A 245558-nucleotide genomic window follows, 5' to 3' on the forward strand; every position below is an offset into this window, starting at 1 on the left:
GAATTTCTAAAATGATAAAATAGAAAAAATATCAAGCTATCAGTACATTCAATAAATTAATCTTAAAAGTGTAATAAAAAAGTTGACATTAAGGAATATAGGCAATTTATAAGCACAAGAAAAAGTACAAATTCAATGTCCCCAATGTATTAATGTTTTCCAGATGTTGACGCTATGTCTTCGATGACTAGACAAATGCTAATTCCAACACAAGTGGCCAACCAATGAAAGAATACAGAAGCCATCCCATTAAACCCAGCCAAACCATAGATGCAGTGCTGACAAGAACATATTTGCTCAGGGAGAATAAAAAAGCCTCAGAGGAAGAGGCAGGAGTTATGTCTCCCTTGTGGTAGGCACTGTATACCCTTGTAATAAAAAAGACTGTCTGCAGCTCAGCGGTCTTATGTTTCATGCAGCTTGGCTGTACATAGTGAAAAATAGGTTACTTCAGCCTTGTGAAGTTCCAACTTTGTACAATTCTTGGAGATTTTAGAAAAAAATCATTGCCCATTTAGCTGTTCATCTTAAGAGTTCTGAAGAAGCAAAAGAAAAATTATGAAATTGAATTTCTAAGTTTTGAAGACAGTTCATATGGATATCTTCTCAAACAGAACACCTATCTGTAAGGGCACAGAAATCACTGCAGTGCACAGAGTTAACATTACGTGAGGAAGGCTGCAGTCCAGTTTTATCACACCTCCATTTTTCCAAGATCAAAAATCTTAAGAGCAGATATTTACTTCAGACAGTACTTAATAAGAAATGTGAAACTTATTGCCACAGGATATTGTAGAAACTGGAGTCAAATATGACCAGAAAGAAAATGAATACATCAATAAAAGAAAAGATAATTTGTAACCGTGAACCTAGGGCAGGTCAAGATGGAAAGAAGGTGTATAATGGTTCAGGGCACTTGTGAGAAGATGGTTTTAGATGTCTACCTTATGCATGGTTCAGAGTATGCTGGAGTATGCATTCCTGTTTAATAACTGGAGAGTCTTAAGTGGCTTCTGAAGATTGTTCAAGTGCCTGAAGGTAAACTGTGCAAACCCACTGGGATAGATTTCATTACCACAAAAGATCGATATTTTTAATGTTCTATGCCCATGTGGCCAAATGGTGAAGCAACAATTGAAAGCTCTTGATAAGAAAAATCCTTTAAATTCTTTGTTTCTCCATGTACCTCACTCTCTAATAAGAAAGGGATATGAAAGTAGCCTTGGCCCTTTTTCACAAAGTGCATGTGTTAGTGTTTTTATTATGCAGCCCATGAAAGAGCCTCTCTTCCCCTGTGAAAATCAAACTCTTTAATCGTGTTCATGATATATAAATCTATATGCAGACTGACATTTTTTGCATACAAAGACAATTTCAAATGTAGCTGCATTGCACCCCTTTGTTAAGACATGAACCTTCATATCCACTGTAGGAAAATGCCTTTGTAACAACTTGCTTTTTGTAATAATTACTGATTTAGGCAAAGACTAATATTGCCATATGTTTCTGTTTAAAATATTCCTGCTTTCCTTTTCTGTTTTTATAAAATATTAAGAATATTTTATTCTTTCTGTCAGTGGTCAGAATTTACAACTAGGTTTGAAGAACATTCCCACTTTTTTTGAGAAACACCTGCTTTTTCATTTAAAGAGCTCAAACTGCAGTCCAAGTTAATCAGCATATAGATTTGGACATACAGATGTAGGACATGTTAAATCACTGTGGGTTTTAAGTATAGGAGGAAATAAAAGGAAATCCTTTTGCAGATGTTTAGTGCATATAGTGCTTTTGAAGTTCAGTTTAGCTTTCTTTCTTCTCTTTCCCTCTTCCCCACTTTCTCCCACGCTTTTTATGTGTATCATTATATGCCACTTGGATAGCAATGCCAAGGACTTTTGAGGGCCAATTTGATGCATAGGTGCACAGTTCTGCATCAGATGACATAGTTTATCCAAGATATGTGCATAGAAGCAGTAGACATGACACAGGCCAGCTTCTTTCTTCTTTTCAACATCCTTGTAGAATAGCAGGACCCAAGAGCACCTAAAACGATTGCATGCATACATTCAGCTGCTGAGTCCTGTGTACATCTACCTCTGAGCTGGGTGTCCAACTTCACATTATAGTCCATGGTCAGGACTAGGCAGGACTCTTTTCACTCTAAAGCTGGCATTTAAAATGCTGAGAGTCATGCCCACAAGATCTATTTCTCTCCCTTGACTATGAAAGGTATAAACTCCAAAAACTAGATAAGATGATTTACACTTCAATATAAAGAAACTGGTACATTCTGTGAAACTACTGGCCAAGTCAAATTTGGTATGAACACATTAACAGATGGATTATAAAAAAGTTTTATATGATGGATTTTGGTAATTAAATTCCTTTTCTTGCCCTTAATTATGGGAAATTGAAGGTTTTCCCCTTTTCCATTCACATTTTAATTTGGGTAAATGCATTTTTCAGGAGTGAGGAAGTAACCAATCTTAATTGGGAATTATATAATTATTCAGAGTTATTTAACTACTCAGACTTTCACAGTCAGTATTAAATTAATGAGAGTTTCTCACCACTGAATTTTTCTGTGTATTAGTATGTTTATATGACAAGATGCAAATAGGATGCTACATGGTCTTTACTGAGAGGTAAAGGAGGAACTGCAGTTCCTAGGGTACAAGTACTTTTACAAAAGTCTACAAATGTTTCACACACTGAATTTTTGTGAGATCATAGAGTAACTGATTGTATAAAAAAAGCTCTAATGTACTGCAGCCTTTAGTGCTGCTATATGAAATATGACACACACTTCACGTAGTATATATGAAACATATGCCTGTTCCACCTAGGAATTCAGAGCACAATGCTTTTGTGATAAACACCTGTTGCTAGTCTATTTAAAGTATGACTATTGGTATCACAGGATCTGAATCCCTTTACCCTCAGGTGAGACTCTGACCTGCTGCTATCCCCATTTTAGTGAACAAGCAAACAGCACATCACAGGCTGGCAAAGTGAAATCCCAAGGTCAGAAGTGAAATTGAAGCTAATATGGGGAGTGGAAAAATAGACTATCCAAACTTACATCATACATAATCTTACATTTACTTAATCTTTATATTCTTCAAAATCTCATTATAACATTGCAATAATCTTGATCTTTGGTACAGGTATTACATGCAAGATAAGGCTTACTACTTAAATTTAATGGTCAGCGCAAATGTATTCATAAAGGAGAAATTTAGATTTGCTCTTTTTTAAAAAAAGTTTGTTTTGTATTGTGGGGTTAATTGAAGAGGATATCGAAGTCTATTAATAATGCTACAAAAATAATTAATTGGTTTGTATTAATCTGGAAAAATTTGGTCAGGAAATCAGCAATGTTGCAGTGGATTTGCTTTAGGAGAGAAAGGACAAAAAGCTCAGCTGGTTTGAGGGTTGTTACTCAATTTACCAGAAAAACTGGCTGAAATAGCAGAAGATCAGACTCAGTGACACAGGAAGTCTTTACTCCTGTGAGAGACTGAAATGTTAGTGGTTAATGGCTCAAACAATTAGCCATTTACAAAAGCAGCAGAGTGCTTTGCTGATGATATTCAGGGTAACAGCCCAGGCAGAGGGCAAAAAACACCAGAGGAGACAAATCAACCTTTAGCTACAAGTCAGGTTTAAACCAGATAAAGGAAGAAAAGCAAGAGGCTGATAAGAAGCAGATCCTGTGAGGTGTGATAATGTTTTTTATCATGCCAATGTCCCCTTACACAAGTGGCTCAGGTCTAAAACTGCCCCTTCCGAGAGAGATATTAGGACATCCACACATAGGACTGGAGGTGTTCATCACTTCTCATGGGCATAACTTCAGCTACATTGGTGTGAGAGGCAGCTGTCATGTCACAGAAGGTCTCATAAACCATCAAAGACTCCCAAAGCACCCTCAGACTCATTTCTGGGGCCTTTCACCAGAGGATTGAGAGTATGATCCACACACAGTGTTGCACCCCCAGGGGAGGTACTTGGGCATTCCCACATAAATCTAAGGGTATATTAACCCACTGAACCTGGTGTGGGCATCCCCCACTCCCCATGGATCAACAGAGCAAACAACACTGAACAACAGACATCTAAACTGCCACAATCAAGTCTTCTTGCTGGATGGGTAGTGATAGTCTTATCTTTTCCTCTAGTTTTATCTTTTCTTTTTCCTTATTTTTTCTCTTTTTTTTTCTCCTATCTTCTTCTCAAAATACATTGACTAAAAATTCCAGTCAATGCCTTAGTAAGTGCATTGTTGTGCTGTGTTTTGTGTGGACAAGTTAAAGTTGGCTAAGTTGAAGTTTGCTAAGTTAAATTTAGTGAAGTGCCTTACTTTGTCTAGATACTGTTTTAAAATTTGCTAAGTATATTGTTCTACCTTAACGTTCTTAAGTTTGTAAATAAATGTTTGTTATTGAACCTCCAGAGAATTTTGTTTGTCCCATGCATCACCCAGAGTGAATTAAACAACCTTCCTCTAAATCTGCAGAGCAGAACAGAGCATACCATTTGAACCCCCACATTTCCTGCCATTTGATGACTTTCCTTTTTAAACCCCTTAAAGGAGGCCTCTTGCATTTTCCTTTCTAGCTTTTTATTTTTGTTTAAAGAGGGAAAATATTATATTTAAAGGTTGAAGGTGGGCTTCACTGAACTATCTTCTTGATTCCTTGCCTCGCTCTCTTTGGTGTCCTTTTCTTTAAGCCAGTATTTGTCTAGTTCTCATTAATTCTCTCAATTTCATGAAATACCTTCTCCTTTTAATGCTCTGTATTACTCATTCTTTCAAAGCATTATATATCTTAAGGAGATGAAATATAATGCAGCTTCAGTAAAGCACTGCAGATTTGAGGAGGAGTTTGCAAAATTAGGAGAGTCACATTCATAAAGAAAATCCAAGGCAAGACAAGACAAGACAAGACATTTTTATTATTTTTATTAAAACCAAGCCTCTGAGATTCATTATTTTTTTAATCCAGGAGAGAGAAGGATTTCTGGTTAAAATCAGAAGTCAAGGACTACAACTATTTAATTTTTGTAAGGTCAAAAATAAACAAAAGTCTCCCAGACACAAACTTAAACATTTGGATCTTATCCATTAGTGTAGCTTCTCAACCTTACGTGCTATGAAGTCAAGCAGTGACTCCAGAACAGGAACTCCTGTGACAATCCACGAAGTCCTGTTCTTTCTGAGTGGGTAGAAATAGAAGAAACGGGATCTGAACAGTTTGAACGAGTCTGTTCCAGATTCTGTTTCTCATTTACTAATATTCACTATTTAAGAGTTGCAAACGGGGAGAAAGCTTCTTAATGCAGTGTGATAGACACCAGCTTGGAAGACTCTTTTCAGGGCATTCTCCACAGTCAAGGAACAGAAGAACTTTTTCTAATGTAGGCTAAAGGCAGGAGGCCCACTGCAATAAAAGCAGGGTCCAAGCCAGGTCTGAAAAGAATCAGCTGAACCATCGTGCACCACTCAATTCTTGGATACTGCCCGTCTCATGCACATGAGTTGTGCTGATTCTCTGATCACAGCAGAGATCTGACCTATAATGATGCAGAATTTCCACACAAAATGTGTGATTATAAGACCTAATGGAAAAAACTGCTGAGCAAAATCTGTTGCTCATGACACATATTCAAGAAAAGTGAAAATAGGGCCTTTTATGTATCTGGGAGCAATTCAAAGGAAAATAATAAGAAACCTATGTGCTAGACTTAGAATGCAAAAATTGAAAGTTACTGTAAGAGAATGGAAACAAAAACCTTAAAATCTGTCAGATTCCACTTGTTTTTGTTGTTGTTGCTTTTGTTTGTTTGGTATTTTTAACTTTTTGTTTTGTTTTGTTTTGTTTTGTTTTTAGGAAAAGTGATTAAGTGTTTTTAATAAAGGATATTCTAAACAATATTTAAGTACATCATGCATAAAAAATAATCGCACATTTCTAATGCTTAGAAATCCAACCCAATAGGCCCTGTTCAGGCAAAAGCCCATCCCCCAGTAAAGTAGTTCTTGCCTGAATGAAGCATGATGCATATCAAGACTAGGGCATCAAAAAAGAAATAGTATTAGCAACATGCATGCAATTGCCCTTGTGTAAATGTTTAAACATTATTTTAGATATTGTAGGACCTTCTGCTTAGGCCTTCTTCTCCAGAAGTTTTCCCATAGCATTTGTTTCATGCCTGCTGTTTCTTTATGGCTATGATGCATGCCCTGGCATGTCTCAATTGACATGAGGCACCTTTGGGCTGAGGTTAGCAACTGATTTTTTTCTATAGCTCCAACATAATCACCTCAATTCACAGGTCTTAATCCCAGGCTGAATTCAGCCTCCACAATGTCCAGTACCTCACTGGAGAAGAGCCATGGTGACATCACCTGTGTAGTTCTAACAAAATAAATCAAGCAAAAGAGCAGAAACATTACTTAGCAGTAAAGAAAGATAAGAAGTCATCTGGGCAAATTGCACTAACCTGCAAAAAAAGAGATGATGAGAGGACAGTAAGACAGAAGCATGAAGCAGAAAGAGCATTTTGTTGACATTTTTTCCTAAACCTTATATGAGACAGCAACAGACTGGTCGAGTCACACCCTTCTGCTCTTGAAATAAATGCAGTGGATAGAATCTTAGCAAGAGTCAGAGGAAACCTGACCCTCTTGCCATCAGGAAGTGGAAGATGCAATGGGGAGGAGGGAGAGTGGAAACAGGGATCCCTGCTTGGGGTGGCAAGAGAATCTCTTCCCAACCCCCCTCCCCTTCCCAGGTACCCTTATGGAGCCTCTATGAGGCTCTGGAATTCGAGGGTCAGGAAGGTCTGCCTGGAGGGGCTGCCCAAAGCAAGTCAGTCAAACACAGGCATTACAACAATGTCCGTTAAGAAGGAAGGGCAGGTATAGGTGAATCCCTTCTGAGGGGAACTGAGAGTTACCTATGCCAGCCAGACCCATTGCACAGGGAAGTCTGCTGCCTCCCTGGAGCTCAGGTAAGAAATACTTTTAGGAGTCTCCCTGGACTGATTCGGTTCTCTGATTATTACCCACTTCTGGTTGTCCAGGTCAACAGTGATGAGGCTGAGAAGTCCTAGGACAATTAGAAAGGACTCTACGGCACTGTGATGACTGGTTGAAGGGACAGGAGCACAGGTAATGTTTTCCTCAAACCTTTTGGAAGCAGAGAAGAATGTTGAAATGAACAGGAGAACCCACCTGATCAATAGGTGGCTTAAAGGCTGGTGTCATGGGTGGAATTTTGGCTTTTTCAACCAAGGGTTGGTTTACATGGCACCAGGCCTGCTGGAGGCAGATGGAGTTCTCCTGTCTAATAGGGAAAAAAGGAATCTGGCCCATGCGTTGTCAGCACTGTTTGAGAGGGCTTTAAACTAGGTTTGAAGGAGAAAGGGGGTAAGACCAGGAGATGAGGCTAGGGGTGGCATGCCAGTGTTGGGGGTGAAACCAACAGCCCAGCTAAAGTGCATCCAATTCACACAGTATGGGAAACAAACAGGAGGAGCTGCAGACCATTGTGCACTGGGAAAGACAGGAAGTAGTCACCATCACAGAAATGTGTGGGATGACTCACATGACTGGAGTGCTGCAATGGATGGTTATAATCTCTCCAGAAGGGACAGGCAAGAAAGGAGAGGCAGTGGGTTGGCTCTGTACAGTAGGGAGAGTTTGGACTGTACAGAACTCCAGGATGGTGATGACAAGGTTGAGTGCCTATGGGTAAGGATCAGGGGAAAGGATAACAAGGTGCACATCCTGGTGGGAGTCTTTTAGAAAATTCCAATCAGGATGAGGAGGCAGGTGAAGATTTTATAAGCCTTCCATTTCACAGTTGCTAGCCGCTGTTGTGGGAGGACTGGTGTCCTGCTAGACCTGCTGTTTACAGAGAAGTGCTGGCAGGAGACCTGGTGGTCAGAGACCATCTTGGGCACAGGGACCATTAGATCAGAGAGTTTTCAATTCTTGAAGTAAGGAAGGGGCTTGGACTTCTGGAGGGTGGACTGTGACCTACTCGGAACACTGGCTCTGAGTGCCTTGGGAAACAGTCATTAAGAACAAAGGGATCCAGGAGGGCTGGACATAATTTAAGATGGGAATCTTACAGGTGAAGGAGCATGTCATCCCACTGTGCTGAAATGTGAGCTAGCAGGGAAGGACTGGCCTGGCTGAACAGGAAGCTTTCACTGGAACCCAGGAGAAAAAAGAGAACGTTTATACCATTTGGAAGACAGGGAAGGAAACTGAGGAAGACTATAAAGATGTTGTTTAGTCATGTAGAGAGAAAATTAGAAAGGTGAAGGCTCAGCTAGAACTCAGTCTGGCCATTGCTGTGAAAGATAATAAAAAGTGTTTTTATAACTACATCAACAACAAAAAGATAGTGAAGGAAAATCTCCCTCATTTATTGGATACACAGGGAAATGTTGCAACCCAGGATGAGGAAAAGACTGAGGTACTCCCTGCCTTCTTTAACTCAGTCTTTAACAGGAAGACAGGGCTGGTCTCAGTGCTGGTAGGCAGGAATGGGGTGCAGAATCCAGAAGGATATAGTTAATGACTTACTGAGCCACTTAGACACTCAGAAATCTATGGGGCCAGATGGGATCCACCTGAGGGTACTGAGGGAGCTGGCAGAGCAACTCGCCAAGTCACTCTCCATCATTTATTCAGTCCTGGCTCACTGGGGAGGTCTCAGATGACTGGAGGTTGGCCAATGTGACAACCATCCACAAGAAAAGTCAGAAGGAAGGTCTGGGTAATTACAGGCCTGTCAGCCTGATCATGGTGTGGGGAGATTATGGAGCTGCTCATCCTGAGTGCCATCACATGGGACTTATAGGACAACCAGGGGATCAGGCCCATCCAGCAGAGGTTTAGGAAAGGCAGGTCCCTGAGGAAAGGCTTGACCAACCTAATCTCCTTTTATGACAATGTGATCTACCTAGTGGATGAAGGGAAGGCTGTGGATGTTATTTACCTGGACTTTAATAAAGCCTTCAGTACGGTCTCTTAGGGCATTCTCCTTGAGAAATCTGCAGCCCATGGATAAGTGCATTCTTTACTGGGTTAAAAACCAGGCCAAGACCAATTGCATGAGGTTGAACAAGGCAAAGTGATGGGTCCTGCACTTTGGTCACAGTAACTCCATGAATAGCTACAGGCTTGGGGAAGACTGGCTGGAAAGCTACTCAGTGGAAAAGAACTTGGAGGTGCTGGTAGACAGGCAGGTGAACAGGAGCCAGAAGTATGGTCAAGAAGGCCAATGGCACCCTGGCCAGTACCAAGGCCAGTGACTGTCTACCTGTACTCAGAACTGAGGAGGCCATACTTGAGTCCTGTGTCCAGTTCTGGGCCCCTCACTACAAGAAGGACATTGAGATACTGGAGAGTGTCCAGAGAAGGGCAGTGAAGACAGTGAAGGGTCTGAAACACAAGTCCTGTGGAGGAGCAGCTGAGGGAGCTGGGGGTGTTTAGCCTGCAGAAAAGGATGCTCAGGGGTGACCTTATCACTCTGGGACCATCTGAAAGGAGGTCAGAGCAGGATGGGGGTCGGCCTCTTCTCCCAGGCAACTAGAGACAGGACAAGAAGAAACAGCTCAAGCTGTGCCAGGGGAGGTTTAGATTTGATATTAGGCAAAATTTCTTCAGTGGAAATGTGGTTAATCATTGGAACTGCCCAGAGACCTGGTGGAGTAAGCACCCCTGGAAGTGTCTGAGAAATGACTGGATGTGGCACTTAGTGCTATGATATAGTTGACATGAGTGTTTGGTCAAAGATTGGGCTCAATGATCGTAGAGGCCTTTTCCAACCCTAATGATTGTATTCTATGATTCTATAATTTTACAACAAAAACCTTAATTCAAAGTATAAAATAGATGAACTGAAAACTAGGAGACTTTTTCTTATGTTTTCAATGTTTGGTATATCATATCTGCTATTTGGCTGTGTAGATAAGTCTGAAGACCAGGTGGCACTCATGATAAAATTTCACATAGCACTAAGTCTCTAGTTATTCATAAAAGGTCACCGAAACAAAGATAGATTGATTTAAGGAAAGTAACAGAGATATTCATGTATGGAAGTGTGCAGGACAGATGCATGAATATTATTAGAAAAATTCATGATGTGTCCCCATGGTGAAATGAGCAGCAGGTGCAGGGTTGCTGCAAGGGAAATTAAACAGGCAGTTTGAAAGGGCAGATAGATAGCATAGCCCTGGGACACATTCATTATAGCAGAGGGGATGCGAATGTTCCCTTACCACATGCAATTACACTCTGCTGATTTGAAAACAACTGATTTTATTGTGAAAAATAAAGTCATAAGTGGCCAGAAAACCAAAAGAGCTCCCTTGAAAATTTCTGAGTATCATTTTTTTTTGTATTAAATGGGAGCACCAGACAAGTTTGGAGCTATTAAACCAGGGCTTCAGGATAGACGTTATTCTCAGCTTGTGGGACAGGAGCAGTGGAGAGGTCTGGTTCTACAGAACTCCCCAAAGCCAGAGGAATTTTTTTTTCTTCATAGAAGGCAGTCATTGAAAAGGAATAAGAAGATGTGAGTAACACTGGTACCTCTACAGAACGAATACTTCAGGATAGATGTTTCTTAAGTGTTTCCAACACATTAATCCTATAAGGTGGCAAATTAAATCCTATTCTAATGAAAGCCAAATACTGCTCCCCAAGAGATAAACTGAGAATAAACTCACTGATCTCAGTGGAGCTAGTGTGGATTATGCAATCGTGTCATGAAATGAAAGTACAGTTTGGCTCTTTCTCAGCTAAGCAAGGGAAATGTCAACTTCATAAATGAAACCAGCCGCATAGCAACAGCCTGGCTTCCCTTATCCAGCACAGACTCTGCTTTTAATTTCCATTTGTATTAAGGAAGTTCTATTCGGGTCATTAGACATTTTTGTATCAGTACATCTGCCTCTGACTATAGAAACCAGTGATATGGCTTCCAAAAGTAGCAGTGAAGGAAGAAAAAGGAAGATTGAGGAGAACCTCTTTCAAACATTGTAAAATGTGTTAGTTATAACTAATTATTTTAATCCATATATAAACTGGCTGAAAATACAAGATGAGCTGCAAGATTTTATAAATACATCAAAGACTTCTGGTTACATCAAAAGACATTCACATTCTTTATCTATTATGCTTAGGGCTTAAGGTTTCCTATTCAAACCAGTTGTCATTTTTTCCTTTGAAGAGCAGATGCTCTAAAAGAGCATTGATACTTCAAAAGAATGTACCTTGTACATCAAGTAACACTTAGTAAAAATTTTGTCTTATGCTCCTCTCCCTATATCTTGCAGAAGAGAAACATGGAACTTGCTCAAACTTTTTGTCAAAAATTCTGTCACCGTTATGCTAAAAAGAAAAATTCTCATATTTTGCTCCCCTTCAGTCCATCCTGTACTTGTTGGAGAAATAGGAAAGGTCTTTATTCACACTTAGTTGGACAGAGGAGCATGACTTCATAACCTTTACACTAGTTTGTGTTGCTAATCCTCACACTACAGTGTGGGGAACTTCACTGGTGTGAAGTCATACTGCACTTTTAGTTCTGGAATGATTGGTACATTGGAGAAGGTCTGATTCACCTGAAGCTGAAATCAAACCACTGTTTTTGAGAAATTTCCCACAAGATTTCAGGGAACTTTGAATTATTCCCTGAAATGCTTCATAAGTCAAGTAAAACAGAGGATTACATCTTAGGAATGTTACAAGATAAGGGTAAATGTGATGCTTTTCTTCATCACAGAATACTAAAATGACCATAGATTTTGGAATAAAGATTTGTCAAGGAACATAACTAATGAGTGGGAGACAATAAACAGATAGAGAAAGTTACATGACTGTAAGTGCACAGCAAACCAAACCAAAACTAGCCAAAAGGGCAATCCTTCTGAAGAAAGGTTGCTACAAAGATGATGGACCTAAGTTCTCTTAATTTAAGTTAAAACAGAGGGCAATGCCCACAGAGTGGGAGTTTGGTTTGGTTGTTAGAAAACCCCGGCAGGCAGGATGTATGAAAAATGTAGGAGAGCAGTACAATGCTGGAACAGAGGCACAGAGAATCATGGTAAATCCCTCTCCAGACGGATGTGACAATGCCAGGTCCAATGACTGACAATGGCCCAGCTATTTGAGCTAAGTGGCTCCAGAGACTTCCTCCAAACAGTGTTTCTACAATTGCTTTGGTGACTGAAGGGCAGCATCTGCTTAGAATTACCATGTGTTTTCTTGGCATGAATCTTGCTTAAAATATGGCAATACTTTGTTTACATTGAGTCTGAAAGGGCAGGTTGGGTGTACTGGGATATGTTTGTAATCAATACGAACCTGTCACTTCATTGGCATTTTGTTCCAAATTTGTGTAGTAGAAAGCTTCCAGTCAGCATCTCCCAGCGTCCTTGACACCTATGCAGAGGTTTCAAACGGATTTTCAATTCCAGGAATCGCTCCTTTAAGCACAGATGGGAGCTGGTCTTCTAAGTGTTAACAGTCCCTCTAGCGACCCATAACAGTGAATTTCTTACCTATTGTATTGATTATTCCAGAGAAATTGTTAATCCTAAGAGGGAAATGGTCATTAAAAGGAAGCCTAGTTATTTCATATTTGTTATCAGCTTTTATTTATGCCACTCTAACTTATTAGAGTAGCTAGCTACCAGCTTCAAACCTCTGCAAAAGTTACCTTATTTTTGCAGCTCTAGTCTAGAGCAGTCTGAATGATATTCAAAACGTATATAACCTACAACATATCCAGTAATTAAAAAAAAATATTGACAGACAGGATTACTATGAACACCTAATGTAATTTAAATACTTCACTGAGTAAATTTCTTCTCAAAAATGATGCACGCATTTCAGAAGAGCATGCAGTCTTGATTTTAAAATTGCTTCTGCTATAGAAACTCACATTATTCTAAAGAACTGTCCCAGAGTTCACCTATTCTGGTGAACTCACCTCTTTTGTATTGTACTTATAGTTTGATTTTATTTCCTTTCATCTTACTTTCAGTGTGTTTTGTTATATCAAAGGTTGTCTCTATGTAAATAATGTCTAAACATTGCCACTTGGGTTGGTTTTCAAAGAATTCATAAGAGCACATGCTAACAATAAGATATTGTGTCTTCTGTGCTTGAAATTATACAAATGCTTTAAACACTGAATAGGAAAAATAGTTCAGGTTTCTCTCCCCTCTATTATTGCAATTAAACGAAGATCAAACAAACTTGACTGAGAAATGAAATCCATGACAAAAAGTACAGTACACGTATAAAAACTCATTCCCATGAGTTTAAAATGACAGTAACACCGGCTGGCTCATTGTTAATTTGTATCAAAGGCAATATTTATATCAAAGACATCTAGTTCAATTCAGTCAATTGGAGATCAGGGTTTTGTCTGAACTATTTAACTCTACAAGTTTACAAAGGGAGGATCCCAAAGGTACTTCTCTTCTGAGTGATGAGCAGAGGTTTAACCCTTGTGACTCATATCAAGTATAAAGCAGACTGCGTCCCCCGATCCCTACCTCTCACTTTTCCTCTCCCACTTTTTAAGAGTAGCATGTGTAAATAGTAAGAAAACAAATGAGCAAATGACTTGGTTTGTTTATGTTCCCATTTATGTACGAAAAGAGCTGTGGTTTGTCTTTATGAATGTATTAACCAAGGAAATCCTATAGTGGAAAAAAGTGTTATTTGGGTTAAAGAACTTAGATAACCTGAATGTAAAGAAGCTTATAGTGATAATTAGAAGACTTTTAGACATTATTACAGTGAAGATTCATAATAACTTTCTACTTGGAGGCATTAAGGCAAAAAAATCTAATTAGCTGAAAAATAGAGCTTAATCAATTATAAACCTATAGGGGTTACATGATGTGACTGCCAGCAATGACAGGGGACTGAACTCATTGAAGTCTCTCTGCTGCTTTGATTCTTACTGGAATATTTCAACCTTTCTCAGTTGTTCTCACCTGTGAGAGAGGGGACACCTTGTGTATTCATGGTATTGGAAGAAAACAAGACTGACAACTTCACGAGACATACCAGTTCATTGCATCCTGTTCCTCTCTGATTCAAGTCCTCCAAAGCAGGAAGTCTATTATTCTCATTTCACAGCAAAATGTGCACTTCTCCAACACTGGTGTGAGTCACTAGAATTGTTTTCAACAGGTTGATGTAAATCTGTAGGTACATTTCTACTCTGCCTCATCTCTTCTGCTGTTCCAATGATCCTCTTGGGTCCCTTCCAACTCAGAATATTCTGTGATTCTGTGATTCTGTAGTACACATATTCCATTTTGGCATGTTCAGAGTGTGACATCCCATCACCTGCATCTCTTACCTAAGACAATAAGGCCAGCTGCCCGTCTGCACCTTTGCTGGCACAGGTGTCTTCATGCAACAGAGCTCCTCTGAACCTCCAGGAACCCAAGCAAACCTGTGACCATTTGTTTTCATTACGTTGTCCTCCACAGGGCTTATCAAACATGTTGAAGGTGACACCAAAGACACCTCTCCAGCCGAGTCTGTGCTTGCAGAGGCAGACACTGCAGGCATGGCATGGACATTTTGTAGGCACTTTGGAACACCTCAGAGAAGATAAGGCTTTCCAACCTGACAAAACTTCTGGCAAAGGACATAGACACAAAATATCCTGTATCTCTTTTAAGTTCACACATGTGAAAATGATAACCTATGGCATATTTAACAGTTTACATTTACTCTCTCTTCTACCATATTAAATGGAGTCATACCCATTAATCTTCATGGAAATAAGCCCACACTATAAAGGAGTGGCTGAAAAAAGTTTTATCCCTCATACTTTCCTTAATTAGACGACACTGCAACTAAGAAATTTTGAAACAGGAAAGAATAGGGATTTTGTCTTACTATATCTTAATGTATTTTAGATTGGGATGGATACAATTACCCTGGAAAATTTGGGCATGGTATCGCTCAAATCTGCTTTAAACAGGATCAGATAACTAGGTAGGAAAAATTACCTGCATTCTGTAAAGCCTTGTCTGTAATCACTTATCGTATTTTACCCTGTGAAATAATGAGGTAGATCACCAAAATAGTAGACCAGATGCATAAAATAAAGCAACAATTTCTCTTAGATGTTTGTGCCTTATTTTACTGTAAAGTGCTTAGGCTTTTTCTGTTAGCCAACTCTAATTTCCTTCTTCAAGCTTGTAGAATCCATTCATTTTAAGGAGACATAAGCCACCCTAGAGTCATAAAGTTGAAGAGGTTACAGAATTTAATCAGCTTGTTTACATTATTAATCTTTTTAATTTTTAACAGCCTACATTTTCTCTGTCATTCTCCCAGGGCATTATGGTAGTAAAGCTTTTCCAGATGAAGCTGCCAAGCCTGAGCTTTCAAAAGTTCTCCCTTCACAGCTATTTATCACAGGATAAATTCCACTATGGTCTTACTGAGGAGATTCCAGATTCAAAGAGGAACCATTTCAAGCTGTAAAATCTGTAATGGAAAAAGGGCTAAACTTGCTGTGGAATTAGCATGTCCTTGTTTTTTTGGTTGGTCTGCATGGGACATATTCCAGGCACTATCCTTCTGGTGTTTAGAGCTCCACTTTTATGGAGGCCCTTGCCTCCCAAGAAGGCTCTCCACAGAGTCCACATGCCTTTCTTACCTCTCCTGCCACAGCTCTCCTGGACAAGCAGTGACTGGGGCTGCCACACAAGATTTGCCTTGGAGTCAAGGGGCCCAGGAGATACCATTATTCTTTTTCCTCCATAGGTAACACAACACAACTGCCACAGCAGAGAAGTTTTTTGGGAGGACAGGCACAGGAGAGAACACACAAGTGTGACACGTAGGGAGCTCATGGGAAAGGATAAAGAGCCCCTTTTTGGCTCCTAAAAGTATAACAAGAAACTAAGCAAAATAAACCAAGAAAGTGTTAGAGAAAGTCAGAAGAATTATACTCCAAAAGTAGAACTCCAGTCTCTGATGTAGAGATTTGGGACTTTGCAGAGTGAAGCCCAAGACTGGGCTAACGTCAAACCACGACTGTTTGTGGAGTAACGACCATCTGAGGAGCAGCCTCCGAGTGCTTCAGGCTATAAAAGCTGCAGATGTCAGGAGTATCTTAAAGGCAAACAGCCTTAAGAATGAAGTGTTTGGAGAAATCTTGTTGAGACATACCACGCTGAAGATAAATCAACGCAATCGTTCCTGGAAAGCCTGGCTGACAAATTTCCCTATCGCATAGTTTGTGGGGATAGCATAAAATGTTTCCTGCCTTACTGATGCAAACATTCTGAGTAATTTCAGGAAGACCCAGACTAAATCTTGGAATGAAGAAAATAGGATTGAGCCAGGAGTTTCCTGGTGCTTATGTAAATTCCCCAGGAGTCAGAAGGAAAATTATAGCTGTATTAAGGTAGCCTAGAATGTGAGAGATAATGCTCGATATGGACTTTGCAGGGGAATTTCAAAATTGATAGAAGAGGTTTCTGACTAGATTTGCTCGCTGCAGAGTGTGATTGCTACAATATTGTAGTGATTTTGCTTGAATAGGTTTTCCTCCATATTAAGAAAACAGCTTTCTGGAAGACAAAAATGACATATAAATGAATATGGCATACAGTAATTGAAAAACGATGTGTCTCAGTCTCCCATACATGAAGCTGATACGGCTAGACTTATTTAGAAACTGTTTTAGGTCTTCAGCAGAGGTGATACAGTTGCTTATCACAGACAATAAATACATATCAGTAGGAGTTTAGGTTCAGCTGCAAAACTACTGAACTTCTCATGACAGGTTCTTCTGGAAAGTTTCTGTATCTTCCAAACAGTGGTGAACCAAAGCAATGCATAAACAAAGAGGCCAGCTGCCATTTATCCCATTTAGGGAACGTGACTATATCCATACATATTGGAAATATGGTTTTAATGCTGAAAGTGTAATTATTTCAGGACAAAACCACTGTTCACAAAAAGTTTTGTAGCAAGCTGGTGCCTCTAAAATACAAGTTGCCAGAAGTTGCTGGCAGTGAGCTGGATATGGATGAGAGCCGAGGAGAATTCCAGGAGGAGCTGGGCTCTGGAGAGGCAGCATGGAAAGAGAGCACCTGGTGGTGGAGAATTGTGACCCCCAGTCACTGTGAGCCACACAGAGGGAGACACTCCCAGCACTTACAGTCACATCCTTTCAAAGGAGATCAGCAATTCCTGGTATGAGCTTCCTTTAGGACTCCAGTAAACGCTGAGACTTTTCTTCTCATCCTGTTAAATAAACAGCAGAAACAGAAAATATCTCAGGACACCTTGGGGATGCTTGTTGGCTTTCCAAGCACAGCCATGGGATTATACGGCTGTGGGTATGGAGTTCTTGCTTGGATCAGTTTTATTTTATTTGTTACATGTAAAGCTGTGTCATGCTGGTTGCTCACCTGAAGCCACACAGTAAGAATTAAAATAGAAAAGAAATATGTAGCATTCAGGACACAATTTCCAGAGGTAATTATTTTGGTCCAGTCAAAACATTACTTTTTTCCTAAGAAATGAGGAGGGAAAAAGACAACACTTTCCCCCATGGTATCTTTCTATGCTTCTGCTGCAGCAATAGAGTTAATATATATGACATCTGCTGTACATCCTAACAAGGGAAGGTAGTCAGGGTCCTTACTAACTCATCCAAGAGCAAGAGGCTCTTTCTATGTGTTTCTTTCTATAACCTTGCAATCAAAGTCTTTATTATGGCTCAGGAATGTGACTGATACTTATATCCTAGACCTTTTCTTTACATCTACAAGCAGTTAATATAGATTAATTTTCTAGTTTTCCCATTCCAACAACTATAATAGTCTTTGTTTCTTTTCATGGAATTCCTAACCTGGAAACCAGTGATTAGTGTATATCCCACTGGCATGTTTCTATACATCGAAGGCACCATCAGGCAAGGAAATAAGAGTGTAAACCAAAATTAATCAATTAAATGAAAAAAGGGTCTTAAACTAGCATAATTTTTTTTAGTAAGTGATGAGAATTTGAGTTTTTAGGCTTTCAAGTTACTAACTTTGACTTCTGGAAAAAAAAGGGAATTTAACCCTCCAAATAGTTTCAACCCAAGTAGAAAAAGAAATTTTTTGGCTCACAGCTTCTAAAAGGATAATTCAACCTAATCTAATCTTCAGGAGCAACTAAAATTGTGATGCCAAATTTCTGTTTCTAGCCCAAATTGTTTTGTTATGCCAAAAATGTGTCTTAAAGAATTAAACTGCCTGAGGTTAAAATGTTTTCCCTGATTAACAGTGTTTGGTTAAAAATGTATTTAGGCCAATGACAAGCAAAGAAGAGTGTAATTTAACTTGAAAAGAAGTTACTGTAATGCTGAAAACCTCACTGAGAAATTTCGGATTTATAAAAGATAAAGGGAAGTGCTGACAAACCAGAACTATCACAATGCCAGAGAGTAAAATAGTCTTAAATAATGTGCATATTTTGTGAGGTATTCTTTTTATAATTGACAGTAGAAAAGTGTATACTTTGCAAATTCTAATCATGGCAAGTGCTGCAAGATCAGCAAAGGTTTATATATAACTTCATCTGCATAAAGCAACTGCAGTGAGCTACATCTCATCTAAAATTAATGAATTTACAGATCAAGCCCAGTATTCAAACACCTGTATTTAAGTGCCTATCCTACTCTCTGTATCTGAGTAAGGTGCTACCATGTGTTAAGCTCAGTATCTAGAATTACTTTTCATCAGCTGAATGAATAGCTCTTGAGATCCAGCTATCTGAACAGACCTTTTGAGATGGTAAATATTTCCTCTACTTAGACATTTTCAATTATTATTCTGCAGACAATCATGTGCTCAATCTGCCAGTCCCCAATGGTGACAGCCTTGGGTGCCATGGGCCATCTCCTTTGGCACTGACAGCCTGAGTCTGGGAACTGAGTCTCGCCTTATATTTACTGTGGTTAGTAGAGGCTCGATTCAGTTGTGTGAACCAAGGTGGGTTAAAGGAGGCTATTTCAGAGGACTCAGGATGTCAGGAGAATCTACTCAGGTGCCACAAATGTGGGTCAGGCCTTAGGGGATAACCAGGCAGCCAGCAGAAAGGCAAAATGTCTTACCTAGGTCATTTGGGTGCTAAGCTGGGGCAACTGAATGGAGCTGTCAATTTTCATTAACTCTAACAGGAACACAATAATCTGGAGCTGAATTTCTGTCTGTGCTTGTGTTTAAACTGATTCTCTAAACTCCCTCCAAGAACAGCAAAGAGAGATGTTTCCAGGGTCTCTTGCCTTAGATGTTTATTTCTGTGTGGAATAAATCTTTCTGCAGAAAATCCTCACCCACTCTGTGTTGATTAAAGAGGGAGCCTATATGAAAGGCTGCAGCAAAACAACAAAAGGGAAATGAGAAAAAATACCAACTACATTCTGTATTTTTTTTTTAGTATTTTTCGAGTATTTTTTTATTAGTTCAGATAAGGTCTATTGAGTTCACCGAAAAATCTTTTAGTGAGGACAATTGTAGGTCCAAAGATACTTCAACTCAATGAATTCAAAAGAGGTTTTGTGCAATAATACACCAGTCTGTTCTAATTTTATAGCCCACCTCTTTTAAGTCAACTACTTGGTGTACTTGTATTTGCAATACAGTGAATTTCTGGGCAATTGCTACAGGACCGTATTTCAGTACCTGAAAAATTTTGTCTTTTATGTTCTTATAGGGATACCTAGAGATTAAATCAGCCAGTTCTGTTCCTCTACAGTAATTCACTGTCATTTTCAGAAAATGCAGGGGCATGTAAACCCTCCTGCATGAGCAGGTCAGTTCAGAATTTAACCTCTGGTTATTGCTGCTGCCAAGCTATAGTAACCTTTTTTTAAAGTAAAATTGGTTCTTCCTTTGAAAGAATTTCCAGGGCAGAATCTGTGTTTCCCTCTTTCGAAAACTGGAGGTTGGTATGGGGATGATGTTACTCTTTGTTTTTTGGCTTTTTTAAACTGAGAAATCCAGTTAATTTTGTGACCAGACTGCACTCTGATTGCAAGTTCTTTGTAAGAGGTAAGAACCATAGAAGAAAATGGAAGGTGTTGTCTTTGTTTCATGTATTTTTTTTTTTACACAGAAAAAAAATCCAAAGGAAAAAGCTGCTTGCTGTGGAAAATACCATCTTTTCCTCTCTCTAAGACATAGATCTAAAAAACATGTTATTCCAGCTCTCTGGTATTTGAATAGCTGGACAGTTTAGGCTGAGTATTGTCTTTAACTAAAATATACAGTTTCTAGGTGCCAGCTAATAAAAGAAATTGACTTATACTGCTGTACTAAATTAAATTAAATTGCTGTGTTAACTAATTTTTCTCTGTACTCCAGATTAGATTGCTATGGATTTTCCCATAAAAATACTGAATGTCATCTGCATTTTAGTACTAGTCCAGACTCATCTTGACTCAGCTGTGAAGAATTTTGCTGTCAGGAAGACCTCACACTATGAAATGTGTTCACAAAACACAGTTCTTCAAGTGATTTCTAAGCATGCTTTGGTCACACTAGGTAAGAAGCATGCATGGTTTAGGATTACATACATTTTTAATGCTGTTTACCAGGAAGGGGTGTGACATTTCACAAGGTAAAGGCTTTCATTGGGTTTCAATAAGTTCGGTGCTACAATTTATTGTGAAATTGAAATAGTTTCATGCCAAGAGCATAATCAGTATAAGATTGGGATTTGATAAAATATGAGTTTGAGGGAGTAAATTGTAAAAGGAGTTAGCAGTAGGGTCTGGCTAAAAATGGGCATCTTAGCTTTTAGGAAAAGGAGAATACTTATTTTTGATTCAGAGCAGATTCATGTTTCAGCTAAAGCTTCAGGCCTCCTTTTGATCCATTTGAATATGACAAAGGACTTCACTGGGTAAGACAGCAGCTGAAAAGAAAACCTTCATTATTATTTACTTTCCCACAGTGATCACCCAGTAACCAGAGAAAGTGCCCTTGCAGGCTGTTCCATGTGCCAGGAGGACAGGGCAAGGGGGAGGATTCATGGATTCCTGGATTCACCCTGAGGACAAGATGCCAAAGCCCCTTTCAGTGCAGCCACAGTGCTTCTCCTGGCAGCCCATTTCCCAGGTGAGCAGGGACCCCATAACATTTAGGGGAGATCTAATGCTCAATGTGGAAAAAAGCAGGAGCTGTGCAGTTGTGCTCAGTTACATCCCCTCCTCCATGAGCTGTGCCTGTACTGGCTCAGTTCTGAAATCTCAGCTTGATGTTCTGATGTGAAAGCAGAAACGGAGCTAAATTGTGCAATGCAGAGAGGAGTAGCCACAGTGTGCCAGCTTGCCAGACTGCTGTGTCCTGCCCCAGCTTTTCCCCCAGACGGGTGAATGCATTCTGCTTATAAAAATAGCCCCATAATTTGTTTTAAACTCATATTTTTGAAAACATCACCCTTATGTAATTATTTACATTTTGCAAAACACATGTAACTGTGTTAGAGCCCCAAGCACTATATTTTTGTCCCTTAAGATTGGATTTCCAGTACTTGAAGAGTAAAGCCCACCTCCATACCTGATACGGAGTTTATCACTCCGTTTTTCACTTGCCAATGCATACAAACGAAGACGTAGGGAACCTTTTCAGGATGCTAATGGGGAACTCCCTGGTTTGACAGTGCTAGCAGGGTGCAAGGTAAGAGCAGAAAAGGAGGAAATTAGTCTTTCACCCTGGGAAAGCATTGCCTACTGATATAAGGAGCCATCTAATCTCAGTAGCCTTTTTAAACAGTTTGCATGAAAAGGAAAAAAAAACACCCAAACCCAACAAACAGAGGGAAGAAAGGAAGAAAGAGATTTCTGTTGCAAATTGACAGGAATGGTTGTATTGAGTTTCTGCTGATAAAATCTCTCCACAGCAAGAGTTACAAGGAACAAAAGAGGCTTTATGATTTTGTAGAGGGAGAGAAATGATGAGGCTGAGTATGCAAGCAAACTTCTCCAAACTTACCTGAGTACTTGGGGATTTGTAATTTCTGTTTCTTCATAAGCAGCACATCTACCTCTGTTTTTTTTTACAGTTATTTTGGTGAGGTTTCTTTCCATATGTGACTCAGCTATTTATGAGTGTCCAAAAGAGAGATCATACTCTATAGTCAGAGATGACAGCAACTCACTAGGCTGTTTTAAATGGGAATTAAATAATCTGGGTTAGCATACCAGCAGTATGGTACCAAGTGCAAGTTAGTTCAAGGTATGCCATACAAATAGCATTTATATATATGAATTCAAATGTTTGTCTTTCCTGCAATAGCAGTATGCAACATGGAAAGCATTTGAGAAATCCCTGAAATAAAGAAAAATATATTTAATATCAATAGACTGCAGAGAAGAAAGAGAAACTTTTAGATTATCTTTTGGGCATGAGATTAATGTTCAATGGCAGATGGTAAAACCCGGAAGTTAAAAAAAATCTAAAATTTCTTCCATCATTCTGGAACCATTCAGGTCAGAGATATCTTAAAGTTATTAATATTAGTCAACTGACACTTACTAGGTCAGTAAAGCAGTGAATATGATTTGATAAACTGCATAAAGGATAACACACAAAATTTGAGAACTTAATTCTGGCTGTTATTTCTTAAAGCAGCAAGAATGCCAAAGAAATATGAGAAGACTTAAAGCTTTCAAAACAGGACAAAATGACCTGAGATATGTAAATTAGATGTTCTGCCCTCAGGAGCATACACATTTCCATGATTCCTCCGCATGAAATCTCTGCCAGCAATATTTCTGCCATTACTATCTTTTCCTGATTTCACCTGCAGTTTCTTGAATGGATAGATTGAAATCCACTGGGGAGCCAAGAATTTCAATATAGTTTATGGAAATTTTAAAGATTTAGTTGTTTTTTTAATGGGGTTTGTTTGAAATTGTTTGAAGTTCAGAACAGGTACACAAAGACTGAAGCATAAGCTGCTATACCAATTTGCTTTGTACTATTAAATCTATTAGCTTGTATCTAAAATCTTGATATAGCAAAGCTGGTGTCTTCTTGATGAGAGTAAAGACATTGAATGAAATAAATGCATTAAAAACTGGTAAAACTGTTAAAAGATAACTACCCAGAATAATTCTAGAGGTTTGAATGCCATCTAGGTCTCCTACTTTCAGTCAACCACTTTAAATCCTTAAATATGCAATTCCAGTGAGTGCTTCTTCATCCTTCACTGATAATAGTTCTGAGTTTAACCAGCCAAATTACTTTTAAAAGGGAAGTTTTACATTCTTTATAGCTCAAAAGATTGGTGTGAGAACTTCAAAAGCTACTTTTACTTCACCAGAAAATTCCCAGCATACAAGAATCTTCCTTGCCTACTGGATGTATTTCACTCATCAGAAATGTTTTTCCTAGGCTGCTACCCTGCAAAACCAAACTTTGCATCTCAGAGCTTGTTGTTACCCATTTTTTTTTGTTCTGGGCAAGACAAAACTGGACCAATAAACTGTTTAGAAGTACTCCTTTTCTAAAGTAGCAAACAAATTTCCTCAGGTGTAGCCAGCCATCTTAAAGTCTCATCTAACAAAAAATTTGCAACATAAATAATTTTCATAATAATTGCAGGGATTAGAAAGTAATTATTATGTTTAAAGAGAAGTGCCTGGAGATAGATAAAACCCATGCCTATTGACTCTGGATTTTGGGAAGTTCTGTAAGGGTTTCCTACTGCTAATTCAACTACAAAGCTGTTGGCTGTCAATGGGGATGCTTTTCTTCTAAATAGGATAATGCACAGACACAAATTCCTGTTTATATATACTGTTCTAAACTGAATGGTCCATTGCTAAGGAACTCTTCTCAGCTGGTGCTTATGATTAACAAACTTTATCCAGGTGTCAATTTTACCACATCTTGCAACTGCTGACTACCCAGTGGAGTCTAACTTCTCTTCTGTATGGAGATACTTTTACCTATTTCTGGGTCAAGGTCAGGCAGAAGTCTTGCCTGCAAACATACCTATTTCCTGAAGGTAAATATAATATCCTTCTAATGATATAGTACTTCTGAGTGCTACTCAAGATTTTCAGAGAACTACAGGCTTTCTAGACATAAATTCAGTAACAACTTGTCTGTATTATTTTTCAATAAACAAATGTGAGTTTATATTCTTTCCAGGGCTCTGTATTTTTATCAAAGCTATGTATAAATATTATCATAAGTGGCTTTATTAATTGTCATCTTTCCAATAGCCATTAATTCTTTACATGTGACAAATATCTTTTTTCAAGGAGTTTCAAATATAGAGGTATGCTGCAATGTATAGAAAAGGGTGTAATTTTGACGAATTAATCATTATTTATTAAATAATTAGAAGTGGAAGAGAGAAGATGCAAATACAGAAATCATTGTAAATAGATGGTATAACATACAAGAGGTACTAATTCAAACTCCCTGAAACAATGTAATTCAGATGTGAAATGAAACAGAGCCAATGTATAGTAAGGAACAGATGGAATTGATGTATCTCATCATAGGAAACATTTGGAAATTATCAGAAAAACAAACAAATAAAGAGGTTGTCTTAAATCCTAGAGCTTGCTAATCACAAGCTATTGCTTAAAAGAAGCTGAAAAACTGAACTATTGTGAACAAAAAATGGCACACTTGGTACATATCATCAATAAAAATAATAAACAGAGAAAAGCTGTAGTACCCATACACTCTGAAAATGGGTTTCTCTGAATATCTCCTCTGGAGCATTTTGCTTGACTCATTCATTGAGGAGATATTCCAGGTCTTCACTCTACATTTCAGATTATGTTCTGAAAGCCAAGTATCTCACATATATGTAAAATCTTACATAACTTTTTGCTTTAGGTCTTGACTGATACTGGCCCTACCTCCTCTGTGATTCTCAGATAAGGATTTTCTGAATAATCCTAGAATGTACACAAAAGTTTCATTTAATTAATTAATTTATTTGCTTCAGTTGCTTGTCATGTTATTTTGGAATTCTGCATGTTTTTAGGATGTCTGGATGAAAGATACTAAAGGAATATATCCAATAGAAGACATTTTACATGAGCAGAGAAAGGTAGCTTTGAGTAACAACTATTTTAAGATTTATATATAATTTATGTAGTCAAGTCAAATAAAACAAATTAGGTCTCAGTTATTCCTTCATTTCTTTACCAAATTTATAGTTCCCACATGTGAAATTTTTCAGTCTTATGAGAATAGCCAAAATAGCCCTAACTACCTCGGGTTTAACTTGAATTCAAATTCTCTAATGTGCCTATTTTTATAGAAATAAAATCTCTTCATGGTTACCTTATTATTTTTCTAATTTGACTTTTTTTTTATGCGTAGTATTTTAGTCCATATACCTTAGATTTCTTTTTCTAATTTAGCTTTAGTAAAGTGGCAAGTAATAGTCTATAAAACTTTAGTGTAGGAAAAGAAAGTATAAGGAAAATATTTTCAGAAGCAAAGAACTGTGAAAACTTTGAGATAGGTACTGCAGCCTGGGCCAGACATTGTTGTCTTAATCACAAATTTGTTGTAATGGGAATGGAGACAATGACATTTTAGATCACATTGATACTCACATGACCAGAATTCATTTCAGTTTGCTTTTTAAGTTTAGTATGATGCTCAAGGTTTCACATCTGGCAGTGATGTATTGCCATATAATGGAGGTAGTAAAAATGCAGTGAAAAAAGCTACCCTGTGTCCAGCTGTTTGTTACCAGGATCCTGCTCTGGTGTAACCTTTACAACCCTGTAAGAGCCATGTTTATTAGCACTGAGCATTGAGACACAATTTAGCCATGGCAAGAGAAATGGGTGGTTTTACTCGCTCTATCAATCAGATTGTTGTTCAAAACCACCACGTGTCTGGAGCAGATAGGGTAGCTGTAGTTAATGTGGAAAGTGAAGGGTATCTGACAAACACAGCTCTTTCATGGAAGAATAGAATAGTATATTTGGGTCTGTATTTTTATATGCTTTTACTTTAGCGTTTTGCTTATCTTCTTAAGACCTTTATTGATCATAACCAGAAAGGGGACTGGGATTAGGAAATTTTACAGCTGCATTATACGAACTTTCTCAACAAACATCTTCAAGAAACTGTTCCAGGGGGATTTTAGAGATACATTTGTTTCCGGATAGTTCCTGTGCACTCCTGCTCTTCTTAGGTATTCCCAACAAGGAATGAGCTTAGAAAAGAAGAAGTACGAAACTAATTTATAGGAGTTCAGTGAAAGACACTTGGATATTCTGACAAAGGAAACTGTTCTAGAAATTATTTGTAAGCATAGTCAAAGCAGGGGAAATCCTCTGAGCATTCACCATAACGGATGCGTCCATGATGTGCGTTATACCTTCCCCAATGAACTACACAGAAAATAAGGAAACAAATTGAGTTTTTTGTGCTCTTTTGCTTCAAAATCTGTATTCATAGATTTGTTCACTGTGTTTCTATTCTTTCTTGATATGACATACAGGAATAACATTAATTATTTCTTTTAAGATTTCTGGGAGGGAAGGGAAATGTCCAAAATATAGGGAAGAAAATGCAACTCTACTGGCCCTACTGGTCTGGAAATTATTTAACTGCATGTGGTACAGGCATTTAAATTCAGAGAAACTTTTTTTGTGGTTAGTGCATTCACAGCCAGTGTTGGAAGTTTTTCTCTGTTCTTTTATTTTTCTCCAGATTCCATCCAGTGATGCTTTTAGAAATGCTAGAAAATTAGAAAATAAACCCATTATCTCCTTCTACTTTCAACTAACTGTCAATCAAACTTCCCACACAATTCTCCCTGATTTTCCTCCTGCTCCCATTTTGCTTGTTAAAATGTATTTCTTTCCCTGCAACATTGTTAGAACATGTCTGATTGAACCCCTTCAGCTTGTAATGACCATGATTCCAGTTGCAGGTCATGCTGAAGCATTTTTTTCTAAATGAAGATTCATGGTTCTATTTCCCAGCTTTGCAATGGAAAAAGCAAGCTTATTCCAACCTAAATAACACCATAATAGAATAGAATGTGTTTTCCACCAGATTTTCTCTTCCATTCTTATCCATGAAGAATTTTTTTTCAAATAGGGAATCCTATCTTTTTGATTCACAGTTCTATAAGTATAAATATAAATATATAAAACAAAACATTTCTTAATGCAGTAAAGCAAAATACTTATTTTTAATGCTTTTTTCCTTGATTCTGAATGTCAGAATTATTGCCTGTTCATTGAGCAGTGAAATGCATAAAAAGTATGACTTATTGCTGCCTGGTAGCAAGATACTTTTCTCCTATTGCTTCATGAGATAATGATTGCTTATTAAAAATAAATGTCTATAATGGGAGGTGTCAGCCTCTGAGGAGAAAGGGAGCTGGGGCACTCTGGTGGCTCACGAGGGTTCAAATCAAGCAGACTCTTTGTTCCTAGATTATTATAAAAGTAGATGTATGTGAAGTGGAAAATCCCCAGTTCTGCAATTACCCTGAGTTTTTCTGAGAAAGCAAAAGCCTGCCTCAAGCTTCAGGTGAGGATGTGTGGCAGCGACCCTGAGCACAGAGTGGTGTCCACTCTCAGCAAGGAGGAGTTGATTTGCACAACCTGAGCTTCCCGGGGTATTTCTCACTAGCAGCCCACCTTCTGCAGGGTACCCCTGCTGGGTGTCACCCTCTGTGCACGGACTAGAGAGGCAGAGGGTCACTTCTGGGGAAGCTACTGATGCCAATGGACAGCAGGGAGCCCAGCAGTTCAGTGTGGCAGCCCTAAGGCACTCAAAGCTGGCACAAAATGAACCTTTGGAGAATAGAGGAAGCCCCGATTTTTGTCATGCATTTCTGACCTAATTCCTCAGATATCATTCTGCAGCTTCCACAGGTCGAGGTTAGAGTCTGTGCCTGTGTCAGAATGATGCTCTCAGAGCACATCCAGACTTTATGTTTTACCTTATTCTTTGTTGGGAAGCTGCTCAAAGGCAAACACCAATTGAAAGCTGAGCTCTTTTCTTAGAGAGATGAGCATGTGCAGACAAGCACAATAGTGACTGTAAAGAATTCACTATGTCCATTACCATGAGAAAAATCTCCTTCCCATGTCTCTTTCAGGTCTCACCATTGCAAAGGAAACCCAAGTCATGCAATACTAAAACATGAACATATTATTAACCTGATATTCACCATTATATGTCATTAAATACAGCATTACACTCCATCTCCACAGCTTAAAATCTTCAATGACATTGTAGTTTGTTGATTTTTTTCTCATTACAGACAGAAGTTTATATTTCTGTTACTCTTTGGTTTAAAATAAAAAACGCACAAGCCTGTCTTTTCCCAGATTAGGACTACATTTGAACTCTGGCAGACCAACAGGCACCTAATTAAAAGATAGTACAAGCAGAAAAAGAAACATCTCCATCACTTCTCAATAGCCACCAAATAAAAGCTTTAATATATTTTTTTCTTAACCTTTGATACAGCTTGATATATGCTGATACTATCTCCTAGTCTAAAGAAAAACTTCTTCCTTTCCCCATCGCTGTGACTCAGGAGAGGAGCTGCCACAGGGAAACAAGACTTTCCTCAAGGACCATTGGATAGTGCCCGTGCTGTTTTATTTAATAGCCTTCCTGAGAGCAAAGCCCATACGGGGAAGGAGGGAGCAGACCTTAAGTTCTTTTTTCATGCCCACAGAGACAATTTAGTTCAATTATAAAAATGTTTGTCTGTGGGTCCTTTGCCCAAGCTCCAGCCTGGAAGAAAAGTGTCCTGTGCACTAGGGGAGCATTGTGCCCAAGCCAAGCTCTTATACATTGCCACTGAGCACATGCTACCTACTGGTCTTGGCTGATTCTACACATGCCACCAGTGTGAGGAGAGGCGCTACAAGCAGAAGAGTCTGCATATATTGATATGACAAATTTGATTTTGAGTAAAGGCAGACTCTAAACACAGAGCCACAGGCATACAGACGGATGGTTGTATTGATGCAATGATTAAGTACAGGCAAATTTATGAGCTGTTATGACATATTTTTTGTTGAAGTAAAAAATATGAGTGGTAAATAAGAAATTATTATCAGGAATAAAATCCAAGTTCCCAGCTAAAGGTACTTGGGACATTTACCATGAAGCCAAAAGAAGGATAGGAACTGTCATACCCAATTAAAAGAGCCTCCTACTGCTTGTGTTTAATGTTAAAAAATCATGATACATCTACAGGGAGACAGCTGTTAGATGCTCAGAGATACTGTTACTGACCTCAGTAGGAAAGGTTAACATGTACCATGAACCTGAATATCATCAGTGTGCTTGTGATAATGAAAGCCACATGGCACAATCAATGCTTCAAGGAGGTTTAATTTTAATGAAAGATCTGAAAGGCTCAGGACAGAGCCCTGAGGCTCACTGACACTCAGAGAAGTTACAACTGAAAGAAGCTCGAACAGCACATGGAACTGTAAAGGGTGGTTATAGAGTAACCAATTCTCATTCCAGCCCACCAAGCTTCTCAGACAAGTGTTGAAGTGATGCCAAAGGCAGCTGTTCAGCTGAACAAACCTGAAGAAAATCTGAGGAATGTCACTCAAGACCCTTGTTCCTCACAACAACTGTCCGAAAAATATAACTGCACCTCATTATACGCTAAACAAATGGTCAGTTTGAGACAGCATATGCTAAAGGATGTGTGAAAGACCATAAAAATAAATGTAAATTTTAATGAACTACAGAAGATACTAAAGGCTTGATCATAATGGAAGCTTCATATCAGACTTGGAATTTTGTTGTGAATCCAGCATGGCTCACTGAACTAATAAAACTGAGAGTTTTCAACATAGTTTCCTTCTCTAACAGTTGAAACTCTTAAATAGGCCCATCGAGCATGAATAAACAATCCTTTCCCACCCTAACAATTAATTCCCTAGCTGTTGGTCCCTTACCTGACCAAAGCACACATTACATTGTGTTACTGACAGACAAGAAATGTGTGGACATAGTAGTTCTGGATTGAACTCTGATGCAGACTCCCAATAGGGACACTTAGGGTGTGTTTAGTTCTATGTAAAGAATTGCAGACGTGCATGTTGTATTGCATTCCTGAATATTCAAAAATGTCAAGAAACTTTTTCTTGTGCTGAGGCCTATTTCTACGACTGCTGTTCAACTCTGTCGCTAAGATTTTTAAAAGGTTCTGAGGTCAATAGAAAGCAAGGCTGAGCTACACAATTTAAAAAGTGTTGTATAGTGTACAGTCATTTACAGAAAAGGAAATGACTAATTGGACTGGACTTTAATTTCAGTTCAGTGGAATCTCTCAGATATAGTATCTTTTGTCAATGACTTTTAAAGATCATGACACACTGTAAGAAATTTGCTTCAGAAATACAAGTTCAGTATTTCTGATAGGATACAAGAATCGCTGTACATCTCAGAATCCCAAAGAAGAAAAAAAAATTAGCACAATGAGTCCTTGGATATGCTGTTCACTAATTAACAACCATCCTCTTTTGGAGAACATAACAGGAAATTACAAATTCTGTGTTAGACTTGCCATATATATCTTCCATGGATAAATTTCATAGGTAAGATTTTTGTAAATTATTGGTGCTGTGCATCTGTTGTCTTTGTTCTTTTACTAATTAAGGTTTTGGGGCTTTTTCCCCCAAGTAACACAGAAAACACAGATGAGATATTTTTCTTATATTTGTAAATCAGTAAGGAGTCTTTCAGAAAAAGAGTCTTAGATAATAGCAATAAGAAAGTTCACAGAGTTTTAATGTAACCTAAAATTCCTAGAATGTTCTCAGGAATATTCCAGTGGTGACTAGATTGGTAACACCTACTGTCTCATCATTACACCATTTGTGCACCGTAACAGCACATAAGAAACAAGCTCAATTTGGCTTTCCTGACTGCATGCCAGCCCAGTTTCTACAGAAAAGGTGATGAGGGGTCCCCTTCTCCAGGATCCAGTGGACAGGGTGCTCTCATTAGATGTGCCAAGCTGGCCAGCTGTAATTCCAGAGCCTTCAGTTTGCTGTAGAAGCCACATAATCACTACTCTAGTTGTTCAAAGGAAGAAAATTATTTCAGGCACTAAATGCCATTTTCCCAGGATACTTATTACAGAAGTAGCTCCTTAGGCAAATACAGACACTGTTGCTCTGCCAGACAGGTCTGTCTTTGGTACCACAGTGCTGGCAGTAGCAAACCCCTGTCTGAAAGCCATACAGCGTCTAGCTCCCTTCAGGCCTCTAAATGAGCATTGTAAATTTGGCTCTGGGCTTTCAGGCACTGTGGTAACACCTGCCACATCACTATGAGTCCAAGCTGAATGCCTTATCAAATGTTTCCTCATGTGCATGGCACACGTGTGTGCATGTGCATGTCTGTGCTATCATTTATTTGAACGATTATTTTAATGCAAAAGTATCTTCCATATAACTACATTATTAACCTGCTCTTCATACATTTTGTATAGGTAAAAGAGCAAGGACCAGACTTTGAGCAGTGTTTCAAACAGGTTAGCTTGAGTCCATTTCTCTGTAAGCATACATAAAATATGTATGACATAAAGATGTCAACATTTTTAAAGAGAAGGGTTTGTCAGATGACCAGAATGGAGACTGAACTAGCTATGAAGGACATGTGCAGCTAGCAAAGGCAGCCAAAAGACACAGCACTTGGTGCAGCAGACAGTGGAGAAGAGTGCAGGAGAGGAGGACAGAAGCCCCAGTACACTGCCTGGCAATGGTGGTGACATGGCACAAGGCATGGTCCCAGCACACACGGGATCAACTCCCCTGGCACAGCAAAGACCTTGACCCAGAGCAGGCTTCCCCAGGAGGATGGAGGTCCAGAGCACTAAAGGGTGCCCTATGTCTCCCTCGGGACAGGGTAGAGGAAGCTTTTACATACAGCCCATGTGCATGGGGGAAGGCTCTAAGTCAACAGGGAAAGGAGCTGGGAAAAGGTGTCAGCAGGCTGCATGGCCTCAGGAATAATAAAAAAGAGGAGAAATGGTAGACTGGGTTTCAAAGCAAAAGATACAGGGTGATGTGCATAAAATAGACTTTGTAGTTAACAAATTGGGGCTCTAGAGTTCCAGCTCAAACATATGCATGTAGATAAAGACATGCCTAGAAGACAGCAAAAAGATATGTAAATGACTAAAAAGTGGTTGAACTGTCAGATGGTTGTGACCAGCAGCATCAAGTCCAGCTGAAGGGTGGTCACAGAGTCTTGTGTCACAGGATCAGCCACACTTAGTGCAAGTGTCTGTTTAGTACCCTCAGTAGTGGCCTGGATATTGGGAGGGAAAGCATTCAAAGCAAATTTGCAGGCGCATGCCACAAAACTGGGACAAGTGGCTAATATCCTGGATTGGTGTGCTGCCATCCAGGCATCCTCTGCAGGCTGGTTAAATGGGCAAGGAGTCACCACAAAGACCAGTACAAAGTCCTGGGGAGGAATGACATCAGGCCTTGGAGGCCAAGAGGCTGGGAAGCAGCTTGGAAAAGAGGACCTGGGTGGTCTGATGAACATCAAGCTGATCACAGTCAGTGTGGCAAAGAAGCTAAAGAGCATCTTGGGCAGCTTTAGGCAAAGTGTCACCACCAGGTCAAGGAAGATAATTCTTCATCTATATTCAGCCCTGGTGAGACACCTCTGGAACGCCAGGTCCAGTTCTGGGCTCCTCAGTATAAAGGATACATGGAGATTCTGGAGTGAGTCCAGCAAAGGGCCACAAACGTGACTAAGACTGGCATCGTCCATATGAAGTGAGAACTGGACTTAATCGTCTTAAAGGTCTTTTCCAACAAAAAAAAAAAATCTATTATTCTATGATTTTATTCAGCTTGGAGATGGGAAATCTTGAGGAATCTTGTCCTTGAATACAAATATCAGGTGGGGGAGTAAAGAAGTAGGAGCAAGACTCTGCTTGGTGATGCCCAGTGACAAGATAAGAGGCAGTGGGCACAAACCAGAATACAGGAAATTCTGTATAAAGATAAGAAAATATTTTCTTCCTCTGGATGTCATCTGGCACTGGCACAGTTTGCCCAGAGAGGCTGTGGAAACATTCAAAATGTGACTGGATATGGCCTGGCAGACTCTGCTCTGAGCAGAATGGTTGGATAAGATGATTCCCAAAACTCCATTTCAAACATCCCTGCTCTGATATACCTACTTAAGTCAAACAATACTATTTTAAAGAAATGTGGTCATTGAAAAGATGTCTGCAAGAAATGACACATGGCATTAATTTTGCACTTATCATACCTGTGTATGCTGATGAATGTGTTATTTTTCTGCACGTATGGAACAACCCATGCATAAATTGCTGATAACAGGAAATACTGATATGGTCACGAATAATGCAAACACACAGGCATTTCTTTACACATTTATTAGCTCGTTTCTTATCTTGAACTTGTAAATTGCCTAAGAAAATGGAGCTCAAGCCTTCTTTGGTATCACTGTCGAATGATAAATAAAAATATTTGCTAGCAATAACAAAGGGTCATTCAACAAAAGATAGCTGGTAGTTATCTCAGCAGTAGTTTTTTTCTAAAACAGAGTGATATTAAAAGGTGCATTTTCGCATATTAAGCATTTTCTTGTTCAGTGAGAGATTCCAGTCAATACCCCATGTAGAGGTTAGGAAAAAAAAAAGAAAAATATCTCACGCAATTTTTAAAGGATACCAAGCAATCCAATCTCACTAGGAAGAGATTTCTCCACCAGCTAAAAAAGTATTCATTTTTGGGTCAGCTTGTCTGCAGCTGAGGGCTTTTAATATTTCAGCTGAGTTCACCAGGCAATGTGTTACTACAGTCTTTAGCAATTACCAGAAGGAATGCAGTCAAACAGTCAAAGCATCTGTTTTCCAGCACTTGCATACATAAGGGCTTTTTGAAAAACACAGGTATCTGGAGCCCTGAGCTCTTACTGCAGTACCTAGGATAGAGAAGCAGAGACCATGGCTTTCTTTCCTCTTTGTATCCCATTTGCTATTTATTTGTGAATTCATCTCTCATATAGTGTTTTCGGTTACAGCCTGTGCTCAGCTCATTCTGTTTGTTTCTTCTATGTTGCAAGTATTTTTTTATTTCTTGCTTCTTCTCCTCTTTTTCCCATTGTCTCAACCTGTTTTAAAGCTAGGAACTAGCTAAACATCTGATTTTTATCCGGTTCTGATGCAACATTTATAGATTTTTGACCATGATTTTGAAACCTTGCTGTGACCCTTCTATTCCTGCGGTGGAAGGGATGATTCAGAAACAGGCTGAAAGCTGCTGTCTGCCCAGGTATGTGTCCACAGTCTCTGTATGATGTCGAGGCAGTGGCTGTAATTGGGGAGCTCCAGCATAAGGAGCACCACAGTAAAAAATGTACTATAAAATTATTTTGGGGAAAAAAATTGAGTACTTAAAAACTTCGTTGAAAAGGAAGTCCTATGGGATTACAGAACAAAGAGACAGAAGAAGGATGGAGAAAACATGTCTGTAGAGAACAGAAGTGCCTGCAGCAACGTGTTTTAAGGAGGAAGATATGTGAGTGGAGTAGGAACTAACAAAAAAGAATTATTCCCATCTGCCTTTCATCTGGTGGTGAAAAAAGGTCGAAGATATATTCCTAGGCACATTGTTAGACGAAAAGTAACTCAAAATTAGAGGTGAAAATTATGGCAGATTTACAATATAGTTATTGGAAAATGCAATCAAAGCTGTGAAGAGCCACGGGGTAACAAAGAAAGGGCAGCCATTGCTGACAGCAGCTGGATTTACTTTTGATTTGCTGTAGAGAGAAATGCCTCTTGGTCCTGAGCACAAGGCAGATTTTTTACTTCCTTGTGCCCTGTAGCTTATCTCAGTGGAAGAATTTAGGATTGTTTTATGGTCATTTCAATGAAGATCTCAAACTTACTGAAAATATCCTTTCAAAATAACAAAAAGGTGTAAAAGGCCAAGGAAATCTTAACTAAGATTTCGAGTTAAAAGTGTAGTTTTAATTCCTTATGCTGTCAGTAATTCTTTCTGTAATTACAGGTGATAAATAAAGGAATAAAGATAAATGACTATCAGCTAGAAGGCTAATTATCTCCCAAAATCACACAAAGAAGACCATTTTGAATATGGCAAAATCCTGGCATGTTCTTTAGCCATCCTGTCGTTTGTTCTGATAGACCAACAATGCACCAGCCTAATTTGGTTATGGTAAGTTTTTAGATGCAAATATAAAACAATGGATCCAGACTTTGGACTTTCATGCTGAGGCTGGATTTATTTTCTGTTTTATGCTAATTTCTGCAGGATGTCCAAGGAAGCTGGGTGAAGAACAGCCCTGTCCCAGGGTTAATACTCCTGATCCAAGCTGGCCACATGAACAGGCCCAGTTATCCTGCTAGAAAGACTTTACTCTCTCACAGCAGTGCCTGGTGCCAGGAGGGTTCTTTGTGTGGTCCCAGGAAACACTGATTCCCAGCCCAGTTCTTCAGCCCTTCAGCAGCTCTTTAACCTCCAACACTCATTGCATGACTCCAAGCAGGGACTCGGAAGTCTTGCCAGTCTTGGTATTGCTACATAACCCACCACAAAATGGGGAGATCTCGATTCCTTGGGTCTGCTCTCTTTCCTGAAAGTGAACACAGCTTTTGCTGGGAACACCAGTGCCTTTCTGTGCACATTCCATGGCTGGCTGCTAGGACGATAGCTAGATACTTTTTCCCTTCTGATTTTTGGCAGTGTGATGACTAGGGATACCACATAGAAATGAGGAACTGTAGGGAGCTCTATATTTGCATGGCACATCTGCATAAAAGCTGTCTTTTCCCCTGAGATTGTGTCTGTCTATGTATCTATGTATCTATGTATTTATGTATCTATGTATGTATCTATCCATCTATCCATCTATCTGTCTGTCTGTCTTTATCTGAGTGTATCTATGATCTGTATTTCCATTTCTCTTTAAGTATAGCATGACCAACAACCAGTAAAGGCCAGTTACAGCAGACATTCAAAGATTGAGTGTCCTTGAATTAGACCTAAGACCAAGACCTAAGACCTGCAAAGAACTCCCAACTTATTTTGCAGAAGAAGTAAAATAAAAGTGACAGGAACTCACAGGGGTAGAAAACTTTCAGTTGGTCTCGTAGCTATTAACCACCTCACTACCCCAACATAATGGAACTCCATTAAACAAAATGAAACTCTAGAAGCCCCGAGGATTATGTGAGCTGCCTTCTACAAAGCAGATTTGTACTCTCCCTGACTGGTGAAAGCCAGTGGAAAAACTGCTGTCTGCTGCTAATGGAAATTATCAGCGTCTCCTTCAAAGAATCTTGCCGTCAGGCTCCCTGAAAACAGGCCTCATTTCAAAAAGAATAAGGAAGTTAGAAAATCCACATCACCATTTCCCTATCTCCAGTCTGGGAAAATTGATGAGAGGCAAGGAATGCAAAGCATGTGACATCTGCCATCACACTTTGCAATTGGGATGACTCGGTCCTCAAGGAACTATGATATTATTGAGGACCATGGCATCCTAAAGTTCCTATTGCTTGGCTTTCTGAAGCTCCAGAACAGCAGAGCATGAGTTACAGTCACCATGCCTGGAGTATTGGCATTTGTGTGGTTTCAATTTCAATTCCTTAAAAATGTCAGTGATTCATGATAAACAACAGTCTTTCTAAATGCTCATTTTTTACATATTTTCAAAATAAAAAGATATATTTTGGGATTACACTGGAGTGTTAAATGATGTCAGGCCCACAGAAGGCTGATGATGATTTGACATAGCCAGCATCATCCTAAGATTGCTTTTCTTTCAGAGAAATCCAGAAATTTAGAAAAATCTAGAGAGTTAAATCTAGAGAGTTAGGAACAGTCACTGAATCGTATTATCCATGACAGACTTCAATAACGTTATCTGTAAAAAAAGCAGTAATTAGCTAAATACCAAATTCTTCTATTTATGAGGCTGGATAGAGGCAGATGCATTTGACGTTTGTCTGGACAACTGATGTCAGCATGCAAAATGCCTTATTTTAATCACCAGGAATGAAATTAATCTCATCTAGATTAAAATGATTCAAAATAAAGTTGTGAGTTTAGCTAATCATCCAGACTCCTGTATTCTGTGGAGATTTATAGATATTTATGAAAGGTGATTCATTCCACCCTGGATATTCAGTAGCAGTTGGAATAATCACTCTTTAGAGGTGTCTGTCCTTTTCCCTTGGCTATGGCAGGAAGCTAAGTGCTAGTTTAGGCTACATGATTAACATTTAATTGGAAGGCAAGATTAATCCCAGTTCATTTTAAAAATTCCCTGGCTACAACAGGCTTAATCCTGTCCCATGAATTCTGTAACATACTTTTCTATTGCCTAGAGGTGGAAATGATGTGTATTTCAAGCTATGGAACATGGAGGCAGATTTCTGCCTAGTGCTAAGTTACTGGAACCACATTAACCCTTTATCTCAACTTTCTCCTGAATTCCAGTTTACAGATATGTTTGGTTTGAAACCTGGATTTTACTTCTCAGTGGTGACAATGAGCTGGGTCTTACAGAAATGCAAAGGTAACCAAGGCAAATAAAGGCCTTAAGGGACATGAAACTTTTTTTCTTGGATTGCCTTACTCAGGGGCTTCATGTGGAGAAGGGTGATGATTTTCCTGCTTTTTTCAGAGCATAAGACTGAACCACAGACGTTTAAGGCCATGACCTATCTTGCAGGATTAGGAATTATCCTAGATTGAGAAAGGATTTTTGAAATTATGAACCAGTCAGATGCCTGATCAAGAATGGATGCATATCACTTCACCTTCTGCTTCTAGCCTTTTCTTCCTTCCACTCTTCCTTTTCCTTTTTAGCCCATGTACAATTCTCAGGGTATTTTAACAATTCCGAATTCCCTCCCAAATTCTTCTTCCAGTGAGAATCCACTTTGATCATGATAATAAAATTCGTTTTTTCAATAGCAGCACATTAAATTGCAATTGTGTAGTACTCAGTTTGGATTACAATCTTTCCTAATTTTCTTTTGCAAATCTGGTGCTTCCTACCAGCATTGTGCAGCAATGAAAGAAGTGAATCACTGACCCTTCCTAGGGGAGAGTCATATAACACAGCTTCAGGTTTCTATTACTGAGTTTTATAACAGTAATAAGGTAAGAATTTACTGCTGACCTGATATGCAGGAACAAAATCTTACCACTTAATAAAGCTATCAGACATTCTGGATTGTTCCCGTGCAAGAGATCAAAATTAAAACAATAGCTGAATTTCCCTGGCACTACAAGGTAGCATTTGATGCCATTACACAGAATCCTATGTTTTGTCCATAGATTTTATAATCCTGGAAGATACTGTGTCTGGAAAGTGATTTTATTGCAATTCAATACATCTTAGATATTGCCATCAAAGATTAAAACATCCCTCTATCAACAGTGCTTGTTAGGGAAAAACACCTGGTGTCTGTGCATCAAAGGTTATTATATTTCCCTTTCACAGTAGAGGTTTTCAGTCTTAACAATGGACTAGCCTTTTATAGCTGAGATTAAACCTGAGAATATGACAAGCAGAGCAAGGTGCTCCTCTGTTTATTGAATTATCTGCTCATTTAAAGAGGAAAGGAAAAAGATAATTCTCCCCCAAGTTTCTCTTATTTTCCCAAGAAATCATATGTATAATGCCAAGTTCTAAAACCATTATTCTTCTAAAGATTTTTTCCAGTTCCATTTTTTCAGATACACCTGTCTCTCCAAAAAAAAAGCAATTTTTAATTTGTTTAAATCTTGAATTTTGTGTTTTCACATGCAGCTGAAACTAGATTAATTAAAAGTGGAATTAAGGTAAGACTTATTTTCCAAAACCATTATTCTGTTACATTAATCACCAAAACAATTTCAATAAAAAGACTCTCCTACTGAAACCTTTAAAACCACCTCTAAAACCACCTCCAACTGCCCTGGAGACACTGAAAAAAAAAAAAAAAAAAAAAAGGAGCCTTCTTTAGTTTAAACAGCTTCACAATGAAAATTGTGAGATTCATAATAACCAGAACACATTTAAGAATAATTGTAATGTTCTACCTGTTCATTGCTCAGGAACCATGGCAATCACATTCTTTTCTAGTTTTTAGCATTAAGTTGCCCTCAAACAAACTTCGAATAATTTGTGAACATTTTGAATGCATTTTTCTTTAGTATTTTGCTTTTTTTTCAAGCACAAAAAAAGAGAAATCTCCAAAACAGACTGTAAAGTCTTGTTGCCAGGACACTTACTTAAAAAATGTGGGGTTTTTTTTAAATCTGTTTTATGAAGACTTAGCTTGTGTTTGATTTACATTGATGGATGAGATGTTAATTGATTGAACTATGGATGAACATATGGATAGAGGAGACCCACACTTTGGGAATGTCTTCTGTAAGCCTGTCTCAGCTGGAAAGTGCATGGCTCTGCTAGCATGGGAGTTACATTGCAAAAATGCAAATACAACTTGCTGCATCCACTTTGCCTCCTAATCTTGTACATTAACTTGGAAAATTCTGATGTTAACACAGCCCTACAGATTCCAGACCACAACTGGCTTGGATATGGCCAGCTTAAAAACTGGACTTTTGCCAAAGTGAACATACCTGAAAGAGAACATGATGATGCTCCCTGCTAATGCTGAAGGCAGCATGCTGGTGTCACTGGTGCTCATCCACACGTGTAGGGCACGTGGAGACAAGCCCTGGGCCGTGGGAGCTGCCAGAGCAGGAGCTGGGGAGTGCTGGTGCTGCAGAGACAGGGAACTGCTGCAGAGGAACCTTCCCTCGGGGTTCTCTAGGCTGTGAGCAGATGGGAGAGCCAGCCAGGGATGTGGCTGCATCCTCAGGGATGTGGCTGCATCCTCAGCACATACGTGGGGTGCAGGAAGGAGAAGGACACTCCGCATTTCTCAGGCAGAGCACCTGGTCCCCCAGTGAATGCAAATCCATCTACCCCCCTGCAGCATGTGTAGAGCAGAGCAGCACCAATCCTCTCTGCACCTCCAGCCACTGCAGTAAGAGAGAGCTGGACTTAAATTAATAAACCACGTGACAGAGATGGAGGAATCTTTGTCTTCTGCTTTATACTTCTCCATGTATGATAAAAGCTGCCTATTAGCTTCTTCTGTGTAAGTAACTTCAGCTCTTTCATTCTTTTTCCTTATGCATATTCTTTTCTGATTCTAAGATTCCCCATTTGCATCACAGTGCTATCCTAATTCCCAATGGTATGAGATTATTTTCACATGTTCTTTTTTCTTCCTAGATTAAGCTAGTGATTTATTGTATACACTAAAGGCCTTTTCTAAACTCAGACTATTATGAGAATCCCTTTTCTTTGCTCCCTGACTTTTAAAAACTTGAGAGAGCACCAGTAATTCAAATGCAAGTAGCAGTGCTGGGAATGGTTTCTTACTCACTGTAATTACTGGAGCAAAGGCAGTTAAATAGAGATACTGACAAGTCTGCTCCAAGGAGTATATAGCAAAGGGAAAACAATTTCTCCTCCCTCCTCCTAAATGTAAAAGTAACTGTATTCTAAAAGGGCAGGAATACACAAAAGAAAAAAAAAAAAGGGGCTTTTTTTTTCTTTTTCTTTTAGCCTGAGCTTCAAGATGATGTGCCCAGGAGGGCCTACCAAAAACAGGGGACCAAAGTTCAGCTGTAGCATAAAACTGAAACGAACAGAGATTCCAATAGAGATTAAATTAAGGTCAATTAATTTAGGTCAAACAAGGAATGACCCAGTTGTTAACTATGTGCCATTTTCAATGTTTAGAGTATCTTGCCTGCTGCTCTGGAGAAACCATGTCTCCTACAGATTCTGTGGCACATCTGCCAGTCTCTGTAGCCATCTTCTAAACTCTAGGGTTTCCCAAAGGGCACTAGATGCTAATGCTTAGGCACTAGGCACTTACACGTGGGCATTTAGTTGTCTTAGTTTTGAACTGAATATCTCATAGAATATCTGTTTCCTCTTTCATCTCTCTAAAACTATGGGGTGACTTTTTTGTGGTTTATATTGCATATAAAGATGAAGAAAGCATTTAGCAGTTATTGGAAATGAATCACATAGTTTTTTTTAGAATAAAAGTCATCATTGTCAGCCCTTTGTATGCCTTTTCATGTAAAATAAATTGGCAAGCACCTAGAAAATAGCTTCAAAATGACTGTAAGTTAATATGAATTTGTCAAGAACAAATATATCTGACAAATTTTATTTCCTTCTACAGCAGGGTAACCAGAAAGAGACAAAAGGCAGGTCTTGTCACAGTTAGTTCTCAGTGAGGCTTCTGGCACTGTGACCTGTGGCAATCTTACAAACAAACATGGGAAATGTTACCAGAGTGAAACTGCCAGGAGCAGGTATAGGAGCTGCTGGGGAAACTCTGCTCAGAGAGTAGCTGTCATTAAATACAGTGTCACAACAGCAGCACTGATGGGTATTTGTTAGAGAAAGGAAAGTCTGTCTCAGGCTTAACATTTTTCCATTAGCTCCCAGACACTCCAAAACATGGAACAGAGGATATGTTTATTATATTTGTGCAGAACTAGACTGTAAATTCACTGCAGCACAGGACTGAAAACAAACATGATCCTGATGAGGTGGGATTAAATCCACACATGTTCCTGACAAGGTGAAGACAGAGTGGAGGGAGCTCTCCTGAGTCCACAGAGATTGCAATGGCTGTGAGGGGTATGTTATTCAACTTTGACATGGTGCCATGAGAAAGACAAGCACTATATTTGGGTTTGAAGACTTGAATGATTGTTTTTATCCTTTTGCTCCAAACAGCTGATAAAGCCTTGCTCTGAATTTCGTATTCACTTTTGGACATTCCCCTTGCAGTAAAAGCAATGCAGGTTGAATTGAAAAGAACCCATAGGGAAACAATACAAATTATGAGAAATCTCAATAAACATGACTTATGGGAAAAGACTGAAAAAAGACTAGGGACTGTAAACCTACAACAGAGCAAAAAAGGTTGTGGCAGTGGCATTGGTCTTGAAGCACAGCAAGGAAGGCATTGCTGCACTGCCATGTTTGGGTGCTGCAGGTTCAACACCTGCCCTGACCAGAGCAAGGATGCTACACTCAGCATTCCCAGCACTTGGGGCCTGGCCTAGCTCTCTTGGGAGAGCTGATGGGACATCAGAACAAGACTGCAATAATTGTAGGCTGAGAGTTTGCCTTCACTAAAGTGATCATAAAGCATGCTAATTCAAGTAACAATTAACTATATATCATGCCTCTGCCAGGAGAGAAGTGTACAGTTTATAAATCTTGTACCACTGTTGGCTCTTGTGCTTTACTTTTTTTCTTTTTTTTTCAGTAATAAAAGGTGAATAAATAGGTGTGATTCTTCTAGAGTGAACTTGAGTAATTCTGAACAAGTTTAGATGGGTATCTCTTGAGGCAAGGCTTTGGGAATGTGATGGAAAGCTGTCTTTCAGTTAAAGGTTATTTTTTTATACTGCTAATTGGAATTTATGACTCAGAGATAATCCCCAAACTATGTTGATTCAGTAAGAGAGAAAAAATCCTCTGAACTTCATTTCACTCATCTTTCCCACAGCACATTAATCCCAGTAAAATCCCTCTTTGTTCTCTCCTTACCTGTGCACCTTTCCAAATTTAGCTTTGCTGTTATTACCCCTGACTTCAATAATTCTACACCACAAAATCATTTTGCTTCAGAACAGTTTCAGTTCCTATGAAATTACATGGAGGAGAAAGTTTGTTTGAGAAGGGGTGAGTGGCTTTGTTTCAGGGAGTCACCTTGATCTAATGTGAAGGTGTGAGGCTGGTAGTCCTTCCCTTCCCTTTGCCAGGAAGGCTGTTATCCTTGATTATAAAAAGTCAGGGAAATCCACCCATCAGTGGTCTTCACTATAGTCTTCACTGTTTTCCTCAAGGCTACCTCTGGGATAAATTTCTGGAAACCTGTCTCCAGCTGCAAATCCCTGTGATCTCCCTTCAATGAGAATTCCTTAGCAAGGCTATGATTCAGGTATTTTTTCTGTTGAGCATTATCTTAAACTGGGATTAGATAAGGTTTAATTACCACCCCTGGTTTTGTTAAGTTCTATCTTGTCCAAAATTAAATCGCTACTGAAACTCACAGGTTTACTTTAGCAGAAATTAAGAGGTAGAGTTAACATTCTTTATTACAAAAATCAAGACACATTCATACAATCCAAAAGTTGCTAATAAATTGTTATTTCTTTTCATATCCATAATTTCCTTAGCTTGGTAAAAGCAAATCACTAGCAGATGGTCAAAGCACCATCTTTTATAACCCAAATAATCTAGATTACACATTCATTTATATATATCCCACAATACATCCTCAGTATCTTGTTCCAATAACTAAACATCAGTTCATTTACATTTACATAAATACCATATTCTAACACCATTCAGAGCACGATAACTTTACAAAGATTTTGTCAAATTCCTTTTGAATTACAGTGACTGTGGTTACATTTCACTAACTTCTTTGACAGTGACACCTCACCAATGCCTTGGCAAAACTTCCTCATCCTCCAGCATCAAACATCTTCACCACCCTTCAGACACATTCCATTCCAGCAATTCAGCACAAAACCATCTGCCATAAGTTTTAATCACTTAATCAGTTCCTGCTTCCATGTAAAAGACAAATCATCCATGCTTCTGCCACATCAACCCACCAAGCTCCCAAACCAAGAGGCCTCAGTACTTACCAAGTTACATCATTTACCTAAAAAAACCCTGGCAGGTTCAACTAGAGACAGAAGAAAAGTGTCTCCACATTCCTTACTGTGCTGTTGGAAGAGCCCAGATTTAATGAGGAGGTAGGATTAATTCCATGCTTCTGTGGATTGGGAAATACCTAAGGATGTAAGGCCTTGCTTGCACATCAATCAAGATTGTAGGCAGATGGAGATTTAGGCACCAGAAATGAAGGAACATTTTCGTTCAAATAATTAAAATTAACAAAAGTAATGAATCATGTTGCCACAACCTGTGAAAATAAGTTACAGTTTAAAAGCTGTCTCCATTTCAATACTCATCAATGTTACAAATCCAACAGTAAGAAGACTCATTTTACAGAAGTTTTCTATGTTGTGCTATTTCCTGTTCCCAGATCCTTCTTTCTTGACTTGTATTTCAGTTCCATTATTTTCTGATGCTGCTTCCAACTCCAAGACCCCTGAGCAGGATGGGCCAGTGCAGTTTCACAGGCTATTCCCATATTCCCTGTAAACAGAAATCCTCAGACTAGTCCCTCCAAAGCACACCAGGCTATCTCAGTCACCTTTCACCATGACTTTAACCCCCCTAACTCACTCTGTGTCACGCCTTTTACAAAATATTTCTCTAGTTTGAGTGATTTTCTGACAGTTTTCCTTATTTGACCCTCCTGGATCTTTAATCCTTTCCCAAGCAGAAAGTGCTTCCTGCAGAAACTCTCACCTTTTATTTGAGAATTCTTTTCCTATCAGTCTGAAGAGCATCAACAAACTTAACTTCAAAATTTCTCCAGCCTGAGTAATTTCCTTCCCTTTTATGAACAAGCAGTTAACAATACTTTGCATGTGAAGTGCACACTATTAAGTACACTCTATTAACTGTGCACTCTGAAGAATGAAGCATACCTCACCATAGCATCAGTAGATAAATACTCATGGTGTTTAGAAATAGATAAAATGAAACTTCTGAAAGTGACCTATACAATATAGACAGGAGAGTCTAAGTTAAAACCTTGGAAAAAGGGATATTTACATCCATCTACAGAACATTTTTCTCTTCTCTGGAGACAACCATCCAGAACAATCTACCATGAATATCAAAAGGCTTTCCAGTTATCCTTCAGAGAACCATCCCTATTTCTTTTACAGAAGATGTAAATAAATAACATAAAAAAACAAGAACTTTTCACCTCAGCATCTGAGTTATATGTTAAAGAGCCAGCATTTCTCAGCTACCTCTTATGTAATTCTTTTAACTTGTAACTGTTGGTTACTTCTCTGTTTAGAAGACAGTTTTGCTGAGAAGCTCTTGATTCCTTAACACAACCAAATAATGTGGCCCAGGAAATGCTATTAATGTGCAGCATTTTGCAGCATTGGGTAGGCAAATCAATTTAGAATCTAAAACACTTGAGCACAGGATCAGTGCAATAGAATGCATATGAGCACATATAATCTCAAATCAGTTTGTTTTGTGGTCAAATAAAAATGTTTTTATTCGTTCACACTGCCTGAATAACAATTTTACTGAAGCATTATTATAAATTATTTCTTTTGAAAGTACAAGGACTCAGTGGCTAGAACACTCCTTGTCAAGAGATGTGTATATTTAATATGACTTTGACCTACAATATTCCACCTTATTCATATTTAAGAGGCAAAATCTAGGCTTCAGTGAGGCCAGTGAAAAATTGCCTTCCTACTTCAGCATAGTAAGGACTTTAAGACAGCAGCTGTCTATAAATTCCTGTTTTATAACCAAAAGAATTGATTTATTCTTTAATCACTACTATAAAAATGTCAATATACCATTTGCTAAATATACAGAGTGGTAGTCACTTGATCTGACTTTAGCTATCTAAAAGACAGATACCAAATACATTCTATCTGTCTGTGACTCCTTGTATGACCAGTGGTGAAAGTTCAGGCATGGAGTGAGATTCTACCTATTCTGAGTTAGGTGGCTAGAATATCTGGAATGAACATTTGCAGGTGCTATTTGTATCCCATTCTTTATGGAACATGCCTAGAAAATATGCTTGTGCCTTGCTGACTAATACTTGCTTATTTAGACTGAAGCGTGATTAATTTCACATGCAAAACTTCATCTTGAAACATCAAGGTTTTATTCCTCTTGCCATCCCACAAAGAAGGTTACCTTCTTGATTTCTATAGACCTAACTGTTCATAAAAGAGCTGACTGAATTTATTCTTGTACCAATTTTGAGTTTTATTCAGAACTGTTACTTTCCTTTCCTGGGGCTATCCCTAATCATATATTTACAAGCAAAACCACTTTATCTCCATTCAGACAGTAATGGCTACACTGCCACATTTACCTCTCCCCTTATTACCTAGACTCTTCTGTGGCTTTCCCTTAGGATGAGCCTTTATCTGATCCTGTGTTATTGAATATCATCTTTCTTTTAGACCAGAATTTTGCAGTCTTCCAGATGAGCTTCTACTAGACTCACTGCACTGTGGTAGCAATTCTTTCTGATTTTACCTTCTTAGGTGTATTTCCCAGGGATTTTCTTTCTGCCTTCAACTTCTATGTCTCCCTTACATTACTGGAGTTCTAGTCATGATAAATCCTCCACCTTGTTTCTGCTACTATCATAACAGCACTATTAATCTGCTACTGTTTTAATAGTAGCAGATTAAAAATGTCAGATATGTCAGTTGTAACAAATTAAAGTTTTGCACACAGAGGCTTAGTTGCATTTTGGTTTTGTTTTGTTTTGTTTTTTCATTGTTCTTGTTAGCATTTTCTTCACTTTGACAATGAAGATCAGTGGTACGAGCCTTCATGTAATGGAATTCGACAATTTTTTCTTCCCATCTGTCAAACTTTCTGGAGAATAGGAAGAAAAATTGTGGGAAAATGATTTTTCACTCTTCGAATTAAATGAGGGGCTGCCCACCCACAAGCACTGCCAAACCTGACACATAAGGAGGCAACTTTCCATGCTTCCATGGAAACATGGAAAAATGTATCCATCCTCCTTATGAGGATTTTCCTATGAGGATGAACGACAGTTAAAATTTTCCCTTTGATCCTTTTGGACATACCTTTAGAAAATGTGTAATCCTCATGGCCTGTCCTGCAGCACATGTCCCTTTCCTTTCCTGACTGTGGCAGAAGCTGGAGAAGTGACTTAAGAAATGTCTGGACCTTGCTACTGGAGCCATTTCAGGCTCTCTTTCTGTGGGGTCAGGTTCTATCCCAGAGAAGCCTGCTTAAAACTTCATAGCATAATTCTGCTGCCACAAAAGATGTGGCCATCCTGTGCCTTTACTGCTCCTGCCATAACAAATGTCAGGGAAGAATTAGAGATGAAAACCTTTGGGAGCTGGCTTGCTTCTCCTTCTACTTGTGGGGAAGCCAGAATAACTGGGACACTGGGGACATTGGGGTGAGTCCTACCTACATACACCAACCAGACCTTCAGCATGATTTGCAGAGCTTTTGAGTTCCAAAAACAGATAAAAAGTTGTCAGGACTTAAGGCCTCTCTGTGTACGAGAACTAGCATGAGTATAGGTCCATAAAAATATTTTCCTTTCCCTATAGAAGTAGCAGTTTTGTAGTTGATTGATCACTTTTTTTTTTTCTTAAATGTTGCATGTTTCTTCTGGCACAGTTAAATACACATGAAAGCATTCATAACTTGATGGTAATTCAGCCTTAAAACTGGCTAATGGCTTGTGCAGACTTCAAGATTATTGAGAATGCTTTACTTGTTCGTATGAAATTTCTTCATCCTAAGAGGTTTCCAAGTAACACTAATATGGAGCAGTAACTTCATAAAAATAGAAAGACAAATCATTCCTGTTTCATCCCTCTCATGGAAGGAAGCAGGAAAACATTAATTATTGATAGTGAATAAATAACTTTTTCCTTCCTTTTTTGTCTATATGATTCAAAGGTTTATCCTAATTTCCTTAATTTTTGCATCTTTTAGAATTTACAGCATAACTCAGGGCACTTTCTTAATAATAAATCCTGTTTGTCTAAATATATGCAATGTAGTAATTCTACGAATACACTGTTAGAAGATAAACAATATTATTCTGTTCTGAACTCAATTTTCTGGGTCCTACATTGTTCCTCATCTCCACTCTCTGCCATAACCTGCTGACATTATATCAGCAATGTTTGCTTTAAAAAATGTTTGTTTGACTAAAACCTAATAGGTAAAAAAGCCCCAACATTTTCAACTCCAACTTTAACAAATATTCAAAGAACATGTGGATGTAAACTGATGGACAAATTGAGACAGAGGCCACAGTCACTAGAAGAAATTAAAAGGATATGTTACTGATTGTATAAAAGAACAAATCTCCTTTTGGTAATTCCTATTTCTGGATTGTGTGTGCCACTGGTTGTAATTACTAATGCAGCAAAGAGGCTTTCTACATCTTCCTGTACCTACAAATCTGGGTGAATCTATTTTATCCTCTGGCCATCACTACTACTTGCATAAACAAGATGACAGAAATACAGATCAAAAAATCATCTGTTGGTGGGAGATGTTCTTGCTATGTTGGCACCACCTTCACACCTGCCACAGGGAGGACTTTTTTGCTATTCCATAAGGGAACAGAATCTGTGCTTCCCAAGAGAGACACATACTTCTTGGCTGAGAACTACTGTTAGTGAGGACACACAATACTAATAATAATAAAAAAAGATCCCCCAAACCGACATTAATGAGGTTGAATATATATATATAACTGCTATTAAAAGAAGCTGGTTCCAGGGTTATCCTAGAATAATCTACTATCTCTCTGCTTGTGCTCCTTAATCAGGTCTCCTAGTGCTGTTTTAATTAGAGAGCAATGCTATTAAGCCCAGAATAATGAAACCAAATAATTCAGTAATTGTAGGAGAGTGACAGGTTTATCTGCATTCCTCTTTTAAATTATACTACAAATATATTCTCAACATTCAAGCTGCCATATTGAATTAGTATTTTGACTTCTCATTTAATTTCTCGTGCACATCCTGAAAATGGCAATTTTTAAGGAAGCAAAAAAATAAAGTCAACTTTTTGAAACACATACTTCTTGCAGCTCTAATACCTAAAAACTAAAAATGAGACTGAAAATAGAAAGGTGAAGGAATAGAAGAATAAAAGAGAAACATTTTCAAGTGGCATTGTCTGTTTTCCAAGTAAAATAAAAATGAGGGTGAAGTAAAAAATTGCTAATGAAAACTTTTCCCATCCTGTCATGTAGCAGTTAGCTGCCATTTGTTGTGTTTCAGTGATCTGAACAGCTATAGCTGTTTTTTTCCTGTTCAGTGACAATATAAAACACAAAGCCTCCGTTTGCTGCCTTTTAGAGGGTTGATTATAAACTATTGTAAGGATTCATAATTTTCAGGAATATTCCTAATTAGTATCTGTCCATGTGTATTAACAAGAAATGAGGTGCTATTCCTTAAGGGGAAACACCTCTATGAATACAAATAACTAAATAAATTAAGACAGTTAAAGGAAGCAGACTTCTAAACTTTTTAGCTATTATCCATTTTTAAATGGAAGTCCAAGAACAATAGTCTTATGCTAGAGCATTATATTATAACGTGTGTACCTGCCACTCTCAAGATTTTTATGAAAGTAACACAGCACCTGCTACGAGAATTGTTCCCACACTTGGAGGAAACAGCAAAAACATTGCCTGAACAATTCACCCGAGAAGAATGTTATTGAGCCATACATTTTAAAAGAACCAGACATTTTAAAACACACCTGTGCTGGCCTTGGGAAACAGCTCATGAGAAACTGCACTTTTGCTAGCAGCTAAAGTACTTTCTCCAAAGACATGATTTAATGGGAAGTCTGAGCTGTTCTCACAGGGGCTCCTGCTTTACTTGGGTTTGACTCTTTGGAAAGTGAAGATTCATGGGCTTTACTGCCTCTGTGTAAATCAGGACTATCTCCTTTGAAGTCAGCAGATGTAAAAATCTAGGTGAATAAAGGAGGATCAAGGCCTGGGGCTCTCATCCCTGCCCTGCTGCTTTTATTCAGGTTAGGATTTCAAATATGTAATTGCAATATTATTTTTCCTGTCATTTGGGAATGTGGGTTGAGGCTGAGCTGGAACAAAAGGATGAATAGGTGCAGGCTTGCTTTGCAGAGCTGCAGCATGGTGCCAAGGCAGGCAGTGGTGGCGGGTTTTCAGCTGCCTGTCACTCTGAGTGATCTCTCTCAGCACTGCTCCAGAACTCCCTCTTTTGGTACTCCATTCCTCTCTCTGGCAGCAGTAATAATGCCACTGTCGATCACATTGTAGTAGACTTCATAACTTCCTAATATATTGTTGCACTTCTAAATCAGAACTGCCTCAACAGTGATGGTTTTCTAGCCCATATCTTTCCCATATCACCCTTGTGCAATATATGTGTCCCTCACCTTTAACTGATATCATGATCTGTGCTGGAGTTCCTCACTCTAAGCAGGATGAATCCCACTGGGAAAGTTACACACTCGGCCAACATCTTAAGCATCAGTCCTCACGTTGGAGGTGAGGTTGTAAAGGTTATGATTGCAGATGAGGTGTTCAGTGACCTGCCAGAGGCACATGATATGGCAGGGTTTGATAAAATTAGCAACATAATGAATGATTGTATTATTTACAGTCTCATTAACCGGGCCTGCACTTGAATCAGAAAACCAATTTAAAAAATTAAAGAAACATAATATTCCACTCAAAAAGTGGTGTTAATGCAAAAGCCTACCTCAGAAGAAAACACTTGCACCTGCACTGTTCAACTCCCACATGAATGACAAATTAGTCTGTTCTGGCACAGAGATTTGATTTATGTACACAGATGCCCTAAACATCACAGTCCAAACCAAGAGTCTAGTCTACACTGAAAGCATTGTTAACATCATTGCTCTTTAGTCTCTTAAATTTTCAAATGAAAATCGAAAAAGTTAAAATGTAAAGAGGTTTTCTTTCATTTCAGAAAGCACATTAAATACAAAGAGCTCAACATCAGCACTTGGAAGGGAGCAGGACTTTCCTCAATGTGAAGACAAAAACATTGTGCTCTTTTCTATATGGGCAACCAACTCAGTAAGACAGGAAAATTCTGCATTTTTCATCCCTCTATCGCAAGTCACACTTCCACTATTACAAAGATCAGTATGAGAAAATACATCAGAAATGATGTAACAATTAAACTCCCAGCACATCACTCCATAAGCGACTTGTGCATGTTTTTGTTTATCACCAGCTTCCCAAAGCTGCCCCACTGAAGGTCAGGCCAGGTGTGCCCTGGCCACTTACTGAGGTGCTGGTGTGTGCTTCCTGTCCAGGTCCAGCACTTCTGCACTCCTAAACCACAAACTAAAACAGCATTTCCAACTAAAATGAATACCCTCAGTTTTGGTGACACAGATGAGAGCCACTAGCAATCCTCACTTTGTTTAGGTGCACAGGCTTCTCTGAAAATTGTGCTGCTGCAACTAAAAACGGAATCTGCTAATTACTAGACATTTGTTTTATGTGAATAATTAGAAAAGAATTATTTACTGTGTTATTGAATAATATTTTAATGGAATCTCCCACAGTCCTTCATGGTGCTATAAAAGCTGGCCATCTCAAAATTAACTGGTTAATGAGCTGACATTTTAATTTGTGCTCTCAATAGTGTCCTGTAGCGTTTTCTAACATGTAAAGAATATAGTGTTTGCAATTAAGACACAGAACTAAAACAGATGATGCACACTGCTGTTTAGTGACCTACTATTGCTAAAATAATGAAGAATGTGTTTTCACCTGCACTTGCAGATTTCCTGCTTTTCACAATGTACCCAGACCTGAGAGACTTTTATGCTTCCTACCCTTGGGACCCTCTGCTCACGGAGAGTCTCTTTGTTGAGCAATTGAAAAATGGGATACCCAAAACCGATAAAAATTAAAATAATGGCAGAAAAAGCAGCACCCTTATTGCTCTCTGAAAGCCAACAATGGGAAAATAGACTGGACACAGAATTATTTTTTTCTCTATTAGGTGTACATTAACACATAAAAGTCAAACACATGATAAATCTTATCTGGTGTCAGAGAAAAATAGTCCCCACCCTTCCATTTCCTCAAGCTCAACACTACTCTGACCTGCAACTATCTTCCAAAGAGATTGTGTTATTTTTTAATTCTGCTGAACCCTAAATTGGGTTTTAAGCACACTTTTGAAACAATCATTATACCAACACAGGCTTTATCTACCACTTTCATTGCTTACATCTCAGCAGATTATTCTTCAAAAATCTGCTTTTGTTAAACACAGCATTATACAATGTTACCTCATTCCTAGTCACAAAACTTTCAAGAAAAAGGGAAAAATCTTCATCTAGGACTGCATGCTACATTAAAGTACCATGTTTTATTTTTTATACAAGGATTACTTGTTCCCCCAAATTTCAATTAATTACTATGGACCATGCAAAATGCCACAGACCACAGATACTACATTTTTAAATTGAAGTTTTTATTGATTAATCAGACATTGAATCAAGTATTGTAAAATAAACAGATTTTGTTTGTTAAAAAATAACCAGAAGAATACTGTTCATAGCAAACTTGTTTCCTCATTGTCATACAGAATACGAAATTGTCCAAGAAACAAGCAAAAAAGGAACACCTGACTAATTGCTGTCACTTTGTATGTGTATATACATATGGGTGTGTATACACAAATTACACATTATATTTGTGCATATGCTGGTGCGTGTATACCCATACATATGTGTACATATATACACAAACATATATGCACAAAGAGTACTGACTGAGTTAATAGCACATTGGAGAAATGTGGCTTAGCTCCAAATGAAGTATTCTGTGTTAAAATAAAGATGATACAGCAAGGTCTGTAGATAACAGACCATTCCTTTTTCCATTGGCCAAAACCACAATCTGTCTTTAGACTCATGCTCTATCTTTACAATGAAAATACGTGAAATCATTTGGGACTTCTCCAAATTCATGGTATTATTTCCATCCAGCTCAATCTCTGCCAACATTGTATAACCAAACACTGAGCAGTGTTTTCAGTTTCTCCACTACTGAAATCAGCTTCTAGATCTAATACTTCTCACAAAAGAGAAGATACAGAGCCTTGCTCCATGTACTTTGGTAATTCACTCTTTCCTTTTAGGCAGAAACTTGGCAATAACCCTAGAATAAAAGTCCTTTCTTCATGCATCCTTTTATCACTGCTTTGCATCAGACATCTTCTGTCAAATCCTATTCAAATTTTTCATACCCTCTCAGCTAACTACCAAACATCCCAGGCCAGATCATCTGGGCATTGTATATCAGATTGTACTAGTAACATTGTACTCAATTTTAAAATGTAATGATTGGAGACTGATTTACTTTTTCATTTTTGAGAATATGTGCTTCTTGATTATGAATGACGCTATGATAAACACTGAGGATCTCTATATGTACACACTTTGCCTTTTTATGTCTACTTGGGAAAGATCAGTGGCTCCTACATGTGAGCTATGGGATATTGCCCAGCTGAAAGCCATGGCATCAACAATGTACTGCCAGATTTTTCTCCATTTAATTCAGCAGTTAGCAGGGCATGTAAAGGGATATCAAAGAAGCATGGAAAGGCATTTATTTTCTATTAAAAAAACCCCAAACAAACAAATGGGCATGTATGTATTCTCCTCATCTTGTTCATAAATATTTTATATAATCATAAGGCAAACTGTAGTAGAGCTTTGTACCTGGAGAATCAGTATTTAAAAAATCCGAAGCTGAGCTTGGGACCATTTTATTTTGGACCCATTACTGAACAAAGTGCATTAAGGCATCTTTTTCAAAAGACACCTAAAGCATGGTTATAAATTACTGAGCAAATCTTTAAAGCTGATATTCAATTTATGTTTTCTCTACACAGGCAGATTTTCACCACTTGCATAGTAACAACAAAACACTGTAGGAAAACCATTCTTTTAAAGTTGTCATATTCCTCAAGCATCTCCCCAAATGATCATTTATACATAAGCATTGCAATAATTACGAAAAGCTTCTATCTGTAAAGGGAAAGAGAAAAAAAATGCACCTGATTCAGCTCTGAGATAAAGTACATACAACCTCTATTGCCTTCACTGAAGTTCTTCTACCAACACCAGGATGAACATAGGGTTTCCTTTTGCAATTTCTACTGCTGTTGAGAGCTTACTCTTTCTTTTCATTCACAAAGTGAACTGTGCTTTCCCAAACAACCTGGGACAATGCTAATTATGAGCAAACTCCAGCTGCAGTGTTCCTCCATACAGTACATGTAAAACATATTTCCTTGCTTTGTGATAGACACTACACAGTGTATGACAATGAAACATTTGTATTTAATTTAAAACCAATGGTAAAGTGGCACGTCTCACTTCTGAGTTGTTGGCTGGGCTTGCTATGTTGAACCTTGTAAAATCAGCAATAAGCATTCACATGTCTACCATCAGAACCGTGACATCTTCTATTACAATCAATCCTTAAATGATGCCGTGTTTTATCAAATTAGTCTACAGTCAGACCTTGGATTGGCTGTTCTCCTCCAGTGTTGCTGATTCTCAGAGATGGTGTTGGTCTTCCACATCCTCAGTGATTCTATAATGTTTCCCAAAGACAAAAGCGAAGCACTGGTAGATGGGAATATTGCCACCAATAAAATAAATCACCAGACGATTTATCCACTCACATTTCTAGGATATATTCCACATGTTTTTTATGAACTGAGAGAGAACTGCCCTGTGCTTTATTCTTTTGTTGTGTTGGTGAGCTCCACTTCCTTGCTTGCTTATTTTTGTTCTTTTGTTATGCATCCTCCCATGTGCAAAGTAGAAACTGGGAGATCTTGCACTCAACAAGGCTGATAATGAGACCACTAGCGTTGGTACAAGTAAAACCTGCAGTATACTGACTTGTCCACTGTGCAGTTTTCATCTTTCCAATTTCCTGCTATTATCCACTGTAAAATAAAATTATTCAAAAGGCTGATGAAACTTTAATTAACAGGACCACTAATGTGCAAACCCCCCCCAAAACAACAAGAAGTCATTTCCCAGGTGTCCATACTAGGCTTTCACTTTTCTCTTTTTTTTTCTATTTTTATAAATAATTTATAAATCTTCCTGTAAGAGATGAAATACAAAACCAATCAAACAAAACCAACCGAAAAAAAAAAAGTTCTAAGTTATTATTAAAGCCACTTCCTGTCCTTCAGCACAAAATACACAGGAAGAGATTCTCTCTCCTCATCAGTTTTGCCCAAATTCGGCAGCTTTGTCTGGAATGCCACTTGGATTTGCCAGCTCCGGATAAGCTCCTGGTGGCACTGCATGGCTGCCCAGGGAAGGTGTGTCCCTGGGAGGATGATGTGTCCCTGGGAAGATGTGCTGTCCTACCTTTTGGCTTTTAGCAGTCACGCCAGCTGCTCGGAGGAGTCTAGGTGGTCAGGGATGGGCAAGCCAGTTATAATGGTCAAACATTTATTCCACACCGTGAACGTGGGGCACACTGGCTGGCCAAATGTAATGTCAAAAGTGTAAAGGTGTAGGGAGTTCAAAGCATCATAAAAGGCAAGGGAACCGTTGTCGTAGTCCAGCAGAATCCCGACGCGCCGCAGGTGAGGCGCGGGCTCAATGGGGATTTCTTTGCTGTTGTGCCGCACCACCCACGTGTTGTTGCAGCGGCAAAGCACCCAGGAGGCAGAATTCTTTCCAATCCACTCGTGCTTCGGTGCTGACTTGTAGGAAATACCAATAGCATACCTGCAAAACAAAAGAACCTCTCAAGGAAACAAATGCTTCCTGCCATTTTGTCTCTCAGTGAAGTCAAATGTAAGCCCAGAGGACTCACTGGAATGCTCCCGCCTCTTACTGCTGTGAGTTAAGCTGTAATTAAATGATGTTTCACCACAACATCTGCACAGGCTTAATTAATGGTTTTCCCTGACTCTCTTTTTGGTCTGAGAGGTCAGGGAAACTCATAGTATTATTTCTAGTTTGGCAACTATGGCAATTTTTTTGAGGGCTTGCCTCTGGTATTGAAAAGGAGGATTGTTGAATACTCAGCAACCCAGAGTTTAAATCACTGGACCTCAAATTTCCATTTCCAACAGATGAATACAGAGGAATTCATTGATTTTAAAATACACTGCTATCTGTCAGCTAATCTGATCTCTCCTTGCTCCTTTAATACATGGCCCTGAAGAAGGAATGCAAGAGTAAACATCAAAGGACACATTAAACATCATATCCCCCCTCAACCCCCCCCTCCATTTTGCCATTTTCAGATATGTTTTGCCAGATGTTGGTGTGGTTTTCAGATTCAAATGAACATTTTTGAGACTGGGTTTCAGGCCAAGTTAAGCAACTGTAGGTGAAGACATTTGCTCTGCAAACCATAATTTATGGCAAGATGTGCAGGGCAGAAGGATTGTGAAAAGGTTCTCATTAATGGATACTGAGGAAAAATACCTGATTTGTCATATATAACAGAAATGCAAAAGTTCCTCACGTTCTAGAGACACTGCAGTATTTGTTGGACTTTCAACCAACAGAGATTAATGTGCCATAAAGCTTTTCCCCCCTTCCTTACAACTGGCACAGACAAACAGCATTTTACTTCTTTGAGACAGTGGGAAATACCTGAAGACCCTACTGATTTTTCCATTCCATTAACTTTCATCATGATGTCTTTGAATACCGAAGGATAACATCTCTTCCATTGACTAAAGGCCCTCTGAAATACACCCCTGTATGACACAGAGGATCATTCAGAAGTGAAGGAAAGCAGTCTTCTGTTTCCTGCCCCTTGCTTCATTCCCTGGGGCACAGACCTACAGCTCTGCTGCTTCATGTCCCCTTCTGAAAAGCAAACCTGACCTCTGCCCCTGTTAAACTGGATCATCAAGTTGTCCTCTGTCTTATTTATTTTTTTCATAATGAAGGAGAGAAAATGTTTTGCACTTAGTAAAGAAGTGATCACATTTACAAAGTTATCTCTGAGTAAACAAGATGAAACTTTTTGCTCCCTCCAATTAAAAAAAATCTTTAAATATACTGTATGTGGGTTCAAAAAATCAACTAACTCCAGCTGTGGAGTAAAAGTCCTGTGAAGGCTGCTTAATACAAAGATGCATAATCTGACAGATTTATTTCTGGAGTCCAAAGGTACTGGAGATTGGGAAACTCATCTGACAAACTATTTGAAAATACGTGCTTGGCCTGCTCTTATTCTGTTCCTGATGTCTCTGCTACCAGTGTCTATGAGAGAAACTGTGTCAGCACCTGTGTGGTGGGAGCTAGCAGTTCTTTTCAGATATATTTTTGTGTACATACCATGTACTCCCGCTTATGACCACTTCCCAGTAGTGCCGCCCGCTGTCGATGAACACGTTGCCAGCTACTCCATAGCTCCCCTGGCTCGTGAATCGCTCTGGTGTGTGACTCTTCTTGGATGATGTTTCATCCCGCTCCACTGTCAGGTTATCATGAGACACTTTCAATTTTCTATGAGCAGATTTGGGGTCCAGTTTAAATGGCTGACCTAGAGATTCAGAGACAAAGATGACAGAAGAATGGTTTGGCTTTGATTTTTAAAAGGAGATTGGATTAGCAAGCTTCTAAGAAGCCCACAAGATTACATAATCATATTAATTTCCTCCTCTCAAGCGTTCTTGAGATAGACTAACCTATCCTGCTCCCTGCAATAGCTAGTTTCCATTGCATTGTCAGTTTACTGTCAACTTCATTGTGCACTAACTTCCCTGTGTCGATAATCCCTGAAAAGAGCCCTGCATAATCATCATGTCCATTATCCCTGACCTAGAGGTAACCAGAATACGCTAATTCTTGCGTGTAATTGAAACCAATATACATGCTAATAAAGGTCTGAGGGTTGCTTTTTTCACAGCATATTAAATTTAGGATAACTTGTGTAATATTAATTCTCTAGGGATAAAGCTCCATAATAACATCTTCATCATTCCTACAAAAAGTGTGATTTCAAATCCCACAAAATGAATTTGAAAATAAGAAGCACTAGACTTATCTCTTTGTTCACTGACAGCTTTATTTGTAACAAGCACAGTCAACAATTCAGGATTGCTTTGGAAGGATGCCCATGTGGTGTTGGATACTGTGCATTAAAAGGAAGGAAGTGAACTGTAACTTGGTCCAAATAATATGGTGCAATAACATTACTCAGGCTGTTGCTCTTGGCAAGTATCTTCGGCTGTAGCACAAGGTCTGTAGACAATAACAGGAAGCTTTTTGGTAAACCAAACCTTGCAGATATATAAAGCCCACCACAATTCTGACAGGCTTGCTCATTGTGTCAGAAGGCAGAACAATCATCTACCTCTGCCAAGAGATGACTAGAAAAGTCCAACTCCACAAGTGGTCCAGCAAAGCACTTCTTCCTTCTGACTGTCTTTCATATCAAGGGGAAAATCATGTAATCAGAAGATGTGATGGCATGCGCAGAAAATTTAAATTAGACCTCTCACAAAGCCTGTGTGAGGGTTATCTACTTTTCCAATGTGCATTTAGCTACATATTATGACCAAATACAGAATAAATCCATTGGAAAGTACTTGGGGACAATTCCTTACTGCCTGACAGCAGTAACATAACCTCCTGCCTGCCTTTCCAACTGCTTAGTAGCCTTTGTGTGCTGGAGCAGTGTCTGAAGGATGTCTCTCTGTACTAAATTGTGTCTGGTCACATCACACAGGTTCATAGCAAACGAGGAAATCAGAAAGGTGTACATGCCATTCTCTTTAGACTCCTTCTTGCACCACTCACTGTCACCCATCTTCAAGCACTCTCCCCTACAATAAGCAGGTTTCAGAAGATGCACAAATCCCACTGTTTCCAGCCCTCAGAGCTGCCCATGATGACTACATGACTGAGAGATTAGCTGGGACAAGAGGAAAACTAGTCTTAAAATTGCTATTCTACATCTGCTAATAATTTGAGTAACCACTGTTTTTTTGAAGTGGGATCTCTGATTAGTCTATCACCTTGCTGAACTCCATAAAAAATGAGGGGGTTGAAGCTAAGAAGTTTTCCAATGTCCTAAAAAAGAGATAATTTTGGAGAATAAAATTAGACTAGCAATTATCTTATGAACACTACACAAAAATAAAATGTTTTACTGCAAACATAAGAAAAGGTTTTACTTTGTAGAGGAAAAAGAATAGAGACGATATTAAAACAAAACCACAAAAGAGTATTTTCAACCATTTCACATATGATGGCTTCATTCCTGTGTGATATTTCCAGTGACCAGACTACAGATGTATCTCTCAGAAAAAACCCCAACATATTTTCTGCACTACAGAAGACTCAAGCAATCTCGAATTATGTTAAATAAGTGGCTCTCCTTTTGGAAAGGACTTTAAAAGAGTTGAAATTCTCTGTCCTCTTGTATCATTCAAAGATCAGACCTAAAGAGGAAGGCCAGAAAGGAGAAGGCTTTGTGCACCCTGATGTCGTGTTACTCACTGTTTGTCTTGAGCTTGCCGGGCTCGCTGCTGCGGCTGCCAGCCTGATTAATGGCCTTGACAATGAAGATGTACTTGGTGCCACTCTGTAACCCGTGCACCGTGTAGTGGTTTTGTTTGATATTAGGAACAATCATCCAGCTGTCGGCTGAGTTGCATAAACCTGCAATTTTGAACAGAGCACATCAGTCATAGCACACGAAACACTTTGTAACAGAGGGGCGTTTAGAGCATCCCCAGGCACACAACACCAGTATGAACTTTGCTTCTGTACCTTTTAAAGTGTTAAATTTACTGAGCCACTACTTAAAGCCACTAATTCATTTTATCAACCCTCAGCCAAGGTACCTTTTAAATTCTTGCTATGTGAAGTGAACCATAAAAAGTGGGCATTTAAGAAATGGCTCAGCAGAGACACTAGCAGTCTGAGATTTTTCATATCCCAGCACAAGGCATTCTTTATTGCTTAAGAACTGGAGGATTATGGAGATCCCATCAATCTACTGTTTGGATTAATGAACTCAGTTTAAACCTCAGAAAACGAACGTAAGCAGTAAAGCCAGGAGAGCTGGGCAGGCACCTTTGCTGACAGTCCCCAGGTATGCATTCTTCAGAACCTGAAGCAAATCAGGGGGGCCAAACAGGGTAGAGCATGGGCTTCAGGGAAACCTTTGGCTCTTGCACTTCAGACTTTGCCAGAAAGTAATCTAAGTCAATAAATTTAATGGATGCAACTTTTTGATTTATGTGCTCATGCTGAGATGCCAGCTGGGAAAGAGCTGGAAATTTTCCGTTTATAAACCTTTCTGGTTTATATTTGATTTACATTTGATGCCTACCACGGAGGTATAATACATAGGAAGTAAGTAAAATAAGAGAGTACCAATACCACAAACAAAACAGGAAAATACTCTATTAAAATTCACTTTTTAATCTACATAAGTTTTTCCTACTGTGATATAAATGTAATGGCAGTCAATCACCCATACAAAAAGTTCTATCACTGTATATTTGGAACAGCTCCTGGTCTAATGGATTCCCCAGCTACTTATTGTAGATGTTTACATAAAGAAAAAAAAATTATGAAGAGTATATCTATTCCCAATATTTTATATGGTTATACAGCCAGAAATAGATATAAGTGGAAGTGCATGCATGTGTGTACATATGTAAGGCTCGAAAACTTAACAGAGAAAGGCTTGATTGGATTAGGAACCTGACAGGATTCTTGGCCTCTGTCTTTACTGGGCATAGAACACGTTCTGGATTCTGTTGTTATTTAAAGACAGCCTTCAGCTTTTAACTAATGTTCTACCAGCAAATCACTCATGAAGACAAATCTTTCAGAACTCAATAGTAATTCAGCTCTGTATATGAGACAATATGAAAACTTTATGTAAAATAAAATTTATAGGCTACTGCTTACAAAACCAGTAAAGAAAGAAGCAGATCTGTGATACAGGTTTGAAGAATCATAGACAATTTCGTGGCCATACTATGAGATTCCTTCCTAATATGATATGTGCTTTTCATAACAAAGGATCATTAGAAACAGAATTTAAATTCAAATTTTCAATCTAAATGTTATGAAGTTTGTACCTCAAAATTCTCTTGCATTACAAAGCATTTTTGAGAGGCAGGCAGAGCAGAGATTCATCCTGCTGGGCAAATGGGAAATTGTGGCACAGTTTCAGGTTGGATTCATACTATCTTGCCACCTAATGAAGAGCTATAATGCCAAACTTATTTTTCTGGATTCTGAGGAAAGGCAGAAATCAGTAAGTACTTTCTTTCACTTCCCCAGATGTGAACATCCTACCAACCACAAATGCCTCTCTTTTCTTGTCCACAGAGGAAGCCTAAGTGACCAGCATAGGTGAGATCTCTAATTTCAGGTATCTAAAATGATGTGAGATGAGTCACCCATCTGTAGATAATCTAATATATATATATATGTATGTATGTATATGATTGTATAGAACAATTATCTGCCTTTCCCATGAAGAAAAAGAACCCCACTTCATATCCCATGGTAACCCCAGCTGGGCCCAGCACTTGTAGTGAACTGCTTAAAGCAATATCCTTCCCTATCTTCTCTCACTGAGCCATACACAGCAAATTATATTTATATTTTTAGGCTGTCTGTGAATGGGTTTCCTATGAGAAAGAAAGAAAATAAAGGAAGCAGCTTCCTGACATAAAATATTTCACTGACTATTCAGAGGAAATCTCATCTTTTCCCAATTTGCCACAGATATTAAACACATGCTTCTGTGCCTGAACTACCACATTGATTTTGCATTGAGATCACCCCTTACTGGACTGGTGCTATTGAAAAATAAAGTACGTTAATATAAAACAAAATTAAGCTCTGGATTTAAATGGAATTAAATACGATCAAGGAATCTTTAACTAAGATGTCTCTGATGGGATACCAAATAACATGACAATAAGCAGGATGGATACAGACAGTGGTCCTGGGAGTGGCTTCTCCAATCACAACCACCCTTTGAAAGCAAAATTCTGTGGTATGTATAAGCCTCATATAAACCGATTATTATGCAGACACAGAAAAGCCCAGAGTTTTGCTAACTCATCTAGAAACTAGTTTTGTATTATTCACTACAGCTCCCTAATGGGCACATATTTAAGGCTTGCATTACACTTTTTACAATACCCTCCAGAGGCTGATTGCCTCTTAACAAAGTATAAAACTTTGATCCAGGTAAGTATATAAAGGACAGTGAAGGTACTGCTGCATTTCTATGAGTCACCTCTGGAGTTCATCCCCTCCTCTTGGGTATGTGAATTTATACATACCCAATAATCACTAAAGGCTTTACCTGCCCTAAACTCTGCACAGTTGATGGAGAGAGTCAGAAACCTCCTGTTTGACCTGACTCATGTTATAGAGGAAAGCTTTATCCTCTTTGATAACAGAATGCATCTTAGGTTTCTTTTCTTTGTCCTTCCACTCTTAGACATCTCAAACTACTGATGTGCAAGAAATGTTGGATGTGCAGTGACTGACCCGGTTACTTTGCTCGACAAACCTTGTTGTCTTAACAAGCTCAGTTCTTGCCTATGCACCAAGGTGCTCAATGATATGTTCTTGTGCTTTCTGACTGTAAGCTCTTTGATAACAGGCTTTAAATTGTACTTTGATTCAAAAATCCTGGGAATGAAGAACTGATGATGCCAAACTACAAGTCCAAACTCCTTCAAAAGGGAGAATGGTTATTAGTGGCAGCCAAGTTAAGCTTTTACGTATGAAAGAATAATTTGTCACTGCATCAAAGGAATTTGTCTCCAGTTATGCCCTGTCAGGACAGCCTTTCTTCTCTGAATACAAAAGAATATGATTAAGGAAGTTCAGGGAAATGAACAAGTAGCCTGATCACACTGGCATCCAGGGGAAGTGTTTGCCCTCTCAGTTCCCTGTCGGTGGCAGCAGGTGAAGTGGAAAAGTACACATCTCCTCACTGGTGCAACAGCAGGAGCCAAAGGTCTCCTATTGTACCCACTCCTAATCCAGACTGCATTCAGGTTTCTTGTTTCAAAATCCCAGGGCTTTTTACAGGGTTATGCAGATGGTAAAACAATGTATTTTAAAACTGTAGCCTACAAAAATGTAGAGAATTTAAATTACATCCTGGAATGGTGCAGTGAGCACAGTGATGTCCGTACAGGATGTGTGAGTTTTCAAAACAAGTTTCTCAGAGTCTGGAGGTAATAATTTGTAAAGCTATTTCCCTGGTGCTGGTTGTTGATGCACTTTAAAAAATGGACAGGAAAAATCTCAAGGTGAAAATCCTCCTAAAATTTGCACTGATAGATTTTAATAAAATATTTTTTCTTGAAAACTGGAAAAGGAGCACAAAAGTCATGGGAAGGTTATTTAATCTCTTGAGTATTTTAATTATTGTAAAATGTTTTATTTAAATAAATTATTAGCAATTCAAATTGGTCGAGTAAATAAGGTAGGTGAACGCAATAGATAGCTCTCCACCCCCACTCTTCATTCCCATCTGCAAAAAAAAAAATATACATATGCAGGATTTCTGCAAAACACATTGAATTTTTTTTTCTAAGAAATACACCCTTTTTATGCTTTTAAAGATGCAGAAGTTTTCCTGGTTTTATCCCAAATTTGCTTTTGTGCCATTAAAAATTCTCACTAAAATCTCTAATAGAAATTTGAAGACTGTAAGGAAACTGTTTTTATTAAAATAAAACTCCCAGAAAGAGGCAAAATCTAGAATATTAAAAAATGATTTGGTGAATCATAATCACTGTTTTTCATGGAACCTTGGGCTCCTAATTGTCTTAGGTCCTTCCAAAAACTTCTATCCTCTCTCAAAGGAAGAGAAGTCCTGTACAGTGAAAGGTTCTGAGAGCAGTACACTGTATCCTTGACAGTGATTTTTTAGAAATTAGACTGTATAACTCATTAGCCCTGATTTATTTCACCAGGTGAGAGAGAATCAGATATATTTTTCCTGAAGAATCTTGTATCAGAGCTAGAGAAAAATTTGAACCATCCTGAAACACACTATAACAAATCCATGATGTTAAAAAAGGGCATACTCTATGAATACTTGAAAATCTATTAAAATGGGATAATGAAATTATAATGCATGTTAGTTAGCTAGTGACAAAGTAATTTTAAAATCTTTTACCATATTCAGATTGCAGGTGATTAGCTGCCTCTCAAAAATGCAAATGTACAAATGGAATAACTCTGAGAACAACTGCTTTAGTAAAAGCAGACTCAATCTAAAGTTCAGTATTGCTCTTATACACAGAGCAGGTCTGCCAAGCATTCAATAGCCAAGAAGTTTGGCCACATTTGGAAATAATCTTTCCTGTATGAAATAGGATTCAAATGAAATACTCTATTTGGACCTTGGCCATCAAATGTTAACTTTCCAATTTTTCAGTTAATAAAAAAGAATATAGTTGATTGTGTTGGATAGAAAATATACTAAAAAAACATAGTATTGCTTGTTTTTGTTACTGAATTCTTAGCAATCTCCGGATGATATATGCCTCTGGTGGGGGAAATGTACTGTTAGTGGAAAGTGCAGTCAGGCTGGCTATGTGGTTTAAGAAACAGATTCCAAAGTAACAGCCTCCATTAGCACGGTAGGTGGGTATGTATGCAAAGTGATTGCTATTGTCTCAAGGGAAAAAGCTTGCTCGTTTAATGCAGTACCAGAGCTACTCCCTGGTGACTAATTCGTAGCTAAAAAGCCACGGAACTGAAGTCAATCTATGACCCTGTTTACATTATCTGCTACATGCAACACACAATACCAATGGAAATTTTTGGGATGTGACAGAGAAATAAAAATACAGTTACATGCAACAGCATGCATATGCCATAAATAGGAAGAAATTTTTTACTAACCCAAAGTCTAAAACAGGATTTAAAAAAAAACAAATCACAAACCTATCTTCAGTTCATAGAAACATGAAGGCTGCAGTGCAGCACCTGTTAATGCCACTTGCAGTGAGAGTAGCTCTCTGTGTTCAACAGCACTACCAAGGTACACTGTGATATTCTAAGAACAGCCCTGGAAAGTCGTTTGTAACAGATGTGATGTTAAATCCTTCTGCAGGATCAACAATATAATGCAATAAAGTGAATGAACATCTGAGCAGTGTTCTGAGTACAATGAGGATGGGATTGACAGGGCAAGAAGAAACAGTCTCAAGTTGTACCAGGGAAGGTCTAGATTTGATATTAGGAAAAATTTCTCCATGGAAAGGCTGGTCAAGCATTGGAACAGACCATCCAGGGAAGTGGTGGTGTCACCATTCCTGGAGATATTCAAAAGTCACGTGGATGTGACATTTAGGGCCATGTTATAATGGTGGACGTGGCAGTGTTAAGTGAATGGATGGACTCAATGATCTCAGAGACTCATGGACTCAATGATTCTATGATGTTAGTGGGCAATCTCCAACATCAGTGTAATTTGGAATGACCTGGGAGAGTCTAACATTTTAGAAACCCAGGCAGATTTGGAGCATGTTGGCAGGAAGATCACCACTGGAGGTGTTCAAGTCTATATAAAATAATCAGATTTTTAAAAAAGCTTTATAAGATTTAGAAAGGCCTTTCACATATACATGCATGTATTTAATTTGGGTTAACATTATAGCTTTTAATTAAACCAGGATATTTGCATGAGAACTAGCTCTGTTTAAAAAAAAACAACCCAAAACAAACAAACAAACAAAAAACAAAGAAAAAAAACCCCAAAACAAAAAACAAGCAAACAAAAAAAGAGCCATTCCTTCATTTCTGTCTACTTTCATTTAAGGTCTTCAGAGCATTTTGTAAACAAAGTTTCTTACAGTGTTAATTTTTTTTCTCTTCAAAGTTTTAATTACCTATTTTTGCAAAATGGTAATATGAAAGTTCAGACTGCATACTGAGCAATTTGTGCTATGTTTGAAAATTACATTTCATCCCTGAAAGCAGACTTATTGATAAATGTTTTGCAGATCAAAGTTTTCACCTCCACATGGGAAACCTACAGTACAGCCTAAAATAGAAATACCTTGTTATTTATTCATTAGTAAGCAAGGAGTAAAGTCCCACATCCCAAAACTAAAAAAATGGCACACCTTTTGCTGCTGCCATGTTCATATTTAGTGCCAATAATTGACTTGTACAGCATAACGCCATAGATTAAAATGACTAGAAAACAAGCAACACACTGGCTTATCATTAAGTCCTCTCTGCCTGGTAGTGATTAATGAGGGAAAGTTTTCCTTCCTTATCTACCTTGCTTCGATTTTTGCAAAATTACTATTAGACTTTTTTATTATCCAGCTTGCTCAGATGCAGAAGCATGTGTTGAAGTTTATTTGGTCTTTCTGACAGCCTTAAATTTTGCAGTGTGTTCTTCAAAATCAGACTCTTAAGGGAAATACTAAATGGAGGTTTTGACAAAACATTCATCAAATTTTCAAAAATCCGTCTTCTTTTTTTAGTCAGTCCTGAATATTATAATACATCCACAGTATGCTACTTAAAAAAGGTACTAAGATGCCAGCACATGAATCCTCAGATGTCCTTTCAGATGGCTTGGAAAATAAACTCCTACTCAGTGATGGAGAAGATGAGGTGCACACAGTAACAGAGGACTCAGTGGGAGAGTTTGGCTCAGTACTCAAACTTGGCATAGACCATATTATTTTTCCACCAAGGTGAAGCATTTAAACATGCCCACAGCACTGACTTTCATCAACGTATCTCAAAAAATTTTCTTCTTACAAAAATATTTTGAAAGAAGAAAACCATTTCTGCCCTGTCTCACAACTAAGCTTCTCTAGCTCAGTGCATGGCCAGGGTATTTGATGATGGGGAAAGATGAGGGTGAAGGAAGGTTTCAAGGAACAAGGAAGGCACACAAGGATCATTTCTCACCTTGCTCTCCCAGGCACCAACACCTTACAGCTCTGGGACTTCCAGAGCCACTTCATTGCACTTCATGGCTCTCAGTGTATTTTTCTTGCATGACCTGTCCAGGGATCTCTTGAATTCAAAAACACACCAACCCTCTGTGGCAATGACTTCCCTATCCGAATATGTGTTGACCTGAACAAACTCCACATTTTGATTGATTTGGCTCATTTCAGAACCCTTGTTTAATAAAACAAATGTGTGTCAGCTAGTGGTATTCTCATTAAATATACAGGGACCAGGAAGAACTTGAATGACTATTCCAAATTCATAGTCAATGACCCCAATGATTGCAGAACACTGAATCCAGAAACGTTGACTTTGTGACTAAAGATTTGACAATATATTTTTTTTCTGTGAGGAGTAATTATTTAACAATAAAACAATCCAAAATCCAATTAAGTAAATTCAGTCATTAAAGGAAGATACAGATTCAAAACATAGAGTGTACTCATTAAAAATGTGCTAACAAAACATACAATGTTTGTTAATCTCATTTTAAGTAAAACCAAATTACTATATAAATTGCTGTTCCACTGATGTTTTCTGACTTAGCCTGCAGTTCGCTGAGACCTATGCTTTATAGCCTTGAAGACAAAAAATCAGAGGGAAGGACTTAATCTGTATTTCAGACAAAGGTCCAGATGTCAAGTTTCTATAAATTACAGTGGGGCTGCAGTTCTAACTAATGACCAGCTCAACACAGGCTTCCATGTGCACATTGCCTTACTAGTGCAGAGAATGGAACTGAGGTCTTTGAACTTTGACTTTTGCAGGTCTTTGAACCTGAACAAAGGAATTGGGATGCAAGAGATAAGTCCTGTTAATATAGACAATAGCTGTGATGTGTTCAGTCTTTGAAAGTTCCCAATACATGGCACTCCCAGAAAAATACACAAGAAGTTTTAACTGAAGTAATTCTGAATTTCAAATCCTTTAAAAATCATTATTGGTTTGGATTGAAAATTTTGACTTTAAATCTTTCTAGAAAATAATTTTTCTTTATGATCTTGACATAGGAATATATTTATCTTTAAAGACACTTAGTTTGCATAGAGACCATAAGGGAACAACAAGAAAAGAGAAGGTTTATACTCACTAACAACGTTGGCTTGTCCAGTGAAGATGGTGTACTGCAGCTCGTAAGAGACCACACTGAACTCGTCATCTGACGTCCAGTGCACAGTAATGGTGTCATAGGAGGCTGTACAGAGCTCTTCTCGAATGGTGGGTGGGTTGGGAGCTGTCAGATACAACACAGGAGGCACAATCAGTGAAGTATTTCCCCTCTCCCCTGAGATTAGAGGATGTAGTTGATGTATGAGACTGGAGAGACATCATCCAACAGACTTTCAACGACTTTTCACTAATTCCAGCACTAATTTTGGTTATCAATTAACTGTTAGGAAGGAATTCTTAATAACAACATAACCACCTAGGAACTCTAGATTTTGAAAATATTCTGTTTTGAAGTAGCTTTAGCTTCAGATGCCACAGAACAAGAGATGTATCAGATGGATACAATAGCAAGTTACTTTTTCTAAGATTGTTCTGATCATTTCACCAAACTCATCAAAATTTCATTGATGCATTTCAAGAGGGAGGGTCAAAACTCTTCACTGTTGACATGAAAGCAGTGTTTGCCCAGCCTATCTTACCAGAGATTGCCATAAGTGGTAATGTGGGGATGCATCCTTCCTGGCCTCCCTTTAGGCTGCACTATGATCTGTCATTCATTAGCAACAGGTATTTAAAATATATAATTCTGGAGAAGCTCCCAACACTCATACTTTCATGCTCAATTTTTTCCTCTCTCCATTTTTATTGATCTCCTAGCTATCCTTTCTAAAATAGATACATATAATTTCTGCTGGTTATAAAACTCACGTTTTCCAGCATTAAAAAAGAGTTCTTATCATAACATAATGACTGTATAAATATTACAAATAGTCACCCAGGAGGCGTCTGCCTCTCTTTTTTTTTCTAATCAGCATGCAGGATCTTTGTGTAGCAAGATATACAGTCTTTTTCCATATTAACACATGAGTTTGTTTTAAAGACCTATATAAAGAAGTGAAACTTGAAGCAAATTACTGGGGCCTAAATTTTCTTGTTTGCAATCTTTAAAAACCAAACACCTAAATAACAAAGAAATTAGTCTGTCTTTGAAAGACTGAGGGATCTTCCTGCATTCTTGTCTCAGTGGGAGCTTCATTCCAAATCACCTTCCCTGCAACCCACACCATGAAAAGAAAAATCACAAACCCTTGTGCTTTAATAGTGTTTCTCCCAGCTGTCACAGAGTGAAGAAGGAGGGCACTCAAGCTGAAACAACCAAACTATGTCTGTATTAGAGGAAAAGGAAGGCAACTATGAATGTTTGTGGTTTTGTTTTGGAGTTTTTTTCCTGTCAGCTCTTTAACCTCTGATAACCACAAATAATAGCCTCAAAAAAACTTCCTTTGAAGGAATTCCACCTTTACTTTTGCAAGATCTTATTTTTATGAAACATCTATTTTTTTTTCCATAAAGAATTTTATAGATCATGTCTCTGGCTTACTGATGTATGTTCCCAAGGATTAAAGAGCAGACGGGTTCCCAAGCAGCCTCTTTTAACCAAGGGACTTCAGGAAAAGTTCAAATGTGTTTCATTATATGACCGTGATTTGTAATGCTCTAAATATTGAATCACAGAAGCATACCAATGCTTTTTTTAAGCTTGTCAGAGAAACCCTTGTGACAGAAGGGTATTAAAGAAAAGAAATACAAATAAACTCAAATAAGAACAGCTATCTGTGAGAATAATATAATCAAAATATGGGGGAAAAAAGGACCACAGTTTTCTGAAAAGATTAATGGTAATATCAGCTATGTTCTAACAATGTACCCTGTAGAACAATTACTGGAGGTTTTAAATTTTATTCCTGGCTGGGGCTTCATTTCAATATTTTGTCTGTCCTTCAAAGGCCAAAAAAATTGGAACAAGTGTTAATAACAAATATACAAGTAGATCCATTTTTATTTGTCTGACAATGATCAACTAAAGTTTTCTTGTCATCTCCTGCACCTAACAGCAGAATATTTTACTTGAGAAATGTACATATTTCAACACAGAAAATAAATATTAATTTATGGAAAGCAAAAATTACTGAAGGTTTCATTAACTGTAAACTGCATTTCAATAACACCTAAGCATCTTCAAATTCTTTGAAAATGGCATCCTAAGTTTGCTCTTTGTATCCACACCTGGCATTATAGCTGGAAATCTACAGGCCTTAATGTAATGAGAATGTCTGAAAGAGATTCGACCTAAGAAATACATATTTTCCCTGGTTCTTGTGATTAACCCACACTCACTTGAGATTATACTGCATGAATTCAGCTCTTTGGCAACGTTCATTCCATAAACCACTCAGAAGAAAACAAATACACCTGCTTCTCCTACAGAAAGTCAGGCAACTCTTCAGATGCTTTGTTATGATAAAATAATGTAGCAGCCCGACTGCCAAATTCATCATTCTACATCTGATTTGGTTATTAAATTCACCAGTGTTGTTACAGAGCTCTGTGCCACAGGGTAACCTCCCCAAAAACTCCAGTGATCTCAAGGCTGCAACTTCCCCTTCCTGACTCGGGTGTGCTTCACCTCTGCTCCAAAGGGAAGCCCAGCATGTTTCCAGCACAGCAGTGGAAGACATAATGCACTTCCATAGAGGATCAGAGCAAATATCTGGGAGTGGTAATAACTGCTTTAGAAATTCAGACTTTCATTCACAAGGTTTTGTGGATCAATACTCTCTCAGAAGACAGAAAAATCATTGCTGAAGGCTGTTTTACTTCATTTTGACTCAAAACCGAGTAAACACACTTAAAAAGTCAGTAAGCACACCTAAAATGCCTGAAAGGCACAAATATTAGAAATGTAGTTTCTTAAATTTGCTCTTAGGAGTAACTGATCTCACGAGCACAGCCACTCCCTTTCAACCCATTTATTTTAATGCACCTTCCTTTCCATGCCATCAGCATGGCTTTTGCTCTGAAGTATGGCTCACAAGGTCTACACACCTGAGGGACAGTTTAGGCCTCCTCTCCCTGAATTCTAGCATTAATGCAGTGCCTCCTGGGTGCCTATTGAGATTCTGTCTAAATCCTCTCGGCATAAGGTCATAGAGATTGACTGCAACCACCTCAAATTCATTTCGTTTGCCCAGTTTCTCTCTCCCTGCTGACCTGTAGTGATTGACTTTTTAAGGATTCCTTATGGATTTTGATACTGAGTATCAAGATCTAAGAGAAGACCTAAGCAATCTGCTTGAATTAATGGTGCTAGAAATATCCATATTGCTGGTATGACCATGAAGGAGTTGCAGAAGCTGCTCTGAACCTCTCTTTTAGATATTCATTACTGATTCTATCTTGTATCATGACACTGGGCTGTATCAGCAAGGAGGAATTTGAAAGGCACAGTTATATCAGATGTGGATACAAATTTTATGTATTATTAACTTGTTATGTGTGAGGTAGTACTGAGGGCTTGGTCATACATACAAACCATCTTGACCTCGTCTTTGGGCAGGCCAGAACCAACAGAATGAGAAGAGATTACACCCAAACCATGAGACTGAGCATTGTCAGGAATTGGTCTTTGATCTTTCAGTGCTGAAAGAGTTAAGCAGTAAGACAGGTTGTGAAGAGTTTCCAGAACAAAGTTGTTTCTGTGTGAAAAAATTGCTGGCATATGCTAGGCAATACAGATTTCTTTGTGCAGTCGTAGGTGAAGTGATGGATGAAGAAAATTTATCATTGCTTCAGATGGAATTTCTGAAGTAGGGCAAATTGCAAGGTCAAAGAATGGATGTTCCTGCAATTGATTTCAAAGTATTAAGACACAAACCAAGCATTTTTGATTCACAATGGACAAAAAGTCCTTAAAACAGTAATATTGTGCAGAGAGTTTGCAATTCATGTGTATTGCATGGATCTAGCTAGATACATGTTTAAAAAAAATGGTTTCCAGATGAAGATCTTGAGCAACTGTTAAGATAAGAATGCTTTCAAAAGACATTGAGGCTATATATACAGAGAATAGAACAGTCAGATGAAGATTAAAAGTATTCTTTTAATATATTGAGCTTGATATCTCAATGTCTGGCTGGCAACTTTTAGAAAGATATCAGCGATTTTATACAGATAGCAGAAGATTTGGACAGATATCTACGTAAATCATAAGCACAGACTAGTTAAATTTATTTCTTCAGTAAAGAAATAGCTAGGAAGAAAGAAAGATAGGGTTAGGGAGACAGAGGATAAGAAGCTCTGACAAATATTATACTGGGAAGAACCAAAGGAGAAAAAAATCTCCAGGAGACAGCCAAGATCAATTGTTTCGAAAGCAACTGACAGCAGAGATAATGAAGCTGGAATTTACGTTTTGACATTTTGTTAAGAAGCAGCACAGATGATAGTCATAAGGTAGACTTCACTTAATTCACAGCATAGATCTATGACTAGGATGTACAAATGGTCTTTGTTTTACTTAACTGTGGAACGTGATAAAAGTAAAGCCTAATTCACTCTGTCACAAAGTGTTCATTTTACGATCTATGAAAATTCCATGCACCAATCTGAAAGGAGTAATATAAATCTTTCTCTGGAGTTTCTGGACAACAGTAGATAATAATCAAATGCGTTTTACTCTTGGATTATATATACATACTCTTGGGATTATATATATATATATATATATATATATATATATATATATATATATATATACCTATATCTCATGTATACCTATATACATATATTTACATAAAAGTATTTTAACAGTCTGCATAGGTTGTATTTTATGCTCAGATAATTTGGACATGTGCTTTACATTCTGCCACTGCAGCCATATGATATTTATTAATGTGAAGAAAAGCCAGTTAGAACTGTTTTTCACTGAGCATCAAGGGCAAGGATAAAAATGGTTTGTTAGGAAAAAACTAGCTAAAATGCATTATATATATGCAAGTTTCCTTAGACTGCCTTGTGAGCAATTTTTTAGGACTATGGATGAGTTAGGAAAAAGGCAGAGAAGGAGCTATGTAAATGACACAGTCATCATGATGGATCACAGAAGACGCCCTTGCAGCAACTTCATTTTGATATAGATATAACCTTTGTCTTTTGCAGCGTGCAGCAATTAGGTTGATAGTATTGACATATGATGTACAAAGAGGAGAAGACCTGAGGGATGCAGGAACAGACTGCTAGACAGAATTCACCTCATATAACTTCACAGATCTAAACCACAGCTATCTGCATTTGAATATCTATCCTCTGTTTGGAGACAACTGGGAGAAATAGGAAACTCGGGAATGAAGTCAACTGCCTTGATATGTGTGCCTCAAAATGAGATCGTTGTTTCTCTTCTCTGACGTAAAGGAAAATGAGATTGATTATTTTACAGGTAGATTGCTAGGCTAGAGTAAATCAGCCAGCTTTTCGTTTTAATCCTTCCTTTAATTTCCTTGGATTTTTATAAATTTGGGGTGAAGGCTCAGCATGACAGCAAAATTCCTGCAGATATGGAGAGAAGCAGACACCATAACGTTTCACTGAGACTGTATAAGAAGATAAAATTACTCTTACTACATTATTGTTGTGTTTTATTTACTTGAATAGGTGTTAGACACTGATTGTATTCATCTGTCACACAGTGACAAAGAAATTTCTTTGCAGATCTAATTTCTCCTTTAGATATGGCAAGAAGCCCACAGCTTCATCAGGCAGGAGTGCTGCTGCCCTGTGCTTGCACCCATCTTGTGCTTCCCAGTATTAATCTATTCACTATTTATAGAATCACAGAATAGGAGAATACTTTGGTTTGGGAGGAACCTTTAAAAGTCATCTGGCCCAATCTCCAGACAGTGAGCAGGGACAGGTTTGCTCAGAGTTCTGTGCAGCTTGACCTTGAATGTTTCCAGGGATGGGCCTATACAACTTCTCTGGGAATGTCTCATCATCTTTATTTTAAAGATTTTTTTCCTTATATGTAGTCTGAACTTACCGTCATTTGGTTTAGACCCATTACCCCTTGTCCTTTCTCAACAGAATCTAGTAAAATGTTTTAAGTGTTGAAAGACCACAATGAGGTCTCCTTGGAGCCCTCTCTTCTGCAGGCTGAACAACCCTAGCTTTCTCAGCCTTTCTTCTGGAGAAAAGTCAGCAGTCAAGTCCTCTGCTTGGAAAAGTTAGTGGTTGGCAGTGAGGAGACTGCACCCTCACATTCTCCTGAACTAACACAAGTATATCCTCAGAAAACTGGGACATGTGAATGCACCCAGGAAGTGTTTTCCAATGCTTTTCTATTAGTGCTTTGTGTCTTTCATGGCAAATTCTTGCTTCTAACAGCAGATGCTTAAAGATTCTGCAAAATAAAAACCTACCACATCTCTTCTGTTTTCAATTGAGCTGGAATGAATTGTTCTAATTCTGGCACTGAAATCAAAACACTCTAAATTACAGTAATTTGTTTCTCTTTGTGAGTCATTGTACACTCTGAGACTGCACATTACTCAGACTTTCAGTAAGGGTCTAATCCTGTGGGTTTTCTCAGGCCAAAGATCTCAGTTAGACGAGGTGGGGCTCTGCTGTGTGGAGAACCCACCCCACAGCCTGGCTCAGAGCACACCCCACACTCTCTAGCTCCAGACACAGCCAGATCCTCCAGGTCTGTGATGGGGGAAATACACAGTGCCACCAACATGAGAAAACATCTTTCACTGCTGAGCCTGTGATGTTGATTGCTTGAACGGCTTCTGGTTGCTCATGGGAACTCTGCCAAGCAACAATCTGCTGCAGCGAGGAGGCAGCCCCAAGGGAGAGGGCAACACCTGGAGCATCCATCTCCTGGGAAACAGGGTTTAGTCCCTGCTCTCCCTCTCCCGACTGCTCCAGGCTGAGCTCCAGCTGTTCTTTCACTTCACTCTGCTGCAGTGGCTTTTAACCATTTCTCAATCCTGCTTCCTTACACTCTGGTAGTGAAGAATGCAAGGAGACCAGTTAGGAAATGCAACCCAGCTGTTTGAAGTACCTAATGCTTCCTGGGGTGTTCTGGGACTGCTCAAGGTAATATATTCAGGATTAAGAGGGAGAGTTATTTGGTTTATGTAGCAAGGTTTTGGAAGTGGATGGCTGCAAGGGTTATCTCTTCCAGAAAAGATCAGGAGTTGACTCAGTATCAGACACAGACATACACCTAAGATACACCTGCCACTATCCAAAGCTGAGCCCATCACTGGTGCTGATAGTTCCTCTGTGACAGAGTTTTAAAGAAAGAGTAAGAAAGGCTGTGCAGCAGTGGGGGAATATGATAGAAACAGCCCTGCAGATGTCAAGATTGGTGATGAAGGAAGGGGAAGAGGTGCTGCAGGTGCTGGAGCAGAAATTGCCCTGCAGCCTGCAGTGCAGACTGTGGTGATGCAGGCTGTTTCCCTGTAGCCCACAGAAGACCACAGTGAAGCAGATACCCACCTGCAGCCGTGCACAACCCACACTAGAGCAGGTTGATATGCCCTGGAGGAAGCTGCAGCCTGCAGAGAGGACCACATAGGAGAGAGGTTTCTCACAGGAATTATGGCCCATGGGGGAATCACACTGGAGCAGTCCACTCCTGAAGGACTCATCTGGCAGAAAGAACCCACTCTGGAGCAGCTGTTGGAGAACAGCACCCTGTTGGAAAGGCCCATGTTGGAGAAGTTCATGAAGAGCTGCATTCCATGGGAGAAAGCCCATGCCAGAATAGGGGAAAGGCATCAGGAAGGAGTGGCAGAGGTTATGTGTGATAAACTGACCACAGCCTTCATTCCTCACCCCCATGCTCTTTGTGGGGAGCGGATAGAAGAGCTGGGAGAGAAGCTGAGCCCAAGAAGGATGGAGTAGGGGAAATTTTTTTTTAGATTTATTTTTATTTTTCAGTGTCCTACTTTTACAATTAATTTGCAATAAATTAAATTAATCTTCCCCTAGTTGAATCTGTTTTGCCTGTAGCAGTAATTCTTGAGTGATCTCCTTGTCCTTATCTCAACCCATGAGGTTTTCATCTTATTTTCTCCCCTTACTGAGGAGATGGAGTAAGAGTGGCTGGGTGAGCACCTGGCAATCAGCCAAATTTGCAATGACAGAGAGAACTGAAGAAAATGCTATCAGTACTATTTTGTGAGGAATATATAAAAGTAACACCTCAAGAAAAGAAAAAAGAGTACCTGTAAGGTAATCAAGGCATTCCAACAATTTCTTCTCCCTGGTAAAATCAAGTGCGAAAGTATCAAAAGTATCATTGAGGTTAATTTCAGGAATTAGAACCTGGGAGGATGCAGTTGCCATGGAAACCCTGTAACGAAAAGAAAAATGTCTTTTAGCACGCGAGACACAATGACTTTCATATCAAGGTGGATCAATGTGGTTGTTACAGCTTCTCAAAAAGCTTGATAAAAACTTATCAAGTTTTAACTTACTTTATATGGTTTAAGTTAGGAACTTCTGCCACTTTTATTCTTGACAGCAAGATCTCCAATATTTTATTTTTTTTTAACTGAGCTTAGGTCTATCATGCAATGTCAGATAAGATTTTAACAAAATATTGGCCAAGCAACAATATCCCTTGAATTCTTTTTTTTTAATCACCCATTGAACCAAAGAAGAAGGAGCATTATAATTAGCTGTGTTTTAAACAATCCTGACAGATGCTGCATCTCTCCCAGCCCTTGTTTTCCCAAGCATTTTCTTCCTCCAGGCATGCCTTGGCACTGCTGTCCCAATGGCTTGGTGCAGTCCCCACACCTCCTCAGCTGCTCACCACAGCATGCTGCTGTTAACTTCAAAAGGCACAGGAGGGAGATAAAACAAATAGATGTCAGCATGGTTTATTTTAGAAGGCTTTTCCCTGCAAAGCATGTGTGCATACTTACATTTCCTCCAAAACTGAAAAGTTTCCTCACCTACCTTGTCTCAGGAGCTACATTCACATTTTCTCTGTCTAGATGTACTGATATAAAGAGATGGGCTTTCACAAGAAAAATCAGGAAGCATTTTTCAGACCCTTCAGCCTGGTTTCTCAAAATGCATATTTCAAGAGAATTGGGTGCTGGATGTGTTTATAGAAAGTTTGACTGGTTTCAGGAGAGATAACTAAACCTTATGCTATACAACAGAAATTGGGCAAATGTTTCAGTCTGGAGGTAAACAGACAACTATGCATGCAACCTAGGTCTGTTATCTGTCATTCATGGCACATCTGATCAAAATATTTGATTGCTTCAATTTAAAGTTTTCCCAAGTTATTCATTTTCTGTAGACAGGACTGAAATGACTCCAGGACAAATGTTTACTAAGGACTATTTTTCCATATATTTCTTGTGTAGTATTTTAAGAAAATACAATAATGAAAGTCAAAACCAGAGCTGTACATCTCATTGTCTTCAGCATAGTTTTCAAAAGCTGAGCTGAGGTGGTTTCCTGGTCAATATTCTTGTTATACAGTTTTCAGCATTTTTTCCTTTGCAGCTCTGGATGTAGAACTTAAAGCAGATCCTAGGACAGATTTTTTTTTTTACTGCTTTTGGGGATACGCAAAAGTTGTTCTATATTTACATGTGTTACAGTCAGTTTTTGGTTAGATCAACAATTCAAATTTCAGACACCATGTCACCATATTAGGTTCAGAGGATTGAATTTCGTCCTCTAATTCTGCCTACTGTTCACACTGCAAACACTGACGCTGATTGGAAAGGATTTTTCTAGGATAAATGCATTTCACCCACTGTAAATAATGCACAACTTAATTATCAGAGTGTATGTAATGACTTTGCTTGTGCAAAGTCAAACCTGTTGTGTTTATAACAGAAAATATTTTACTGTGATTATTTTGAAATGTGTGGATGAAGAAATGCCATGAGCATGATTTCAGGAGACTGCTTTAGCTGCTGGAGCTCAGAGCCCTGGTGAGGCTGTTACATGAGTAGTGTAAAAGCAAACAAAACATTGCTCACCACAGGAGAACTAAGAGAGTTACTTGTGAGGAATAATTTATTAATTCTATTTAGCCTCTTTTTCTATTTGCAATTTGTCTGCAAGCACTTGGTGGTTTTTTTACCCTTGGTTTTATTCACTGCTTGGAATGATTCTCTGATTTTCAGGGTGTTCACAGCCATCTCGTTACAGACAGCAATGTATGATAGCCAAGAATTAATTTTGCTTGGGCACATATGTCAGCTTGTCTCATTTCTGCTCTCCCAGTGTCTCTCCTGTCTCTCTTGTGATTGTATTTATGATGCAACTGTTCATGCTTACAAATTCAAAGTGGAGCTTCTCTGAATATTCTGTGGCAGTCAATTAGAAAGTCCTATGTCTCCACAAGTTTCTACCCTGTTGCTGGTTCTGCTGAATGCTGAAAAAAAGGACAGACCCCCACCTTCAGCTTTTGATATTCCTAGCTTTACTACTGGCTTCAACTGAGATGCCACAATGTTGCTTAGTGACAGAATATAAACCATGGTCTGAGAGACAACATATAACCCACTGCCATGCCTGGCCTTGCCTTTTTCAACTGATTTTCAATTCTCTGAATCTGTAATGGGCAACTCAGTGTTGCTGGCTTATTTAAAAATTGACAATTAGCTTTGATGAAAACGAATGCAGCACACAGTAAGTCTTTCACAGTAAGTTAAAGACTTAAAAATATATATGTAATAGGAGCAGGGAATTTCATGTTTTGGATTTGGGGGAAATTGGCTGGAAAATGTGAAGATATAATGTGAACCCAGAAGTAAAAAAAATAACTATTAAAAAATAGCTATTTAAAATTTTAAAAAGAGCATACTTTTGGTGTCTTTCTTTGTTGTCCATATTCTCCTTTCTTAAAATGTTTAATTTTTTAATTTTTTTTTCTGATTCTAAAAGCTGATATCCAGCAGAATATTTTTTCATCCGAAAATCCTGCTGAAACTCAATGGGTTTGTTTTAGCATTCACAGCATTGCACTGAAAAGCAAACCAGATTTTCTGATAGCATGGTCCTTGTCTTTGGGATCCTTGATATAACTGGCATGCTGAAGAGGAGCCAAGATCCTGAAAGGAAAAGAAATTCCCTGCACACAGGGACTCAACCCAAAAACCGCTGTAACTTCCAAACCCCCTGGACTGGTGAATCTCAGTGTCTTCAAGATGCATGGTGTAGGTTCACAAAGTTACACATTTCATTATTCTGTAGTTTGCTATTTTGTGAAGAATATGAATCCATTAAGATCAATCCCAGTTTCTTCTAAGGAATGTACTTACTGCCTGATTTCTTTCTCAATCTCAGAATTTCTCATGAAGCAGGAATTTCAACCATAAACCCTTTTTTAAAGTGTGTTTATCATCAGACATCTGCTTGGCAACCACTCTAAGTCTTTCACTTGTGCATCCTGTTGTTGTAACTCCTAATTTGCATCCTTTTTTGACTGCTCCTCTTCTCAAAGGAATGTTTTGATTTAGCATTACAGTAAGGTTCTTCCCACCCTCGTATAGAACAAGGTAGCATTTTGGGGGAATATGTCAACTACCCTCCTGCCTTTGACCATGGCTCTGATGTGACAAGACAATACAGCAACTATGACACCCCAGCTGCCGTAAAGTGAGGCTTTTCTTTTTATTGAGAGGAACGTCTCCTTTACCTTTCAGTGATATTTTTAGCTGTCTGCAGGAAGCGAGCATGATCATTCTCCTTCAGTGACTGCTCAGCCTGAGAGATGAGGGATGTCGAGCGCTCAATGCACTGCTTGCAGTTCGCAATCTGCTGAGCCAGTTTTCTCAGCCTCACCACCTTGAGAGGAAACACAGGAAAGCAGTCATGTCTCTAAGGTAACAAATCATGACTGGGTTTGCAATTCACAGGCAAAGCTGGGCAAAGGAGGAGTTAAGGTGAATGGCTTTGGCGACAAGCTTTGTGGTGAACTCCATCTAGCCATGTAACATTTTTAAAAAGGACAGGCAGAGCCTTTCTGCATGAATATTTTCCACATGGAAAACAACAAGGGAGAGCCAAAACAAGCACAGCTGGCCTTTTTTCCAGCAGAAGGAACGTCATTTCCTGGTAATTTCTGCTTACATGATAACTAAGGTCTATTTAGATAACCATTTCCCTGAAATTCTGAGATCCGTGTTAAAGGCTACTTATAGATTAACTCCTTTTTCCTATTACTTAGGTGAGCTTCATAAAAAGAAAAAAACCTGAAAATAAAAGTTAACAGAAAAAGACTGTTCAATTCTGTTAATAATACTTACCTGACCCCATTATGTGCTTTAGGAAAAATAGGGTGTTTTCTTGTTGGATATTTTTAACTGCACAAAAGCATAGTAGTGCTGGAGAGCTGATTATTATTACTGCAAACATATGTGCTGGAGATAAACACAGTAGATGTGACTGTAATCATTAGCTGAAAGGTTAGGGAAGGGCACAGTCCTCCATTTAAAGACAATGTTGGCTAACAAAACTTTCAGGAACTACAATAGTTCCTGAAAGGTTTGGGAGTCCTTCCCTTTGTTATCACATCAGGATCATAGTTTGAACAGGAGTAAGAAATAGGAAGGAAATTAAATAATTCTGGAGTTTAGAAAAGCACATTAAGACCCAGTTACATGCAAAATGAGGAAACTAACAACCAAGTGGGTTGGCAGAAATGTCCACATTTATAATGAAGATAACATTCCCAATCTCAAGAATTAGGGCACAAGCTATGAAATTGCTGATTTGACTTTCAGATATATTTGCATCCTAAGCAGTGATGAGGGTATCTGAGTCCAGCTATCTGACAATAAAAACAAGTAGGAAAATAAACATTTTTGGAAAACTTTCCAAAAAAGATACTGGCCAAATTATTTGGGTCACATTATATTTGTATCTCTTTAAAGATAGAAACAGCAAAGAGAAGAAAATGCTGGGAATACACAGATTTTGGTAAGCTAATGATTTAATCAGCTTTTAGGACGAACTAATGACACAATGTTTCCTATAACTGTGCATTTGCAGAGACTACAATTCAGTCTGCACCAGCCTGACCAGGGACAGGTTCACTGCAGTGTTAAGAAGTTCGTCTCTCTATTTAGTAATTAATTAACAAGCAGTGAACTGGAATAAATGTTAACTTCTGAGTTTTCTGCAGTAGAAGGCATGCCATGATTTGTGATGTCTATATATGAACTACATTTTTCACTTGATTGATTCTTTGTTATATCTTCAAGAAGATGAAGATGATAAATTGAAAAAGGCAGAGTCTCATCTCACTCAGTCCCCACCCACTTCTGCAATGGTAGGAATGACATCTGCCCTAGGATTATTTTACCTAGTTGATATTTGTTTTTTTCCTGTTTCATGTTCTGTGGGATTTTGTAGGGTTTGGGTGACAGGTGAGATTAAGTATGGAGCTGCTCAGGGTGTTCAGACTTGTGTAACTGAACCTGCAGCCTTGCAGGCACAGCTAGAAATTAGTATGTGTTTCCAGCTCTGTAGCCACACCTACAGTCCTAAAGAGAAATCTGTCATGCTCTACCTTCCAGGAACATAGCCATAGGCCCTCTAAAAGCAAGATGCATTGGGCAGAGCTTCCTGTGGCTTTTCACACGGGTCTCTTGAGACCTTGAAATCTTTCAACATATACCGTATTTGAGTGAAAGCATTCCAGACCTTGACTGGAACTCCACTGATGTAACTTTCAGCTCAAAAAAATTAGAACAAAGAATGGGGACAGATTCTGATAACAGCTCTATTCAATTAAATTTGGAGTCAATTGTATTACAAATCTTCCATGCTAATGGAAATTAGATTACATTTTTGCAAGCCACAGAGTTTTTAAAAGCAATGTGATGTGTATGTTGCACGAATCCAAGTGATTGGTAAGTTTTCTACTTCATTGGCAGCACATCTGGTCTCTCTGCATAGAGAAAAAGAGTTGAAACTAAAATGAAGGCCATCTATTTCATTTGAAGAGAATTATATTTTGTTAACAGCATAAGGAAATTCAGTTTTTTTCACACAGGGTACAGGATCTGTGGTTTCAAACGTGTTTAAGTTAGCCCTTGCCTGCAGGCTTTTCATTTCAAGTTAATTGGAATATCTTGACAGCCACATGAACCATTTAACCTGCTCTTGACTTTGTTCCTTTCCTGAGCTTTTCCCACACAAGAAGAATATCTGACTTAGTTAGTTTAGGAGTTAAACAGTAAACACCTTGTACCTAGAAAACAAAAACATTAATTCAACTCTAATGCATTTCTGAGTTAACAGTTAGCTAGCAAAATACGTTGAAACTTGAGTATCGGAGATTTTTCCTGCTCAGTGTGTTTGTTACTAATAATCATGGAACTTTGGGAATTAGAAATGTGCATCTAATTAAATTTCTTGTACACTTTTTAATATCTTTTTTTGTAAATAAGTTTAGACCCCATATTCTCATGAATGACAATGACTGGAACAAAATTTTTATGTGAGAGTATTTGAATAAAAAGTTAAAGTACCTAGGAAAAAAGAAAAAGATAGTTCTGAGACATGATTCCATATGCTGTGGCATTTTATGAAAGTTAACACTTCTGGGGAAATACTGTCAGGCACCTAACAGAGTGAAGGAAACATTAACTGGACATAATTTGTCATTTACCAATCATGACACCATTTCTGGTTTTATCCTTAAAATCCATAATGACCTGTAGTAAGAGAAGTACCAAATAAACAGTTGAGATCTAGCATACTAATCTTCAAGGATTTCATTCCTCTTTACATGAAAGTATCAGTCAGTAGCCAAGGACTACATAAGGACCTTTACAAATTTTTACCAATAATAGCTGTAGTAAAAAAAGCTGCAATCAAAAGAAAACAGTGTTGACCTATTTGTGATCTAAAGAAGAAAAGCTTTTACCTTTCCTTCTTTGATTTTGGTTCCAATTATTTGCCGTCTTTGCTGGATTATTTCAATGAGTTGGTCACATTCTTCCATCAGCTTGGTTTCTTGGCGGGATGCATTTACCTACGAAGCAAAACCTTATGATTAGCAAAACCTTTTTTTTTTTTTTTTTTTTTTTTTTTTTTGACATTTTCCTTAAATATTTGGTTTGGCTTTTTTTTTTTCTCTTCTCCTTTCTGTGTATAATCTGTATTATTTTCAGTCTCCCTCTTTCGGATTTTGCAAAGTAATGAATTGAGTCTCAATGTTCTGTTTGCAGGTGGCAAGACTTGCAAATAGATAATCAGGTATTTCTGACTCAGGTGAGAAAAGCCTGGTTTGGGGAGTATTGAGTGGTGTCAGCTCTAACACAGGTCTCTTTGGGAGGTGCTTCACACATGACAGTTTGCAGCCATATGAAGCAGTGCAGTGACCACCAGCGTGCTAAGGGCACGAGTACTGGACCAGAGGGTCCATCTGGTGCAGTAACCCCTCTCACTGCTGCCAGTGCCAGCATCTGATAGTAAACAATGCTGGGAGGAAAGAAGTCCCAACGAGGATGATGACTCCCATGAATGCCTTCTCATCCTCCAACCATTTGTAGCTCGTTCTTCTTGAACCAGACACAATTTATACATCATTACTAAAATTCAGAAGATTTAAATTATTTGGATTTATTTAGTCTCTCCTTCAAATCCTGGAAACCTTAGGAATCTGCATCATTCTACAGAAATGAGCACCTCAGCTTAATTCACAGTGAACTGAACAACTGCCTCCTTTTAGTAGGATTTGAACCTATCTCCTTCCAGCTGCTTGTAATAATCCTAAGTCCTTTTACTGGAAAAGACAGTGAACAACTGATACCATATATATCCACATATTGGTTCCTGAAAGATTCAAGTTATCAAAGACCCAAGTGACAATACCAAGACGTGTGTTGGCTGTCTTAATTATTCCTGCTTTGCCTCAGCAATGAATCAGATAAAAAATAGTGTGCTCATGTAGTTTTCTACAGTATAAATATATGAGGAAATGAATTTTTTTTTAGTGCAAAACCCCTCACAAACATTAGATTTCTGTAGAAAATGCTGACTTTTGTTAAAAAAAAAAAAAGAAGAAAACTTGTAATAGAAAAGTTTGGGTTCTCAAATGAATATGTTCTGTTTCTGAAGGAGATTTTTTCAGTGCAAAGTCAACGTTCTATACAATCAGAAAAAAGTACTTCCCCTCCAGCAGTTTCATGCTTAGCTTACATATATGTGTAAAGAGTCAGAAAAAAAGGTAAAAAATTTTAATCATGTCTAGAATAAAAAAAAGAGAAAATATTTATTTCAGAGCTCTGTTTCCATTTGCACTTTGCTAAAAGAGGTCAAGCAGGTAAAGCAGCTTTCAGTCCTGGCTAATTGCCTCCATAGCCATGTCACCTTTTCCACTGGGATAGTAAGAGTCAGTGGTGAATAACAACAGGGAATACTTTCAGGTCACAAGTATATTGCACCCCTTGGTTGTTTTTTCAGTCCGATGAGCCAAGTGATTCTGCATCAGTATTCTTTTCTTTCCTTCCAACAATGTGTTTAAACATGCATTTACCTGTAAGCACATTATGGAGCTTATTAAACTTAAGCAAATGTTTATGTATCGAAATTTGGACCAGAACCAATTTTACAAATAACTTTGTTATGTGAAATACACAGCATTTCCTCCAGGCAAAGAGAGGACTTGTTCATAAAGATCTGCTTTCATCAAGGTTTTGGATTATCTCTCTCAAACCTTCATAAAATTAAAGTTTGTTTGCACATTTTAGAGGTTCAATTATTAATTAAGACATCAAGATTATAAAGAGTGAATACATTTGTTTCTGGAAGGGGTCAGACGTAGCTGCAAGTGCTGGTGAAGTTGTCGACGGTATTCCTAGGATGCTGTTTTAGGTGCCCATGGTTCTCCTTATATTTGCTGTTTGCTCTGCCTGGCTTCTCACCATGGTCCATGAGGAGGAGACAGCAGGAAACAGCCCACCCAAAGCCTCTAGCAATGCCACTGTCTCTCCACTGATAGCTCAGGTAACCCAGAGAAGTTTGTCAATCTGTGCTGTCCCTCCAATTCCCTCTGTTCCTGTCGTCCCACCACCTCAGCTGCATCATGCATCTTACTTTGGCATGAAACTGCAGCTCTGCTTTCTACAAGCTGCACCATGCACCAGTTTCCCAGCCCTGATTTCAGTTTCACTCCAGGGTTGAAATTCCACTGAAGAGCAGGGAATCCTACACAGGCTCAGCCCGGGGCAGTGATCACATCCACTGCATGTGGGCACAGCTCCTGTGTCAATACAAGGTCGGCTCATGCCACAGCCAGCTTCAGCACTTAATTACAGTAACGCTTTTGGCAATTACGGTAATAATTCACAGGATTTTTGAGTAGCTTCCACTCAAAGTGTTACTTCTAGCACCACTTACATCACCAATTCGCTTTGTCAAGAAGACCTAATTAATTTTTGGGATAACTGTCATGAAACATAAAGTTACAGGAAGGTTAAGTCAACATTGTTTCATTTAATACTCTGGTTGATTTGAATAATAATGTATTAATTGGATCTTAACCTAAAAACTCTAGACTAAGAAAAATAAAATGCTGGGAAAAAAATATCTGGATTTCTTAACGCACTGACTGCAGACCTTTTCTTTGAAATCTGAAATCTGCACTCTTTTATAAACTCCATTTGAAGACATTTCCAACTTTATAGCTTGGACAAGCTTATTAAAAATGAAAATAATATTCCAAAATTATATTATACATCTGAGCTTTGTATGAAAAAAATCCTCAACATTTATTCTGGGAGTTTTTCTCAAGCTGAAAAAACTCCTTAATCATATTTTTAGCCCCCAAAGCCTCTGGGTCAATAATAACTTTATAATTGAGCACATGCCTAATTTTAAGTGCACTTCATTAGCTGTGGCCCTAAAGGGACTATTTGTGAGATTACCATTAAATATTATTTACTTGTATGTTCCTGAGGAGTCATACGTCAGACTAAAGAGCCACAGGCATGGATCAGGGCTCCAGCACTGTACAGGTGCTACAAAAATACCAGAATGAGGCTTTTCCTTCTGCTTGAGTCCTTTGACAAACAGCAACCTTGACAATAAGTTCCAGCTGGGTTGGCCAAGGAATGTGAGTTCTGTCTGGTGAAAATATTTGAGGTTTTACATTCTACATTTTTTCCACATTAAAAAAGAAGCCCTCTTTCCAAGGAGTTTGTTAAAAGAGACTGAGAGCTGCCTTATAAAGTCTGGTGACTGTGTCACACACTTTGTCAAAGTCTCCAAATCATAGAGAGAGCTGGCAATGAAGGTTGATTCCTTAATCTGAGAATTTTCTTAATCTTTTGTCTGAAAGTTTATGCTAGACTTGTGGACATTTTTCTATGAAAATTTTCACTACCATTAATACACTTAGCTTTGGCATCAACCAGTTCCTTGAACATCTGTGTCCAGAAATACTTTGAACCTAAAGGTTTCTGTTTCATTGGTATCATTTTTATAAACTTCTTTTCCATGACAGTTTTGAAACTGACTAGGAAGCCTTATGATTTAGCAAGAACTATGACATCTACAAAGAAGAATAAGGACAGATTCTAGTTCTCCTGCTTTTGTGGGGAATTTATTCCCATTTCTGTGACACACACACCCAAACACCCCCCTCAAATAGTTTACTGAAAAAACCCAACAACCTTACAAATTCCACGTTTCTTTCCAGGTTTTCCAGACATATGGATAGGGACTGTTGCCCTTTGCCTCAGGAAGGAGGTGTAGTTAAAAAAAAAAAGAAAAATGAGGGTTCCTCAGATGTCTGTCAGGGAGCTGGAAACAACAAGCCCTCCCAACCCAAAGGGGAGAGCAGGCCAGCTGTTCCCAGCTCCACAAGCTGAGAACTGATTTGGAAAGTGTTCTGCTCTCTGTAGAGGCTTCCTAGGCTTTCATCTTCAGAGACCTGAGTTAAATTGCAGCTTAGCTCATAAGAAAATGAATGTGGTGGTTTCAAAGTCCCCAGCAGATGTTTGGGAAAGCACAAAACTACAGAATGGCTGGAGATTCGAGGTTACAGTGGAGCTTCTATGGTTAATTCAAAGGCAAAGAGAATCAGAGGTCTGGAATCACACCCAGGAAAACTTCCTCAACTAATTTACTGAAGCAAAGGATTATTTTAGTGTCTCAGAAGAATGTTCCTTGCAATACCAAAACTCTTCCTCTGAGATTCCTTATAGGTGAGGCAATTCTCGCCACAAATGGAAAGTCTTCATGTATCTTTTTGGCAAACAATCTCTAAATGACAAGCAAAATAAAGCATCTTAAATTAGAGGGGGGTCTGATTTTTTAAGGTTATGCGCTCTGTGATACATTCATCAAAACCAGAGAAATTTTTATTTACTAGCCATCTGTTGGTTATACAAAATGGAAGAAAGTGGGTTGTAGAAAGAGCTTGATCTTTGGAAATTGAGGTACGAATTTGAGTTTCAGCTTCATGATTTAAAAATGGTTTCAATTCCTTAAAAAAAATTCTTTGCAGATGTGGCTGTACAGGTAAAGAAGAGGTATGACTTTTTCTTTATGTATTTGAGTTGATAGTTACAGAATGACTATATACTATGGCTATAGAATGGCTATATACTCACAACAATTACTGTATACTCAAAAGATGACAAGAATATCAGAAAAGTAAATTTAATTATTCTACTCAAAATCCGTTACATCATTGCCACATATTTTACTTTAGATTTCAGACTGAATTTCTTCTTACACCAAACCCAGAAACTGAGATTTTAAAAAACCTTACTTTTTCAACATATAATGGCTGATATCTATTTGCTCTAGGAAACTTTCTTCATTGTCATGTATATGTGGAACACATTTTCTTGGATTAGGGTCCCTCTGTCTCTCCTCTAAAGAGAGAGGCCTGTTTATTTTACTCCATGTTGTAAAGTGAGTAACTTTTCTTCATAGATCCACAGTACACTGAAGTATTATTTTAATGCCATCCATATGTAATTTATTCATTTAATGGAAATACAAAAGATAATCATTAACACCCATTTGTGAAAAAATTTCTTCCCTTTCTTTTTATGACCATGAGAATCATGGCTTCAAACTTCCTTTATTTCATATCCCTGTTTGATATTATGGGTTGTTCAGTTTAGTCTTCTACAGAGCAAAAGCAAAACTTTTAGAAAATAATTTTTTCAGGTTTTCCCTAGTCTAAGCATAAATTTGATTTTATCTGTGATGACAAACAATGCCTTTGGAAATATGTGATATTAACCAGCTTGCCATCTGAATGGATCTTTTACAATATTTTTACTTTGAAATGGTGCAAAAAAAAAAAGGAGGAAAAAAGAAATAGAAAATGGTCCTCTTCCATTTCAAGCGTGCCAGAGGCTTTGTTTTTGTTTGCATTCCACATCTATCTCTGACCAGGAGACCTGTGTTTAGAGGCAGTCTCAGAGCAGGTTAAACAAAGGTCAGTGCAGAAATATGCCATCTTACTCTGGCTACGTAGGAATTTTGTGAATGAGGGATCAATTAGGCTGGGATAGCTAAACCACTTTGGGTCCGGCAGATAAGACTATCTGCCCCAATCTTGACTGAAAGTAAACCTTCCTTAGAAGATTGAAGTACTCATTTTACTTACTAAAATATTGTTTTAAAGTTTTTTGTCCCACTGTGCTTTGAAGTACATTGTTGAGAAACTAGCCAGCAAGACACCTAGAACTCCTCTAGTGACATTTACAATCTCATCCTAAAACAAAAAACCCCAGAATTTCATGGGGAAAAAAAATTATAGCAATCTCATTATTTTCACTCTTTTTTTTTACACTTTATGTTAGACCTCTCTTTAAACCTAAATAATGAAAACACTTTTAAATTGAACAATATTTAATTATTTATTGTTTTTACTTTGTTTTTCCTGCTAACATTAAGCCTTTGTTCCATATTGAGCAAAATATTCCACTTCATGTGTTTCACTTAGGGTAGAAAAACAAAAACTATCAAATAATCACTGAAGTTCAAAGGACTGTCCATCCTTTCATGATGTTGAAACCAGTGCACTTGTAAACAATAGCTCAATACTTTAAACTGTCATCCAGGATCCAGGGTCTTTAGCCTAGTGTTTAACATGCTCACAAGAGGACCAGTGCCTTTGGTCTCCCTGCTGCTCTAGTTGCTCTTTAGCTGTTTATGTTAGCCAGAATAAGAAGGAATTAGAGAGCCTTTTGTTCCCATAACGATAAACGACTCAGAGATAGAAGGTTCCATAAATTGACAATATTTTGTCTGACAAGTTACAGTCTCTGATAGCAGGCACAAAATATTACCTGCTGCATTAATTAATCAGTGGTTAATAGTGAACTTGCAAGAATATCAGTCTATCAAAAATCTCAACATCTGGATATGAGAGAGAGTGGTGGAGCAAATCAGAACTGGCTACCTTAGCAGGCAGTGGCAAGCTCTGCTATTAGTTTATATACAATCTGTGTGACCTCTTACCATAACTATGACTCCAATTTACAGAAGGTACAAAACTGTTGTAGGTGCAATAACATATTCCAGCACTTGCTTAATCTGTACATAAATTGTATGCATAAATGCTGCAGTTCCATATTTGTATAGGAGCAATTATACATTTAATTAGTAATTTTTGAAAACTATTTAATAGTTCTTTAGGGAAGTAGTATTTGACTACTAGGCTACAGCTTACTAGGCATGCAACTTAGCACATCCTTGAATGAATATTCTATATCACCATATGCCATTCAGCATGTTTTGTCAGCTTTTTTTTCTGAAGTTTCTCTTTTCAGATACTACATAAATTAAAGACTCTGACTAAAGCTTACCTGAGATTTCTGTTGTTAAATCAGCTTTTATGAGAGTGGAATTAAAAGTAGAATGAAAGTAATTAGAAATCAGAATAGATCATGCCACATATTTAATCAAAATAATATTAATAGAGAAAGAGTCTCTTGTACCTTCTCTCATTTAGAAACTGACTTAGAAAAAAAAGGTGCTGTAAACTCCATCTTATGGTGTATGCATGCCATCAGGTTTGCTATTAGTATCTTACTGAGAGTGAGAACTCCTGATTTCCTTCAACTCATGTTTTTCTATCTCTTTCAGAAATCAAAAAATATGCTTTACTTTTAGCACTTAAATATAGCAAATAATTATAGCTGATGAACAAGCATCTTCACAAAAATGGAAGATAGTGGGGCAGAGAGAAAAGCAAATTTCTGTGGTGTTCCTTTCCGAGTCATCTGCGAAGTTATCACACATATTCCACAGTGATGGTAAACACTTGTCTAACCCATTGCTTCTTTCCTAGAAAAAAACACTCCCCAGCAAAGTAGATTCCTTATCCCAAAGACTTGTATGACTCTGAAGGCCATTTGCTGCAGTTCAGACACCAGGATTTACATACAGGCTTTCCAACTAAATTTTCCTATTGAGAACTTCTCAGTTTACTTGAGTTATGACAAAAAATAATCCCAAATCTCAAGGAGTGAGTACCGTGAAAATTTGTGAAAACAGAGTACTCACTGTTTCTTATTGTAACAGACAAAGCCTCTTTATTTTTCAAGTGTCCTTTGGGAATTGTATTGACAGCTGAGTTTTGACTTTGCTGTCTCTCAAATAACAGAAATGCCATACAAAAATTGATGGAGACATTTTGTTGCAAAATTTGAAGGAGCTAACTTGTCATTGAATTCTTACTAGCAACTCAAAATTCTATTATTAAAAATTATAAAAAATGTTCTTGTTTGGCTGATATCTTTTTAATCAGACATACATAAAATAGCAATAGCAGGATATTTTAGGTGCTGCCATCTTCTCTTCATTGGTTTTGCACTACTAATTTACACTGATTTAAAATGCATCTGATAAGTGTGAGTGTTGAGTATCTGTGCCAGTGAAATAAAGGTTCTTTCAATATACTACTTTTTATTCAGGTGATTATATAACATGACTATAAAAAACACCATTTGACACGCACAAACCCAATTTTTGACTGGGAACTTTACACTGAGATTTTGCCTGCAGCAGATCTTTAGAAGTGATCTAGAAACTGAGCGTTTCTATTACATACAAAGAGCACAGGATGCAGCAGTTTGAGGGTTACTAGAGGAAAACGCCTCCTTTTTATACAACCAAAAATTATTTTACAGTGTTGTCCAGAATCTGCTTCCTATGACGTTTGGTGAATTCAAAACAAAGCAAAACAAACAGAAAGATTGAGATACAGATGCTATAAAGCTGTCTGCAAGCAAAACCTATTTCCTTTCTCCTCCCCCTAGATAATTACTCCAATTTCTCCTCCAGCTGAGTTCAGATTATGTTTCTGTCTAATAGATGAGAAGCTTCATGGTATTGACTATATAACAGACATTTAATCATGCATTTCCTAGAAGAGATGAGAAAAAATCCGAAAACAAAACTCAAATTGCTTAGAAACAAAATAACTGGCATAAGAGGCTCATGCTCAAATTTATGCCTTATGTCAATGAATGCCATGGTCCAAAATACTTTTACAGAAACCTCACTCAGTTGTAGAATGGAAATTATGACAAAGAAGCAAATTTTCTGTGACACAGCACATTGTCTTGACACATGCACTGTCAGAGACACCTGTAACACTAGAACAAAGAGGAGAATTTGACACTGACAGCGTTCTATCCTCTCCTGATTCAGCTGAGAGGTGGCCAAGTGGCGAGCTGCACGCAGCTGGAAGGGGCAGAGCCAGCAGAGCGGGATGCAGCCCCATCACCTGCATGTGGCAGGGGTGCAGGGGAGGGGACAGTGCTGCAGGGCTCCCCGGCAGGACAGGGGTGACAAAGGCCACGCTGGGGCCACACAGCACACGGTGGGACGGAGAGAGCCCTGGAGGTGGGTTGGTGTGGCCACGGGGGTCTCTCACCCAGGGATTATTCACCTCTAGTGCTGTACCCTGGGCCCATCAATCCCAATTTCACTGTTTTGGGAAGACTTGTGCAAGGCCTCTGCAGAAAATTTAAACATAAAATTATCCAAGACAGTTTTTAATGCTCTTTAAAATGTTTTCTACACATACAATCAGAAGTGCGAACGCTGTGAACTAGGACTACAAAGAAATACATATCCAAATAGTAATAGTTTCTATTCCATTCTCTCAGTTTGTGCAGAAAGCTCTATTTCATCCTAAGAATGAGTTTATCATTTCATGCAGCCAACCCCGCTGTCCCGGAGGGGCAGCCAGGCTGCTTTCCCTGCACAGAGTGAGGAGCAGAGCTGCTTCAGCTGCCCTGGGTGAGGGGGTGCTCTGCAGAAAGCAGCCAGGACAAAAGTGTGAGCCTGTACACTTGCCGTGGTCTGTAAGGAAGGAAAACCAAGCTTTCCTCATTAACAGCCTTCGGGCTTTCTGCAAAACCAAGTAATGACAGACAGGATTACAGAGGATGGGAAAGACAGAAAAATTAGTATAAAACAAAAAACACGTTAGACATGTGTCTGAAAGATGAGTAGAACAAGTGTGTCAGCATGCTCCTAAAGAAACAGAAAGATTTGGGACAGAAAAAGCGTTACAGTCTCAAGCAATCACATTTCAGGGTGTGGTTCCCTTTGAGAAAAGGGAATTTTAAAAATAGTTGCCATAAGCTAATAAACTAATTTGTGTTAAGCATGAAAGCAGACATTTAGATACTAAAATTATTACTATTATTATAAAATGCTTAATATTATATCTTAATTAAAGCAGTAACAAATACAGGTTTGGCTTGATTTATTCACAAAGGTTTTCCTGCTGTTATGACCAGAACCACCCACAGGATTGCAAGACTGGAAGCGAACTTCTTGAGTCTCCCAAGATCAGGTCCTCCATCAGGATAAATTCTGTCATAAATTGATAAGTTCCATCTAAAAATAGGCGATATTTATGTCTCCATTGCTGTGATGAGAGGCCAAACCAGCTACCCTCTCTCCAGTGACTGGAAGGCCTCCAGCTTCCAGATTATCAACATCACTGATCAGTCCTTGTGTGCTCGAGGGAGAAAAAAGGAAAATAACTGTTTCAGAAAGGAATAAGCATTTGTTTTAAAATGTAGAGAGATTAGGATTTGGCCTTTGCTATGGATAAAAGTACAGTTGGGAAGGATGCATGGGTGGATCACTAATCTGCCATAAAGCTGGTTCCTGGGAAGCCACTGACAGCTCAGTTGGTTGATGAGAAACAGTGGCTTTGTGACAGCATTTGGTTTGGCTGGCAAGGATTCATTTATTCAAAACACACAGAGCCTGTTTGTTGTTCATTTCTGGAAACATCAGCTTCTGCTCCATATCCAACCAAAAAAGACATTCCTTTTTCATTTTTCATGTAACATTGAAGTTTTTTGGCTTATGACATGATAAAGGCTTTTAAAAAAATGTTACTGTTTATAGCTACAAATAAATGTTAGTGAGCATGACTTTTAAAAGTTTATATATTTCAGAGTAAAGTCTTGTTAAATTTAATACAAGTAGTAGTAGTAGTAGTAGTAATAATAATAATAATAATTTCCTTCCTTGTTTTTCAAAGTTCAAACTATATGTGAAACTGAAGGCTTATTTCCTCTTTTTAAAAACTGCTTTTAAAGCCCCCAAAATCTAAATCAAAATTAATTCAAATAAGGCAAGGAATATCAAAGTAGATAACAAATGTCATTAAATTTACTACCTATGTTTTTATATGTTTGCAAATGATGTACAATGTATTTTACATTATTACAATTAGCATTATTACAATTATTGTTACAATGTATCTAAAAATGAAAAAGAAAGCATTCACTGTAGAACTAACTTCCTGTTCAGTTTCAACATTTCAGCGAGTTCATATGTCAAAACTAATACAGTCATTGGAAACTTTTCCTAGTATTTTTTAATTTTACCTTTTCATTGTTAATGTTTTAGCCAAAATTGTTTAATTTAATTTTTAATTCAGGTTCCTGGGTTGGGTTGAATTTCTCTCCTGAACAAGAAAGTAGAAAAACAGTGTACTGACTTTTCAAAAATCTATGTAAGCCACAGTTTCTCCAGTGCTGGAGATATGCACATCATATCTGAAGTTTTCACAGGGCTCTGAGAAACAGAGATAACTTTAAAGTTGACTTCCCCATCCCCACTTGCCCAATTTCCAGCACGGCTGAGGTCCAAGGTTTTGACTGAAGCTCATTTCTTAATATTTAGCTAATTTAAATGCTAATTAGACTAATTTGATGAATAAAACATGGTAGGAATTCATTAACAACTATGTTGCGCTTGCTTTATGTCTACAGAGAAATTTTCTGAAACAGGACTCCAGAGACAGCAGCATCTGTTACAGTTGAACAAGTTGGGTTCTTTGTAATACTAAACTTAGAGCTGGTAATGTGTTGCAGAACTGCAGAGAAGACAGAGGAGCAATTTTAAGTTTTTCAGATCTAGTACATCTTGGACATAGGCCACTGATGAAGAAAAGGCATTATGCTGTCCTGAGCCCATCTGCTTCATGGGGTTTGCTCTGAGCTTTGGATGCAGAGGAAGAAATTGTGCCTTATCTCTGTCTCTCAATACCTACTAATGTCATTTCAGCTGTTCTGCCTGCTGTTATTGGTGCCTATATAAAGAAATTAAATCATTCACCTAATGTCTCATACTGTGGATAGGCTTTTACAGTTTTATTGAGCTCTGTGAAGTTGGTGAGGTGCTGGAGAAGTGGAGCAGACACAAACATAGATAAGATGATCTCTTTGGAAAAATAGGGGGTTGTTTAGCTTTAGTTGCTTGCTTGCTTTGGGTTTGTTTTATTATTTTTTTTTTAATTTTTTTTGTTTGGGTTTTTTGCTTTTATTGTGTTTTTTTGTGTTTGGTTGGTTTTTTTTTTATTTTTTGGGGGTGTTTGCTTTCCCTTTTTTGGGTGAATTTTTTCTCACCTTTTGTTGGGGGGGAGAAGTATAGGTTCAGATCCCACCCTGGTAAAGATTTTTTTGATATTCAGAGTGGAATATATAAGTGAAGTAACTAAAAGGCCTGTAAGAACCTGTCTTCTTTGGAAGATAAATATATTTCCTGTATGATATTTGAGTACAGATATGTATTTAGATAGTTAATGCTGATTAAAAAAAGAAAACAAAACCAAAAAGAGTGGTAAACAGAAATTTAAATGAGGTTGGGAATCTGGGTGTTCCCATTGTTTTACATTCATTCCCACCAGTAAATATTTCTCTATCTTACAAAAGACATGGAAAGAAAAAGGTACAAGTAGTAATTGATGTGTTCAAGTATAGTAGAGGTGGAGGCCATAACAACACACCATAATTAAAACAGGACAGAAAGGAATGTAAAGGAGGTTATCTGTATTGAGAATACCACTTAGCAGTGAAAAAGCTTTAGTCAGTAACCACTATTTAAATCAATTTCTTCACTTGTTTGTTTGGTTTTATTTGTTTTGTTGGAGTTTTGTTTGTTTAAATGTTTGCTCCTGGATGCTAGGAATGAATGCAATTAAGTTTATAAGCATTTCTCATGGAGGTCAGTACTCACTTCTACATGTTGACAGGTCTGAATGAGTTTTGCCAGAAGAGTTTCCAGTTCAGTGTTCCTCTTAATAAGGTTGGTGAGGTTACTCTCCAAATTTTGCTGTTAAAATAAAAGAAAAAAAAATTTCAAAGAATTTAATACTTAGGTGAATATTTGAAAAATTGAATTACACAGGTATGAACATGAGACTTTCATATTGATATGTTCCATTACATTTTTCATTAGATTAGATGTTTTGTCAATACAAGACAAAAGAGCAAAAAAGTTCAAGTTAAGAGTGAATTCTGAAAAACAGGTTTTCTAAGGACCTAATAATAATTAGATTAAGCAATTAGTTTTATTCAGGAGGAAAAAAAATAGTAAGGAGAAGAGCAGAAAAGGCATGAACTTTCCTCAAAAGAAATATTTATTTTAACTGTGAACATTTTTGACTCCTTATTTCCTGCTTTTAGTCTAACATCAGAATTTAAAAGACTGCTGCTAACTAAGGTTTAGCACTTTCTTAGAATTTGAAGTGCTGGGGCGGGGGCATTGATTTATTTGATTTTATTCCCTAATTCAGCAGAGTTATATTTTTTAATAAATAATTCTAAAGAAAATTATCCATTCTACAGGTAAGAATGAAATACCTATTCACAAACTCTGCCTTCACTAGCTGTTTTTAAGACAGAATTTGTGGCATGTTTCTGTGTTTATCAACTGATTATGGCTGCCATAACGATCTGTAACTGTGGTAGAGCAAAGTCTTTTCCAGCTCACAGATCTGAAGCTGCATCCTGGCTCCCTGCACTTGCATGGGAGATTGAGATCTAGCAACAAATGTTTCAGCCTTCCCTCTGCTCCCTGCATCCACAGGAGGGAAACCCAAGCACCTGAGGAGCAGGTGTGTGACAGCTCTGACCCACTCCCTGGAGTCACTGAACAAGGATACCAGAAGTGGGTCTGGTGCTTTTCTCCTCACAAGGGCTGCAAGTGTCTCTGCACAACTTTCATTAATTTCAACCCTCCTCATCTTTTATTAATGACCTTTTTTTCTTCACACTACTACTTTCCCTCTGGTGTATATCTATTTTTTTTATCATTTCTGTTCCCGCAGCTACCATTAACTTACCCGACTTGTATAATCCTCCCCCAACTCCCACCTCCATACACACATTTAGAGAGTGTCTCTGTGTGTGTATGTTTTCTGGTGTTGTAATCCCTGCCTATTTCATGCTGTTTAAAACACCTTGTTCTTTGCCCTCCCCTTCTGCAGCTGTGCAGTTCCCATTTTTACATGTTGCTACAAACAAATGAAGAAGGCAATATTTAATTGCTGAATGACACACCCTTTGGCATGCACCAGGGTTGATTCTGTAAGCACTGGAGGGGCTGTCAGTTCTGTTCCACTAAGGAAAGCACAACATTTTGATGGCTTTATGTAATGACCCTTCCAAGAAGTGTGATGGGTGCTTAAAGTACATAATTTTGGCATTTTCTTCCCAGCAGAGCCATGCATAGTGTGTATGACAAACTCTGGCTGTAAAAATACCTTCTACACTACATTTATTTTACAACCCATTAAAACAAAGAGCAACAAGAACAAGCGTTTTTACTGAACTGCTTGTGCAGGATCCTAAATTTCCATAAGCCATACTGTGAATGATCTTAATTGCAAAGGCATGTTGGTTGTGCTGTCAGACGTCCCTTGGTAGGCTGAGAGTCACATGCAAAGTCAAAATATCATATATAGTTACAATATCAGATAACTTTTGCCTTCAATAAACAGTTCTGGCATTCACATGTACAAACACTATTGAAATTTTATTTATAAAGCTTCTTAATCTTATATATTATTTTTTAAATGTGTTTTAATATTTTACACTATGATGTTTCAATGAAAATCATGTATTCTTCATTGAGGTTATCTAATATAAAATGTATTATTGACATAAAAAATACTAGAGGTTGGTAGCTATATACTATGAAGAAAAATGTATTCAAAACAGTTGTGGAACACTGCAATGATTTTAGATAAGTGAAAGTTATTTCTCTTCAACTAAGGCCATTAATACTTGAAGAGTCAGCATTTTTCTCTGAAACAGTAATATATTGACTCATAGATTATATATAGATTATTATATTCAGGATATCTCCAAAATCTGGATATAATAATCTATATTCCTGTATATATATATATATTGGATGAAGAACAAAATCTTTGAATAAGTTTCTTATCCAGTGACTATAAATATAAACCCATATATATTATTATGGTTTCATACAGGTCTCTTGATACTTCTGCATTTCCTGACCATGAAAATGGAAGAAAACTGTGAAACAAGTGAGCTGCCTTAGCAATACTGGAGTTAATCCATTTCCATGCTCCATCTCCTTGAACTGTGTAATTTTTAATATGGGAAGCCTGGAATTTTGTTTCCATGCAGTTAGGTATGCAGGAGATTGTTTTGTTTTTTAAAATCAAGAATATTCAGAATTTTGTTAAATTTTTGTTGAAGAACATCAGTTTCTATTAATGCTTTACTAGACGACAAGAACCTGGTGGCTGCTGTCTGAAATTAATGTCAATCTCCAGTTTCACTAGAGCAGTACTGAATAGCAGCTCTTAAAAGTGACCTGATTCGAAAGTCTTAAAGCTCATAGAACTTGATCAATTCCTGCAGTATGTTTACCCCAATTTTCTCTTGGCAGTATCTTCCTCTAGTACTTTCCCCTATTATTTTCTCAGGCAGACCACAGAGCAGATTTAGCTACCATGTGATAATAAAGTTGCAGAGTTTGAGCTCTGCTCTCTTTCTTTACTCCATATAGGGGGACACAGAAAAGGCCTGAACATTTAAATTTCAGAAACAGATGTTTGCTCAGAGACTTTCCAAAGTGTTGCAACCTCATTTCTCATCCACACCAGGAACTTCCCCAGTTGCATAAGACAGCAGTGCCAGATTTGGAGGTCCGGCCAACTTGGAAAATTAATGTAGTTGTTGTAGACCAGAATTCCTGGGAGAGTGAATTTTAGCCAGGTTTGAAGTCCGAAGAAAGTGTGCTCTCACGTTATGATGAGTACATGTGAAAATGAGTAGCAGAGTAACCTGATTCCAAGTATCTTCCTTCTTCCCACCTAATCTTCTCCTGCTATTTTGTTGGGTAAACCAAATTACAATTGTATTTTTGGTAATGTTCTAGGTCAATCATAATTTCTTAAACATTTGCACCTTCCTTTTCTTATCTCTTTTTTTGTCAGTTGCTAATTTTCATTGTTATTAAAAACCGATCTTAGAAACACTGGGGTTTTTTTAAAGATGCACAATAGTTGCTCTGCATTTGCTCTGTGGACAGGCTTCATTTATGTTAACTCAGTAGATGCAAACTGCTCTCAAAAAGCAAAAGCAAGGCTGAATGCTTCCTGACTTACCAATGTAGATCCAGCACAAGATCTTGACATTTCATGCTTGCTTTGAAATTGTTTTTACAACATCCAGTATAAAGTGAAAAGAATGCTTACTGTCCATTTAGTATGGTCTGACAATTATATAACATCAATATTCCTATAATCTTGGCATAAATCCAAGAAGATGAAACCACAGAAATGTAATTGAAAAGGACAGTTAAGGATGATGTTTCATTTTTACTCTGCATGCCTATAAAATTATATGATCCAGAGCCAGGAGTCTAAGCTGGAAAAATTAATGCTAAAAACTAGAGGAAGGCAACTCAGTATTGATCACATTTTTTAAGCTGCTGTCTCGCTCATGATCATGTTGCTGCTGAAGTCACGATCATGTTGCAGCAACAATTGCGTGAGGCTTGTGCCCTGATTGAAGTGGGAGGTCAGACTAGATGATCATAATGGTCTCTTCTAGCCTTTAAATCTATCAGTCTATGAAAACCAAATGTGAACCCATGCCCTTTGCTAAATTAACAGTCTCACGCAAAGCATTGCTTGTCTAAAACAAGAAGGTAGCACAAACAGATAATGCTAGGCTACTATATGGCTTGGAAATGCTGTCAAGATAAATTAATGTAAGCTTTTAAAGAGAAATGCTGAGTTGTGTGCTCCTGCCTTACGTCACAGCAGATAAAAAAAAAGCATCCCCAAGATCATCTTCTCAGAGACATTTTCCATAAAAAATGTCTATTTAAAAAGCCAGAAGAGAAAATGGATAGCTATCAAGTATAATGAGATTTTCAATTCCTTTTGAAGTAATGCAACTCTATTTTTCCTATTAAAAATATTATGATTTCTTCCACTGGTAAATATAAGCAGTCATTTGAATTTTCCACTCACTGCTTACTGGAAAGCTTTGAGAACTGGTCCACTGAAACTGCTGCACGTGCTAAGACACACACTGTGGGATAATATATATAACAATAGTCCTGATCACTATTTATATCAAATCCACCATGACCAAAGACTTTCAGCAGCAAGCATTGACTTCAGTTTGCATTTCCCTTGTTCTTAGTGTAGAACTGACCAGAGTAAAGCATATTTTGAGGCTATCTCCTGGATTAAAGAAAACAACTTTGTATAGTGGAAATTAAATTTAGTAATTGCTATGGTTTCGTGAGAACCACTGTTCCCCTCTCATCACCTCTTTACAAACAGTCAAAGTGAAACAGTTTATACATTTCCAGACTAGGTTAGTGAAAGTGTGCAACTTAAAGCCACACAGTTACACTGCTGCAGATGAGGAATAAAACGTCACAAAGCAGAAGTGTGGCCATATTCTAATTTACTCAAGCCAGCAGGGAAACCAGAGGGGTGTTGACATGGCAGATCAATCTTTAGTACTTGCAGGCTGGTTAGAGACCATAAACATATTCCCTGTCACTAACACAGTCCATGCAAACACATCTTCACTGAAATGTTTTCCTCCTGATTCAAAGGCATTATTCTGCATGTGCTCCAGTTATATTTTCACCTCGTCATAGAGACATTCCCCATGAACTAGTCCTGCTGCCTCCAGGACTTGTATCTAACCTATTAAAAAAGTCGCCAATCAAATCCAGAATAACCGCCAGAATATCAAGCACGGTTTTGAGCCAGGTTTGGGGTACATGTGAGCTTAATGCCTCCTTTGGTGTCTTTATTTAAATGGACATGTCAGGTGCACATGGAAAAACTTAAACTAATTTTTATTCTATGTACTGAAACAGATGAGTACTCTTCTGTCGTATTTATGTGATCAACTCTGTATTTCTCCAGCCAGGGAATGGTAACATTTTAATAGGAACGATTGACCTCAAGTCTCAAATGTGCAGAGCCTGACAACTGCACTCCACATTCCTATGTGTAAAGAAATAACAGCTATGATGTTGATAGACTCCTGGGGACTGGGATTTTTACCTCAAGTGATTATTGCATATCACAAGGAAAGACCCATGAGATACTGCACTGTTAATTAATTGTCCAGGACTATTTTTATTAAAAGTGCAATGAAAATATCTGTATAGGAAGCCATTATGACTCCAATGATGTTAACTAAGTTGAGTGCTGAATATTTCCATATTTCATAGGAAAGCCACAATTTTTTTATTAATCTCCATTTAACATGGGACATTGTGATAACTAAAGGAAATCCAAGCACTTCAAATTCTTGACCACATAAAATCTTTATTAACTGAGAAAGCATATTCTAGGGAGAACCTCCAATTACACTCTTGTGTCTCTGCAAAGCCATGCCCTCAAATATGCCAGGGGTTCTTGCCATTTGTAAGTGCAGTTCTGCCCTTTTATTTAACTACACTAATCTCTCCAGGGAGTTGCTCTTCAGTCTTCCTTCACTGCTTCTTCTCTTTTGGAGAAAGAGAAATTTCATACCTGGGGCCTCTGAGGAAAAAGAACTAGAAAAAAGGACAAGAGCTATACATATAGAACCATATAGTAAAGGTTTCCCATTGAGGTGTACTGTAAGTTTGGAAAGGAAACAATATATATACTTAAAAACTATTTGCCCATGGCAGGGACCATGTTTACCAAGAACACAGGCCAGTGAAACTTTCACTTAATATTATTTTCATAGTTATTTTGTTATTGTAACAAAAGGATATACAAAAATGAAGTGAAAATACAATTTTCTTTTGAACAGAGGCATTTAAACTTGTTAAAAGAATCTTGTTCCAGTTTACACAATGACAAAACGGACTATATAGAACAAGGTGGGATTGTTTTTTTGTTTTTTTTTTTCCTTTGCTTTCAATTTAGTTATTAGAAGATATCCTTGGTTGGGATCTGGGGGGTTGTTTCAGCTGTATTTTTAATGAGTCATTAATCAAAGAAGGACCAGAATAATAATCAGGAATCAAGGATCAAGACGGAATAGATTTAGCATCTGACCACATTAAAAATTAAAACACAGTTTGGACTGATATGTGAGTTAATACAGATTTGCAAAAGAGTAAAAATATATTTGAGACAACAATATATTTGACCTTTTTCTTCCCGCCTCAATGCAAGAGTCAAACTGGAAGCTGAAGTGTTAAAAGAGCAGAACAAATACCAGACACCCTGAATTTAATGCATGTCATTAAAAACTTATTGTGGCGAGCAAGAGGGCTTATAAACTCATTCTTTTCCCCATGGGCTAATCCAGTGCAATGAAGGAGGTTAAGGACAACTTGAACTATTGCACAGCTGTCCTGCAGCACCCTACCAGCCTCCCAGGACATGGAATGTATTTAAAACCATCAACACGAGCTCCTGCCCATGAGATACATAATGTAATCCTGCCCAAGCAAGATCTGGGAATTATTCATTCCAAAACCTGACATTTTTCCACAGTTTTCCACATAAAAAATGACAGGCATCTATATGAAAACAAAACAAAAATATTATCTAAAGAACCAAAATTTATGCAGTGTTATTAAAGTCCTGGTTTCTACAGATATCTGCCTAAATATTTCTGAAAGTTGTATTTATTTAAGAGGTTTTATTGTGGAAAAAAAATCTGGGCTTAATCAGTCAATACATATTACTGCATTTTGTGGTTGAAAAATTCCATCTTATCTAAGTGGGTATATGTAAAAACAATTCAGTATTATGCAAAGCTGGCAGGTTAGAAAGGGCAGTTAGATAGCTAAGAAATGGAGAAGTCAATGTGGTGATTTGGTCTGCATTAGGTAACAGTGGTGGAGCTGTCACAAGCCTAATTCAGCTCTTTCTGCTGGCCTGTAATAATGCTGACCCCTGAGGCAGCTGCACCCTTCTGTATTTGTTTCTCAGTACAGCAAATAGCATATTGAGGGATATTTATTGATTGCCCTCCTGAGGATATTAATTGTCCATCCAGAGAATGAAGCTGTGAGTCCATCTCCTAGCAAGGCTAGAATGTCTGGCACACCCAGGACTCAAGTTGGCCTTGTCTAACAGCACTTAATTTCTCCCTTGAATTTTGCAACTGGTAAATGAAAGAAAAGCATACCAAGAAGACACTCAGCAGGCAGAAGTATCATCCTCTCTCATTTAATGTACAGTACTAAAGGTTTTCCTTCCCTTACCTCACCAGTGCATCCAACTCCATTCCCAGACACCCTGATCTCCCTCACTACTCCTACTTCCAAAACATGCTCATAATTTCACTTCATTTTTTTCTGGTCATGCTATGACCTGTCCAGCTGCTGGTACAACATACCCCTCACCTCATGCTAGACTTTATAAAGCTGAGCTGAGCTCAGTTTCTGGGTCTGGCTTTGCTGGCAGTTTATGGTGCCAAGAGTTTCTGGGAGGAAGGTCTGAAAATAATGTGGATGTTCAAGAAAATGCTCAAGGGGTGAGAGATGCATGCTACAGACTGTGGAAAAGCCAAAGAAATTACTCCTTCCCCTGCTAAGATACTATTTTTCACTCCCTAATGGAGTGCACTTTCACAAGGAAATGAAATAATCAATTCAGTGTTAATCCAGCTATCATTTGAGAGGCCAGTAATGCGGGATGCATTATTTTTCAACAGTCCTCAATAATGTATATGTAATGATTAAAAAATAGAAGTAGGCAGAAGCAAACATTCCATGTGGAAGCCACAGCAGACTTGCTTGTTCACTTACCTCAGCTTTGCAGATGATCACAGACGTGTTTCACTTTACTAATGTTAATGTGAGTTAATCAATTTGTATCAACTAATGAGTCGTTCATGCTAGTATGAACAATTGGATGAGGGTAGTTCAAAACAGCGAGTTTTAGCACAAGAAAGTGTGTTTGCGAGTACTCTTGTAGTTTATTTTTACTGTGCTCCTATAATCACTTGCAGCATGCCTGACCATAAAACATAACTCAAGACAGTTCTACTTCATCTATAATTGAGATCCCATGACTATATACCAAACATTATTTTCTATTTTTTATTTCTGATTACACATGGTTTGAAAAGAAAAAAACTGGAATAAAACTTCTGTGAGTTAAGAATTAGTGGATTGTGTCAGAATGTTTGTGGTATCACCACAGAACTCTGGTCCCACAAGACATTTAAAAAATACATTAAAAATAAATCCTGCTGTAGTTTGCAAGGTGATAGATCATATCATATGATACCAAAGGATGTTTTTAGGGAAAAAAGTGCAAGTACAAGCCCACATATGTGCACCTGTAAGATTTCAAACTCGCAAACACAGGTCTGTTTCCATTTCTAAAACATTATTTTGCACTCTTCTGAGTTAGAACTTTGCTTTCCTGACATTTCAGATTTTCACCTGAAAGGCAAAACATAAAGGAAAGGCCTGTGTGTTCTCTAAGAGAACTGGAACAATCAATAATAGCTCTGCATCTTCTAACAGGAAAAGCCTTTGAAAATTTTAGAAATGAAATAAGGATGAGATTCTTTGTTTATGGCCTCAATACTAAGCATACAAATTTGCACTAGTAAATTTAGTCATAAGAAAAGAGAACATTTAATCGTCAGAAAACAAAAGCAATTTAGAAGTGCATATATATACTAGATTTCAATAAATGCTCGATTAAGAACAAAATACTTATGAATAATAGAGAATAAACCACTTGAATCCACAGTCCCCTTTTTATAAGAACAGCAAGTGACAGGTAGAGCCCAATCTTTCTTTAACATGTTCAAAAATTCAGAAAAAACATAATTTTAAAGGACCATTTTCCTTCTCTTCCTCCAAAACACCAAATGCAAAAAAGATGGTCCTCTAGAGGTGTGAGTAATGAAGCAAACTCCAGATTCTGCACCTAGGACAGAGCAACCCAGGCTGTGTGTACAGACTGGGGAATGAGAGGCTGGAGAGCAGAACCATGAAAAGGGACCTGGGGGTCCTGGTCAGTGGCAAGTTGAACATGAGCCAGCAGAGCCCTGGCAGCCAGGAGGGCCAACCCTGTCCTGGGGGCATCAGGCACAGCATGGCCAGCTGGGCAAGGGAGGGATTGTCCTGCTCTGCTCTGAGCTGGGGCAGCCTCACCTCCAGTGCTGGGGGCAGTTCTGGGTGCTGCAATATCAAAAAGATATCAAGCTATTGGAGGCTGTCCAAAGCAGGACCATGAGGATGGTCAAGAGCCCTGAGGGGAAGCCAAATGAGGAGCAGCTGAGGACACTTGGTCTGTTCAGCCTGGAGAACATCAGCATCCTCACGAGGGGAAGTAGAGGGGCAGGTACCAATCTCATCACTCTCATGACCAGTGACAGCTCTCAAGGAAGCAGCATGAAGCTGAGTTAGGAGAGCTTTAGTTTGGATATCAGTAAAAGATTTTTCACCCAGAGCATGGGTGACCATGGAACAGGCTCCTCAGGGAAGTGGTCACAGCACCAAGTTTGACAGAGGTCAACAACTTATTGAACAATGCTCTCAGGCACATACATGGTGGGATTGTTGGGGTGTCCTGTACAGGACCAGAGTTAGACTCAATGATCATGTTGAGTCCCTTCCAACTCAGCATATTCTATGTTTTTATGACTTTGAATGATTTACAAAGAATCTTAGAACGTTTCATCTTATCCATTCCAGCATACCTAAACTAAAGATGCAAAACTGAGCTAGTCTTACATGGCCTGCTGATCTTCTTTACATCAGGTGGGATAACAGAAGTAAAATGTAGAAACAGCTTGACTGAACCCTCCCATATAGCTTTGCTTATTTTTCTGTAAACATTGTAACCATAACATGACAGGCATTCAGGTAATGAAAAATAAATGACCTTATAATTTGCTGAAAAGACTAGCAATTTAGAGAGAAGTGCAAATCCAATTATTCCTAGAGAAAGAGAGAGGGAGATCTTAACATTTCATTTAACATATTTACATAATGTGACCAATTTATACAGACTTCCACCAGACAAATTATTCATTTGATTTATGACAGCCTTTGAAGTTTTGCCTACTATCAAGGCTACCAAACTTTTTTGTGCTGAAAACATGAGTCAATGCTGATTATATAAGCATACTTTTCATGGCACTTTGGGAAGCTATAAAAACTGTAAAGCACATGGAAGTCTCAACTTGAGGCCTTCAATTAATTCAGTTTGATTTTGATCTCAGACAAAGTTTTCTTTGGAGAAAAGATATGAACTTGATTTACCCAGTGCATTATTTCACATCTGTATTTTCTACATCCATTGTTTCTGAGACATGAGCCTATAGACTTTGTGAGAAATACCTCCTCTTTAGCCATACAAAACATACACAAAAAAGCATGGATCTATACAGGTGCTCATACATGCTCTATAAAGTGAAAAGAATGAGTAATGCAACGTGCAAGGGCTGTGGAGAGAGGACAGAGTATTCTCTGGTGTTTCTGTGCATGGTCATCGATAGCATTTTGAGGTCACAACACTGATTGAGTGCTGAGCCTGATTTCATGTACAGCAACTTTTTAATTTCATCCTTTTTTCATTGTCTGAAGTAAGATCTCTTCTCCCTGGATAAGTGAAGGCTCAAAGGGCCTCATAATAATATCCTAATACTTAAAGGGCACCTACAAACAGACTGTCTCTTCACAAGCAGCCACATAGAGAAGATAAGGAGCAATGGATTCAAGTTGAATGGGAGACATTTTAACTCGATGCAAAACAGACAAGTCTTACAGGGGGAACAATCATTTACTAAAATAGCCTCCCCAGGGACAAGGGAGAGTCCCCATTACTGGAGGTCTTCAAGATGCAACTGGACAGATAGTCTACATAATCATCTAGGTTCCCTTTTACATGAAAGGTTGAAACAGATCATCTTGGGAGTTCCCTTCCAAAGTGTGGTACTCTTCAATTGATGATTTATTAACCACTCTTGTTAGTTAAAGAGCTGTACCTATAACTGATTCATTCTTTAAGTATGACTCTGTGAGCATGTGCATGGGCATGTGTGTATACATGGGTGTGCTTTAGCAAACACTCCAGTGGAATCAACCTACAGGTCAGCTTGGCCTCTCATTCTAGCTCACTGAGCTTCATGGCTGCATTTTCAGCTGATTTGCCCAGTCTGGAACTATTTCAATTATGCAACTGTTCCCTGATTTTGAACACGGCAGTGCAATTAACAGTCAAAAGTGAGTTATGTACAGGAGAGGAGAACGGACATGTCTCTAATTCCTACTGGCCTGGCCCACACTTTCCTGTATCTCCATGTGCTTGGAAAACAAAGCCTGGCAAGACCTGCAAACTCTCAGGTTGTCAGGCTCTCCCAAAGTGGAGGCCTTTGACTCCTTAGTTCTGCACATGAGCTGGTTCACCCTGTGCACAAACACGTAAATCTGTAAGATGGCTAAGAAATAATTGTGCAAGTAGCTGAGGAGGGGCCAGAAAAACCATGCCCTGTATTGCCCGTGTAACTATGTCAAGAGAGGATCTACTCTCTAAATTGCTGTTACACTCTGATAGGAAAAAGAAGTTGGTTTTGGTAAGCCTTTCACTTTGTTGTAGCTGTTTATGCAGAAAATGGGATATACACTTTGGAAATTACATATTCTAGATAATATTACTGAATATTGCAGTAACAGTTCCATTAACTTCCATTTTTTTCATTTGTTTCTGCCAGAGTGGTTCCTATTGGATATATAAAGCTATCTTTTACCCATTATTTTTGTAATTAATAAGAAATTTATTTTACTTTATAATTCGACATGTCTGTTTTCTTTGTTTTTATAATAATGTATTTGTTCCTGAAGTTAACAGTGACGCAAATCTTCCAAAGTCTTTGTTTCCATAGTAACCATCTTACTTCAACAAAAAGAACCAAATCACATGCCAAATACAAGGCCCTGAAATGCTTTAAATTTCTCATTTAACTAATTAGAAAAACCCTGATAAAACAAAATTTCTTAATAGAGATAAAAGAGTAATAATGTCGACTTTGTTCTTTCCCTGTATGAATTTCAATTTCTTTTACAAGAGAAAAACATCCTGATCCTTATTTTATAGCTTATTCAATTTCCCTAAGATCAAATGCCTTTAATCAAATATGCACTAAGGGCTATGCTAGTTTTCCTGCTAAGTCCATGGGCTTTGAATGAGAGTCTTCAGAAGCCAGTAAAGCTAAGAAGGCCCCTCCCGTTATGGATACTAAATGCTGGTAAAATTTTTGTTGAGGCAGGTAATCTGGGTGCTCAAGATAACAATTATTACTTGTTTGTTAGAGTGGTATCAGCTATTTCTCAAACAATCTATACATGGTTACTGAAGACAGCAAAAGCAAAGATTCCTGAGTTTGACATAACAGAGGTATGTTGCCCTTGCCACAGTTCATTGACATGTGGTCAAAATCAAAACTTACTGATGAACATTCTCAATTCAGACTTCTAAAATTAGCCCCTTAGAAACATGTTACCAAAAAAACCACCAAAAAACCCAAATCAAAACAAAACCAAAAAAACTTCCAAAACCAAACAAAAAACCAAAACTGCCTTGCTGCTGAATATAACTTTGAAACTGCATGTCTGAAAAAAGAAGATTTCAATAGTTCTTGATAAGTTTGTCCAGACCTTTAAGGTTGTCCATTCTCATTATTAAATATGTGCTGTGGTATGTCTTCACTGTATGACACTAGCTGCTGGGTGCTTTTCAAAGTAAATAGAAGTCTGCTTTGTTTCATCTTGCAGACTTCCCTAAAGGTAACCTCAGAAATGTCTTAGGTACAGACAGAATTTGTACATCAAAAATGCTTTTGAGACTCAGGGTCAAACAACTAGCACAAAAATCAAATGTGAATGAAAGAAAGAAAAGGGAAATGAAAGAAAATTGAATCACAGTAAAAGCAGTGGATTTTACAACTTCGTGATTTTTCTTCAAGCAAACTCTGTATTTTGGAAAAACAGCTGCTAACCCTGACTACTGCAGAAAAGACCCCATGGAACCTGTGGACAAGGAGATGACATTGTGCTCTCACAGCAAAGGTGGCTGTTGCTGCCTTGAAGGTGTTTAAATGATGCAGAGGTAGCACAAAGGAGCTGTGAATTTCTATCCTTGAAGACAATGAAAATAGTCTCTAGGCAACCTGCCCTCCTTGTGAAAGGGGTTGCTGACTAGATAACTTCCAAAGATCTTTTTCAAACTAAATTATTTTCCAATCCTGTAACTAAGACACATATTTTTATAAATCATAAATATTACTGAAATTCTGAAAATCTATAGATAATTAGTTGAGCCATAAATAATTTTTATATAAAGAACTTAATAAAATATATTTTTAGAAGCTAAATAATATATGACTTATAGTACAAGTGAAAACGTTTTATACATTTACCTGCACTATTCAAAGTGTGTTGTAAACCATGAGTGAATAATATGGATACATAGTTTTTTCTATTACCTTCATTGAATCTACTCTTTGAGTTTTTATCTTCTGCACGATATCAAGCTTCAGTGAATACAATTTTTTTGGATAGTGTACAGCTACGAAAACATCACCTGGAATCTTTGAAGAAGAACAAGACTGTAATTTATTAAGGGATGTTTTCAGTTTTCAGTGCACTTGTGAGAGATAGAAAAACCAAGGCAGGAATTCCAAGGCATCTTCAGCCCTACCTATTTCATTTACTCTACTAAATGGAGAAATCTGATTTATTTTCCATCATTCATCATTGGCTGAGGTGTTTAACCAGAGGTGGAAGACCTGATACTCTTTTTTTCAGGACTTAGTCTGCCAGCACATGGCATCAGACAGTCGTGGTTCAGTGCTCCTGGGCTGAGCTAACGGGGGTGAAAGTTTCAAAGAGCTTTAAATTAAAAACCCATTAATGGAGAGGACAGATTCAGACTTGCTTTTAACTGCTATTAACATCTACTTGCTTGATATGAAAGCTGTAGGGCAAAGGGAAGATAAAGCCTTAAAATATGTGTGGATTGCTTTACAAAAAAGTACAAAAGAAATTAACATAATTTAGTCCTATACAGTGTTAGAAAACTGCAAAGACAGAACCACCTACATGAATTACAATGCTTATATAAAACTTCTCAGTTTTCCCTGAATAGCCTGGCTGCCCTGGTTTTCTCTCCCCCACTAAATTGTGCTTTATTTTTTTTCGCAGTCAAAAATGGTACATAGCTGAAGTGAAATCCTTAAATCTTTTGAGGGTATGCTGTATGGGTCTCCTAATTAGGACATCCTGTAGAAACACAATTTTAAAAAAGACTGGAGAAAGGGGAAAGAAATGCTACATCATACTTTTTACTGAAAAATACTCCAATTAAATAAAAACAAAAGCTAAAAATTGCACAGTCTTCATTTTTCTTTAGAGGTCTTGCATAAGGCTAAATGCATTTTCAGTTTAGACCCCCAGATTTTAAAAAAAATGGTGTCCTATTATGCATCAGAGCTGTAATTAGTCATTTTGATAATAACAATTGAGTTTATAATTTCACACCAGGCTGATCATCACTTGAAACCATTTATTTCAGCTCAGTACATCCCCTCTTAATTGGAATGTTTTGCTAGTGGTGTGTTCCCATTAAGATACAGTCTTGTCATTACAGCCATTAGGTTTGACCTCTCCCCTTGAATCCAGCCCAGGAAACAGCCATCCAGAATCCATGCATATGGATAGCTGGATACAGATACACTAACAGCTATGTCTTGCTCCTCTGGGAGTTATAGGTGAAATAAAAGAATTAGTATGCAAAATGTTGCAGTCTGTCTTGCATGGGATTCTGCAATTACTGTGGTCATACCTGGTCTTAGAAAGCAGAGAATTTATAATGTCTGCCTGCAGCAAGCTTTTAAAAGTAGTTTTGCTATACACAAAGGGCTAAATACTGCCATTAGTTGAATGTTAAGAATCAGATAATTTCGAGAGTTGTAGCTCAGTTCATAACTTATCCTCAACTATTTAGAGCATATTTCAGACTTTTTAAAGCTGTTACTCATATCAGCAGGGATTGTAGTTTCATCTGTGATTATGCGTATTTGATATTTCCCAATATTAGATCCTTATTCACATACTGCAATGTCAAACTTCAGTTATATCAGATTAAATTTTACAGTTGCAGTATTTATTTTCATTTTTACAGAAATGTCAGATATAACCACCAGCTAATTTCACCAAACAAGTTACAGAAAATATGCTGCCATCAATACTAAAAAGTTGTGCTCTGCTGCTTGAGTGCTTTGAAATCTGGATTTAAATTTGGCAGGAGATGTTTCTGTGCCAGGTGTATTCCTTTTCGCCTTTAGCTGCCAGTCTTTCCAAATTCAGACAGGATCTGAAAAAACTGTACACCACGGTTTTACAACTAAAAATTCTAAAGACTGACAACACTAGCTGAGCTCCAGAGTCCCAGCTGACCAGATGGGACGTGTATTATCATGGTACTGGTCAGGGCTACTCAAACTCACCTACAATATCTGTGTAATAACTTCTCCCACCTGATGACCTTAGGCAGGGTCATATTCCAGATCTAAAAGCAGAGTTTGTCTCTCCTGTGCCCCTAGTTCCCCTCCCTTGAGAACACACTTGTTAATGCAGAAAAGTTCAACTGAAAATTGAAATGAAACAAGCACTGTAAGTTAGAAACAGAGGAAGCAGTATGACAAATAAATGGAATAAGGTAGACTAGCAATAGATTAAAAAAATCTCCTGGTGAGGCTAGATTGGAAGGAGGTGCTGGGAAGAAATGGGGATGGATAACTGGAAAAGCAGAGTCAGCAGAGAGTCACAATGAAAAAGGGTGCTAAAACTGGGAGATGGGTGAGCTGGAAGCCTCTCTGGAAGTACAATCAGATGAGAGCCTGAAATGAGAGAGTAAAATAACGATGTAGATACTGGAAATGATAACTCCAGGAATGAAAAAGGGGTGGAGATGGTGGAAAGATAAGGTGATGGGAATAAGAAACAGCAGAAGAAGGACCAAGGAAAAGCCAGCATAGTGAGATGAGAATCTACAAATGATAGTTACTGTATTGGGTAAACAGCTGGGAAAATAAAGCCTTGCAGGGTAGAACCACTAGGGCAAGAGACCAGAGTCCTGAGCAGAACGGTGGTCTGTGGGATGGCAGGGGCTTACCGAATATAGTTGAGCATCCATGGAGGTCCAAGCAGTCTGGGAACCAAAGGAAAAGGTTCAGAATAAATACAGATGTAGAAGCAAGAAAATACTAATCTTGGGACATGGATGCTGAGCATGTACAACTGGAAAAGGATCTGAGCAGGCAGGGACACTGAGACTTTGTGTCAGGAAAGAGGAAGACCAAGTCTAAGGAAGGAAGATGGGAGTTAGAAATTAGACTCTCTGAGAGGAAAAGGCCTCTAGGTGAATAATTTAGCAGGTCTTTGTGTGGGTTTATTTTACAGAGAAAAAAGTCTGCACCAGAAAACTTTCTTATAAATCTCAAATGATCCCTATGATATCAGATATATTTTCCCATTTAGTAAAGCATTTCCATCTGCCAGCAGATGTATAATCATATATTACAACAGAATCACATAAATGAGACCAACAGAGACAACTGGTCTCTCTCTCACCAGAGAGTCTGGTTTTATTGTTTCTCACAAATATTTTTTGCAACCTTGGGAATACTTCTTACGTGCAAAATGTGAGAAGTAAAAACCAGAAATGGTCCAATGGTTGTCTTTGGAAATGCTGCTCTTTTGTAGGCACTTTAAGAGGTAAGCATCAAAGGATCTTTTTCTAAACTATCAACTTGTGATTTCTATGAGTTTTGCCACTGATTTGATTTATCCCTTCACTGTTTGTAAAGGAAACTGAAATAAAGCACTTGTTCTCCCAATCTAGCTTTTAATTAACAAAAAACTGCAATATTAATGTGATTTTTTGGGTTTTCATTTGTTAAGGATACCTCAGTGAAAGGATCAAGACTTTGATCTCTTTTGTAGGTGTTTTTTCCTTTTCTTTTCTGGCATTACCAATCAAAGAAGAAATTAAGGTGGTTTCATTTCCCATAATACAATCATTCAAAAAAAAATGTGTTTTCTCAATTTTATGGTTTAACCCCAGCTGTCTAAGTACCGCCAGCCATGTTGGACAGGAGCTCAAGGATCATGTGGTCCAAACTTTCCTGGCAAAAGCAGAGTCTAGACAAGATGGTCCAGCACCCTGACCTGCAGAGTCTTAAAACTGTCCAACACCGGGGAGTCCAACACCACTTCCCTGAGGAGATTATTCCATTCACTGATTGTGAAAAATTTTCCATTCATGTCTAATCAGAATCTCCCCAGTAGTAACTTGTACCCATTACTCCTCACTTTTCCATTGAACTGCTTGTAAAAAGAAGTCTCTATCCTCTTTGTAGTCACCTTTCAAATACTGAAACATGATGATAAGGTCTGCCCTAAGCCTTCTTTCCACAAGGCTAATCAAACCCACTTAGCTGGAGTGAAATCCTTAATTCTTTTGAGGATATACAGTATGGGTCTCCTAATTAGTACATCCAATAGAAACTCAATTTAAAAAAAGACTCGAGAAAGAGTAAAGAGAGTCCTTGTTTTACACTAAGCACTACTTAGCAACAACAAGTCATCAGCGTGTTACCAACATTATTCTCACACTAAATCCAAAATTTAGCACTGTACCAGCCTGACTCTGCCAGCTGGCTTTAGAGATATTTTCGTATTTAACACTTGTCATATGTAAAAGGTAGAATGTTCTCCTCCAAAACTTTTATTCAGTGCTAGCCATTTCTCTTACCCTGCTAGATATTGCTGCTTGTTCAAGGAATAAGTCATTGTCTGGAGGAGAAACTGTTTTTGAAAACAAAATTTGTATGCCTGACTTAACCCACACAGAGAAATCCCAGCAAATCCCAATTCTCTTGTGAAAAAAATACTTAAACATAACAAGTTTTACCACTTCTTTAAAAGATTCTGAGAATGGCATAATGCACTTGGCATAGTGAGCATGCTTTTAAAAGCAACAGGTTTACTATGTTATTTTCTTATTAGTCTTAAAGAAGAAACATTCCTGACTAGTAACACCCAGAAAAGAAAAAATGAAGAAATCATTATGAGAGCTTCATTATTCTGAGCACAGTCTGATAGAAAAAAACCTTGCAGAGCAAGTTTTTCACCTAAGTTGTTTCTTTACATTTATTCCCAGGAGCGATGTTTATTCTATGGCCTTTGCCACTTCATATCACTGAGTATTTCAGTTCTTTCATCCATAAAAGAAAAAGAAATATTGGCTGAACTCTCTTTCACGAGACAATGCAAAACTGGCCTCAGGGCAGTACCCAGAAGTACTGGGTACTGGGACTTGCTGGACTTTATGGGGTGGGAACAGGCACTACAAGTGTCCTGGCAGCCTTTACATGTGAGTTCTCCCCATTGAATGGGACTGGTTATATACAAGTAATAGGAACAACACTGAATGTGAAGAGTCCTGTAGTGTCTAATATGATACTGTCACTTTCTGGCTGCGATGGCAAAGCCAGTTTAAGAAATATGGCTTTTCCCTTCCCACCACTCTAATTCTGCTGGCACCACTCTGTGCAGCTACACTGTAAGCCAGGTGTGGGTTAAAGGAATAAGAATTATCCTTTAAGCATGTATAAGAGATCTAGTTTGCAACATCTCCACAGACACTCGTGGCAGAAAAACTGAGGAGTTGATAAGCTGTGACAGAGTGGGAAGAGTGAGGTGCTGAAGGGTCAGAAATTGCCAGGAGCTCTTCATGCCAAGGGGAGCATCTCGTGGAGTCACTACCAGGTAATCCTGACTCACTGAGTCCCTTCAGCACTTTAAAATACACTTACATACATCACTGTTTTCACTGATGTTGTGATATTAAAAGGAGAGAAATTTACTAACAAAAAATAAAAAGTCATCACCTGATACTACATATGATGATAAAAAAAAAAAAAGGGAGGGAATAGAGCAGTTGTAAAACTGTTGCCAGGTTTCAGGAAATCTCATGCCAAGGTGTGTGATCATATCTCTTTGGTCAAACATTATTCAATGTGCAAAACAGTCAGTCAGCTCCAGATGCAAATTAATGGTACTTACTCATTAAATCTGATAATTTAATTGCATTCTATTTACTTGTTTTGAACTGACATGATGATTTTTGCTATGAATGTCTTTCTTCCCTTCTATTTTAAAGTTAAGTATGTGGCCAAAAGGTTTGTTCTACTTCAAATTACAAAACAAATGCTCTCATTTTCTGACACCACTTATTTCACATGACAGCTGGGAATGTATTCATTATGGGATGAGTATATAATTTTGTTCAGGAAACTGAATTATGAATGCAGGTTTCCTTACCTGGCCTGCCATGGCACTACAGAGTGACACTGCCACAGTTCCTGAATTCTCAACAAGTTCTGGACTCCAGGGTGGGGTTAGTTCCTTGGTGAGAAAGAAATTAATGGATACAGATAGAGTTTTTGGCATCCTCGCATCTTTTATTTACGGTAGATGCAATTATAAAGAGAGGAATCAGATAGCAAAGTCAGTTTGTGGTATGTGTGGTATGTGACTCAAAGACTGGTTCTGAAATTCCAGAAAAGACTCCCTCAATATGAAAACCCACACTGTTTTTCAGAGTAGAGGAAGGACTCTGTTTAATCTCATTTCTCCAGACAGAGAAATACTCTTAGCTTTATCTCCCTTTTAAAAAAAAATTTGGCAGCTGGTGACTTAATTTCAAAAGTTATTAAAATAACTTCAGAACATGTCATTGTTAAAAGGGTCATTCTTGCTCTCACCCTTTCATCAGCACTACAGCATGTGGGGGCATATGGCCAAGTACATCAAAATATGAATCTTAGTGAAAGCAAATCCTTTTCCAAGGTGTGTGATTGCAACAGCCAGCACCAGTGAGGAGGTGGATAACAAACTATCATGAAGCAAGTAGTGAAACAGAACCATCTTTCCTATTAATGAGGTCTCAAATTACCTGAAATTACTCACAAAACTTCTCTAAGTGACAATTTCCTCAGAAGTTTCTAGCGCCCACACTATTTTCTTTAGGCTTATGACTCTTGAAAGTCTTGCAGCCCCTATGAAAATTAAGCAATTTTTACTTAGAAATATTAATGTTTAGTTTTACCAGTTGCCTTGGATTTGAAGGACACATATCCAAGGCATGGATTAAACAACTAAAAAACCCAACCAAAAACTAAAAGCCCATTGGAAGAAGTAAAGGATAAGTTAAATTCCAGGTACTCAAAAGTATTTTATTTGCATGGTATTATAGTTCACTTATTTTTCTGGATAAGCAAACTATGGCTGTAGAAAGGTGAGTATCCTCAGAACACCTCTCTCTTGAAGTACTGGGTCATTCAGAAAAATTCAGAAACTACAGAAATATTTTGAACAGCTACTCCCTGGAAAAAAATGGTTCCATCTAACTGTGTAGAGTTGTACTGGTAAAAGAGGGAAGAGGAGGGAGTGAAAAAGTAGGTTTTATAGCATTCTAGAGGGAAATAATATACTGTGGATAGTGAAAAAAACCCTTGTTTCCAACAAGGCTTCATTTAAATTCAACCTTCTCTCTAACTTTGACCTGACTGCCTGTAATACCTCCATGCAGCTATCTTCCACATCTACAATAGTTGCAAACTGAATGTCTTTAAAGAAACAGAGACAGAAGTCCTAAATATAATGAAGTCCTACAAATTTCATTAAAATTTCTTGCTGAATAGGGGAGTGAGAGCTCTGTTACTGAAGCTTTTGAGGAGAAAAACCATGGTGTGACCTGAGCTGACTCAGGGCCTGCTGAAGCATCTGTGTACCCTGGACACATCCCCTGTGCTGCCCAGCTGGCAGCCTATGCAAAGGAAGAGGTATTGAGGACATCCACAGGTTTTCAAGAAAGCACAGCGAGGAAGGAAAACTGAACCCATGAGAAGAAACTGGATTTATTCAGAGCAGTAATCAAGGAAAAAGTGCTCTATGTGTAGCTTTGTTGGCCCTGCTGCCCATACAGCTGACTTTGTAATGCACTTGCCATTTTTCCAAAGACTCCAGCCTGGAGTGGGGCTGAGTTATGAACATCAGGAAAGGAGCTAACCTCTGGCCACAGGAGAAGTAAAAGCAAAGAATAAATTATTGTCTAAATTCCTGAGCATCACGTGCTCCGAAGGCAGAGAGTGTGGTATTGAGCCCAGCTGGAAAGTGCTACAGTAAATACTGGTTGTATCCCAAAAATACTGCAGGGTGCCACTATAAATAATGGCATAGTACACCAAAATAGACAAGATACTGTATGCTATGCATTGTTACAAGGCATACTACATTGCAATATTGCAATATGCTACTGCAGTATCACTAACTGCAACAGGGTAAATAAAAGCACAGTTTATGGCCTGGAAAGGATTACAGAGAAGTATTACAGTGAATGCAGCTTTACATTTTTAGCACATTTTTGTATTAGCACAGTTTCACAATCATATTTGCAATATTTGTGTGCCTGACAAATTTGGGAAACTAGTCTGTTAGTGACAAAGGTCTAAATTATCAAAACAATGTATTTAGATCTACGATTGGCACATTTCTGCTAAGCACTTTTAAAGAAGGTTCACAAAAACTGTTCTATCCTAGACAGGTGTTCTTTAGCTAAGTCCTTTAAAGCATAATGCCAAGCTCTCAGTGAATTTATCAAATCTTGGTAGGGAGACTGCCATTTGTGATGATAGTGCCCAGTTTTACATTGCAGGTGGGAAAGAGCCTTTTTGTCACCTCTTGGAATGGTTCAGAGGACTTAGGCTGGGATTCATCAAGCTGGGTAAGCATGTGCTCACTCTTAAATTCCTTCATAATTGTAAGGACTGTTGCTCAGCACCAGGAATCCATCTGAACTACACCACTCTACAACATGCAAAAAAAAAAAAAAAAAAAAAAGCATAGAAAGTAAATAAATAGACACGTAATCAATAATATACTAATTATCAACACATAAGAAAGGACCAAACACTAAATTTTGAGCCTGCTAATGCCTCTATCCTTCTTCAGTGTATGAGACATTTATCTGTAAATAAAATGTCACTAGTGAATAACTGTGAAATTAAAAGAAATTTATAGTAATTAAAAGCAGAGTTGAGCACTGAAATATTCCCTCCAGGGACACTTATTCGAATAATGCCTTTTTAAAATGTTCAAGAATTTAGGCTAAAACATAAATAGTGATAGTTATCCATGGCTCACAGATGACTAATTGATTACTGATGAGTGATAGTTGGTTAAAATTAAACTAATTTATAAACTTTATATATAAATATTAGAGCGCATGCTTTTAAAACTATAATTCATGATTAGAGAACTGTTCCAAATGTTTATAAGCCAAAAAATTGTGAAACTAACATTTAGAATTTTTCCCTGAAGCTTTTAATACTTACTATATTGCTATATGGTGGGTCCAAAGCTGAAATTAGTTATTAGTTTTGAAATACCTGTGATTAACCTGTGCTTGATATGAAAATGAAGTGACATACGGCATTCTTTCCTCTGTCTCCTGCTACAGAGTGGTAGAGAGTGGAGAGTGGACTTCTCCATAGGAGAAGTCAGCTCTGCTAGATGCTGTATGAATACAAGGCAAAAATGTAGTCTTGCCCCAAAAGTAGCTAACCATTTCATGCAAAGAGCCTAGTATTAAAAGATGAAAAACGGATCCCATCTTTTATTAAAATTATTTTTAAATTTCTTGACATATGACATTCTGAAGAAGTAAAAATTCATCCTTCACGGCTTTGGAAGCGCTGTCTTTGAGCCTCAAGTGACCTGGCCCTTAAATATGGAGCATTTTTCTAGGTGAGAGGATTAAATATGAAAAATGGATATTTATTTAGAAAATGGCATCACTGAGACAATGACAAGAGCAAGAGAGAAGCAGCATCAAAGTATAACTGTATAGGCTGTTCAAAGAAACCCTGGGAAGATGAAACTCAGTGAATATCAAAACAGAAAGATACTAAAGTGATGGCAAAGTAACAAGGCTGAATCAATACCTGGGATACACAATTTTGACAGTAGTACCTTGGACAATGAGGAAAAAACGAGCTGAGAATCAAATTCATGAGGAGGCAAAAGTAGGAGCCTATATGGGGAATGACCAGTGTATAGACAAGCAAAAACTTGAGCATGTGAGCACCTGTGTGAGAAAATTAAAGGCTAAAGATATGAGAAATATCAGCCTGTCTGAAAATATTGTTTTAGATAAACACATACATATTCATACATAGGTATATAAAAATACATCTACTTGCACATGTCTGTATATATATACACATACACACACAGACACTTGTCAGTGTCAGGTCAAAAACAAAAATATCTTGACAAAATGGAAAAACTTCTGTGAATGCCCCATTCTATGGATGTCCCACCCTTGCAAGTGTCCAAGGTCAGGTTGGACAGGGTCCTGAGCAACCTGATCTAACTGGGAGGAATCCCTGCCTATGGTGGGGTCAGAGGGTCAGAGGGTCAAACTCAAGCCCTCTTGTGATTCCATGAATACAGATTGTTCAACCCATGTGACTGCCTGTTTTTCTGCAGATTGAAGTAATTTTTATTTTTGTTTCAAGCTGTGTTTGTTTCCCCCAGTTCTTTTGCCTTCAGACCTTGTTCCTGACTGATCTCAACTACAATAAGTGAGAGCCAAGCATGCTGATGAGAAGCAGAGCCTGACTGCATAGGATGGTGAGATATGACTCTCAGAGAGAAATGTCAAACCTCCCAAATGTCAGTAAAGGTCATAGTATCAAAAAATTTAAAAATTAGTTTCTTATATGCACATTCTCTGAGGGGAAGTCTTAAAGAGTAGTAGACAGATGGGGGCAAGGAAAAAGTTGTCAGTGTTGAGGAAGGAAACTCACATGGTTTAAAGAACAAAAGAAAGCGTGGGAGCAAAGGGAGGCAAGTGAGTATGAGAGAAACCACAGTTGGGTGAATATATTCCAGCAAAAAATGGATGAAGATTGTAGAGCTTTATAAGAATGATGGTAAAAAGGTAACTGAATTAACTGAATACACTGGTCAGAAACTTCATGAGATAAGCAAAAAGTAGGCTACAGCTTTTACATTTTCTATTGGGCTCCAAGATGACTCTTTTAACACAGCTACACAGAACTATGCCTTCTTTCCTGAATTGCAGAGCAATTTTTTATCATGTATGAATATATTAGTGAGAGATCCATGTTCCACCTGTGATTTCAATGTTTATAAATAGTTATAGATTGAGCACATAGTGCACAGAACATATACTTCAACTTTGACATCCCATATTACTGATTTGAACAAGTTTCCTTCAATGTCAATTAACAGTCCACCTGTAACAGGAGCATGCCATTCCAATCATAGCCTTTCACAAAATCCCCCCTTATATATAGGTTCACTTACAGAAACAGCTGTGAAATTCCAACACGGAGTTCTCCCTAATCACTACTGAAGAATACAAAGGCTAATTTGATTCCCCTTTTCTCTTTCTCTCAAGAAATTTCTGGCTTTCTGCATAAATTTTATTAAAAATGGACCACACCTGGAGAAAAAAAAAAAAAAAGTAATACCAGCATACAAAAAAACCCCAGCAATAGAAAGTTCATGTTCAAATTTCTAGTTGTCCCTGCTTCCAGTCCTATACAGGATCCTATCACCTTGATATCTATAGATGTCTGCAATAACAGTTCTGTAAAGACAGATAAGGTTCACCTTTGGACTCTTTTCTATGTAGCACAGATTGGAATGCATTAATTGAGAAAAAAATCAACTAAAAAACCACGAGTTGTCTCTATATGAAAGTCTACACTGGAATGGAAATTGAATCTTTGTGACCTAATACTGAGTTTAAGTGGCAGGAGATTGAGTTACTGGTCTGAAACGATCAAAAACTGCTGAAGTGAATTGCAGCATAAAAGTGGATCTGTGCCCAGACATTAGACTATACTTAATGTAAAGGTTTTGGGCAGTTTTTTGGGGTTTTTTTGCTTTTTTTTTTTTTTTTTTTCAGGCTGAAGAATGGAATAATAGAAGATAATTAATTGAACATTAAGAGAAAGCATGGCAGAATAGTATCCAATTTTATTTTACTCAGTCTTAGATTTGTTTTAAATAAGGTAATTAATAATGAATTCTTCATATAATATCAATAATAACTGTTTCCAATGCTTATCTCATGTTCTCTATGAAAATAAAAGAATACAAAATCACTATCATTATCTTCTGATGTTTTTGGCTCTTGATCAAAGATAAACCTAATCTGCTCTGCCTGTGCCCTATACTGAGATTTTGTATTGGGAGTTGCATTCATCATTTGTAAAGTTTCAGGTTGCTCTTTTTGTTCTAGTAAGGCATAATTCTTTGTCAAACTTCTAAGATATTTCTATCTAATATAATTTCAAAGAAAACATTTGTTTAGCTTCTCTCTTTGAAATAAACACTGAAGCCTTTGGAATAAAATAGGTGATCCAAATCTGAAACCTAGACAGGAATTCAGAATATTTTTTTTTCATTTACTTGAGGCAGCATTATTTACTAGCTAGAATATGAGCACAATACTTGTATTTGACAGAAGAAAAAGCCCCTGGGCCATCTCAAGGTTTGGCAATGACTGTGAATGAGACAAACACAATGCTTTCTGTTCTTGCTTTAAACCATGGGTACAGTCACAAAAACTGTGGGAGTAGATATGGTTTTGAAGTTCTTCAAGGAGAGAGCACAATAGAAGTAATGAAAGAACGTTTGTGGTGGTTCTGCAGTGTCACGTTGCTTTCGCTTCACACTGTGGTTTTCTTTCAAGTCCCAACAAAGCTCTTCTCTCATGCTGCCTAAGTTCTGCTAGCACCTTAATTTAAAAGTTTAGATAGAGAATCTAGCTTTAAACGTTCAGAAAAAAAAAGCCAAGAAATCATGGCTGTAGTGTCATAATATTCAAAGTAATTTTAATTCTCCAAAATCTCCAAGAGTAATGCTAACCCAGTGAGTGAAAGAGTTGATTTTCAGGTACAATCCACAAAGCAGTACAAAACCTGTATGATCTCTGTGACTTCTGCTGCAAGTTTTGAAGGTGGCTTACAGGAATAAATAGTCACAGCTGGAAGTAACAGGCTACAACTCTGGTTTTCAGGTTGTTTATAAATTTGAGATATGCTACACTCCTACTTTGCAAGGATAACTTGTAAGACACAAAAGTACTACCTGTAATACCATAAAGGGATCCTGGTCCAGACTATTATTAAGACTCAATTTTTTTTTTTAATTTAAACTTAGGATACCAAGAAATTTAAGCAATGAAAAAATAGACTCTTCTCTTTTCCATTTTTCACATGAATCTGTCCTTAATGCACCTCTCTACTTAAAAGAGTATGTTCTTTTCTTTCTAACATGCATAAGTAGGTTTGTCATGAGGAGGAAAGTATGCCAAAGAGAAAGGCATGCTTTCACTTTGTTGTTTCTTGTACTGTGGTAAAAAGTGCTGGTTGGAGACATTCCTGGAAAATACAATTGTTTAACAATTTGGTTTAGTGCTTTGAAATGGCAGCCCATAAATCCTCATGTGAGTAATCCTTATTCCTGCAAGCAGTACAGCTGGACAGAGAAACAGATCACTATTTACCATATATATCCATTACATGGGGCTGATAAACTATTTTGTTTTTAACTGTTCATGCCTCTTCCTTCTTAAAGGCTTTGACATAACATGTTCAGTCTTTAAAAATTTCATTCTAAATGGCACCACAAAATGCAGGATAACTTTTATTTGCAAGCAACATGCATTGACCTGCAGTGATCTCTTCCAGGTAGGGGTCCCATCACAGTTGTCCCACCTAGTGGAACCTAAGCATACTGAAGGGTCAGGTTATCCATAAGTGCTGAAAAAACAACTTCCCATTATCCCTAGCCTAGGCCAACAAACAGATGAATATCACAAATTATCCAGTGCATGTATGAAAGAAGTTCATTTTTTGAACATATAACTTTTTTTCATGATGTCTTGAATTAACTTTAATCCTGATAGTTTTCACACTGTACAAGTGCAGTATAAAATTATATGTGAATGAATCATGAACTTATTAAAATAAATACTGCAATTAAACATCTATCTTTAGGAGTCTCACAGCAGAGATCTTCTACATTACAGAATGATGTTCACAGAATCAGAGTGGTTTGAAGGGACCTTGTTCCATCCTCACTGCCATGGGCAGGGACGTCTTCCATTAGACCATGATGCTCAAAGCCCTGTCCAGTCTGGCTTTGAACACTTCCAGCAATCCAGCATCCACAATTTCTGTGGGTAGCACACAACTTTCAGTGTCTCACCAACCTCATATTAAATATTTTTTTCCTAATATCTAAGCTAAACCTATTCACAGTTTAAAGCTATTTCCCTTTGTCCTATCAGTACATATCCTGGTAAAAGGTTGCTCTCCAGCTTTCCTGTAGGCTCCCATTAGGTACTGGAAGGCTGCTGTAAGGTCAGCCCAGAGCTTTCTCTTCTCCAGGCTGAGCAGCCCCAGTTCTCTCAGCCTGTCTGCACGGCTGAGACCTCCAGCCCTCTGACCAGTCTTGTGATCCCCTCTGGACCCACTCCAGCTGCTCCTGGCTGGTACCAATGTGAAAGAGCAGCAGCAGGTACTAGTCAGTGGGCTGTACGAGGGCTGGCAGGCTGTCAGTGACACCCGTGACACAAACCTGGTAAGCAGCACCTCTCTCTTGAGCACATGGGTGCCTCCCTCTGTACCTGGCAGAAGAGCCATCCACTGCTATCACCAGTCCCCTTTCCTCAGCTGCACAGGTGGTCACACAGGGAGCAGATGGAGCTGCCTTACTCAGTTCCAGTGACAATCCTGATCTGACAGGTGTTTATTCTCCAGAGAGGTGAAGTGGTTCTGTGACAGCACCTCAGCCTTCAGAGGAAGTCTCTTCCTCCTGCAGGTCCTTGACTGTTCAAACTTCCACTCTTCTGAATTACTGCCCCCCTGTCTCTCTGTGTGCTGGAGGGGGAGCTTTTGCCTGTTTGGCCACGGGCTGTGGGTCCCCTGCTGACTGTGCTTGGAACCAGCTGCCTAACTCCTTCTCAGCCTCCTCAACATTGTGCAGCTTTCATTCCGTCTTCTGCAGCTCTGTCACCAACCTCAAAAGCATAGGGTACAGGTACTGCAATCTCCATTAAAATTGATGATAAAAACTGGAGTTGTAGAATCCAGGGTGGTATTAGTTCTGATTTCCTAAACATAACCCACAGTATTTACAGTAAGATTTAATTTGGTGATTTTGGATAATTTTTTTTAGGTTAACAAAAGTAATTTGAAAGTTTCTCATTAAATGTCATGTCTATATTCCCTGAGTTCTTCAGTGGATTTCAGAGATGTAAACACATTTTACACGTAGAGATACCTTACAGAATGAAATGTATACTGAGTTGAGCTAGCTGTCTCCTGCTGTACTCTTAGGGCCAAAACAGCACAGAAAGTATGGCAATGTTAGTGAATTAACTTTAGATTTGACCTACAGAGGTAGGTTTCCATGGGGTAATGTTAAGCAATTCTATAGGCTCATTGAATCCTGAGGTGTCTTGCAAACAAAGCTGTCAAGTTGCAAAGGTGCTTTGTGAAATCACCTATTGTACATCAGTCACTGAACTGAGACTCCAGTGCTCATCCTCTGCCAAGTTCTCATACATGAACAGCTCATGTTTAACTTCCTTTAACTTCTGTGTTTAAGACCCTTTTTTTGACAGCAGAATGAGAGCTGCAACAGACTGCAGATTGTCATAGAAAAGAAAAGGTTTACAAAACTTCTATTAGACATTAATGCTAGCCTGGGGATCTTTAGCTCTTGAGTGACATGAAAAAAATATGGCAAATACACGAAACCATTTTGCATAAAGACAAATGTCTTGTAAGCAAAAGGGCATTCTGCTAAAGGGCAAGTTCCTGCTCCCATTTAAGTGAACAGCACAATTTCCATGAGCAAGACTGGGGCCTTTACACAGCTTTTATTTACCTTTTCTTACATATTTTGTAGTCTGATTTTCATTCTTTCCTCTCCTTCTCCCTTTTATATTTTGTTACAGATTCAATGAGAAAAATATAAGTCCTGAAATATTTTTAAATTACAATAAAACAAGACCTTTTACTAATTAATTTATATGTCAGCCCTTCACTTCAGACAAATAGCAAGTTATAATCAACAGAGATCAACAGTAGGACCATGAAACCTGATGTTTTCCAGATAAAAGGTCAATAAATAAATACTAGGCCCACCAAATATCTGTCTCAGAAGCATCTTATTATTATAACCTCTTATATCTTACTATTAAGCATCTGTATTAGAACCAAGAATATTTGAAACATAGCAATTACTGTTTTTTTCACATGAAATTTGAAAGTAAAACATATATATACCGTAAAACTTAAAGTAGTTAAGTAGCTTTATCTTGACTCAGGAGGAAAGAATACTCTTTCAGAAGGAAAAAAAAAATTAAAGAGACACTGATCCTTGCTCTTTAGTGTAGACACTAACTATATTGTGTCTCTTATAACTCAGTGACCAGATATAATAAGTCATTCCAGAAATTTAAATTCCTACTGAAACAGTGTTGCAGGAATTGGAAACATTAGCAGGAAGACAGGATATATTTTCCAGCTATTTTCACCATAGCTTGGTAGACTACTAGTTTATGAATGAAATAAAAAGAATGAAATGGAGAAATAAAGAATGAAATAAAGGTCAAATGCACAATATCCTAGTGACAGAATTCCTTGCACCACACATCAACATGCTTGCAGGGCATTTATATAAGCTTTAAATAGTCACTATATTTATTTCCTCAACAGGGCCAGTTTTTCTAGTGAAGCAGCAACACAGTGTTAAGTCAGTCAGCAAAAGTAAAATGGACAACTTTTACTATGCCAAAACCTCTTTGTAGTTACAAAGTTGGTGGTGGTTTTGTTTCCGCCTATGTCTATTGTGCCGTGAACAGTCCAGGGGGTCAGGAGCTTGGGTTACATACAAGAGTTGTTGCTAGGCAAATTTTCCTGAAGTAAAAGCTCTGAACACTGGCTGTATATTCAATAAGTCTGAAATATTGAAGGTATATGGAATTTCTGGGGCTGCAAAGGCCATGTGAGCACTGTGTGACCCTTGCCAGGGACCTTCTGAAGGCTTATTACACGGTTGAAACTGAATATATAATATAGTTCATGTTCAGGAAGTCTGGGATGTCCTGAGAGCATCAGAATTCCCGTGCTCAGGTGAAGAGCAGCATGCACATGCCTGGGTAGTGATTGTGTGAAATCCCAAAGATGTTTAGGGTTCCAGATGAAGAGCAGCCAAATTCATGCAACATTCAGATATTCCAGTTCATGTAACACTATTTCAGCAGGAATTTGAATTTCTGGAATGACTTACTATATCTGGTCACTGAGTTATAAGAGACACAATATAGTTAGTGTCTACATTAAAGCATGTGAACCATTAGAGTTACCATCTGGAAATTCTGGCCTTAAAAATTTGCACAGTCCAGGAGAAGACTCAACTCAGAAAGCCTGGGTATACGGGAGCTTTTTATTACAAACTTGTCGGGGCTTAGAATGTGAAACAGACATCATAATCATGAATACTGATGAACTCAGTTAGCCAGAATCAGGGAACCACAGTGGGTTCCTTGAGCCCTTCTCACCTGTGAAATCCACTTGAGTAGAATGGCCAAGGCTAATAGAAAATGTTCTTATGATCTAATGCTCTGAGTTGACATAGAAAATGTGCATTATTGGTATACAAGCTAAATTGAGATGAAAAGCTGAGTAAAAACTACTACTGTATCTTGCTCATTAGTAAGAAATTCCATTTACACTAGCAAGGTATTGCTTTGCAGAAATGGATAAATGCCACCCACTATCTACTAGAGTATCAGTATCTCATGGAAAGGGTTAACTTACAATAGGAGATCCCTCATTGGGAATGGACCCCTGGCTCACACACAATAATTATTGAATAAAAAATTTTAAATTGCCCATTATAACTTTATTCTGTGATTGAAATTTTGCCACTGTAAATTTCTACTTAAGAAAAAAACAGGAAATAACATTTTAGACAGGAGTCCTTGTAGAAATTAAACCCCATTGCTTCTCAGAAAGAGAGGCAGAGGTTTATTATGATAGCAGTTAGTTTAAATGAAGAGAAATCAACCAAAAATTTGAACTAATCAGAAACACAATTTTTTTCATATTATTATTTGGATAATTTTAATTCCCAGGACTTTACTCTATGGTCTGGTGTTCAGACCTCTAGGCTTCTTGATTTTAGCTACAATGAGTGTGAAAACACAGAGGAGAGAAGCACTCTATTGGCATTTGACATGTTCTAAAGCTGTCAAAAGTCAGTGGTTGGGAATCAGCCCTTTCCCAAGGCATCACACGCCATTTCTTGATTGTTCTGAAAACCTTGGCATCTAAAAATCTCCCTCTCCTCTACCATGTTGAGGGACCTGGTATTGTGTTCCACAGGACTTGGCAGCATCTCTCCTGGTCCCTTCTGCTGTGTGACTGCATGCTGCCCTGCAGTGTCCAAATCAGACACACATCAGGCTTCGTGGCACACTTCCAGCAGAGAAGCCTTGCAGCAATTCAGATCTTCTTTAGTGTGTGCTTCACAAACCACAGAAGCCCTTCAGAGGTCTGGGGCTGAAATAATGCTCGCAGGGATGAGTTGCTGATAGAGTTTCCCAATGCCTGTAGTACAAACCAGACGAAAGCAGCCATGTGCTTCTATAAAGAAAACTTACCTTACCTGAGCTTATGTAACATTGCTGTGCTGCTGCTGGCGTGCAAAACAAGAACAATGAAGTATTTCCTTCTTCTTTCCTCAGTTACTATTAATTTGTAGTGCCAAAATGTAGAATCCAGTGATCAGAGGGATAACTCAAGCAAACACAAAAGAAGCTGATAGAACAGCACAAAGTTATTTTCTGCAAACTCTGTGGGAAGCTTCTAAACCTGAGATTTAACCTTAGGATTTGCAAAATTACACAAAAATGATTTAAATAGCCCTGTTTAAGGAAGTTGGCCCACCAGTGTTGTGACTAAATTACAGTTGGTCAGTTGATTAAAGACAGAGTCATCCAGAAATGACTGGATTTGAGGACCACAAAAATCCAGCCACAGCAGCTGGGCTGGAATAGGCCAAACTTTGACCATTGCTTTTTAGTAATGAGCGTCCTGATTAACGACCTTTGAATGTCAACAGCTGGGATCAGATGGAACACAAGCAAAAGCAAGCTATGGATATGAGGAAACAAAGATGGAATGTTGCAAAGATATTACAGTGATCAAAACTGGACTGACCTCAAATCCCAAACCAGGCTGCAAGAACAAAAGAGCATTTTAATGGGTGGAAATTATTTGTAATATATTATTCTCCTCACATAATAAAGAGGAAATCTCTTTTTTCCCTTTTACTGTTGTCTTATATATTGGACTGAAACACTTCCTTCTGGTCCTCTCTGCCAAATCTCAGTATCAGAGGAAATATCAGCTCACTATTGTTACTATATAAATTAGTTGAACTTCATCTAAGACCAGTCTGTAGAACTACTGTGCCAAAAAGGAAAAGAAAATTGGTATTCTCTTAACTCATTAGATCTCTGTTTTAAATAAACCTGCACAGAAAACGAGATTCATTTGGAGAATGTAAAGGACTATAAAGAGCTAAATAAGGCAGTACAGAGAAAGCAGCTTCTGCAGGTGTCTAAGCTCCACATGGGCCAGTCACACTTACTGTCATACTGAATATTACCTGATTCTGCACTATGTAAGGCTGTGGCTGCAATTGATTTTCTGGGTCAGCAGGGAAACTGAAATACTGGGAAAAAAATATGGCTGTTTCTTTGGTCCCTGCTCTGGACTGGGAAAAGAACAAACCTGACCTGGGGTTCCCATTTCTCTAGGAGAGAATGAACATCCAGGCTCTCTGCACACCCAAGGCAGGAGGGCAAAGATGGACACTGCTGCCTCCTGTCCTGCAGAAGCTGTGCCAGCAGCAGTGTGAGTGCCAAGGCTGTGCTGCCAGGGACTTCATGGGCCAAAACAGCCCAGCCAGCAGGCTGGGAACCCCAGAGCCCATCACCTCTGGCTGGCTGGGCCCAAGAGATGGGGCCAGGTAAAAGAACAGCTGGCTCCGAATTTCCTCCAACTTTCTCCTCAGAGACATTGTCTTTTTGTGGAGGGAGGTGCTGTTTTCAAGACCCTTGGGTCAAATACCATAATCCTTGAGTTAGTGGGTAAAAGAGGGGTAACATGATTAGAGTTTATCTCCAGGATACTTTTTCCTTACCTCAAACAAATTCTGCCATTCTACTAAAAAGTGGAAACAGCTTCAGGATCAAAACTCCATTTGTGATGAATTTGCAGTCACTAAAAATGTTACCCAACTCTATTAACTGAATTGCAGGATAAGGCCAGTCTGATCCTACCATTAAGTTCAAGATTTTGCCAGCGTTTTCTCAGTGACTTTACAGAGCTTTACAGCAGCCAACTAATCTGACCAAAGAGGCCAAAGCTGAAGTCATCAACAAGTAATGTGAAAAAAAAAAATCACAAAGTGAAGTTGTTAAGCAACTGCTACATTTTTGGGGGTATGGCACAGGATAGAGGCACTTAATTGTCTCCAGCAATGATGAAGGTATTGCATATGAAATACAGGATAACTGTAAATGTAGAGCTGAAACAACTTGGCAACAAAATATTTCAGCCTCTAAGATTGCCAGCACTGTCATTTGACAAACTTCTAAGAAGACATGAACATTTGTTTTTCTAGATCTCATATAGCTTTGGATTTACAAAGATATACAAGCAAAAGGAACTCATGAAATCCATGACGAATCTACAAATCCCACCCTGCCTATTTCTCTTTAACTTCCTTTTGTGGCAGCTCAAACTCAGGAGACACTAGCCTGTTGCTAGAGTAGGTTTATATTTCTGGAACACTCACCTGAGGTCAAATGTTAGCTTTAATAACTATTTTCTATTTCCATACAAAAAGCTGTTTATTGGTCAATACTGAGCAACAGAAGGATACAGCAGACTAATTTCTTCTTCAAGTCTCAAAATACAGTTTTTCTCCAAGTGTATACATATAATAGGAATTCTCACCTAACTGAACTTTTCCTCTATTTTTAATGTTCTTTCCACATCAAAGTTGTTAAGTTTTTCTGGGAACTTTACTATTGAATGCGTTGATCTTTAATCTCAACATTTTCTTTCTATCTTTAGCAAATTGTTTTTGGTTTTCATCAAAACTCTGAAATTTCTGCTTGTACCTTCCCCCAAGCCCCTTTTCTAATTACTTCTGCTGGCAGCTGTTGCTTCTACAAATTTGCTGGTAACTGCTATGCACGAAGGAATAAAAAAGGAAAAAAAGAAAAGAACACCCCTGCCCTCCAAAAGAAAAGAAAAAGAAAAAAGAAAAAAAGATAACGTGAAGGACTCTAGACTTGTTGGCTTCATCTGATCAGCCGTCCCTGAGCTGAAGTGTTAGGTAAATCCTTTAGGGAATGTAATGTTAAATATTGATGGATATCCAATTATGAAGCCAAAATAGTGAATATTCAAATTGGAAACACAACCCCAGGAGATTTTCTTAGCATATAAAGGAACACAAACATTGCTGTTAAACTAAAGTTTGCTCTAAGCTGCAGTATTTTATGTAAGCTTAATTGGAATGGGCATACTAAGATTTATTAAACATAAACTCCTAAAGGCTCAGATTTGGCCAAAATGCAAATTTCTCTCTCTTGAAATTAGAATTTAATTTACATTCACTTTTAAAACAAATTAGAAACACAACCTGTTTTCTTATGAGACTGGGTGACTCCAGTTTCAGTTTTAGTTTTGTAATCACAAAAATGATTGTAGTAGTCACTTCATCACAACTCTCAGCACCTTAATGGCAGTTTGTTTGATCTTGGACAGCTTTAGCAAAGAGAGTGGAGTGCTCGTCACGGAAGTTTTTACAGTTGTTTGAGTTGTATGTTGAATCTCCTTGTGCCAGCCTGGGTCCTGACAGCTCTGGGAAATTCATCACTCAAGGGGCCAGCACCGCTGCTCTCCCCAGATGGAGGAGGATGCTGCAGCTACAGTCAGGCATCCATACACGCCCTGACAGGAAAGAGGGGCAAAGTTTCAATGTTTTTGGAAGGGAGCAGGCAGGCAGGATGAGCCAGCTCTGAGCATGAGGCCCCAGAGCTCCCCTTGCCTGATCAGGGGTTGTGACTCCTCTGACCCTGCTGGTGGCAAAGCTGTGGCTCCTGCAGGCTCCCCGTGGTGAGCCCTCTTTCCTTGTTGACCTTGTCACTGCAGAGAGTGCTGGGGAATTTTTCTGATGTAACATATTCAAGCTTTCTCATCCTGTCCTCCCCTTGCCATCCCAACAGGCTTTCCAGCATGGCTTGGATTAGCCTTAAGTTCTTGTGGTTTCTTGTTTCAGATTTTGGTCTGGCCATTTGTCATCCTGGTTCTGTTTCTCCTCTCTCTGTTCTTAGAATGACAGAACACAGGATCACCTCTTTGGATAAGATTATAAATGCTTCACTGTAGAATTGCCAGTAATGAGTCTCTGCCAAATTTATACTATAAAATTCCCCAAGCAGCAATTTAATTACATTATTTTGGATACAGCAACATAGCAGCTGCATTCATTAGATGAAGATTCATTATGGTTTATGCTGAAAACAATGGCAAATTAGCTCTGGTGTGTTTTGGAATTTGCTCTTTATTTAGTTTAGAATAGCCCTGTTTTAGTGAGCATGACTTCCAAGCCCATTTGATCCTGCAGTCTGTGAGAAAGTGGGAAAGCTCTGACAAAAGTTTTCAAAAATCAGATATATCTACACCTGTTGCAGCTCAGCTGTTGAACTCCTGCTGGTTTGTGGTTAAAAGGGAATTACCAGACAGATCCATTCTACTATATTTCAAAGAATCTTACAGGACTATTTCCAGTCATGTGTATAAATCAAAATAAATACATAAATAAAAAATCCTCAGTCTTGCCCATATTTTTCGTTGATGAATCTTTTCTGCAGAAAAGTATTATATCCCTACCAGAAATCTAGCATGGGTTCTCAAGGAAATCAAAACCAAATGACTTCTACAACTATTTCCAAGCTCAAACTTAAGCCAGCTTTGTGAAATATTTGTTTAACTTTTTTTTTTTTAACTCTCTGGGGGATTTATAGTAAGTTAGGGGGTGACATGAAGCATAATCATAGGGGAAAATACACATCTACGTAAAACCTCCTAAGATCAAATTTGTTCTCCTACCATTATTCTAAATAAAAGTCACAGATTCACACTAGAAGCTTTTGCCAGAATGCCAACATCATGTGAGGGGCATAATTTCTTCAGGAAATTTTTGTACTGATAGAAGTCTTTCTGTAGATATAGTTATAGTATCAATTTTGTATCTCTAGTTTGTTTTATTTGTTTATCAATACTGGTAATTTTAATGGCAAAAATAATTTTGGCCACTTAAAAACACAAGGAAAGAGAAAGTTTCTGTTTTCAGCTTTCTTAAAATTCTGTCAAATTTGTACATTTTAACCAGTCCGTGCTGATAAAGGGAACAAACTCCAACAGAGCTGGACACAGAGAAGTTGCTGTGCCCCTTTTGTTATGCTCTGTAGGTGGAATTGCTTCTCCTTCCACAGGATAATATTTAAAGTTCATTCAATCATTTTCCTTCCTGTCCTAATCTGTCAGATCCTTGTCTTTACTTTGTGCCAGAACCAGACTAAATCTGATCCATCATTGCATAATTTCAACTTGCCAGACATCCAGGAAATTATTTTCTTATTATGCAGAGTTGTTTTTTTTATTGCTCTTGAGAGCTGGCATAGCTAGGGTGGGATTGAACAGGCAAGGCATGAAAGGAGGTAGGGATGAACTGCTATAGGAAGGAGAAAACGGAGGATGCACAGAAACCAGACATTAAATTGTTGTAGCTGCTGGGAAATTGCATTTAAGGCGCCTAATTTGTGCATCTACTATCAGCATCTAGGACAGCAGTCTTCCTGGAGTGCATTTGTGCAGTCCATGGAGACTGCTGGGTGCCTGGAGAGGGAGAAAATGGACCAGAGCCAGTGCTCCCACCTCAGGTGTGCCTGCACCTCTGCACTGCTGGGGCTGCTCGTGGCCAGCAGAAAATGCATCAGTTCACCAAAGGGTGCACAACTACTGAAGCTGCTCCAGTGGGATGGTAGCAGCATGCAGAAAAGACACAGAGAGCAACATAATCAGAAAAAACAATTTTTGGTTTTAACAAGCAGCAGGCTTGTTAAATTAGTTCAGCTATCCCATAATATACATTAAGTGCTAAGAGGGCAAGTAACAAAAATCCTAAATTGTCAATGATAAGTAATAAACAAACAAACAAGAAATAATAATTTAAAAATCCAATAACCTTTCTTGAAGCAATGTGGGATTTTGGTGGTCTGCCTGAGGCCAGAATTTGATACATACTATAAACATAAAGCAAAAATAGTAATAGAGCCAAATTTTTAAACAGGACACTTTTACTCCCACTACCAAAGTGATCCCGCTTCACACCACTAGAAAATAATTACGTGACTTCTGAATCTTAAACAAGAATACTGAAATTACGTATGTATTGTATTAGAAAACAAAACACCAAAGCTTCAAAACAACACTTCTCTTGTACCTGCCACACCCAGTTTAAAACAGCTTCCCATTATGGAAGCACTTAGCTTCTCTGGGCTTTGTGACAGATTTTCCTCGTGAATTTTTCTGTAGAAATAATGACTCAGAGAGAGCAGCCTAGAGACACACATCTTCCAGGATGGGATATTTATTTGCCTGACCTTGCAGACCTTCTCGGGAAGGAAATGAGTTCCTCCAAGGAAAACACGTGACAGCAGATTCAGTGTGCTCTGCAAGCACAAGGAGGCTCTCCAGTCTGGAACCTCAGGGTGAACTGGGGCTCCTACCATGCTCACATGTCAGAAAAAACCCTCAAACCAAACTACATGAACAAACAAGCATTCCCCTCTTTACCTTCTGTTGTTTTCTTTCTTGGAGTGACAGTTTCATTGCAAACTATAATCAGAGTCATTACAAAATAAGCTCTCTCACATCTGAATTTGTAACTTGTGACAATAATTTACCTGCACCACAACAATTTACTTGTACGCCTATACTGCAAACACTCAACTGCACACAACAGATGCAAAAACTAGACAAAAATAACTTCCTAATTTATTCAAAATTATTTTGATATTGTGTACATTAAAATCTGAAGCCTTCAATGTTGAAATGAAGTATTACTAGATTCAATAGTAGAACTCCAAATCGTTTTTATTTGCTGGGTTTTTTTTTTTTTTTACTTTTCCTAAAGTGTAGTAGTGACTTATTTGACAGAAAAATTATGTTGCTTTCAAGTGAGAATATGCTAAATGATTTAGGCAGAGCAAGCACCCATTTAAAACTACTAAAATTCAGACTTTGTTTAAATGCTTTTCATTTTTTCAGAAAAATGTTTTAGTAGCTTATCACTCTCTTTACCTAATCTCTGCTAACAAAAGACATTACCAGAAAATTGTTCACCTAAATAGGTAGTTTTACTCAGAGTAATTCACTGCATGTTCAGACAAAGATTTTCAACTAGTACAAATATGAACAAAGCTGGAAGTAATCAAGTAAATTAATGGGGTAAAAAAGGTTCCTCTGATAATATTCTTACCCCAAAAGAACTGCAGTAATTAATTGCATCCTGCCTGCATAAGAATTTCAGTGTATCAAAATTTCACAAGTGTGTGTCTATACCAAGTCTGAAAAGAAAGCTAATTCAGCAGAGGCAAAAAAAAAAGTGCAAAAAACCACAAAAAGGCTTCATGGTGCTGCTCTGTCTGGTGGATTTGACTGGAAAGGTCAGTTTTTCCTCAAGAGTGATCATAAGAAATGCTCAAAAGAGGGTGAAAACATGTTTGTATGGCTAATATAATGCCCTTTCCCCCACAAGCTTCAGCCTATTTTTGAAGTTGAAGGTTGTAATCAAAGGCAAGAGAAAGAACAATGTTTGCCCATACTTAAGGGGCACAGGCAAGAAAATACTGAATAATCATATAAATTCACCCAAAGTTTACATGACCAGAGCAGGCATCCCATGGGTCCATTTGGTAAGTGGGCACATTACTGACCCCTGGGATGAAGGAGGGCCTCAGTGCAGGAGCTCTCTCACATGACAGACTTTTCAATGTAGTTGAAATTAGTTTTACTTTGAAGTGAGATGGGTGGTAACCCTCAGTGCCAGTCTTCCAACAGCAAACACTCACAAAACCAATGCAGCTCACCCCTGCCCAGCTGAAGAGTCCCCTGTGCAATGGGGGAGCCCCAGCACTGGCAGGGCCGTCCTGGAGTGACCCACTGCCCCAGCAGCCATCTACTCAGGGGAAGCAGGAATGATCCTACAGTCACCAGGAGCTCACACAGGAGCTTTCACTACCAAGCATTCACTTCCATTCATCTCTTATCCAGTCTGTACATATCCTTTTCCCCTTTTATAGTTTACAGTTTGTTTTTTTTAAACTACATTCAGATATTACTTGCAGTATTTTAATAGTTACTTGAATTATTCCTTTGAAGGGATTTCTTGCATATGTTCCAAGTCTTTGGACAAGAAATAAAATAAAGAAATAAAATATTTTAAGTGCCTATTCAGATGAACCTTCATTCATATACTGATCAGCATTATCTCATCTCTTTAGTAACTTATTATGAGGATAGATATTGCTCAAATTCAGTTTGAATGTGTAATAACCTCCATATGCTCCTGGCTTAATTTGGAAATAAATTTTGCACATGCTGTCATAGCTATAGCTTAACGAGTCTTCTGAATGCTTCTACCACAAGTCACACATGTTGTGAACAGTTGCTCATCTTTAATCTCTTTCAAAGTTTGATGGTATCCTAACAAATAACAAAACTCGGGTTTATAGTCTCACATGTCAGAATAGTTCCAGAAATGCAGAGATGAGTTTTGGGGTGAGGTTACTGAAGTGTGGGAACCTATGGAATATCCAGCTGGTATGAGAGCAAAGCACGGGGTGCTCACCAAGGGAATATTAACCTGTGTATCCAACACAGCAACAGAGCTTCTTCTCTTTTGCTTCCTCACAGGATGTTTTTTATTTCTCTGGTAGTTAATCAAAGATAACATGTTTTCTATTTTACTTTTGCTAATTTTAACTATCAACCAGATCTACTTGCAGAAAATTTCTCTGACATTCAAACACATTACAAACTTGAATGGACATTATTATTCATAGACAGCATGACATCTCAATCACCATGACCTGCATGGGGTAAACAGGAGAGTCTGACAAGTCTTAAGTTTTGTTGTATGTGTGTGGATATTTCAAAAGAAAAGAGAAAAGCTGGATTATTTTGACCAGGGAAGCATTTCTTTTTCTTCATCTGCTTCAAATCAGCCATTGCCTTGCCCAACTCTGATACTCTGAGTGTGTTAAGAAATCTTTTGGTACTATCTGCCATGAGAGATGTTCCAGTTAATTTGTAGTCAAATAGGTTAATGTTTATCTCCCGAGACAGAAACAGATGTTTAATACCTACAAAGTAAGTGCTTCAAAATGTGCATGAATTACTGGTAGAATTACAGGAAACAATATTTTAAAAAATGCTGTAGTGCTTAGTGTTTTAGGCATACTCCTGAACAAGAGGTATATTAACAATCCCATCCTGATATAAGTCCTGGGATGCAAGAGCTCTACCCCCCAGCCCCCCACTCCCATCCCTTCACTCAGCCTAAGAGCAGATTGATGCTCCCATCTTCATCTGTCCTGGTATTAGCAATGATTTATCACCCACAGCTGGTGAGCCTACTGTAAACCATGAGAGAAATGATTAATGATTATGGCAGTAGGAGGTAATTGCATCAAAAAGGCTATACAGTTTGCTATTTAGTGTAATGAGCTGATACATACTTTACATTAAAGATCTCATTGTACAATGATTTTATTTTCCTTTTATTTGGAATAAACCCTCAAAAAAGAATTTTATATCAAAACCATAATTTCATTAAGAAATTAAAGCTGAAAAGCTTATAAGAAAGAAGAGAATCTTTTTTCTCATAGGATATAAGAGATTCTCTCATATTTTGGATTTTTATTTTTTTTTCAAATTTAGTGTGTGTAGATTTCAGTCAATAGGGAGAGAGTACTGTTATAGCAGTAACTAACATCAGTTTCAACATCAGAAGTAATTTATTAGCCTGGCACATAAGGCAGGACATACAGAGCCAGAAACTGCAGTGGTACCTCTTCTCTTAGCACAAGAATCCACACTTTTCAACAAGGACAAGGGGAGGGGAGGCCTATTGTATTTCAAAGCAAAATAGTTATATGAAATCATATACTAGTGCTTCCACTGACTAGTGAAACTAACCAATATTAACTTAAAACATTATTTTAATCTTGGCCATTATATGATGCAAACAGCTCACTTGAATATTACTATGAAATGTCTGTGTAGCTGCCATGCTTGCTGTTGCATTTTGTTCTAAGAATAGCTGAATATTCCTTGATGCTGGGATTACATTTCAAGTACTTGTACAAGACCTTATATTATAGGATTTTTTGTTTTAATTGAGCCTTTGAGGATTACCATAGTAAAAATAATTTTAAATTAAAAATAATTATTAATTACAATTAATTATTAATTAATTATTAATTAACATTAATGTCTATATTTGACAGATGTGGTTGGCAGAGATGATAGTATGGGGGAACTGTCTAAAAGTCACAAATAGCCACAGAGATTTTCCTTTTCTTTTTTTCTTAAAAACCCCTTCAACTTTCATGTAAATCTGAAACTTTATATAGTATATTATTCCAACAAATTATCCTTGACTTTCAAATTTTCAGCATTTGAATTCTGCAGCCACTCTTCTCTGGGCCACTAAAAGACAAGAGGTCTGGGGTGGTTTAGAAGACCATTCTGAATATCACAGCTAATTGAACAGATAAATGACAAGCTAGCCACATGCACTCTAGCTACTTTTCTCATGTGTGCTGAATTTGATCTCTCTCATGATGTAAAATATCATATGTAAAATACGTAAAAAATAGGATCATACTGCTACTTTGTGTTAATATGGCCAACATACTGTAAGGAAGCTAAAATTGCAAAGTTTCAAAAAATAAGACCAAGACTGCATTTAGACAGAAAATTTTCAATTCTCAAGAAATGCAGAGTTTGTGAGCATGGAAAAAACCCAAATCACTACACTCTCTTGGTTTCAGTTGAACTGACAGAACTTTGTTCATGTAATAAATAAATAAGCAAAAAATTCAGGAAACGTGATATCATAATTGGGATGAACAGGGGAAAACATTTCTACATAACCACATACCTGTCTATAGACTAATTGCTTTTGTCTTTTTCTGACCCTCTCCGATTTTCAGTGGTCAGTATCTCAGGGAGCTCTTACGGAGAAGTCACAATGCATGTGCAAACACAGGTGCTAGTACGGGGCACTGAATTTTCTAAATTTTGAAGTGCAGTTCTAGCTACTACAAAGAATCACATCTTGGCAACTGGGAACAGCTGAAAATGGGTTAGTCATCTTTAATGGAGGGGATCTGTGAGGTACAAAGCCCAAAGGCCCAGTCTTTCAAGCACATTTGTCTGAGGCACTGAAATAAACCTGTAGATGCACCCCTTCCACCCTTGTACACTGAGATATTGCACAGGACCAACATGCCACACAAAGGAGAAATATGTAAAAAAGTAATACTTCCACTCCAGCTTGTAGAAATTAGAAAAAGAAAAGGCTGTTATAAAAATCAATCCTGCAGGCATCATCAGGACCCATCATCAAGAAAGTCAGTGATATATTACTTGTTTATTAACTAACTAAGATATTCTAAGCATTCTACTGGTGAAAACAATTACTTTCAGCTAAGCATTTGATCTGTAAAAGGGTAAGGTTTACTTAAATATATGTTTTCAGAAGCTGTAAGAATAACTCAGTATAGTCACACTAATTTTTTATTTGTTCCTGCTTCAATTTTCACTGACTTGAGACAAATGGAAAATAGATTTGTGAGAGCAACATTATAAATGAGATGGGAAAGCTGTGAAGGACAGAAATCCCCTTGCCTCAAGTTCTTGATGTGGGTGTTTGCTCTCAAGGGCAAAAATGTCCACCCTGCAAAAGAAAACTCTTCTTGCAGTCAAGGGACGCCCACAGAGATAGAGGGCTCTGGATTTTGGGGAGAGCTAAATACAGATGGGAGAGAAAGGGAACTCACAATCTTATCACCCAATGCAGGCTTTGAGTCCAAAGTGTGCTTTAGCAACCCAACGTGGCTTTCCAGTCAATAACTTTCCGCAGGAGTTTCCCTTGCCATAGACTATTCAGGCTTTCCAAATTAGGCATAATTTCTGTTTGTTATAAACCCTGTGTAAGTTTCTCAGTGCTAATGACACCTACAAGTATTGTTGCTTTGATAGGAAGTGTACCTTTTACTCAAGAAAGAGGGTCAAAGTAAAATATAACTGATGTACAGCTGTAAAGCCCAAAATTGGAAGGAGTATACTGGGTACTGGGATCATTGCTAAATTTATATGTTTGTTTTAAGAGCAAGAAAAAAAAAAAGAGGTAAAGAAAATTATTCAACATAAGATGGAGAACTAAAATGTTTTAGTTCTCCATCTCCATCTCATGCTCCTGTAATTGTGGGTCATTACTGGCCAGAGTTAAAATAATTTGCATTTCTCTTTATGGACCAATTTAATGTAACAAGCTAAATCTTGAAAAAAATCTGAATAATGAATGTTCTGCAGTGCTTCTTTGGGAGACGTTTACATGTAGATTTTGGGGTGGGGATTTTTTCCCATTTAAAATCTACTATTAACAACTCTCATATTTGTCTGCAAATGTATTTGCTGCCATATTATTTTAAAAACATTTTCATTCAAATGAGGTTATGCCTTAAAATAAATTCAGAATATACATATTTAGGTATAGACATACACATTTATGTCCTTCACATAACTCCCAGTGCCACTGAAGACTGTGTGCTTTAGCCTACTGTCCATGTTGAGTGGCTTTAACCTTAAGCCCTCAACTATCTTTATCATTCCCTGGTAAAGCACTAAAACAATTTACTGACTCATTCTATTTATCAGTTAAAACAAATGCACTGTTATGCTAAAACCCAAAAATATTCTACTTTTGAAGACTACTTGTTTGTTACTTTTCCTGTTACCAACACCATCTTTATTACTCCAGTAGGCAGACTATATTTCCTAAACCTGTGCCCAGTGTTCTAAAAGGGTTTGTTGGTTTGTCTTTATACTCATCTGCTTGCTCAGCATCCACATTTATAATTTTATAATTTACTGTTTCTACACAAATCCCCATTCCAAGGAGGTATCTGTTGTGGATTATATTCCACCAACAACATTCAAGTATTGTGCTAGCTAAAAACACACAAGCAATGAAAAGTCAGGCAAGAGGTTGTCACAATACACCAGTTTAGAGCTTGAATATGGGCTTTAAGTCTATTATCTGAACAGTTTGGACCAGAACCATGGAAAAGTAGGACTGTATATTTTATTTAACTTCTAGTCTGGCTTCCTTGGAAACCAGGGTCATGAGAACAAAGATAATAATGCTGTGCTATTCACAATTTTGTTTAATTCTTTTGTTCTTCCTGAATAGATTAGACCTTCAACACCATCATTTCCACTAAAATTAAAGGAAATAAGCAGTATGTGAAGGACTTGCCAACTATTAAATTTGTGAAATTAAGCTTTAAAAAACTATGGCTTATATTATTTAAGGGAACTTAATAAAACTCCCTAATTCCACAGTACTTAGAACTATTGTAAAATCATAGTTCATTATCCACAATCATATACATGAAGAACTTAAAAATGTGTCTAAAATAAACACATACACACACTCTCCCCCCATGAAAGACTAATTTTGCTATTCTGTATTAATACTTTCTGTGTCCTTCTAAACTCTGCAAAGAAATACCAAATGGAGGACACAGACAATGCAGATAACACTGAACTGAAGAGACTTTTCTAAACTCTGCCTTAATAATTATATTTCAGTGTAGTGAATAAGTATCGATGGAAAACTGTTGTAGTGAAAGAGCTTATTCGTACATCAGTCCTCTTCCATGCAAAAACTTTGTATGTTTGGATCTTTGCAAATACTGAAGCACAGCAAGTTAGTTATATTTTTGCATATATTTCTGGGTTAAATAATTAAGTAATATCAAATAACATTCCATAATAATCACTGTGACCATTCATCATTTTAATTTAATAAAAAAAATTATACACTGAAATATCTATCAAGTAGTATCTAATGTAATAATAATATGATAATAATATCAAGCTGCATCTAATGTAATAATAATGAAAGTCGATGAGCTCTACACTTTGTCAGGTTGGATATGATGTTCTAACTATATGTTAAACTTGCAGAACTGGCACTACTCTCAATCAGTTAAGAACAATGTAAGGGAAGGTGCCACTTATCTAAATGTTTAATAACACATCACTATCACACTGACATACTATGACTTTGTATATTGATGCTGAATTGATTTTTGCCTTTTTGCTTTTATATATTCTCTATATTCTTTGCATATAATCTTGTAGCTCTGTAGCCAATTCTTGTATTTATAACTAGCACTTTACCTACTCTATTAGACAGAAAGACAAAATAAATTCGCCAATGGCTCCAAGCCCTGGGGGTCTAAGGTTAGATTCTTTAGGAAGCCGAGGTTGTAAACAGCTCTCTGAGACACACTGTCATGAACAAAGTTTAGTTCCTATCTACGGTGGGGGAGAATTCAGAAAAGGGGAGAACCAGGGAAGAATTACCTCATCATTTATGTCTCTAATTGGGGTTTTTTGTCAGTTATGGTAATTTGCTAAACAAAAATTGTATGCGCTCTATATTATGTGTGCATCTTCGGTGCTTTCTGTCTAGCGAGTTGTGCACCTAAGGATTTACTGATCCTTAAAATGGTAACCCCTTTTTGTCACCTAACTGTGGTTGTGATTTTAGTACCAGCAAAAAGGCATCAGTATTGGTTGGATTTTATTAAAATAGTTTGCACTAAATAGAAAGTTAGTAAAGGATATGCAGAGAAAGTATAACCTTCGATATGAAAACATTCAGCTACTAAAAAGGATATATGCATAGAATTGTAAAAATAGATAACGAGTAAATCTATTGCTGTATAGTTTATATATATATATGATTAAACTTTTGACTATGATTACACTCTTACTGACACACATATATATGAAACTGTACATTTTTACTTAAAACACAGGCATATATGTGTTCCTTCAAATTCAAGATTCTAGATATTCTTTAAGTAAGACATTGTTGACAATTACCCATATTTCTATGCTAGACAACTTTACATAGACATAAATGCCAACATATTCTATTATGCAATATTAGTATTGGTTTTATATACTGACACAAGCACTGCAAATACAGGCACAGGATGTATACAGATATATATATTAACATATATGTGAATACTACATTTATATGAAAGTCCAGAAAACAATGTTCCTGGATTGTCAAGCCCACATTTTGTAGGAATACATATTTTTAAATTCTGGATTGTTATAATATCACAATATATCAATTAATTATCAAACAGACATTAAAAAAAATGCCATATAAAAATACTTGGAAATCTTCAACATGTATTTTTCCAGAATCATCGCAAAGTTATTTAAATATGAAAAGTTTTTTTAATTGATAATGTGTATATAGCATGGAAGAAGATTAATTTTTGGATTCTATTTGTAGTAGCTGTGGACTTGACAAAGTCTCCTACCTTTATATGGTCAAAGGTTTATAAAAGATGAATTAATTCCTCCCTATGTGGAAACAATTCCTATTCCTTTAATATTCGTGAGTAGTTGAATTGACACACAATAGAAAAAGTCATCCTTGCATCCTGAATCAACAGAGTAGGAAAAATAGATGTGCATGGATTCTACCACTAAAACAAGCTGGAAACCAGACAAACGAGAAATCCTTTTGTTTCTGGAATTGCTGACTGCTATTCAGAGAGCTGCCCTGCTTCATAAACATGCCCAGAACAACTCCACATTAATAAATTTCAAACAAAAATATGGCGAACCAAAGCTAAGCTACAACAGTTTGATTCAGCAAAAGAACTTTCTTGATCAAGCATTAGAAAAATTGTGCCAAAACTATTTTTTGGCAAGAAGATACATGTTAGAGGCTAAATTCTAAGTAAATATGAAGACAAGTAAAAAAATTAGTTTCAATGGTGTTATGCTTACTTTACACCATTTCAAAATACATTTTGCCATCTATCTTTTCCGTTTGAGAAAACCTCTTCATGCCTCTTTGGTTATAGTAAATGAGTGATATATTTCCATCCACACCTTAAAAGTTTGTTCCTCCTCAAATATTCTCTATTGTTCAAAATAAATCTTATCTTACTGGGTTTTCCCTCATGTTCATGAGTTTAAATATATCTATCAAACAATTGTATTTTTATTTTTTTATTTGAAAAATAAATAAATAATGGACGTTTAAATTGCCATTTTCTTTTTATTGCAACAAGACAAAAAGTGAAGGATCAATATCAAAAGTAATTAGCCATAAATATTTTCTTTGAAGTAATATGGTGTAGTAAGCATAGGCATTTTTTCTTTCTATATTTAAAACTTTGATTACTTTTGCTGCTAGAAATTATTTTTGTCACAATTTTGATGACCGCATCATAAATCTAGCTTATTACCAGTATATTTCCTGTTCTCTGTTTTAGTCGAGGTTTATTGCTTTTTCCACTACTAATATGCATCTGTCTATGATCAACTTTAAAAAGCAAAACAAAAACCAAAGTGCATCTATAAACACTAAACCAACAGTGAGCATGAAGGTGGTATCGTGGTTGGGCAGCTAAGCAAGAAAGGATTGTCCCTGAAGGAACACAAATGCCCTCAATCCCCTCTGCCCCAGCACAAGTTGAGAAATAGAAGCACTCTCAGGGATAGAGATACAGTTTCCAAAGGAAAACAGTTTCTCATTTTGAGATGTCCACAATTGTTGTTACACTCACGGCTAAACACACTTCAGTGTAGACGCCTCTGCTGAACAAGTGTACAGGACTCCGAGTTAAGGAGTTTCATTTTTGCCACAAAAGGAACTAGATTGTAACAGCATCTTTTGTCTTATACTCGATGAGGGGTGCAATATTGTTTAAACCACTAGCAATACCACTGCAAGAAAATGTAAGTAATTAGTGTAGTATGGTTCCTTTACTTCTGAGGAATAAATGCCAATCTACAGAACTGAAGGTCTAATTTTTTAAGATTGATTTGTAAACTAGACCTAATTGCTGTGACAGGAGAGGTAATGAGGAAAGGGGAGGCATTACTTTCAGATTACCTTCTTGTGAACAGAGAATGGATGCTGGATCTGCATGAAAACCACCTGGACTAATGTTCCTGGACCACAGCATAGATGTGTCATATATGTGGTATAATTGCCATGACTGATGCCATCACTGGCATTAGCAATATGAAATAGCCTGCTTCATGACTAAGATGATTGCAACAGGACTTCACACAGACTAATAATTGCGTGTATAAACGTCTTTCATACAGTTTGGGTACAAAGAAATTACGCATCTCAGAAAAATCATACAAATAATATAAATAATGCTAGGAGTTTTCTTTCTCAGAGTTATTTGGCTCAAGTCCACACTAACCATTAAATTAGTACTTTAGTCTTCAGGGTGGCTGATGGCTAAAAGAACTTTAGTAGGCTTAAAACTTTAGTTGCCTTACTTTTAGGTTAGGTAAACTGTGACATCTAATATGAACGTTATTTGTCTTTTTGAGACACACCTTCAGAGCTTGCTTAGTCATCTTTCCACAGAAAAGACAGATCATGCAAAAAATGCACTCATTTTCTTCCTAGCAACAGTATTGAGTCAGAATTGATCACAAGGGAGAAGAGAGGCCTTTTAAAGTCTTCTTTCAAGACTTGCATTATCTATGTACACCAAGACCAAAAAATATTTACTACCTTTTTTTTACATAATCAAAAATACATTTATCCAGTATTTAATGTTGAAAGTCTTTTATGTTAAGTAGTATATACCTACTGTTATAAAGTTGGTAATCAATACATAGTTATGCCACTAAATAGTAGCACCTATTAAGGATGTAAACCCACTGAATTAATAAAAAGCACAGTAAATCCAAACAGCTATTCACCTTTATGGCCCATGCTTATGTTGCCAATGACAAAACTATTAAAATAACAAATTATTTCAGGGAAAAAAAAAAGCAAAAATAACAACTCTTTGGTAAATAAAAAGGTCTTTAAGAGATTAAAGGAAATTATCAGGTCCAGGTAAAGAATTGTCTTATGTTAATATAATCATAGAATATGATGTGCATGTTTGCATGGCACAGAGATGCAAAACCTGCACAGAATGTGTGTGCAAATTTCACCAGCTAGCACCTAAAGTTATCATAGATATGAGTGCGGCCACATACTTCAATCTGAAAGTATTTAAGTTAGTTAAACCTATAATTCAGTTTCTTTTCCACGTTCAAAATTCTGTGTGGGAAGTCAGGCAGATAAACCTTGCTCCCCATGTCTGTGATTTCTGGATTGCAGTCCGTGTTCGAAAACTCCCCCACAGCTTCACACGGGCATGCAGAGCGTCCGGAGGGAGTGGGTGGAGGAAAGTGCGGGGTGCCTAATCCCTGCCTTGGCTCTGCAGCAGCAGAGGAATCAGCACGAGAGAAATGTACACTCAGGTGGGTGTGAGGTCACCTGCCTTGGCCTCGATGTTCAGCAGGAGCTCTGCCTCTGCTGGCAGCCTGGAGAGGCTCCAGAGCACCCTGAGACCTGGCTGCCCACTGCCACCTCACCCCGGGTGGCCTGCACAGGGCCAGGCTGCAGGAGCCTCTGAGCTACCTGGCAGGAGATGTGCCAGAAGCTTGCGGAAATGTGGGAATGCTGTAAGATCAGAAACAATTTTGACTTCGTTTCTAGGATTGCACTGCCTGCGAGCCTGGTGGGAGGCAGCACAGGAAGAGCAGAGTCAGCGTTTGGCTTCCCTGGCTGGATGGGCAGCTGGCATCCCAGAATCCAGCACAGATAAATGCATCTCCTCTTAGTGGCGATGTGAAGGACTTTTCACAATGAAAGCAACCTAATGAAAAATAATCAACAGCAAACCGTATGCAAAGAATGCATGACATTTCAATCAGCGTCTGAGTATGTGTAGTCAGTGCTAAACCTTGCCAGCTGCAGGTAGATAAGAAAATTCACATAAACAGTACTTTACACTGCATATTTCTTATGATAGCTTTAGAGAAACCCAAACACAAGTGAGGAACTTTTTCTTAAGTGAAATCTGGCACCTTTTACACGGTGAGCAAACACACACACAGATCTGTGTATCTCATATTAGAGATCGCTCATCTGCCTTTCCCAACCACTGTCGGAATGAGGACTTTAGCATGCAACCAAAGGGTATTTTCCTTCCCAACCACACACTTCTTGGCTAAAAAAACCGATAGGTAACACTGACCTTTAGCTTGTCATAGCGATCACTTAAAGCTGCCACCTGATGGTCACGGTGTCGCCCGACCAGTTTACACAAGGCACAGATTAACTGGTCATCAGTCACACAGTACATGTTAACTTTCTCATCCTCATGCTCCAAGCACATTAATCCCCTGATGTGAGAGTCCGGGATAGGCTCGATGAGACGGTGGCCGGTGAATGGCTTCTTATTGGGGTGAGTGGCTTTCAGGCACTCCTCGCAGTAGGACACCTCGCAGGTAACGCAGGTTTTCACCGCCTCCTGGGCAGGGTCCTGGTCGCAGAACTGGCAGAGCACCTTCTCGCAGGACGACATGCTGTTGTTATCGAACGCCCGCTCCCGGCGGGTCTCGCTGGGGGAATTGGGCCCACTGACCGAGGCTTTCTGAAACCGGTCGATGATGTTCTGCAGGGTGACGTTGCGCTTGAGCCCGTCTAGACCGCGCTGGCTGAGGGTGATGACATAGCGGCAGGTCGGGCACTGGAAGGCGGTGATAGACTCCACCGGCTCGTTGGTGGCGCAGTGGGAGACCAGGATGCGGTGCGCGCAGTTGAAGCAGAGGCTGTGAGCGCAAGGCAGCAGCAGCGGGTCTTCAAACAGCTCCAGACAGATAGGGCAGGTCAGTTCTGACTCCAGTGTTTCCATCTTCAGGCAAAGCTTTCCTGTGGTGTCAGCGAAATCCAGGGAAGCTGATCAGCTATCTGGAAACACATGTAAAATTCGATTAGGCAAGAGAAAACATGAGGGGTCAGCCATGGGGGGTTGTCAACTTTCGCTACTGCTCCCTGGTCTATCAACCCACCATGCCGGGCGGGAGAGCAATCAAAAGTTTTGAACCTGCACATACACATATCAAGGTATTTAAACTGTTTTATTTCACCCCTTTCTGTTCACTTAAGAATGAAAAAAACCAAAATATTCTTCATTTTTTCCCCTTTCCCTTTCTCTTTCATGCAATCAAGGAAACAGCAGATGTTTCTGTGCATTATTAAACCCCAAAATGATGAACTTCAAACAGTCTATTACAGTAAAATTAGATTTCTTTTGCAGATGCTTCTTTTGGCTTCACTCATCTATTAGTAAAACTTAAAAAAAAAATTCTTCAGCTTTGTATGTCATTGTGCAAGGATTAGTCCAGAGTATTATAACTGATAAATTTATAATCTCTAATAGCATTAAGAGCTATTTTATCACATTGAAATTTGCACTTGCTACTATAGCAATAATACAGCATTTAGATGTGCTATTAATAAACGTGTCTGTGCTTGCAAAAATATATATATATGGATATAAACACAAGGAATAATGCTTCTAGCATGTGATATCCTACATATATGTATGATATATATAAAATACTAATATACTCCTATGTATTTCAAGAACACATGCAGCTGTATATATATACACCTATATTTTTGTGCATATATACCTGTATACATATGCCAAAAACATATCACATACATGTTTGTAGTAAGATTAATATAGTCATGGGAGTACATAGTGTTGTAACTGAAATGCAAAAATGAAGATGGATTAGGGAGATGCCAAACAGTAGTTTAGTCCAAATTAGTGGTGATCCCAACCGCTAATACAAGAAAAGCCTCTAGACAGTAGTAAAATGTAGTGAGACAGTGAAATGTTTCATTTGCCTAGGAGGAGTTTGTGTAAGTATCCACTTTTGTATGAGTACTCCGTACTGCTAAAACATACGAACTATGGCTTGTTTTAGTGACCTTATTAAAACCCCGAAGTGGATTTGGACTAGAATCAATGATTTTTGAATGGAGGGCATGAGATTTTCTGGAGAAGGCAGCAATACACCCCCATCAGTGATCAACTGAAACTTCATTTTGCTTCTTTTCCTGCGCTCAGTGTTACAGAGAATGGTTTTGAAAGAGTCGCCCTACGCGACTCTCCCTGCCTAAGCTCCCGTCAAGGGCCCGTCACTGCCGCAAGCAGACAGGTCAGTGAAGCAGAAGCAAAAGCTATGCTTCACACTCACAGAGCTATACCTCTTCACAGTACAATCTATTTAAGCTTTGTTGCTTATAACTGAGGACGGCTTCAGATGGCACAGCTGCATCGTCTTTACACTGTAAAGTCATTGTTCAGTTGTGTGAACTCTTGACTCCTCCCCTGACCAAGGAAAAAGACAGAAGGACAAGAATCCCCCATAAACAAACCTTGATTCATTAAGGGTGAGAAAAGCTCAGGGCTCATTAGCAGCCTTGGGAACCAAGCGTGCTTGAATCTTCTGTACTTCATGACAATTAGTGTGGGGAGCATGGTGGCAGTGACAGGAATGCTACCTATAACCCCAACACGAACCACAGCAAAAAGGAAAGTTCAGCAAACAGAGGCAACGTTCAGACTTCACCATTGGTATTGAGTCCTCCTTGCTGTGTGGGAAGAGCAGCAAGGCGTCTGTTCCAGACGTATGCCTAGAAATGAGGATACTTTGCCTCTTTGCACTAATACGTTCTTTTATTCTGCCAAGAAATCTGAGCATTTAAAAAATGCACTGACCCCATCACAAAATTTGGTTTCCTGTATCCTCCATGATGCTGATCTTTTTTGAAATAAAGTTCGGTTTGCCAAAGACTAATTCATTTATAGCTATCCATCAGCTGCCATAATTGCACAGTGCATCTGGTCAAAATTAAATGTCTGGAAATTTAATATAAGCAGGAAGACAACTCCTCTCTCAGCCATAGCCATATAGCACAGAAGAGATTAAAGCCTTTTCTGCAAATGAAGACCAGTTTGTCTTTCCTCCTCTTCACTCTCTGTCTCACAGAAGTCCCAGAAGATCAAAAATCTCATTCACATTGTTTGAATCCCTTCCACACCACAACTGTCTACCTCATCATTCCCTTATTCTGCAGGCTGACTGCTGCACTGGGAAAGTGAGAAGGGGATTTGGGTTTGGCAGGAGACAACGTTTAAAAAGACAAACTAATCATTGCTCATCTATTGGCAGCCGGGTGAAAACCTGCCAGCCTTTAAGGCTTGTTTCTGAGGACTATGTTCAGAATACAGGGATTTTTTTCTATGTTAATCTTTCTGTACAAAATTCCTTCTGCTCCTCCATGTGCCAAACAGTTTCATTCATTCTGTTTCTTTCTTAAAACACTTTTTTTAAGCAAAGGCTTTTTTATGGTACTCATATAAAAGAGAGGTATAGATAAACAGCTAGAAGCAGCATTAAAACATTTGCATCACTGCCTCATAGAAAGATGCTTGAATCACCATCGGGGCTCTAGACAAATACCACCATCTCAACTGATGACTAACTCTAATCTATCTGACCTGAATGAGCAGCAGCTGAGCCCTAAATAATGCTATTCAGTATGAGCAAGGGTGCCAAAATCTGATCTCAGACTGTAAACGTCTTGGAATAAGAACCTATCTTCCAAGGTAAACAAAGCTGAGCACACTGATAGAAACCAAAAAAATACATTTTCCTGTTTTCTTTTGCAGTTGCAAATAAGTCAAAACACACCACATCTACAACTGAGTAATGAATCCTTTGAGAGCCCCTCACCAAAGACAGGCTGCATTTTCTGGACAAGCAAATGATTACTCTAATTCACTGCAATTCTGCTTTCACTTCTAAGTAGGTGCCTAAAGTACAGATCAGTGTGCTGATGATCCAGCTACAAAATCTTTCAAGCTCACTGACCCTTGCCTTAAGGTTTCATATTGAGTTTGGGTTTTTCTTTCTTCCTTGAGAAGGGTAGAGAATCCATAGCTACAGAAAACTGGAAGATTAGTCAGAAACACTATATGCATTGTTTATATATGGTTATATTCCATATTCAGCTCAAAAATTGAAAGGCACATAGCCTCCAGACATAGAAAGGAATGAAGGAATTTCAAGTACACAATTTCCTATTTGCAAAAATATGGAATTATTGGCAGCAAATTATATTACCAAAATGTCATTGAAATTACAAATATTATTTTTCTACCCATAGGAGGTACTTTTAAGAGCAGATATCAGAATAAAAGAGATTGTCAAAACAAATGTTATTTACATATTAACAACAAAAATATACTTAAGTAACTTTGAATTGGTGATATCTTCCCAGGTACGTAATAATTCGTTATGCAGTGTATTGTAAATGTGCACTAAATAAAATCCCCACATCAATCTAGTTCATTGCAAGATTCTACTAACACTAGTTAGAATTATCATCTCTGTACCTCTACTTGCAAACATGACATATTTTTTAGGTGGCATTATGCGTTCGTTTGCCAAGACATAGGCCAGCAGCAACAGTGGGATACCCTCTGAGATAATAGATTTAGAAGGGAAAATAAAAGTTCCTGCAGAGAAGTAATTGCAGCCAGAGAGGAAGGGAGTGAGAGTATGTGAGAGAAACAGCTCTGCAGACAACAAGGACAGTGAATAAGGAGAGAGAGGAGGTGCTCCAGGTACAGATTTCTCTGCAGCCTGAAAGGAATGTGTCTTTACAAACAGATGGTGTGAACCTGCTTGTAGATAGGGCCCAGGGACTTGTAGGTAGGGCCTTAACAGGAGAAAGCATGAGAAAATGTTACTAATTGGCATGGAAGGCTGCTCAGCCAAAGTCATGGCAAATTTCTGAACTTCGAGAAGAAGAGCAAAGATTTAATAGAGCTATGTTATTCAAAGTGTGTGTGTGTTTGTGTGTGCATGTTAAGGTGAACATATAATAGGTGAATTGGGAAGTCTGTACCTTTCAAGTGCCTTAGCCAATGGGGAAAGGGAGAGGGTGATGTAGCCAGGAAAACTGGGGTGAAAAGGAGGCTGCGTCCTCCAATAATTTGAGAGACCCCATGGAGAAATTCCCTATGGACTGTCCCTTTGTTAATAAATAAAGTTACAGAACACCTCTGTCTTGTTTCAGGACATAAACCTCTGGCAATGTGAATTTTTTCACACAAACCCATGGTGAAGACCATGATGAGGCAGGCTGTCCCCCTGCAGCCTGCAGAGGTTCGTGGTGGAGCAGAGATCCACCTGCAGCCCTTGCAAAACTGCACACCAGAACAGGTGAATGCCAAAGGGAGTCTGTGACCCTGTGGGAAGCCCATGCTGGAGCAGATTCCTGGCAGGACTAGTGACCTCGTGAGGGACCCGTGTTGGAACAGTCTGTTCCTGCAGGACTGTGGAAGGGACCCACACTGGAGAGTTTGTGAAGACCTGCACTCTATGGGAAAGACTCATATTGCAAAAGTTCTTGTAGGAGCTTCTATCTCCTAAGGGTTGGACCCCACACTAGAGCAGGTAAAGGGTGTGAAGGATCCTCCATCCGAGGAGGAAGGAGTAGCAGAAACAATGTGTGATGTACTGACTGCAACCCCCATTTCCCATCTCCCACTGCTGCTAGGGAGAGCAAGGCACAAAAATCAGAAGTGAAATTAAGCCTGGGAAGAAGGGGTGGAGGAGAAGGTATTTTATTTCTCATTACCTGATTTTGATTTGATTGGTAAAAAGTTAAATTAATTTTCCCAAGTCGAGTCTGTTTTGCCAATGACAGTAACTGGTGAGTGATCTGTATGTGTCCTTACCTTGACCCATCAGCCTTTCATTACATTTGTTCTCCCTTGCTCGGCTGAGAAGGGGAATTGTGTAACAGAGCAGCTTTGGCTGGCACTTGGCATCCAGCCAGAGTCAACTCACCACAAGTATAGAACTACACTTATAAATGAATGTGTCAAAAATTCTAGTATACTGAGATCGCTTTTGGTCAGTAAAACACTACAGAATTCTCCCCACACTGAATAAATCCCTAGCTACTACAATAAAGTTAGCAGGCAATGTTTTAGCATGCCACATAATGTCTCCTGCTCTTCTTCTATTCCAGCTGGTCCTACAACCTTCAGGACAGGTGAGAACAGAATCTATCAGGAGTGGAAAAGCAGTGGAAAATCATGTCCTGTAAAGTTTCACTTTCTACTTTTGTAAAGGTGGAGGTGTTGGCATGAATAAAGCTGTTTCATTTCCATTGTAGTGAACTCAGGCCCATTGTAGGAGGAAGTAGCTGTATGCCATTCCAGAATTTTAAGGATCTCACTAACAAGTACCTCTGGGCAAAAGAGTTGGACTTTTGACATGTTCCAAAATTCCTTGAAAATCCTCTCTGGTAAAATCACAGTTTGCAGTGGTTTCATGAATTATAGCCAAAATATGCCTAAGCAGGCTTGAATCGCATTTTTCCTAGTCATGTTTTCTAACAATTTACTAGCTTAAGACTACTATGTAATGGCTGCTACAGTAAGGCCATTTCAATCCTGCTCTTCAAACTCATATGCAGGATGGACTCAAGACCACTGGCTAATTTAAAGATTGAACACCTGAAGATTAAGTATTTTCGATGAAAACACTTGGCAACTTTTTCAAATAGAGAAAGTTACTGAATGTATAAGAAATAAGAAATGTATTAAACTGCCATTATACAAATATGTAAAGAAATGTAATACAAAAGATAAAGTATGAAAGTATGAAATGCAATAAAATGAGTTATGCATGCATACATGTGTCCATACATGTATGTATCCTAGATTTATGGTACAAGGGGAAATTGCACTATTCCTAAATAATTATGGTTACTACCATAATATAGAGCTGTAGTTTTCGAAGTAACAATATTTTTATGTTAAGTGCACAATAAATGTAATTTTTTTTTTTCTTGTGATAAACCTGCTACAGTCTATAAAAAAACCCTCAGCTTTCAGTTTCTTCTGTTAACAGTGATAAAAAAAGAGGGAAATACTATTCTTTTTGCCTTTTTCTATAACTTTCTAGGATATACACAAAATTGTCTGGGGAATAACTTTTCTTTCCAACAAGTGATTATAATTTTTCCACAGGAATTCAGTCAGCATTTCAAATGTGATCAAACCAATGAACTCCTGCATAGCCCAGGTGGTCCTGAGTCCACTGCAGATTTTACCTTCTGCAGCACAGATATTGAAGCTTGTGAGTATTCATGATGTTAACAATTGCCAACAGCATAGCTAGTGAGATATTCATGTAAACAGTGTCGTTTGTGCGAGCAGTGCAAAAAGAACTAATAATCCAACATCAGGTTTTTTTAGAAATGTTTAATGGAAACTTCTATAGCAGTAAAGAAAGCACACACCCTGAAGCAAGCAAATACTTGTTTTCCCACTGGCTTTTATCAAAGCAGTGAGAATTAATAAATATTCAAAGGATTGTGTCTGTTCAACAGCTCCTGGTATGCAAAAACAAATGATCAGCATGAAAGAAAATTACTAGTTCATCCTATTCATACATTTTCATTGACAGAAGAATGATCATCTGCCTTGTCTAGAAGTTACATGCAGTGTTTCTGTGATGTTGAGATAGCTGTTTGCAACATTTAAATTATACCAATGCAGCCAAAGCACACCTGCTATCCTGTTTGCAGTGTTTGCAGCCTTGACAACATCTCTTTCTGCTTGAAACATATGCTAGCAGGAGAATATATTTTTGAAAAGATGAATCCTGTTATGTTATTCAGTGAGACAAGAACATCTCACAGAATTAGTTTTCTTGGCACAGCATCACATATTCCTTCTCAAGGGAGGTAAAACAACAACTAAGGCTCAAAAACTAACAGATTAGAAAAAAATCGTGTCCTGTAAATCCCAAAGCAATCAATTAATTGCCGATTTAATATTGATATAGTAATATATTACATACAATATTACACACGCACGTAAACCTATACTTGGAATGCTTTTTGGTCTTTATTTTTCGTGTTTTTGCAACTCCTGTAGCTTTACATTCTTTAGATACAAGATTTAATATTTCCTCAAAATTCTTCAGGGGAAGGAAAACAATGAATTGCTTAATCTTTAGCACATGTGAATCAGCACTGACCTCCAATTAAATTTATGGTTGAGGGTCTGTTCCAAAAACCTCCTCAACTAAATTGACACTCTTCATTCGAGAAAATGGTATTTATTCTGGGTTATATCATAGCTATATAGGAACAAATATCAAATTCACATCTTGGTCTGATACTGGCAGCATGGAAAACAACAACTGGAGCAACCTCAAAAACTTACCAAAGGGGACAAATTGCTGTGTACCACACCATTCCTTTTTTCCTCACTCATTTCAAGCTAAGAGCCTCCTCCACAACGAAAGGAAGGTAAAATAATTTTACCCACCCAAACCCACCAGTTTTCATAAAGCTTTGGTTGCAGGGTAGAGCTGGAAATCTCCCACATTTCCCCTGTAATGCCTTAGGTGACACAGTACACCCTGCTTTTAAACACAGATGATACAGCAACAGAAATACTCAGACACTATGTGTTCCAACACGTCCCTTCTAGTCACAAAGGGTCACACACAGATACGTTCGTGCAGCTTGGAAACTCTGGAGCTGTTAAGCTACTGTGAGTTTTCAGAGGAGGTCTTAGGGTGGCAGAAAGAAATGATTGCATTCTCTTCTCAGCAAGTTGTTCTATGAATTCCTTCCCAGCTAAGTAAAGGCAATCATGGGTACTAAAGCTGGCAATCATCTTCACCTAGATAATGACATTTTAATTTCTCACAGAAGAATAGTAGGATCTGGTTTCTTATCAGAAAGACCATTTAAAATAACAGCAATAAAAGTCCCAGGAACTGGTACAGGTATGAAGGTGAGCTCTGAGAGCTGACCACAGAGAGCTCTGAACTTAAACTACCTGCAAGATGTATTTTTTTATGAACTAAAGCTCCTTATATTTATAATCACATTTCAAAATACACAGTGTTAACTTCTTACTGTCCTGTTCCCTGGTCCTTGTATGCGATCCTCAAAAAAGCCTATAAAGGACTTTTTTTTTTAAAGGAATGAACACATTTTCTCATTTCTACTCTGCAGATTTACAAAGAATATAAAGAGATTCTGGCTATTGCAAAAAAACCCAAACCCCTACTGTCTAACACTGAAGAGCTGCTTGTAATTTATGCCTGCTGCACTCTCAGTACACTGAACTCCCTAAAATCAATGGTGTATTTAAAAATCAAGATTTTTAATCAGGTCATTAGAAGGGCAAATTAGCTGTGAACCGTGGGAAGATGGGAGATAAGGAACAAATTATATCTGTGCTCTGAAGGTTATCTGTTTTAGACCCCTGACAGAAACCTGTCACTGGTGGAAGAAACACTCAGCTCAGGCTTCCTGGGCCTGAGAATAATAATCAGCAGGAGGACACTCCATTAGGAAAGAGAATCTTCACACAGACCCTGGCCAGACTCTGAGTCCTGCTCTGAGAGGAGTGGGGACATTTCCTGTCTTTCTAATGTCACTGAGGCCACCATGGGAAGTTTCTGCCACCACAGCTTGGGGTCCCAGGCTCCTGCTCACTGTTAGCAGGATGATTTTTAGGAGCATTCTTCAGCTCAGCAGACCAGAACAGAAATCTGCAAGTACCTGGTAGCAAATCACTAAGAGAAACAATATGAGAATGCAGTCCTTCTCTCTTGCTGCATAGTGCTTCCTAAATGCAAGTGGTGGCTTTCATCTGAACGGGTCTCTACAGGGTCCCTTGGAAATCAATTGTAAGAAATGGCCATCTCTAAAATCATCTGATTCAAACTATTTGAGATTATCTTCAGTATTAAGTGATCTGTGCTGTGTAGATATGTTTATTTTATTCCAGATATGAAAGGAACTTAAGAATCTAAGAAATTAAGACTCCATCAACTAACAAGTAACTCTTTCTAGTGTTCTTGAGCTTTGAAAAGAGAACAGGGAATCTAACATCTATTATTTTTTATTCTTATATGCTCGACAATCACTTGTTTACCCAAATTTGCTTCCAATAAATATCTTAGAATATCCTTAATTTCTATTGTTCTCTAGTTAAAAATCCAAGAGGAGACAGAAAACTGAGTTGAGTTGCAGGAGAATGATCTCAGAGCAACCTCCTTCTAGCTAACACCACTGAGCAGGGATTTTTCTGGATTTGGACAGTTCTGCTTCTGAGTTACTGTATCAATACCACCAATAGGCCTCTCAAATAAAAAGTTTTCAATATTACTCACAAAATAGCTTAGGAGCTTTTAGTAGAGAGAATGGAAAAAAAATAGCTTAATTACATCCCTTTAGATGTTCTTCATCAATGACAGAAAAAAGCCTCACAGTTTATCTCAAAAAATAAAAAAATAGAACAAAATTGTACATTTCCTGTCAAGCTGGCAAGCAGGTCAGTGTTACTGTAATAACTAGAGTAGCACTTGAGAAAAGTTACTGGTATGCATCTGCACAGATTCCAGCTTTTTCTTCCAGCAGCTTCATCAGCTACTTTCAAATATCACTGAATGTCATCTTATCCTCAGACAACTGGTTTTCTTGATATATTTTAATGGGAAAATCACCCGATGATTCTGTACCCATGAGCTGTACATGCTGTGGATTCTCCTTAATGCAGCTGCATTTTGTGAGCTTTTGTGGATATAGAATTTGGATACAAAATAACCATAGTGACCAGAACATCAGTCTGAGCATAGCGGTGCCAAATGAACATCCTTTGAAAAAACATCACCTCTCAGCCGTCATACTTGAAGCATGCCACTACTTTAGGTTATGTAACTTCATCATTTACAAATAAATAACTGGAATTTGAAAGACTTTGCACAAGGAATGAAGCAGGCTTCAGGGAATGAGGAATGAAGCAGGCTTCAGGGAATGATTATATTTTTAATTTTTTTCTGATGTAAACATGTATCTCAGCCTTCATCTGTATTTTAAAAACAGAATTATAATGTACCAGATGTTGTTAACATTATGCAGATGCTAATGCCCCTTTATCTCTCTAACTGGTTTTATGACAACTAACAAGACAATAAGTCCTTGTTTGAAAACACAAGATGAAAACTGTTCCATTTTTCCCAGACTTTCTCGTACCAAAAAGATAATTCATCACAGCAACAGAGCAAACCTCAACTCCTCCCTACGACTGCTAAACACATTATAAAATACTTCCTAAATTACTTGCAATGGCAAGCCTACATCTAAATATGCATCTGCTGCACTCCCACAAAGCCACCCAGCCGCATACCCACCGCTGGATCCCGCCCTACATCTTCTGTGGGACACATTGCTGCGGAGACAGGGACCACGCTGACCCTCCAGAAACCACCACCAGCCCAGCTGGGACAGGCAGCAGCCCCCACCACTGTCCCAGTAATCCTGCGGCAGCACTGACTGCGACTGCGACTGCAAGACAGTGGTGGCTGAAACACAACAGGAAAATCTCCCCTACAATTGCAGGAAAACCCGCTCCACCTAGCCGCCTCCGCCAGGATCCGTGCTCCTGCAGCCAGCCCTTCGTGCTGCACCCACAGCAAAACACCTCCTCTCCCTCCCCAGGGCCAGCCCTGCTGGGGTGAAGGCAGGAAGAGATGGAGCTTCTTGCAGAGCATCCCAGCAAGCCACCAAAGGCTGTGGTGGGACAATGCTGGTTCATGGCTTGGGAGAGAGGGTGAGCTCAGCCCTGGGGCAATTAGCCCAGAGCTGGGGACTGCCAGCACCCAGCCCTGTAATGGGAGGCTGGCTTGGACTGGCCAAACCTGCCATGCTCCAAAGGAGCATCACATTTGCTGCTCTCCAGAATCACAGAACTCTGCACAACTTGTGGCAAATAATCTCTTCTTTCTGACTGTTTTCTCCAAATGCTGTTCAAAAATGCAACAGTGCAAAGTCTAGCGGGAATTGGCCAAAAGTGGGGACAATTTGAGAGAATACATCACCTGTGTGAAAGACTTCTCTTCCTACAAACACCACAGAGACACTACTGTCTGAGATTCACCAGGTGAAACACAAGATGATAGCAGTTACTTAATTTTAGTTTTTTTAAATTTTACCTTAACTTGTATGTAAGCAGCAAACTGCAACAGGAAATAGCAAATGCTTTACCAAAGTGCCCGGGAGGAATCCTAAGTCACACCAGACATTTGGTCGCCAACAAAGGTGTTAAAAAAATCACACAAAGTGGAAACAGCAGGAAAGAATTACTTCCTTGTGTTCTCCGTTTTTCATGTTGCAATGCCCTCTTTCATACAATGGTAACACAACAAAGTGAAACAAAACATACCTCAGACATCTGAGCATAAGTTTGCAAACCCCCACTTTTCCTAGGTTTTTCTCCCATGGAAGAGCCTGCACTTTGTTCTTTTGAAGTAATAAACAACTGTTGTGATTATTTAATTTCCTATTCATTTCATTTCCTTGAAACAATAGACCAGAGACCTCATACAAATGCATGTTCTCCATAAGGTTTTTAAAGCTTTTTGCTGGCAATAGCTATTAACTTGCATGGAGAACAGCAGCTTCTATCAGGTGAACTGGGCATGCAGAAAGCAAGACAGATGTGCAGAGGGATTATGATTATTAGAACCCTTTTCCATGATATTAAATGTCCATGGATAACCTACAGTCTAGTCAAGTTATAAGCAATCCAGTAGGAGCCACAGCCCAAGTCCTAGACAGAAGAATTTTAGATTCTTCAACACCTATCCTGTCCTTGATCTTTCATTAGAGAGCATTATGCAGTTTCTTTGGACTGTCTGTCCAGCCATGCTGGCTTATACTCATCCAGATGTATTTGTGACCAAGCAGCCCAAATGATTCTTGATTCCATGGCTATCAGATGCTGTCCTGCTGCTCTCTTTGTCCATATTATATTTAGTCTGCTTTTTCATGTCCTTTGTTTGCAGACAATCAGCCACAGTGTGAAGCAGTTTCAATGAACAAATTTTTTTATATTTAAATCTTATTCAATCATAAAAGTCATACCAATCATAAAAGTGATACCAATTCCAGTTTTCTTAATTTTGCTGATACATCTGCTTTAATTCCTGAACGACTTTTACTTTCAGTTTACTGCATGTGTTACAATAGACAACACTGAGAGAGATTTCATAATTAGAGCCAAGTATCTCTATGTAATGTTTTGCCAGCAAAGGCTTCAGAATACTTTTCACATGTGCTTATGCACATGTATGCATCTATAAGCATATACATGCCTGCAAGTGAATAATTATGAATTCAAACCCATGGCCTCATAAAGTTGTATTTGTGTCACTTGTGATGCCAGCTCGTTTGAGTTATCATTGAAGAATCTTACCTTAAGATAATGAAGTCATCTAACAACTATCCTCTGTCACACTAATCTCCCTTCTTCCACTTTTGAACTCAAATGTGAACTATGAAAGAGATGTATTCTAGCCTTCCTCTTCTTCAGTACCTATTGAAATTCATGAAAACCTCAATAGAGGTGTATTTAGATGTGAAACTGGGTTTTCATATAGCAGAAGGACTGAGATTCGTGACTGAATATAATCAAATTATCACAGTTTTACAAGATATCATCTCTGGTGCTCAGCCAACACAGCTGTGCATTTGCGATCTTATGATACCCACCAAGAGCTTTGGTGAATCTTACAAAGGAAACAAAAGATATTTCAGCCATCAATAGTTCCATTCTGCTGAAACTTACCACCTTCTCCAGAGAATCAGTAGATTTTAGTGCTGAACCACAGCTCAAGTGTTTCTTTGCATGGTATAAACTACAAAATAATGATTGCTTCAGGTGTGTATGGTTGCAGTAAGTTACAGCAGCAAAAAGAAATGGGTAGCTTGTGACAGTAATTTCTTAAACTATGTCAAAAAATTCACTAGATATCAACTAGTTCAAACAGGATGTGAAAAAAATCAGTCTATGACTCCGAGCTAATATATTGCTAGAGACATAAGTTACTGTATCTAAATTTAATGTAGCTTAAGGCTCAGAGACTTAATGAAATCCATCTATTGACCCTCTGTAAAATTTTTCTTTCATCATGTGGGTTCTAAAATTATGCATTTCTGATGCCAAAACTGTGATTTCTGATTTCTAAACTGTGTCTATTTGCTGTGCAGCCACTGTTTTTTATCTTATTTTGATGGACAGGGAACATACATCTTTAGATTGATAGGTGCTGCTGCCGTGCACTTATTCCAAACAATCAATCAACTGTCTTCAGAAAGCAGGTGCCATAGTGTAGTATGGCATAATGGATCATATTGAAACTGTAATATTAACAAATGGAACAAATATGCTAATGTCTGCAGTTTGTAACTTTTCCACAGGCAAGCACAATCACATAAATTACTTGTTCTGTACAGCTAATCATAGGATTATATGATGAAGAGAACCAACAACAGTGGATTGGTTAAAAATAAATATCTCCCCAGTCTTTCTTCTCTTGCCATATGGTCAGTCGGCAGAGGGGCTGATCCAAGTGACATTAGCAACTCACATTTTTCTGAACAGGGCCAGAGTGGGAGCAGCCTCATTGCTGTTCTTAGCAGCATGTCTGAGATGTAGGGTTTTCCTGCTCCAGGCAAATATTTTCAGTACATTTTGGACTAGCCACATCCTCTACTCACCCCAAGTGAAGGAAGTGGAGAAAATACAGATGCCAGCATCTGCACCTTGCAATTCTCTTTGAACAACAAGGACATAAAAGAAATTAAAAAAGGCAGTCCGGCTATATTTTTTTTTGAAAATTTAAGAAATATCATGTCACTAAGAGTGATTCATGTGATATGATTTGAGCTATTTCTTAATATGAAATTGTTTCATATGAATGCTAAGTGCTAATTCTCCCTCAAATAGTTGTTTAATATTAATTCCTCCTTGAGCTATAAACCTCCTCTGGTGTCATTGATGGAACTCTTAAGACACTGATGGTCACTGTATGCAGGTATGCCATTCCCCCACTACTGATTCATTTATATTATTTAAATATCATTTGAATTTGACCTAATAAGCCATACTACAAATGACCCACCATTAAGGCTCTTTGGAGAAAGGCAAAACTATAATTTCAACAGCAGCATGTGATTCTAAAATACTTTATCCCTTGCTGAAGGAGAAATGTATAATACTTGATTAATATTTGAATAGATTATAAATTTCTCTATCAATTATCATATTTCCCCAATATAAACAAAAGCCAATCTTTCTAAACTTCAAAGTAAACCACAAACAAAAAAATCCCCTTGCTTAGAATATGCAACAGCTGCTTGTAAATTTGAGGGTAGGTGAAGGAGAGAGAAAGGGAAAAAGAAAAGCTACTGACTATCAAAATAAGGTTTGAAGAATATCAGTGTGCAAGGACATGTTTAAAAATGGGCGGCGGGGGAAAGGAGAGGATGGGAACTAACCCAGTCAAAGGCACAGGAACTTGATCCTTTTTATGTTTTCTCCTGCAGCATATCCAAAAGGATTGTTTACACCCTTTCAATCTCATCACACGGAAAAGGTTTTGTATGAAAAGATAAGAAAATTGTTTTCTTTTCCTTTGTTGTTAACTGCTTTTTAGCAGTATGATGCCAAAACAAGCTTGAGCTGACACTTACTAAAAATGTGAAGCCTGAAGTTTTTTACCACATCTTCTGAAGTCGAGTCTCTTCCACAGTATTTGAAAAGGAAAATTAATCTTAAATTGTGGAGAGGATATTGGGATCTAAAATCTAGACAGCCTCAAAACTTTGGAAGGTTGAGAGATCAGTCTTAATTTTGAGGCTCTTGGCTACATCTGAACCCTCCACTGTTTTATATTTTAAAAATTATGAGTGTTTTAGCATAACAGGTAGATTAGTGTATTTGGTGGAGATGCTTTAGAAAGAGGATGTCTGATTATGATTTACCTCCATGTGATCCGATTCTGAAAACTGGGAGAAAGATTTCACTTAAACGAACTTGACAAACACTGCCTGAATTTGTTCATGTTTTTATACCATGGCCACAAGGAACTGTATTAGAGACGAAATTTAAATTTGTTTTCTTAAGCATTGAAATATAGCCCTTAGTATTATGGGAAGATTATGTGGTATTTATGAGTAGTAGTATGAATCTACAGTTTCAGTAATTACAAGTGTATTTTAGCATCACACTCAGCTCCCAGTTTTGCTTAAACTTCAGTTCTGTTTCCAGCTAAAGCCGTAGTTCAACACCTTTCTTTTGAAGGGAGCCTCTTCTCACTGAAAACAGTGGTGGCACTTGCTCTGCAGACACTAAGAGATAGCACCAGATAAAATGTTTTCTTGGGAATGCTAAAAAAGTTAAGTACATAGACAAATACTTAGAGGATTAGAACCAAATAAGTTTATGCTAACGAAGTAATCTTTGGTCCTGAGGGTATTGTATATTGTCTTCCAGCGATTTTCATCCATTAACTGTACCAGGATATTTTAAAAGAAATGAGGATCCTTAGCAAATAAAAATGAACATTCTTGAAAAGTATTAGTAAAACAAAGCTGTGCCTTTTAATAAAGAACACTAACATGAAAATCAAAGCAAAGAATTAGAGAACTCAAATCCTTATGTACCAGCACAGGGCCTGTTAAGTGAATTAACTGCCTTTTAGATTTCCAAAAACTTCAGGCTAGATACCCTTGATGTGCAGAAAAACATATACGCACTTTTGCTATCTTTCTAATAGCCTGTGAAATGAGGAGATGTAACTATTTACACCCTTTTGTCATTCTTCTAATAGTTTGTCAAGTGAAGAGATGTAACAATTTACACATGCAAGTGTAAAAGAAAAAGATTCTGGATATTCGGTGTTCTCAATGGAAAAAAATGCTTAAACCATAAAAATTATTATACTTAGCCTACAGTTAATTCAAAGACTAATTCTTGTAATGTCACATAAGATGAATTTAAACACAGACCACCAGAGACTGCTAAGGAAAACATCTCTGCAAAGGCAGGCCTTGCCAATTATGCTTGATTTATGGGTAGATTCAGATTTTTTTGATTCTCCAATGAAATATAAATCACTGTAATCTATTATGTATTATTTTTGTTGCACTACTTACCTGTTCATTTGATTTCTCCTCCATTCAAAACCAAAACTACTTGAATTCATAAACCAATATGGATTGCAAAGAGCATTCTTACAAAGTTCAAATTTTAATTAATGAGCCACAAGAGCCAGGAACACTTGTTAAACAAATATCTTTAATTACTCCCATCAATCACTTTCCCTCTAAGTACTCATGATCTGCAAGAAATTAAATAAGCACCAAGTGCTGGACAACATAGCCATCGTTTTTCCCTATATATTATTAATTCTCTAATTATCTGGCAACTTTCCTCTTGTGTCACACTCCTTATTTTTTGTCAGTGTCTTCTTCAGGGTGGTGCACCTGCATCTAGACAAAAATAAATACAACTCACTGTCAAATTTCAGATTAAGGACTCATGCAAGTATTCTTTCCCATCATCCTAAAAGAAGAGTCTGTCACTCAAGTTGTAGGCTCTCCAGAGCTCCTGCAGTTCTCAGCACCACTATCTCTATAGTCCACATCATGGAGCTTTCCCCGAAAGTCATGCTGGAAAGCAGATGGAGAAAGGAAAATCTACTGTATTTCTTTCCCTTCTTCAAAAGAATCTCCTGCTACTGTAATCTATCATAAAATACATTGCAAACTACAACTAAAAGCATGATAAGAAAGTGCTTTTGTGCTCAAGCAAGAGAAAGGAAAAAGCTTAAATAAAAACAAACAGGTAAACCAAAGAACAAAGGCCTCCATAATGAAGACTCAAAGAATCGGGATCTTGATTCTGTGTTTTTAATATTTATTGCAAATTCAATTTTCCATTCCAGGTAACATTTATTTGCCACAGCTATCATCAATTTATCCTACCTAGCTCGCTTTAGAGCAAATAGACAAAGCACAAGTCCTTTGAAAACAAAGTTTCTGGGCTGTTTTCAGTTGCCAGTAGAGACAGCTGCTATGCTCTGCAATTTTCCTCTCCACTTGTCAGTCCTGTATATATTATCAGCTCAGGAATTCAATAACTTCTTTTCTTCTCTTTTCCTTTCCTACCTTCTTTATCTAATTAATGCCAACCAGAATAAATGTGTCTTTGTGAACTAGTCAGACGTAGTAGTGGTTGCTCTGAGTAGCAGCTCCAGGTGGCAGTTTGTGCCCCTCCAGATTTCACAAAGCAACCAAACAGGTTCAGCAACATCTGACATCTGAGCATGACTTGGGGGGAAAGAAAGGAGGGAAAAAAAACCACAGCCAAGACAGGTAAAACCACCCACCTTTGGATTATTTTGCACTGATATCTATGAATCTTATAAATTCAAAAACATGATTATTTTTGTTTAACAAAGAGAGAATAATGAGTTTTTTTCTATAAAAAGCAAAAGCAATCTGCTCAAAAGCTTGAATAATGGACACAGTGTACTTATTAAACAGCAGCCAGCCTACAGAGACTTCTTTTCTGGGAAACAATCTGGCTGGCAGCTAGGAGACTTTCTGTATTAGTCTTAAAACCACATACTCTTATAGGTGGATATAAGGACACAAATGTCACATTCCTAACTACTTTTGCTTCCTGCTGGATCAACCAAATAGTATCTTCTGTCTGCATTTGTCCTAGATGAAAAAATGCTCCTAATAGAACATGAACACTCATCACCTGCCTTCCAGCAACACGAAATGATGTAAAGATATTGCATTACTTGAGATGCTGAAGAAAAGAAGTCGCTACAATATGCCAGTTTGCTGCCACTGGAAGTTAGAGCATGAGACTGATGTGTTAAGGGCTCTTCTCCTGCACTGAGTTTTAAACTTGTTTTCTACCCCTTCCAAGTTCTTTCTCAGCACAGAGATCCACACCCAAAATCGTGTCAGAATCATCATCTGCCATGGAATCACACCTGGAATAGAAATCCATTGTTTGATCCATGCTTACATTTCTTGCAGCTTCTTTTTCCACTTTCAGTTAGGAAAAGACAACTTCAGTCATGTCTAATGCCACAAACAGGATGAGTGAGATTATCATGGGATGACTATATTGTCAAGAAACCAGACTGAGAAAGGGCAAATGGGACAAGGGGCTGGCCAAATGAGGCAGGCAGGTGACCTGTGCCAAAGAACAGATAGCTAAGTTCCTCTAGACATGACAGAACAAAACCTTATTTTTAGCAATTAAAAAGCTAGATAAAACTTTGGCCACCTGTTTAAAAAAATTGAGTGAAACAGGCACTACAGACTGGGACAGGACAAATCTTCCTCGGGGAATAGGTCTCCAAAATAGGTAGTGTGAATATCTCTCTTAGTAACCATCTCTTTCACTAATAACTCAGAGAAAAACAGTACAGCCAGCATGTTCTGAGTTTTCCTGACCATCAGACAGCTAAACCAGCCCCCTCTGGAAGAGATGGGAGTGTGTAATGGCAGTGAACATACACCTCATATCCAGTTTATATCACTTCCTTCAAACTCTGCTCAGGGTTCCTGGATTACCATCAGGAAAGGATGATCCAGCATTTCTTCAAGACTTTCACAAAGGCCAGACCTACTGAAGCCAAGCAGAAATGGACAGAGCTTGTTTCAAAGTACATTTCCGCTTTCTGCTAATCTTGCAAATGCACTTGGAAGACTTCCAGCACAGTGGTGATGGGAAATTCCATCTCAATGACATAAAAATACCCCCACAAGCCAGGGCAAGAAATTAAGTCTGTTTTCACTACCTTTCTTTACCCAGTTTGAAGCAGCAGTTAAAACTGCTCATTTCTAGCTCATAAGAACCAAGCCTTAAAAAAAGTCTCATAGAAACCACTACTTTTTTTGCTTGTCTTTCAACTCAAATCAGCAACATCACATATATTAAAGGGTCACATATGTACACCTTATTTATAGTATTTTCTGGAGTGCTTTCCTTTTCTAAACTATGTACACCTCTAGAAGATAAAAAAGAGTATAAATCCCTAACAGGAAATGTGATAGAGCTCCTGTAAAAAAGATATAAATGAGAAATGGAAAACGAGGTGGCAGAAACAGAGAGCGCCAAGCTTCCAACTCATATTGGGGTGTCTATAATTCAATGAAACAACATGATTCCTAAAGCAGGGGGAAGGCCAGATTCAGAAGCATTATTCTGAGAAAGACTGTGTAAAAAGCAACTTTTACAGTCCTAGATACATAGGATACAGAATCACACAATCAATTATGTTGGAAAATATCTCTGAGATCATTGAGTTCAACCTACAACCCAACACTGCCTTGTCCACTAGACCCAGACACTGAGTCTTTCCTTAAACACTTCCAGGGTGGGTGACTCCACCCCTCTCTGGGCAGCCTATCCAATGTCCAATTACCCTTTCTGTGAAAACTTTCTTCCTAATGTCAACTTAAACCTCCCTAGCGTGGCTAAGGCTCTTGTGACTGAAGCGCAGGACCCAGCACTTCGTCTTGCTGAACCCATACCATTGGCCTCAGCCCACCAATCCAGCCTGTCCAGATCTCTCTGTAGAGCTTTTCCATCCCCCAGCACCCAGCTTTTCCACCTCAACACCCTTGCCCAACTAGGTGTCATCTGCAAACTGGCTGAGGGTGGCCTCAATCCCCTCAGCCAGGTCAGTGATACATATATCAAAACTGTCCCCAGTACTGAGCCCTAGGAAATGTCACTGGTGATTGTCCCCCAGCTGGATGAACTCCATTCACCACCACTCTCTGGGCTGGTCATCCAGGTATTTTTTTCACCCAAAGGAGAATGCACCTGTCCATGCCATGGGCAGCCAGGTTCCCCAGGAGGATACTGTGAGAAACAGTATCAAAGCTTTACCAAAGTCCAGGTGAACAACATCCACAGCCTTTCCCTCATCAGCAAGGCAGGTCACCTTGTCATAGAAGGAGATCAGGTTGGTCAAGCAGGACCTGCCTTTCCTAAACCCACGCTGGCTGGGCCAGATCCCCCAGTTGTCCTGTACGTGCCACATGGCTGCACTGAAGATGATCTGCTCCACTTGGTGCTTCACTGGCACCAGGGTCACACTGGCATTACCCTCTTTGCTCAGGGAGCTGAGTGTACTAGGCATTCAATGAGATGCTAAAAAGATGAGAAGCCAAAACATTTTCCTCACACTTACATGGATGGGATGTGTAAGAAACCTTGAGAGATGAAATATTTTAGCAGCCATGCATGGATGCAAAAGGCAGCAGCACAGCCATCAGTTACTTTAATGTTTAATGTTGAAAGAAGATTTAATACTATCCTCAGTGACTCTTTTTTTAGATAACAAGAGAACAACTTTTTTTCCTCCACATTGATTTTTAAAATAATTTAAGAGTAATTGTATACAAACAAATCTACACAATAAACAAGGAAATAATATAGCAATATATATCTCAGAATTACCAAAATATATCAGAATTACCAGCAGGGGAGAAAAGTACTTTTTTCTAGATATTCACATTCAAGAATATGTTATTCTGTCACCAGTGCTAATCTCCTTTGACATAAATAACCTGCTTTAAAAACGACACTCAGCATCTAAGGAGACAGATGAAAAAGTCCACCAAGTGTTCACCAGGAGCCCTGCTATTACTGCTGAGGTTATTATTTCAGGATAAATCCTGTCTCATTTACAAGCTTCCTTCCCCTTCTCCTCCCCCACCTCCCCGAGGGCTGACTTCTGATTTCACAATCTTGTTTTCTCTTTAGAGTAGTGATAGGGGGGAGTTCTCTTGTGAGGAACTCAGAAATTATGATTGTAAGACTGGCTGAGTTTACTGAAGGAAGCTTTGTTCTCTCTTTTTCCTCCCTCCTGGGGCAAGCTGAGTTTTTCCCTCTTTCCCCCTCCTTTTTTAAATTCAGCTCATCAAACATCAGCCGTACATTCACAAACTCTCCTCTTCTCCACCCCCTTAACTCCACGCCCACAACCTGGCACATCAACACCCTGAAGCAATTGCCTGAATGGATGATTTTTAATCACTAACTTGACTGGCAGCACAGGGATTAAGTTATGGTCCATTTGAGAAATAGCTTTAAAAAACATTACCCCCTTGATGTGCTAGACTCTAAATCATTTTATTCTGCTACGTCTAGCCTGTATCTTGGAAAAACCTATACTGATGGGTGCAATACATAGTTTTTGATCTGCGGATCATTACAGAAATGGAATTAACTGGCACGTCATTTTTAAAAAACTACAACTGACCCTTCTGTTCAGAAAACAATAATGCAGAATGAGAAACTTCCTTCTAATAAAGAAAGCCTTTGTTGTTGCCTTCCTTACTTAAGGCACCGTTTTTGCTTGTTCCTAGATCAACTGATAGTAATTATTTATTTTATTGTTGCAGATCTTTATACTACTCTATCATCTCCATTACGACTTTGGGAGGGATCAGATGTAAACAGATGATTGAAGATATTGATCAAAGCATCTTCTTAATTTAGCACTATTAGCATCATTCTGACTTGATGGCCACACCTAACAATATATCATCTGGTCAGATTCTACTACACTTTAATAAGCCAGTGCAAATCACTGTTACCATAATGCACTTCCTCCTATTGAGGATTTTTTCCCAGCAGTATCAGTATCTTTGCCATTTTTAATACAGAATAATCTATCATCTCTGAGAAAAAAGGCATCCCATGCAGTAGGTAGGGTTTGTCTTTGCAAAAATTCCATAAGTGTTTGTGCTTTTTAAAAAGAAAAGAATTTGCTGGATTTCTTTTTTGTTGTAAAGCCAAGTTTATACTCCATGCCTCTCTTAGTCCAATAGTGCCAGTATGCCTCAAAATGAGTCTTATTGCCAAGATCAGCACTGTTAAGTGTCTGATAGTGATTTAATAAAAAAGTAACTAAACTGAGACGGCTGAGCTCTTTCACTTGTCATCTAAATCAGATTATAACCTAGGCCTTTCAAAGGTGAATACAATGCTGTAGACTAAATATCCAGCATCACTTACATTAAATCCCACAGGAGCAAAACATTTTGAACTCCTTAGGAGGTAAAGAAAGTTAATACTTCATTTTGCTGTGCATTCAGGCTGGAAGTTTATCACACACTCAGAACACAGAATATCTTTAGAGAAGAAAGTCCTTTCAGCACTTGTATTATTGTATATTATTTTGAAATATTGAAGGGCTAATACTAAAAAAAACCCCCCATATGTTGTCTTCCTGAGCGCTTTATTATGAAGTCAAACTGGGCTTTGCAACAGTTTCTAGATAGAAGGTGGCTTGGATCATTTGGACATAATCAAAATGTGATCAAAGTGGTTTATAATCACAAAACCCATAAATAACTACATGGTATTATCAGCCTATCTTTAGATGCTATCTCTTTCACTTGTGTGAAAAATTCATATTCTGTGCATATAAGGCAAAAGCAACAAAACCCTCAAACAATTACTCTGTGAGAGAGCTTTGAAATTAGAACTAGAGTGAAAGATTGCAAAATAAGTGACTGACCACAATACCCAGAATGATTTCCACTTACCAAAGTTAATAAGATGAATTATATTATTCAGGTATTATACACAAGTAACAGGGAAAAGTGTCTGACAGTATTATGAACAGAATTATTCATGTCTATGCCACCACTAATGGTCTGAACAGTGTAAATCAGACATATGAAACCTGAGCCCTCCATCCGTGAGTGATGTAAACTTTGAACTATATTTGTGTAGCACCCCTCCCCTAAAATGTCAGACAAGAAAAACTCCATGTCACATATGTTCATACTGCATCAGGAACATGGATATCCTATTTCAGATTCTGAGCAAAACAAGGTTTGAAATAATACAGAGAGGAAAATATAAACAATTCAAAGCATAATACTTCACCATCCACTTGAGATTCTCTGATAAATATCTTTTTTTACTTTGAGTCAGACCTGTACACAAGGGCTTGAAAAGATTTATTCTGTCCTGTTTGAAGATAAATATCACTCTGTTGTAGAAGATGAAGTTCATTCTCAGGATCAGTTTCTTATTTATTCTTATTGAATATTCTTATTATTCTTATTGAATGCTGCTTGTTCTTAGGACAAAGCATTTTGAACACACAATTCTTTGAAGCATTCTCTCATATATATTTTTATTCTACTACTTCATATATTAAAGAATGAGGCCCTGCTTTCAACTTAAATATTTCAGAAGCAAGTATTTGTTTATATCATAAAAATGCTTTTGTAAAAATATGTAGTTAAGATATAGGGGAGAAGGGTGTCTTTTTATGGTCAGTGTTATCAAACCTCCCTTGGGTTTCCTATCTGCCTTTCTCAGGTGCTTGGGGAGTGGAAAGGAGTTCTGTGATGGTACAGCATCTGGCACAGGCCAACTCTGCCAGGACAACTGGTTAGCGAATAGGTTAGTGAATAGCAGAATGCTCTTAGGGAGAATGGCTCCAATAATTAACAAAATCACATTTTTGCCAATCTTGTGTCTGACAACACTGTTCTCACATCACCCTCTTTGAAGATATTTCTGTATCTGTCAAGCTGGACACACCACTGCAGACAGAAATCTGAACACAAGGCTTATTGGTGGGTTTTACTTGATGTATTTTAAGTTAGGATCATGTCTGACAGTTAAACTTATTATAAAGTTGGATTTCTAAGGGGGGAGTGGTGGAAAAATTTTCTGACACAAGTCACACTTTTCCTTAGAGAACAAAATACAGATGCAGAGACCTATCTGAGCTCTAAAACTGGGATCTTTAGGGCTTTTTCTGACTCAGTAGATAGGATGTATGTTGGAATGGTTTTGGTTATGATATTGGTTTATAATACAGATGGGAAAATTGAAGGCAAGTTAATTTTTTCCCCTATCTTACTGTTAGAGCTTTTATTTTCAAAAAAGGCATATGACAATATATGTTTTTTATATAACCACTTAGTGTCCAATTTTTTTGAGACGTTCTCAGTAGTCTTTAAAAACCAGATCCATTTAATATGGTTCTAGTGACCTTGAAAATACAGGGTGTTCTTTCTGCCCATCATATTGAATAACCAAAAATGAAGCTACAGTCACATAGCCAAAAGCTGCCATTTGCAAATGCCCATGTATGCCATGACATTTCCAGTGCTCAGTATGCTACCATCTCCTTCCTGAATCAAAGTTCTCTCCTGTTCATCTCCAAAATACTCAGTTAAAAATCAGAATTGGATGGATGCAGTTCTTCTAAGTGATAGCCCAGTTCTTCAAAGTTTGATTTTCTTCCTGACCAGAGTCGTACAACAGGCTTCATACTTTCCTGCAGCATAAATTTGTATAAATTCTAAAATAATGAGGCCTTAAAGGAACACAAAATGATTACATTGCTGTAGGTAGCTCTTTGCTGCCGGGCATTCCTTAGAGTCTTTGCCATTCATGGTTCATTACACAGGAAACTGTTCTAGTTTTCTTGTGCCCTACCCCCACTTTATATGTACTATTCCTTAATGGATCATAATATCTGCCTTTTTATTCCCACATTTACAATGTCAAACTGCTAAACACATTTTAGTATTTCTTGGAATTATGGGCATTTAATCACTACATTCAAGCAGCCAAACAGATCAGATGATATATGATGCTTGGTTGAATAGGGAACACTTGTTCATCTTTTTCTCAGTGTTATGAATGCAGAAAAAAACATAAGGTGTCATTTTGGAGGCTATAAAGAAAGCAGCATTCAAGCATAACTTGAAAAAGAGTTTTAGCCATTGAAACCCAGCAGCTGAGGGCAACAAAAATTTCCCATGGATTTAAAATTCATAGAACTGGCAAATCTTTTGTAGAGACAAGGGGTAAAGTTCATGCTTTTCATAGCTTCACTAACTCCAAGAAACAACAGTGCCTTTATGTACTCCTGAGCTTTTCTATAGAAGAGATCTTTCCATGGTTAGCTGAGATAAGAAATAATACAATGCAGATACAATACTCTCGTACTTCTCAGCAGCATAACATCCTAAACACATTCATATGCTTGGTCAGCAGGTATTCTGCAACTTTGGTTGAGTTACAATGTTTTAACAGTAAAAACCTGTTTCCCACCTTGAAGAAACCCTAGCTTCCTTTTGCAGTTTAGCTCCCCGTTAAGTATGGAAAGAGACAGCTCTTCTCAGAAGGGGTGCCTGGGAAGACAGAGCAAAGTCTGAATAATCAGGCCCCAATAGGGGTCTGACAACAAAGCCCAGAGAGGAAGTTAAAAGGATTAGCACTATAACACTCTTTAGCATTAGTACTCCTCTCCCCCAGTCTGACCCAAACCTATCTTCCTCCTCCTAAGTCCTTCATCGTTTTTACAGTGCTTGGAAGACCCAAGTTCACTCGTGTATAACTTAACCTCGTCACTTGAGGAACAGTCACATCATTGTGCCCTAAGAGCCCCTGAGCGTGGCTGGCTCATTAGCTGTATCTGCATTGTTAGCACCATCACTCAGGATGAGCCTGGCTTGGAAAGCAGCATTAGGGAAATGAGCAGTACAAATGTTAATTCAAGGATATCTGTGCCCTTGCAAAGCAGAAGCTGTGCTTGCTGTACATTTTCCCATTAGTGCTTTAGTTCAGGTCATAGGAACATTTTTAAGCAACCTCCCAATCCTCTCCATTAATCAGGCTTGGAGTTGCATCTCTGACTAATGCTGGAGTGCGTGAAGTCTCATCCTCTCAGATGTAATAGCACAAATTATGAGCTCTAGATGAGCTCTTAATAATGACCTTCTGCTGTTAATGAAGTCTTCAGGCCCTGACTGTAAGTAGTACAGTATGGGTAAAAAATGTGTATAGTCTGGGTATTGGGTTCTCTGCATCACTCATTTCATTCTCCTGATCTGGAGAATGGTCCAGCATGACTGGTCCAGCATGACTTGCTGATGTGGATACAGGCACTGAATATGTCAAAAGCTTCTCACCTACAGGAAAATCTGACCAATAATTTAAATGTGGAGTTTCAGAAATAGAATATATGGGAAAATGTGAAATAATGGGAATGGGTGGGAAAAGACAGGAGATATTAATGACTGCAATCCTAGTTTATGAAGATAAAAAAAGTGTGGTATGAAGTAGGGAACATTTCCTTCCACAGATAAGGTTCCCATTAGGATTCTTCCAGGGTGTAATACAGATCTCAACCATAATTACATTCTGGATGGGAGAAATGCTTCTGAAGTCAACATTTTTGAAATTAAATTGTCAGTTTATACCCTCATTCAGCTCGCCATGACTAAATACCATTGAGCACTTAAAATAAGCTGTGAATTCTGTTGATGAAATCATCCCTGGCTGCCAAGAGACTGCAGCACCACTCTGTTAACCTTAGTTGGTCACACTGTCTATAAAGACTGAAATTCATCTTACCTGAATTTAGATCAGAAAAACAACAAACCAAGATTTTGCTGCATGTCTTATACAGTCATCTTTGAATAGGCTATAACATATATCAGAGAAAACAAAGCCTCCTCTAAATAATATTAAATTTCCATTCATCTGATGAAGTAGAGGTGTCCAAAGTCTAGAAGCCTACAGACAACAAGATCCTTGTAATCCTGGGATCCTTTCCTACCCAATAGGCGCTTTGAGGAATCATTTTATCTAACAGTTTTGTATGGTTTTAGTGCAAAGAAAAATCTTATTCCTAAAGTACCTATATCCATGGACTACAAAAGAAGCTAGTAGCAAGTGGGCTAAGACATAGATATCCCTGTTGTCAGTAACTATATTGTCAGAAGACTCTCACCACAAAAGTACAGTATATCCAGAGAATTTCCACTTAAATCAGTACACTTCCTGGAATGCAGTCATGCAAGGTTTAATCAAGTTTAGAATGCCTTATTAAAAGAGGGAATCTCATAATATTGCTTAAAACATGACCTAAAAAAACAAAAAGAAAAACAAATTCATAGAATCATAGAGTAAAAATCTTTTCTACCCAGCCCAAAGATCATATACTCCAACACCCCTGCTATGGGCACCGACATCAATAGATGATGTTGCTCAAAGTCCCCTTCAGCCTGACCTTGAGCACTTATAATGATGGAACATCCAAAACTTCTCTGGACAACCTGTTTAAGTATCTCACCATACTTATAATAAAAAATTTCTTCCTTACAGCCAATCTAAGTGCACCCTCTTACAATTTAAAACTGTTGCCCCTTGTCCTATCACCACACACTCTTCAGCTGTCTTGTAGGCCCCCTTTAATTATTGAAAGGCCACAATAAAGTCTTCTCTGAGCCTTCTTTTTCCCAGGCTGAACAATCTCAATTCTCTCAGCCTGTCCTCAGAGCAGAGGTGCTCCACTCCTCTGATCATTTTTGTGACCCTCCTGCAGACCTGCTTCAAGAGGTGCATGCTCTTCCTGTTTTCAGAACTCCAGAGCTGGATGCAGTGCTCCAGGTGGGGTCTCACCAGAGCAGAGGGGGAAAATCCCCTCCATCGACCAGCCCAGGAAGCAGCTGGCCTAGTGGGCTGCAAGGACATATTGTCAGTTCATGTCCAGCTTCTCATCCACCACTGTCCCAAAGTACTTCTCCTCAGCCTTACTCTCAATCCATTCATCTCTCAGCTTGTATTGATACTGGGCATTGCCCTGACTAGATTAAATTCACATTGGTCTACTCCTCAAGCCTGTCAAACACCCTCTGGAATGGTATCCTTTCCCTCATGTATATCAATTGGGCACTGAATTTCTTGCAAATGTTTAATTATATGCAAATGCCTATGAACGGCTTTTTTTAAATCTATGGAATATCACATTTGGATTTTCTGTTGGTTTTAAAAGGTATGTATTTTATAGACAGTCTTTAGCTGTCTCATTTTGTAAATGCTATTCCTGTCTTTAAAAAACCAAACACTTCCATTTTAATCTTTTTAAATAAAGATGAGGGGAGAACACAGCAAACAAAGAGTACTACTGGATTTAAGGCTAGCCTGAGGTTTTCTTAATTTTCTTTAATATACCTACTGAATATGCCTTTTCTCAATATCCTGTTTCTTCGTGCTGTATTGACCTTGCTGAAACACTAATACAATAACCCTTCACTTACCCTAACTTCTCAAGGAACAGCAAATGCTCAATATTATTTGCATTATTCTGTATTGTTCTGCCCAGATCAAATCTATGTTACAAACCATCTTTTACCATAATCTATTCAAAGCCTTCCCACCACTTTTCTTCCTTAGTTAAGTGAATATACAACATAGCACCAGGAGACTTCAGCTTTTTATGTCAATCCATCCATCATTTGAGGATAAATTGGACAGATGATAAAGATTAGTTATGCAAGGTATTTTGAGGAAAGACATGATTCTGCAGGTCCCTTCTTATATATCTTCTCCCTTTTTGATAAAAGTAATAGGCCACATATTTAGACCCAGACATCTGTTAAGTTAAGTAAGGTAGATAAATATCATGTCCAACTCATGTATTTAAAAATTTCATTCCATTGTTTTTTCACATCAGTTTTCATACTAAAGTTCCTGTGTTTGCTCCTAAGTTTTGTTGGGGCAATTGCTGTGGTTTCTGTATCTGAGCTGTTCCCTGATGCCTTCCACTTAACTGCAGGAAATCTTTGATGGACTTCTGGGCACTCTGGAGGGAAGTATAAACAGGTATTAGAAAACTAGCAGCATAAATTGATTTAGACTGTGTTCTCCCCCCGAGGTGAATAAAGGACATATAGCAGCTGACATGAAAGTAGAACTGCCTATGTTGTTAGATGGGAGAACTGGAGGTCACCACCCAAACAAGCTGAATAATAAACTCCTCAGTTGCAGTGTGGACATATGGAAATGTAACAGACCACAGACTGACCCAAGTCCAGGATTCCCGCCCCAGCACATTTGTATTTAAAAGATAAAGATAAATCTGCAAGATATTAAAAACACTATCTTGTACCAAACCTTTGAAATGATGCTTTAAACCACGGCCAAGTTTTGGCATGGTAAAACATCTGTGAATTATTTCATCCACTGAAATAAAATGCTCTGAATCTTTGGAAAACACAGTCAATGCATTTTACATGCTCAGAGTTAAACTGGTAATACATCTAGAGTCCAGACAGAAATTTCCCAGTCGGATATGGGGATTTAGATTGTTTTATGAAGCAGCCTTTCTTAGTATTTGCAATTTCCCCCAAATAATTTTCTGCTAGTGCAAGAACACTAGCAATTTATCACCCTCATTCTGAGCTATTCTGGAGGCTTTTGATCTTTTATACTATCTCCCTTAAATATTTTTGGAGATACTATGACTCATTTCATTACTTGTATGATTAAGATTTGGAGAGTGGATGCTCCTCCTGCCCTTCTGAGCTACTAGAATTTGTTTTTCCCATTCTCCTTACCTCTGTCAAATTTCTTCTGCCCGCACAACGAAGTAGTGCATACAAACAGACATACCAAGAACCTTGCTATATTTCCTTGTTTTAAAAACTGGAGTCTTTCAATAGCAATAAGGTAGAAACAAAACCCCTAAATACTATAGTTTACCTATGTGCCAATTTGCATCCTGTTTCTGAAACAAGAGTTGACAAGACCAACATGTGTGAGCAATAACTGCTATTCAAAGTTAAGCTCTGGAAATGGTGACTGACATGGAGCTGGGCATTCCTTTAGCCAAGGGAATTATCAACTGTAGTCCAGCCAAAATAAACTCAGAAATTTCCTCTGGGTGTTAATCACTCTGAGCATCATTCTTTCCCACAGACTAGGCAAAGATTCTTGACCTTCTGATTTGGAGCAAAATCACCCCTATTAATTAAATAATTTGTCCATTATCACCTGAAGACATATGTAACCTTTTCACCCTATACAAGAAAGAACATACTAAGTAAATAAATGTCTATTGTAAATATGAGCAAATCCCCAGGCTTGTTTCATTTCCTGCAGTGCATATGCCATCCCAATACTGCTTAGTATAGATCTGCACAGCATAGCACATTAATACATCTTTTAAATCGCCTATGGGTGTCTTTGAACAGAACTTTCAAATTAAACAATCCAAAGCTAGGAAAATTAATTTACCTTTCAGCTATAATGGCTGGATTTATGCCTGGCCTGAAGTACAGCATAGTACATCTCTCCATATCATGATACCACTTAGGTTATATATCTTTCATAGTACCTTTTACTGAGATGACAACATCAAATGTCTTTATCACAAAAAATAGCTTTTCCCATGGAACTGCAATCATGAAATTGATTAATGGGGAAAAGTTTTGGTATTGTCACTTCTGCAGGGTGAGTATTCACCAGTGGAAGATCTACAAGCTCATCAGGAGTAATATTACACAATTGGAACAAAGCCCTTTTTTAACAGCATCATATGGTAAAAATTATTCTCAGAATTTTTTACATTGATGCTGCCCGAGAAGTCCAGATAAAAGATTTCAGAAATGAAGATGCCTAAAGTTAGTGGTATAATTGATTTTTTAAAGGATTACATGAATCTCTAACCCTCATGGGCAAGGTTTCAGGATCTGGTAAAGGCCACTTATTCATACACACTATTATAATGACCTCAAGCCTGAAAAAGTCAGAAGCCTGCAGTTTGATGAGAAAACTAAGCCTTATATTTTAGCTGCTTTTTACAGACATTAAAATACCCAACATCCCAGAATACTGTTATGAATTTTAAAAAGACACTGCAAAGAAAAGCTTGCTAGGAAAATAGTTTTCTAGAGGATTTATAAACCAAAACTCCACTGATCATCCCATTACACCTTTACACTGCAATGCAGATGTGAAGAACAAGTACCATTGGGAATGGTTCTTTCCAGAAGAGAAAGGCCAGACTGTTTCAATGGAGGTTGTAAGTATTTAACCCCCTTTGTAAGCCTTCTTTATCCTCTTCACCTTTCTGTCTTCTACCTTCCTTCTCTTTGTCTCCAAATTCTTGAAGTTTCTATATTATTCCTCTCTCTTTCATTTGTGCTTACCAAGGCAAGTTCTGACTTTGTACCACTGAAAAATCCTATTTTCATCCTCAAGATTTTCAAACAAGGTTCATTCTCAATATCTACATAAAGACTGCTTCCTCTGCTTTCCTAATGCATTTGAAGAAAACAGATGGTTAACCTGTTCCTTCTCTGCAGAGTTCCTCCTGGTCTCCTCTCCCACACAGTTGTTTTCCCTCTGTGCCTCTCTCTGTCCCTCTCTAATGTACTTTATTTTCTAAGTAACCTAGTCTAGTCTCAGGAATGCATCCTGATATTATAAAATGTACTGCTCTTAAAAAAAGTAGAGCTGCTTCCCCTGCTACTATGTAGGAATAACACAAACAGCTAGACCTTCACCTTTCTTTCCTTTCTCTTCCCCTTCCTTTACCCCAAGTGCATCTCAAAAAAGCAAACACGCTTTGACGTTCCTTGGCATAGCACCAAACAATGGCACAAACATCTGCCAAAAGAGGTTTGGAAAGGCCAAAATAAATTTTCTATCTTTTGGTTTTTCAGGAAAAATTTGCAAATCCAGTTCAGTGTTAGAAGGACAGGAAAAGAGGGGGGAAATCAGTTTTCTTCTTTGTCAGGATTAAGCTTCCAGCTTCTCACTGATAGGACCAAGAGTTATATCTTCCCAATGAGGTTAAATGCCCATTTGAAACAGGGGAGAGACTCCTCTCTTTCCCCTCCATGTACATTACAGTTCTGAGAGGTATGGTGTTGTTCAGATAACTGGGGAAGGAGCAGGAGGCCAAAAACGGGACAGAGAAGTGAGGAGGCAGTAACAGAAAACCTAGAGCAGTGTCAGGGTGGGGGACAGCAAGATTCAAAGAGCTAAAAAAAAAAATCATTGATCTAAGAAAGTGTACTGGAATTAGTCTGAAAACTCAAGAGAATTTTAGGCAAAAAATCAGCACCATTGGTTATTAGTCTCTTATGATGCATACGTACATCATCAGCTCAAGACAAATGGGGAAATAAAGTGCATTTCTCCATAAACCTGTTTTCTCCAGTAACAGTTTCCAGATTTTCAAGACCAAAATGACAATCTGTCTTCCTAAAGCTAACTCTTCTACAATATTTAGAGGTATAAATTCACAGAAACACACAATAGAAAACATCATGGAAATAGACAAATTAGACAAAATCCATGATCTAATACCCCAGGATTTCTGGTCCAGAAAGACAGATGATGCTTGAGAAATAACTGAAGCCCTTTGTGAGCAATCATGCAATGAGATGAACTTAAACTGGGAAAATCTGGGGCTTTGTTTTTGTTTTGTTATGTTGGCCAGGAAGTCCCCCTTGGAGGCTGTAAAGTAACTTTATCAACTAAGCTATAATGTGAGCTTAAACAAAGATAAAAATAATGTTCTGTACCTGGAAAGAAGTAATCCCAAGCAGAAGCACATGATGGGGACAGATGGGCTGGAGCAGCAGCTCTGCTGAGAGGGGCCTGGGGCAGTGGCAGGCAGTGAGGTGCTGGGAGCCAGTGGTGTGTCCCCACAGGGAAGGTGGCCAGGTGGCCAGTGGTGTGTCCCCACAGGGCAGGTGGCCAGCAGCCTCCTGGGCTGCACCAGTGAGGGTGCAGTCAGTAACCCAAGAAATATTCAGGCTATTTCACTTCACTTACAAGGTCACACCTGGAATACTGTGACCACTTGTGGTCCCTCAGTTGGGGAATTCAAGAAGGGTCCAGCAGATGCCACTGGGATTATGGGATTATTAGGGTATAGCACTTGACATATGACGAAAGGTTGAAGGAGACAAGTTTCCTCTGACTGGAGAACAGAAGGTTCAAAGGAGATCTAGTCACACTCCTTGAATATCTATGAAGTTAGTTGTAGAGAAAACAAAGCTACTCTCTAGACAAGGATGCCTGCTGACAGAACGAGAGACAATGGGCATGAAGAGCTGCAAGATAAATTCTTAATTGATTCTTGTATTGAAAGGGGGAAAAAAAAAAGAAGTTTGGAAGAGGCTGCCCAGGAATGCAGTGGACTCTCATGCACTGGAAAGTCTCAATATTATTTGAGGAAATTGCTGTAGCAACATGTGCTGAAGACAAGGTTGGGCCAGATAATCTCCATAGTACAGCAAGCACTTTCCATGAATCCCTGCACAGTCTTTCTAGCAATGTGAATCGTCTTGTCAGCCCACAATCATCATCTTCCTCATGCATGAGGCTTTTACTACTCTGGGGATATGCGATATTTATTTCCAGTTATTGCTAATCCTTCATAAGCAGTTTACACTTTAGTTCTGTTTAAAAGGAGGAGGCACATGGGAGGCAATCACAGACTTCTCCCCTGACAGTTTCTTTTCCAGTCAAGACATTCAAGGAGAGTTAAATTGTGGGAGGATTTTTTTAACCTTCTGTAACAAGGCTTAATTAGGGATCAAGAGCAAATGTTAGAGAAAAGAAGAGGCACCTCTGAACACACATTCATATTGGGCTTTTGTTCCAATTAAGCTGGTTAACAAGGGATGTAAGAGCATTTGCATCTGAAATATGCTCAAAGAATTCAGATAGCAATTACAATTTTTAATTTTACTTCAGCTGAAAATTCTGAGTAAGCAGGACCTTTTGAAGATTAGATATATTTGTGCAGAAATGGTAAAGAACTTGTACAGGCCTTACTTAGTGCCTTAAAATATTTTGACACTGCAAGGAACAAGCTCATGCTAAAACTCAAGAAAAAATTTATTATTCAAGAACATAGGAATTAAAATAAAAAATGTAAAAAAAGAATTGGGAAAGAAAGCCTTATTTTGCTCTCACACCCGATCTGTTCAGCATTTGTCACAAAAGATGTATTTTCACAACTATAATAAAAGAATATTTTGAATGGGGGATCCACATGACCTCTCCAACAACACTGACTTCAGCAGAAGCAAAATCAGGCTTCAGAGCTGCCCATTTTGGACCAAGAAATGCTAAGAAGCAAAAGGGGCAACCTTGCCATACCCTACATTTGTTAAACACAGTAAGAGGCATAGCTGTGAGAAGATAGGTAAAGTTAAGGAAGAGACAGAGCTTTCCTTTGCTAACATTTACCAAAATACTGTAACAGCAAAATTTTTCCTTTTTTTTTTTTGGAGCAACACCTAATCCCCTGGTTTTTCTCTGATGTACCACAATTTGAGCCCTAGCAAATGCCTTACAAGTTCAGATGGCAGCAGAGGAAAATAACCAAAGTAAACATAAATATGAAGGAAGGGGTTTATGATTTTGATGAAGACTAAAAAAAAACACCTCATTTTTCCCCCAGAGAAATACTGATGACTTTGTATGAGACCTTATCTTTCGGGAAAGTATATGGTGTGGTTCCTTTAAGCCACTCTATTTTATATAAGCATCTAGATAAAGTTAAAAATGCTGGGGTTTAGCAATTAGAAACCTCTGTGGAAAAGGTGTACATGGCTATATGAGTTAGCACATACATTTTATATTCATGAACTTTATTGAGTCTTAAATACAAAGGGGAAAATATACTTTTCAGAATTTGTAGCTATAATTTTGCTGTGGCTAAATTTGCTCCTATTTGTTGCACAGAGGACGTATATGAAAGGGAAGCTGGTTTCAGGAGGTTTTTGTTTTGTATCAGTTTTTCCCAGATCTCTAGAATTAGCCTGAAGGATCCTTTTAGAAAGCAAGTAAATACATAAAATATTAGAACAACACTGCAATGCAAAAAGGATGTTAAATTGCTCATCCAAGGAGATGACATAACAAATACTGACATAATTTCCAAGCAGCAAAGCAAAACTAGGTCAAATCACATTGACCTATCTAACATAATAAGCCCATTTTTTTCAGATTTTTACAATGCAGACTGTGTCTCCAGGCATTAATGTCCCCTGTTATCAATGTATAGTGTTGTCACTCTGCTTTAATGTCTTATCACCATATTGTGTTAATTAGACCAAAACAATACAGTGCACTTTTGAACTGCTTAAATCCCAGTTTGAAATCTCTGTCTAAACTATAATTCTGAGGTTTTCCAGTTGGAAATGAAGTCATTAACCATTTACCTGTTTCAATAGGTGCTGGTGGGATAGGGCAAATTTTGACCTGTACAGTCAAAACCTAGGCTTCCTAAGCTGTTCAAAACAAGTTCCACATAGCTGACATCTCCCAGTGAGGGAATGCATGCCAGTATTGACAGCATAACCAAAGAACACACAATCTCTAAAGTATTGCATGGACAAACCTGGTCTGTGCTTGACAATGTGTCCCTGCCCAGGAGTTTAACCCACAGGCACTGCCCTGAAAGGAACAGTTCTTTGCCTTGCTCAGGGCAGCCTTCCCTTCCCCTATTCTTGTTATTCCTCTGCACATTAGATTTACAACTCGTGTATTTTTCAGTGAGATTATTTACAGAAGGCTTCTGCCTACAGCCTCTTGTGACTCCAACAAGAGCAGAAGCACAAGAAATAAGAGAGAAATCTGCCTGTATCCCTGCATCCAGAGCTGAGGTGAAACCAGAGATGGTGCTGAGGGCTTGAGACCCAGGAGCTAATGCCCAGGGAGCAGGAGCTGCTTACAAAAAAGGAAAAAAACTAGAGGCAGGAAACAGAGGCAGACCATAGTGGTCCACAAATGAGAAGTTATCAATAGAGTGTACATCTTCTTCGTAAAATACATATAGATTTTGCAATAAGGGCATCATATTAGGGAGGGAAAACCAATACAATCCAATGATAAAACCAAAATCCCCTCCAAAATTTTGAAGTTTGCTTGATGATGAAGAGTTCCTTGAAACTGGGATGCTGGCTGTTTTTATGATGGAGTGCCTAGATTTGGCAACTACAATTCTAAATACAAATGTATGAAAAAGTGGAGTGTTTCTCGTTTCCTTTTTTTTTCTGCTTTTTTTTTTCCGTGCCACTAATTACCTCTCAGGAAGAAAAATCCCCAAACTAATACACTAAACAAGCCAAATTAAAAAGAAAAAAAACCAAAACAAGAAAAACCAAACAAAAAAAGTCCTACCCCAAACAAAACCTAAAAACCCCCATACCAAAACAAAATAAAAACCAAAAGGGATCATGTTTCCATATGGGAGAACTACTGAAAAAAATATAAAATTTTTTGAGAACAATTTTACCATAAAATACTGATTTCTCAGTATTTTTTGAACGAAAATATCAGTCTCAGCTAGTGCTTCAAATAAAGTTAAAAAAAAAAAAAAAAAAAGGGCTATCCCAGAGATGAGGTGGTGGGAAGGGAGGGTCTCATCTAAGCAAGCTCTCACTTCACCTGAGCCTACAAAGTGCATCAGCTTGTCACAGCCACAAATGAGTCTGTCTTACCACCCTGGTGTGTGTGTGTGTGTGTGTGGTGGGGGGTGTCTCTCTAAGCTCCTGCTGCAGTTGTTCAGTAATTAAATACCTGCAGACCCAAAGAGACGAGCCAATGCCATTAGTCTTGGGTGCCTGCTCTGACAATGGAGCCCCACAGGTGCACGGGCAGCCTGGGTGAAGAATGATGGGAAGATGTTGTTGCCACCAAAGGCATGAGAAATATGTTGGCCTTCCTGCCCAAATGTAGAGGGACTGTCATAGTGTGTCACCAGCTCCTTTCTAGGGCCATAAAATTCTCCTCCATAAATATTTTCCTTAACGACTATCACACGACAATAAAAAAATCCTATCAGCCCCATGGATCTCCTCATTTACTGTCCCTTTATTCTTTTTACAGGAATAAAAGCCTGGACTTTCTTTTATTTGTTTTACTATCTTAAAATTGCTCTTGCACCCAGTTATCTCGACACTTATTCAATCAACAAAGTTGATAAAACTTTTCGGGCCAAACAAACATTGCTTCTTTGCCAGCTTTTTTCTCCTCCCACATCCCCTGGGAAGATATAAATACTAAAGATAAAAAAACCATGACATGACAGCAAATGGGAAAGAATTTTAAAGAATTAAGAACTATTTTTACAGTTTAGAAAAGAGATCAAAATCAGCTTCCTACCATTTAGCGCTTTTCCCAGCTTTCAGACTGGCTGGATTGTGCACTGCAAGGCAGGGATCTCAGGGATATACAGTAATTCCTTACAGCTTGCCAAAGCATTACAAGCTCTAAGCTGCACGACTGTAATAAAGACTTCGAATCAAAAACTAAAGGCTAAAGAATGAAATACCCTGCAAAGTCTGAAATTCAGCTCAAACAAACTCCAGTGCACATCCAAAAAGGCAATTAATACACTGTATGTGAATACTGGTCTGCTCCTTTCTCTCAGCTCAGTCTTCGTTCACAAACAAATCAAACTGTTTCTCCAAAGGCTGAAGCATTTTTTGAGCTTCAGCAGATTCCCTGAGCATTTATCACCGCGAGCTCCTTGTTCCCAGCATTTCATTTTCCTTGACCCCAGGCTCCAGCAGACCCCTTACCTCTCGTGCTACTCTGTGGAGGGACTCTGAGGTCTGACAACTTTTTGCAGTGCTCAGAAGTTGCTGAAACCCTCTGTGGCACTGCCTGCTTCCCTGTCCCTTGCCAGTGGGGAAGCCCTGTGTCCAGGCAGCAGTGGGAAGCCAGCAGGCAGCGCAGCAGAGGGCTGGGCAGGCCAGAGGGAGGGAGCTGGAGACAGACCTCATCAAAGGTAGGAGGCCTAGTGGGGATCATGGAAACACAGATACACATCTAAATAATTCAGGCGCTAATAAAAGCTTTAGGTTGGGCTCTGTTCAAGACGTGAAATGAAGCTGAATTTTGATGTATTTCAGGCTTCCATCAATGCAGAATGTGGTGTTACCTAAGAACCTGACGCTGAAAAACCAACATTATTTTAAAAGTATTCCACAAAGTTAATGAGGAAAGTGGCTATGGATATGTATATTTATAGCTTTAGGTTGAAATTCTATCAGGGAAAGATTTTGAGAGCTTCAAGTCTGACCTCTACAGGTAGGTGCTGAAATAGGAGTAGGATCTTGAGCTTGCAAATTGCACACGGAACTCTTACAAATCAGGGAAAGGTAATGGATCAGATGCACTACTTAACATCACATTATCATCAGTGCCTCCTGAAGCCATATTTTAAAAATACAACTATTTGTATCATCATCTGTGGGAATTTGGCTCCCGTAAATGCTTCTTTTGCAAACTGCAGACAGTGCTGCACCATGAGAAAAAGCACATCCAGCGCGATTTTTTTTTACATTCAAAAGTGTAAATGGATTATGCTCTGCTTTTTATTATCCCTCCCCCTTCCTCACCAATCTTCCACATGATCTACTCTTGCAGAGTTACAGAAACAAGCATTACTTTGAAACTGATAACATTCATTTGCGTTTTGCAAAACTGATGTTTTTAAACGCCCTGATCCGTGCCACCTTTTTCTAATCAGAACCAACCACTCTAACAAACTACCCTTTGTCAGGGGATCTCATCCCCTCTGTTCCCACCAACCTACAGCACATGTTGCTATAGCTACCCTGCATGTCTATTTACCACACAAGTGATCAAAGGGAGCAGACAACACACATATACACATGCACAAAAAAATCCTGGCCAGGCTTCCTACCGAGCAATGTCCAGCCACTAATTAACTGATACACTCCCAGCCTGCGGACTCTGTACACTTGTTTTCTTTTTTCTGCATGGGACACGCAAAAAAAGGCAGCATGCTTTCTTCCCTTACAGGACGAACAAACAAAAAAACATCCCAGGATGAACTCTACAAGATAAGGCAAAAGGATTACAGAACTTCAGGATAAAATACAACTTTTCTACAGAGGAACGTATTAAGAATTTTAAAAGGTATGCAAAAGAAAATAGGAAATAAGAAACACATGCTAAGAACTTAAACAGCTGAAAGGAAAGGGGGTGATTTTGAATTTTGCATATGTTTTGCACTGAAATTATATACAGCTTTTATTCACTTGGTGAATTATATGCATACTAAAAGCCATATGACTGCAGACATGATAAGTAATTGTAATGGTTTTCTGCCCCTTAGAAACACACTTTTTAATTTTTAGGTGGCCTGTCAGTTAACAGTTGTTTAGTTGAACCTCTTTATGTAACAAAGGGCTCAAGGCTCAAGACTGCCTCGATCAAAGTCAATGGTACTTCAATAGGAAGAGGCCAAAAGAAGGAGCTGCATTTTTTGTCAATGACACTCCTGCGAGCTGCACTTCAGGGATATGTTGTGGTTGAAAGGGAATGAAATGAAGTATTAAAATTCATCAAACATTTGATTTTCTGTGAAGTAGGCTTAGGAAACAAAACAGAGCCCACAGTGCCCTCTCCAGTTCTGCAGCAAACTCAGGGAATCCAGCCACATAACTGTGTCCAGCCACACAAAAACTCCACCTTCATGAAGGCTAAGCACCCCTTTAGGAGTTTCCATCACTTGCAAATTTCCTTACTTTATAATAATAACCAGAACTCAGTACTCTGCAAAACAAAGCAAAAAAAACCCTAAAAACAAACAAACAAAAAAACAAAACAAAACCAAAACCAACAAAAACCCCCCTATTGTTACTTGTAAAGGCTTTTTTCTTGTCTGTTAATTCCTTTTTTTATTTTTTTGCAACTATGTAAGATACCTTTAAAAATTGCACTTCTGCTTCCTAACACTAGTCTTACAGCACACTAGCACACACAAATGGGTATATTTCCTGTGGATGCTTAAACTTTTACTGGTACATTTTGATCAGCATAATTTTCCAGATAGGATACAAGTGTTCTTATTTTGGTTGCTGAGCCTTATTTGTGAGGTTATTTTACGAGACAGCAAGAGACATTTTTTGTTGAGGTTTTCAATGATCAGCTAAAAATGAATGCTTCTTTATACTGTCTCATTTACAAATCCCAACTCAGTATTTATACCAACCCCTGTGAACTGCTGGAGACTATTGGACTGGCACAGTAGTAAAGCAGGTTGAATCTTATCAACAGGCTGCATATTACATTTCTACAGTAATTCCTCTGCTTCAATTGGGGAAATTAGTGCATTTGTCTTTCTGTGTGCTATTGTTCAGTAGCAGTGGGTTGCCCTTGGGTCAGATCAGTCATCAGCACAGTACAGGATTTCATTCCAGCACCTGCAGTACATTGCCATATGCCTATGTACTTGATGGTTAACTCTGCAACACCAAATAGAGCCATAGGTCCTACCAAGAGCCTCTCAAAGCCACTCACTCCCAAAGCCTGTGAAGAGGAAGGAGTTAACCCACTCCCTCCCAGCTGGTGTAAGGATAAGGAAAGGAGCACCAAGGAAGGGCAGAGAAAGCAACAGGACAGGTAGGGAGAGATGATTATAAGGTGTAAGAGACGGTAAAAAAGAGCTCTCTGTTGCTCTGAATAGTGGGGCCATGGAAAGGTCACCCTCTGCATATAACTCTTTCCCTTAACAATTTCCAACTAGAAGCAGGAATGAGGGCTCCAGCTGCACATGACTTGCCTGCTGTAATGGATTTCCTAAACGTTTTATACAGTTACTTCATAGCCCATCACAACCTTCATTTCCCACTAAAACAGGAGTTCTGCTGACAGGCGCTGATGCGCACAGTAGCTCAGCACCACCTCGACATCCAGCTCCCTGGATTTTGTCCCTCGGGCCCTAGCAGTGCCCACAGACTTTCCCTGCCAAACTGAAAATATTTGTGCACGGCAAACCAAGCGAAGCCAGAGGAGCACTGCCAAGCAGTTCCCTTGGCCCGGGAGAGGCAGGTGTTTGTTTAAACAAACCCTGCCGCGGCTCGGGCGGGAGCGCGCATCCCCCGGGACGGGACGGGACCGGCCCGGCAAGAACGAGCCCGCCTGTGCCTGCACCTCTCTTCAGCATGGAATGTCTCCCCCATCCCTCCTCCTCTTCTGGAGGGTACGTGTGTGCCTTAGCATTCCCCCTCCGCCCCCATTCTCTATTAGACTTATTTGCCTCGCTCTTTTAACCCATGAATTTTCATTATCCCTGAAGTCTATTCTTTCGGTAGAAATATTTCAGGAGAGTAAAGTGCACGTTTCACAGAACATTTTATACTTTATTATTGCAGTCCTGTAACATTTCTGCTTCTTTCACACTCCTTGTTGGTAACCCCCTGTGCCAAAGTACCCTCTTGTGGTGATAATGATTTCTGATGACTACGTGCATCCAGCTGACCAACTTGAGTATATAAAATGTCCTTCATTGTGCTTTGCAAGGACAAGAATTTCCCTCTCTTAGAGAGTTATAAAATGTGGTGATTTTGCTAGTGGGAGCAAGAAATACCTTCCCTCTTCCTATCACCTATGTTTTCTCTTTCTTCACCCTTCTTCACCTCCTCTAACTTAGAGAAAACTGGCAAGGAAGCTGGGATTTCCCACCATGGTTTCAGAAAGCGAGTGTAAAACAAATGTTCCATTTGCACTACAGGTGCAAAATCCTCACACATGCATTTCCTGGACATGTACTATAAAAGTCCCCCTGAGAACTGAATGAATGACACCCACACAGAAAACCTAGAAAACTTCTAATTTCCTCGTACTTTCCCATTGCCTACCCAGAAAATAACATGTTATGAGCAAGTTTAGGAAGTGGACTGGCTTTTTAAACTGGGACAGATCTTTGATTCAGTCTTAAGATACAGCCAGCTCTTCCTCCCACAAGGCTTTTCTAAGTGTACATTGTTGCTGTAAAACTATGAAAAACAAGAATCAGAAACATTTTGCCACTGTGCCTTATAACTGTGAGAATGAAAATAAAAGCTCCTTTTGTCTCCTCAGGTGAATAGAAGTCTTTAAAAAAAATCCTCATTTGAATAATCTTAGAAAAAAAATCCCTAGAAAACCCATCTTAAAGTACTTTTGTGAAGCTGCAAGACAGCTTGAAACTACCACGTTTTAAAACAATCAGAAGATTAAAGCACTGGCAGGCAAGGAACTCATGCAGAGCTGTTTAATAAATTATCCTTGGGCTGAATTATTGGCATATTTAGGCTTATAACACAGCAAGTTCTTTCCTTTCGCATGTCACAAACAGGGCTGCGAGACAGCCTACACAATGCACTTAAACCATGGCAAACTGGAATTGATTTACATAGCTCGAAAACCGCTTCCATGCTCCCAACAAATCCAAAACGTACCATGACTTGCATGGCATCCCTGCCTACCGGGAGAATCGGGGCGCGGGGGTGTAAGAATTTTTTTTTTTTTTTTTTTTTTTCACACCCGGAAACTTACAGTTATACGAAGAAAATAAAGAGGAGGGGAAAAAGCAGGGGAGACCGTCAGGGGGTGGGAGCGGTGGTGGCCGGAGCCGGCGGGCAGTGCGTGGCTCCTTACCTGCCTCATGGTGAGATTCCCATCATCCATCCAGCCGGCCAGGGGCTGCTCACTCCGCGCTGCTGTCGGCAGGGCAGAAATCCATCAAGTTTCCCACCGTAAGCAACTTTCCCTCCCTCCTCTTTCCTGTCTATTATTTCCCACCACCCACCCCCCCTCCCTTTTTATTCTTTCCTGGGGGAGCCCTTAGACAATGTCAAGTTTCCCAACCTTCTTTGCCCAGCCTATGAAAAGTCGGCAGCGGGGAGGCAACTGTCCGGCAGGCTCTGATTTCAAACCGCAGCCAGGGATGGAGCAGTTGGCTGAGCCGGGCCAGGGAATAGCCTCGCCAATCAGCAGGAAGGGGAGGGCGGCAGAGCACATAAAGGCTGCTGCCTACACGAGGATTAGGAAAGCTTTCAAGGATTTAAAAGACTGAAAGCAGCTGGAAACAGTGTCTAGGGCTACAAAGAGCGAAGTCAATTTGCGGTGTAAGAGATTATTCCCATTCTCATGTAACTGCTCTGGGTCTGCTCGGAGCTTACCAGGCTCCCAGGACTTCAGCAAGGATATGTAAATGCCCAGTTGAAATTACTGCAACATCAGAGTGATGCAGGAACGCTCGACAGCCGCCCGGTAAAGTGGCAATATCCCGTCTCCAGAAGCACCGATTTCCTCATGTCAGATTAAAAGGAAAATTACATAATGACATAAGCAGGAAGTAAAATAGCGTTTACCATTTACATTAAAGGCGAGTGCCTGTCTGTTGGAAGGAACAAAAATATATGTGTGGATCCGTAGGCTACGGAAATGTTTTGTTGAAAAGTTTTATTTGTTTCAGTGGCAAACGCTTAATCATCCCTAGCCTCAGTTCATTGTCTGCTTTCCCTTCTTTAGGGAGGGTGGTTTCCTCATTCCTGAAGCCGAGTTTTTCATGCAAGATAACACTGGACTCCAAATGCAACTTCAGAGAAACAAAAAACGTGTTTTGTTTTTTGTTTTGTTTTGTTTTTTTTAACGAGATCAGCTGCGATCTGCTGCCCCTCGGTGGCTTTCATTAAAATAAACAAAGAAAAGGCAAAATTAAAAATCTCAGATCTGAAGTGCTGTAGTGTTTGAATTACACCTTTCATAGAATTATAGAATTGTTTGGGTTAGAAGGGACCTTGAAGAAAATCTTGTTCCAAATTTCTTGAGTTAAAAAAAAAAAAAAAGGCAGAGGAGAGCAAGCCTGCAAATTTATACCAGCCAATCTTCTCCAAAATAGAGAAGGCTCCTAACTTAGTATCAGTTCAGAAGCCTGTTAGTCATTCTGTTCCGCTCTTAATGGAAATCTGTCTTTTGATCTTAGGGAACAATCAGGCAAATCTGATGCCTGAAGTAAAGTCCCAATATCATGAATTTGTTTCTGCAATGGCTTTATCTAGCAATGAAAAAATTAGTTAGTATCCATAAAAACCCTCAGCAGTACAAGTAATCTTTCTGAATTACATAACAAAAAAACCCCTTACAATTATATTTCCAGGATTTCAATTAAAATCTTCCAAAAATGTATTTCCTTTTAACTTATGATAAGCTCCATCAGTGGGTTTGTGACAGGGAAAGAAAGAAAATATCTGAAATATGTATTTATTTGTTTTCCCATTTAAAGACAACAATTATTTTTCTCAGAACTGCAACAAAGAAAGAAGCTTGCATAATATCGGCACTGTCTAGATCAGAAGCATGGCATGGATGGAGGGAAAACTCGATTGAAACCACTACTGCACTTTACCCAGGTCCAACTTTACTCTTGCCTGGTCTGTGTCCTCAGGAGGAAGGATCCAATTATATGCTTTAATGTACAACACCAACCATCTCCAGGGATCAATATAACATGCTGCATAAGGGTAAGACCAACCATCCTCTCTAGCCAATGTGGAGACAAGTGAGTGATGCCCCAGTGATGGTCTAATGCCGCCCAATTGCACAACAGCTTGAAGCAGCTGCAATGCAGAGAGTGAGGTGCATTAAGAGCACTTAACAGGAATGCTTGTCCTCTGTTCCCCAAGCAGAGCTCAGGGGACACGTGTCACTTGAAATGAGTATGTGGTATGTGAAGTCCTTTTACTACTTTAAATCTGGGACCATCCTCTCCAGGATGCATTCAAAGGAAACATAAAAGTTCTTTTTCAAAGTAGTTAGAACATTAGGGCTAAACTACCCTGGTGAAGAGGATGTAGTAAAAAGTTCAAAACTTACAGAATTGGTAAGGCTTATAAAGGATTCACACAAAACGCCTGTATTTGATTTCAAGGCTTAAGAAGGGGATTATTAGGACAGCTTCAGAGTTTCATATGGGAACAAGGCAAAAGTTCCTGTAAGAACTCAACATTATAAAGATAAAACAATTGCATAACTTTTCTGGAAATGCAAGCACCTTTTCACATACAACAGGCACAACTTACAGGATTGGATGGGTACTGCATTTTACTGAAAACCCAGCAGAATGTGGCATCAAAAATGAGTTAATTGTATAGGATGAAAACTGATTTATAGTATTAGCAAAAAAATGAAAGCATTAAAATTGACGACCTATGTTCAGGGTGGGGTGTGGGCTATTTTTTTTTTTTTTAATCCAGTGTCAGAGACAGCTCCTGTTCTATTTATGCCATTCACTTTCCACCTTTGAGGAATGTACTTTGAGATCGACCCACACTCAGTTGCTGGAGTTTTTTGGTGTAATACAGTTTTGTAGTCCAGACCAAGTCTGCACCAGCTGCAGGGAGTGCAGTGGTATTATCACATGCAGTGGATTCAGAAAACCGGGTTCTGCACTTCACTTCTTAGAGCATTCTGAGTGGCACAAGAGGAAAAGAGAGGATCTATATATGAAATGGTTTTGAGGGTAGTCAGCATCCAAAGACATAGATGAACAGTTAGATGTGAGGGAGAGGAATCGCTGCCTGGGATGCAAGAAGGCAGGTGCTAGTTTTTACACCTTCCTCTGAAAATCGGATTTCCTATCTATAATCCAAGTCTATGTGTGTGCATGAGAAAGTCATATGGTGTTTGGGGAAGTGAGATTCTATCCCTGACAGAGGAAACTTTTACAGTCTATCCAGTGGAACCAGTGGAGGTAAGAGCAGCCAGAGGAGTTGGTGCCAGGTGTAAGTTCAGACATCACTGGGAGCAAGGACCTGTATAAGCCAGACCAAAGTCATGGTAGGCACTACTATAGTTTTAAAGGATTCTTATTGAATTATTCCAAGTTAAAAGTAAAATGGCTACAAGCACACCAAACCATTGGCATTTCTATGTTATATGAACACTGATTATCAGCAGTAATGGTCACAGACTCCTCATATCAAACTCCTTGGAGTTATGAGTGACACCAGAAGACACAGAAATACCAAAGTAGCTCTGACCTTGCTGCTTACTGTGGATGCCTACCACAGTCCTTATCACACACCAAGCACCTCCCAGGCACAAAGGGCAGACAAACAAGCCCTCCATCTAGCCTCATGTCTCAAGCATTATGGTGCCCCCCTCACTAAAGCAAAATCAAGGCAAGATGACTTTAGCTGGGCTTCCATTATTGGCAGCATTGATCAAGAAGATCTTCAGTGTGGTTCATGCTGTGCTGTTCTTGACTTGTCAAAAGTAGTCAGTAGGCACTTGTGAGAACTCAGGGTGTTGGGTTCTAACTAAAAATCCTGCCTCCTATTGCTACTTAAGACAAAGACATATTCTTAGAATGTGTTGTGAGCCAGTTTATGTAGACAAAAAGCTTTGAGAGTTCCTGTAAATGTGCAGAAAATCCCACCACTGTGTAATACCAGTTACAAATTGTACACTATGTAAAAATATCACATATTTTTTACATAGACATAGTAAATTAGGTGCTGAGTACTCTTTATCAGCACATCGACTATTTCTTAAAATGTTACTCTAAATTTACTGGGATGAGGCTTAGTTCAGTGCTTATCAATGCAGTGTGGAGTTTTGAAGGTTTTAAGTTGTGACAAGGCAAAGAGAAAAATCTCAATACCAAAAATTAAGCACTGTTTCAGAATCTGCTCACTGATTTTTTAACTAAACCTTCCTTATCTACTTTCATTTTTTCTAATAAATTACCAAACACAGGAATTATTTTGAACTGGGATCAAATGCAAAACAGCCTAATGTGGGAGCACTCCATTGCTGGAGTTTTTTTTTGTGTAATATAGTTTACGAAGTCCAGACCAAGATAAGTCTGCATCAGCTGCAGGGGGAGCATAGAACAGGAAGTGGCAAGAGGATGTTCTCTCATTAGCTAAATTCCAGCTGCCGTGGAAATCCTCCTGGGCACAGAGAATTTAATATAAGCTAAAGACAGAGAACCACTCTATTTCTTTACTGAGCTGTGCCAAACAAAGACAGACCAGACCCCAGGATCTGATTATATGGTAGGAGTGAAAGACTTGCAGCAGAGAAAAATATGACCCAGCATATAGGTTAGAAAGAAGCAATCCCAATTTGAAAATAAGCATCATCAGGTATGAAATCAATCACAAATATATTGCTTTTAATTTTCAATACAGACAACTAATAAAGACATGCTTTTCAAAATAAGATAAGCAGCTAGACTGCTGCACTTTGAGAGAAAAATGCAATATTCAAACCCAAACTATTGGCATTGAAATTAATTTCTAATAGTTTTTATAGTCCCTCCCTTGGCAGTTTTAAATTGGCACCTGCAGGAAGAGCAGGATGTCCAGAATACAAAATACTTCTTAATAACCCCATATATAACACTAGAATACTTAAGGCAACACTGGCATGTAAAAATAACCTCCAGAAGAACTGGCACAAAATATGAGGTTGTAAAATGAAGACAAATTTATAAGAACAGTATTTAAAAAAATAAAGAAAAATTCTGAAATACCCCGAATATGAAAAACTGCTCTCAAGATGTGAATGTTATCATACAATGATTTCAAATGATGTAGCTAACAAGATTATATAAGACTGTACAGAGTTGGATCTCACAAAGTATCTTTCTTAGCTGCTTTTATAAACATCCTTTCAGTGAATGCAATAAAGACAAACTGACTATGCTGGCAGAATATCTGTGTCATGGCATCTAAATGCACACATTTTTTAACAGAATTTTAAAACTAGGACCAGCAGTGTCAGACATCCTAACATGTGCACGTACACACTGAAAGCCACAGTGCACAAAGGTGGGTCGTTGTGGAATTCAATGCCTTTCAAGACCCAGCCTTTTGGCAGGGTATCAGTGAAATAGGCAGAGAAAGATCAAGGCACCCTTCAGTCCTCTTGGTGGAGCAGCCCTTAGAAGGCCATTCACCCTTTACAGCATCGCTCAAAGTGCTCTGATCTCACTTGGGACTGCACCAGCTGCAGGCAAGAGAGAAGGGAAGACATCTTCAGGACAGTGTCTTTCTCCATTACTTATGCAACCTATGTAATCCTCAGCTCAAACAGAAAGGTGGTTAAACAACGATCCAGCTGCACTTGCCTTAAGGACTACACTGACTAGACTTTTTGATTAAGGCTTTTTAATCAAAAGAATAATATCTGCTGGATTTCATTTTACTACATCTGCTATGAGGCAGATACTTGATCTGCTAGGCTGAACAAGCCAGTGCAGAGTCATGTGTAATAAATTAGTGATCAGAAGACTCTGATAGTCTATTCTAAAGTTCTACGGAAGTATAGTAAGCTAAAAAGACTAACAAAGAAGGATGCTATAAGGGTTCAGAGTTTCTAAAACATCTGTTCTCTAGTATATATAAATGCTGAATTAAATGGAAATTGTAATTAGTTTACCACTGTTTCTCCATTTTATTTCCTAGGATTTTACAATTAGTTGCTACTTCAGTGATAATTATACTTCATTACTCTTAGAAGTAGTAGATAATAATTAAATTACTACATTTTTAAAAATATTCCAGTCCTAAAATGCCTCCATGAAAAAAAAGAATGATAAAAGTAAGAAGATAAGAATTGCCTTATGTATCTGTAACCTCTACTAGGACAGAAAAAAAGAGAGCAAATTTATTTCATTGCATTTTGTACCAGCTGCTTATTTAGTGACCAATTGCAAAAGTCAGTCATGAAATGACTCAAGAGAAGCAAATAAAGATATGGGCAAGTAGCAGAAGTTATAACATACGTGCCTTCATCAGTCAAACATTGAATAGGATCTGTCAAAATCAATATTTTTCTCCTATTTCAGGAGATATATCCAAACATATGATCACAAGGTTCAAGGGAGAGTCATCTGGCCATAATTTCATTAAAACAAGTTAAAGCCTAAACTGATAAATTGTCACTTGAAGCAAGCAGGCATCTACTCAAATCCCCATTACCTGTGTGTTAGCTGAAGATCATCAAAACATGCAAATCCTTGCTTTTGAAATAAAAGCCCCTAAACCACAAGTTTAGCAAAAAAAAAAAAAAAAAAAAAAAACCAAAACAAAAAAGACACAATTAAGCCACTCTGCTCTAAAACAGTTTTCCTTCAACCTGCATACAACAGGTTAGATATGCCATGCACAAATGTGCCAGAAGTGAGAAACTCTAAGCAGTGTCGAGACTATGCCACGTCCAGGAAGAATTACAGAGAGATTGACTGCATTGCAAAACTTTCCAAAACAGAAGAAATGCTGGTGTTGTAACATCTTTTCAAAATCTCAGCTGAGACACAGCATTAACATGAAAAACTGGAATATTTCTGCCTAATTTAAATTCCTTATATTTCTTGTTCTCAGCAAATATTTAATATTTCAATGTTTTGCTCTATTTCCCTTAAGTGACACTACACAGTTTTGGTCATATGGAGGTAAAAAAATTAGCTCAGGTATCTCTTTAAAAATCCCAGGAAGCCAACTGGTACTGAAGAGACAACCAACCAATATTTCATTGATTTCAAATCAGGTATTTCAGCTAAGAACAATGGAGCTAAAGCTGTCTAAAAGTTCAAGTCAGACTAAAATCCTTTTATTTCATTTTTCTAGGCATAAAAGTTTGCCAGCAGTCTGCACTATCTCATGAAACTTCATTTAATAATGAAGCTGAAACTCCCGAGAATATTTTCACTATTCTCTTTTTTCCAGTGTCCTGGCTACCCACGCCAGCCATGGAAAAAGGGTTTCTGAGAAACAGGCAGCCTGTTGGAACAGGAGGTACAAAAGTTACCTGTCAGCCATGCAGCAAGGGGGTCACACAGAAAACTTGTGAAGTGGTGTCACTCAGAATCATATTTTAAACACTGGAAATATGAACTGCAGCCTGAAAATTACTTGTACCCAGGGCACAAAGTGTTTCATCTCCTTCCCTGGAATTCCTCCCCTGGAATTCTCAGACTGCGTATTCAAGCTGTCTTTATACTGCTGAGGATAATAAAGTAGAGAATAAAATTATAAATGCTAAAACATCTTTGAACATTACTGTAATCAGGGCAGCACAGGCTCTGCCATAAGCAGGAATGAAAGACACAAAGAGACTGACCTTTGTAGATGTAACTAAAAGTTTCTGGACTAAATCTAAGTATTTAGAAAGCAAAATTTAATATTAACCACACAACACAAAAACAGACCACTGAAAATATTTCTAGAAAAGTGTGTGTGGCTGTATGAGCATGTAGACATCCATGAATGTGTAGAGAAATTTGTTCAAATTCCTCAAGAAAAATTTAAGGTATATACTTGGACTTTCTCAGTGAAAAAGAATTGAGTCTTAAGGTCTTCAGTCTTAACTTGAATCTTCCCTACAACTAAACAAAATATTTTCCTACTCAGGATATCACTACAGTGAACTGTAGTGTTGGTGGTGAGATGAGGTTGTAGGGGGTGGGCTGGGGAATGACAACAAAAACCTTAACTCACATCCCAAACCCTTAAACTCCGGCCAGGAAAACTGCTTTATACAACTGAGAATTTGCTAACATATGTGACTCATGATTCGACTCATAAGCTTCTGAAGTTCACTGGGGTTACCATCAAGGTCAGATTACCTACGAAATATCAGATTACTACACCTTCCCATTGCTTCAGAGAAACTCTTGGTACTGACCATGTAATATATTTTTGTGGGAAGGTTAACACCAAAACCATCACATTCCTCTAATTTCAAATGAGAAAAGCAGGCAAAGAATTTAGAAGAAAATCAAAAGAACCTTCTTGTGAGGATTTTAAATTAAGCAATTCAAGGATGTGGGCAGATATCACGAAGCATTAGTCACAGAAGTTAAGCTGGAGACAGTTTCAGAAAGTCTTTGCTTATCACATTAATGTTTTTTCTCACCAGGAGCATTGCTTAAAGCCAGCTAATGAGGGTTTCAAAATGGTGTGTTTATAAATAGGCTCACTGAGACTGCCCTGGGAGGACTGGTCTGGTTGGGTTTCACACTTCTATCTGTGTCGAGTAGCCATTTTTTAGCTTTTAAACCATTTTCAGATGGCACTTTTATGAGTGCCTGTACCTCATTCCTTTTAATTACTGGAATATATAGTGTAGGTTTACCAGTCTCCAAAATAATTTCTACTTTCTTTAGCTCACACACATTTCCAGAGGTGTCACCTATTCAGTCTTCCCTTTTTGTTAAATGGCACTGGCAATAAACGACAATGACTGCAAGGATAATGTACTTCTCCAGGTTCCAAGCAAACCACTTTTTAATACAAACCTTTGATTCTCAGTTTATAAGATGCTCTTATAAAAATAGATATATTTAAAAAAAAAGCAAACTGCTCCGTGAAAACTATGTTCTCATAGTTGGTGATAAACCTTTTCATGAAGATACTCAAAAAATCTAAAGTAACCCAGAAAACCTGATTCAGGTAAGACTTGTGAAAAGTAAACCTCAGCACAGAAATAAAATGCTCACTATTTGGCATCTCTCATTTTCACAGGTTATTATTAGTTTGCATTTATCACTTCAATTCTGTAATTGGCAGATATTGTCCAGAGTGTCTTATTTCATAAATACACGTGCTTATTTACAGGGAGACTCAACCACTATAAACCCTGCTTGCTGCACATTCTCCAAAATCATTATTTTACACCAACAGCAGGGGAAAAAAGCACAGAAGTAGCTGCTACTGCACATCAGCCCAATGATGAAGGTTAATGCATGCCTTCTAAACTATTTCATGCAGATTTTGATCCCTAGGGCCACACTGTCACATATGCTCATACTCTCCTTCTTGTTCAGACATCTCCCTTAGATGTAATTTTGCTGTAATTCACTATGAAACTGCAATGATATGCAAAGGTCCTAACACCCATTTCATAAAGCCTTTTCCACATCTCTTGGTCACAAAGAAGGTCCTTTGTGTCGACAGGAATGCACAGTGATGTCCTGAATACCCTGTCATCGTCAGCAATCCAAGCTTTTGGGGCTCTCAGTTTCCCATCTACCACCTGAAATTAACTAATAATGTGATACTATACAATGCTGCAGAGCAAAATGAGACAGGAAGACCCCTCAGCACATACAGATGAGTTAGGCTGAGATGTGCAGTTGCTCAATTATCAAATCTCTTGGCAACAACTGATTTTGCTTTCCTCTTTCTGCACGCCATCTATTCAGAGTGGAAGCACATATAGATGGTGTACTGCACTTCACACTGAAGTGAGAAAGAAAAAAGAATCATACTAAGGATTCAAAAATGAAAGACTCTTGTGATTTAAACACAATTTCTGTATTTCTTTTATCACAGGAACTCGTAATGCATTGGGACTACCTGCTTCTCTAAGTATTTAATTGGGTGGAAAAACATAGTACACCACAAAAAAAGACAAAACACAGAGTCCTTTGGGAAAAGGTGATGACACTTCAGCAGGGGAATTCTCCAGACCATCCCAGCATCCTTAGCCTTAAAAGCTGTGAGGCACAGAATTAACTCCACAGAAAAATGCGTTTGCCATATCCTCATATTAGACCTTAGGAGTGTAAAGCTCTGACCACTTGCAGCTTTGAAGCTGAAAAAGAAGGGAGACCTCCTGAAATGCAACATCTAAAACAAGAGAAGCTGTCTCTACAGTCAGAAAAATCATTATTGTTACAGCTTTATGTGATTTGAAATTCTGCAAATAAAGTAAATGGCACAGCTCACAGTCTTTTTAGATTTATAACTGCTGCAGGGAGGGAATCTGTACTTACCTTATCTTGGATGTCTTCCTGTGAGTTCTCATGTTCAATCCTTTTGGGAAACTCTTCCCTTTATGTAGGCTTTTTTTGGCCACCACAAACCACTAAAGCCTTCAGCACACTTAGCTGAGGGTGATTATTATGAGCATGCTGTAGGTGAGCAGCGATGTGTGTCCACCACCGTGCTCCCACCAGTGACTTCTTGAACCTGTTAATCTTTTGCTTTTGATAAATCAAACTGATATATAAAAATAAAGTAGAATGGCAAGGAGAAATCAGCCAGTAGACAGGTGATCTTGAGTCTCAAGCATTTTTATGCATTTTTCTTTCAGTGTGGCCGTTTCCAAGAGCTAATATTATCAGCATTTTACAAATATTAGCAGGGCATTTGATGCACATTTAATGGAGGTGTTGCAGCGTCTCAAACAGGTGATAAGGGGTTGCTATGGTTACGAAATTCTCTTAAACTGAATATTTAATAGGTTCACAAAATTCATATTCTTACTTGTTATTTAAAATATTCATTGCCCAACAGACATTTTCTTATGCACCCCTTTCATTTTTTCATGGACTTTACACTCCTTTAGCGATCAAATATAGTGGACTTTGATACTATTTAGAGAAAGGAGAGGTCACTAACCATTTTCCTTCTTCTGAAAAGGGGACAAGTTAGGTAGCTCATTAGCCAGCCTATCTATAATTAAGTCCAAAAATAACTGCTCCACTGTACTAGAATTGTGAGAACTTTTATTTCAGAGGATTTAATGAGTCATGGAAACACACTTAGAAGTCTGCACTAAACAAAGACCTAAACATTAGCATGGCAATAGACCATATAGCTTTTAATGGTCTGAACTCTTTGTTTCGCATTTGGACACAGACCCAGGATTGTCCCATCACCAACATTTCATCCAGTGTTTCTTTCAGATGGGTCACGTTTTTGCCAGTGAATCTGAAGGTGATATTTAGGAAGCTGTCCTAGGGTGATGTTATGGTGTTTCTATCTCCAATCGTGTGTCCTGATTATGTTTGGTATTATGTCCTGTGCTTCCAGGACTGAGTCTGAGAGTGAAGCTTTGTTTTGTCTTGTTATCAGCCGGCTCACCTCCCCCATGGTCTATGTTTAGGAGAGGTTTTAGCTCGGCTTGCTTGCTTGCCTGCTTGCTTGCTTGCTTGCTCGCTTCTGCCTTTTTCTTTCCTTCGCTTTGCCCTTGCTTTCTGCTTATTAGTTAGTTCAGCTAGGCAGTCCAACTTTTTCCCTGGACTGTTTTCTCTTCCACCCCGTCCCCTCCCTCTCCTGGATACCATCTGAACGGACGGGGACCTGGGAACCCCAAGAAACACCGGGAGGCTACACTTTGTCACCTGCAGCAGTCATCCCCAGCGCCAGAGACTGATAACTGAGCGACCACTCGCCAGAGAGACTGAGTTTGTCATCCCTTCAGAACGGTGAAAGAGTTTTTTGTCAGCTGGTGTTGTTTTTTTCCCTGTGCTGGGGAGTGTCTTGCTTGTTAAATAAACAGGTTTTTTCTCCCACTCTTCTCCAAGGAAATTCTTCCCGAACCCGGTGGGGTGGGGGGGGGGGGGGTGGGGGGGGGAGGAGTCGTGGGGTTTGCTGTCTGGGGGCTCCTCCTGGAGGTTTTCCCCCAAATTTGGCCGAAACCAGGACAGAAGCCTATTATCAGGCATGCAGATTAGGGGGGAAATTGTGTCACATCAAATCATGACCGTTTACTAAGATATTACTCATGGGAAAATGCTTTCATGCATTGCCTACTTAGAAGAGCAGGTTGAATGGAGTTACTGTAAAGGCACCAAAGTTCAAATTTTTTACTTGTTTGTACTTTTCATGATGCAATTAAAGGGAGGTTTTAACACACTAACTTATTTAAATTTGATTTGGTTTATTAATATATATAGAATGTAAATAAACATAAGGTTACCTGATTTTTATTATCATCAAAATATTAATGTTTTGACTTTCTTTGGGCTACTGTGATCATTATGTACCTTCTACCTTATATTGAAAATTTTCATTGACATCTGATACAGTCATAGGATGGAAGCCTGCTATAGTGAAACTCACTTATTAAAAATGGCCCAATTTTTACTGAGGTAAATATGAATAGGATTACCTCCATATGCAACTGATAACCTGGCTGTGGTCAGGGAAAACAAAAAGAATCCTCTAAGTTTGGCTAATAACTTAGCTGGATATCTTCGAACACCTGTTACTATAATAGTGTTAGTAATCGGTTCAGTTTGGAGTAAGATTGAGCAAGAGCAACTTCCAGATCTGCTTTCACAGCTTGTATCCAAAGAGATTCCTGGGAAATGAATTAATATTTTGCAGTCTGAGGCAGAAAATTTTTATAGCAGGTCTGAGCAACAGGGTAGGAATTCATGGAAGATAATATATTGAGCAGATCTGAGTACTAAATAGACACTTTCCTTATGTATTTTGAAGTGCAGAATGTTGCATATTTCTAGAACGAAAAATGGACATAACATGTTGTTCTTGCAAGGTGTTACCATGTTAACAACTAGAGAACCTTCTGTTAAAACTATTAATATGTGGCTTATCACTTCATAAAAGCTTGAAATCCCAACGCAACAACAATAAGCACATGTGGTACATATGAAGCCAGTCTGCAAATACAATAATAAGCATTCAGCAAGAGGCATTTTTGTACTGTAGTTAGCTGCGGTAAAATTGTCATGCTTGTTCTACAATCACCACTTTTTTAACCTACAAAATAAACCCATCCATACTCACTCTGTATTTGGGCTCCTTTCTGAAGTTCAAGAAAGGCTTTTGTTGCCCCCTTGCTCTTCAGCACACACCAAACCTGACTTGGGAAGTTTGAAGGTGATGGTGAAGTCATCTGCCAGAAGGCTTAGCAATTTTAAGGAAATCTGTTCCCAAACCTGCAGCTGACCCTCTGTTTACCAAGACATCATCTATCATAATGATTCTGTCACTGGTGTCAGTATTTGGGTAGTTGTGGCATTTACAGGATAAGTGCAGGCATAAGTGTGAAAAAGTAGATGGGGTGATAAATTAGGGGACTGAGAGATGAGAAGAGGAAGAATTACAAGCATTCCATGTCAATCATAGAATCATTTAAGTAGGAAAATATCTTCAAGATCAAGCACTGCCAAGTCCACCACTAAACCATGTCCCTGTGCAGGGTAGGTAAGAGTCTGATGGAGAGACAGAGGCTTCAGCCAGCTTTTAAAATGCTGTTTATTGTATAGATGAGGTTACAGCAGTTGAGGGTAGTGGGTGAGCCTAGAGCTGCTGGCTATAGGCAAGCTGTGTGTTTTGTAGCTTATGTAGTTCTGGTTACAATGCATTATATACTTTTCATTACAGAGCATCTTAATACATGACTACCAATCAACATCATATACAATACTTTTTACATTTACATGTAACTTATTACAACTGCTAAAATTACCATATTATGTTAGCGACTAGCTAATCATTGGAGTTAGTAGTTACATGTTAAAGTTTGGGACTTGTTCTGCAGTGGAAATTTCTGAGATTTTTTTTCTACTTGCAACACTGGCTTTCTTGTTTGCTTGTAAATTTTTTTTTTGTTTGGTAGAAACATTTTTTGTTTGAGGTGGATTTATTTTTTGCTCTAAGCCATAAAAGCCCCTTCCAACTCACTTGCTCTTTGCCTTCTAGTTACCCAGTAAGACTGGCTCAGAAATTCTTTTCATCTATATTAAAACTTGCTTTCATTCCTATAGAACCTTCTGTATATCTGCAAAACTCCTCTGTTAAATTCTCGTCCTTCCCAACAGGTAGGCATTTATGTGCACATTTAAATCCCTCCAGGGCTGGTGACTCCACCACTGCCCTGTCCCAGTGCTTGAGAACCTGCACTCCTGTGTTCAAATGGAGCAAGGAGCTCATGAAAACCCAGCTCGTGCATACACAAAGTGAAAAGGGGCTGGGTGGGGAGCCCGAGGCGTGGTAGGGCAGAACCTGCATTGCTCCCATATCCAGTGCTCAGAAGGGAGCAGGAACCTCTCTGCAAGGCAGCTGTGACACCAGCTTCTTGTAGAAACTGCACAAACTTTCTATTTGCAGGGAAAATCTGGACTGTTTTTGGTTACTTAGCTAAGCTTTGGATCCACTTAGCAACGATAAAATACATTTTTTAAAACCACATTGGGCAGGAAGATCTTGCATCTATAACACTGCAAGATCCACTTCTTCTTGAGATGACATTAACTCCAATTCTAAACTTTTCTGATGCTTTAAGCTGATTTCTCCACACAAAGAGAAGAAGACAGCACAGGTTCAAACCAGCAACTGCTTGTCCCTAGCATTAAAGGCTGTGGAAGAAGCACATATTGCTGCATTCCAGGAGTTGCTATGTTACACTTTATGCCCCAGCATTACTATCACCCTGAAGTCTCTGTGCTGTTATTCCTCTGTGCTTAGTCTTAAAAGACCACAAGTTTGCATACTTGAAATTTGTGATACATTTTCTTCCCAGCATATGCCTAACCCCTTGGGACACAAGAGTTTTTGTTAAGGACCAACTTTCTGCTTGTGAAAATAAAATTAAATCACTGAACTCTGACCATTAATGCAGAGTGTGTTCCACACTAGCCTATAGCAAAAGAATATCCTGACAGTCAGCATAAGAAGGGATAAAAAACACCAGCAAGTAAACCTTGGGATAACTCAAACTATTCACTTGAAATATATGGATATCAATCCATCTTGTTCATTTTCATATTCCTTCTGTCTTTCCTAAATTAACATGTACTTTTTTTTTTTCCTTCCAAAGAGGTAAGCAGCAAACACAAACACTGAATTTTTGTATCAGACAAAAAAGTAAGTTTTGAATGTCATGTCCAGACAGCTGAGGAACATGTTCAATACCAGGGCAGCTATCATATATAATGACTCTGTGGAAACAATATTTTTCCACTAATTATTACATCCTCCAAGACATAAAACCAAGTCTCCTCATAATGAAATTAACTTTTATCCCTATCTGCACTCACAGATTTCTGTTGCTCATTTCTTCCTAGATATAGTAAATATTATGAATTTTTAGTATATATCCCCCTATTTCTACCTTTGTGAATAATCAGTTTCATATTATTTGTATGTGAATAGGTTGAGGCCTTGCCACTGTGCTTGGAAAACATGCAAACCTAAAAGTATATTTCCAAGATTGACCTCCTCTTGGAGATAGATTTATTATTCTTACCAACCCCTCCCACCCCTCAATACAAACAGCAATGGAGCTTAACCTTCAGATGAAACTTCCTCTCCATGCTCATCTATTCACGGTACTTCTTCTTAGGAATTCCTATATCTTAATTCAGTTAATTCTTCCTCCTACTCACACTTCTTTATTTTAGGGGTAGTGAATGAAACTGCATTTGCCACAATAATTCAGCAGAACTTTTGCAGCTTTGGGCAAGAGAGTGGGACAAGAGTCTCCTGCCACTCCTATGTGTGTCCAGGAGCAATGGTGCTGACAAATGATTAGCTGATATCATATTGGTCTTATTTTCAGTCTCATGAAAAAGACCTCTCAAATGAGAACAAATTTTATTCAGCTGAGGTTTTAATATTTCTCTGTATCTCATCAGCCCTGACATTAATATGATATTGTGGTGATTTAACCTAGGAGTGTGGGAATTGCTGAGGGATGTGCTTATTTTTCTAACAAAAGTTCAGGCATGCTATTATTAGTAATCTCTGGTATGTCATGAATGTCAAGGGCCAAATACTTTCTTGAAATGTTTAGGAATCAAGTGTGTTCTGAATCAGAGGAGTCTGTTCTCACTCTGCCATTGCAGCATGCTGCAAAAAGACTCCCATCTTGCCAGAATGCTCCTGAACACTCCCAGTGCATCTGTTCTGATAGTGTTCAGGTTCTCAACAGGACAAATATTGACTTCAGAGAGCAGACCATCCAGTATTTCACAAACACTGGCCCTGGGAGCCTGAACTTAACCTATTTTAGAGACCACTTTACACCACCTACAGCTCCTTGCATGCATAAGTGTACCTAGCAGTTTAGTACCTTGATAATACTCAGCCAGCTGCCTTAGCATGTCACCAAGAACACACAAATGAGACACACAGGGGGTATTGACATAAAATTCTACAAGCAATTGCATCATCAGGTAGATCAAGAAGAGGGTTTTCCTGACCTCTCCCAAGATCTGCCTCTGAGTGCAGATCTACCATATCACTCTGAGAGTTGGCTCTTACAGCTCTGAGACTTTTGGATTAAACTTTCCCTGCCACATTTTATGAAGAGAAAGCAGGTGACCAATATGAAAATCAAACCTGAGATAAGTAACCATTCTTTCATTTAGAACTGGCAATAGGTTTTAAAACCAAAAAATTTCTTGCCTTTTTCATCAGGGTCATTTATAGAAAATATGAAAGGTAGTTTCAAGCCCAAGCCTTTTCTTTCCCAAGAAAAGGGTTAAGTAATATAATTATTTCATTAGAAGCAGTGGCCATCTATTATGCTTTATAAAAAGACTGGCAAACAAAGTTAAAAACATCCATTACATGAAATAGAGAAGAGAAAAATATGTTTATTTAGCAAATGTTAAGGTTCTGAAAGATGTTTGATTAGAGTCTGGAATTTATCATCATTTGCTAGAGCTCAGGCTAGAAGCCTAGCATCATCAACACATATTGTCAACAGGCATTAGCAAACAGTTTCATCTCCATATGAAAAAAAACCTGTGATTAAGCTCTTCCAACTACATCACTAGGTCTATCATCCTCCACAAAACATGATATATGCTTTTTTATGTCCTCTTCCAAGAAATATCTCTCCAATCTTTTAGTAATTTTCGTCCTGTGTAGTATAAAGACTTTAAAAATAGTCTTTAGAAACAAAAAGACATGAGGGCTTTCTAGAAAAAACAAATCTTTAAACCTTCACAGGAAAATTTCATGCAAGAAGAAACAGTAATGTGATTATGAATCACCAGAAAACTGAAATGATTCATGAATTTAAAAAAGGCAATGTCAAAAAGCATGTAGTGCAAATCCAAAATTGAAAGTTAGCCATAGTTTCTATTTTGTTTGTTTGCTTCTCAACAAATATATAAATACTTTAAAAACCCCCAAACCACAGGACAGTGGAGCATGCCTGCTTCTGCTGGGGCTGCCAGATATCATCATGGAAATTCTACTGGGAGAAGAGAGAATGATGCTAAATTGCAAACCAAGTTTTTGAGTGAACTTCAGTTTGAACAATTCTTTCTTCCACCCTCCCATAAGAACAGCTACATTTCTGTAATATTTTCTTGGCACTGATCATCAGTGTAGCCCGAATGGTTTTCTTCTCATTTTGGTGCTATTTTGCTACAACATTACTTAAAGAAAGCAATGGCTTTTGTGCTGGGAAAAGGAGGGGGACGAGGAAGTTTAGACACACCTTTGTTAAAATGTGTATACACATACACACAAAAAGCTCCATTTGAATCAAAGAGTAATGTCCACTGGCTGGTTAGTGCATAATGCAGTATTTCCTGAAATCAGAAGCAGAGGGATAGTAGGGATATATATAATGGGGAAAACTTTCCCACACGTTTCATTCTATACTTATACAAGCAAAAAATAAAACTTTATTTTGCATATTGGAGGTAAAAGGGTTGAAGCCACGCTCTTCATTTGACTTAATTTGAAATCATGGGGATTTAAAAATTTTTAGGACAAAATTCTCCCAGTAGCAATCTACCTGCTCATGGGTTGGTTTATAACACTTTCAGAGTGATACCACACCATGCCTTGAGGTGAACTTGTCCTGCACAGGTCCTGACTGTGAGAAATCCTTGCTGAGGAATGATACTCATGAGGCCAGGGACTGCAGAGCCATACACACATGGTTGAGAAGACCATGTAAGTTTTATGATCACTCTCTTCAGAGCACATTACTGCTTTCTGAATTTCCTGTTAGTCATTGCACATTTGTGACTTACACCTACTTGTCTTGAAACACCTTAACATGGCTGTAAGATTTTAATTCCTCACAGACTTAGCAATAATTAAACATATCATATATGTTTAATTATTTGAATCCATTTGAATGGACTTAATATTTGAATCCATTTCAAGGGAATGAGGATACACTGGACGCTGTGGGGAGGGACATGTGCTTTGTGAATGAAAAGAGCACATGGAAATGCTTTTACCCCATTAGCATAGGCACTGAGGTTGCTCTAACACAGCTGCAGCTGTTGGAGAAGAGTGTGCAGGCTGAGAGATGAGCTCATAGTTGGGTCCAAATGGGACAAGGGTCCTGCTCTCTTTTCAAGGGAGATCACTGAGGAAGAGCAAGCTGCTCACTGTATTGTCCCTACATCTCTATTCTCAAAATTTCCAGGAATTTAATGCCAAGCAGCCACTCATAACCAATTTTGGCCCCATCTGTGCCCATGAGTCATTAACTTTTGCACAGTATCTCACATCTTGTTACCATTTCATATGCCACAACCATCGAATTAACCCCAGACAATGCTTGAGTGAGCAGCTATAACAATATAGAAATCTGGAGCACAAACAACAATCCCCAACCCTCACAGCACAGCAGCAGTATCATGTCCTGTCACTGGGACTATAGATATTCTTGGTCGTCTGTCTCAGAGAACATACAAAGACTACTATAACTGAGATGTTACTCCATGGGATAATGAGGCGTTGCCATTCCTTACAGTTCTGTCACAAGGCTTAGGCTATTTGATCTTTTCTGTGAAGCCTCAGCTCCAGATACCAAGTCATTATGTGAGAACTGAAGATTTATTTTCTTTTTAAAAAGGGATTTAGCCTTTAGACTGTTACAGAGAGAGAGCTGACAGTCTGACCTGAATATAACCCCTACAATTTGAAAGCCAGAGGATAGAAAAAAGGAATGCAGAATTGTCTTTAACATGTTATGATTTTTAACCTAAAATATTATGATTGTGAAAGAGGTGGAGTCTGGCAGGAGGTTAATGCTTTTTGAAAGCTAGCTCTCCTCTACAGGTAAGAAAAGACCTCATTTTGTGCTCAGGCCAGCCTAGGCAGAGAGCGTCTGGAAGGGGTTGTGTGTCTTGAGATAGTCAGAAGGACTTCTGCAAGCTCCCTTCCTATGCAGAGGAGGTTGTGCAAAGCATGCTAACTTTCAGGTTAAATACCTGTTGCTTTAAAGAGCCTGCCAACTCCATTGCATTCATCAGTTTTAGCTCAGGCTTTGCAATCTTTTTAAGTGGAAGGGACTACAGAAATCTTTGTTTCTGAAGAAAACCCATGAACTATCCCGTTTCCCACACCTGTTTGCTGTTTGGAAGGGCAGATTTAAAAAAAAAAAGACACTGACCACACTGATCCTGAATGCATTGCCTTTTGATAAAAGCAGTTAATTGTATAGTCAACGTTATCAGCATTTTAAGATGCATTCATTTTAAGGTGCATTGATCAGCATTCATTACCTGCCCTCCTGACTTACCCTGTAGCCCATCACTGACAAACTTTTCTGTGTAACCTTATGTGTACATACCCATATGTGTGCCATACATACATTTCTGGGGGTTACATTTTTCCTTTTTTATGCTAGTGTTACACAGAGCACAAGAACTACAACAGCCAGCTCTAGGCACGTAAGGGAAGCAGCCAGATGGTGGGGGCAGGAGAGCAACCTTGTCCTTGCTTCCTGGTTTTCCAGGACCTGATGGGTGCCAGTGGGTCCCCCACAGGAGCAAAGAAGGGCAGCTATGTCCAGGGAAAGCTGCTCCTTCCCGGCTGGGTCCCACACCTCAGCCCTTCATGCCCCTTTACTCAGCAGCTAGAGCAGACAAGTCTGTTTTCCCAGAGGTCTTGCCTGGACCTTCTTTCCAGCTTTTCTTTTTCTCCCAGTGCTTCCCCTTGGAGCAGCACCCTGACCCCACTCCACTCCATTCATGAGATGGCTTTTGCCTGTGACTGCTGGCGTGATCTGAAAAGTAAGGCAATTGTTCCCTTAACTCTAAATAAAACACTACAGTTTAGAAACCTCGGGGATTCTTATCATACCTCTTCATTTTATTTTTATTTCAGCTCCACTGCAACACCAAAGTGCAAAATTACAGATTAATAGGGAGTCTTGGGTGAGTTAATGAGGCAAAATGGGCCCCAGTCACTACATGGTTAAAAAACCTAGGTCCTGCAGCAGCAGTATGGATAGCCTTTACCTCCACCTAAAAAAGGGTAACAAGCAGGGAGGATATGTTAACAGTTATATAGATATGTATAAAAATCAAGCAAGCAAGAAAGAAAGCAGTTCTATAAATCAATTAAAGTAGAGCTGTTAAATAATCAGATATAAGAGTTGTAAAAGTAGTGCATGCATGTCTCTATGGATGCTTGTAGGTATGTAATATTATTATTATAATAATTACTTAAGAGTACCTCCCATTATCCTGTGTACTGTGAAGTAGAGAATAAACAGCAAGAAAACCCTTGTCTGCATCCAAGCTATTCCACCCAGACTGCAAAAATCGCAATTTCCTGGCACTGCCCCACATCAAATCCTATCACTTCAAATGCAGTAGCAGACAGATACACATGTTGTTGCTTATTTTTATAGTGAAAATACTGAGTAATTCCAGAAGCCTTCTATTAAATGTTTTAACAAATTAAATTATTAAGTAAATAGAATCAGATAAATCCAACCTTGATGTCAGTAATATGAAGAGACTTATAAACAATGAGAACTATGCAGTCGCTGTGAGAAATCTTACTCACAAATTGATTTAGAGGGGAAATTATAGACACATGCAACTATCATGTTGCATCAGAAATAGATTATGAGAATCCACAAATTAAAAAAGTGTTCAGTTGGTGAAGTCAGGAATTTCAGGCTAAATACATTATCTCCATACAATTACTGACCCTTTCTCCTTAACAACTTAACTTTATTTGGGCTCAAGAAGCTTGAGCTTCAACCCTCATCAGCTCTTATCAACTCTCACATCCTTTCAGCTACCCCAGATCTCACCACAAGCTTTACAGAGGAATCTGTTTGTTCAGCATTTCCCCTGTGATTGGGCTCTTATGGCAGGTCTTCAGTGCTCCATGGATCTTGGTCCATACACCTCGCTGTTCAACTCACTGGGGACGTGAGTTAGGGTAGCACAGTGAAGGTTTACCCACATCATGGCTCCCCACAAGATTTGTCAGCTCAGGTCGTGCATACACCCCTGAGCCCTGGGTGCAGAGACAGAACCAACTCAGATGTCTCTGCTCAGGCAGCACAGGTGCCTAAAGAAGGTACAAGAAAACTGCCCACCTTGCACAGCTGCTTAGGAGGGTTTTCTCTCCAAATGACTGCACGTATCCTTCTACATAGCTCTGTGAATGATGTCAGCACTGCTAGACTGAAGCATTTCACACTGTAAGGCCAAAGCTGAGAAGATTTTATTTTTCAAAACTAACACCCAGGTCTTGCTGAATGCTCAGAAGACAAGGCCTAAAGGAAGCCAACAGTGTTAAGACACTGGATCAAAAACTCTCAAAATTTTGGTGTCATCTTTTATGCATGTAAGAGACAGGGAGAAAAAAAAATAACGTGAGTATTTCTGGCCACTGTTGCTTTTTTTAGTCAATCAAGCTCTGCTCATTGAAATACTTTGTGATCTGCTAAACACCTAACACCTTCTCAGCCTTTCTGCATGTTCCCTGTGCTAGCAGTATCTAATTTATGTCCTTGTAAGGTGCTTTGAGCTGTAACAAGTATGAAAGGTGCTATACAAAACACTATTCTATTCTCTCATATCCTAGTTAATTTTCAAAACCAAAATACTGCACTTGGATGCATACTTTGCATCTTTGCACACATTGCTGCAGGTTTGGCTGTAGCCATTGGGAGTTTTCTGCCTATATGTGCAGGGATAACATGGACCTTTATGCTTTCAAAATGCTCAGATACTGAAGGTGTGGAGGATGGGGGTGGGGTCCTTTTTCCTTGGAGTAATCTTTTAAAAATTCCTGCATCATATTGCATCTATTTGAAACCCCTAAATGTTCATATCCGCAGCAGTCCTGTGGGTCACCTGCCATGGAAAAAAATTTCCCTGGACAAAAAGGTCTTAAAATATTTTATTACAGAAATATACTTTTCAGGCCTTAAAACAGATTAAACATATGAGAATTCCTAGAAGTCTATATTGTTCCCCTCAGGGATGCCAGACTTTATTTACAAAGCTTATATATTGCTATAGCAAGGAGTTTTTCATGGATGAATACTGCTCAGGGCATTATGATGGATAGGTGGATGGCAGTGAATGGGAAAAAAAGCCATAGAAGCTCCACCTGGCTGAATGGCATTAAGATTCCCCATGGGAGACAGATGAGAATGCAAGGTTTTCCTCTACTGTTTGCTCTAGCAATGACACACTAAGATACATACATACATATATACATAAATGAAATCACTCGCAGCACTCAATAATTTATTTGCTTCATCCTGGCCATGAATGTGCTAGAATAATAAACCACCATATGGGTGATAGTAGAGTCAATACTAGTGATTCCACATTATTGTAGCCTTGCAATAAGATAGCTTAATCTTTGTTTCTTTTGAAAGATCCAAAACAATGGACACATACAGCCCTGCTTTAGAATCATATTTTCTGTTGCTTGCTTTTCCCAGTATTAAAAAGGGTCGATGAATACCTTTTCTTAACAGCTACACTCTCAAGGGCAAAAGTAAATCTAGCAGAACAGGAATTCCTAATTCTAAAGATGCTAATGGCAAATACTCACATGTGTGTAAATAATTAATTGCTTTCTTGTTAACAAGTCCAGGTTTTTCAGTCTTTGTTAGTGACCCCAAGGGTTGTTTTTTCTATGAGAAATAGAAACATTTAGGATTGTATCGTCCTAGTCCATGACTAATTTATAGGCTCTTGTGGCGTCAGGTGCAAAGATTCAAGATTCAATTTGTCACCCCAGGCAATTCCCACTTTAAAAGATGGTGCAGGTATACTGCAGAAATAAATGAAGGAAAACATTAATGATGTAAAACCAACAGTAGTATCCCCTATGGAGGTCATATCTTTCAAATTCACAGAGACACATCAAGATATCGAATGTCCTTTGTACTGGTCTGGAAAGACCATAAAGCCCTCTAATGATCTACAGAAAAAAAATAGAGAGAATTAACACCACATTTTTCATGCTGAACAGTATCAGCTACAGCTGGTTGGGTTTTTTTGGTCTGCTTTTTCCCAGCATTTTGTTTGTTGTTTTGTTTAGGGTTTGGTGTTTATGTTTTTCATGGTTTTTTGTTTGTTTGTTTTTGGTTTTGGTTTGTTTTGTTTTGTTTTTTACTTTTAAATTTTTCAATTTCATCTAGCATTTCCAAGCCTACAGCTCTATACAAAGATGACAACATAGAAATAGGATAACAGAAAGAGTCAGACACCTAACAAAATAAAATACTTTTTTCCATTTTTTACTTTTCCCAGCTAGATCACCAATCACATAATATTTACTTTCTGTGTACATGCAGCTCAATGGTTGCATTGTTAATGACTACAATTGTACTCAAACAAATGTGTCTTGTTAATAAATCCCCACCTGATTCCCCAATATGTCTCCCTGGGACTGATTCTGGGAAAACATCTTCTCATGGGGGAGAGAGGAGCATATGTGAAAGATGTCCTGACCTCTGATCATGAGCACTAGAGAACTACTTGGCTCAGAAATTCCAGAATCAGATCAAAACACTGAACCTCTTTGTTTCCCATTCTGTAAAATGGGAGCACTTTGTACAGATTTCCTTATGCTGAAAAATACTGTGCTAATGCAAGTTAATTACAGTGAAACTACTTGAATACTTCCAGGAGGATGACTGATTATGGGGATTTAACAACATGATGAATTCTGTGTATGAGACATAACATTTTTATCTCTTTTCCTCTGAAATTCATTGTAAGCACTTACATAGAAACACCATACTACTGTAGAAAACAGTTCTTCACTCCTAGGACTTGCAAACTCGGTATCTTAAGAAAATGCTGCTCACATGGCTTCACGGCATTTTTATATTTTGCTTTGCTTCTTGATTGCAGTCACTTGAATTTGGTATTTAAGAATTCAGGAAATCCTTAGAAAATAATGTTCTAAGACTTGAAAATAGGTGCTACAACTTTCCAGAGTGAAACAGGTTACACATTAATATACATTTTACTGTTAACTATTAGTTTCAAAGAGTGATTAAGTATTTTAGATGTGTCTCCTCTTTAAAAATGTTTGCAGTCTATGTGTGTAGGGATGGTATTTTATGTTCTTTAAATGTCAAGATAGTTCTGCAGACTTTAACGTTATAATGACACCAAATTTAAGTTATTAAAGGAGAGATTTATCTCACATATAAAAGATAGAAGTTGGGGTTAAATCTAAGTACGTGAGCTTCTGCTATAATGCAGAAAGACATAAACCTCCAGAAGGCACGTATGAAAAGACTTATCCTTTAGAATTAACTATAAAACAATCTGTCATTTTGATTCATGGAGGTTAGCAAAGATAAATCCCCATTTTTAATTTGTTATCCAGGATGGATATCAGAAGGAAAAGTAACAAGGAATAATATAAAACATATTAGTAGTATGAATCTCACAAAAGATGAAACAGAGATCAAGCACAGTTTCCTCCACTGATGTTCAAGAGGAGGTAAGGCTGAAGTTATAACCATCTGTTAGAAAAGTTTCCTTCTGGATTTAGAGGGAACAGTTTCCAGTGCTATTGTCCATGGCTAAAAAAATATCCAAACTCCAGATACAAAAATCATCTCAAGAATAAGTGTTTAAATCACTGTTTCTCTTTTGTTTTTCAGCCATTAAATACCGAGATTTTTACCTTTAGTCGTGTTACTTATCCAAACAGCCATTTTCAGTTATCACATGACATCTGTAGACTGCAGTAACCTCAGTGGGAGCTCTATCAATATGTGTTTAGGCTTAAAAAAACTGTACCCATCAATTTCTATGTACTTAGGTCAAGAAATGTTGGTAGCATTCACATTAATGCAATATGGCAACTGCAGATAGCTGCTGAATTTTTTGAATGCCTGGCTCCACATAGATTAAAATTGCTCTTTTTTAGCCTAAGATATTTCAAGTTCTGTATGTCAAGGCAATATCTATCACTCCATATTTCAAAGCATTAAATTTTTATTTTATAATGGTAAACATTAGGGCTTCAATAGCCTTTTAGATTTGTTTTTCACAAAAGGATTCAGTACAAATTCTCATCATTCATCTGAAACTTACAGTATCTTTAGAAATGCAATGTTTTTATAATTATGTACAGAGTACTTTTGTTTAGCGACTTGAGTTGAAGGGAGCAGGATGTTTTGTACTGTAGTATGATGTACAAACATGAGCATGAAGTGAATATTTAATACCAAGAAAATAAACCTCTAAATAAGACACCAGACTGTCACTAAAACCTACAGGAGTGGATTGCATGTAATGCAGCTTTTGAGAGGATATAAAAAATAACAAGACATTGGCAGGCAAATAGACCAAAGAAGCTTCCTGGATCTTTTCCACTAAGAAATTATCTAAATTTTGGCAAGAGATATCTGTAATTTGTAAGTGGTTTTGATCTCAGGGAATCTTTTCTGCACTTTTGCAGTGAGGGAAGACTTTCTGTATGGGAGGCTGTGCTATCAGTCCCTTCAGGTGGAAGGCCAGGGTAGAATTTGACACTCACACAGTGACTGGTACTGGTTTCAAAGATAGTTCTTATCTCTTCTTCTCAGAAACCAAGCAGAAAATCACAGTGTTGTGCTTGATGACAGTAGAAAATATAAGGTCATAAATTGCTCCCTGTTTTGCTCAGATGCCAATTCCACACAACACAACAGATGTTTTCCTCTCTGTCACCACCAGCAGCTCTTACACCAGCTATCATGAAAGCAAGGACAGAAATTACACAGTGTACATGTTACTTGCATTTTTATTCTGCATACTTGTGATAGTGGGAACATATAATAAGGGAGATAATTTTCTGGTTTCATTCAATAAATAAACACTTTTCCCACTAAAATCAAATATTTCATAACAAAATTTTCCTTTTGAAAATAAAAATAAATATACAGCTTACATTTCAATCTACATATTATTGTGTGTATTTTGCAGCAGTGAAAGATGTACAGCAAGGAATCAAATGGGGAAAATTCTAAACGTTTCCTTTCCTTGTCCCACTGGGAGTTAGTCCTCAGACAGTCTAGCTTTTGAAAACAATATTTGATAGTATTCAAGGAATTTTAAAACATATCTGTATGAAGAAAGTTGATTTTTACTTGTAAAATAAATTAGCTGCAGACTAGCAAGCCTTTAAACAAAATATCAGGAGAGACATTGTTACCAGAGATGAAGTCCTGCCCAGCAGGTTACTCAACTACAAAGACATATTTAAATTGTGCTTATCCCAATTCCATGTGGGCTCCTGTGGAGAGATTCCTGGGGCTGCATACATGTGGAACTAATCAATCAGATAAAAACATCCACAGTTCTTAAAAAACATATTCTGTGCTCAATGTGGTTTTGGCACAAATGTGTTATTTAATATCATACCCGATCCAGGTTGCAAATTGGCTGGGATCTGCCCTCTAATGAAGATGCTTTGCTACCTCAGGTGTTCTACACATGGCCAAACAGTTTTTAACTAACTTCCCTCATTAGAGCAATTATTAAGGTCTTAGCTTTAACAATTCTATGGAAAACAGCTATTGAGGAACCTGTACTTGCTTGGCAAAAAACCTCAGGGATTGGAAGACAGGCACCAATACCTCATGATGTGCTTCTGGCTAATTAAGATGTTGACTGAGCCTATGTTAATCAAGATCCGTCAAACTATGCTTCATTAATATGTTAATTAGTAAACCAATTGCCCTACCATCTGAACTCTAGCTATGGGCCCCAAAACAGACAATAACTGGACTTGTAATTTATGTTTTCAGTTGGGGAAATAATTTCCTGAAAACAAAGGAATTGTGAGGTAGAGTGCAAATGTATATTGTTTCAAAATACACATGGATACATTAGACAAACATTATAGATATGGATAACAATGTGAAAGTTTAAAGATGCGTCAGCAAAAGGACTTAATGTGAGTGATACATAACACAAGGAGAGCATTTCTTTCCTCGAATTAATTTCTCAGAGGCGATGGTCCCATTCAAATGATGAAGAAAGGTAGATCTAAAAGTCAGATCCAACCATTTCAGAGAGAAATTATGCCAAATTAGATTAATAGAATATTATGAAAAGTATCTTGAAAAGAACTGTTGGTTGAATCTCTTTTAGTCTCAACACACATTAAGAGAACTTAGAATAACCTTAGGAAAGTGTAACACTCAGATGACCTAAGATATAATAAGCATGCCTGATGTTTTCTATCAACTAGACCTGGATGTTACCAGCTCAGCATCTTATCAAGGCCACAAGAATCAGTCCAAGGAGACTATCTCCCCTTGGCTAGAGGTTTATATAGAACTTAAATAATTAAGATAAGGTCTATATAGGTCTCAGTTGTTTACAAAGCCAATGAAAGTCCTAATTCAAGCATTCAAAGTAGGTACCTTCAGAAGATAGGACAAATACAATTTCCTCCTCCCTTCCTGATTTTCTTTCTCCTCCTATTTCCACAATGAACAGGAACACTTTAATGTTAGTGCATAAATAACTTTTGCTTCAATAGTAGTGCCATAATAAAAAGAAGTAATAAAAGTCAGCAGTATTCAAATTGTGGGTGTCTGCCTGTAGACAGGCTGACTGTGAAAGCTGGCATTATAGCCAGTGATGATGAGCAGTGGAATGAGAGGAGCAGAGGGATGAGATGGCCTCCCTGTTGAGGGGTCTACACAGAGGGGCCTCATTTCAGAGGCATGGCAGTGCTGCTTCTCCAGAAAGGCATCACCATGTCCTGTGTCACCTCTCAGGCCCTCATGGGTGTCTGAGGTACCTTAATGCATCTCTAGTGGCACTAGATTCCTGTGTGTGGGCAAGAGAATTGTACTTCAGGTGTCAGCTGTCACTTGACATTTATGTACCGTTTCCCAGTTTTTAGAATCTTAATCTAGAACTGAATGCCAACCAGGCTGTATTGCATGTTCTCCCAGCTTTCACTCCTATTGTTCTCTCAGCATCTACTGACATTTCAAAACACTTTCTGGGCAATTTATTGACTTAGAGAGCAAAAGGTGTGGAGTACAGAAATAGTCATAAAATGAAGTAGCACCCAGTGCAAACTCTAGGATTTAAGAGAGGTGCAGAAGCAGTCAAAATTCATTGTTCCTTCATGTGCCTCCTGAGAATGCTCTGAAAGTCTTTGAAGTCCTGAAGTCTCAGTTCTTACACCAGTTCCACACTGGGTTTGCACTGGGTAAGAAGGACTAACGCAGGAAAAAAAGTTCTGCATTTTTGTAATGTAGATGAGTTTTGAATTTTGACTGACAGCTTGACCCTTAGCTTCCTTTATTTAGCACTGAACTATGATACTCCTATTCATGGAAGTAAAAACAATCAGTTTCTCTATTCTGTCTGTATGCAATCCAGAAAACTTCAAAAGTTCTTACAAATCTCCATAGATGTCAGCTAATAATGTACTGGGCTTGGACAGACTCAGGTATTGTTGGAAGCTAAAAGTTCTTTCCCCTTAGGAAATCACTGGTGGTCTTTCCCGAAGTGTAAGCAAAAGACCATTAAAATTTCAGTCAGTTTTAATTGGATAAGACCACACATCTCTGTAATTTCACTCTGCATCAGCTGTGACAGACAGCATCCTGCCCAGTCTGCCCAGTCATACTCTGTAGGCTGAAATTTAACTTTCAATGGACCAAAAGTCAATCCCTTAAGACCTGAAAGTTTATCATAGAAAATGAATACTACTTTTCTAGAAAGAACTGAGATTTCAAAGATGAAAATTACTTACATCCAACCAGGAGGTACAACATGCTTGTGAACATTACAGCTTTTCAAAGATGAAGGGATATGGCCATATATTATTGAAGCACACCCCACTAAGAGAGTGGGATGTGTGCAAACTCTTCAAACCTTAGCCATATATCATTACAGTCTCCCACAGATCATACATTCAAACCATCCTGCAGATGACCTCCTACTAAGCAGTTCAATATCTGCTTGTTTACAATGGATTTAAAAACAAGAAAATCCCAGGATATGGAACACACTGTGATTCTAAGGTGCTGGAGGATGTGCAAAACAGAATGATGCACCAGCAACCATGCAGATTTCCATCGCGAAGTTTTGAGAGTTATGGAGACATATCTAGAAATTTTAAGTATCATTGAAATATATATGACAAAAATACTCCACCTGTTCTATATTCTATTACTTCATGAGTTAAAAAATACTGAACTGGTGTCTGACTATTTTCACAGCATTTTTTAAAAAATGATAAATGATGATTTTAAATCAGGATTCAAAAATCTCTTGTTTTGTCAGGCAGTCAAGAGGGATCTGTGCTTGCTAATTCCTATCCTTTCCCACCAGACAGGACCTCCTGCTGCTTACTGTTTGCAACATGGCAGCTTCCTGGGAGAGCCCAGGTGTGCTTTCCTCCTGTTAAGAATAAGATAAGTAAAATTCTTTTGGAGTATGCTTAGCCTGACTTAGTGACATGCACTTGAGGTAGTAATTCCTAGGAAGATGGGCAGCCTTCAGCTCTAAGTGTAAGCTTTGTGAATCCTCTGTCTAATAACACAGAAAGTGTTAACATGGAAGATGTTTGATGTTTGCACGAGTCTTTTCAGATCTGTTCAGGCAACAGATCTTAGAGTGGTGCAAGCAAGAATACAAGTAAAAGAATACTAACAAAACCAGCTGGGAAAATGTGCAGTGTGCCAAGTACATTTTAATAGATTTTCATTAATGTTTATATGCACATATATAACTATGTATGTCAATAATATAGAAAACATACCCTTTTTTCTTGTTAGGCCCTTTTTTGCTCTACGTGGTGTTTATGCAGCATTTGGACCAAGAAATGTGAAAAAACTCACCAAAAAATCACCAAATGCCAGCACAGCACCGTGTGGTAACTCCACCTTCACAATTTCTTTTACAGAAATGTTTATGTGTTTTGAAAAGCATTATTCCTGTTTTGATCTGCATAAACCTTTCAGTTGTGACAAACAGCAGATAGCTAATGACTGCTGGAACATGTTTAGATTGCTCTAATTTTATAAGTAAGTGAATGTTATGTTTCCTTATGTGTTTCCCTCTACCTTTGAAATTTTGTTTTGCTTTAACTTAATAAAAGACATTTATAGCCAAGATTTACTTCTTCATGCCTAAATGTTGGTGGTGATGAAGGCCCATTTTTCCAACACTAAAGGCCATTTAAAAGTCCATGTATCTCTGCTTTTTAAAAATTGATGGGATAGCCAATTCTCTGTTTCAGACAGGTAAATTCAGGACTCTTTGGCAAAACAATTTTAGTATAGTTCCTTTACCATCCAGAGGTATAAAATCAGTTGTGAGTTCTGTTAAGTTAGATGCCTATTTTTTTTGGAAATACAATTTGGAAATTCAGAATTAATGAAAACTAGGAAAGAAGTAGCAGCAAATATATCTCTTGTATCTCTGTAAACTAAAGGATGTTTAGAACAGTTTAGAAACACTGAACTAGAGTAATTTCTCTTTTAGAGAACTCAGGATCCTTAATTGGTGTATCAATTATCAGAAAATGCATCCTACTTCTTGTTTGCATGCAGTGAAATGAAGCATGTGAAATAAGCATTGCACCCTGGAGATATTGTTACCTTTGCCTACATACAACCAGGAGAAGCCTAACCAGAAATATCAGTTTATTGTCATTTGCTAGGACTGACACTTACCACGAAGAGTAGGTACAAATACATGATAAAGACCACCCTAAATTAACTTTTATTTTTAAGGTAAGAAGTACCTCATAGTTGTGGTATTTCAAGAGTCATGGCCATATCTAGAGATTCCTTAAGCTTCCCTTGCTTCTAAAGCTGTTAAGAAGCTGAAGAGAGGGAACATTTTTATTTTAACTTCTAAAACACTGCTGTCACATTCTTAGATTAATACTGCATTCTTATATCACTGAATTTTTCTATCCTTGAGCCCCTCTAGCAGATCTCATTAGTGGTTGTTTTTGTGGAGATTTTTGTTTTTGAGCCAAAAGAGAACCATAGTAACTGTGCATTTCCCAAACCATTTCATTCATGAATGGGAAATGGGTCTCCAAATCTTTACTCACATGAGTAACCACATTGATATCTTTGGGCCTTCCATTATTAACAGCTAGAATGTGAGTATAAATCTGCAGGATTTGGATGTGGCACTTCATTACTTCATAGGAGTGAAATCTGTAGCTGAAATCAATAGCTAAGCATGTGAGGCATATAAAAGATACAATTCTTTCATGGAGGTCTGATTGCAATGCATCTCTGAATTTTGTTTCGGCATCAACAAATAAGCATATCATTGTAAGGAGACATACAGACTATAGGCAGTAATTACAAAGACACATTTTAGATAGACATTCTAGCCTCAATAGAAGACTTGGGAATAGTCCATCAGAAAAAACCAGAATAATAGTGAAAAAGGTCAACACTTATTGAAAAACTAACATAGTAAGTCACAGGCCAAGTTTTTGGTTCTCTGTCAATCAGTAGTGTAACTGTTGTCAATCATTCCCTCTTACCTTGTTTGTGATTTTTGAATGGCCACAAAGGAAACTTTTGTTGGTAATTATGGTCTTTAGAATTCGTCTGAGTCACAGGCAGGATTTTCAGAGCCTGCCTGTGGAATAGGCATGGTGTACCCCAAGCTGCGCTCACATATGTCCCACCAATTCAAGCTAAAGTTTCCCACGATAATATGAAAGGAAATAAAAGATTCTGACCAACACAAGTCACTATTCTAGAAACAACAAAAGGAACAGGATAGCCACGATCTTCTGGTTTAACATTCCTTTTTTTTTTTTTCTTAAAGACAACAAATATGATAACTTTGACTTTGGAAGGGTGTAGTTAGACAGGATATGCACCTGTGCATCTTGGATCTTCTAAAAGAGTGTTTCTATTCTCTGCCTAACCACATGCTTCCCATTACACTGATAGAAGCCTTCTGTTAAAAATTACTGCCAAGAATTAATGCTTCTTCTTTTATTTTTTAATTCCTGAATTCCCCTAAGATTTTCCTTTCCTCAAATAATTCCACCTTCCACAGATACATTTTTGTTTTGTTTTCTTTGACTATCAATTTATCTTGGTCCTGCTGAAAACATGAAAAGATTTGTGAAGAAAGGTTCTCAAATAAAACCCAATTTTGGAGTTGAGTCAGCAAAGTAACAAATCTGATAACATCAAAGCAAGAACATCTGAAACTAAGAATTAGGCAGAACAGATTTTTCAACAAATTGCAGCCTCTATAAATTCACCCATTTTTAAACAGCCAAGTCTGTTTGTTTGTTTATTTTCCTAGCTTTGCAGAAAGAAAGGCTCAAACAACTTTGGAAGAAATATCAGCGAAGTTGTTCAGCGGAAACCAGCCCCTGTACTGTAAACAGTGCCTCTCCCCAAAGCGCAGCTGCACAAAGCACAGACAATGCAGGGACCCTCAGCATCATTAACCAACTTCCCTTCCTCACCAAACAAGTCTCTTCGATAAAGCAATTACAATAGCATCGTGGAACAGTAGAACAAGGAAAAAAAAAATAACCTTACCAGCTTCTCCTACAGTACACAGCTGAAAGGAAAACAAAACCCCCAGCTGCCGTATCTCATGCAATTGGTCTCTCAGAATGAACTGACTGAAAGAACTATGAAAGGCTAAAGTCTTTCGGCCCCTCTGTTCAGCCTCTCTTCAGCTCCCACTCTCCGAGCTTCCTCACAAAGCCATTCTCCTACTCGCTAATCCTCGCCCAGGAAAAAGCAGCGCGCACGGAATGCCTTCAGCAGGAGCGATCCCCGGGGGTGGGGAAGCGGAGATGCTGGCAGCGCTCAGCGCCAGCCCCGCCGCGCTGCATCCCAGCATGGACAGCCGCTCTAGCCTGCCAGGACTTGGGCACAGCACCCGGGAACACACAGCACACACGGCACCCGGGAACACACAGCACCCAGGAACACACAGCACAGGGCACACACAGCACAGGGCACGCACAGCACAGGGCACACACAGCACACACAGCACAGGGCACACACAGCACACACAGCACAGCACACGGAACAGTGCACATCTCCAGTGGTACTCTCCCAGCCACTCATCTCTGAAATGACAACACCCCTGGGTGCTTGCAAGAGTCCCCCGCATGCATCTCAGCCTGCACTGATGTAATTAGGCTTTTTTTTTTTCTTTTAAAATTAGCCATGTAACTTCTAAAGCTCTTGTTGGGCCTTAGATGTTTCTTTTTCACAAAGAACACGCAAGTAAATCTTAAATATTTCAAACTGCAAAAAAACCAACAAAATTGTTCCCTCAGGAAATCAATAACAAAATTATAGGAAAAGAGACCCTAACAGACACAAAATCAATAACATTATGAGTCACTATATTAAAAAACCACTGGTGCCTCCCTGAAATGCTTCTGATAGCTAAAATCAGAACAAGCAATTGCATTTTTTACAATGAGAAAAGGATTCTATCTTCATTTCCAGTTTATGTAGAAAGCGACAACATTTTTAATACTAATTTTCTTGAAAACATGAGATAGGTATTGAGATAACATCCCCTGCATAGCCTCTGCTTTTCAAGAAAGCATTAAATCTTTGTTGAAGAAACACTGTTGTCATGATAGTTTTTAGCGCAAGTTTTACTTCTCCACAAGATGCAAAAACTCAGAAACAGGCAGCTGCCACAAAGTAAATCAAAGACCTACATAAGCAGATGGCATAATTTCACATCTTAAATGTTGGCTGTGAGCCTTCCAGTAATAATTTATAAGGAGACTTCCTCCTGCTTGTTCCTCTGCTTGGCAGCATGCTGTTTGAGCCTTTCAAACAAAATAAATAGACTTCAAGCCACCAGCTTCACACACACTAACACTTACCAATGCTATTTCAACCTGACACAAGCTGACTTTGTTCCTCTGTGACCCTGGAGAGAAAAGCAAGGTGACAGTTTGATGGATGTGATCTCTTTTCACAATGTGGGTTGTGACTTCACAGCCCTGCTTCCCCATTATTGCTCAGCTGAAGGAGGAGACAGGAGCAGAGGAGAATCTTCCACCATACAAAACCATTTTAACAGTGAGCCAAACGTGCAATAAATACCTGGAACACATTTTCCTACCTCAAAAATGGGAATTTCAGGGCATCCCTTTCCACTTTTGTCGGAGTTGGAGTCTAAGGGCTGAAGGAAAAGGCTTCAAGAGGAGGAATTAATCCAAATTGTTTCTTTCAGACATATTTTACTTTAAGAAAATAGCAACATCACCAGAGAACAAAGGAAAGATGGAAAGAAAGAATTCAGTTTGTTTCATTTATGCTCAAAGAACACTTGGACTGTGACTTTTGTGAATTATCTCTTAACTGTGATAATTCAATTATTGAACCATGAATCTTGAACAATTCTTTACTGGACAAAGATCTCACTGCAGTAATGTGAGGCAAACAATTGCAATGTGATGTGTTTTATTTATTACCTAAAAGACATTATAATATAGCAGAGGGTTCATATATCTTAAAATTGGTGTCTGCAGTATTTGAATGCAGATTCTCTGGGAAAATGAATCCAGAAATCTTTTTACAAGATTAACATATTTAACATAAAAATCCTGCCAGATTTCACATAACTCTTCATGAAGAAATTGCCATTCCATGAAAAAAGTTGAAAAAGGAAGATGCTGAATGAGCTCTGAAATGTAAGGCTCCACCTCCACAGGCCTGAGCTCATTAACAGATATCCTAATGCTTGTAGTTGGCCTCTGATTTCCTTAGAGAGGAGCACAGATTGCTAATATATTTTGATCTTTGTTTCTGATTGTCCATCTAATCAGATGGGTTCATCATGAATACTGGAGGGTGTCAGATCTCTGGTTTTACAGGTGAGTACTGGAGCCAAATGACCTGCCTCAAGGAGGTCTCTGGCAGAAAGCCAAATCTCTGCTGTTCTAGAATAATTTACCCCAGTTCCAGTGACCCTCATGCTCTAGAAGATGATTTCTGAACACAGGGACTAGTCTACTCATGTTTCAGATAAAGCTTAATATGGCCTGTATTTGTTATCACACAAATTATGTTACTATTGTTTATAGTTTGGGGTCTAATATTCCGAATTTCTGCAAAAAATATTCTGCAAAAAATTTGGGCTTCTGTTCTTTCTTTCAAAAACTACTACTGTCTTCAAAAAGATGCACTTTGTTTCAGATAACAGTATTTTAAGTGGTTCCATATTTTAAAATGTTTTTATTTCTGTAGAATATTGTGAGGTAGTACCCAACTTATGATATTGAATGATAATCAAACAAAAGACAGAAATTGATTGATATTCAAAAAAAGCAAAATCTGACAGATTTATACAGAGGAATATCAGCAATTACAGAGTTTCATCAATTCAAGTCCGAGTTTCAGGTTTTGTTTTATGTTTGTTTTTTTGTTGTTGTTGTTGTTGTCGTTTGTTTGGTTGGTTGGTTGGTTGGTTTTTGGTTTTTTTTCCCCTAAGAACTACATAAAATTACACTCTTGGCTTAGGTGACCCCATTCTGGGACTTAGGGGGGACTCTAGCATGGTGAAAGTCATGTGGTATGAATTTCACCCTTTAAAAAGAAGTTTTAAAAGATGTACTTGTGAACCATTTATATCCCAATTACAGCTTCTAAACTGCCACCATTGCTTCTTTGTTTCTCCCTAACAATCTGAGAGCATTCCCATTGTAAAGAAGGAAGTACCTTAAACATTTCAGAAACAATAAGGCCTCTTCACAGACCACTTGATATAAATACATCACCTCTAAATACAAGTTTGTACCATCCAGCAGGTGGTTAACTGTGCTGTGCACAAACGAGATGAGCTCTACCGATCAAAAGGAAGAATGAAGCATGAAAAATACAGCCACCTTTGTACTTGGAAGCTTGCATAGAGGAACAAAATATTCACAGTAGGACAAAAGCAACAGGCACTAAAATTTTGGAAGAGCTAATTTTTCTCATTCTTGTAGCAGAATATAACCTTCAGACTCATGATAAATATCTGGAGGCAGTTTGATCGTTAGCAAATAGCAGCAGGTTTGCACACTGCTCCATAAGTTTTTCTCTGCTTGCTCATAACTATGTCCTCTTATCTGTATAATTTGTCCAAAGCACCTTTTTTTGCACAACATTTTCTGTTTTCCACGTTTCTAGGATTAACAAAAAGTGTGAGGCTCTTGGATAAGGCTTTCATTTGGATAACAGCCATATATGTTTAATAGCAATTATAAGAGCAGTTTGAAGAATCTTTTCTACAAGCAGAATCATGCAGGCAATTGCACTGGAAAAGATTCTAGCAAAACAAAAGATTTCTAAGCTCTTTGAGACTCACTAGTGCGACTGATTAGTGCAATCTACTGCAGCTCTTGGAATATTTTTTTATCCTAAACTCCCAGTAATTCATAAAGGCAGCATAGAAAACGGAATTATAAAAAAACTTGGGTTGGAAGAGACCTTAAAGATGATCTAGACTTGGAGGTGGCATATCTTTATAAACAGAAGGAAATGCATCTTTTAAAGTTACACCAGCTGACTTTTAAGCATTTGATTGAGAAACATGAGTTCCATAGTCAGTAGATGTTCTAGTGGGTACACTTTTTAATGGGCTCCTTAACACAGTCTATTTTAAAAGTTTACTATTCAATGGCAAGGTTATTTAATGATCTATGCTCATATAACATATTTTTAAATCTATTTTACCAGATTTTTCTTCTGAGAAAGCAGTGGGGTGGCAACTCTATGAACTGGAAGAGGAATGACCCAGCAAGAATGAAGGATTAGCAATGAGAGGAGAACACAGTAAAAACATAGTTGAGTAAAAAGGGAGAGAAATTAAAAACTCAGATGATTAGAGTCGCTTGAGCTAGAATGTTACTGAAGTCCATGTTTCACTTTGTCAAGGGCTATCTAATAGCATTTCCCTGGGGTTTGATCTCTGTGGATTCAGTCTAAACCCACTCTGCTTTTTTTTCAGAGCTGGATGAAAGCAAGGATTCAGCTGTGCAGCTGGGTTTACATTAGGAGTGTATGTGTGAAGCTGAGGATGTCTAGCTTGGAACTTCAAAGAACGTCAGCCAACACTGGTGCATCAGCCTGCAAACTTCAGAAAATATGTCAGCCTTCCTCAAGTAAGATAGAAGAGCAAAATTAAAACAGTGAAGTAAAAGAACAGCATGGGGCTTGAGCAACACTAAATTTTCATTCCACCTTCAGCAATAAGGTACAAAGAGCAAAAAAGAGATTATCTGTAAATTTGGCAAGAAAACACATTCTGAGTGACTTTTCAGAGGCTTTGGCAGATATGGCATGCTGGTGAAAGATAAGGGTAACACTATAATTATGGACAGTGGGTACACCTCTTGTTCAGCCAACCCATCTTCTACAGCCTTCTGCACCAGCCTAGGGATAAGTGGGAAGCATGGAGACATCAATACTATGGACATCCCCTGGTACTTTTTAAAGACCAGATATTGTCATCACAACTGTGCTACAGACAGACTGATATGAGCAGGCACAGACACAGGCATTGAGAAGACTGGAAGGCCTTTAAAGCCCAACCATCAGGACTTTTGTAACCCCTTTAGCATTTAAAGACAAACATCTGCTAAAAAATTCTTAGGCTTGGAGCCTCAGACTATTAAGTCTTTTGGAGGAGACACATGTATTTTCCCTGTAGTTCAGAGGTTTGCAGCACAGCTGGAATTCCAACTTTTGAATATTACTACAGTGAAAACATATACACAATGATTTACATAGTGGTATTCTTGCCCATTTTTCCAAAACAAAGAGAAATTAATAGAGTTAACTAGGGTATGTTTGGGAAGGGGGAGGAGAAGTAAGGAATAAAGTGGGATATTGACGTATGGTATAAATAACTTGTGGGAAACTGCCCTGCAAACTGCTGCAAACACAAGCATCATCAATGCCTTACAGTTAATCAGACTCCATACAAGAAATCTACTTATACCAACAAGAATTTGTAGTACTGAGCTGGAATATAAGCACTGTTGCAGATTTTCTCCCTCATTAAAGATTCCTCCCAGGAATTATCATCATATTCATATGACAAGAAAAAATAACATATGACTTTATCTGGACATTATCCAATAATGTATGCAAGAAAAGTAGAATATTAGGTGTGAGAAATGCCTGAGTTAATACCATGCACTGCTCTTGCTGTGAGAAAATGTGAGATTTTTTTTTTTTTCATTTTTGTTTTTGTTTTTTGGTTGGTTTTTTTTGGTTGTTGCTCGTTTCTGCAAAATAACGTAAGATAAACCTGTTACAATCCAGGAGAGATTTTAGAGTATGTATTAAATGGTAGAGGATTGGCCTTAGAACCGAAATAAGAAGGGGAGAAAACTTGAAAAGGCAGCTTTGCCAGGCTGGAGAGCCCACTTTCCTGTTGGAGTACACTGGGAACTCTCATTCCAGGTACTGCAAGTGCTGTGTTTCTGTAACAGCTCAGCAGCAATCTCCGTCCCTCTTTCAGAGGCCACTTCACCTTCAGTGGCCCAGCTCAGACCTGTATGATGAGGAAGAGGATGCCATTCCTGATGGTCAAACATGAGGGAAACCTCTGACCATTGGAAAAGGGAACCTCAAGCTGAATCACCAAGCAGCACAAGTAACTCCAGGAAATTATTTTTGAACACATACAAACTTCAAGGGCACCTTCTTTTACATCTCACATAAATATTTATGCAGTCAATTTGCCTAAAAATTAATTTAATTTGGTTTTTAAGCTCTTATAACATTTTATATTATTCTTTTGCTCAGGCTTCTCTGACCATTCTGGTTCTCCTCTGTAATGATGTATTTCCCTTCTGCATTTATTTTGTGGCTTTTAATTTGAGTGAGTAATTTCTCTTTCTCTTATAGCAGCTTACTGGTCTAATTCAACGTAATCAAAATAGTCAGAAATTTTATTATACTCAGCCATGTGTTTCCTTCCTCCTAAAGGAACCTCCACTAAAGCATAAGTTTTATTATGAACGGCATAATCTTTGTGCTAAGGTCAAACTCAACTTGAATTAATGGACAATAACCAAAATACTGACTGGCCAAAGTTTATTGTCCGTAATGAAGAGAAATATGTGATGAAAGAAGCCAGAGTACAGCCTCTGCAGCACCAGGTAAGCAACATTCTTTCCTGTACCAGCTGGATGAGAGAGTGATGCTGGCAAATACTTATGTGACCCAACTATTTTCAAAAAAACCCTGAATCCCTCTTATGTGCGGGTATGATCTTGCACTTCTAAAATCTACTGGGAGCAGGTTTGGGAGTTTCAGAGCAGCTGTTTGTGGAACCAGCCCCCGTGTAAATGGACCTGCCCGTGAAAGTGCCGTGGATCCGCCGCACAGGAGAAAAGGAAGGGTTTACACTTCCAGATGCAAATCGTCAGGAAGAGACCTGCCAAGACCAAGGCTTGCAGCTCCCCGCCTTAGCTTTGCAAGAGGAGAGGCTCCCTCCCATGGCTAAACCGTGCGAAGCTGTGAGCATCACCGTGAGCAGGGATGCCTCCGACTGAAAGCCGAGAAAGAAAGAGAACGATAAAAATCTCGCTATTGCATATGCGAGGCACATAGGAACTGAAATCGAGAAATACATATTTTGCAGACACACAAAAAATTATAATGATGTAATAGTAATAATAATGGCATTAATCTGAGTTTTCCAGCTAAATACCTCACACTTCCCTACAGAAATTATTTTTAAAAGACTTTTTTAAATTTTTCTTTTGTAATATTTTAAAAACTAAAATAGCATGTCAGTCAGAGAAGGGTAAGCTTTCTGGAATAAATATGTGTTAGAGAATAATAATGAAGATACATTGCACAAAAAACCCCAATGTGTTTAACATTTTTTTAAACCCATTAGGCATGTATGAAGCATAACATCAGAAACAAAAAATGTATGTTATTGGATCCCTACTTATGATCTATTCTTAGCTTTTAATTTTTTTGTCTTACACTGGAAAGTCAAGGTTCTGATACTACAAACGTGGAATTACTGGACTGAATGATCCAGAATCCCAGCTTTACTTATCTAAAAGAAATAACAACTGTATCCTGAGTCCAATAATGCCACTTGCCTAAAGAACATAAGCATGCCAAGAAGAGGGGAAAATGTTTAAGACAATATTCAGTTACTCATTTTTGACTTGAAACAGATTGTAGTTTTTAAATTTCCTTTATTACAATTACAGCAAGTAAACTCTTTCACCAACTCTCTCTGGGCAGCTCAGCTTACGTTCAAGCCTACTAGACCTAAAAAAAGTTGTCACGAGTTCATGGTTTCCATTGTTTTGATGGCAATAGCATTTATCACATAAAAGAAAAATAAAAATCAAGGCTAGTGTGCTTGGAGAAATAATATTAATTCCTCTAAATTAATAATGCAGTGGTTTACTGCTGAAAAAAAGACACCGTGGTTAAAAATGTTTTCCTTTAATTTATTTCCCATTTTAAGAGGCTCTAATCTTGGTTTTTCATTTGTTCCATTTCAGTCTCAATACATATGAGTGCAAAGGAGTAGGTGACCAAGTACAATAAACAACATCTTGACTGCTAAAATTTTATTGTTGTATACTCACCACCTGCACTAGCACACTTTTCATTAATGAACTACAGTAAATGTTTATATAACTACCAAGAGAGTTTATTAATGTGAACAAAAATTCTAGCAGATAGATTATCCTTTGCAGCAATTAACCTCTACAATAAAATGCAGTCTGACATATACACAGTTCTCTGAGGCACCTTAGATTAATGAAAAGGGGGATATAAAATCAACCCTGAACCTGTAGTAAGAAATCCCTTTTGTCCTACATACCAGCATTTTTGTAGAGTTTAAACTATTAAAGCTTTTATGAAAAATAAAAAGGACACCTTTAATTTTCAAATAAATAATCAATTCTTCTGTAAGAAAACTTCATATTCTCTCAGGCCTCTGCATATGAGTGGAAATTGAAGATCTGGGGAAACTACACAGAGATTCTCTAAAACACAGTAAGTCCAATAAAGTAATCTGCTGGATAGAAACCTTCATATCTGGAATGTACCAGATTTCAGCCTGTCTTCCCCACCTTCTCTTATTCAAGGATGTGGAGGACAAATGAATCTAATCCTCAGACTGTAAATCTCCTCTGAGTGAAATTCAGTTGGAACTGTTAAATATCATGGACACTAGAACAGTAAGAAGTAACAACACTGTAAGTATTGTATCCTGGGAATGTCCCATTTTTCTATAATGCAGCTATTTGATCTGTTTTCCATGTGATGAAGTAAAGGAAATTATATTGAAAGTGCTTGAAGCAACTTTTATATAAAATATGCAAAATGTATTGGTTTTCAGTTGTGTCATTTCAACCCACACAGTAATCTCTTCCTGGCACTAACTCAGCGACAAGATGTGGCATTCCTCATTCATACAAATAGCTCTGAATTAAACAAGGGTACTTGAAGGAATCTAGATTAATCACACATGAAACTTCCCAATTCCATGGATAACCTACACTAAATAATTCAGACATCCCTGTTTTTGTTTTTTTTCTGATGATGATGAACTCCAGCAGCATACTGTTTTATTCCCCTACACACATGGACTTACTACATATACACATATACATATGCATACATATATACGTGCATCCATATTGCACAAATTACACTAGGAATTACTGCTAAAAAAGCATCCCTTTATATTTTTTTTAATTGTCAGGGAAGCTTGACAGCATTCTTCTATCTTTCTCTCCTTGAGAATTCACAGAGCTTTTAGAACAAGTGAAGTCTTGTATATGCACCTTATTTAAATAAGAATGGGGGTGAATATACTCTTTGGCAGTAGCAGTGCCTCCAAAGACAAATGTTTTCTCCTATTGCCTATTGTTTTTCTTGCCGAAAGCCACTCTCTGAGCCTTGCACTCAGGCTGGGAGGCTGCTGAGCCCATTTCAGCTGGGCTGGCAGGGGTCTTGCTCCCCGAGGGAGGAGGTCAGTGCTGCAGCCTGGGAGCAGAGGGCAGGGGGGCTTCAGGGTGACCCCACACCCCACACATTGTGCTCAGGGGCTGAAGTCAGCTCTGCTTATGCTGGATCATGCAGTGAACCAGCCCGAGTGTCTGACAGACAGAGGTCACCTTCCATCCTGGGGATTCATTCACACAGGAAAATCCCTTTTTTCTGCATGTTTCTATCATCTGGATAGCAACTGTGACAACTAGAATGGCTCCCAAAGACATTTGGGGTACTGATGAACTCATTTTCAAAGAGCATTGGAAAAAGAGACATAATTATGAGTGCCTTGCCATTAACAGAAAACTAAATGTCACAACATGCGATGCTCCTTACAAATAAAAGCAGTGTGCAGCAGTAGAAAGGATATTGTGGAGAGAGAGACAAGGTATTAATACACATTTTGAAGTTTGCACTTCACCTCTATTCCTATTGTGTGCTTCCACCATGACCTTGGATAATCCTGATCTCACTGTTCTTTCCTTACCTGTCCTTATAGTGGAGTTTTTGTTCCCTCAAAAGATAAGCCTTGTTAAGAAAAAGCCATTAAGCCTTATGGGATATCCAGCTATGCTGTGGAGGAGTATCATGAGCTTTTGAGTCCACAAATAAAAGATATATATATATATATATATATATATATACATACATATATATATATATATAAAGAGAATATTACCCTACAGAGTCTGTATCTTCCAGATATGCCTTGATTTTTAGTTGTTCTTGTTCCATTTGAACTATTTAAAGAAAGTAATCAGGAAGTTACCAGCTCTATTATTGATATCTTAAGAAATAAATTGGTGGGTAGAGCTGTTTCCACTCTTTAGAATTATTCAGCATTTTTATTTTCCCACCAGGGAAGTTAACCGTATCTTTCAGAAATTATTTATACACCAGTAGTCAGGAAAGTATAAAAAAAACCCTGTTCATTGCTGTTTTCCTTTTATTGCTGATGTTTTCCTAGAATGAATAGAAATAATCATAAATTAGAAGAGAGATTTATAGGATGTAGTATCTAGCACAGTATGAAGTATCCAATCGTTTTGCCTACACAGAATTCCATTTCTAAACGATTCACTTAAAATTAATAATACACTGAAATATTCAGCAAATCATGCTGTCTTCAGAGAGAAAGGTTGTGTGTTGAACACCCAGGAGCTGCACTGGTAGAGTAACCCAGCATTGCCCAGCTCTCAGCAGCATTCCAGGTGCCCCAGAGCCAGATGTGCCACTACAGTTTCTCCATATTCACTGGCCCAGTACTGGCAGCTTCTTGACAGACATCACTCACCATTTGTGGCACTGCAAAGAAAAATCTGGGAGTGAACAGACACTCTGAGGACTTCCCTGAGAGCCAGCAGGTTGAACATCATCTAGAGAAAAAGCTGCTGGAAGCCCTGTTGTTGCATTCAGTGGGGACAGCACCATATTCTGTGCTAAAGCAGGCTTACATTGCCTTCACCAACACTGCTCCTGCACACACAGACATCCTGGAGCAGCAGAGAGCGTGTTGAAGCAGCTCTAGTGTTCAATCTGTTGCTGATATGCACTGTGAAAACCTGCAGGGTTCATAGTTACCTGGAATTAAAGAGATATTTCTCATTCATATGACAATTAGTTCTAGGCCTTCTTAGCCTTCAACCCTGTAAGAGACTTAAAAAGCCTATTTGACTTAAATACTGTTAGGGTCATTGAAAGATTTGCCCTCTGTGGCAAACTATAAGAAAGCTGCAACTACCAAAGCCCACCCCCCACCCCAAATATGCCTCCTGGATTTCTGGAATTTGAGTTAAGCCACCTGACAGGACCTTGAGATAAGAGAAACATGGTACTATTGTCCAGTTATCTCAGGTCTAAGGAGAGGTAAACAAGGCTGGGGGATGCCATAGCCCATAGACTCATTTGCTGAGGCCAGGTTTTCACACTCTTTCCCTGCCAGTCAAGGGAGAGGAGGAGATTTTGAGTGAGTGATGGCAAAACCTCTAGTCCACATAAGACAGAGGAAGTGAGCACCCACTACCAGATGCTACAATTTGGGGAGGAGGGATGGGATGGTGCTTTTTACCACACCAATTTTCTTCTCTGAGACAAACTGGCCCAATTGTAAAACTTCCCCACCCCAGGAAGGCCACGTTGACATGGCACATTCATGTGAGAGGCAGCTGCCATGTCTTAGAAAGGGTCATAAACCATCAAAGACCCTCGAAGTGCTCCCAGACCCATTCCTGAGGCCTTCCACTGGAGAACTGCATGTGATCCACTGTTGCAAAAGGCAGTGTAAATCCTCCCTGGCCCCTGCAGGGGTGGTGTTTGGGTGCACCCACATATACCTGAACACATATTACCCCACTGGACTCTGTTTTGGGGGAACCTCATGAGCAAGAAGACCAGAAGAAGAGGACCAATGTGATGCCACTGGATCCACAGGGAAGGAGATTATCTTTCTACTCTAATCTATCTCTCTGTCACTCTTTTTCTTTGCTCTCGCTCTCTTTTTCCTATTTTTCTATTGCTCTACTTCACATTTACCATTAAATAAAATCCATATAAATGACTTCAGCCTAGGATCTCTTTGCATTTTAATTTGGGCAGAGGCATCTCTCACTAATCATAGTAATCAGATCATAAAAAATCCCCAACATAGACACAACTTCAGTGAAAAAAAATAGCCTACTCTTTCCCTCCCTTCTCATTTCCCACCATTCCTTAAGATCCAACACCTCCATGGACACAGAATATGTGTTAGGTCAGAATTTCCATGAGTAGACCTTTTTAAGTTGTACACTGCAGTATGAATTTGGGTTAAATAAAGCAAGACTGTAAATTCCTAGATCTTCAGTTTTAGCCTGAAAGAGTTAAAGACTCATCTACTAAGCTTGTACAGTGTCTAGAACAATGTGCTTTTAAAGTACAATATAATATACAAATAATATCAAATAATGCAGTATAATATTATGAATAATAAAACTAAGCACTAGAGTTAGAGCCAAAATTGACATTTAGGTGAGTAATATAACAAGAGATGGATGGGTTTACATCCTTCCCTTTCACAAGAAAGCCATCTGCAAACAGACATATAACTACTATTCCTATTATATTTGTGTCATTGACAGTGACTACAAAGAAATGAGAGGCAGGAAATGCATTCATACTCTCAGCAGATATATCTAATGATACTGCATGAAGCATGGATGATCTGTGGTGGTGAGAGGGATATTACTGTGCAATGTCTGCTTTTCCCAAAGCACTGGCAGTTGCTCAAGTGGAAAAAAAATTACATTTTTCAACTAGATCATCTATGTGCAAATAGTAGCTCTGGTACACAGAAGTAATCAGGAATTTGGGATATTAAATGCTCTTCATCAGGAAATTATTGTTTCAAAAGATTTATCTAAAAAACTCAAACATTTCATGAAGATATCTAGCTTGCAGTTTGGAATCTGAATCTTCACATCTGAAGTTACTGGCTTTAGGACAAGCTATTTTGGGGGGTTTTTTACCCCTTGTGGGGAACAGCCTAAAAATACTCTTCCGTTTTTTCTCCTTTTTTTTTTTTTTAATCTCAGAAGATTTTAATGGGATGAGAAAATTGTTTCCTGCCCAGCTCTCATGGTGAGTGGCTGGCAAATGATAGCAACACGCAGAATACAAACAGCTGGATTCAATCACTGCACTTAGTAGGCCCATGAAATGTGATTGTGGATGCACCAGGTACTCTAAGAACCAGTAAAGAGAGTTCTTGCAGACTCCAGGACAGGCATCTGGCATTATCAGAGTTCTGAGACTATCAGGGAACTTGGCACATCACACAGCCAATTGATGAATCAATTGATCACACTGTAATTAACATAGATGTGTAATGACCTGTGCTTTGCTTTCTTTAGAGCTAAATATTCAGATATGAGAAGACACAGCAAATTCTTGAACTGTCTTGCTGAGATGCTGGTACTTGAAACCAAACCAAAGTCACTGTCACACCTTTCTAAAAATACAAATATGTATTTCTACATTAAAGCTACTTTTAGGAGGAACATTCCCTAACACATCTCACTCACAGCACCATTTGGTGGAAAAATCACTCCATGTAAAAGAAGGCATCTTCTAGAGAAAGATGCACAGATTCAAACTCAGAAAAAATGCATTCTTACCCTCCAGTCCTCTTGTCTTCTAAAACTCCTTTTTTTTAGTATAATATGTATCTGTCCCCCACATTACTGAATTAATGGTTAGAATAAGTGTTTTCACATCATCGTATAATAGAACAATATTTTCAAAGGGATGTTTTATTACTTTTTTCACTGATGGTGTTATCAGATGAAAGATCAAGAAGTGTTTGAAACTTAAAAAAAACACATTACAAATCTTTGCAATTGTCAGCTTTGTCACACACACATAAATGGAAATTTTATAGACATGGGAAAAGTTGTGTCAGCTGAAGAGGTTTTGCAAGCTTACTTAAATAAGTTGTTTTATATCATCAGTCAGGTTCCAACAAAAATATGTAATTTAGAATTTAAAAAAGAGAACTTAAGGAACTCCTTTTTCATGTAGGTTGGTAGCTTACAGCTATGCAAGGGGTTTGTCTAGATTGGCTTCTACACTTCCTTCCAATCTGAACTGTCCTACGGTCTTATCATTGGCTTTTTAAAGTTTAAAGCCTCTGAAAAGAATGAACTAGTAATTTGACTCCTAGAATTATTTGTAATTAAAAAAACCAAAACGAAGATAAAAAGGCAGAGTAATTTCAACAGCAGCAACATGTAACAAAACCATCCCGCAGTTTTAGTGCTGCACTCTCAGATAACGGGAAACTGGCCCAAGCAGCAGGAGCTGGGTGTGCCTGTGGTGAGATCCACTGGGATTATTACAGTGGCCTCTCACAGTCACCCCTTCTGCCACAGCTAAAGACCACCCACTGACCCCAAGTTTTTAAACAAATGTTATAATTGGAGCAGGGGTGGAAACCCTTTTATGGACTCAGGAATGTGTTATCAGGATATGTTACTGAAGGTTTGGATCAGCCAAATTGACTTTTAGAGTAGATTTCCTAATATAGGAAGGATTTTATAAGATTGGACTAGACACAGTTTTTTCTACTTAAAGGTGGAAAATTAATGCCTAAGCATAGCAGTTAATAAACAAATTTAACAATATTCCACCGAATTAAAAAGGCCTTATAATTATGAAATAATATCTTCCTGGTTGAATAAACCAAGTCTATATAATGGCATATAATGAAGACTGAAGCTAAAATGCAGTAGATTCTTGTCTGCAAGCCTTATCGTGAAAGATTTCCAAAGAAGCTTTACAGAAAACAGCACTGAGAAAGCACGAAAGAAATGCTTCAGTCAGAGGGGGTTCTTACAGATTTTTTATGCAAGCTTGTCTTCTCATAATTTCTTCCTACGCTCAGGTAAAGTGTACGGTATGAAGAAAATAAAGAACTAAAAATTGTTAACTGAATCCTATCAGGTCTTGTTTGATTTGTGTATGTGTCAAATAAAATAACATGAGGATGTTATAGATCCAGTAGAATTTGTATTCAAAAAAAACCAGAACACAGAGAATCTACGGATCTGCTGTCCTGCAGATTCACTAATCCCCACCACGAGTCCCGTGCTTTATATATACCTCACCTGAAACGTATTTTGCTCTTCTGCTGCCTTGTGTCTTCTTTTGTAGATAAAGAGGAATAAGGCAAAACAATGAAAAAAATGAGAGGGCATGCTGGAGATTGGGGGATACAGAATGATCCCTCTGACAAATTTGCTCATAATGGATGAAAATGAAGTTAAAATTAATTATGGAGTTTGCTTCCTCACAAGCATATATAGTGTATTTTCCACAGCTCACATGAATCCTACCATGTATTATTTAAGATTAATTGCTTTTACTACCTTTTTCTGTGCATGGTAATAAACTACATCTGATTTTTTGCATTTAAGTCCTTACTTTAAGCAACATTTTTGTGTGACTTTAGAGAACACATGTACATTGCAGAAAGTAATTCAGCAATTCAGAGAATTATTCAATTGTTCAATTCAGAGAGATATTTACTATCATTCCAGACAATGTGAGTAACTAAAGCTAGAAGTAGATGCATGATAGACTGCTCTTGATATGAGTTTTGCCACTCTCTTAATTACTGGATTTTTTGCTCATAAATTAATTACTTTGTTTACCTGTCTAAAGTAGTAAGCATACCACAGAAGGCAATCTGATTATATACTCAATACTAAAGACTTAAAAATACGTTGGACTCATCTCTAAAAGCTCCACTCAGGCTAAAATCACCATTTTGCTGAATCTTAGGATTTATAGGGCAGCATCCCTGCCCCATGCTATAACATCATGCATATGTATTACAGTTTAGAAAATAATAAACAAGAAAGGAAAAAATTAAGGGAAATATAATTTTTCTAAACAGATTAAGTTGTCTTTATTAGTACAAAGTGTCAATGACCTCTCTCTATTGCTAACACACTAAACATCTTTCATCTACCTCCTGGGAGCTGGAAGAACAGTGATTCTCTATCTATTTTTTATAACACAACTTCAAATAATTGAATGCACTACAAATTTTAAACATCTGCATCTCCCCTCCATTCCCAAATTCAACTAGGTCTTCAAACAGATTCATATATGAAAGACTGTATTCCTTTAAAGTTCACATTTCAAGGCAAGTTTTTGGCACATGAATGTAAAAAATCCAATAAAAATCCAATAGAAATGAAAAATATGTTTTACAATAGCAGCTCAGAAAAGAAGCCCATGTCTTTGATTATGAAATTCAAAGTAGATACCAAGCAGTCCTGATTTGTGATCCTACCAATAATACTCCACAGAGCAGTGCACACAGTGTGGGCAAATTGTGTGTCAGAATAGCCTTCAAGAAGCACTGAAAAGAGAGAACATTTCAGAATAGCAAAGCACCATTATTATTTCTCCAGTTTTACAGCAAATTACAGGTATTTATGGAGCACAGCACTCCAAAAAAAAGTATGCAAGACTTGAAAACAACATTGAAATGAAGAATTAGGGGGTACCTACATGATTCTTTAACTCCTCCTGAGTACTTAAATTTGTTTAACTGCAAAGAAAGACTATGAGCTCCTTTAATTTCCTATTTAACCTTCTATAGATGAACCATACTCTAAAAGCAGACTCTAGAATTGCTTCTGAGGATTTGGATAATATTTATATATTAAAATATTTCATGTAATTTAAGACTTTTAGACCCTCAAGAGAGAAACATCTGTTAGTATCTAGAGAGATGACAATATTGAAACTCTTTTATTCTGGTGTTTCACTGGGAGCTGGAAGACATACCTTTAATAAGATAACAATAACAGTCCAGAAGTAGTTACTCAAAGGAAAAAAAGAACAAAATAATTCAAATAAAAAAGAAAGTCTGCATGGCCTACTGAGCAATCTTTTACAGATTTCATTGCTTACATGAGCAATGATTCATTATGTCGACCTGATAGCTGGTGTCTGTAGGACCTTTTGTCTTAGTCAAATACATCCACACTTTTTAAAAATACATACACTTATGACATAAAACAAACCAGCTGTTGTGAGATCACAGAATCAATTAGGGTGGAAAAGACCTCGAAGGTTGAGTCCAGCCTTTGACCAAGCACCACCTTGTCAGCAATCATGGCACAGAGAGCAACATCCAGTTGTTTCTTGAACACCTCCAGGTGACTCCACCACCTCCCTGGGCAGTCCATTCCAACACTTAACCTGTCAGTGAAGAAATTTTCCTAATGTCCAGTCTGAACCTCTGGCACAGCTTAAGACCGTGTCCTCTTGTCCTGTCACTGGCTGCCTGGGAGAGGAGGACCCTCAGCTGTCTGTAACCTTGCAGGTGGTTGTACAGAGTGAGAAGGTCTTTCCTGAGGCTCCTTTTCTCCAGGCTAAACAATTCCAGCTCCCTCAGCCACTCCTCGTATGAGTCACTCTCTAGACCCTTCACCAATTTCATTGCTCTCCTCCAGGATGTGTCAGACATATCCTGAACAAACAATGGTGAAATATGACTCCAGCATTGCTAAGAAAACAGATAAACACACATAAACAAGGGAAGAAATTTAAAATAGTTTGTCTTAACAAAGACTTTTCATCTGTGACATTATTCTGAAGTATCCTATGACACTGTGCAAACCAACCCAAAATACAAAGAGAGGAGAAATAATCAAGGATATGAGCTAGTACAAAATTGGATTTTCTGAGAAGGAAAATTTGTGGTCCAGGCACATGACTTGTAGCCAGGAAATCTGACTTTTATTCTCAGAATTCCCAGATTCCTTGCCACTCTCCCAAAAGCCCTTCCAAAGCTGCAAACGCAGAAATAAATTAGAAACAACAAAAGGATAGCAATGGAAAAAAGGCCAACCAAAACAGAACTGGGTATGTTGATCCAAATTCCGTGGTACTCCAAATACCATTGTGGATACTTGGTTCAAGCAGTTTCCCCCTGTGTTGCTGTCATCCAGTGCACGGCTCTGACTGTGCTGGCTTTGTGCCACAAGCCCCTGCACGTCTACCCAGAGCCACAGACACAGGAGTGTGTGAATATGCAGACAGACAGACACCTGGAAAAAACTGGGCAACAGCGGTAGCTTGAAACTGAAAGTAAATTTGAAATTGTAAGTGAAATTGCTCCTTTCTTAGGATGGTTTTACCAAGGAATGATGACTTACACTAAAGATATAATCTGATTTTACACATCTGTGCAGAAAATCAGTCATAGCAAGGACTCCAGACTATCTGCCACAACCCAAGTTTGGGACTAGCTGCTGTGGGAAAGGCTCCTGTCCAATTTTAACAAGGAATTCTGTTTCAGCCTTGTTTTTTTCAAATTAATTTGTGAAATTAATTCTTTTTTAGCATGATATAGTTAGACCAGTAGGCATTTACCACAGAGAATACTTCTCTTTGAAAATATCCTGGATGTTAACAGGTATGAGGTGAGGGCTGAACTCCTGGAGAGTCACGGCTATTTATAATTGAAACTTGTTTTAAAATTCTAAGTATTAAATGATTTAGCACATTTTTGTATGAACCTGCATCTTGTGGAGAAAATACAAAATATTTAGTGCCAAATGTGATGTCAACCCCCCTGTGTGAAAATAGATATTTTAAAGCTTTTACTCATCTGTTAGATGACCTCTTATTCACTTAATCTTAGAAATCTTTCTAATTCTCAAAGTAGTGCTAGAAGTTATTAACTTTCATTTATTGAGCTTTTAAATACTAAATTTTGTTAAAATTCTAATGGAATAATTTCCAGTTCTGACAAATAATCTCTTCCTTTAATCTACTGAATTTTCTTTCTTATTTTGTTTGGGTTTTTTGGTGGGGTTTTTTGGTGGGGTTTTTTTTTTTTTTTTTTTTTGTTTGTTCTTTTGTTTGTTTGGTTTTGTTTGGGTTTTTTTGTTTTTTTGGTTTTTTTGTTTTTTTTTTTTTTTTTTTTTTTTTTTTGTTGTTGTTTTTGGCGCGTTTTTTTTGTTTTGGTTTTGGCTTTGGTTTTTTCGGGTTTTTCTGGCTGAGCTGAGAGGGTCATAAGGAAAATGAATACCCAATTCAGCGTTTCCACCATGAACCAGTAAAAGTTGCCAAAGACAGAAACACAAATAAAGAGAAGGCTGCGCCTCTCCAGCTCCCCAGCTGTCAGGACAGTAAGTTTAGGATTACAGGGCTAAGTACTGTATCTTATTCAAGTGCCAAAGTTGCTTTTGTAACCACTTCAGATAAAAAATCTGCAAAGGAATGTATTCAACAGAATTTATGAGCTTGGGTTTCAGTAAAATTAATAAATATTCTTCATTTTAGAAATCAAACAATTGCAGTGAACAGTCGTTCTTGCCTGTACTAAAATGAAATATGCATAAGTAATCCCTGATTTTGAGTCCTCCATTTCCATAAACTGTTCATATCTATGACAAGGCCAGCACACAGATGCAAGTAAACACCACGTCTCTAAAGACAAAAACAAAAGGTCTGTGATATTATAGTTTATTAGCCCTTGAAAATTAAGTAGAATAAACATCTTTTGTGGTTGGTTAAAGAGATGCCATTTGGGCAAGATTCCTTTGGTCAAGAGACAAGAATCAAAAGCAAAAGTTAGAGAAAAGTGGTAAATTTTCAAAAAAAAAAAAAAAAGGCTATATAGCTGAAGATATAACAGTATGCTTAATGAGAAGGAAAAAAAATTACTGTTAATGCTAGAATTTCCAGTGTAGTTTTCTGTCACATGAACTGTTCTTATTCAGAACTCTGAATAAGATACTCTGAAAGATAAGATACTCTGAAATTATTAAAGCAAGAATGATAACAACCCCATAGAACTTCCAAGGAAAGGGTTAGGACAAATGAAAGGGACATATTTTATTCTTGTAAATATCCTAAATATCTACAAATTAAAGACACATTCCACCGAACCAGCCATAAACAACCAGAGTACCATATTGGTCACAGCTTATGTTCCCCATGCTTCAATGCACCAAGCTTAGTAAAACATGAAAAAACTGAGTTGACTATCAGATCATAATTTCACTTTAAACCAAGTGAGAGGGAATACTTGTCTGGTTCAAATGATCTTGATTTATGCACATTGTAGTGTACATGCTCTCTGTATTTGAAAACTGGAAGCCACATGATCACTTGCACTGAACTAAGTATTACTCAAATTTAATTTTTTTCTTCAAAGATACTGAGAGAAAACAACATCTCTCTGTAAGTGCATGCACTTCCCAAACATACTTAATAACCATTTCTGCTGATCTCTTCTGATTATTAGAAATAAATTGATAACTAATACTTATGCATTCAAATTATATTTGTGTATTATTGTGAACTTTGCTCTTGGCTATTGTTCTGGTAATATTTTGGATGCCTGTATTTCTGAAGAGCTTTCACAGCCTGATAACATCCTTTTCAGAATGAAATCAACTGCAGCTCCTTGGGCTAGTAAAAGATCTATGGCCACTCACTACTCACAATTTCAAAGGTTCAAACACAGTTTAAAGAGCAGTTTCTCTACTGCTCGCCCTAGATCATTCTCCAGAAACGTTTTCTTTATAGTGGCAGTTAATAAATGGTTTTTAAGAATATTTGGGAAAATATTCACAACAAAACATGCATAAAGAATGACAGTAGTTTCATGTTAGCAACATTTCTGAGATCATTAAGGTTGACTGCAAAGTTGGACTTCAGCTCTTGCAAATCCACAGAAAGCTTGCAGGGCTGAGCAGCTTAAAGCTGCATAGAAAGCATAGAAATGGTTTGGCTGGTCAGGCTATGTTGTATTTTACTAACTGGTCACTAAAGGCATGCAAAATCGAGTGTAACTGCTTAATTTTTTTTTTTTCTTTTTATACAATATTTGCTATCTTATAGAAAATGATACAGACACTTATCACAGTTTGAGGTGCCAGCTCCTTTCCCAGCTGTAATCACAGAACAATGCAACACGATGTTTCAGTGTACCAACTGTGCCAAACAGAAGCATCATGGTTTTCAGCCACTGCTACAAATCATTTGGATGGACATTATTGGTTCTCCATAATGCAGATGGAAAGAAAAATTTGTGTGTTTAATTTTGCCCTGAATTCTTTCCTAACAGAAAATGTTTCCCCTATATTCTTGTCAGGATTTTGGATATGAACTTCATAGCAGGGCACAGATATCTCCCAGCAACAGGAACAAGAGTTTTATCATTAATTTTCATGGAATCAAAAATATGACTGAGACTTGGCCAAAACCAGATAGGGTTGCAAAACATCATATCTGTCAATTTTTGATGTCTGGATTGCAATGATCATAGCTGAAATTCTGACCTGAGGAACATGTGTTAACTGAATGTTTCTTGTTTAGTATTGTTTTCTATTTCAAAGCACACAACAAAGTGTCACAGATGTTAAAAACTTCTCGAATTTCATGCACTCATGCTCAGCTGGAATCTTTCCTGTGAAAGATCCTTGACACTTTATTTAATATTTTTGTTTTGCTCTGCAGAAAATATAGACATAAAATGGAAGGACTTTTTTTTTTACATTTGTTTCTTTCCTAATGCTTTAAATGTTTTTTACCAATTTCCTCAGCCAATAACTTTGTTTCTGCAGTGTAAACTGAACACCAGTGGACATTTTGTCAAATAATTTTCACTTGAAATTATTTTGCCTTTTTCCTCCTCCCAGTGTTTAAAACTGTACATCTATTGTTAGTTAAACAGGAATGCTATTCCAACTGTATGGGATACACTGTCACTCCTGAAGCCTGCTCCAGGTCATAAAGAAGTAATGGAAAATCTTAACAGAAACTTGAGTGGGAGCTGGAAGCAGTCTGTGATATGCATGCTAATGGCTTTCTTTAAGTAGTGCCAAGGCCAATTAATTGTATGTTTCAGATTTGCTTATTTGAGCTTATTCATAATGTTGGACTATTTCAAAAGCATATACACAATAAAATGTAGTAAGAAACCAGAGAAATCTTGGTTCAGGAGTAAAGGTATGTGCATGGGATCAGTTCCTCCCTCTACCACAGACTGTCAGTGTGGCATTAGGCAACTTGCTTTAGTCCAATCACAGTCTACACCTTGAGTAAATACAAGAGAGAGTGGGAAATAATTTCCATGGAGACATGGCAATCAAAGCACCTGAGGATCCATCCAACTGACACCTTGCAGTTACTATTCCAGTGTTCACATATTCTTTTGTATGTTAAAAAAGCAAAAGCCTCAAGATAAACATATATGCAGAAAATAAAAAACTATACAGAACTATACTGTCAACAGCACATTCTGTAATTGTAATAATCTCAAAAATCCACTGGAATGATGGGAAATTATCAACATTACTCAGTCAGGAATAATTTTATATGTCATTAACCTTCTCATATTAATGTATAGTTAATAGCTGGAAACGAATCCTGTTGGCTATATAAGCTGGTCACAAGAAGTACAACCAGAAACTGAACTGAAGAGGAAATATCAGAGAGATGTACTGAAGGAAAGAGAGGGGATACAACAGTTACTGTCGTTGGCACCAGCTGTGAAATACCAGCCCTTTTATAGCCTGGGAAAAATTAGAAAATCAGAAGCAGCAAAAATAAATCACAGACTGACTGAACATTGTGTTATTCCATTCAAGAAGTAAAGGTTACAGACCTTCATCATTGGGTAGAGATAGACCTTTAGGTCTAATTTTTCAGTTGCTTTGCTCTTCCAGGAGGAAAACAATATGGGAAGGATAAGAAAACCTATGAATAGTTATGCATAAGTGCAGCTGATCCTCCATAAAGGTATGTAAAAAATGTAGTGAAAAGTCCAGCAGTTCTTTCACAACCTCCCAGAAAGCAAAGGGGCTGAATAGCAAAAGCTGTTCAATACTCAGATTTAAGGAGAAAGAAGGTAAAGAGGAATGAATTTCCATTAAACCACAGTCAATATGCAGTATAAGCAATTTTCTTTGAGATTTAAGTGGAATTTACAGTATCATAAGCCTTCCCTTGTGCGTCCAGCTTTTCAGTCCACTAAAACATCATTTCAGTTTTGCTCTATTGGCATTTTCAGATGAGGAGCCAACCACTGAAGTACTTACTGAGTTTCTTCTCAAAGGAAATAATTTCAAACTGCAAGATGTTTTGGGTTCAAAGAAAAATGAAAAGCACTTAATTTGTCTACTCAGAAGTACTTTCAAAAATACACAAACAGGAATTCCCCAGAGAACCAGTCTGTAATTACTCAGATGTCCTGAGGATGTCTGGGACCTCTGCCCCTCTAAGAAAAGCACAGATAATCCCAAACCTATGCCAATGC

The 245558-nt window shown here is 38.3% G+C and overlaps 1 protein-coding gene and 1 long non-coding RNA gene across 11 annotated transcripts; one reads left to right on the top strand and one right to left on the bottom strand.

Moving 5' to 3' along the window:
- The first annotated feature begins 28191 nt into the window (after nt 1–28191).
- On the top strand, nt 28192–37197 carry LOC148224924 (uncharacterized). Its single transcript, XR_015801763.1, has 2 exons — nt 28192–35294; nt 35391–37197. It is a non-coding gene; the product is annotated as an uncharacterized LOC148224924 (long non-coding RNA).
- A 6060-nt stretch (nt 37198–43257) lies between these two features.
- MID1 (midline 1) lies at nt 43258–223672 on the bottom strand. 10 transcript variants are annotated; one of them, XM_088160191.1, is made up of 11 exons: nt 189910–190023; nt 189386–189447; nt 146378–147093; nt 95401–95496; nt 82802–82909; nt 79565–79713; nt 76116–76243; nt 67964–68107; nt 59389–59550; nt 57220–57427; nt 43258–55647 (listed from the first exon to the last, which is right to left on the bottom strand). In XM_088160191.1, exons 3-11 carry the CDS (start codon nt 147035–147037, stop codon nt 55299–55301), a joined length of 2004 nt encoding a protein of 667 aa, XP_088016317.1. In that variant the 5' UTR covers nt 147038–147093; nt 189386–189447; nt 189910–190023; the 3' UTR covers nt 43258–55298. The 10 variants fall into 10 exon arrangements, with proteins under 10 accessions (XP_088016317.1, XP_014737906.1, XP_088016316.1 ...); XM_014882420.2 differs by lacking the exon at nt 189910–190023 and adding an exon at nt 189596–189688 and having other exon boundaries at nt 189386–189444; XM_088160190.1 differs by lacking the exon at nt 189910–190023 and adding an exon at nt 189596–189641.
- Nucleotides 223673–245558: the final 21886 nt, after the last annotated feature.

The sequence above is a fragment of the Sturnus vulgaris genome, chromosome 2 (genome assembly GCF_052056855.1).
Source record: "Sturnus vulgaris isolate bStuVul1 chromosome 2, bStuVul1.hap1, whole genome shotgun sequence".
In the NCBI taxonomy this organism is placed as follows: Eukaryota; Metazoa; Chordata; class Aves; order Passeriformes; family Sturnidae; genus Sturnus; species Sturnus vulgaris.

Coding starts and splice junctions, on each gene's coding strand:
- MID1 (XM_088160192.1), bottom strand. CDS start 147,037: ATGGAAACACTGGAGTCAGAACTGACCTGCCCTATCTGTCTGGAGCTG. Junction 82,910..95,400: donor AGACCTGTCAACATGTAGAA/GTGAGTACTGAC, acceptor TTTGCTTCGTAG/GTAAATGCATCCCGCCAAGA. Junction 57,428..59,388: donor CGGCAAGCTCAAGACAAACA/GTGAGTAACACG, acceptor CTGAATCTCTAG/GTCAGCCATTTAAACTGGAC.